This window comes from Bactrocera tryoni, chromosome 2 (genome assembly GCF_016617805.1).
Source record: "Bactrocera tryoni isolate S06 chromosome 2, CSIRO_BtryS06_freeze2, whole genome shotgun sequence".
Classification (NCBI taxonomy): domain Eukaryota; kingdom Metazoa; phylum Arthropoda; class Insecta; order Diptera; family Tephritidae; genus Bactrocera; species Bactrocera tryoni.
Window position 1 is genome coordinate 65,804,244 of NC_052500.1, and position 288,358 is coordinate 66,092,601.

Genomic DNA, 288,358 nt, shown 5'->3' on the forward strand with positions numbered 1-288,358 from the left:
CTGCGGCTAAATAAATTCTATTATAAACTCCGCTGTACAAAATGCACACCTCTTTTTTAGACTATTTTAAATATGAAAAACCTAAATCGCGGACAAACAACAAATTTGCGGGTCATGAAGCCACTACTGTGGCGCTCGACAGACTTATGTCGTGCGCTCGCTGACAGGGAATGACGCAGCGCATAACTGAGTTGTGGTTCATTTTATTGTTTGTGTTGTTGCCACTTTTTAACAAGCATAAAAATGTGAAACCAAAAATATTTGGCAGCTTTTGTCAAGCGCGCATACCTGCCGGTCAAATTACAAAGTACCACACACACTCGCGCGCAAAATAAAACATCACACCACACACACACTGAAGTGACTGAAGCGCAAGAGCATGACAGCATTTCCGATATTTGACTTCAGACCGAGCGGTGAACTGGAGAGCTTTTCAAAGCGTTGCACTTTTTTCCGTTACTTTTGCAAGTTGGCTTTTTGTGCCGCACAAGCAACTCTTTTCATGGCATGCATTTAGGCGCTGACATGCGGCAATTTATTGTGTGCCCTCGACAAAAAGAAACCTAAAAAAAACGAAAAAAATACAGATTAATAAATAAAACACAATGCATGAAGGAAAGCGAATAAATGGAAAGTAGTTGGAAAAATAAACAATTTACAGTGCACTTAAAAAATAACGAAAAAACGCAATTGTTGAAACCAAGCGCCGTTAGCGTTCACTGCCAAGCGAATTTGAGCGTTGCGCTTGTCGAAGCGGAAATGCAAATATGCCCAGCGGCAGTCGCATCAGCGTACCACTACAAAACAGTTGCTGTAACAATATATGCATGCATTCGTCAGTATATATATTCACCTCAACCAAGGCGCAAGGCAACTAAAATGAATGAAACGACACGAAAAACTGTTCAACTCGCTTCGTTGCGCTCAAATGTATGCTATTATTTTGTAATTAAAATGCAAAAATGGCCCGCCGGTGAATTTAAAGCGAAAATTAATTAAAATCTTTTTAGTTTGTCCTTTCACAACAAACTGAGCACTCTCGTCAGCAAATGCCAAGTTAAGTGGCGTCGCTATAACGCTTAGACGTTCGTAGCGCAAAGCGGCGTATTGCCGCCCTTAAGGCGCTCACTTACTTATATATAGTTGCACTTTTTTCATTGTTCTTCTTGTTACGACGCTTCGCTCATGAATATTTGCCGCTTTATTCTAAATATCACTACTATTCATTTTCTAGGCCTACCAAGCAACAGCTTGCCATTCCCTCAGGTATGAGCGGCTATGTATTGTGTGTAGAAGTATACATGTAGGCGCAAATATTTTTGTTATGCATTTTAGATGACGATTATTTAGGCAACTGTGCCGACATTTCCGCATCTTAATTTTCTACGAAAATGTTATGCAAACGCCCGCAGCTATGCAGTGAGTTGTGAATAAAGAAAAACTTACAACTTGCACGGCGAAAAGAGCCAAGTGAATTGTGGTTCGAAATTGCAAAAATGTGTATAAAATTTAAGATATGTTAGTTACAGTCAGTAATGAATGCAAAAAGGGATATATATATGGGTATCACTTTAACGAAAATAATAACAAGCCGCCTAATTGTATGCTAATTTTTTAACATGGTTTTACGAATACTCAGTAGTACATACCCTCATATCCTGTTTTACGCTGAAAGTATATCCAAATTTTCGTAAGAAGCATAACACTTAATTCAAAAATATTTTGTGCACCTAAAAATATGCTTCATTTCATTACTACTTGCCGTATTTGAGGTCTTCTGCTGCAATAAACAAGAAGAAAAAATTGCAGCGATTAGCAATTGTTACCTTGTCATTAAAATTGCTGTTGATGGTGGTGTTAAGATAAATTAAGTCCTTGACTGCTTTGAAAATGATTGTCCACAGCTACTAGCTCATTCTCCTGCACATTCCTACCGATAGTCAGCTTTCATCTTGTCCTCATGAAACACAAGACTCATTTTGGAAGCAGCTGGATACACTGGTGTCATATCCTGATCGCCTGATGAACACCTGCTCTGAAGAGAGCACAAGTTAAGGAATCGCTTTGTCTGAAACGTCGGCTGGTATCAAAAAGTTCGGAGAGGTCTGTTCCTACCATGATGCTGATGCAGCACCCTCAACGTCATTCAGACACATTAATTCACGTCATCAAAGGCGTATTAATTTTGTAGGTATATACCATATATTCAGACAATCCGGCAATCTCACGATCTGTTATCGTGCTATCGAAAGCTGCTCGTAATGGACGTAAAGATGGCAGGTGCCGATTTCATACTATATTATAAACACATTTAAATATCTTATGTATGGTAGTGAAGTTTTATTATACTGAAATACATGCAAACTATACTACTAGATAGATAGGCTTCGCGGAAGCTGAGGCAGCGCTGTCGCAAAAACCTTTTCGTCCAAGGTCGATCGCAATAGATCTTGTAATCTCTTTGCCCTCATTAAGGCTAGCCTCTCCCTACTTTTGAGGCTTTTAACGGGTCATTGCCCTATTGGCGTCCACGCAGTAAGGCTGGAAATCCTACCAGACACCATCTGCAGAAGCTATATGGAAGAAGATAAGGTGGAAACAACTCAACACTTCCTTCTTGACTGTCCCGCGTATGGGAGGTCAGGGAGCTTGGAAGCGTACACATTCAGACATCCCATTTAATGCATTTTAAACAGATTTGGAAGGATTGACTTGGATTACGGAATAAACTCTAATCTTTAAATACACCCTGTCAAGAAAATATCGGAAATTTATAAATAACACGAAAATTTTTCAATCATCATCCAAATTTATTTTATCACCTTTAAAGTAACATCCATTTGAAGTGATGCATATGTGCTAACGCTTCTTCCAATCGTCAAAACATTTTTTACAGACACTTTCCGGGATGGCGTTCAGCTCTCGCGTCGAAGTTCTTTTGATGTCTTCAACTGAGTCGAAACGTATTCCCCGAAGTGGATATTTCAGTGTGTGTGTGTTTTTCAGAAGAAAAAGTCACAGATGAATACAGTGCTTGCTCAATGATATTTGTTGAGTGTTTGGTCAAAAATTCATTCACAATGATGGCTTTGTGCGATGGTGTGTTATCATGATGAATGATTCACGAGTTGTTGGCCCACAAACTCGGACGTTTACCACGGATAGCGTTTCGTAAGCGCTCCATAGCACGAAGATAATACTCTTTGTTCACAGTTTGACCAGTTGGAAAGTATTCATAGAGGACGGCACCACGAATGTCGAAGAAAACAATGAGCATTACCTTCACTTTCGATCAGCTTTGGCGTGTTTTTTCGGCTTTGGCGCGCAAAAAAAATTCAATCTCTATCGGAATGCCCTGAGTCGATCTAACCATGTCTTTCAGTCTGTCCATATATACAGTTTTTCAGTTTTTCAGTCGACCTATCAATCTAAAACTATCAAAACGAAGGAATGAAAAGGTGAAATACCACCGACCATTTCGGAGGGCGATAGTCACAAAAAACAGTTATGTTTAGTAGGGATCGTTTAATTCGAGCACTCTAAAGATATAAACTCAGCGTGTATATTACATCATTCGGGAATATTTGTGTATGAGAAAGCTCTGTGCAAAGTGGATGCCGTGCAAGCTCACTTTTGACCAAAACCAAAGACGAGTTGCTGATCCTGATCAGAGTTTGGAGATGTTCAAGCGTGGTAGAGCCAAGTTTTACGCCGATGTGTGGCAATGAATGAAACAAGGCTGTATCATTTCACTCCGAAGTCCAATCGACAGGCACACGAGTGTACGGCGTACGATGAACCCGCTTCAAAATGTGAGAAAACGCAATAGTCGGCTGGCAAGGTGTTTGTATTTTTATTGACTAGCTTGGAAAAATCATCATCAACCGCGAATATTCTTCTTCTTATTCTTTACTGTTCAAGGTAGTGAAAACGATGGCAAAAATACATGAGTTGTCTTTCGAATTGCATCTGTATCAATCGTATTCTCTAGTTCTGGCCCTCAGCGACATGATCCTGTTCTCAGATGTCAAAAGAATGCTCGCTGATAATTTTTTTTCCTCGAATGAGGAGGTGATCGCCAAAATTTAGGCCTATTTTGAAGCGAAGGACAAATGATACTACAAAAATGGTATCGAAAAGTCTTAATGACGAGCTTTTAATCAGTCTCGTCTGTTTAATCAGTGTTTAACCCTTGATTAAAAAATTTAATATTGCCAAAATATGTAGGTATTATACTATGATAGGCCGGGGACTTTGTCCTGTTACTTTCACTGTTCTTAAGAAAAAAAGCTTAAAACCAAGTGAAATTCTAAAGTTGAGTTGCTGCTTCTAAACTAAAAAAACAAAATTGAAAATTTTTTTTAATAAAAGTATATATGTAGTTTATATTTTTCTCCGATTCACCACAAACAAATGAGTGGAGCTTGCGATGCAACCAGGCGATGAAATGTCTTCTGGCCTGGAAATAATAACAGCGCGCAACGTTCTGCTTCTTACCTTAATTGGCGTGGACTGCCGCTTACGCGATTATAGCCGATTTAACAACAGCGCGCCAGTTTTCTTCTTTTCGCTACGTGTTTGGAAAAGCGAAGCCAGGTCCTTCTGCACTTGGTCCTTCCAAGAGTGCGGAAGAAATCGGATAATAACCACGCCCACCTCCCATACAAAGGTTATGTTGAAAATCACTAAAAGTGCGTTAACCGACTAACAAAAAACGTCAGAAACACTAAATTTTACGGAAGAAATTGGAGAAGCAAGCTGCACCCAGGCTTTTTTTAAAAATTGAAAATGGGCGTGGCCTCGCCCACTTATGGACCAAAAACCATATCTCAGGAAATACTAAACCGATTTCAATGAAATTCGGTATGTAATATTTTCTTAACACCCTGATTACATGTACGAAATATGGGTGAAATCGGTTCACAACCACGCCTTCTTCCAATATAACGCTATTTTGAATTCCATCTGATGCCTTTTTTGTATAATACGAGTATATACATTAGGAACCAATGATGATAGCCGAATAAAACCTTACAAAAATACGGTATTTGAAAAATATATAAATGACGTATAATGAAATCTCGATTATCACTTTATCATGCGAGAGTATAAAATGTTCGGTGACACCCGAATTTAGCCCTTCCTTACTTGTTTCAAATAAATTTTCTTCACCCACTAAATTGCTACCTCTTTTGATGAAAAATTTGTTTTGTTTTTAATTCGCAGGTTGATATAATGGGTTATAGTGATCAATGAGGAATTTATCCATTTCTAAATTTTTTGTTAAAATCTTGCTTCTAATAAATTTAAAAACAATTTTTATAGAAATTGTAATTTTCTACTTATAATCATATATATTTTAATTATATAAATTAGTTCGAAAAGTCTATGTAACAACAATTCGCTTGTTTTGTATCCGTTACAATAATTTCAAACTCTCTTATTCAATTAAATTGCGAACTCTTTCGAAGGTCGGTATTTTATTTCAGTCATTCATTCGAATATCAGTTTTTCGTGAACATGTTATTGATTTTGTTATCCTTCTCTCTCTGTTACTCTCCTTTCCTCGCCTAAGATAATGAATATTCAGGTTTAAACGTAATAAACCAAAGCAGACAGTTAAGTGCACCGTAAATTAAAATTAATTTACGCAAGACATTTATTTTTATTTTTAATTTATGAAAACGCCGGGTGATTTACTTATTAAGCGCAAAGGTGTGTCAAAAATTAACATTTTTAGTACAAACAGTATAACAGCGTGCATAATAACTGCATCCACGCATCTCGTGTGAAGCGCAGTGTTTAAGGAAAACCAGCACAAGACCGCTTAACCGAAACGAGTTGCTGAATCTTAAAATATATATATTTATACATATATCGTCACCTAAAAAACCTACATAATCATAAAAAAAGCGAAATTGAGCTTTTTATTGCTCTCGATTCACTACATCATGTTACATACTATATGTACTTTGGTGTGATTCAAAAAAAATTTTTTTTTTTTTTTCAATTGGTACTCGCAAAAATAGGTTCCTAGACACCTCTAAGAAAGCCTCTCCAAATATGAGTTTTTAATTGTAACGGGAAGGTCCTCCGCCTAACGGTTTTCTATTTTTTTCTTATTATCAGATAGAAAAATTTATATCTCGCTTCCAACTACTTGAAAAATATTTTGTTAATTAGGTTTTGTAGGAAATTGAATGCTCTAAAATATGGTCTCTTATGATTTTTTTCGTAAACCCAACCGTTTAAAAGATATTAACGGTTGAAATTTGACTATTTTTGGAAAAATTCTTTTTTTCTTATTAATTTTATAACTCAATGAAAAAAAATTATTATGAATAGATTTTTGGAGAGGCTTACTTAGAGGTGTCTAGGAACCTATTTTTCAGAGTACCAAAGGAATAAAAAATTTTTTTTTTGATCCACCCTTATACATATGTATGTATGCATTGATGTTTGACGATGAATATCTCGTAAACGCTTAACTTAATCGAAATATCGTAGTAGACCATTTTTATAGAGCAGTAAATTTCCTACAAAACTATGTGTATCATCATTCATAATAATTTTTTTCATTGAGTTATAAAATTGATAAGAAAAAAAGAATTTTTCCAAAAATAGTCAAATTTCAACCGTTAATATCTTTTAAACGGTTGGGTTTACAAAAAAAATCATAAGAGACCATATTTTAGAGCATTCAATTTCCTACAAAACCTAATTAACAAAATATTTTTTCAAGTAGTTGGAAGCGAGATATAAATTTTTCTATCTGATAATAAGAAAAAAATAGAAAACCGTTAGGCAGGAGGACCTTCCCGTTACAATTAAAAACTCATATTTGGAGAGGCTTTCTTATAGGTGTCTAGGAACCTATTTTTCCGAGGACCAAACGAAAAAAAAAAAAAAATTTTTTGAATCACCCTAATGTACATATGTATATAGCATACAATTTTCAGTTTCCGATCTCAGATATAACCAATATATTACCCATATATAACCATTATATAACCATTTTAATGAGTTCTACATTTGAACGAATAATAACGATAAACGGAAATGCAGTTATACATATATATTTATTAGAGTGATTCAAAAAAAAAAATTTTTTTTTTGTTTCGTACTCGGAACATTAGGTTCCTAGCCACCTCTAAGAAAGCCTCTCCAAACATGAGTTTTTAATTGTAACGGGAAGGTCCTCCTACACACAGTTTTCTATTTTTTCTTATTATCAGATAGAAAAATTTATATCTCGCTTCTAACTACTTGAAAAAATATTTTGTTCCTTGGATTTTGTAGGAAATTGAATGCTCTAAAATATGGTTTCTTATGATTTTTTCGTAAACCCAACCGTTTAAAAGATATTAACGGTTGAAATTTGACTATTTTTGGAAAAATTCTTTTTTTCTTATTAATTTTATAACTCAATGAAAAAAAATTATTATGAATAAGGTTTGTGGAGAGGCTTTCTTAGAGGTGTCTAGGAACCTATTTTTCAGAGTACCAAACGAAAAAAAAATTTTTTTTTCTTTGATCCACCCTATTAAATATATATAACTGCATTTCTGTTTATCACATAATTTATTACATTTCTTCGTTCGTTCCAATGCAGAACTCATTCACATTTACGCACTCACGCGTGTGGGCTTTAAGTCATTTATTTTCAATTCCGTTATCCTTTTATTTTTTCAAGTAATATACACTACATAATACAAGTACACCAAAGGTCGAGTGTCTGCTTTTCTTTGAAATTCAATAATAATTTTGTACGCGTAAACATACAACTGCCTTTGCAAGAAATGACGCATACTACTTATAATATCTGCTCGTAATTACAAACACCTCGGGCAAGCAACTCTGAGTAAGTGGATATGAAATTCCCGCTATAAAAATACTCATTGTGACGAAAATGGTGCGATGCGACCGCAAAGCGCCAAGTTTGGTATTGACAGAAATTAGCAGAAAGAGGGAAAATTTTGTCTTAAATCATCAGAATTTTTCGTGAACGAAATTAATAATAATTAAATTATTTGTCAACCGAATCACATTAGAAATAACATGGTTTATTGAAATTTTTTTTAAATTTTTTTTATCAACACGATTTGGAATAAATTTAGTCAGTCAATGCTCAATTAGTAACTCAAGCCAGCTGGTTGCTGAGGTTTATGTCGGGTAAAGTATTTAAGAAGAACATTCGTTGTATCAAAGGCTTAGCAGTTTTTTAAGGTTTAAGTAAAAAAACATTTATATTCAGTTTATTTATGTAACTCTATGCTTTGGTCTATTTAACGAAATATTTATATTAATTTTATTTATTTATATAAGAAATAGCAGCACGAAGACCCATAAAACTATTAGATTCAACATTGAGTTGTCTATATCACAGTGATTAAGATAACGTTACGTAACGTAACGAATCGAGCTTCGAATATAAGACAGTCCATCCGTCAGTGAAAGCGATGAATTAAGTAAAAACTTAGACATGTTGATGAAACGTGATAGTCATGTTGCGGAGACGCCTAAATTCAAACTAAATTAACTAAATTCAAATTTGGTACGAGAAGGGTGCATAATTTGAAAATTTTTGAAAGGTGGGCATGAACTCTTCTCTTTATTGTTCTTCTATTTTAGCACTACTACCTTTGATCAGACTAGGTCGAGAACATAAATCTTCGCCTTTGGCCTCTATCCTTTGCGAGATCATGTCAGTAGTACCGGATTCTCCAAAGGTATGATATGATGTCTAAATATCGTTTCGGCCATTTTTTATATGTCATGAACTGTCATTTTTATTTATTCTATTAAGTAATGCTTACAATCTCATCATGGAAAGATAGCATATACGCAAGAACAGCGTTTACAATTTATTCAAGTTTATTAACAATCGCCAATTGCAACTTTTTGCTCGCTTTAACAATTTTACGGTCGTAATAATTGTCCACCTGGGTTCGCTATTCGTCGAATTGTTGAACATTTCGAGCGTAACATTTTACGGAATGTTCAAATGCCAATAAGACAAAGAATGGCTCAAAGTAATGAAAATATTACTCCCGTTCAGGCTAGCGTTGGTGAAGACCCGTAATTTGTCGATTCCAAGACGTCCTCAAGAAACGGGACTGCCTACAGTCCACAATCTGGCGGATTTTGAGAAGAATTTGGGCTTGCATTCGTATAAAATTGTTCTCACTCCAGAACTGAGACCTTTGGATCACCGCAAACGTCGTGAATTTGCTGATTTTGCTTTGGAACAACTTGAAAACTGCAACGATTTTTCTAAGAAAATTATCTTCTCCGTTAAGACTCACTTTCATCTGAGTGATGCGGCAAATAAACAAAACCTTCTATACTGGTGTAAAGAAAATCCACAAATTATTCCTGAATAACCATTCCCCGAAATTAACAGTTTGGTGTGGTTTTTGGTCTGGTGGATTCCTTACTTTTTTCGAAACGAAGCTGGTGAAACCGATAAGTTATTGGGCTTTAGCCATAAATTAGACTGGTCTAAAGTTTTAGAAGTAAATACTGAACGTGTTTTTCATGACATATGACTCGATTCAGTGGAAAAAGTACTTGAAAATTGGGTTCATCGAATTCATTCCTGGAAAAGAAGTCATGGAGACCATTTCAATAATGATATATTCAGAACTTATTATATCGATTTTGCTTTACATTAAATACAAAATATTTGAATTTCTTTAAAAATTAGAGTGTGTTTTTTTGAAAATAAATCATATTACGCTTATTAGAAAAACGTCTCTTTGTATGCCCTCCAAGAACTTTGTCTTGCTCTCATTCACTACAAGACCAACCTCTTTCGTTTCTATACCTAAGCTGGAAAACGCCGCGCTGACGGCTCCATTGTTTAGGGCATTGATGTCAATGCCATATGCGTATTCCTGCAGCATTGTCTCTTTAAAGCCGCTGGAGTTCTGAGTAGTGTTGCGTGTTTTCCAGCATATTGAATAAGGCTCTCTAAAGAGAATCACCTTGATAGCGAACAGCTCAGGAACGTATGTACCGATTTTTTCGTAGCTGATGTTGCGCTCAAACTTATTCCGCATAACCGTATGAGTTTCGCAGTGATTCCAAAAGTAAACCTGTCATCGAATAAGTACTCCTGACAATACTGTTGAAAGGAGTTTTGGAATTGACAAAGGTCGTAGGTTTGTCGCAGTTTTTTTGGTCTATACTGGTTTAGTCAGGTTTTAAGCAACACTCTATCCTGGGTCGTATCATTTTGTTTACAGTGGCCTTAAGTCTTCTCCGCAATAATGTCAACAACGTTTTAAGGTTCTTTCCAAATATGCAATGTTGCATAGGCTGATTCCTTGATCCTTCTTGTTGATAAAGCAGAGTAAACTCATAGTTCTATCATTGCGCATGTATTTTAGGCGTCCAATTAATTCAAATGGTTTCCACAGAGCGGCAATTTAAATTTGGAGAATAAGAAAAAATCATATGGAGCCAAATGTGGTCAATACGGCAGTTGATTGATGGTATTCATTGAATTTTTGGCAACATTCTGTCAAAATCGTTTCTCAATGCGATAATGCATTATCATCTTGTAAAACCAAGGAATTGTTCTTCCACGATTCCGACCATTTTCGACAGTTGTTCTGAAGCAAACGCCTCAAGACTCCCTATTGACCGTCTGTTCCTCCGGAGCAAATTCATGATGCACTAAGCCGCAAATATCGAAAAAAAAATAATTACATCATCTTGATTTTTGAGCGGCTTTGGCGTGATTTTGGCTCGTCTTTTCTTTCCATTCCGATGATTTTTGACTTGGTTGTATGTCAAACTCATAAACCCATGTCTCATCGTTAGTTATAATGATTTCCATCAATATTGGATCGGTATTCGCATGATCAAGCATGTCTAAAGAGACCGGTTACTGTGGTACTCCTTTGAAAATAATTCCGTTTTATCGGGATTAATCGAGCAAGAACGCATTTCATACAACAAAATATCTACCATAACCATTCGAACGGATTCGCGCGATGTCGAGCTCCCTTGCTATTTTTCTAACAAGTGCCTGACGATTTTCACATATCATATTCTAAATTTTTTTTTTAATATTTTCAACAGCTGAAGAGATCGAAGGTCGTCCAGAACGAATATGTCTTCAACGATCTCTCGTCTTTGAAGGCTTTGTACCAATCCAAGGCTTGTCTTTTTGATAAGACTAAATCACCGTAAGCGTTTTATAACATTCGCAACGATTGCTCACACGAAATTTAACTTTAATTTCCGTGTGCTTTTTTGTCAACATTTGTGTACCGAGTATGTGGATGGCAGTACTTACATATAATGACTTTTGACCGAAAATATCTGTCAGTTTGAGATAATTGAACTCTGAAGAGAATCTTTCAAAAATGGGTTGTATTGAGTCACCACTTCTCTTAGGCCCTATATACTTAGTAGACAAATTTTCGAACTTCTGGTTCACTTTACTGGCATACCTCATATTTCGTACAATAGGTGAGTTATTTTAATAAAAATAATAATGTTTGGCCTAGGCCTCCATGGATGACTTACCAACCTTGAGTACCTGAAGGAAGTTCTTGATATTTGATTCCTGCGACTTGCAAGGGTATAAAAGGATGGGTTACATCCGAGCTTAGCCCTGCCTAACTTGTTTTCGACACTAATCGAATATTAAAAATTCGAAAAATATGTTTTGAAATAATTCTGTTTTCAAAGTACTGAAGTCTGCAACCAAAAAAAATCTACTAATCTTTTCCTTCTTGAAATACAACCATATACATATGTATATACAATATATTTGCATCAAAATGGCAATTAATTATTTTTGACCAACTTCCAATCAACCAACTTAGCGCAACCATTTACAAGCAAACAACCACCAGTCAAAGCAAACAATGCTTATTCAATTTCATAAAATTTAATATAATTTATTGTCTTTTGCCAATTTTGCTACCATTTCGAACACACCTTTCTCAGCCGCAGCACATCGATCTAAAGTTGGCAGCCGTACCTCATTTGTTCTTATTATTTCTCGTAAATTATTCTCTTCTTCGTCTACCACTGCCTTCTTCTTCTTGTTCGCCTGCGCCTAGAGCCATAGAGGTAAATTGCTTTTCGGCATTTAAGCAATTTTATTTGATTTTTATGCCACTTTGGCGTCCACATATAAACCAATACATGAGCCTTATACATCTACAGCTATGTGTATATGGCTTAATGTAATACGTTTGTATGCCAATTAAATGCTGTATGTAACATAATTTATTACCAATTAAACGAGTGACTGAACTCCGCTAGGCAAATTATTGGCAACAAACCAACAAAAAAAACAACAAATAATGTATTTAGTTGCAAAAATGAAAATCAAACAAAAATAATAACATCAAATCTTATAAGGCTTGCATATAGATATATACGTATTTATATATACATAGGTGTATATGTTGCTACTTTAAATAAAAAATCATCGGCAATAATGAAATTGTTATCTCTTGTTGTTCTTGCCATTGTTGCTGTTTTTGTTTCGTTCATTTTCTTCTATGCTTGAAATTGCTCGCAATTTATATGCCAATTGCCTGGTTCTGAGCCGAAATTGGTACATTTGAATTGATTCTATGTATGTATGTCGGCACATACATATATATGCCGCTGTTGTCAAGCTGAGCCACTAATGACACCGTTGGCAGCCGCGTCTTGTGGTGAAGATTTAATTTGATATTTGCTTCTTAGCCATCTTAATAAGATATCATTTTATTAGTCATTTCAATTCGTGTGTGGAGTGCTGGATGACGTGGCCAGCCACTGCTATGTTAGTACTCGCATTTGATTTTTGAGAGTATATTCATATATACATATATGCATTTATAGTTGGAAAATATAGAATATGTGATATATTCACAAAATGTAAAATATTTGTTAGGTAGTATTCTTAAGCGATAATTTTGAAGGTCATAGCTTATTCTTCAATATATGGTTATTTTTAACGACTATCCTAAAAGGAAAAAATTAACAAGCTTCTAAGTCCGGCTAATGGATTATGAATATAAAGTAAGCTGGATATAAAGAAAGTTTGACATAGGTTCGTATGCGTTCTTACGTCGAAATTGAACACAATCAGTTTGCCATCCGAATGAAGAGCCAGTTTTTATTTAGAAACATATTTCTTGTGCTTTTTTGTATTATATTGGGTAGTCGAAAAAGTAGATATTTTCGTATTTTGTCAATAGATGTTGTTGCAGTCGTATATCTCTAGTGCTACCAATCAAATTGTGTCCTACCATATAGTATTGGTAACGTGAGATTTTAAGCTTCATTTAGGCAAAAAAATTAAATTCGGGGAAGTTGAAAAAAAGTTACAGCTGTTCTAAAATGAGTGAAAATAATAAAGAAATTCGCTATATTTTGAAATTTTTATATAAAAAAGGGAAGAGTGCCATGCAAGCCACCAATGAAATTTGTGAAGTTTGCGGAGACGATACTGGATCAGTTCGTGTTGCACAACAATGGTTCGCTCGCTTCCGTTCTGAAAATTTCGAAATTTCGATTTACATTGATGGAATAATGTCTCTAGCGGAGAAATGGCAAAAAGTGCCATCCACCAAAATGATATATATTTGTTTATTTATTTATAATTATAAATATAAACAAGTAAGGAAGCGCTAAGTTCGGGTGTCACCGAACATTTTATACTCTCGCATGATAAAGTGATAATCGAGATATCATTATACGTTATTTACATATTTTTCAAATATCGTATTTGTGTAAAGTTTTATTCCGCTATCATCATTGGTTCCTAATGTATATATTATACAGAGAAGGCATCAGATGGAATTCAAAATAACGTTATATGGGAATAAGGCGTGGTTGTTAATAGATTTCACCCATATTTCGTACATGACATCAGGGTGTTAAGAAAATATGACATACCAAATTTCATTGAAATCGGTCTAGCAGTTTCTGAGATATGGTTTTTGGTCCATAAGTGGGCGACGCCACGCCCATTTAAAATTTTTAAAAAAGCCTGGGTGCAGCTTCCTTCTGCCATTTCTTCCGTAAAATTTAGTGTTTCTGACGTCTTTTGTTAGTCGGTTAACGCACTTGTAGTGATTTTCAACCTTACCTTTGTATGGGAGGTGGGCGTGGTTATTATCCGATTTCTTCCATTTTTGAACTGTATATGGAAATGCCTGAAGAAAACGACTCTCTAGAGTTTGGTTGACATAGCTATAGTAGTTTCCGAGATATGTGGAAAAAACTTAGTAGGGGCGGGGCCACACCCACTTTTCCAAAAAAATTACGTCCAAATATGCCCCTCCCTAATGCGATCCTTTGTACCAAATTTCACTTTAATATCTTTATTTATGGCTTAGTTATGATACTTTATAAGTTTTCGGTTTTCGGCATTTTGTGGGCGTGGCAGTAGGCCGATTTTGCCCATCTTAACCCAACTTAACCTTGTTGTGGAGCCAGGAAATACGTGTACCAAGTTTCATCATGATATCTCAATTTTTACTCAAGTTACAGCTTGCACGGACGAACGGACAGACGGACGGTCGGACAGACAGACAACCGGATTTCAACTCTACTCGTCACCCTGATCACTTTGGTATATATAACCCTATATCTGACTCTTTTCGTTTTAGGACTTACAAATAACCGTTATGTGAACAGAACTATAATACTCTCCTTAGCAACTTTGTTGCGAGAGTATAATTAGTCAAGTCATACGGTGGGTGACTTATCAAATCAAAGTTTTGAGTGCTCAAAAATACAGTTGTTTCAAATGTGTGAGAGTTCACATTGCCGTGGACAACTGACACAATAATTGTTGTGTACCTCTGTTTTAGCGGTATGGTTGGAGCAAGTTCAACTTTCCATAAAAACAGCCAACCTTTTGCTGGAAAGTGTTCCGCGCTCGAACACCTTTGTTGGACTTGGCTCATTTTGAAACACCCATATAGTCGTCGACTGTTGTTTGCTTTCGGGCTTACGATTAGTCACCTGTCACGTTGTCATAGACGTAATTCGGAGCATCGGTTTGATATTATTTCAAACTAACAATTGACATTAGGCTTTTTGAGCGACCAGCAAATTATGTGGGATCTCATGTCAAAAAAATTTTGCAATATCAGCTTGCGCACAGTATAATGAAGGGTCCGCGACTTCGATTGGATTCACCATCCCATTTAATTGAGCTTCATCGCCAAGAATTGGATTAAGTTCATCAAAGCAGTGTTGCTGAGATAATCACGCGGAAATGTTCGCGATTTGATACCATTTTTGACCGAAATGAATATTTTAGGTAACTGTAAAGTAAACAAATATTGCTCGTATGTCAAAACGTTCTGAGCACATGTAACATCAAAAATGTCAAACTTTACGATAAAGTTGTGAGTCGCCAGATTGCAACGCTGGTGTTGCCAAATCCCGTAATATAAAAGCAACCTACATAGGAGGCAAATATCCGATCACTATCTATTTTTCTGTACATATGTCTATACAATAACCTAATATGTAGTTTTTTGACCTAATCAAAAATGGAATTAAAACAGTTCAAAAATATCAAAATTTGTGTAAAATTCAATATTTTTTTCCTAAATTTTGCAAGTTTGTCAATTTTAAATTTTTGCCTCGACCGTGGGTTATTGTAAGGATAATATTTTTTAGAGATTTTTTTTATTTCATCTACCGTTGGAGATTACGTGCATTTTAAAAATATGTATGAATAAAATAAAAAAATATTTAGTATTTTTTTTATATCCAATAATTGCCTTATAGGCCCTCACACTAGATGTGTCCCTTAATTATTAATAATTAACATTAAATAAACTGCCTGAGAATTGTGGATACCTGCATTTGCATGACCAACGAAAATCATAATAATTGGCACGATTTCTGCTCACAAAAATAAATAAAAAATAAATTAACTCAGAAAAAACTAGTTTTGATTTCATTAGTTGAAAATTTCCTTTGGATGGTAAATATTAATATATACTAGAAATATATACATACATATGTATGTGCATGTAGAAATAACGCACTTGAATTGTTATATACATAGTGCTTCATTTGCGGCTACAAACACTTAAGCAGTTACTCAACACGGGCATCGGGCCCTAAATTATAAAGAGTGCAACAGTAAATAGGGCGCGCGTGAGCATGTGTAAATGGCGCATGCAACATTGAATGCCACCAAATTTGAAATAATACATTTATAATTACAAATAACAAAGCTACTCAGGGCACAGAGGTTGCTTCAATTGCTTCGGCTTGAATTGTTTTGGCTTGAACTTTTATACACTTTGGCGCGGTTTACTTAGTTCAGTTTTGATTTTTATTTTGTTTTTTTGTTTTTTTTTTATTTAATCTAAGTTTTATTTTCGTAGTTGCAACAGCTCGTGCTCTTTATTTGTATCAAAAGGTAATTAGGCAAGTCAACACAATAGACGCTTTTATGTCTATTAATTTTTTTTCTGAACGCCTGCTTCTCTCTAAACAACAGTGCTGAGGTTGCATTGCAAACAAATGAAATGTGAATAAAGACTAGGTTACCTTTATTGTTGTTGTGCAATAGTTGAATTTGGTTGGTGATGTGGCAAACACCTACTTGACAGTTAGGTAGCTGACAGTGTGACTGACTAGCTGACTGACTGAGTGAGTGCCTGATAAATGACGGAGTGTGTTGGTGTTTCTCATTGCAGTCGCCTCAAAGCAACCAACAAAACATATATGTCTATACGTATGTATGTATGTATGTATGACTACTTGTATGGTGTTATTGTTCCAACACCTTAGAGTGCACTTGCACGTAGTCAATTAGTGTCACTTCTATTTCGTATTGCGTTTGTCATTTTTCCGATTTTGTTTTTGTTTTTATTGCATGGCAAGGGCCAAAATAAGGTCTTGGATGCATATTAAATCGACCTATCGCACAATGCGAGTGTGAATTGAGTAATTACTGTCGAAATTAAGATCTTTAACAAAAAATTATTTTGAGTACTTAATTATATATTGACGGTTGTAAGTTTATCACGAAATGTGTGATATAAACAATAATAATAATACTCAATACCTACAAACAAAAGTAGCACTTAAGTGACCTAATTTGGCTGACTATGGTTTATTAGATACAAAACAAGCCTATTAAATTTTTTTTTATAAGATTTTTATGAATAATCTTTTCATACGGAATTTGATAAATTTTTGTTTATGTAAGTAATTAGAAATAAACCCATATATCTCCTCCGTATTCCCAAAATATGATAGATTCCGAGAAGTAGAATCTTCATTTGAGAGCTTAGTTCGCTGACTCCGATTAGCAGTTGATGCTGAACTCGATTATTTGGGAACACGAGGAAAAAGTCAGCTTGACAATCAAAAATCTATATATTTATATATAAATATCACATATTTTGATCAACCTAAAGACAGGCGGAATGTGGGAAATTACTATATAGAGTACATTGAGAGCAGCTGGAGGAGCTAGAGGTTGCATTGATCTTATTTAACACAAATTTCGGCAACAACAATATGGAATACCGACTCAGCACTACAAGAGGTTGACTACTACAACTGGGTGAAATACTATCGCTCTGTTATGGAGTCTTGTCGTGGACGTACTACTTGTTTCGCTAACTAACAATGCGATCGGCTGTCAAGGATAAGCAGGCGACGTTACATTGTGGAGGAAAATTTAAGGACACTCTCTGCGATATCGTACAAATGGGATTAGATCTAATTAAGCGAGTGCAGTGGGGTTGGATTGAACATCAACCCCTCGAAGACGACCATCGTTCTGTTTACTAGACAAAGGGCTCTGCCCGGCCTTAAGAACCTAACCCTAGAGATGACTAATGTGGTTAAATATCTTCGTCTGACGCTGGATTCCAATCTGCGGAGGTCGACTAGGTGGTAAATCGTAAGGCTACAATCCAAGGATTGTACGGTGGTTGTACCCCATATTCGTGCGACCGATTATCACGTATGGAGCGGTCTCTTATACTTCGGTAGAACATCAACTATCGAAGTTGCAATGACTCGCCTGTCTCTGTGTGTTGGGTCTCATACGCGCTTGCCCGACAGCGGCACTTGAAGTCATGCTGGAACTCACACCGCTTCACCTAGTAATCGCCAGGTAGCCCAACACACACTGTTCAAATGACAGCAAAAGGGCTTGGCAGAGGTAAGGTAATCTCTTCCCAGCGTATGAAGGACTTAAATGGTGAAATATCACTTTCTCTTCTGCTAGGGGACAGCATTATAAAAAGGTTAAGCTACATTAAGAAGTTCAGGGTTATATTTAGCAGCAAGGCTGAAACTAATGATTCCGTTCTCGAGCTACTGCTTGGGGATATTACAATAAAGTGGTGCACCGAGCATTTTCCTTCAAAAACCGGACAAAAATGAGAATTACAAACTACTGAAAATTGATTTTTTTTAGTACCTAAGTAACCGTACTACAATAACCCGATCAAATGATTGATCTTCAGCCCTCTATATTGCCACACAACTAGTCGGAATCAAGACTTTGTTCAGTACGCACGTCCTTATTCTAATAGAGAGTATATTATTCTCGAAATTACAACAGGTGTTTTGTGTTGCGTGAAGTGAATTCTGGAAAATATTTGTTATGGATTCTAGACACCATGGCATGAATTAAATTTTAATTAGTAGTATGTGGGATGAGCAAAAATAGATGAAATCTGGTCGATACTACCCCCTATTCAAATATATTCAATACAAAATATTCGGTCGAGCCCGAATTGAGCCCTTTCTTACTTGTTTTATTTTAATATATTGCATTATTATATTCAAACATGCATTTTTATTAATTTTCATTTATAAAATCACTTCAAATATTTTTGTCCGGTTTTTGAGACCAAACGCTTCTATGTGCGACGGCTCGAAAACAGTGTATGAAATTGGTGTAGGAGTAGCAGGAAATTTTCCGAGCATACTCAAGCAGATGACAATGCTATAAGGCGGTATGTGTAGATAAGCCTCCAACGCAACTAACGCATCGAACGTATAGTTATACTCAGCGACAGTCAAGCGGCACTTAAAGCGATCTCTGCGTACGAGATCAAATCACTATGGGTTAAGGAGTGTATACATAGAACAGCTGATTAGACTAACAGATCGTAACCAAGTGCACCTTATCTGAGTGTCCGGTCAAAAAGGTATAGCCGGGAATAAACTGGCTGATGAGTTCGCCCGCTTCACATCACCCACCAATATCGTAGAACCTTAACCTTTCATTGCGGTGGGTTAACATACCATAAAGGATCTGCTCCGAAAGGTCAAAAGGAGTATTGGCAACAACTCCAAGGGACGTGCCATGTCAAGTTGCTAATAGGTGATTTCAACCTTAGTAGGTTTAAATATGTAAGCAACCTCCCAAGGTATAAACTCAGGCTACTTGTCGCTTTCTACACTAGCCATTGCAAGCTCAAGCACTTATTTAACATGGGTCTTGTGCCAATTGTCGGTTATGCCAGAATACATGCTAATGAATTGCACAGCAGCCCGTAGGCGCAGGGTAAACGCGCTTGGATAAATGTTTCCAAATAAAAATCACATCGTCTCAATAGCACCTAACAATAATAGATTGTCAAAAAAGTCTTGCGGTATTTTCGCTAGTCGGCGCTGAAAGCGCGTAGTTCTAGTTTTATTCGTCGCATCGGGTCATGCTATACCTTTTTGGAAAGCTCATTTCACGCGCTAACACGTGTTTGATTGATTGTCGTTTCTTTTGGGTCGTTCGTGAGTTATAGCGTCGCATACGTCATATTTTACAGTACTACTACGATAAAGGCAAAAATGCATCTCAAGCCGCCAATAAAATTTGTGCAGTTCATGGACCCGATACAGTTTCCATTTCCACCGCACAACGATGATTTCAACGTTTTCGTTCTGATGTAGAGGTGGTCGAAGATGCGCCACGCTCCGGAAGGCCTGTCGTCGAAAAATTCCATTAAATTCGCTGAATTGGTCGAAAGAGACCGGCAAAGTAGCAGCCGTAGCATCAGTCCAGAGCTGGGCATGAATCATCAAAAATTCATTTCAATTTCAATAAAAAAAAAAAAAAAATTCAATAAAACTACCGCAAGACTTTTTTGACAAACCATTATATTGGAATTTATCAATATGCTGGGGCAATGCGAGTCGTTCTGGCTTAGGAGAGAGCACAACACACCTTAGGACTAGGTGCAATTCTCATTTATTTACCTATATATCTATCTAAGGGAGTATTGACCTGATTTTATCAATTTTGGAACTTCATTATTATGAAAATCTTTCTGAATTTAAAAAATAAGTATTGCTTCAAGGATAAGAAGAAGACATTTCCATCTCCTTTGTTGTACAGACTGACTGTTATGCACCAAATATGTTCAAGTTGTTTCCGAGATTAAGATTTTAAGTAGAGGTGAGAAGTGCCAGATGCTTTCTAATCTTAACACCGATTCCAATAAAAAATTCGGAATCATCTCACCTCAGAAATGTAATGTTATTGACTGAGATCCTATATTTTTTTTTAAATAGTCCTCTTTCAAACAGTCCACCAACGCGTTTATATCTTTTCCAATCACCTATAAGTCCCATGCTATTTTAAGGGCCACCCTAATACCCATATTCAAACACGCATCACAATAAAAACTGTATGACTTTTGCGTGGCAAAGTATTGCATGCCTGCCAAGGTGTTGCTAAAAGTAATGCTATTTGCCGTTGATGGCAACACTTCAGCAGCTCTTATTGCTTCATTAGACAAAACTTTTTTTCGACTGCACTGCATTGTTTTTTTGTTTTTCAAATTACAAAATAAAATGTAAGCAGTATTGCGCCAACTTGTGCGGAGACATAGCTTTGCACTCGCATTGTCATTACTTAGCTTCCGACGGCTGGCAGACATGACTTTTTGCGACAAAAAAACAAAGCACAAGCGGCTGGTGAGAATTAATCAAGAAGAAGAAAAAATGCCGCTATTGTTTGGTGGCAATCGAGTGGTAGCGCAATTCAAATGCAGTTACAATGAGCTGCTCCTCTTTTAACTTTACGCTTTTATGTTGTTGTTGTTTTTTCTTCTACAATTTACGCTTTGAAAATCTTTATAAATTTGGCAGCTCACGCACACTTCAGCTGCAACAACAACAGCATACAAAGGAAAAAATTAAAAATTCATTCATTCGCAGTGTCGATCTCAGGCCTTTATTTATTTAAGCCTTCGTGGGTCTGATCTACTCTGGCACTTACGCGCACACTTTTAACGTTTTTACTGCTGTCCTCCGGCGAGTAATGGCTGCATTTGTGTGCTAATTGAATGCTGAGTGGTTGTTGTTTGTTGTTTTTGTTTGGGTGTTTCTTGTAGATGTGTTCGTTGTTTAGTTTCTGTCGTTTTAGGGGCTTGCTGTTTCTGATGATGGCAATTTCGCAGTCCCTCATTTTTTATTGTTGGTTTTATGTTATCATTTCGTCAACTAATAGTTCCCCAACATGTCTACATGAGTATTTAAAGTAGTAATATGTTGTAGTTATGGCGCTATTGGCTCCGCAGTTGACATTTATTACATGTTCGTCTGGCTCATTTTATTTTATGTAACCGTTGGAGTAAGATTTATGAAAGTAGTTAATACCCTTTTTACAAAAAAGAGTTGTAGATGCGAAGGTCACGCTCTTTTGGTTATGGGTTCAAATGTGGTTATAAATCTATTGACAAGTTTTGTTAAATACCATTGCAGAGAATGGGTGAGGTTATGTTTTTGACTGGCATCCCGCCATACCTTTATAATTTCCATTATAAATGTGTACTAATATGAGCTGAAGTTTACCTCGTGCAGGAAGTGATCCCTTTTCCTTAGTTAATAGAGACTTGATATCTAATTCTGATCTTTATCTATTCTCAGCGATTATGCAAGCCCCTAAGGCATTCCAACTCATCTCGATCCGTCTTTTAGCCCTTTCAGAAATTTCGTTGGGTACAGCTTATAACGATTTCCGTAGGATGGATCTTTTTGCAACCTCATCAGCCTTTTCGTTTCTCGAAACGCCTTTGTGACCTTGAACCCAGTACATATACAGCCGTTTTCCAACAGCCGCTTTATATACTGCCTCCCTGCTTCTAAGGAAATTCGAACTAATTCAGCTAACGCAGCTGCTCTTCTGACCACATAAACTTCTGCCTGAAAGATACTGCAGTATTCAGGCAGCTTATAGAGTTGCCTGAGCTGTAACTCCGCGCAATAGATGCCAGCGTGCACTCCATCGGTAATTTTTAATCCGTCGTAGAATATGTTAAGAGTTCTGCTGGTGGTTCGCGTGCCCTGCACCATCCATCCTCTTTTTTGCATGACCTAAAACCTTCACACCCAGATAAAACGTGAGTGTAAGTTGTCTATTTTATCCACCGATCTCATGCTTATCGAGCTATGTCTGAAGGTTCTTGTCGAAAATTCACCAAAAGACGCCTATCTTGCAGCCGAATTCGCTGCCGAGATTTCCACTGCAATGTCAATTGCGTGACACGTTGAGTAACATTTCAAGTGCAAGCGTTGGAGTGGTTCTTAGTGCTCCTGTTAAGCAGAGGGAAGCGAGCTGTTGTATTCGCTTCAACGGTTTCCTATATGATATTTTATTGGCAATGGTCCAACACATTAATTACCACATTAGCTTGACAACTGCTGATAAGACCTATGTTGACCTTGGCATACTTACCAATGGCCGTTTTCACTCTTTTCTCCAAATTGAGTTTTCACGTCAGTTTGCTTTTCAAAATTACTCCCAGGTACATGGTATGATCTTTAGTGGTTAAGTCTACCCATTTATTCCAGTGGGTTTCCATGACTAACTCGGAGTTTCAATGGCGAGATCTTGTACCTCCTTGCAAGGAGTACCATATTCGTCTTAACAGCATTTATCTCCAGGTTAGTCGAAAATACCCATTAGTGTATGATTTTAAGAGCGCTATCCATCACGCTGCTAATTGTTTGTACAGTGGATCTATCCTTCATATAATAGTGTTGACCTTTCGAAAGGTTAGCTGATGGAATCTTGTCGCTAATATAACAGTCTACAATTTTCGAGTAGAAGAAAGGGATGAGCGTAGACTAATTGGTCTATATTATTTCGTGTAAAGGGGCCCGGTTTTGGCATGAATATGACTCACGCCTCTTTTCAAAGGGTACGTATATAATTCATATATTGTCTTCAGGTATGATACAACCACTGTTTATACACTCTGCATCATGGCTTCGGAAACAACGTCCATAACATGCTATTTAAATAGTTCGATGATGTTTAGTGTCCAAAGTATTTTGTTCTTCGTTAAAATATCCGAGGGAATGCACTCTATGCTATTTTCTGCAAGTTGGACGTTAGTACCGGCCGTATACCCTGGAAAATGTGTGTTGACTAGGTTCTCTAGTCACTCTTTATTGCAACTAATACACTTTCCTCAATTTCTGCGTATTAGACAAGGGCTAGTTGGGTGCTTGGATCGTAGTTTCCTAAACCTATCTACTTCGGTAGTTCTTAGTTCTTTCTAATTTACCACAGATGCGTTATTCCGACAAAATTTGGTTTATTTAGCTTCAGTGGCTTGGAAGATACATAAATTAAACCTGTTGGTGGATGGCGCCACACCCACTTTAAACAAATGTTTGTAACTACAGATGCCTCTGCCTTAAGTGATTTGCTGTATCTTGTTGTGGAGCTTAGTTTTGGTACTTTATAGGTAACCGCAAAATATAAAGGTAAAACATGTTTTTATTGCTCTTTTTTATTTTCAAATAATGAAATGTGCCAAAGAAATCCAGAAAAAAATACGTGAAACTTTCTTTCAATAAACAAATCTAAAATCTTTCACAAGCGCGCTTAAAATTTTAAGCCATGCAGTCTCTTGTCAATAACATCCCTTGTTCAAAACATAAAACAGTTTCAGCTTTCAGCGGAAATTTGAAATACCTTGCCTTAATTTCCTCTGATAGCTGAAACAGTTTTATCTTACCATCAACCCTGTCCTCTCGACCATCAACCCTTACCTGTCGACTAACACAAGCTCAGACACATTAACTTTCCCACATCTGTTGCTCATTGCTCCAGAGCATGAGCAGAAAACTCTTTGATATCAAACTTAAGCCAACAATTTTTGAAACTTCGAGTAACGAATTCCGTAACTATTCAAAGCAGCTGAAATTTATTTGTTTCAAGTTTTTAAGAGATTAATTGGTTTTAGAACAATGTTGTGATTCCATATACTCCACAAAAGCAGATCTCGGTTTGGGAGCACGATATAAATAAGTTACTTAGAAACAGTGAATGATTCGATATTTTTATAACCGATAATCTATCTTGACCTAAGGAAAATAATTGTGTACTATTTTTCCGATACTTCAATCATCATTAATTGAAGTTGAGATACTTCAGTGATTTGTCTTCATAATAATAGTTTCTGCTATCAGCATTTCAAAAAGGCTCTCGTAGACTTTTGATCTCATTATTTTAATAGTACCAATTATTAAATTTCAAAGTATATTCAGAGCTGGCGATCCTTACTCGAGTTTTAAGTTGTGTGTTTACAATATATTTGACTTCAAATCATAAGGTCTCCTAATTACTAGTATAGATAATTTTTTCAATTGCTACTATAGCATCAATTTTAATTATTATCACCAGCGTAGTAATAATGCTAGCCTCTGTTTTTTCAAAAAAAAGCGCTAACAGATCGAGTTCTAATAGAAATGTTTTCAAATTGTTCTTCAATATATGACTGTGGATTGTAAATGAATCAGTATATAGTTACATACATTTTCCCACAAAGCCTAAATGGAACTCTGAGCCTCAACAGCTTCAGTGCGGCTCAAATTTGTTGCAAATCAAGAGTGCTATTCCATAAACCCCAAAAGGAGTGGTGTTAAGCGTGAGTTCAAATATTTTTTGGCATAGAAAACATTGTGCTTGTGACAGTTGGGCGCCCGGGGCCAAGGATGTTCCGCCGCTCCCCTTTATCTACCTACAAGTTGAGGTGGTTCGAACAAAAGTGAATTTTTACAAAATATCTTCGATATTAAGTATATAAAAAGTTTAATTTTACATTTCTTCAATGGGACTGGAAGCCTACAAGACGTTAGCGACAGCTTTAAGAATACTACTCACTATACCTGTATCAGATGCATCTTGTGAAAGATCTTTTAGCAAACTTAAATTGATCAAATCTTACTTGAGATCGACCATGAGTCAGAGTAGACTGTCCAATCTTGGGATTCTCTCAATAGAATGTGAAACTGCGTCCACTTTAAATTACAATGATATGATATGTGATTTTGCAGCGATCAAAGCTAGAAAAGTGCATCTTTAAGTTCTACCACTATTTAAGCCAAAAGATATAAGACAAATTCAAAGACTGAAGAGTACTCGAGTAAAAATTAATATTTTTCGTTGTTATTCAGATTATTACATTGTGAGTGTACAACTCTTTGTCTTTTATAATAAATTTTGTAAAAAAAAATTGTTGAAGTACTTTTCTAAATATTAAAGGAAAGCGAAGATCGTTTTGTCGCCCTCAAGACGTTGCGCCCGGGGCGACGGCCCCCTTTGCCCCCCTTCCCTAGCTACGCCACTGGCTTGTGAGAATGGTTCAAGAGATTTGAAGTTAGAAAAGAGCAATTGAAAAATTCATAATTTTGAAATTTATATTTTTTGACAGAAAAAATTTTGAAGAAAAATAACCTTTTATTATAGAAACGACAAGCGTATACTAAACACTAATGATTATTTTGTTGTGAAATTTTTGCACAGATTTCACTGACAGTCAGACCAACCTAGCTAAAATATTTTGACGAATGTCTTTGCGGGCGATATTTAAAATCGTCTTACTATTTTTGCTCACGTTATAATATTTTTAACTTCAATGTTTTTAAAAGCATCATCTTATGAATTCTCAGTGCATACTTGCGCCCGCGCATTGCAATTTTATAGCCTAACCAGAAAACCAAAAATAAATGTGAAAAATCGCCTGCTTTATCGCACACCTTTCGCACTCAATAAACCATAAAGGCAGCTTGATGATAACGAAAGACTTAAGCGGCGAACGCGACAAAGCAAAGAGGCGTTTTTTGTATGTGACAACGGCAGCAAGAAAATCAATTTTGTCGCCTACCTTTCAAAAACTGTATTAAGCGTTTGATGGTGGCACGCTTAGTTTGAGATTTTTGTGGCACATAATGACGGGCGGTATGTGTCTGACACGGTGTCATAAACAATGTAAATGCGTGTACTTACGTGCGACATGTGGGATTTAGTTACGGCCATATACATACTTCTTTTTTTCGATTTTGCGTTTTGTCTGCATGTCAGCAGCGACAGCTTACTGCAAAAGTTAATGAAGAACATTTTAATAGTTGGCCCCCAGCTGCAGTGGTGTGTTGCATGTTGCATCGTTTGTTCGTTGCTGTGTTTTTGCTTTTGATGTTCGGTTTTAATAATGGCTTGGCGGCAGCATCAGCGGCCTAGAAAATAATGCTTTATGCAAATACCGTCGATTCGGTGACACATGACTGCACCCAAGCATTATTTATGTATGGTATATACATATGTGTAACTAACTGTATGAATGAGGCATCGCATTATTTCGGATCGTGCAAACTTGCATGCGCGTTGTTTAAAATTAAGCCATTTTCTCAGATTTTTAGCTGAATGTAGATGGATAATATATGGATAATATACAAGTACAACGTTGCTATGGAAAAAATTTTATTAGCATTTTGATAATTTTTTTTCATTATACTATTTTTGAAGATTGAGCCGCAATCTCCATCCCACTAGAGATATGACAAGACCTGTAGGATTCCCCATTTGTTAAAATAATTTAGGTATTTCTTGGATTTTCATATTTTTTTTACGTTTTTTGGAAAGTTTCCCTATTAAGAGATTGGAAAAAGTTTTGAACTCAGGAGCGATATATAGTATTACGTTTGAATGGCAGAGTTTTTTCCGCTATCACATGGACACAAGTTTTGTAAATATTAAAAAAAATATAGGTTAGGTAGGATCAATAATCCGCCTATATGGTATTGGAAAACACTAAGATTGCCAAGTCAATGCCAAATTCTGTAATTTGTGAAGCCAAACAAGAACTTTTGGATTATACAAGGTGCGTTCCCCCTGGTGGTACCATTGATATGTCGACTGGTGCGTTAGAATCTGCTATCTTTATCAATTGTTCAGTGAGAATTTCATGACATTTCATCAATTGAAAGTGAGGTTATTGCGTTTTAAATGTCAGTATGTTTGTGTTATCGGTACGAAAATGAGCTTGGAACGAAGAGCCAACATTAAATTTTGATTTGAAATTGGTAAACCTTTCACCGAAACGTTTCAATTGATGAAACAAGTTTATGGCGATGATTGCCGATCTCGTAGCAGAGTGCACGAGTGGTTTCAACGTTTTCAAAGTGGTCGTGAGGACATAAATGACGATCAACATGTGGGCCAATCAAAATCCGTGATCACCGGAAATTCCATCGAAACTGTGCGGGAATTCATCAAAAATCTGCCGAAATTATGATTGAAATTCATGGAAATGGAAGTGAATGTCTCCAAAACGTCGATTTATCGCATTTTGACCGAACATTTGGGCTTACGAAAGGTGTGTGCACGGTTTGTTCCGCACAAATTGACTGACGACCAGTATCCAACATTCAAAGGACGATTATTTGACCAAAAATCACATTTTAACCGTTAACTAGTTCCCGTATTCACCTGATATGGCACCGTGCGAATTCTCCCTTTTCGGAAAAATGGATTTTCTCATGAAAGGAAACCGTTATGCAGACGTAGAGACCATTCAAAAGGGTTGCACCGGAATACCGGCGGTCATACCGGCCAACGAGCTAAACTACTCGTTCGTTCGTTCGAAGGAGACTATTTTGAATAAAATAAACTGAAAGCTCATGAAAATTTCACAGAATTACTTGAGCTTCCATTTCACGTGCATGTCTAAAACAGGGCGATCCGTGGTATTCTGGTCTTGATCTGGCAGAGGTGGGATATTCGAAAAGAAAGTATAGAGATTATTCTACTTCGTTGTCATGGAAGCAGCTTATGTCCAGTTAGAATCCCTACAACTATTAAAAGGTGAAATTTGCTGAGGGCTAGGCTATTTAAACCGACTTGATCTGGCAAATTAATCAGCCTGTAATTCTGCTGTGACCTGGCACTTAAACGAGTCAAATCATGAAATAACTCGATGTCAAATATAAACAGCATTATTTCACTAGTCTCCAGCGAATGTCACCGAATTAAATATTAATATCCCCTCCCTACTATCAGAGTAGGTAGTCATTATTCGGAAAGAGGCTGCGGTCCGGAACAGTAGATCTACTGCTACCTTCAATACCCAGAAAATCTGAGGCTGAAGTTGTCAGATAGTTTTCAACAGTATACTATTACTCCATCAATCTTCCCGCCAAAAGTCTTGATAAATCAGTAAAAAAGCTCACCGTCCCCTCCTCCAGCGATTACTACCCTTCCATAACTACCTCGAACGTATGAAGCATTGAAACGACTATGAGGGCTAGACTCGGCGACTTCGTAATCTATGGTAAGTATTTTGGAAAGAAATCAAATTTTTATAAGCGTAGTCTTTTCCAACGCCTCGCTCTATTCAAAAATTCCGGTGAATATTATAGTCTTGGGACGATGTAGCCAAATAATTACTTTTATTTAGAGACCTCAACTGCTACCAATAGCTTTTCTGCAGTATTATAGGGAAACAGGAACTCAGGAATTCCTGTCTAAGACGAACAGAAGGTATTTGACTCTGTCTCCAGGAAAAAAGTTTGTTACTAGATTACATAACTGACTTATAATGAGTCATGCCATAAATTCTGGTGAAGAAATTATTTCTGTTGAAGAATCTCTTAATAAGCAAAACGGCAAAATCTAAGCAATAACTTCGATCGACGAAAAATATTTATTCAATCAACCAAACAATATGATGGAGAGAATCTTATAAAGGCGTTGCACATCTTCACGTTTGTGAAAAAGGGTTTAACAATGAAGCAAACAACTATCGAAGTGTGTTTTAGAAGGTGTGGTGAAGAAGTTGCGCAATACTCCCATCGTTGAAGAGCATTGGATCTTCTAGCATAATTTTGCACCAGCACATCAGCAAAAATGTATTCAACAGTGGATTAAAAGCAATATTCATTATTTTATAGTACCATATGACTTGCCGTCTGGAAGTCCAGATTTGATTTCATTTGGCCAATAGTTTGTGGTCAGAGTTAGAGAACATGGTCCATCAAATACTCCACAAAAACTTGTTGAGTTCATAGCTGGGCGTAATCGAACCCCTGCCACGCCTACAAAACGCGAATAACCGAAAACATATGTATAAGTACCATAACTAAGCACTAAATTAAGATATAAAGCTGTAATTGCCATAAGGGATCGGATTAGCCAAGGGCAGCCAGAGACATAAAATTTTTAATTAAAATTTTTTTTTTTTTTGGATGTGGCATCGCCCACATTTGGGTGAAAATACATACCTCTAGACCTGACAAACCGATTTGAACTAAATTGGGACCTGATATTCGTATGTTACAGTGAGAAAATGTGTGAAATCGGACTACGGCCACGCCTACTTCCCATATAACACAATTTTAAATTCCATCTGATTCTTTCCTTTCGAGTGTACAAATTAAAAAGAATTACTTTTATGAGATTAAAGTGCCGGTTTTTTCAATAGGGACACTACAAATGCAGATCGCTAGAGACAGCAAACGACGCCATATTTTTGCTCGTTCTTTTCACATTTCCCTTCAGTACGATTTTCCATTTTATCGTGGAAAGAAATACGATCCACCAAGGAATCGAAATTATTAAAATATACTAGCAAAATTTGGAGTCAGTAAGCTCAACTTTAAGAGAGCTACGTTCAATTTATGATTGTCATAATCGTCCCGTCAGATCAACAACTGATTGTCTCATGGAAATCTTTCTGTGTCAGCGAGACAAAGAGGTTCCCGTAGTGTCGAGAATAATCCCGCCGCAAATCAATTGAGGAGGACCCACATCAGTCTCTCACACGTCAATCTTAAGCTTTGAGCATATTTGTGTCGTCGTTGTGGCGAATTTTGCGAAAAGATCTTGACCTACATCCTTACAAGATCAAATTGCCGCAAGAACTGAAGCCGCTTGACCACCAGAATCGTCGTATGTTCGTAAATTTGGCTGAGCAAGAACTTGAAAGTAATACGGATTTTCATTGAAAAATAACCTTCCACAATCCACACGTACTCCATTAGTCGGCATTGCATGCCGAAAAATATATGGTTTGGGCGAAAATTCGCTCTAGACCCCTGGCTTTAATCATTGCAAGATGCAAGAGTATGAAATATTCGGTTATACTCAAACTTAGCACTTCCTTACTTGTTATAGTACGATTTTTCCTTTCCTTCAAAATAGGCCTCTGCTTCGGCGATCACCGCTTCTTTCGACGAAAATTTCTTCCTAGTGAGAGTTCTTTTGAGATCTGAGAACAATAAATATGTAGTCGCTGTTGACCAAATCTGGAGAATACGGCGAATGTGGAAGCAATTCAAATTTCAGTGAATGGATTTTTTCCATCGTTTTCACTGACTTGTGGCACGGTGCACTTCTATCTTGCTGAACTTTTTTTATTCAAATATTATAAGATTTTCTCGACGGTTTTGTCCTTCAAACGGTTGAATAACGCTATGCAATAGTCGCTGTTGATGGTCCTTCTTGTTTCAAAGTAGTCAATAAAATATATTACGCGCGCATCTCAAAATACAGATGCCATAACCTTGTCTGCCGACTGTTGAGTTTTTCTCCGCTTTGGAGCGGCTTCATCGTGTGGGTCCAATTGCATTACGCAGATTGAACTTTGGAGTGAAATGATGGAGCCATGCTTCATGCATTCACATATGGATGTAAAAATTCGGGTTCATTTGCTTGAACATCTACGAATAGACATTGCGACATTTTGCTAAATTCGTTTAAGTAATAATATTCGCCAGAGTGGTATCCATGTTATACGCCCACTCTAATTTTGCGTTAACATAAGTTTTATAGCAAAAAAATTTCTTTCTACTTAAATATATCTGCATGCCCTGCTCAAATAAGACACTCATAAACACTAATTTTCTTTTTATATGACCCATGAGCAATCTTGGCATAAATTATAATGCAACATAAGAGTGGTACTTATGCATAGTTTGGGCGCTCTCCAGCCTACTCACCTACTAAGTGTACATTTATGTTATAAAATTTATAATTGAAAAAGTCTAGCTAATGTAATTTTCTTTACATAATGAAAATAAACCGTCTGCAAGCGGCAAATTACAACAATAATTTGTATGCACTTACCCAGTTTAGAATGCATAACACAGGCGGCACGTACGCGAAACACATGCATGCAGCATTAATTGTTCATGCAACAATTCATAATTGTATTTACGCTGTTTGCCCTCAAACCAAGCCGGTAATTTCAGGCACAAACAATTCACAAGACAATGTGTGTGTGTGAGTTTGAGTATCGGTGTTACAGAAACTAAGTCAAACATGGGTGCACATGTACTTAAATGCCGGAGCACAACTACAATTTTAGCGCTTGCTTTAATTCAGATGGGCTTGAAAACCCTATAGGTAGTGTTGTATATGTATATGTGAGTGCTTATGGCAAAGTGTGTGTATAGTTAGCGTCGCACTGCAATTAAATTTACTCCCTTGCAAGTTGCTGGCTTAAGTCTTTGGTTTTGTTTTGCCAAAGTTGTTGTTATTTTATGCTGCTGGCTGTCTGCTTGGCCGGCTTTTGCACGCTCAACTTGCCGCTCGTCTTGACTGCCCATACTACAGTCTATATGTAAAGTATACTACTGTATGTATGTAAAGGTTATATTGCTGACTGCTCGCAACTCCACTCCGCTGCCCTTTGTTGCAAGCTTGTATAGTGCTCTTTTATTTATCACTGCATTTTGACTTATACAAGTCATAACATGTGCCTAGGGCATACCTTTGCAGTCAAGTTATAGTTTCTGTTATTTTTTGTTGCTTTATGCTTGAATTTATGTGACGCTTTAACTATTTCAATCAAGCTCGCATACTACATATACATCATTTTCGCTTATGAGAGTCCAAAAACAAAAAAATATATATATTTATAATATATTTATAATATACGTTTACATACCAACAGTCTCATATACATCGAAATAGGCATTCACATACACATAGTTAAGTGCAATCGTCAGCACTGCAACGTCCACGCGCATGACCCTACGAGTTCAAAAACGTGGGTGACACAATCACGGGCGTTTATATGTTTCCGAACAACATCACAAATCGCCGTATAGCAAAAACAAAATTGCAAATAAAACATAAAATATTAACTACTAAACTTTTAGCCTCGCTTGGTGGTAGTGAGTAGGGCTTTATGCGCTCGTTTGTGTGTAATGTTAAGGGAAAAGTTGAAGTTGAGGAAATTCTTTCAGGTGATGACGAAATTTGCGGTTATTTGTGGTAGCTCGATCGAAGGGACTGAATATAATATATTGAGTTGATGTTAGAAACGTCAACCAAATAATCGGAGGTGTAGACTAATGCCGTTCTAATTCGGCCCCAAACCACATAATTGTTAAGAAAAAATTTCCATTTAGTCTCATTAAAATCTCACACATTTTGACAAATCTGAGCGCTTTAAGGGGTTACATACTACACAGCTAGAAGGCCGAAAAGGCAGATTTTCCAGAAAGTTTACTGAAAAAATTTTTAATTTTATTAATCCAAAAATTTGTGCAGGTATTAAGGTAAGACTTAGTATTAGTAAAAATAATTATTTGGTAAGGAACAGCTGATCTCCGAAAACTCCTCTCAAAAAAGACGTTTTGCGGCGACCACTATATCTCTGAACTGGGTCCTCTGAAATTAAAATACCATTCACATTTCGTTAAAGAAATGTTAAATCTTGTGATTAATCGAAGGAATAAGCAAAATTAAGCTTTGTGAAAAGAAGGTGGTTTCTTAAAAACAAAATCGATTTTTGATCAAAATCTCGGTCTTAAATTGTTTATGGAAAGAAAATATTTATCGGTGAGCAAAAATCTTCGACTATTTACTGAGAAATATATTTAAGAAGCCAGTGTTTAAATTTGAGACTAATCAGCTTAGCCACTTTCTAGTAATGTTCGTCACCGACTTTGAAAGCATTATTTTGAGAAAAACGCGTTTAAAGTTTGGCCTTGTGCTTCTCAGCACTCTGAAGCGCCTTTACAAATTTGCATATAACTTCGAAAATATTCACCAGAACGATATGAAATTATCTGTGTGTATTCTTAAATATATGCACATTAAGAAGATAAAATAAAAAAATTCGATTTTTTTTTAATTCTGACTGTATATAACCCTTTAAATACAGGTGCAAAGACAGATATCAAGTGTGGTGTATATTGAGGGCAAAGTATTGAATCGATTTTATCTATTGCCACCAATAGTATAAGCAATTAACATGCCACAGACTAATAAAATATTCCCATCATTCCATTGAGTTACCTCACAGGCAATCACCAATCATATAAAGCAAAGTTAGCCGCATGTTCGAAAATCCTAATATTGGCTATAAGGGGTCGAGGGAAACTTGTTAAACGTTTTTTTCCGTTTACGTCACAAAGATGCACCGATCTTATAAGAGAAATACGCTCTTTTGATTTTATAAAAATATCTCACACATTTGCCGATATATACGGTATAAGACACTAACTAACTAGCACTTCGAAAATTTTTTCATTATACTACTGTGATCAAATTGAAAGGTGAATTTTTAATTTATACTTCGCGTATTTTTCGAATCGGTAAGTTTGTTTTCTGTAAGTTTGTAGTACTGTTAGTGATGCCTATGCTAAATTTCACGTCAAAATATTCATTAGTATTTGAGATACGCGTCGTTTTGTGAGACTCTAAAAGTGAATTTTTAGATTTTTACTACAAGTATGTCTGAATTTATTGAATAAAGAAGTGCGGTAATGCATCATCTCATACTGCATTGGTTATTCGGCACATTTTCATCTAATATCGTGCCGCTACCACCACATTCGCCTGATTTACCTTCGTGTAACTTCTGGCTATTCAGCAAATTCACATGATCACTCCGAGGACACCGTTTTGACTCAATTGAGGATATAAAAGCTGAATCGAAGAAGGCTCTGAGGATTTTTCCAAGATTTTCGTTGGCATAAGTGTATTGCAGCGGAAGGGGATTACTTTGAAGGAAATGAATTGGACAAAACTCACCTTTCAATTTGATCACAATCCAATCTAATTCTAATCATGTGGAACAAAGTCAGCCCGACGTTGGAATACCTGAGATTATCTATATGCGGAGTAGGTCAAGTTTTCGCCCAATTTTATCTATTTTAGGCAGAAGGACACACTGTTATGAGTAAAATACTCCCCCCAAATTTTCATTGAAATACCTCACATATTGGCCGATATATGCGGTATAAAGTCAACAAGTTCGAAAATCATTCTATTAGGTATGTATATGGGGGTTAAGGCATTCTTGATCTGTCTCTTTGAATTTCTACAATAGGCGCGTTTTTTTGACCAGCTTATTTTGTGTGGAAGACTTAGCCACCATAATTATGTTGGCTTGTTATAAGCTATCATAAGCTTGTATATTGAACTAGAGGCATAGCCAGTTCATCGCTTTTTTCATTCACAGTAGCAAGGTTTTTTCCAAACAAAGTAGTTGGCAATAGCGAGGAACCTTATATTGACAGATGAAAATGTAAAGAAACCAAAATAACAGATTTTTTGGATTAGTATTGAGTTAAAATTAAGACAAATATGAACACTTGTTTTCTGTTTTTTGTATTCTGGATCTCAAATGAATAATATTTATACATATATTGTATAGTGTATTAATGTTCCGTTCACAAATTTTCAATTTCAAACTAAGTTGAAAATCAGCTGATTGTTCTTGTTCGCATTGCCAACACAATTCATTTTTAAGAGAACATATGAAATAAGCAAGGCACGTTTTATTTGTCCATTATTTAGCTATTAGCTTATGATTGTCCAAATAAAACACGGCTAATATATCTCACAGATAGGCGGATCACTTTCGATAGAAAGTTCGCCATAGGAACTGGGGTAAAAATATACCGAATAAGGGGCTTGGATAGTTCTGGTTCGATTTGCAAATTTTTTGGTTATCTAGAATCTTTTTGCATAGCTTTTTGTCTCGTCGAAAGAATCAAGTGAAATTTAAAATTGTGCTACATAGGAAGAAGGCATGGTTGTAGCCTGATTTTGCCTATTTTCACACTGTATCAGAGGAAATAGTGTAAAAGTGTGAAATGGGTTGAAAGCTCCCGAGATATGTGATTTAAATTCTATGCGGATAATCCCACTTCGATTCAGGATTTTCATCAAAACAATACGTGTATCATTCGCCACTTACCAGTCAAAATGATCAAATAATCATCGAAAACTGGATTCAATGGATAGACTGTCTGCGACGTACCCGCGGCCAACATTTGAAAGAGATAATCTTCATAAAATAAGTACCAAAGAATGTTGAATGATAATAAACGTTCACCATTAAATTTGACGTTTCTATGTGTTTTTATTTAAAAAAGTAGGAAACCTCGAAAGGATTATATGGGACGTTTTAAGCTTTAAGAACTCACGTATTAATATTAAGACTTTAGATGTATTTCGACAAATGAGAAAACAGAGTGTTTTTGGTCCACCTACCTTATAGAACTTATTATAATTATACTCTCGCAACAAAGTTGCTAAGGAGAGTATTATAGTTTTGTTCACATAACAGTTGTTTGTAAGTCCTAAAACTAAAAGAGTCAGATATAGGGTTATATACACCAAAGTGATCAGGGTGACGAGTAGAGTTGAAATCCGGATGTCTGTCCGTTCGTCCGTGTAAGCTGTAACTTGAGTAAAAATTGAGATATCATGATGAAACTTGGTACACGTATTTCTTGGCTCCATAAGAAGGTTAAGTTCGATGATGGGTAAAATCGGCCCACTGCCACGCCCACAAAATGGCGAAAACCGAAAACCTATAAAGTGTCATAACTAAGCCATAAACAAAGATATTAAAGTGAAATTTAGCACAAAGGATCGCATTAGGGAGGGGCATATTTGGACTTAATTTTTTTGGAAAAGTGGGCGTGGCCTCCCCCCCTACTAAGTTTTTTGCACATATCTCGGAAACTACTATAGCTATGTCAATCAAACTCTATGGAGTCGTCTCCTTCAGGCATTTCCATATACAGTTCAAAAATGGAAGAAATCGGATAATAACCACGCCCTCCTCCCATACAAAGGTTATGTTGAAAATCACTAAAAGTGCGTTAACCATTTAACAAAAAACGTCAGAAACACTAAATTTTGCGGAAAAAATAGCAGAAGGAAGCTGCACACAGGTTTTTTTTTAAATTTGAAAATGGGCGTGGCGTTGCCCACTTATGGACCAAAAACCATATCTCGGGAACTACTAGACCGATTTCAATGAAATTCGGTATAAAATATTTTCTTAACACCCTGATGACATGTACGAAATATGGGTGAAATCGGTTTACAACCACGCCTCTTCCAATATAACGCTATTTTGAATTCCATCTGATGCCTTCTCTGTATAAAATATAGTACATTAGGTACCAATGATGATAGCGGAATAAAACTTTACAAAAAAATGGTATTTGAAAAATATGTAAATGACTGATAATGAAATCTCGATTATCACTTTATGATGCGAGAGTATAAAATGTTCGGTGACACCCGAACTTAGTTCTTTCTTTAAATTTGCTAAATTTTTAATGAAAAAGTAAAATTTTTACTTCACTGAATTTACATTTTCAAAATACTAAAATATATGCAAACTTATAATATTACTAACAAATTTATAAATGTATTTTAGTCACAAAAAACCATATTTTTCCTTTTTAAACACACCGAAGAACTCCAAATTGTGTACTTAAAAGTACAAAAAAAAAACAAAAAACAAAAACGCATAAAGTGTGCAATAGCATTTAACCACTTGGCAATAAATCATAATAAACCGACCATGCAACAACAACCGGAAATTTCGCCAAAATGCAAACACACCACAAGCGCCACCGCAAAAACATGTAAAGGCATGTTTATGTAGAAAACAAAAAAGTTAAATATATTCAAATATTTAAAAATGCGCATAAATCTATGCATGCTGGTAACACCCTAAGTTTTGCCGCATTTTAATGTGCTCATAAATACACAAGAAAGAATGCAAATAATTGTGGCACATAAATTTTTATTATTCTCACATATTTGTCTATGTATTTGTGTTATGTTTTTTTGTTTTTGCAATTGTACAACGTAACAGTTCGGTGACTCTTTGTTTCATTGAATGCTGCAACCGATTTATGCTCGTTTTATGCTTTTTGCTAATTATTTCGCAGTTTATGATTGATCGTGAACAATTAGTGAAGTATGCAAAATGCAAAAATACAAAAAAATATTCGACTGTGTGTCATAAGCCATACGTTGCCGAACGTGTGAGCATTTTAACGGTTATAGACATACTTGTATATATAAATGTGTGTACCTTTGTAAAGCTACAGTTTTTGTCAAGAGCTTATTTTTAAATGCACCTTGTCAAATGGACCAATACAACAGTTATGGTTGGTGTGTTCCATTGTTCGTTTCACCTTTTTTAATGTGAGCACGTGCCAAATATTCACCTATTGTTGTTTCAGTATTTGTGGTCTCAGAGGTAAAGCTAAACTTTAAATGAAAAGACAGAATTCATTAGCTTTCTCGATATGTGAATATTATCGAATATTGAATGTAATGTTAGGTTAGGATAGAGTTTTAAGACTGAGAGCAGAGATCACACAGGACCAGTCATATCTTTTGGAGTACCCATATCTTTTGAAGAAGAATCATAGCTCTCAAGCATCGGCTAAGATCCTTAACGGGGTATTCTGGTTTAGAAGCACGAATTTTAGGTATTTTTTTTGACGCGATAAAAAAAAAATCAAAAATTATTTTGACCATCAATTTTTTTACATGCTTTTTATTGATATTCTAAGCATACAAAACATAAATAATACAAAAAAAAAATTAAATTAAAAAAACTGTAGGTCGGCGAAGTGGAGACTGATGAAACAATGGCTTGTCCTGGTGTGCAGGATATAAATCCTTTCCGAAACCTAAAATAAAAATTTATGCGAAATCCGTGAAGTGTAAAAGTGTAGTTATCGCACCACGAAACGTTTTTGAAAAAAAAAAATTACAAAATGGTGGAGGTTTAAAAAAAAAGTTTCGTATTTTACTTGTTTTTAATGGTTTTGAATTAAAAAAAAAAATTCTTTCGAAAGCTCTTCGTAGTGCGATACTATAATGTGTAAGAAAGCTTTACATTTCATGTGAATGTGTTAAGTAGAACTCGAGATATCGTGCACACCGTTTCTAGAAAAGTAGATATGAGAAAAACGAGTTTAAAGTTTGAGAACTAGTCGTACGCAGTCGGAGTCGGAGTCACAAAATGAGCTGTAACTCGGAAAATAATTTTTTGAATTTCTAAACCAGAATACCCCCTTAAATCTATCGAAAACTATTTAGAAAATGATACCAATTAAATTTCATTTGATAAGTTTGCTCGTTGTTAAAAAAAATTAGAAAACTTACTACGTTACGAATCTGAATAACGGTAATCTGTAGTTTTAAATGCGATTTAAAACAAATACGGTATATAATGCTAATTTTTATTTAAATAAAAACAACACTGGTCCATTTCGATGTTCCCTATTAACAAAAAAAAAAAACTCATCAACTTCAAATATAATGAGGAATGCTTATAATCAGTCGAAAAAAAAAACATTCTTTGACAACTATTTTTGAATTCTTTATTAATACCCATTGAGCCAAAAATGGGCCTCAACAAAATTTGGCTCGAAAACGTCGGATCTTCTTGGAACTTTTCAAGACCTTATTTAGCCAAGGGATTTCGCTTGGAAAAATCGAGCGGCTTTTGTTCTTACACAAGCTGTTTTTTGTACGCTTTCAATTTAAGATCTCGACTTAAAATGCGTGAAGTCGCTCCATACGTTAATCCGAGTTGCTGCCAACGGCACAGCATCGACTCTCTACGGTCTTCGTGTTTGTACACTCTCAGCTACGGCGGCAATATTTTCTTCACTGTGTGCTGGACATGGTCTATTTGGTCGAATATTATCCAATACTGATTGCGGGGTCTCAAGTACGCTAAGTAGGCTGATTATGTTGACCATAAGTTGAATGAAGTGATTTCGCGCACATTCTTTACAGAACGTAAATTTTCGTATGTATAGCGGTATAGATCAATATCCAATGTCTTTTGTTTATTTAATTTGTTATTTTAACTAATTTTTGAAATTATTGCTACTCTTTTGTCAAACTATTTGCCTTTGTATACATAATTTTGATTTATTGGTGGCTCTTCATTTCAAGTTTTGACATACCGCTGCTCGCGTCTCTTGACTTCATAATTTCATATATACATACCTTCATATATCTCTAGAGTGTAAAGCATAATTATGCAAACAAAAAAGTAAATAAACACGGCTGTTATAGATGCCTATACGCAAATGTTGTGTGGAACTGGACTATTTGATGGTTATTTGTTTGCATATGTGATTGGTAATGTGTAAATATGTACATAGGTACGTAAGTAAATATATTTATGTATGTATATTTTGGGCCGAACTACTACTTTTGTTCTTAACACTTACATTTTTTTACATGACTTGTACGTGCCTTGTTTCTTTTATTGTGGGTTTAAGTTTTATTTCTGCTTTTTTTCTGTTTTTTATTTACAATTGCCTGTTGTTAGTTTTTCGGCTTCATTATTTTGATTAATTCGTATTTCGTCTAACAAGTGTTGGCGTCAGTTGGTGTAATTTAGGCACGAGGCACATATTTTGTGGGTGCTACTGTAAATTAGTTGCTGTTTTTTGCTACTTGTTATAACATTTGCCTAACAAAGGTGGCAATATATTGGCAACTTTTTGTTTATTTTGCTACTTCTATTGGGTTTAAAAAATTTCCAGTAGGAAAATTTCTAAATGTGATATTTGCAGCACTTTTAATACATAAGAAAAGGTGTTTAATGAGGATATCGGTTGAGGTGGTATTTTCAAGTCTATGTAGAAATAAAAAAAAACGTTCGATAATTTAGATATTCAAATATAGTGTTTTATTTATATATAGAATATTTCAAAGTTACAGCAGATTTTGCTAATAAACAAAATCATGAAAAAGCGACGTTTTTTCAAGTAGCAGTGATTTTATGAGATTTTTTTTAGAAGCGCATTCGGCGACTTTAACGATGAGTAAAATTCTACAATAAAGAAGTTATATTAAATTTTGTTTGCGTAAACAAATTTCTCTTGCCGAAATGTTCAAAAGAGATCTTCGGTGATAATTGCTTGTCGCGAGCAAGTGTTTTTGATTATTCAAAGAGGGTCGAGCACCCGGTGACGACAAACCACGTCCGTCCTGGACATCAACATCAACTGGTGATCACTAAAATATTTGTCTTATTGCGTGCTGGCCGTGATCTATTCGGTCGAATAAAATCCAATAACGAATGCTGGGTCGCAAGTAGTACGCTCGGTAGGGCGATTATGTTGTACATAAGTTGAGCGCGCGAAACGCATTTCTTATAGAACGTGCATTTTCGTAATAAAGTTGAAAGATTCGTAAGGCGTAGTTCTTTCCATGCTGAAATCCTAACCAATAATGAACAAAAATAAAATGGCAGCTTGACACGATTCACGCGCGATCTGTGAAAAAAAGAGTTATTGCAAAAAGTACCTCCATTTGGATCTCCCGTTATATCGAAGTGAAATTTACGAACGCTTAAGATACCTATGTGATTATTGACTTTACTTTGAAAGCAATGAAAAGTAATTTTAGCAATACCGGCAAAGTAAAATAACTATTTTTAATGTTTTTTAAACAGTACTGATAATTTAATTCATTCAAAAATGCAATAAAATATGTCATATTTTCCGCCAGACGACACCCACGACATATACGAGTATACGTTAATGCAAAACGAAGCGCATGAATGAATGAACGAAAGTCAGCATTCCGAATACTTTTATAGTGAAAGATGGTCATAATAGCTATTACAAACAAGTAAGGAAGGGCTAAGTTCGGGTGTCACCGAACATTTTATACTCTCGCATGATAAAGTGATAATCGAGATTTCATTTTCAGTCATTTACATATTTTTCAAATACCGTATTTGTGTAAAGTTTTATTCCGCTATCATCATTGGTTTCTAATGTACATATATATTATACAGAGAAGGCATCAGATGGAATTCAAAATAGCGTTATATTGAAAGAAAGCGTGGTTGTGAACCGATTTCACCCATATTTTGTACATGTCATCAGGGTGTTAAGAAAATATTTCATACGGAATTTCATTGGAATCGGTAGAGTAGTTCCCGAGATATGGTTTTTGGTCCATAAGTGGGCGACGCCACGCCCATTTTCAATTTTTATAAAAAGTTTGGATGCAACTTCCTTCTGCCATTTCTCCCGTAAAATTAAGTGTTTCTGACGTTTTTTGTTTGTCGGTTAACGCACTTTTAGTGATTTTCAACATAACCTTTGTATGGAAGTTGGGCGTGGTTATTATCCGATTTCTTCCATTTTTGAACTGTATATGGAAATGCCTGAAGGAAACGGCTTCATAGAGTTTGGTTGACATAGCTATAGTAGTTTCCGAGATATGTACAAAAACCTTAGTAGGGGCGGGGCAATGCTCACTTTTCCAAAAACATTACGTTCAAATATGCCCCTCCTTAATGCAATCCTTTGTGCCAAATTTCACTTTAATATCTTTATTTATGGCTTAGTTATGACACTTTATAGGTTTTCGGTTTCGGGCGTGGCAGTGGGCCGATTTTGCCCATCTTCGAACTTAACCTTCTTATGGAACCAAGGAATACGTGTACCAAGTTTCATCATGATATCTCAATTTTTACTCAAGTTACAGCTTGCACGGACGGACGGACAGACGGACGGACGGACAGACAGACATCCGGATTTCAACTCTACTCGTCACCCTGATCACTTTGGTATATATAACCCTATATCTGACTCTTTTAGTTTTAGGACTTACAAACAACCGTTTTGTGAACAAAACTATAATACTCTCCTTAGCAACTTTGTTGCGAGAGTATAAATATAATCAAAATGAAGGAAAGCTTCATTCTTAGTTAAAATGTCAGTTCTTTAAAATTTAAGGCATAAATATTTTGGAAATTTAAGAAAATCAAAACAATTCGAAAAGTGTAAAATGATTTAACTTATTTAAAATCATTTAATATTAAAGTAGAAGAGGCAATGACCAGTATAAAAAAGTCCAGACGCTAAATCCAATTTTCGACAATTTTTAATCATAAATCGGGCGATACTGCTGTAATTTCACCTTCGATATTCGTATGCAGTTCATCCATCATCGCACGCTTGTTGGCATAGACCATAGACTTGACATAGTCCCACAGGAAATAGTCTAACGGCGTCAAGATGCACGACCGAGGCAGCCAATTGACAGCCATTTCATGAGATAATATATTTGCCAAACTTGGTTTTCAATAAATCGATTGTGACATTCACTGTGTGGCTTGTGGCGCCGTCCTGTTGAAACCAAATATTGTTGAAGTCCATATCATCCAATTCGGACCAAAAATATTCGGTTATCATTGAGCGGTAGCGATTCTCATTCACAGTAACGTGTCGGTCTTGATCATCACGGCAGTAGTATGGCCCAATGAAGGCGTCAGCCCATAAGCCCCATCAAACCGCAATTTTTTCGGGATGCAACGGTGATTCTTGGAGTACGTACGAATGTACTTTTACAGGAATAAAGAATTTCACTGATATCCGAAACAGTTTATGTTTAATTTAAAAAAATTTTGGTACTTCGAACTGAGTAAGCAACTGAGTAGAAAAGTCCTTTCTCGTCGAAAAGACAAAATTCTACAAGTCACTCATCATCTCCGTCCTCTTATATAATGCAGAGACATGGATGATCAGATGCGTTGGCGTTACGAGTTTTCGAGAGAAAGGTTCTGGGGAAGATTTATGGTCCCTTGCGCGTTGGCCACGGCGAATATCGCATTTGTTGGAATAACGGGCTGTATGATATATACGACGACATTGACATAGTTCAGATAACTAAAAGACAGCGGCTACGCCGGCTAGATCATATCGTCCGAATGATGAAAACATTCCAGCTCTGAGAGTATTCGACGTATTATCCACCGGAGGAAGCAGAGGAAGACCTCCACTCCGTTGGAAAGATCAGGTGGAAAAGAACACTTGGAATCATCAATTAGCGCCAAACCGCGAGAGGAAAAACGACTGGCGCACTGTTGTAAACTCTGCTATTACCGCATAAGCAGTGTCTACACTACAGTGCTCATAGAAGATGTGTCCACATCGTCTTTCTTTTCCGTCGGGGAGTGGGCGGAAATTGAATTGTATGTTGCAGAACTTCACTTTGATGCGGATTGTGGCTAGACGTTCATCCACCGGAGTGTATGCTGGTACTCGGCGAGGGAGTCTCTCTGCTGCCACGAATATCACACCAAATTTGCGCTCCACAAAGACCTACTCGTCTTAGACCTTTATGATGATGTCATCCTTTGTTCTTACGAGGACATCAACCAGCTGGGCGACGGCACCTTCTTAATTAAGGACCGGATATTTCAGGTGTTTTTTACGTGGCCTGAAATGGATGTTTTGCCTTCTCCCTTTAGCTCGCCTTCAAACGGATGTTGACGGTTGTCAACCATTAGGATACTTGATCTAAGACCGGAAGTCGTGTGTTGCTTTAGCCGTATGTAAAATAATCGTTTCTGGTCTTTCCTAAGTAAATGGCAATCACAAAACTTTCCTCACTTGTGTGAACTTCTGCACATGACTGCATCCTCCTGCTCACTAGATAATTAGGTCTCATTGAAACTCTGCAACATAGTATGGGACCCAGCTGTGTGTGGGCACTTTGTTTAGGTTTTGTGTTCATTACTTCTCCTGAAGTTTTAAAAATTGTACTTAATTAAGAGCTTATATGCCCACATTCCTTGTTCGAGTCGCCACTGAAGTCAAATGAGATCATGCCTAAATGTTGACTAACGATATTCAATCGTCAATGTCTTTCAGTTTTAAGTTGCTATTTAGGTTCTGTAACAAAATGTGTAGTTATGCTTTATGTAAACTCTAACCATTCTTAATACTACTGTTATACAAAGCCCTTGATATCTTAATTAGCAAGTTCCTATACCATGTATTACAACTTGGCTATGCAACCCACTTTTGAATAGGTCGTTCTACTAAGCTCAGCAAAATCTCTAAACTATTGTTAAACTTAAGAGCGTACAGCTATTCTCTTCTAATTTTGAATTTCTCTTACTACGAAAAAAGCCGGCTAATTTAGTACAAATAATGGGCAGAAAAAGCCGGCTGAGTACTAAAAAAAGCTGCTTAGCAGAGTCAAAAGAAAAAAATTGGCAAACACAAAAGCAAATTGAAATTGGTAACAGAGAGTACCAATTGCGGCTACTGCCACTTTTGCTGCTGCTGCTGCTGCTAAGAAAGAGCGGCTGAACGCCTCTACACCAACGATGAAGCGGCGACTCCATACAAGCCCCCCTCGTGAGCGCGGCGCGATGATGTCAGCGGCGAAAATTTATTTAATGCGCGACGCAGTCAAGCAACTCTTTTAGTACAGCGTTGGCGGGCAACAGCGACGGTTCGGTATCGCAGTTAAACGACGAAAAATCAAGTAAAAATCCAAATAGCAAATATCAAGTAGAAAAACTTGGCGAAGGTGCAACGAAAACGGTGAAACAAGTTTTTTATTTCGCTTCTATATAACAATACAACAGCAGCAACTTGACTTATTGGAATATAAGAATTATATATATAAAGCCAATAGGTACGACAAAGTACGTGCAAACAATTTTGCGACAAAGTAATTTTACTTTAAGGAAAAGTGCATAAATAAACGTGTTTCACGAAAAAATAACTAGAAATTATTGCAATTTCTGCAAATTGAAGTGGTAAAGTTGCTGGAGTTTGTGTGTGCATATGTTTAGAAATTGTAAAAAAGTCCAACAAAAGTGACAGCAGTGAACTCGAAAATAATAAAGCGTGAAACAAAATTCGCAAAGCGAAATGAACATTAGCTGCTGTGCTCAAGTGAAGGCGGCGAACGCGATTTGTGTTTGCAAAATTGTTTTTTTTTTCTGTTCTCAAGTTTTTCTGTTTGCTGTGAATTTAATTACTTGTGCGATTTGAAAATGATTTAGTTTCAGTTTTTTGTTTTGTTATTATTATTATTGTTTTTTTTTCAAGTGAAGGCAGATAATTGAATTTTAGAAGGCATATGATGTCAGCGGTGCTTAAAAAATAGTGAAATGGGGAATATAGTAGGACTAGCGTGGAAGCTGTAGATACTCTGGTGCAGGAAAGCATCAAATCAGCACATATGTTGATGTTGATATTTTTTTTTTCAAAGTATAACCAAACAAAATTCAGCTATTTTCTTTCAATGTAAGGCCAAAAACAAACCTTAACTTCGGCTACGATGAAGCTCAAATACCCTTCACATCAGTTTTATACTGTTTAACTAAATCTAAAGACGTATGTGCTATAGGAGTTCAATCTGAACATTATGTCCAAAGAATTTAGAATATGCTGTGTTAAGTTTTGTGCAGGTATCTAGTCAAATAAAAAAGTTGTCCATACAAGAAATAGATTTTGGTGGATCAGTTTGTATGCAGCTATATGTTATAGTGCTTCGACTTATAAAATTTCTTCAGGTTTTGCACCGTGACTTTGTATAATAATTCATGCTAAATTTCGTTAAGATATCTTGTCAAATAAAAACGTTTTCAATAAAATGTCTTGATTTTGATAGGCCGGTTCATATGACAGCTATATGCTATAGTGGTCCGATGTAAGAAATAAATTTTAAGTTTGTAGAATTGTCGTGAACAAAATTCTGTGCCAAATTTCATGAAGATATCTTGCCAATTGAAAAAGTTTTCCATATAAGAACTTAATTTTATTGCGCCAATTTGTATGGCAGCTATATGCTATAGTAGTCCGATCTATACACTACATTCGGATAATATAGCATTGCCTTAAAAAAGAGTCCACGCGAAATATCGGCAAGATATCTTGCTAAATAAACAATTTTTCATACAAGTACTTGATTTTGATAGGTAAGTTTATATGTCAGCTATATGCTAAAGAGGTCCCATTTAAACAATAAATTCGGATATTTAAGAATTGTCATCAACAAAATTCTGTGCCAAATTTCATGAAGATATCTTGCCAATTAAACAAGTTTACCATACAAGGGCTTGATTTTGATATATCAATTGACTGACAGCTGTATCCTATAAGGGACAAAACTATGTTACCTAAACGAGTAAGGTGATCATATTAGATGCTAATCGAATAGATAAGTTTCAGAACGAATAATATTACTAATAGTTTCGATACACAGCATAAATGGTATAAGGACTAGAGGTGTTCCTTGAGGGACCAAAAATATATTGTGTGTGATTAATTCATCCGTATGTGCGGAGATTGTATCATTGCCTTGGCTAAAGGTCTTATGAGGTATCCGTAGTTTCTTTCTAGACGTAAGAAACCGTGTAGTTTTCATATACTAATTCTACTTTTTTAGAGAGAAATCGTATTCAAATATTCCAAACTGAATCTCGATCTCATAATGAAAAACATAATAGACTTTAATTATGAGTTCTACATGAGATGAAACGGTTTTAACCAAAATATAAAAAAATTAGGAAATATAAATATGAAAATAAGTCCATCAGTTGCCAGTCATGTGTAACTCAATTTAGTATTGAAATATATATTTTGAGTTTTACTAAAGATTATACCGATTTAACAAAAATATATAATTTGCTGCAGTAAAAGTAACAACCAAACTTCATGTTCAGTCAGCGGTGTATTGGCATGAAAATTCCTTGTAACTCGTAGTTTTTTAGTGGAAAATGGATGTGCGATTTACCATGAAATTTTTTTGGAAAAATATTAATAGAAAAACCACACTGATTCACTACAGAGTATAGGACCAATACACTGATAATACGCAGTGATATATTCGTTTGCCTTTCCTATGGGCTTCCCAATAAAAATGAACTGGTTCTGGTACTGGTAGCTATTAGAACTATGCTGGGCCATTTTTATCTAGCTCTATAGAAACAGAGGAATCAGCAAATGCTTGCTACAAATCATGAATTCTGAACTTTTTTAATTTCACTCCTAATATTTGGCATAAAACCATACTACATAATTTATTTTATACCAGGCACCTTAAAAAAAACTTTCTAACTAAAAGCACTTCTTTCGTTGTGCTGGAAAAGTTGAGTTAAAACGTGCTTACTTTAATATTATTGATCACAAGCTTACTTAACTGTTTCTTCTTTACTTTGATCACAAGCTTCCTTTAGGGAAACAGTAATGAGATGCACACTTACTTTCATCACAAGCTTCCTTCAGGCAAACATTAATGAGTCCCAAGGTAAAATATGAGCATTCAGACTGTTAGAAAATGCACAAATTATTCCAAACTTCTTTAAAGGAAACACGGAGCAACTCTGCGCTTTGAAAAAAAATAAAGTATAAGAGAACTGAATTCAGAGATTATAATAATATCAAGTACCATAAACCGTTTAATTAACTTATATCTCATCGTTTCACTCAATTCATTTTGTATTTCTGAACCGACTTACACACTAAGGAACTTACCGCTCTGAAAAAACTTATATAAGAGAACTGAATTCAGCGATTAGATGTGAAATAAAAATATAAAGCATCAAAAAACCTTGTAATTAACTTACAATTCATCATTTCACTCAATTTACTTTGTAATTCTCACCCGATTTATACAAAAATATCATATAAATTGTGTTATTCATACACTACAGTTTACCATGATAAGATGACATGATGTGTGATGATGATATGACCTTGATAACTTGTCATTTATATTTAATTCATTCAGTTCACTTTCGAATTTTCACAAAACTTATAAAAAAACATATATTATTAGAGATATGTCTAAAGCTTCCAAGAACGCAATTGTATGAACTGACTTCTTTCAAGTAATGTTTCTATTTCAATTTTAATTACATATTCGAAATTTTATATCTGGTATTTTATTGGTTATTTTATTTGGGTATCCAAGGTACCAACTAACAATGTTAACTTACTGAGACTGGGACTGGAACAGATGTTATTGGGCATGACATGGAAAAGTATAAGGAAACTCAACTATTTTAAATGAAAATTATATAAAAAATATAGAAAACAAAAAAAGCAGGAAATTACGCACACAATTCTAATTTCATAATTTCAAAAATTTCAGTTTCTTCCCTAACTATTCTTTTAATTATTTTTAAAAATAATTAACTCTTTGCTTTGAGTGCATAAAAATAGAACTAAGGTTGAAAAAAATAAAATAGACTATTCACCGCACTGCAGTCGAGTTAACCGAAGTGTGTCGAGACAGGAAAATGGATACTACAACAAAAATTTACAACAATACACCTACATAATAAGCAAGAAAGTAAACGAAAAGGCACTACAAAAGTAAACGCAATGGTATTTTTGAGCTGTCGCTGATTTTTTGTTTTCTTATTTTTCGCTAGCACACAATTTCATTGTGAAGAAAGTGAAAGAAATTCGAAACAAAACGCATAAAAGCCGAACGTCAGACAATCTTGCCTTAATTGTAACACTTTGCACACATTTCACTGACACTTTTGAAGTAAATTGTCGGGCCTTTTAGCAGACAATGCAGCTGAGAGAGTGCATAAAAGCGAAAGGCTGTAATGTGAGACCGAAAAAACGGTGTCATAATACAAAGAAATGTTTGGCGAAAATTAGTGAAAATGTAAACAAACAAGAATTGAGTGAAATGTTAAAATGTATATTTCGGAAGACTTTCGAAAATCTTAAAAATATTTTTTTTTAAGAAAAATCTATAATATTTATGTGGTAAATTAGAGTCTCAAAAAAAGTTTTTGGGCACTCCAACCAATTCCAATGCCAGTGAAAGGGCAAAAATTTAGAAGCAACTCAGTTAGGAAGTACAAGAAGCTACAAAGTTGCCTTATAGGGAGGGAAACAGCAAAGCAAATGTGCTTTGCTGCCGATGAAATTGCTATGAAGTCAGCAATAGTGCCGACCACGACAATGACTTCAAGGCACACTTTTTTTCTGTGGCTACGTCAGCAGCGTATATTTCCGGTTAAAAAGCATTGCAAACACAGCAGCAGGCAAAACGAGTTTTTTGCATTTGGCCAAAAGAAACAGCTGTTAGTTGTGTCAAGTTAGATGGGCGGCGTATTTGTTTTTTAGCGAAATAAGCGGCTTAGGTAGAGAAGAAAAGTGTATGCACAGGAAAATGCTGACAAATAAGAGTAGAATGCGTAATTTCTCACCAGGCAGCAGATGAAAGATGTTAAGTTCATAGACGAAGACGCAGATGAGGTAATAAAAGTAGGCAACTTCAGTGATGCAGCTAATTTCATTTTGCTTATGGAAAAATGTTGGATTTGCAAATATAAAAAAAGGAATTATAATATATATATATATAATGTAAAATTAACGAAACTTTACAGCTTGAAAAGTTAATAATTATATTAAATCTAATTTTTTTTAAATTAGAACAAAATCTATAATAATAATAATAAATCAAACCCAAATTTAGAATAAATTATAATTTAGAAAGAAATATTTCTTTATAATAATTCATTTATTTTGTATGATGGATTGAAATAAATTAATTTTCCAATTTTTAAAATAATTATAAAAATAAGTTAATTCCAAATTCAGTTAAATTAACATTTTTATAATTAATGACCTTAATCGAGTCAATTAAAATTGAATTTGACTCAATTTAACTGTATACTTTGGAAACAATAATTACAAATTATTTATTAAAAAAACGAAATAATACATTCTAATAAATATTCAGTCTATAAAAAAAATTATAAAATTAAATTAATTTTTAAATTTAAATAAATTATTATTAAATTAATTATTTTTTTAAATTAAATCCAATTATTTTGATGTTTATTCATATTTTGTTCTTATTTTTAATTTAGTTTGATAAAAATAAATATGAATAATTTAAATAATTATAAATAAAAATAAATATTTTTTTAGAAAAATCAGGTTAAATAATTAATTAACAGAAATTAAGTTAATGGCATTACAAGCTAATGAAGTTTAATTCGTTTTGGTTTCATACACTATATACTTCACATTAAAGGGTTGCAGTCGACATTACTTGCATTTAATTTGATTAGAGAAAATGGTGATAATTAATAGAAAAAGGTTACATAAAATAATTTTAATTATAATTGACTACTTAACATTATAAAATTTATTAATAAATCAAAAACGTGTACTAGTTTTTAATTAAAATTAAAATTCAAATAATCAACTAAAAAAATTTAACTATTTTTTAATTAAAATTAAAATAATTAACAAAAAAAAGTTCTACTAATTTTCAATCTATACAACATTTTTTTAATTTAAAAAAATTCTACTATTTTTTATTTACACTTAGTTAGATGTTAGTTTAATTTGATAAATTAATTATTAAAATTGTTAATTAATTAGTCACTAAATATTAAAAACTGATTTATTTCTATAATTAAATAGGAATTCTAATTCTAATAATTTAAGTGAATAATGTAAAAATATTAATTAATTGGATAGAAAAAATTTAATTTAATTTAATAATAAAATTACTTAATTGACTAAAAAATTTTTAAATTAAGTTTTTTAATTGAACGTGATTTTATTTTATATTTAGGCATCAACAAGTTTAAATGATTGAGTTATGTGGAGAAATTAAGTAATTAATTATTTTCGAAACAATTATGAAATTAAAATAATTTTTAATTAATTGAACTTGTGTTTATTTTATACTTACAAAACAATTAGTTTAATTTACATATAGTATATCTATAAGAAGATATCTATAATTTTAAAATTTATGTAGTGGACAATAATCTATTTAAATAACTTATCATCCACTACTCTATCGAAAATATCATTCAGTATTTCATTCAATTTAATAAGAAAGTAATAAAATGACTATGTTATGTTAGAAAAAAAAATTAAATCACAAACTAAAAAAAAATTAATTAAAATTAAAATAATTATAAAATAAATTATAAAATTTTTATTTTTAGTTTAAAAAAAATATTTTAAATTATATATAAAAATTAATTAAAATTAAAATAATTATAAATTTAATTGTTTTTATTTTGTAAAATTTATTTTAAACTAAATATAAAAATTAAATTAATTATAATGCTAATGTTTATTTTTAATTTTTGTATTATAGAATTAATTACAAAATTTTTTTGTTTTCTAAATTCGTACAATTTTATCCTTATCCTAGAATTTCTTTAATTAAATTCAGTAAAGTTAAAAAATTATCAATTAGCTATCCTGTATTCAAAATATATTACAAAGCTAATAGAAACAAATTTCACAAATATTCAAAATTTAAAAAAAATAATTAAGCATGTGACAAAATTGCATTGTAATAAAACCATTAAATAATGATTAAAGTGATTTAACTAGCATATAATGCAAATAAACTATAATAAAATCTATTTAAATAGTGGTAATAAGTATTATCGAAATAATTTAATAGATATAAATCATAATTAAAGAAAAGTAATAATAATAAATCATAATCAAGGACTTCTCTTAAATGTTGTTAATTACAAAATATGTAATATATTATATGTATACTATATATATATATATTATATTATATTTTAATTAACTGCATTTAAACGATTGCATAACCCCTCCATTTCTGTCCTTTAGATCGCCGAAGTATTTTTGAGTTTAAATCAAAACTTAGAAACACTGAATCTGAAGAAAATAAAATATTTACTAAGTAAAAAAAGTTAGACTCTTTTACATATAAAAAATTATCCGCCAGTGAAGTGACTTTGTGTGCGAGTGACGCCATTATTTGTTGTTACATTTGTGTCTGCGCACTTGAATAAGGCACTGGGTGAAAACAAATACAGCAGAGAACCAGTTAAAACAACCACGCAGGTTGCAGGAAAGAATACTTGTCAAAAGGTAGGTGGAAACAAGAATTCGAATTAAAAATATTGAAAATACAAATAAGGTTATTTGAAGTTTTAGACTCGTCATATAAAAGTAAATACATGAGAGTAATAATATATTGGATGCAAATATTTCTGAAATATTTTGCTGGTGAATATTAGTATTTAATAAAAGTAGAAAAAAGAGTTTGGGTTCAATGAATAGTTGGCAGTTATGGTAAAGAATTTTTAAAGGTACTTCACTAAAAATTATTTGATATTCCTTTTCGGATTGATTTGAAATTTGATACAGATTCATTTTGCAAATGTTGCTAGTAATATCTTTAGAAAAACTTTCTCTTATAACATTTGCTAAGTAACCCGCAATGTTATTTGACTTTTTTTTAAAGAAAACAAAAATGGATTATGATTTTTTTAAAGGTTGGCAACACCTCAAAAAATATTTCTGAGTGTATTTTGTTTGACAACTTGTTATAGTATTTGATGTATAAGAAAACAAAATTTTAAACTTTTTGAAAAGGTGGCAACTCCGTTAAAAATATTTTTGGTTCTTAATATTTTGCAAATATGCAGTTAATCTTTAAAATATTTCCGTTAATATTTATATTTAATTTGTAATATTTTTCACGCGAATATTTATATTTCGATAAATATTAAATAAATAAATAATAAATAGTTTTACTTTTTAAAAGGGTTGCAACTCCACTAAAATACATATATTTTTATAAATTTTTTTCGGTAACTTGTTATGGTATTTGATGTGAAAGAGATAATTTATTTTAAATTTTCACAAAAGTGGTAACTCTGTTTAAAATATTTTTTTTATTTTATTAGTTTAAAATATTTTCTGATTTTTGTTGTTTCGAATTCTGTAATGATATATGCATGTGAAGTGAATTTAATTTTTTGACAGGGTGGCAATATTATATAATATTTTATATTAATTTAATTTATAATATATATTATTATTTTATTTTTTATCTTAATATTTGAATACAATTCTTTTAAAAACATATTATAACAAACATTTTTTAAGAAAAGTGGCAACTCCGTCAAAAATTAACTTAGCTTAAAGACTGTCTGAGTATTCAATAATGCTGTGATTAAAATTTTACTAAAATATAAGCGACGATTTCGGTTTTCCTATGTGAAATAAATTTTTCGAAAGTGTGGCCACACTATTTAAAATATGTTTTTTTCTTAATATTTGAATTAAAATTATTTAGAAATATTTAATAGTAAATATTTTTTATGAGGAGTGGCAACTCTGTTTAAAATATTTAAAAATCTTTATTTAAAATTATTATATTATTAATTACAGTTGTAATAAAATGTCTTTAGAAATATATTTTAGTAAAAAAAAATTAAGAAGAGTGGTAACTCTGTTAAAAACTAACTTTACTTGAGAACTGTCTGTGAATTCGATAATGCTATGATAATAGTTTCATCAAAATATAAGCGCCAATTGTGGAGTTATAGCCTCAATACGCACATACATAGAATGTACAGGCAATCATGCATCTATAATTTAATTATTATATATGTATGTATGTCATTAATTAATTTTAAATTGTTGTTTTAAGATTTCCATATTTTTTATATTTTAATATGAGCAGTTTGATTTCAATTTATATGTCAAACAATATTAAATTAATAACCCTACAAACATTAAACCTCAATTTGATTAATTTGCTCTACCTCCACGCATTCGTTGTGCTTATCGTCTGCTCTTTACTTCATTGCTGTTTCTGCATTTCAATATTATTGGCCTTCAAAATTTCGTGCCATTCGGCATTGGTGCATTTTAAATTGCGTTTAAATATTTTTTGCTCTGCTTCTGCACTAAAAACATAAAATAAAATCAACAATGACAATAATAAAATTAAAATCAAAGCGCACCTCATGTGGCGCTGTGTCTTGCTGAATTTTATGTCAACCATTTGGCATTGATCTTAACCACCTACTACTTCGATTTCGACGATACCATTAAAGTTTATGACTCTTTTAGTGTAAATCGAAAGACTTAAGCAACAAACTTGCTGGCAATTAAGCATGTGCATAGTAGATATGGCTGTGTTTATACTGCTTGTATGCAGTTTGCTGATGACATATGGAAATTTTTTCATTATTATTTTAATTCTAGCATAAATTTGTATAATTAACAACAACAACAAATATTTTGTTGCTTATAACAATGCAGTATTTAGTGATATTTAGAGTTATGAGTTATAAGGGTTTAAGTGTGGTAGTAAAAAATTTCATTTATTGTGCTTAATTGCTAGTAAATATGTGTATTTATTCACATTTTTCTTCGATTTGAAACATTTTAACTTTTTCTGTGCATTTATTTCTCTCTTCCTATTGCCTTTATATACCCAACAGTGCGTCCAAATTTCAATTTACATAAATGTTTTAAACATTTCGCATACATATACATATAATATGTGTGTCAGCGAATTCAGCGCGAGTACTCACTGAATTCTTATTACGCATCGACAGCTGTTGTTAACACATATCTTTTTCCTCGACGCTGTTTATATTTCTGCTTAAATATTCACGGTCAATTTGCATTTTTTGCCAATTTTTTTGGTTTTTTATTTGATTTTTTTGACTGCTTCAACATTTGCTATTATTTTGCAAATAAAGCCGCTGTCTGCGTTTACTATTCAAGAAGAAGAATCGCTTACTATTGCACTCTTCTGTATTATTCTGGCTTACTATGTTTGTTTGAATACAAGAAAAAAAAAATTTTTTTTTTTCGCTTATTTCGTTTGAACTTTGCGTTCACGTACAAATAGTATAAATTGTGTGTCGTCACAGTGTTCTTTGGAATTTCGCGTGATGTTATTTTGGGGCGTGAAATTATTGTGCACACAAACAAGAATCATACGGTAATTTGCATATTTGTCGGTTATGCAAATAAAAATTTTTGTGAGTTCAAATGCAAATTATTGCCATTTTTTTGCTATCATTGCCATTTGCTGGAACAAACTGTATGTTTATGCAATTTAATAAAAGGTCTGGGCTTAACTGGAATTTTGAGGTGTAATTTGCTACATTTGGCAGCAAATATATTTATTATATTTTTTTAGAATAAATTTCGGGTATAGAAGGTAATACCTAGAAATGAGCTCATGCATTTGCATTTACATTTAATTCTTATTCTTAACTTTTTCTTCGAAATTATGCACGGCCACTGCAGTGCTTATTTGGTAGCGAAGGGTTACGCATAACGAATATAGAAGGCTAAACTTCTAGTTGTTTCAGCAAGAAAAAGATATAAAGAATTAAACTGGTTAGTTTCAAAAGCAATTTTATTAAGGTCAACAAAGCTAGATACAACTATATTAAACCTCTACGAGGTGTGTTCAAAAAGTATCGCGAATTTTGAATTTTCGCGGGTTACGTATATTCAAATTTCGAATTTTTTGTGGCGTTATGTTGGTACTCATGTCTCTCTCTTATGACGACAAGCTCGGCATTTTGAATGTTCATTTAATTGTTGACAGCTGCTTTGCTTGCACGTGTTTTTGGATTGTCTTCGATTTTTACATATTCAAAAAAATGGATCAAAGAACCTGTATCAAATTTTGTGTGAAAAACGAAATAAAGTGCGCGGATGCCTTCCGAATGTTGACTGTGCCATACGGAGAAGCTACCTTGGACCGAAGCAACGTTTATCGGTGGTACAAAATGTTCTCAGAAGGCCGAGAAGATGTGAACGATGAAGAGCGTGCCGAACGCCCGAGCACTTCAACAACAGACGAAAAAATTAATGAAGTGGAGAAATGGATATTGGCCAATCGTCGAATCACCGTTAGAGAAGTTTCTGAGGACCTAAACATATCGATTGGCAAGTTATGCGCAATTTGCGCGAAGCAATCCGCCAGAAACGCCCGGATTTGTGGAAGAACAAAAATTGGCTTTTGCACCACCTGCTCACACATCGTTGCTTGTGCGCGACTTTTTGGCCAAAAACAAAAAACTAATGATGCCGCAGCCACCGTGTTCCCCAGATCTGGCCCCCTGTGACTTTGATAAAGACGGCATCGAAGGAGGAGCTGAAGATAAAAAAAAATGATTTTTGAAGTGCTTCGAAGATTGGAAAAACCGTTGGTACAAGTGTATAATATCTCATGGGGATTACTTTGAAGGGGACAAAATAGATATTCATGAATAAATAAATAATTTTTGAAAAAAACACAAAATTCGCGATACTTTTTGAACACACCTCGTATGTCAGAAAAAAAATTGAGTGAGTTCAAATCTACTCTCACAAATTATATTTTGGATATTTTTGACCTTGAGTTGTTATTGTTATAGTGGCATATGTTCCATATATCTATTAAGATAAAAAAATATTATAAATAATTTTGCCACCCTTTCAAAAAATTCATTTCCCATGGGAAAGCCGGAATCGTCGCTTATATTTGGGTGAAATTTTCATCTTAGCATTATCGAATTCCCAGACAGTCTTCAAGCAAAGATAGTTTTTAACGGAGTTGCCACTCTATTAATCTTTACTTTAATATATTTCTAAAGAAATTTCATTCAAATATTAAGATAAAAAATATTATAAATAATGTTGCCACCCTTTCAAAAAATTAATTTTACAACACAAATATCATAACAGCATTCGAAATAAAAAATCAAAAAAATATTTTGAACGGAGTGAATGTGCAAAGTATTAAGAACCAAAAATGTTTTAAACAGTGTTACCACCTTCCCAAAGAATTAAAAAAAAACAAAAACAAAAAAAAATGAAGGTAATTATTGTACAAAATATTAGAAAAAAATATGCCTTTTAACCAGAGTTGCCACCTTCACAAAAAGTTTAAATAAATTATTTCTTTCATATCCAATAAAATAATAAGTTACCGAGAAAAAAAATATTTTCACCGGAGTTGCCACCCTTTTAAAAAGCAAAAATATTTATTATTTATTTATCAAATATTTCCCAAATTATACATACTTTAGAAGACAGGAGTAAGCTTTGCTTGACAAATATTTAAAAAAGAATACAATTTTGCGGAGTTGCCTCCTTTTTAAAAAGTAAAAATATTTATTTTTTATTTATTAAATGTTTATTAAAAGATACAAGCGTTAAAAGAGAAAGCTTTGCTTGTAAAATATCAAAATTATTAAAATTGTTGTTATTGTTCTATGTATATAATTATGAAGAATTTTGCTAAGTTAAGAGCGCTTTGTCGGTAAGAATCCGGTAGCGTTGTGCACATGTAGATTCTAGTAGCTAGAAAATGGACTGTCCCAATGTAGTTAAGATTGGATTTTGTACCTAAACACTGAATTCTACGGGAACTTACTTTGACTCTTCTTTTTGCCGCATTTTCTTTATTGGTGTTTTGGGCTGGAGTATGTCCTATAAGATGCCGACATAGAAGAAAAACCTGTAGTTTTTTTTCTTCCAAATTTTTTCTACTCAAACGGAGCTTAAAGGATCTTTACTGACCTCATAAATTGCCTGAGAACTATAAAGGATAATGTTTATTGATATCTTTTTGAGTTCTTGAAGTAGCTTAAGTTTGATACTGATATGTACCTATTTAACTTCTTGAAACATTTCCGGATCAAGAGCTTCAGTTTGGGAGTATTTTAGAATGGTCCTGTTGTTGGCTTAAATTCTGCTGTTAGTGTTGTGGCGCCTGTTCGATCTCGTTCTTCAACCATCCAAGCAATTAACCCAGGTAGGAATTGACTCAGATAGCAAGCTGCTTAAAGTAATAATTTCTTCAATTTTTCATTAAGCTAAAAATCACCAAAGAAATTGAAAAAACAAGTTATCTCGTTTCGAACAAGACACGCACACTTACCTGAATTTTCCCACCACTAGCTGATCAAGGTCTTTTAATTTAGAATTTTGTTTGAGAAAATTTTTTAATTTATTAATTCAAAATTATTACATGTAATGGTATCTTCTAGCTGTACTTGAAGACTTACTACTAGTAAAAATATCGTATTTGCAAAGGAAATATAGTCGATTTCCGAGAGCTCTTCTCAAAAAAGACTATTTTCGGTGAATACTATACCTCTGAATCATCTAAAATTAAAGAAAGAAAAACAGATTCCTTTTTTAACTAATTTTTGAATTTTTTGTACTTTGTGCACAAAATTTTTCTAAATATTAGTAAGATTTTTGTTGCTTTAAAATAAATAACTAAAAAATTAAATAACAGTCTTCCGCATTGCACACTTTTATTGGCAAATATTTACCGTTACCCAACTGTTAAATTTTTTAATTTATTTACTTTATTAATCTATTTTTACAACCACTTGTATATCAACTTCTCGCCTTATGAAAGCAATAATTTCACCACAACACAGACAATATGACTTGAACCCCACCTCAACATAACTGTCACCAAATGTCACACAGCATTTAAAAACTCGTAGGCAAAGCAATATAACTCACATACTTACATAGCTATATGAATATGGGGAAAGAAAAATGTGTAAAATGGCACGAAAAATTGCTAATGTCAGTGTCAAAGTGTCAAAAGTTGATGAAAATCTAACTGAACGTACTAACGCCACAGGCAGCAGCAGCAGCAGCAAGTTGGTTGGCCGACCAGTTCATACTCTCGTTCGTTCGTACGATAGTTTGTCCGTTAGTGCGCTCATTACGTTACGTCAGCCAAGTTAGCACTCACTTTACGTGTACGCGTCAAAAACCAGTTGGACAAGCCCGCCAAATGCACTCAGCGTGATTGTAAATGAGTTGGTGATTTACCAGCTGCTTGGCTTGGCAGCAAGTTACAAATGTTGTACGTGTGTGCGGTGTGCGGTAGTGGCAGTCGTTTGTGGCACACTCATTGTCGTTGACTATTTGTGCTAACTGTAAGTTTCAATTACATACTAATTGCAAGCATTTAAGCGGCCATTTAAATGGGCAAAGTAATGTAAAGTGCACACGGAAAATGCAGTGAAAAATGGCAGAGACGAATGCGCTTAAGACAAAGCGGTTGCAGAAGTATGTATTATTAATTGTATATATATAAGGTATAGACAAGAGCCGACATGAGTCAACGGCACGTTATGGCTGGTAACAATTTGGCAGCTAAGTTATATTTTGCACGTGAGGTAGTTTGCTGTATGCGCGCCATAATAATACATAATATGGTCAGGCATTTGATTGTTCAGTCAGTCAGTCGTCATTGGTGAGTGTGTTATTGTCTAACTGCTGCCTGCGCCAACAACACGTAATTAATCGTGCACCCTTCTTTTACGCATTGTTATATATTTTTTATAATTTTTCATATATTTTTTTCACAAGCCTATTGATAGTAAGTCCCACTTTTGCTTTGCGCATGCGTTCCAGCGCCGCTTAGTTGGCAACAACCCACTGTCTGAAATACAAATAAGCGTGCAAGGCGCGAATTGAGGCACGTTGGATCGCTTATTTGCTTATTCTGTGTTATTCTGTGTTATTATTGTTGTTATTCAGTTTTTGTACATATATTGTTGTACATAATTTTAATTACCTTTCATTGCCAAATGTACACGAAATTTATGGCCGCTCAGCGAGTTGTTGACACTTTTTGCGTAGACATAAAGAGGCGAAAAAGAATGCGTTAACACAGTTATACAAAAATTGGCGAAAAAATTGAAATAAGAAAATAAAAAACAAACAAAAAATTTCAAAAAAAATTTAAATAAAAGAACACAAAAAATTAAAAAAAAAATTGAATAAAATACCAAATAAATAAATAATTCCAAAAAAATGCAAAAAACAAACAAATAAAAGTAAATACACAATACAAAAAAGTCAAATAAAAACCTTAAATTTTTTTTTAAATAATCCCAATAAATAAAGAATGCGCATGCAATATAGAAAATATGCCACAACGTATAAATTTTGCTATAAAAACTGCTGATTTGCTTATCGCCACAACGCGTGCCAAATTTGGTGGCACACAGAAATTATGAAGCCTTTTTCGGTAGTGGATAAATAAATATTAAATATCAGTAATAAATACAGTTGAGTAGATAAATTCTTGGAAAAAATATAAAAAAAATGTCATCGCTTATTTATTAAATAATTTTAAATGGCGGCAATACAATTAAATAACTAGAATCCATAGAAGTTTAATAACGAATTCATATAAATAATAAAAAATCTATGAAAAACTAAATAATAAAACAATCAAAGAGATATCAATCAATAATAAAAATTCATAGAAATTCAATAAAAAATTCGGTTTGTTTTTATTTTAAATTTTATGATCCCAAACAACATCATAAAGCCCACGATTCGCAACAATATAAAATATCGGCTTATTATTTTAGAGGTATTATTTATTGGCGCCTAAAGGTAGGCAACAAAATATGTACTAAATTCAAAGTAGCTTTGAAAAATAATTTTTTAAGTATTAATTACCTCGAATGTAAGTACCACAAAATTAGTTTAAATATTATCAACTACTAGGTTTTTGTTCGAGCTAACCATTTTGTATGCATTAATTAACTTTATATCCCTTGTAGAGCTACGATCTTATATGAAGATTTTTGAACTTAGTTCAGGGAAAGATTTTTATGTTGTTTCTCTTTCATTAGAATAATAATAAGTTAAAAAAATTACTTAATCTATATTCTAGAACACAATATTGTATTACTAACTCCGCTATAACCGCATAAGCGGTGCCGACGCCAATAAAGAAGAAAAATAATACAATACTAAATTTTCGAAATTAGTTCAAAATTCATGAATTCCCTTCAGGCTCTATACTGAACTGCAGAAACTTATTAGAATTAATAAGAAATAACTCTAAGTCTTATTTTTCTTCCTCTGCGTCTTTGGCACTACAACCGCGTACACTTAATCGCGAATCTTAGCCAGTTGCCGCTGTCCTTTGTGATGTCACGCCAGTTATACATCCTACATGTAGGCAGCTCGCTTTGTATTTGGTCGCTCCATTAAATGCGCGTGCGCTTTTGCTTATGTCGTCCACTCTTTGGTCTCGAATCAAAGACATTTTTCGCTGGAGCATCATTTTCCATGCGAACGAGGTGGCCTAACCGGCGCATTCGTTGGATTTTTATATGGTTATTTAACACAGTTATAACTGCGTAAGCGGTGTCTACACCAACAAAAAAGAAGAAGAATTATATCTATGTCACCATAGAGCTCATACAGTTTGTAGTTCTATCTTCTTCCATATTCAACGCTTACTCACTCCAAAAGCTTTGTGCGGAGAGAGAGAGGTCTGCTCTCAATTTCCTACGAATCAAAGTAGTACGTTGGCAAAAGATATTCTGCGCTTGATCTCCAGACTTGGATTGCTCGTTTCGAGTTAGACAAAGTAATTCTCTTTTTCAAACTTATAGTCACCAAGATGCGCCAGGCCTTGTCTTCATTCACCACAAGACCAACCTCTTTCGCTTCTTTTTTAAGGTTACGCTAGTAAGTAGATCTGACAGCCTACGGTATCTATATCATCTGCGTACTCCAGTAGCATTATACTTATAGAGTAGGCCAAGCCATTGCGGTTTAAATTATTGGCGCGACCATTTTTTCCACATTTTTATTGAAGACGACGCACGAGAAAGATGAACACTGTCTAAAATATCGTGTAGTAACGTACGGCTCATCGAGGTTCTTACCGATTTTGCCGGAGCTGGTGGTTAAGTTAAAGTTTTCAGTGATTATTTTGGAAAGTAGGTTGAATATTATATTTTAATAAAATTAGAGCTGCTGTACTATCAAAGTAAGTAAAGAAAACTGACACAGAAAATAGATGAAATGATTCATAATATATTCATATATTATACAGATCAGTCCATTGTTTTCTCGAAATATCTTGAAAGGTATGTGTACCCAAAGCGGTGTAAAAATCGTGCCTACATTTGGGCGTCAAGAAAAAATATGAGATATCAAAAACTAAATATCAGATAAGAATATGAATTTATTCTTTTTGATACTATTTTTATCCTGAATTAAATGTTTCCTCAATATTCAAAGATTAAGAAATTATATATTAATTTTATTATTTTCTTACTATTTTTTGCCCATATTAGATATTGAAAAAAAGAAAAATTAAACATTAAAATTTTTCTCAGTTAAATATTATTATTTTATTTATTTTACAAAATAGACTATGCATGAGTAAAGTTAATAAAAACAAAAAACACTGTTAAATATTTTATGTATATAAATATATAAAAATATATATTTTTATTCTAAGAATTCTCATCTCAATTGAATCACTTATAAGCCAAAAAGTGTGCGCTAAATCCATTTTCTAAGCGCCTGTGCCTCACCTAGCGCATAATCACTCAAACATTATATACAAAATTTGTATTATTAATTCCTTCTAGCATTCTATTTTTATTCCATGCCAACTGGCCACCTTACTAGGAATTCGAAACTTAAAAGCGCCGATGGCGCGTGCGCCGCCAAAGCGGCTTAAGGCGTAGTGTGGTGCATGAAAAAATATTAATTTCGAATTAATGACTCTCTGCAGCAATTTATTATAAATTTACAATATATGTATAAAGATGTAAATGTATGTGTGCGTGCAACTAGAAGTCATGCATAACTTCTAATTGTTTGACACCCGACACCCAACAGGATTTGACAGTTCGGCAAGCGTTCCACGCCTAAATTTTGCACACACACTTTACTCTAGCATAATTATTCCATTGCCCGTTGCTAATGAAGTGCGCTGGCAGTTGAATTTGCACTAACAGTTGTTGTTATTATTTGTAATTATGCCTTTTTATTTGATTTCGCAACTAATGCTGGCGGTTCTTGAGCTGTGTGTAGCACAAATAATGCATAAGTGCCAATCACCTCCGGTTGTGGAGCAATAGTTCCATGCCTGGCAGTTGAATTTATCTTAATAATTCATAAAGCCCAGTAGGAAATTGTTGTATGAAGAGTGTCGAAATACCGGAAAAAATACCAGAAAAATACCAAAAAGAATATCAGAAACAAGTGGTGGGAAACTCTTTTAATACATATTTTAAAATAATTGAAATTTTGGATCTTCCACAAAAGTTTAAAAGTATCTAAAACTGAAGAAATTTATTTTCTTGTGAATATATGTGCATGAAGTTTAAAAAAAAAATTATTTGTAGAAGTAGGTCCTTAAATATCTGCTCTAAAATAACTGATCTTGCCGATCTCCAAAAATAATTTAAAATAATTTAAAACTGAAGAAATGGATTTGAAAAATATGTCACTTCAGTTTTTTATTGCATGGTTTGAGAGATTATTTCTCTTATGAAAATAAAGTATTAAAAAAATATTCTTTGTATGATCAGTGGTTAATTTTTCAGTATCTAATCTAAATTTTCTGATCTAAGCGATCTTGAGTGAGTATTTAGAAATAAGTTGTAAATGTATAGAATGTACCTATTTAATGTTCAGCAAACTTGGTACCAAATTGTAAAATTTCGATATGGCATACTCTAAAGTGATCATACTAATCTTCTGTGGAATTTAAAGTCTTTCATTTACAGAAATTTTTTAAGCAAGTGTATCGATATAAATCATCTAAGGAACTCAGTTATTTTCAAGTTGATACAATAAAAACGTTGCTTATGTGAAAAATTTAGTGATCTTGTCGATCCTCGATGATGATTTCGTGTATTCCGATCGGTTTCCAAAATAATAATTCTTTTTTAAGCAAATATTTCAGTATCATGTATGTAAGAAACTCATTTCTTCTAAAGTTCATACAATAAATAGTTTGCTTATGAGAAAATATAGTGATCGTGTCGATACTCGATGATTATTTCGTGTATTCCGATCGGTTTTCAAAATAACAGTTCTTTTTTTAAGCAAATATTTCAATATCAAGCATGTAAGGACTCATATCTTTTAAGCCTGATACAATAAAAAAGTTGCTTATGAGAAAATATAGTGATCGTACCGATCCTCGATGATTTCCTAATACGATCGGTATCCAAAATATATAAATCCAATATATTTATATATATGTATATAATATATAGCCTATATAGTCTATATATAGTACGCTAATGCCTGCATTATAAGCCAAGTAAAATATCAATATCATATTAAGAATTTGAATATTTTGGATTTGCGATCAGTTACAAAGAGCTTGCTCTCAAATCAGTCATATCCAGCTCTAAATACTCATCGAGCAGAAATACTGTTAATTTTGGTATCTGGAGTTTAAGTTTTTACTATTTTTTATAAAAAGGATATTATTTTAGTCTGTGAAAGTAAAAAAATTATCGTACTTATCGATACATTTTCCATAAATGGTTCGAAATATTCATTCGAATTTACTACAAGTACATTTAAAGTTGTTTTTATGGAATCTTTGTTTAAATAATTCTTAAAAATTTTCACTTTCAATTTTTACTATTTAGAGGATCACCAAAATCATTGATCTCTTGCTGATCTTGTCGATCTTAGTTGATAAAAACGTGCCAGATCGTTTACATATTCCAAAAATCTCAGTCCATAAATTTTATAAATTTTTCTCCTTATGATCGTTGATCATAATGACCTCCGATCTCAGTTAATAATTTTATAAAATTTTCTCTTCTTTGATCTTCTTAAATGATCATGATGATTTTCGATCTCAGTTAATAAACTTTATAAAATTTTCTGTTCATGGTCACTGATCGTAATGAACTTCGTTTCTTTTTTCTATTTTTTTTTATAAAAACTTAAATACTTATGCAATATTTTTTAGAGTTCTCAAGGCTTTTGAGGCGAAACTGATCGTGTAAATTCTCGATGTATGGTATTTATTTTATTATTTATTACAATGAAAAATATGAAACTGAAAAATAACTTGTCGTCATTTATTTTTTATTTGTATTTATTCTATTCTACTTCAAAATATAATTGAGTATGCTATATTTCAGGTTATGCTTTTATGACATCTTAGTTCAAATAATGTTTAAAAATATTACACTTCAGGTTCTTGTCATCTTCTTGCCTAATCTTACCGATTTTCATTAATTGTAGTATAATGTAATATATATGGATGATAAATGAAATATTAAAAAAAAACTAATTGCAACGCATTAAATTTATGCACTTTATAAATCACTCTTTTCATGGTCAATGATCATAATGATGCTCAATTCTTTTTTTCTAAATATTTCTTACAAGAACTCAAGATATGAAGCAGTATTTCTCAGTGAGAGCAACTGATCATTGATCGTAACCACTGATAGCATTGAGTATCACTGAATCTGCGACACACACCTTAACATTTTTGCAGGGTCTCTTACACGGGTTAGTTACGAACAAATCTTAATTACATCGTTTTCAGTTTATTCACTTTATAAATCCCTCACTTCATGAATTTTGTTCGTAATGATCCTCGATTCTTATTTTCAAAATATTTCTGATAAAAACAGAAACTTTAAAGCAATATTTTGCAGTAAGCTCGAAGACGGAGTCTGTTTAGCCACTGTACGCTCCAATTCTTATTTAGTGACCACTAACATGCTCGATTTGAATTTCCTACCGGGCTTATTTATAACATTTTTCTCCACTGACAGTTTGCCTTCGTGTTAGACAATCTTAAGGCACAACACTTGCGTGCCTCCGTTTTCATTTGTCTTAATTAAGCGCGTTTGAGTTCTTGCTGTGCATTTTTTTTATCAGCAGTGTTGCTACCGTTTGCATTTGCGTGACGGCCTATACGAGAGAGCGAACTATTGTAACGAAGATAATATGAAATATTCGTTAGGCAATGGTGTGACCATTGCATAATGCTTGTGAAGAAAAATGTAAGAATTTTATGCTTCTGATTATATAAAACAGAAAAAATATAGAAATATTATACTTAAAAGACATAACAAGAAGTACTCGGATTTTTCTTAGAAAATCAGTAATTTAATCAGTTTTTAACTTTGTATATCATTACCTAAAATGCAAACCAACGTATGATGAAAAAAATATAAAATTAATTTTTTATTGCTTACGATTCACTACATCATACCACATATGTTTAGCATACAATTTTCAGCTTTCGTCGTTAGATATAACCCATATATAACCAATGTACAACCACTATATAACCAATATACAACCACTATATAACTATTTTATAACCAAAAGTCAAATTTTTTTCAATATGAGTGGTTTCTATTATACCGTTTTTCCTTCGCCTGTAAACTTATGAAAAGTGATGTTACGTTATTTTGCATATTAGGTGACGATATACATACATATACATATATCAAAATTATTTCCAGTAGTTTCAAAAATATTAAAAATTAACTCATAGAGTGCTGCCATTCGCTACCTAGCCGCATTTTATATTTATTATCACCAAACTGCATTGCAAACTCTTTTAACTACCGCCTCACCCTACAAATCACATACTTCTATGCGCTTGCCTGCACAATACTCCTCCCAATTTTTGCACGTTTTACGTTAGCGCGTTGTCACACCTGATTTTCCGTTGACAACACTTTAACTTTCCCATATACTATATAGTATATCTGTATTATTATATTTATTATATGAGCTACACGCAGTCAATGTTCAAGTTCGTTGCTTAAGTCTTTTGTTTGTGCTGCGTTATTGACGCGTTATGTCAAGAGCGTAAAATGTGCATTGCGTTAAACAAAGAATTAGCTGTCTGCTACAATGTAAAAAAATAAGTAACATAAAACTATGAAAGAAACACATAAACAGCATTGCAAAAACTTAGCAAGAAAATAAACGCTTTGAGTAGCAAGTAATTTGAATAAAATTAAATTTTTAACACAAAGTCACAAGTTTTGCTAATTTAGCGTGAAATTAAAAATAAAAGGAAAAGTCGCCATGCCATGGCCTGACTTTTGAAGCTTAACTTGTGATCTGCTCGTACAGACACGGCGCGCTGTCAAATGCTGAAGGGCAGTCCTTGATGAAATTCAAAATGTTAATTAGACTAATGGTGGCACACATAAAGTTGCTTGTGAGATATACAATATATAATATAGATTGTACCTGGTGGTTATAGATTTGTAGCGCATGATTTACTTGGCTAATTGGATTATGGTTTCATATATTTTTTTCTTTAATATTATTATATATCGTCAGCAAAATACCATAACATTGATTTTTATAAGTTTACCGGCGAAGTAAAAACGATATAACAGAAACCACTTGTATGGAGAAAAATTAGAGTTTTGGTTACATATCAGTTATGAAGTGGTCATATATTGGTTATATATTGATTATATATTGGTTATGTCTAACGACGAAAGCTGAAAATTTTATGCATATATGTATGTATATGTAACATAATGTAGTGACTCAATTTTGATTTTTTAATGATATGTTGTTTTGCAGTTTAGGCGACGATACGTAGATTTGTTTATAGTCTTCGGTATTACGTTTAATTGAGTCTTGCGAGTAAAATTACATTTGGAATCACAGCTTGTTACTGTTGTAATCCAGTACCATTTGACACTAGCAAGAAAAAGCATTTATGGCACTACTGAAGTGCTTTGAAAGGAAATTTAAGCAAGAATCCAGTAACAAATATATATTTATTTATAAAATATAATAAATTATGGAAATATGCTTTATCAAATTAGACCACGATTGACATAAGAACTACCTTTTCATACATTTTATTTAAATCCGTTTTAACGCCTTCAAACAAAACACAATTTCCCGGTATGTTTTTGTTACATATATATTAATATGAATCCCTATTAATGTCTTCAAATAAGGCGCCATTACTATCGGTCAATGCTTTTTTTTTCGATTTCAACTCATTTTTGGAGCGCCATTCCCTAGATTGTTTAACAATTTTGAGGTCATATTCAGTAACTCACGTCTCCCCACCAGTAAAGATGAAGTTATTAAATATGGAATCTTCAGCGAAGTTGCCAAGCATCCCTTTTACGACCTCTGCTCGGCATCTTTTTGCAAAAAGTTTCGGTCTTTTGGTACGATACTAGTATTGGCACACTTTATACCGAAAGCATTATCCAAAACATTAACCAAAACAATAACCAGAAAAATAACCTAAACAATAACCAAAACATTAACCAAAACAATAACCAAAAAAATAACCAAAACATTAACAAAAACGGTTGAGTCGATTAATGAGAGGATTTTGAGATCCGCACATGATTTATAAGCACTGTTTCTCTATATTCGATGTTATCGTCATTAAATGAGGTGGGTGCGTGTATGGCTGTTATATTTTGAGATCATCTGATGATTTTTAAGCACTGTTTCTTTTATTCATTTTAAGCACTGTTTCTTTATCATTTCCTATGTTATCGCCATTAACAGAGGTGCATGCAAGGATAGTGGATTGCATGAAGCAAGTTTTCGATGACTTCGCGACCTTAGCTCAGTGCTTTGTGCCACTTGAATACTTGTAGTCATGATGCTAAATTATTAAAACGACAAATGTTTCAGCTGCATTAATGCCCAGAAATTTTAAAAGCATTTTATTTAAATTTGGGCAAACAGCCACCTCAAACACAGCGCACAACCATGGGAAGGGATGATTCGCCTTCTTACCTTAGCTCTGTGGATGTTCTTTGGTTATCCAGAGAATTCTTAGTCTAAGAACGAAGGTCATGAGCTGCTTGAGCCATATGTAAAGTAATCCTTTCTGGCCACTCAGAGCACTCTCCTCACTTGCGTGAACTTCTACACATTACTCCATCTTACTTGACTTAACACACCTACTCAAAAAGTAGTCTAACGTATTTCAATAATATAATTCTTGATTAAGATAGAGTAACTAAAGGTTTGATAAAATATATACATAATTATGTATATAGTAATACTAGCTTGTCTTTTACTTTTAGTCTAAAAAAATATGAACAAATAATATCTTCGACATGCGAACCAAACCAGACAGTATCTTTTTCTTTTTGAGGGTGGTTCTGAAGGGTCACTTTAGAATAGTCCTCATTTCATGGTATTTTATCTAATTAGATACCACTAAACTACCTCGTCGCCGCAAATGCTCTGATAGTAAAAGCTGAAAAATAAATTTTTTAAAGGAACTTGAGTTTGGGAATTAAATTTTCACTGGCTTTAAACTTTTTTATTATGTAAGGTTTCACCTAGTAATTGACCAAATTATAACCGACATACATGTCAAACTCACGTATTTAATTTGACAATTAACTTGACATTTGTCTTTCTACGATATTTTCTAACTCTGCTTTGCTTGATCTGACAGCTTTTCCGCTAGGAAATAATATATGTATCTCTGTTTGGATTTGCAAACTATATTTATAGGAATTTCTGTATTTGTACAAAAAAATATATAATTACCGCACGAGAATGACTTTTCAAAAGGTAGAAGTTTACATAACGCAATGTCTGCAAACCAAAACACACAAAATCTTAGCAACACCTGAAAAAAACTATAAGCCGCTCGGTTTTAAAAAATTCATAGATAGTGAAATAGAAAAGCTCGTAAATGAAAAAAGGCGTGCAAGATGAGAATGACAGATAAATCGCTCCCCTTCCACTCACCTGCAATTGAATTGAAATCTCTTGTAAGTAAATTAAAAAAGTGCTTAAAAGAGAGAAAGAATTCAACACTGAAATATAAAGAAGCTGCGTCCAAATTCAATCAAGCAAATTTCTTTTTGAAAAGCCCAAAAATCCATGAAGCCATCAGTCGACTTTGACATGCCTATACGAGACTTAACTGGAAATTGGGCTCGAAATGACGAAGAAAAGGCTAATTGCTTTGCAAATCACCTAGAAAAGGTATTTCAACCAAATTGGCCAAAGAACAACTTTAAGTTGTTAATCTTAGCCAATACAGCTTACGAGTCGCTCGAGTCTTTTAAGACTTCACTTCTAAAATCACTAAAGAACTTATCCAAAAACATCGCCAGGACATGACAATATTACCCAATAAATGCTAATTGAGTTAGCAAATATTACTGTAGAAGCGCTCTCTTTGATCTTCAATGCAATTCTTAGTTTCGGATACTATCCAATCTCATGGAAAAATTCGCAGATTATCCTAATAGATAAACCTGAGAAAGCCTTAATACAGCTGTCTTCATATAGACCAATCAGTCTTCAACCCTATCTTTGCAAAATATTTGAAAAAATGTTACTATCAAAGATGTCTGCTTTCCTCCATGAATATAATGTAATATCAACGCACGAATTCGGGTTTCGTGCAAAAACAAAGCATGATTGAGCAAGTAAATAGAATAACTGATGAAATAAGAAAAGCGTTTGAGCACAGAGAGTACTGTTCAGCTATATTTCTAGACTGAGCTCAGGAGTTTGAAAATGATAAAGATTCTAATCGAAAATGCTTAGAACAATCACTTGCTCGCTATGGTACATGCGTAATGAAAATATCCATAAGGATCTTGGTATTCCTATGGTAGAGAAAGAAATATAGTACATCAGAATGGAATATATATCTAAGCTCCGAGTTCACCAAAACCTATTGGCTAATGCTTTAGTACATTCCTGCGGTCAAACAGGCGTAAAAAGTAAAGATATTCCTGCATACTAAAGAACAACGTACCACCAAAAAGCTCAATCACTTCACTGAGCTTGATTAGCTTTTAAATGGACTTAAGATTTTATAACTTATTGTTAGACTTTAAAAACAATTCGATTCGAAACGAAGTGTTACAAAATAAAAACGATCCAACTTGAATCTATAATAAATGAATTCGAATGCTTTTCTTTCATATCGAACCATTATTGATCTTATTATGCGCTAATTAAGTAATAGATTTGGCATTTCCGCAGTGAACCGTTAAAATGCCGCAGAATTTGCTAATCACCCACTAATGAAGCATAAAAACCTTATGAAACATCGAATAATATTTTCGGCCATTATTTATGAGTGCTCGTTTATCAACGAAACAAAGCAGCGGAGATAAAACAGTTAAAATTTAAGTGTTTTGTAATTTCCAATTGCGGCAATGCAACAGCAAAGGCAATAAATTGAAAGTGAAAAGCAAAAAAATAAAATAAAGTAAAAAAAAGCAAACAAGAAAAAAACTTTAAAATAAAATAAAAAAAAAAACGATAAAATAATAACAATTTCGAAAAATATACAAATATAATGACAAAAATAACAGGATTCACATTCATCTTTCTATACACGTATATGTATTTACACATATATTTAACTTATAAACTTACTATATAAACCTTATATACTTACTGGTATATATATTTCTCGCCAAACTTATGCAATGCCAGCGCCAATGAATCACGCTTTTTGAGGGTCTAGGTTTGGCGCAGCAAAGCACTGGCGTCTTTGCTTGCTTTCGAAACCATTAATACCGTTAAGCGAACAAAACGAGCGAAAATGCATTTTTCCAACTAATTCACCAACTAGTTTTTTATAGCATTTTAAATATTCAACGATTTGTGCTTAAATGTTTTTTCATGCTTTGCTTTTGTATTTTTTTTTTAATTATTTGTTGTTATTTCTTGTATTATTTGTTGTAATTTTAGCTGTTTTATTACCGTTTAAGTTGCCTCAGCTTTTTTCACCTTTGTCACGCTTGCCAATTGGCTACACTTAATTGCTAACTTTTGCTTACAAAGTGTTGCAGTCATTTTTGGTAGTTAAATATGTGCCAATGACAATAACAAAACATAAACTAACTAAATTATGGGCTGCAAAAATAATGGCACCCTGTTTTTCGCTAGTTGCTTATTATGAAAATGAAATATTTTTGGTGAAACTGCAAAATTGTTTCAAGTTTCGAGTTTGAGGGTAGATATAGTAGGTAAAATCTGTAGATGGCATAGCTTTAGCTTTGAAATAATTTAGTTTCTGCTTGGAAAGTAATGGAAGGTTATACTATTAGACAATTTTAATGTGGAATAGATAAAGTTTTGTGAAATTCCGATGAATACGTAGTCCAAAATTAAAAAAATTGTTCTGCTTTCTAGCTTTTTTGAAGTCACAAGGAGCGAAATCAGGCGATTGGTTGCAAATTTGGCGAAAAATTATCTTGGTGCTAAAACTAAGGGTTGTTGGCCCATAAATCCGGCCTATATTTACGAATAGCTTCGCGCAAACGACGCATATTACTCAAATAGTATTCTCTGTTGACAGTTTGGCTGGTCAGAAAGAATTCGGAGTACACCACATCTCGATAATCGAAGAAAACTGTCAACATAACCTTGGTTTTTGACCTGCCTTGAAGTGGTGTTTTAGCTTCGGCTCACCTTTACGATGATACTCGACCGACTGATCGTCTGTTTCCGGATCGTAAGCCTGGATCCAAGACTCATTGCCGGTAATAATACATTTCGTAATATCCTGGTGGTTAGAAAGCATTACCAGGTGTGTTACAAAGTAAACAGGACTTTTAATAAATAGAACAAAAGGTTTTTTCGGCAAAATCAATTTATTTTATTCAAAATAGTCTCCTCCTGCTTCAATACAGCTTTTTGCACGTCCCAAAAGCATGTCGAACGAGTGTTTTAAATCGTTGGCCGGTATGGCCGCCAGTATGCCGATGCAAGCCTTTTGAATGGCCTCCACGTCTGCATAACGCTTTCCTTTCATGGGCAAATGCATTTTTCCGAAAGGGAAAAAGTCGCACGGTGCTATATTAGGTGAAGGTGAGCACGGGGAGTGAATAATGGTTAAAATCTGATTTTTAGTCAAATAATCGGTCACAAGCGTCGATCGATTAGACGGATTCAGAGTCAATTTGTGCCGAACAAACCATGCACACACCTTTCGTAAGCCCAAATGTTCGGTCAAAATGCGATAAATCGATGTTTTGAAGATGTTCGATTCCATTTACATGAATTTCAAAGATGATTTCGACTGATTTTTAATGAATTCACGCACAGTTTCGATGGAATTGCCGGTGATCACGGATTTTGATTGGCCCACATGTTGGTCGTCATTTATGTCCTCACGACCACTTTGCAAACGTTGAAACCACTGGTGCATCTGTTACGGGATAGGCAATCATCGCCATAAACTTGTTTCATCAATTGAAACGTTTCGGTAAAAGTTTTACCAATTTTAAAACAAAATTTAATGTTGGCTCTTTGTTCGAAGCTCATTTTCGCACCGTTAACACAAACATACTGACGCTTAAAACGCAATAACTTCACTTCCAATCTATGAAACTTCATGAAATCATGGACAATCTATAAAAATGGCAGATTCTAATGCACCAGTCGACATATAGATGGCGTCACCAGGGGGCGCTAGTTTCAAAAAGGCCTGTTTACTTTGGAACGCACTTTGTATTCCACAAACGTTAAAGCGACGCTGTTTTCAAAAAAAACTTAGTGGGCTTGGAACCAATCATGCTTTCACTTTTCTTAGGTCCAAATGATGCATGATGTAATGCATGATATTCGTGTGTATAGTATTTTTCCATCCCTTCTTACTCTATTTTGAAGGCAAATGTAAGAATTTTTGAAGTAGCAAAAAGTTAGCTGCAAATTTTTCAGAATTTGCTTCAGTTTGTTTCAAAGTTGAATACTCAATTCAAGTCTTGCTAAATTAAACGAAGTTTCAACCGACGCATATTACTCCGTTTGTGTTTTTATAATATTGCATTTTTATTTTGCGAAGGATGGTAGCTCTCAAGCGTACTATGTATCGGCACCAAAAAGGTAAAATAACGTAACATCACTTTTCATAAGTTTACAGGAGAAGGAAAAACGATATAATAGAAACCACTCATATTGAAACAAAATTTGAGGTTCGGTTATAAAATGCTTATATATTGGTTATTTATTGGTTATACATTGTTTATATCCGACAGCGGAAACTGAAAATTTATGCTATATATATGTAATATGATGCAGTGAATCGTAAGCAATAAAAAACTCAATTTCGATTTTTTTGATAATACGTTGTTTTGCATTTTAGATGACGATATGTAGAAAATATTGTTTCATTGCCTAGGAGTTTAAGATTTTTTAATACTCTCTTTACATATTTTATCCACGCTTCTTGGCGCTTTTAAAAATTCTCATCTTATTTTCATATATTATACAATTTTATTACCCCTTTTTGTAAAGATTTGTTTAAACGTCACTAGTTAATTATTATTTGCTTTTATGTAAATATTTTCCAGTTCATATTTTATGGTTTTATTGCCTTAATATGCGGCATGACGTCAGTTGCAACTTGGCTCAGCACCAAAGTTGTCCACCTTGTAACTGACCGCTGGCCAATTTAACGCTTTGCGACAATTAATATTTGGCGATTTTGGTTTTCTTATATTTAAATAATATGCTGGTATTTATTTTTAGAACTCGTTGTCGAATATGTATAATATTGTGACTAATATAAATCGGTTATGAGAAGGCGTTAAAAAATGAGCGTACAATTAAGTACATTAGTTTAAGCTTAATCGGTTACAAGGGCTTCGCAGCTTTAAACAAATACTTTATATTATGGAAGTTTTTCAAGTTTAAACATGGATAAAAAGGAATATAATCAAGCCACTAAAGATCTGAAAGTAACTTTAACTGATTATAAGAATAAGACAGTATCAGAGCTTCTCAAAAACATTGATGTGTATTAAAACAACGTCTATATCTTATGGAAAACCACGAAATATTAAAAATGTCCTAGAAGAACAAATTTTGCTATAAGAAACCCTAATGGTTCATAGCGTAAATCTGAAAAAAGTAAAGCTCAAGCCTTTTGTGAATACCTGAAAGAAATTTTTAAACCGCTTCCACTCAACAGCCGTACAGATGAGAAAGACGTTATGGGATTCCTAAATTTTGCCTGCCAAATCAACCTTCCAATAAAACAAAACTCACAATTAGTGGTTGAGAAAGAAATTAAAACACCTAAAAACTGCAAAGCACCAGAATATGATGGTATCGTTGCAAAAACGATCAAAGCGCTTTCAGAAAAATGCCTGCAATATTTAACGACTTTCTCACTTTCATTGTAGAAATGTGCGGAGTTAGTAATGGTATTGAAGCCCAATACATCAGAAAATTATATTAAGTCAAATAGACCAATTAGTTTGCTGGTGATATTCTTCAAAATATTTGAAATAATGTATCTGAGAAGAATGCCATCAGTTATTGATTGGTCATACCTTGCCACCAAATTCGGTTTAGAAAAAACCATGAAACTATTGAGCAATATCACCGAGTTGTCAAAATTAAAATTGACACGCTAGTACTAAATAAAAAAGTACTGCTGAGATGTGTTTCTAGATATTCAGCAGACTTTTGGTCATGTGTGCACCCAGAATTGCTTTATAAAAAACAAAAATAAAGACAATTTCCTTCGCCTTTTTAACTCATCCTAAAATCATATTTGTTTGGACGCAACTTTTATGCAGCTTTATCAATTGCAGCTGGGGTGACTCAAGGTAGAGTACTTGGACTTGTTCTCTATACCGCCTTCACTTGTGATTTCCAACAACCGAAGGGGTTCTCATTGTGACATTTGCAGATGACATTGCTTTAATAACAGTGGACGCAGCCCACTTAAAGTGACTACTGACAAATCAGTTCATGTAACATTCACTACAGGAAAAAAGTTGTTCTCATGTATACTTGTATATTGGTAGTTGAAAAAGTCCTTTCGTATTTTGTCAATAGATGTCGTTGCAGTCGTATATCTCCAGTGCTACCAATCCCATTGTGTCATATCGTATAGTGTTGGAATGGTGAGATTTTAAGCATCATTTAACCAAAAAAAAACTTAAATTCGGCGAAGTTGAAGTTACAGCTGTTCAAAAATGAGGGAAAATAATGAAGAAATTCGGTATATTTTGAAAATTTTGTATAAAAAAGGGAAGGATGCCATGCAAGCCACCAATGAAGTTTGTAAAGTTTACGGAGACAATGCTGTATCAGTACGTGTAGCACAGCAATGAAAACCATCCGCTCGCTTCCGTTCTGGAAATTTCGAAATGTCAATTTAAACTGATGAAAGTTTTACACTCATGTAGAAATTTCTCTAGCGGAAAAATCGTAACAAGTGGTCGACCAAAATGGTACATATTTTTTAATTTATTTATTAATATAAATATAAAGAAAAATAAGTTAGAGTTTGATTAGAAATACGAAAAGACTTTTTCGACTACCAAATATAATCCGATAATATACCGATTCCTCAAACAAATTCAGTTAAATACCTTGAAATGTATCTTGACCTAGGACTTACGTGGAAAGTCCATATCAAAGCTAAGAGACACAATCAAATGCATGCTCCTTTGGCGGCAGTCTGAACTCAGTCTTGAGAATAAAATATACAAAGCGATCTTAAAGCCAATGTGAACATATTAAATCTAAATTTCTTATGCTATTTTATTTTATTTTTAATTTTTCGTTTATAATTATTTTTAATTTTTTTTTTCAATTTGACAATACCTACTTAATATACATATATCGTCAAAGCTTTTCATATTAAAAACCTCCGCAACTCCACTCCTTTGTTATATCTAAATATACAAGTGACATTAATTCTGTCCTTCGAAAATTTTTATTAATTTTTTTCGGCTTAACATGAGTACTTAGCTATCGCAATACAAAATTTTCAAATTTCAAAGAAGCAAATTTTGATTTAAGTTAATTGAAATTGTTGTAACAGATGTGCAAAGGCGATAGGCACACATTATACACTACTACCTGCATATACTTACATACTTATATAAAAATATATGTACATACATGCACTATATACTCACATCCATACATATGTATAGCCACATGTGGCACATGACAATACCAGCCGACAGTTTAAGGAGTGTAAGAGAATTGTGTTGAAATGCGGAGGCTGGAGGTTGACTGATTGACATTCTATAAAAACACAAATCTTTGCATCTACATTTTTATGTACTTACATATACACTGGCTATATAAAAGTGTGCTGTCTATACCCATAATTGCAATGGAAGCTTGAACAATTTGGTGAAGGTGTAAATGCAATCAGGTTAGGTGTAAGTGAAGTGATTTCTGTAATGAAGTGTGTAGGTGTTCAGAGTTGTAAGTATTGGCTCTAAACAATAATTGTTTTTAATATAAAAAAATATAAAAAAATATTAAAATAATTTTGTTATAAAAAAATTATAAAATTGTCGTTGATATGAAAAAATAATAAAAATTATTTTGTTATAAAAAATAATAAAATATAGTCAAAATATTAATAAAATGTGTCTAAGAATTTTTTACCTAAAAATAAAATAAAATTTTTTTAATTATAAAAAAAAATGAAATACATTTTTTAATTTTATTTATATAAAAATTATTTAAGGAGATTTTTTTTCAAATTATTATTTTCTTCCAATTAGTGACTTTCTATTTATTACTAAGTCAAATACAATATTTGCCACTCACCTGCCTTTTCCACACACAAATAAATTTGCGAAAGCAATAATTTCGACGACAAGATAATCTAATTATTTGCAGAAAATATAAACCGAACGCTTATTAGCGAATGCAAATGTCAATAGTGAAAATCGAATGCGCGTTAAGTGAAAAACTAACAACAATAACAACATTTGTATCATATTATTTGGAGAGAAAGTGAAAAATGTAATTACATTTGTGGTTCAATGCGTGACAAACCAAGTGCAAAAGCAGAGATGCAAAGAAAATTAATTTAAATCGCAAAACAAAACAAAAACAACAAAAAACAGGAAATAATAAAGTAAAGGAAATGTTGACAAAGTTAGGCGAACAAAGAGAAAAACTGTAAACAAAACAATGAAAAGTCGTGAGCTTTTGTGCGAGAAGATTATTATATATATATATATATATATATATAAGTAAATATGTATTGCTATACACATAAAAATCAAAAGCCATTGAACCGCTGTAATTATTTTTATTATTATCATTTCTTTTTTGCTCTTTTTGTTTCATTAATGCATTATTACAATTTTAATTACACTTACATCGCAAAGGCAACATAAAAGCTTAGAGAAGCTGCTTTAGCAAAAATAACTAAAAAGCGCAAATCCTCTTTTAAGCAGCATAACAAAGCAAAAAACGAAAAAAAAACACAACAACACGAATGTAATGCCAAATAATAAAGAAAAGAAAATGTCATCAAAGATTAAATTTCAAATGGCAAAATTCGCGATTACCGTTACACGAAAAGGGATTAAATTTAATACAATGGAAACAATACTAAATGAGTTTGAATTGGGAGTGAAGGGATATGATGCGATACTGAGGAAATAGTTGCTGCTACAGAGAAAGGAAGCGAATAAAAAATATTAAAATAAAATGTGTAATATATTTTTGGAAAAATTTTAAGGGGCACACCTAGGCTGACAGCGCAAAAATGAGGCGTTTTTAGGAATTAAAAAAAAAACAAGAAAAAACGTTAGCTTTGGTAAAAATAAAGCAATAACAGTATTGACAGAAGCATTTCTTTACCATAAAAGGTATAAAAATATTTTTATCTTGATTTTGAACGGTCGGTTTGTATGACAGCTATATGTTATAGTAGTCTGATCTAAACAATTTTGATGACAAATTATACTTTTGTATTGAAAAATAATCCATGCCAAATTTCGTAAAGATATTTCATCAAATAAGAAAGTTTTCCATACAAATACTGCATTTTGATCGTTCAGTTTGCATGACAGCTATATTTTATAGTAGTCTGATCTTAACAATTTCTTGGGATATTATAATTATGTCTTAGATAGCAATCCGTGCCAAATTTCGTAGAGCTAGCTTTTCAAATAAGACATTTTTCCATACGAGCACTTAATTTCGATCGTTCAGTTTGTATGGCAACTATATGGTATAGTGGTCTGATCTTAACAATTTCTTGAGAAATTATACTTATGTCCTTGATAATAATTCGTGCCAAGTTTCATAAAGATAGCTCATCAAATTAGAAAGTTTTTCATACAAGTACTGGTTTTTAATCGTTCAGTTTGCATGGGAGCTATACGTTATAATTGTCCGATCTTAACAAATCCTTGAAAAACTATATCTTTGTTTTAGATAATAATCTGTGCCAAATTTCGAGAAGATAGCTCTTCAAATAAGAAAGTTTTTATACAAGGACTTAATTCCGATCGTTCAGCTTGTATGGCAGCTATATGATATAATAGTCGGATTTAAACAATTTCTTGGGATATTATACTTATAACTAGAGCAAAAATCAGTGCCAGATTTCATAAAGATAGCTCAACAAATAAGAAAGTTATCCGTACAAGTACTGGATTTTGATCGACCAGTTTGTATGTATGTCAGCTACATGCTATAGTAGTCCAATATCAGCGGTTCCGACAAATGAGCAGCTCCTAAGGAAAAGAATGGCATGTGCAGAATTTCAGATCAATATCAGATTCAAAATGCTGATCATTTATACATATGTATTTATATAAATTTTATAGAATTTCCGACGTTCTCTTCAAGATATTGCAAATTGATGTGCAAACTTAGTATACCCTATGTAAAAATACTCTTAAGTCTCAGCTTCATTATTATAACGCACCAATTAATATTATAGTTATAACCCAAATCATCAAATGAGTTCAATCTCAAATCTGAATTCTCAATCAGCAGCGAGCAAAATTGGAGCACAAATTTGTCACTGATTAATAAGTGCTCTAACTATTTGAACGATTATCGCTTAGATTTGGGTTCAAAAAAATTGTTTCTATATATTTTTATTAATTAACCTAGCATAATATACGCTCTTTGTCCTTCTCCTGCGGCGGCAATTGCAAAATAACGATGAAAGTCTCTGCCGACAGTCTTCATCTCCATAGCTCTATTACGTCATTTGAATCAAAAATCATGCGCGAAAAGTCAATGGCTCCAATTTACTTGTTCTTAAGAAATAAAAAGACAAAAACAACAAATAATATGTACATATATTCTAGATAAGCATCTTGCGCTTCAACCAAACGGAGTGATTTTTATTGCCCATAGTCATGTTTAGCAGGAAATTGAAGTTGTTAAAAGTTCTTGAAATTGGAGAAGAAAGGCAAACATTTTTTTTTTCAAAGATCGACTAATTTGTAAAAAGATATGCAAGCGCACATCAACTCATCACAAATATTCTTCAATACAAGTCCACTGAACTGCACCATATAAAGCGCGTCCAGCAATTAATCAATCAGTGGGGGTAACATGAGCAACAACAATTTCGGTTAGAAACAAAGTTGCCGCAACAAATTCAGCACTACAGATTGATAATCTACAGAATTTGCATTTATCTCGATTTTTTTATTTTGCTGAAACTCCATATATGCCTGCGAGAAACATTAAAGAAACATAGTAAATATATTTGGCCAATCGATTATCGAAGTTAGATTCGAAAGCAAAACAAAGATAAGCAACTGAATAAAGTGCTAATTTCGCCAATAACCAGAAATTTGTCTTTTACCAATTTAAATATTTAATTAGTGAACAATTTAGCAAACATCTGCAAAACTACAAATTAAGTAAGTGTTGGCAAAAAGATAAAAGAAATGCTTTAACCGAAAATAACATAACTTCAAAACTAACAGATCTGAAAAAATTATGGTACAGATGCCAAATTTTAGTAGACTCTGTGGCCTCACTATCGATACCTCCTCCTTTTTTGGACAGTTGAAAGATAGAGATAGAGTTGGAGGTAGAGAAATAGTGAAAGAAAGTGAAAGATGTACCTAGAGATAATGATATAGATATAGATAATGATATAGAAATATTACTCGGTTATCAACATCTAGAAGTAGGAATCCATCTGCTGCTAAGTCTCCCTGTAAATGCACAGATTGGTATCTTTGCTGCATATGCAATTCATTAATGACCAGTCCCAGTAAGGGTTGATGGAACCCTTGGTCGATTAAACCAAATTAATTTCTCAATAAATCGACCTAATTTATTTTATGGTCAATGTTCACAAATATGTGGGAACCCATGAATCTATACAAGTCAACTTGAAAGATCTCTGAAGACCTCAGTGTTGAATCGACCAGATTCTAATTTTTTAAGTGCCAAATCAGAAATTAGTTTTATAGTTGTGGGTAGAGATAGATATAGAGGTAAAGATGGACATTGGCATAGTGGTGCAGAAAGATGCAGAGACAGAGGTAGAAATAAGGATATGAGATGGTAATATAAAATGAGATAAAGAAATAGAAGGAAAAAGAGATAGTGACAGATATAGAGATGAAGTAGAATGTATAGTTAGAGATGGACATAGAGACAGTGGTGAAGATAGATGCAGAGACAGAGGTAGAAATAGAGATATATAAGATAGTGATAGTTAATGAGATAAAGATAGAGAAAGAGAAAGAGATAAAAAATAGAAGGAGAAAGAGATAATGATAGACGTAGAAGTAGAGGTAGAGATGGAAATAGAGATAAAATAAGGAAATGGGATAGTAAATGGATGAAGATTGATATGAAGAAAGACATGATAAAGAAAAGGAGACAGAGAAGGAGAAAGTTAGGAGAAAGAAAAGGAGAAAGAGAAAGATAAGGAGAAAGGGAAAGAGAATGAAAAGGATATAGAGAAGAAAAAGGAGAAAAAGAAGGAGAAAGATATATGTATGCATAGACAGGGACATTGATCTAGATATATTTTATGGATTTATTAAGTGTTGAATTGGTAAAATTTGAAATAATAGTTTTATTATAATAATTTTTAACTTTTTTTAACAAAATTTTCTCTTTAAAAATTATAATTATTTATCATAATTTATCATCAATTTTTATTTCTTACTAAGCGATTGAATTTGTGAAGAAATTAAACTACTAACTTCATAAAAACAAAATATTTAATTCTACGCAGTCCACTTATGTATGTCAAGGTAACAATTTGGATATCCGTAAAAGTCAATATTTCTTAAATACTGTTATAGCGGAAGCGCTACCCACACGAAGACGCAATTATATTGAGCGAAAATTCATTTGCCAAAGAATTATAATATTTTCTGAATTAGTATTTTGACCGCTCAAGCAATTTCGCCTGCAGGGGTGTCGGAATTTCTAGGTCAAACTGAGCTAAAAATCATTAACGGAAATGATGCTGAGCAAATAATGAATTACATTTTTTAATTTGTAACAGAAACGCATACATATATTTTCCGCTACGTACTAAATTCTACAGTTATAAATAAATAGATTATGTTTATATAACATACTTGTACATACATAGTACGTATTTAGATCAGTTAAGAGAAACCCATTTCCCGACAATGGTGTGCTGATATTTGGTGCTTTTTTCGTTTTGAGTAATATACTATATTAGAACTATTTTTTCCTTTACATATTCCTATTTTCAACTAGTTATTCTTGTCGAAAATACATTTTGCATAATTGAGTATAAGTGTATTTTTTTCCTAAAATTCAATTTCAAATTCAAGTTCAACCTTTATCGCCTACAAGTAAGCCTTCTTATTTCGAACTACAAAATCTTTTCGGTTAAAAAATTGAAATAATCAGCTTCAAAGAAGCAAGTGCGTACAAAGCAAATAAGCAGCTCCTTCCAAAAAAATGATTTTTCGCAGTTGTTTTAACTCATTATGTAAGATATTTCGGTACATCACTCACATCATTTAATATATTTTTTTGTCACATTTAATTATCTTTTGTTCTTAATTTATGATTTTTCTTTTGGATTATTCACTTTAAACCTTAGCTGGGAGTCAAGTAGTCTCACTCACAGAACCTTCAAAGGAAGAAAGTTCACATTTATCATTCAGAACATCATCTGAATATCTCCAGAAATTTACACTTTAACCCTCAGAAGTTAACAAGGAGATATTTAAGGTCTTCCTGATAATTTAGGTTGGTTCCTTCGCTTCAGTTTTGCCAGATTTAATTAACTTTTGGGCATAATTTACAACTTTTCTTAAAATTTTTCAATTTACATTATTCACTTTAACCCTTAGCTGGGAAATAACTGGTATTGTAAACCTTTTTGACGACTCCTTCAAAAGAAAAAGTTAAGATTTCAATCGGAACTTTATGTGAATATCTCCAGAAATACATATACTCTTTAACCCTCACAAATCAACAAGGAGGTGATACAAGCCTTTCTGATAATTAACTTTAGATCCTTCAACTGAGAAAAGTTCACATTGCTTAATGGGGACATCATGTGAATAGTTTTAGAAGTTTAACCCTCAGAAGTCAACAAAAGAGGTCTCAAAGACCTTTCGGATAATTCACTTTAGTTCCTTTAAATGAAAAAAGTTTATATTTATCAATCAAGACATCATGTGAATATTTCCAGAAATTTATTCTTTAGCCCTCAGAAGTCAACAAAGAGGTCTCAAAGATCTTTCGAATAATTCACTAATTATTCGGATAATCAACCCTCAGAAGTCAACAAGGAGGTGTTACAGGCCTTTCTGATAATTCACATTAGCTCCTTGAACAGAAAAGAGTTCATACATTTCAATCAGAATTGCGATTGAATGTCTCCAAATATTTACTCTTTAACCATCCGAAGTCAACAGAAGGTCTAAAAGGCCTTTCTATTAATTTACTTTGATGCCTTCAAATAAAAAACTGTCAAAATGCTGCGTCGGAAAGTCAAGTGAATATATTAAAGGAGGTTTTGGAATTTCTATGTTCCAGCAAGAGTTATGAAAAAAGCCGTTACTTAAGGGTTAACATGCAGGAATGCTTCAATTTCAATCTTTATACCAAGGCTTAGATATTTATGCAGGGTTTTGTTTCAAAAATTTAATACCAAAACATTCACTCTAACTGTGTACAGTTCCTTTGTGAAACTAAAAAGTGCAATCTGACTGAATATCTGTTAGTTTATGCTCACACTCGATAATCTGGTTAAATATTGCGTACAACATTTTACAAAAGCCTATAATTTTGCATTGTCACTATTTCATCATTCACTTTACCCTACGCACTGTTGTTAATTGAATGTTTGCAATTTATTTTTATTTGGTGTCATTGCAATTTTCACTTCATTCGAACGCACACGCAACGTGCAACCCACCCAGTAGACGATTGCGATTTTGTTTTTGCTTTTGCTTTTGCTTTTCGCTTGAACTACTTATTTGTGCAATTAAATTTAAACTTGAACTTTGCGCAAATAAAATAGAAAAGCAAAAACTATTTACTCGCATGTAAAATGGCAGCAACAACAACAGCTGCCTACAAGCAATTTTTCAAAATCAAAAATTACAAAAAAATTTATAGAGAATTAGAGTAGGTGCTGAAGTGCTCGAAGCGGTAACAAATCTATTTTGAAATAACGCTGGTGAATACGCATAATACATAAACAAAGCGGCATGCATGTACATATACCGTTGGGGCTACAACAAATTGTGAAAATGCCTACATGAATTTGAATTTTCGAATTATTTTCATGTTTTTACGTGCGCGTAGCTGGAAAATCGCACAAAACGTAAATTATCTTGCATCGGATACGTATATTACTAATATGTGTAGTATGTATATATGTCTGCATATATTAGGGTGTGACAATTTTGACAAGTTTTTTTTAAACTCCAATGCCAGATATAATTTTTTAGTTATTTTTTACAAAAGCTAAAATTTTTAACTACAAAGATTAAAGAATATTAACTTCGGCTGCGCAAAAGCTTTAACACACTTCACCCTTGACATTGATTGGCCAGTTTGTCTGGAGGCCATATGCTTTAGTGGTCCGATCTGAACAATTTGTTGAGAGCATGTAGCCTTATTTCCAATAGTAGGTAGGTAGGTAGGAGTGCAGCCCTATCGGACTCAATTAGCACTTGATGTGCCATTTTGATACACTATTCGTAGAACCTCCTGTATCTGCTATTACGTTTCACCTTCTCTCTCAAACCATTTTGAGGTTTCGATGAAACTACTTATGTCCGATATGCTTTTGGTGGAAATCCATTCAAGGTTTGGTGCTTGGTGAATTCCGAGTGTTTTGTGTCGGATCTGTGCTAGACCTGGGCATTCGCAGAGAAAGTGGAAGATTGTTTCCTTGTTCCCTGCTACTCCGCAGCCACGGCAGATGTCGTTGTAGGGCAGTCCCATTTTGGACGCATGTTTCCCAAATGGCCAGTGCCCTGTTGTGGTAGCTGTTATTCTGTAAATACTTTTTCTTGACCTATTTAATAAGTCATTGGTTCTTTTCCTGTCATATGTTGGCCATAATTGTTTAGTTATGACGCATTTTATAATGTTTTTCCACCTGTTGTTTGCAACTTGCTGAAATTGTCTATAGATCTCTTCTTTTATCGATCCTAGCGGGCTTGGTATTAGCTCCGCCTTGGATTCATTGCGGAAAGCTCCTGTCTTTGCCAATTCGTCTGCTTTTTCGTTACCGAAAATGTTCCTGTGGCCGGGAACCCAGATCAAGTTCAGCTGGAGCTTGTCTTTTATTGAGCTTAGTACTCTCTTGCAGTTGTTCCAATAGTAAGCTATGCCAAATTATGAAATCATGAAGATATCTTCTTAACTCAACAAGTTTTCCATACAAGAGCTTTATTATGAACAGCCAGTTTATATGGCAGCTATATTCTTTAGTAGTGTGATGTCAGCGATTTCAACAAATTAGTAGTTTCTTATGAAGAAAAGGAGTGTTTGTGGTCTATATCTCAAAAATTGAGGAACTAGTTCAAGTATGTACAGATGGGCCTGACTAAATTGAAGCATCGAAAGCCGGAGTGCGGTACTTTAAGCCGCTAAATCTAACCTACTCCCATCTCATATCTCTCCAACTGGACAAAGTATTACTTCATGGGTGTGACAAGACATTTTACGTTTCCTCTATAGAACGGACGGACTGGCGCTTATTCTGCCATAACTGTCTTAATTTAGTCAATATGTAAGTTGCCGCTTCGCAAACAGCTTTCCACTTCTCAGTAAATGCAGTAAAATTTTCCACCATTAAACTATCACCTAATGTAGTGTCTAGCATTTCCCTTATGTTTCGAAACCGAGGACAATGGAAAAACACGTGTTGAGAGTCTTCAATGGACTCCGTACACATCGAATAATACGGACTGACGTCATTTTGAATTTGTATATGTAGTCTCTGAAGCACCCATGCCCTATTAATACTTGTATTTGGGTCAGGTGGAAATTGAGGTCCCCATGTTGTCTAGTTACCCACGTATAGATGTCAGGTATAAGTCTTTGAGTTCACCGACCTTTGTGTAGTTTGCCACCGTTTCTGTTTTATAATTATGCTCGTCATGCTGATCATTTAAGTATGTATGTATATATACTACATAGTTACTCAGATGTTTATTTTTGGGTATAACCAACTTCGTGGCAAACTTAATTGTAAGCTGTTCAGGGTATAGAAATTCTTCAATTCTTGTTCCACTAAGGAAAATATTAATATTAATAGTTCAAATCTTAAAATTATTCTTTTTTATTTGCTTGAAAGTTTTAATTCTGCTTTTTAGTATAAGACAAGTTAGTCTTGCAACTTGTACGGTTCAAAGCCAGGGAAATACTTTAAGGTGTAAAACGACAATCAGAGGATCGGAATATATATATGTATATGTTCATTCACTGTCTGACATATTTGATATAAGGTTTGGTAGAAAAGCGAAAGGCATTATCGAGCATTTTCAGCCCACAGATACCCCTTGATACTGGAATCCTCTGTGCCAAAGTACAGTTCTATATCTTCTATTAGGCGGCGAACAAAACTATCACTCTGTAGTAACATGTTGCAAGAGTATAAAAGTTGTTGTTTAAATAAGGCACACCCTAATATGCATATACATACGTCTATTTATAGTATTTGCTGCTTATACTCAGTAGCACTGCGTAGCATGAGTTATAATGCAATCGAAATGCATGTGTAACACAGTAGATATAGAGTGCTGCCACATATATTTTATTTACATGTTTTCTTTAATTTTGCTTATGGGCGTTTTCGTAACAAAAGCAACAGCACAAAAGAAAATTGAATGAAATTTTAAATAAAATAAAGGCAATTAATTGCAGTGTTACTTCGTAAAGAGTGAACAATGCTGAGATGTAAACGAAATTGTTGTTTTAATAAAATATGTAAACAGTAGTATAAAAGTTTTTGTAATAAAATATGTAAACAGTAGTATAAAAGTGAAAAAAAAACAACAACAGCATGATTACAGCAAGCGAAGCGTGTAGGCAAGTGCCATTGCCAAATTGCCAACACTATCTCGCTTTCGATATATGTATGTATGTATATAGTGAAATCGACAGCTTCAACGTCAGTGCGTGGTGCCTACCCAAATTGGATCCGCAAACAGTGTAATTATGACCTGAACAGAAAAAACGTTAAACGTTGTAACTTCTAGTAGACAGTTCTGACAAGGAAGAATGGGTAACCTAGTTAGATTGTAAGTCAAATTGCGTGAGAGACAAACATGCTGCACTCTCTAGTTAAGCTCTCTCGAATTTGAGAGATTTCACTTTTTAGCTAATGTACTAAGCTTGCAACTGAACATCTAAAAATAATATGATTTATTAACATTTTAAGAAATTTTTATGCAAACAAAATATTTGACAATAAGTATATTGAAGGAAAATATTAAGCTCAGCTTTTTGTTTATATTCCGGATGCCGCAAATTTCGACTAAAATGAAACCACCAAAAAACTTTAGTTTTGTGCTGTTTAGTCGAAGATACCGAAACCCATATCGACGCCTCCTTGCGATTCTGACTTCTTTTCGGTAGCAGCGCCAGCATCAACAGCTGGAGTAGAGGCAGCAGCAACCTCCAAAATCGTTTGATTTTAGTCGAAAACTGGGGTACGCTCGCTATCTCACTTCTAAATGAATCTCAGTGGTATCAAAAAAAAAAACAAAATATATATACTATAAATTAATTTTCGTCCTAGATAAAATGAAAAACCATAATTTTTTGTATTTTCTTTTTTAATTTTTCTGCAAAACAATAAATAAACTTATTATTTTACAGCCATCAAAATAATAATACACAAATATTTGTCGCCTTTTTCTACATTTTTGTCCACATCTTTTGCAAAAACGAATATTTTAAATAAAGATAATATTCGGTTTGGCTTTATATAGGGCGCCATGCTAGATAAAAAGAGACTCTCAATTTTTAGAATGGTTGAATAATTTTCCAACCAGTACGGCTTCAATAAAAAAAACAGTTTGAGAAAGCTTGCTTTGAAAATATATCTCGTTATGTCGGTCTGAAGGGGTTGAATGGAGTTAAAAGGCCGAAAAAAGCGATTTTCCAAAATTTTTTCTGAGAAAACTTTTTAATTTATTGATTTAAAAATTTGCGCACATATTACACTCCAATATTAAATCTTAGAATACATAAAAAATTTATTTGGAAACGAACTACAGCTGTCTCTCCGGGAGCTCCTCTCAAAAAAGACGTTTTATGTTGAGCACTATACCTCTGATTTGGATTCTCTGAAGTCAAAAAACCAAACAGATTTCGTTGAAGTACAATTAAAGAAATGAAATGGCGTTTCTCAAAAAATAAAATCGATTTTTGACCAAACTTTCGGCCTTAAATTATTAATAGAGAAAGAAGTATATTTATTGGTGAGAAAAAATGTTCGATTGTTTACTAAAACTACACATTCTAGTGTTCTTTTATCGGAATTTTCATTTAAAAATCTTGGAGCAGAGTTTTCCTAAGTTTTACGAACAAGTTATGACATAAAAAAATCGATTTTTGAATCATCTCATATTATTTCCGCTTTTGGTATCAGATAATGTTATTAAAGTTACTTCTTTCTAGCACAACTAGTACTGTTGACAGCTTTTAAAATTACTGCACAACATTGTAATTTACATTGGGTCTCTAAACACATAATTTTTTGGAAGAAAAAAAAGCTAAGAGAACAATTATTTTAACTCGATGCTGAGGCAAATCACCACGAAGTAGATACACTAGACACACAATTTGGTTCAGTATATGCAAGCCTTGCATATAATGCGCAAATGTTCTTATACTCTCAAACACTTACACTCCAGTTATGAATCAGTAACACTACAAGTTGGTTAACTCTTCAATTCACAACTGGGTACTCTACCGTTTAATACTACACATTGTACATACTATATACATACATATATGTATATATGTACAAATGTGTGAATGAATTATGAACTTGTGTTGCCGCATTGCTTAGCATCTCGCTTTTTTACATTGCGTTTCGCAGTGAAAACGATTTTATTTTTCAATTACTTTTAAGGTCATGACCAGTAGCTTGACAGCTGAGGTGGGTGCCACACACGTACTTATAAATATTTTTTTTTTTAATGTTTTGTTGTTGTACCTGCATTAAAGCAGTGCAATTACAACAAGCGGATACAAGCATGCAAATATGATTAAAAAAGGAATATGTATGTATGTATGCGTTAAGTATGTATACTACTGTGGGCAAAAAATAGTAAGACTTTTTGATTTAAAGTTCGCGCGAAAAACCATACGTCGAAATATTGTTTTTCTACGTTAATTTAAATATTTTGGTGCTCTATACGGGGACCAGGAACCAATTAAACTTATGATAAGTTGGGCAGATGTTTCTTTTGGAAATTTTAGCTGAGTTGAGCAGGTAGAACATGTTCAATGAGCGGCTCACATTGGCATCAGTGGTGCACTATGTACAACACCAACGATGTAATTTAATGACATTCTACATCTAGCAACCGTGGACATAGTTGACAGATGAAGACTTTGGCCAGCCGGACATATTAAGGATTCAAGTGACAGAGTATCCCGTAATCCTCTCTCACTTCAACTGCATCGCTGATAACTTGAACCACTGTGCCGCGAAACCTACTCTTAGCGGCTTCTTCTCCGCGCGCATACCTCCGGGCGATGTGTGGGTGAATCGTAGTCGCTAGAGAATAGGCGCAGTGAGCTTTTTCACGGATGGTTCGAAGCTCAAGTGGAAGGTTGGTGAAAGAGTCTTTTGTTGGGAGCTCTAGATCAACTCTTTTTTCCGACTACCAGACCACTGTAGGGTCTTCTAAGCAGAAGTGACAACAAACAAAGTAGCAGCAGATGTACTTCTATTAAGGAAATCTTCTTTTAGCGAGATATGCATCCAATCCGATAACAAACCTGCCACATGGACTGTGAGCTGGCTGACAGTGAGCTCAAAATACCATGACAGTTCGTCAGCTCTTAGCAGCGCTGCAATGACAGGCATTCCAACTGCACACTGCCCCATTTGAACTCATGCGCTGAGACTAAAGATTTTGGAGGACGCAACTTGTCCAATTTGTAATAAGGAAGTTGAGCTGGAAACATCTATACACGTTCTCCTCTACTTTTCGGCTTTCGGCAGATTAAAGTTAAGAGACGCGGTTGGCATACTTTTTTCAACTCCGGAAAATTGGCTAGAATTGATATTAGTTGCCTCAATGAATTTGTAGCAGGTTCTAGCCATTTCTTCTATAACAATGCTATGGATATTGATCCAACCTAGGAGTTCTCGGCATCAAAACGGACATGCGTCTCTAGCAGTCTATATAGGATTATTCGTGTCTTCACGAGAAATCAACCCACTTACTTAACCTAACCTTTTCGCCACAAGGACTTGAGTTTAATCAAACAGTTGGTTTGGTAGCTATATGCTATAGAACATCCGAACCGAACAATTTCTTCAGATTACATCTTTAGATGCGATTTTCCAAATCTTTTTCTACAAATAAACAGCCATTTTCTTGAATAAAAACAAAGTATCAGTAACATAGCATTTATTACAACCAATTAGGTTCATCTCGGAAAACCTCACATCTGACTTCCCCACTTTTCATATAACCAAGCATATTACATAAACACCTTTCGACACACAAAACACGTTTCCTCACTTCCCTTCCACGCCTAGACCGCAATTGCACTAACGCAGCCAACTTCACGCTTTAATTTCCTTATTTCAGCAACAGCCGCTGCAAGCGCTTTATATGCAATTTAACACCAACACTAATCACAGCCAATGACTTGGTCTTAGGGCAAGCGTGTGTAATTGGCAATTATCGCTGGCTGAAGTGGTGGCAAGCACTGCGGCGGCACTAGCTGCCAGCTACGCCGGTCATTAAGTGAACTTAAGCTATAATTGATGAGTGAAAAGTGAAAGCCTAAATCGCCAGAAGGAGCAGGGGGCAGTCTCACTTACGGCGGTTAGGGTTTTGTTTTTCAAAAGGCACTCAGTGTATAAGTATGGCAGTAGAAACAAGTGTGATATAAAACAAAAACAAAAATTAGTGCACTAATTAGTGAGCTTATACATTTGTTATGATTTACAGGCGTAGCTAATTTTCAGTGATTTTCAAAGCTACAGCATATTATTGTTTTACATAACTCTTAACCTTTACTTTTTCACAGATTTAGTTCCATATTTTTTTGTTGTTTTTTTAGTGTTTCTGGCTTATTTTTTATTTTTATTTTTATATTTTTGTAATATTTTTTTTTATTTTCATATTTTTGGAATAGTTTTTTCTATATTTAGATTATTTTTCCTTTTCAAATGACGCAACAGTTCCGCACTTGTGTGAGCACAACAGCAGACAGCAGCCATATGTTATTAACATAAGCCTGTTATTTGCTTACAGACACTTAAATAATTATGTGTTATAGCTTAAAACAACTGAATTTTCAAATCTCTAAGCAATTACCGTTACATGCGGCACATGTTTGCAACGTTTAATACACTAAAATGTTATTGCCAGCTTTTTCGCATAACTCGCGTGGCTGTTAATTGCCCAATCACACTCGGATGTTGCACATGTGACATAAGCGTGTATATAGCACTTGACTTCTGTGTATTTTTTTCGGCTCAGACATTGTATTACTGCTACAGTTTTTGCTGTTTTTATTGCCAATATGTATGTATATGTAATTTGCTCTGTGTTTTTGTGCTGCCATTTGAGTTGTTAAAAATGCTGTCAGTTCGCTGTGGTGTCAATTTCGACTGCAATTGCAGTAAATACTTGCCCACTTCTAACTATAATTACAATTTCTAGCTGGTTAATTAATCAAACTTATTTAGTGATTGAAACCAGTTTTTGGTGCGAGCAAATTATTCTAAAAATACTAGTTATTTTACTAATTTATTTTACAATTATAAAATAGCGGTTAATACAACGGAGCAGGTAGAGTACATAACTATAACGCAGGTTCGTAACCGGGCTAAGATGGAGGAAAAAACTATATAATAATATCAGAGAACGGATATCATATGATATACGTATGTGTAATAGATTTCATATGATACATCACATATGTATATCATATGATATCCGTTCTCTGTTATACTACAAGTATATTCACAGTAGGGTTGCAAAAAATGCATTAAAAAGACATTTAAATTCAAATTTAAATTACTATATTTTTCCGCAATTGGAAAAAAGAATTTAAAATAAAATACTTAAAACTAATTTAAACATTTTAATCCCAAATCCGGTTTGGAAAATTCGAATTTTACTCCTATGTTCAGAAGAAATGTTGACGCCAAGTATATGACTTAAAATTTAAAATATATTTGAAAAATATTTTTTATTTGTTATTAAATTTTTTAAATAAAATATTATTTAAAATTAAAATATATTTAAAAATATAATCTTTTTATTCGTTAATAAATTTTTAAATAAAAACATATTCTATCGATTTTTCATTCTAATTGAAAACTAAAATCGTACTAGTAAAATTGGAATTAAAAATTTGAAATTAAATTTTCCCAAATTAGTTTAATTACTTATATTTTCAGAAAGATATGTCAAACGGAGAGCAATACTCATATGAAGACGCTTTCTATAAAATTCGCAACTCTTCTTAAAGAAGCAAAGAAAGAAATTTAGAAAATTTTAAAAATTTAATTTGATTAATTATAATTACTTATTTTCTTGATGTAGTTTTTTTAACAAATTTTAACTTTGTTATACGTAAATTACATAATTAAAATTATAAGTAAATTATAATTTAATTTAGTCGGATCAATAAAATTAAAATTAATTAAATTAATTACTAATTAAATTTAATTAATTAATTACTTATTGTAATTAGTATTGTAATTGTAATTAATTTAATTAATCATAATTAGTAATTAATTAAATTAAATTAATTAGGAATTAATTAATTAAGAGGTCCGGTGGTCTAGAACGCTGAAATTAAGGGTGTTTTCTGATTTTTTTTAAGGTTTAAAAAAAGAGCAATCGATTTAAAATTTTTACAGTTTATTTATACACTTGCATATGGAAAGTACAAAAATATTTTTTTTGTTAAATTAAACAATTTTTAACAATATTAAAAATGGCGTCCAAAAAAAGCTATCTTAAAAAATTACTCCCGGTGCCGTTGTTGATTTTGACTCTTCAGAACTCTTCAGAACGTCTGAAACATAAAAACCTAATAAATTATTAATGACTAGGAGTGCAGCTATCGCTGGAACTATTACAACCAAAAAAAAATTTAAAATTAAAAAAATTTCGCGCTTTTGAAGTTCAGATTCTGAAAACAGCTTTTTCGGACCAGTTTTAGATCGAAAAAAATCGAAGTTCTTAAAATTAAAATTTGATCGTAGTCCCGGCGATAGGTATTTATAAACACCATATTAAAATTTCAAGTGATTCGGATGGATAGTTTGTTTTTTTTTATCAACGGCACGCCGAAAAAAGTAGTTTTGAGATAAATGACGCACAAAGCATCCATTCATTGGGCCCCTCGACCGGGCGCTACCTGCTAAAACAGCTGTAGAAGCTAAAATCAAGTGAATATCCTTCCAAAAATTGTACAGTATATTCTTAAAGGACTATGCTTTCGAACTATCAAACAAAAAAAAACGATTTTTTGAAAATTCTAGACCACCGGGACCCCTTATATTAAATTAGTAATTAGTAATTAATTAAATTAATTTCAGTTTTATTGATCCGAATAAATTAAATTATAATTAACTTACTTATAATTTCAATTATGTAATTTATGTATAACGAAGTTAAAATTTATTAAAAAACTACATCAAGGAAATAAGTATTCCCAACTTCCGTTTTCAATTCAACATAATTAAAATCTTACTCTAAGTACTGGTAGAAGTGATGTTCAGTTCATAGTTAAAAATTTTTATATAATAAAAAATATAAACCTGTGTATTCAATTATTCTTAAAGAACGAAGCTTTGAGCTATTACAGAGTTCTATATCTGTCAATATTTTTATAAAATTTTAGAGCTTTAAAATATTATATTGATTTATTTCAGAACTTTTTACTTTTCAAAACTAATTTAATTTTTTTTATTTTCATTTTCAGGTAATTATAATAATATCTAACTCACTTATATCAAAGGAAGAGTAAGTAATTTAATATATGAACCAGATTTAACCATGGTTGTACGCGAATTAGTCTCCCATCGTAGAATTCATTCCAAATTAAAGTTATTATTTCTAAATTATATAAACAAAATAAATGCAAAACAACAAAACGAATGGGTTGGTTTCTGAAGCGGTAATAAAAGTGAGAATTTTTACACATTGAAGGCATTCAATTGAAAACTTCGGAAATTTTTCGTTATAGAATGTTCCGTTATCGCCTTTTAAGTTATTTTAATATCTACTTTATTACGAAAATAATAAAAGCTGACAATACATCCTAAGTACTATACGTTTTTATTACACTCTTCATATTCAGATGTATAAAATACTAGTAGATCCGGTCACGCTTTGCTGTGGGATTCATATAATAAACTAGAATCTAAGTGATTGTACTAGAAGTTTAATTTTGAGTATGTTCATGCAAATAAATTTCTTTGGAAAAAATAACGAATTTAAGGCTTCTTTCTCAATGTCTGGTTATCAGCCATTCTGTGCAGTTAATAAAGTTGTCCGTTTAATAGATTTTACTTAAAAAAACATCAACAATGTGCATAGTTAAAGGAAATGTCCGCCTAATAGAGCGTCCATTTAATAAATCTTTCACTGTATTTTTTGTTTATTCATTTTTTTACTATCCTATCTTCTAAATTTTACTAAAATCGGTTCAGTAGGTTAGGAGCCCATCGCGGATAAACAACGTGATACGTACTTTTATTATATTTTATATAAAGATATGTAATCATTCATATGGTATACGCAGGTTATGAACTAAGGAGAATGTATACCTAAAACATTAAATAAATCGCTTTGAACTTCAATAATTCTATCACTAACTTTGTTTACACCTAGAGTTTCACATTTTTCAAATGTGATTAATATTTTATGGTAATTAAAATAAGTTAGCGATTCTAAGTTTTCAATGAGTATAGTAAAAGCTGCATATCTTCTCGTTGGAATATTATACAACATATGTATTTCTCTCATTTTCCATTTCAAGATTAAAGGCTTTAACAAATATTCAGAAGTGATGCAGATTTCTCTAACTTAACATTTATATTGAAATCTTAAAAAATTTTATAATAAATAATAACGCGTCTTCACGAGAATATTCCTCGAGAGCATACATATTTAAATATAGAAATCTGTAATGCGAAACGCGACATCATGCCAAGAAAATTTTAGAGAATAGATAAATAAATTCCCTTGAATAACATTTTTATACCAAAAATATTAATATATATATATTATTTATTTATATACAATACATTTCAAGCAACCAGTTATAGAAAAATTATTGTGTTCTTGTTTAGTGAATCCACATATACTCGTATTTATGACTTCTGAGTGCCTTATGGTTTCTGCAAATACTGAAAGGTACTCAGTACTACAAGATCTTGTAGATAAAGAAATTGCGTAGAATCTGCTGATCACAGACTTCCATCACTAAAAAATATTCCTAAAAATTTATTTTTTGGCATGCAGACGCTACTAAATCAATCAATCAATTTCACTCCTCTTCGATTTGTGCTGCAAAAAAACAGTTGAAGATCGAACCAAATTTTTTCGGCATTTTTATTACATACCATCTATGAAAATTCTATAAAGCCTTACATAAAAAGCCGAATATCTCGAGAAGTATTAATGATAGCAATTTTGACCTTGAACCGTTTTTATAGCAAATACAATTTTGTACTACAAGTTTGCCATGTAAATCTTTTCTAAAACTCTTTTAATTTACGAGATATATACAAAAAATTCGAATTTCGTGGAAAAATCAGGTTAAGAGCCCCATACTACCTCGCCAGTGTGAATTTCGACTTTGTCGCAATGGGCACTTTTGTAGAGTGTTCAGTTCTGAGGAATATGTGTCTAAAGCGTGTCTCAAAGCGTTGCCATAAAATGCCTCTGAGCTATAGAAATTTAAAGATAAAAAATCACGAATGTCCTGTATTTTCTATGGAAAGTTTTATATGCTTTGGTCCAGTCCTTAATGTTAATATTAAGGGCTCTTATTTGCAATGTCTTGTTTAATAACCTATTGGCATCTTAAAAGCACCTTCACAGTGGTAATAGTAATGGAAACCTAAAAACTGAGAAGTTGATTTACACAAGCTTCTCTTAAAGCCGATATTCCACTGGTAAAATCATTCGACACATGTACTCGTAATAGCATGCTGGTAGGTACGGACTATGAGTTGGACGCATAAGAACCTACTAATCACGCTTTCTTAGTTTCTGACGGGTAACTCACGATGTGGGTTGCCTCCTTTTGTTCTAATGGAACACAATTGCTCTCCTATTGACCAAAAACCTGGCCGCTTCTAAGTGATTCCTACCTTCAGACGGTCCAATTGTTGACAGTACAGTTCCAAATTAAAAGTTTAGTCTTAAGGGATTAACTCGTTGTAAATGATTCACATCTAACTCCACCAAACACATAAGAAAACTTTTCTATATCTATTTAAACTTGGTTGCCCACCGTTTGCACTATTTCATCGTAATTTAGCCATCACCGTTTTTTCTTGAAGTTGTCGTAAGTGATACGATTTTTCTGAATTTTTTGGGCCATGAGGCGCTTTTGCGTAAAGCCGGGTGGCACCCACATCTCAAACTTCTTTTCTTATCCGGTTCATACGGTTTTTTGTGCAATGCTTAACTCTTGAACAATGGAAACACTGCCTACTTGATATCTATTATTTTACATATATTTTTGACAATTTGTCTTCCAGAGCAAGATGCATCTTAGGCTGTTACAACTTCAGAGCCCTAAACACCATTCAGATTTTCGGCCGATTGATTTACGTTGTTACCTTTATGGAATAAAAGTATAAAGTATGGTGTATTCTCTCTTTGTTGGTGTCCACTTGTGACGTTTGGTCAAAAAATACATAAACAAGTAATTAAAAAAGAAGCGAGAGTTGTTGTGGTAAAAAACCTTATCATTCTAACGTCAAACGAGTGTTATCCAATCGCCCTTAAGAGATACAGATAACCAAATGCATTTCTTGGACAATTAATGAACTTCGTTTTACAAGATATCATTCTAAAAGGAATTCTTTACTAGTCAATATATATTCTATAGAAATTTTATGTAATCTACAACTGGTTTTATCCAGAACTATATCACATTCCGGCATTGAAATTTTACCAAATAAATACATATCAAATCTTTTCCTTAAATTTCGTTCAATAGTCCCTATTATGCCCATGTTCCGTACTCGTTCTAAAAAAATGTCTAAGCTTCTAACCTCATACAACGTCTTGCTCTGGTCACCTTGTACTGTGTATATTGGTTTTTTTATTACTATTAACTATTTCTACTTGAATGTTTTTTCTCTCTTCTTTTGCTTACATATCAGCGCATAATACTGTCATTTACCTCGTTCCTTGATCTGCCAGCTGATAGCTGTAGTGGCGGGTGTTGGCCAGTTTCGTCGTGCCTTGTTTGGTGGAATTGATGCAACAAACGACTGTGAACCGCCCAGCGGCCAAATAGGGCATATGTACGACGTGAAAAAAATACAAAAAAACAACGACAACAACAAAAGAACATTATAGCAAAAGCGTGGAAAACAAAAATACGCTGCACATTTACATACAAAAGCAAATAAAGTATCCGGAAAGGCAAAAAGTGGCCCTTCGTTAGGCCGCTTTCTGCTGTTTGTGGTCTTTCTGGTGTTTGTGGTGTTCGCTGGCTGCTGCTACCTCTTGTAGTAGCCTCGCTGGTGCCAAGACCAACGCCGTTGGCTAAGGAAATTGTGCTCACGCTAAAAAGGAGTGAAAAAAAAATATTTATAATAAACTTAGAAAAACTTTATTCTAACAATAAACATTTTGCAAAAGGAAATTCCCAAGCAGCTGCTGTAAGCAAAGCGCAAGCAATGTATCGCTCCAAAGCATATCAGCGTAGGGCCAACGCCACTGCGGTTGAAAACAACCGCACCACCGTCCTGGGCAGCTACTTTAGCTAACTCTAGGGATTACAAAAATAAAAACAACAAGTTGGCAGCACATTGTAGTTGCTTGTCAGGCGCGCAAAGACATTGGCAGCGCTTGTTAGCCGCATTGGTAGTCAATTTCCAGCTCTTAACTGCGCAGCCGCCACTTATGCTTTTCGTTTGCTTGTTGCCATTCGGTGTGCCTTTGTGCTGCTGATCAACTCCTGCCAAGGATTCGTATGTTGTGCTTAGTTTTTAGTTATTTTTTCATATTTTTTTTATACCAAGTTTTTTGTTTTTGGTTTTCCTAAGTACTTTTGCATGTTGGCCAATGTTGCTTAGTGTTGTTAGCTTTCTGTTCATGCAGCTTGCCCTAGTAGGTTTTTTCTAAAAGCATACAATATATAGTTTTGCTATTGTTACCATTGTTGTTTGATTTTTGTTGTTTTTTGTTGCCATCTTGCTTGCCGCTTTGGCCAGCTCGCACTGCTTAGAACCCATACCCTCTGGGGGTGCATGTTTTAGGCAGTTATTTATGGTCATAGTGTCAGTGTTAATCAAATAAGAAAATCTATTTTACTTGTCGTTTGCATTTGTATAACTTTTTCGCTTTTTTTGCATTGATTTGCCGCTGCCTTTGTTGCTTCAAGCCTTTCAAGGATTTTGTATTCCCTTAAGTTCAATTTAATGATGGGAAACGCTGGGGAAATAATGGTGTAAACTAAAAGGTGTTACTGCGCGCATAAAATCTGAAGCTGCTAAGCATAGTGAAAATTAGAAATAGTTGCTTTTTAAAGCGAAAGAGTTTGCATTGGAGAAATTGTAATAAAAAATTCGCCTTGGAATAGTAAATAATTATAAAAAATATTGCTGAAATATTTGGCAATTTCAGAGTTGCATTATGCATTTGAAGGCATTAGTTTGCTAGCAATTTATTATACTCTCGCAACAAAGTTGCTAAGGAGAGTATTACGAGGGCTGCTATATATATTCTGGCCTAGGGCAACACTAAGTGTTGCCAGGTGCAATCTGACATTTCCATTGGATAGTTTGACATTTTTTAGCATAACATCACTCAGAACGTTTTGTCATTTAATCGTGAATTGTTTTATTTACAGGGAATTAAAAAATTCATCTCGGCCAAAAAATGGAATTAACTCGTGAACATTTTCGTGCGATCATTTTTCACAACTTTCGACGTGGATTATCACGACAAGAGTGCATCGATGAACTAAAATCTTTGTATGGCTATGAAGCACCATCCTATAGCACTGTGAAAAACTGGTACAACGAATTCAATCGTGACCGACGCTCGCTCAAAGACGAATTCCGTGAAGGTCGTCCAAAACAGCCGTTGTGCCAGAAAACATCGATGCCGTACGTGAACTGATAATGCAAGACCGTCATGTAACATACCTTCAGATAGAGGCATGCCTATGCATTTCTCCCACCAGCATACATTCGATATTGCATGAACACCTGGCCGTAAAAGAGGTTTGTTCTCGTTGGATCCCGCACAATTTGACAATCGCTCAAAAAAAGGCTCGTGTGGATTGGTGTAAAGAAATGCTGAAAAAATACGATCGCGCTGCTTCAAAAGACGTTTATAAGATCGTCACAGGTGACGAATCATGGATCTATGCCCGAAACAAAATAGCAATTGACAAATAAAAAAAATAAAAAAAATAAAAAAAAAACAAAAAAAGAAACATTTTCGTTGATAAATATGCCTATTTACATTATTAGGCCAGAAATATATATAGCAACCTACGTATAGTTTTGTTCACATAACGGTTGTTTGTAAGTCCTAAAACCAAAAGAGTCAGATATAGGGTTATATATACCAAAGTGATCTGGGTGACGAGTAGAGTTGAAATCCGGATGTCTGTGTGTCCGTCCGTCCGTCCGTGCAAGCTGTAACTTGAGTAAAAATTGAGATATCATGATGAAACTTGATGCACGTATTTCTTGGCTCCATAAGAAGGTTAAGAGCGAAGATGGACAAAATCGGCCCACTGCCACGCCCACAAAATGGTGAAAACTGAAAACCTATAAAGTGTCATAACTAAGCCAAAAATAAAGATATTAAATTGAAATTTGGCACAAAGGATCGCATTGGGGAGGGGCATATTTGGACGCAATTTTTTTGGAAAAGTGGGCGTGGCTCGCCACCTACTAAGTTTTTTGTACATATCTCGGAAACAACTATAGCTATGTCAACCAAACTCTACAGAGTCGTTTTCTTCAGGCATTTCCATAAACAGTTTAAAAACGGAAGAAATCGGATAATAACCACGCCCACCTCCCATACAAAGGTTATGTTGAAAATCCCTAAAAGTGCGTTAACCGACTAACAAAAAACGTCAGAAACACTAAATTTTACGGAAGAAATGGCAGAAGGAAGCTGCACCCAGGCTTTGTTTTAAATTGAAAATGGGCGTGGCATCGCCCACTTATGGACCAAAAACCATATCTCAGGAGCTACTAGACCGATTTCAATGAAATTCGGTATATAACCTTTCTTAACACCCTAATAACATGTACAAAATTTGGGTGAAATCGGTTCACAACCACGCCTTCTTCCAATATAACGCTATTTTGAATTCCATATGATGCCTTCTCTGTATAATATATACATTAGGAACCAATGATGATAGCGGAATAAAACTTTACACAAATACGGTATTTGAAAAATATGTAAATGACTGATAATTAAATCTCGATTATCACTTTATCATGCGAGAGTATAAAATGTTCGGTGACACCCGAACTTAGCCCTTCCTTACTTTTTTAAATTTTATTGCTAAATAACATGTCATTAACTTAGTTCTAAATAAAAAATTGCTATACCGCAATAAAGTGTTGTCAAAGATGCACAACACTTGTAAATTTTGAGTGGTAAGCTTTGCGTGGCCACGAGTGTATATAATTCCAAAGACAGCAGTCGTTATGTTTTATGTATATGAGTACATGCCGTCGACGGCCTAACCCCACGGTATCTAAAAGTACATAGATTAAAAAAATGCGTTGATCAGCGCCCCAAATAATTTACGCTTTTTGCAGGTATTATTTGATTCTAAGTGGTCTGGTAAAAGGTACACCATTTTCACTTTGATCGGATTCGAAGCCGACCTAAAACCTCTGCCGGGCTGTGGGTTCTGTCCCAGCTACAGTGCGACTCCCCACTTAACTAAATATTCAATTCTATCTGCCTTCATGTTTAAACCACAGCCACTATGAATCTCCCCAAAGGGCCAAACCAAATGAGTAGATTGGCACATTGAGTGCTAATTGAGCCCGATAGGGCTGCACTCCTACCTACCTAGATTGGAACGAACTATAAGGACTTACTGTTTCCCGTGATACCACATTTAAGTCTCTTTGAAGCTTTTGCTACTACCAGATGAGCACCCATCAAACTCAAAAACTCGTGACATTTGTCGCTTGAACTTCAAATGTCTTTTCATTAGAAGGAATCTTATTCAAAGTCTATAATATCAGTTCAAGCTGAGTATTATAGCACTATTTCTGACAAGACTATGTTGAAATTTCGAGGCAAGCCAAATAACAGACATGGTGCATCGTGGCTTTTAGTCGCCACTTAGGACTGGCATATGTACCTTACCGCGGGTAAATTCTACCCACTGCCCCATGTGGGGTTATCCCAAAGGCAGTCGGATTTAAGTAACCGGAATGCTACCAGATTTATATTCAATCAAACATTGCCAAACTTTGCACTATTCTCCAAGAATATTTTCTACCGCTACAGCAACAATAATTACAATTGCCACATTACTCTAAGTCAGTCCATAACATTATCTCACAGTAGAAGACCTCAAATCAGGCCGAGTTAACGAAAGGTTTCAGACCAATATAGTGAAAAAGAGTAAATATATAGTCAATTGGAAAGTAAATCATTAACATGATATATAATGTAATATCATTAATATAAATCTGACCACTTACTCAACTGAATAACCCTTACATATTAAGTTTGTCTTTTTTTCATTGATTTAGCAGCACTTTTGTCGCATTTATAATCAACAAAACTGGTGTTTAAATAACTAATAAATGTTTAAGCGCGGATATAGGGAGATGTTTCCATTTATGATTTTTTGATAATTTTTTTGTCTTTAAGAACGAGCTTCCTTTAATATTTAAGTCCTTCATTAAGAACCCTTGAAATATAGTACATATTTCATAAGTAAGTTATAAAATAGTACGTTATCAAAAAAACTACTGAGAGGGGCAGAGTTGGTAAACGTGTTGCTATAAAACATTTTACCGGATGCCAGTTGCATAAGTTGTTTGGAAGGACATGAGATTGCATAATGCCAATATTTCCTTTTTGAATTCTTCGAGTTCGGCCGATCAAGGCTAAAGTACCTTGGATTTCGCTCTTTGAAATATGGGCATAAAATAGTGGAAATGGATATAAAGAATTTTAATAGCAAATTGGTAGTAGGCACTTTCGTCGCTTGACTATAGCCTAAGCCTTTACTTTAAAAAAAAGTAAGTAGGGGGAGGCATCAAAAGTCGGCGTGCGGAAATTCGATCCGGTAAACTTAATCTATTCCAAACTCCAGACTCTCCCACGAACCACCGGATTAAGTATTACTTCGTGGTCTAAGTGTACTATGCCCACCTTCCTGGACATCTAGCTTAACAATAAGTATGGTATAATATACTTATTGCCATTAAAAAGAGAGGAATTATCTTATGTGCTCTTGAAGTTGAAGTGTTTTTCTACTCTTCTTGCTTTTTTTTTTTAATTATAGTCAAAAGTGAATTTGAGTGATCAACAATAATTTATTGCTGTTATCAAGCAGTACCGAAAATAAAAGAATTTACTGTTATCAAGCAGTACCCAAAAAAAAAGAATTTGTATCAGTAGGGGACATATTTTGTAGTAAAAATGAAGCCAGTAAATTTCCTTACAAAATTTGTTTTATTAATTTTTTTTTCAATTAGACACTTTTTTGTTTTTCTTCATCAAACTCATGAGACTCCACAAATCTACTTGATTCACTCATGAGCACCTTACTTTTACGTTTACTCCCCTAATTTTGTTTTATTCAAATTCCTTCATTAATTTTTTTATTTTGAAAATTTCACTTCACTTGACTCACTTGCAATTGCGGATTAACCCAGTTTCACTGTTATTATTAACCAAAATTATTAATAACTAAACATAAACAAGCAACAACACAAGTGCAACACAAACAAGTGTTAATGAGTGGGTCGAATTGGCATAACAATGACTAGCAGCATGCAGCACAGCAACAGTAACAACAACAATGTGCTCATATGTAGATGAAATTAATTTTTGGTATTGAAACAGCATAAGTGTACAATGCTATGAGTAATGATGAGCAGGCGAGGGCAGTATTAGAAATTCATATTGGATATTTCACAATTGAAGTAAATTTGTGGTTAACGGTAACGAAGATTTTGTATCATAAGGTGGGTATGACATAATTTCGAATGTCTGTGACTATATGAAACCAATCAGTATGAAGTAACTAAAATTTGTTTACCATCAACCTCAAAAATATCAAGACAAAAAATTAAAAAAAATATATATTAATACAAATTTTTCTGAGATTATTGAATACAAAACCAGCTAGTCACCAGAATATTTATTACTAAATTTTCTTCTTTAGAAAAATTTACAAACTACTTTCTTGCCAAGCACTGAATGCTACAAGTAGTCCAAATTGTAATCATGATTACCAGGTAATTGATTACTTATAACCATTACTTTTTTATAAATGTGCTACATTCTTTTACGTAAACAATTTTCGCCTAAGTAGTCTAAATTTTAATCATGATTACCAAGTAATTGATTACTGATAACGATTACTTTTCTATAAGTGTTACGCATTCTTTTATGTAAATTAATTTTGATCAATTAGTCTAAATTGTAATCATGATTACCAAGTAATTGATTACTGATAACCATTACTTTTTTCTAAATTTCTAAATGTGTTATCTAAATTTTCTAAATGTGTTATTTTCTTTTTCGTTAACTATTTTTGATCAAGTTGTTCGAATTTTAGTCATAATTACCAATTACTTGATTACAAATAATTGATTGTTCAAGTAGTAAATTGTAAACATGATTACCAAGTAATTGAAAACTGAAAGCGATTACTTTTCTCTAGTGTATAGCATTTTTTACGTAAACTATTTTTGATAAAGTAGTACAAATTGTAATCATGATTACCAAGTAATTTATTACTATTAACGATTACTTACTTTCAAAGGTGTTACATTCATTTATATAAACTATTTTTGTTCAAGTAATTAAAATTGTAATCATGATTACCAAGTAATTGATTACTATTAATGATTACCTTTTTTTGAAATGAGTTATATTTATTTACTTAAACTTTTTTGTAATATTAACAATTAACTGGTTTCAAATGTGTTCTACTCTTCTACGCAAACTATTTTAACTGCTTTTCTACTCAAACCATAATTTTCTGTGAAATTCTTCTAAAACTTCTGTACACAAAATCAACAGTTAGTCACCGAAATCTTTATAATCCAATTTTTTTCTTTAGAAAAATTTACAAATTACATGCTTGGCCAGCACTGCATGCTTCGTTCGCTTGAAAGTGGAGCGTGGCCTGCTTTTCTGCTTCGAGAAAAAATGTCCGCCTACATAATTTTACAATGTTTTTCTTGTCTTGTATTCCGCTTGGACATTGAGTTATTTTTACATACGGCCATAAGATTTTTTTTCGTTTTTACTACATTTATTTATAGTGAGCACTTTGGCAGCTGGTCATGTAAATGGAATTTTCTTGTACTCTGCTGCCTATTGTGTTGAGGATGCCCATATTTGGGCGCATCGCTGTGAAAATAAATAAATATGATACCTACCGGTATGAATTTACTTATATACTTAATGCCCATATGGTGTTCAAAAAGTCTCAAGTGGCTGCTAAACATAAATATACTGAAGTAATGATGCTAGCGGCATACATTATGAAAGGAAAATTATATTTTTGGTCCATATGCCAAAGACAAAAAAACTGATTTATGTATTGTTAACCAATACTTCAGTTATTATTTTTGCTAAAGAGTTGCGGTAGTGATGATTACTCTTAATTATCATGCAATCAAGCATGATTATTAATATCTGTTTATGTAAAAATTGCATTAAAAATTCGAGTAATTATACTTACTAAACATTTTGATAAAATATAATTTTTCACTTAATAATTAAAAACTAAATTGGAGTAATGGTAATGATTTTAAAAAAGTTAATATTAGGTATACAATTATTATCACCGATAAACTAAGATTTGCTGTTATAATTTATTTACAGCAAACTTATTTGGATTGTTACTGATTACAACACATATGTTAGCCCAATAATGTTTATATGTATATTGAAGTAATTGTATTTTGAAAGAGTAAGCTGAAACAAATTTATTATTTTACATATAATTTATTGCAAGTAATCAAAATTGTAATCATGATTACTGAGTAATTAATTATTCTTAACGTTTTTGTTTTGTTTTAAATGTCTTGCGTTCTTTTACAAAAACAATTTTGGTTCACTCACCTAAAATATAATTAATTATGAAGTAATTGATTACTATGTAATGATTACTTTGATCTAAATACGTTGTATTTATTTCCATAAAATGTGTTTGTGGCATGTAATAAAGTTTGTGCAAGTAATCACAAATTGTAATCATGATTATTAAGTAGTTGACTTCTCTTAGTGATTGTGTTGTCACTGTGTTGTGTTGCATGTAAGTTAAATTATTTAGGTAAGAAAATGGTAATTACAAAGTAATTGATTGCTAGGTAATGATTATTCTGATGATTACTTAAGTCATTAATATTCAAATTTGTAATAATGATTACCAAGTTATTTATTACAAACAAAACAAGTACTGATTACTAAGTATTGATTTCCTGGTTTTAAATACATTATATTTACCTCCATAAATAATGTTTGTTGCATGAAATTAATCAACGTAGTAATCAAACGTAGTCATAACTAAAAGATAATAAGTCCTTAGTAGTCAAAAAAGCAATCACTCAGATTGCCATTGATGATTACCTTGGTTTAACATGTTATGTTCTTTTGAATTAACTACCTTTGTTGCACGTAATTAAAACGAAATCTCAATTACAAAGTAATATATTGCTAAATAATGATTATTCTGATTAATTAAGTTATTGGTATTAAAATTTGTAATCATGATTACCAAGTAATTTATTACAAACAAAACAAGATTTTCATGTCTACAGTGTATTCTTTTACATAAACTATTTTTGTTGCACGTAATTAAAACGTAATCACAATTACAAAGTAATTGATTGTTATGTAATGATTACTTTTTTTGTTTATTTTTCTTCAGAAGCTCTCTTTTATTATAAAGTAATATTTTGCCATTTTTAATGATTACTTAATTTATATGATTACTATAATTTATTACAAAAAAACCAAGGTTTTCATATCTTAAACGTGTTAAATTCTTTTACATAAACTATTTTTGTTGCGCGAATTTAAAGTGCAATCACAATTACAAAGTAATTGACTACTAAGTAATGATTACTAGGATGATTACTTTGTTTTTTATTCGCAAAAATCTTTTTATTGCATATCATTAAATTGTAATTAAAAAAAGAGCAATTGATAACTTAGTAATGATTGCGTTATATTATAATAATTATAATAAATTTTACACGAAATACTTGAAGTACATAATTTATTACAAACAGAACCAGGTTTTCATGTCTTAAATGCATTATATTATTTTACATGTACTATTCTTGTTACACGTACTTAAAATGTAATCGTAATTTCAAAGTAATTGATTACTAAGTAATGATTACTTGGATGATTACTTTACTTTTTATTCGCAAAATATTTTTTTTAACTGTACAGAGCATAACTATAGAACAATTGATTACTTAGTTATGATTATGTTACATTATAATAGTAATAAAATTTACATAAAATACTTGAAAACATAAATCTAAGTACACGTTAAACATCGTCCACTATTTTAAAGTGTAACAGTAATATTAGTGTATCGATTCATATGTTTATCACTCCAAACCCACTTAAGTCAGAAGCTGAATGTTACAAATATGTAAATATTTCTTGCATACAATTTTCCCCAGCAGCTAAAAGCCTACTCCAAATACTGTCGTTACTGTTTCTTGTTTTCATTTGAAGAGCGTGGGTGTAGTGAAAGTTTGCATTCTCCATTTCGTTTCATGATAAATGTAGCAACAAATTTCCAATTACACTTATTAGCTTATCAACAAAAAGAAGATGTATGCGTATTCAAATACCCAACTAGGTAATTTGTTTGCTCACTAAGCTGACAGCACACAAATTTCGTTGTCTTGGAAAATACAAAAGAATACACAAATGGATGAAGATGGATTATAGAGATTTACAAACACATTGTGGACAATGAGTAGAAGAAAGTTTTCATTGTAGATTTGTAAAAATTCTTGAACAATGGCGGTGCAATAATATGTAGTAATTTGTATGTTTTGTAAAACAAAATTAACCTAAAAAGTTGGCTAGGTGATTTAAGTGGGAGTAGAAGAAATTTCCATTATACATAACTACAACACCGCCCTTTGACTGATGTTTGACTGACGAGATGTGTATGTATAAACAAAAAAATTATATTTTGAAAAAATATGCTTTCTACTTTAAATTGTGTTCTTTGCACCTCATAAAAATGAGATTTCTACAAGCACGCCTTAATTGCCGCTGCGTATTTGCATTTATTAAACATTTGTTGCGAAAATTTCTTGGTGGCAAAGCCGGTCATTAAACTAAGTGAAATGAGTTGGAACGCATAATTACCAAAAGCAAATAAACAAAAACACAAAAAATACAACAAAAACAATAAAACCAAAAATATAAATGAGCAACACAAACAACAACTGCAACAATCAGAATAATCAGTTTTTGTTTGCTTAAATTTTATAAAGCCTTTGTTTAAACAGAAGACTCAAGCAACGAACTTGCTACACAACAAGCGCGTCTAGTCGGTCACATACATAGTAAACGCAAACGGCAGCCGAGCCAACGAACTTCAGTGATGAATGCTTTGTTTATTTGCTTTATTATTGCTGTTGTTGTTGGTTTTTTTGTTTCAAATCCCATCAGCAGTCAAACGAAACACATTAAATATTCATTTTAAGCAGATTTTCTCAGACGCTTCTGGTGCTTTAGCTTACGGTCGAAAGTAAGAGTGTGAAATTTCTCCTTTGTGCACCGTTAAAATCTAGGCTGACAGGTAGTTAAGGTCATTGTACAGTTCTCTCAATTCATATAGCTTAAAAGCGAGGTGAAAAAAATAAAAACATAAAAGTAAATCTTACTGAAGTAACGCCGTTTTTGTTGCGTTGTGCCAGCTAACATAATAATTAAAATTACAAAAACTTATTTCACGTACCGTTAGACGGCTATTTTTGTTTGTAAGCCCTTTTGTATATTATTGTGTAGAAAAATAATGAGGCAACCGAAGATTGGGTGCAAAAAGTGGCACAACGCTGGAGTTTAGGTTCTTGTGGTTGAATTGTGTTTAGTAATAATTGTTTAGAGGCGGTCATGTATAAATTATAGTAATTATTAAGGAATATTCTCAAAGTAATTACTATTATTTGAGATATTTTACTACTAAAATCACCACTTTCTCATGGTAATTCGACCGTTGAATCATTTAAAGTAATTTTTTGTATGCGTTTCGTGTGATGTATCCACGACCTTTGTATTCAAGAGAGTTCACTATAACAGCTAGCACGTAAAGCACAGATTATGAATAATGCCAATAACAGATTAAAAAATAGATGATGATAAATATGAATAATAAAATAAAAAAATAATAATAATTAAAAAAAAAAAATAACACTATGGTTGGTTAAAAAAATTTAAATATTTAATACAAATTTGAAAATAATTAACATCTTCAATTAAAAATTTGAAAAGAATAAACCCCGTTCAATTAAAAACTAAAAAAAATAGTATAAAGGATTTAAAACCCTAAAAACACTTTTGATTAAAAAGTTGAAAAAAATAAACAATTTCGTAACAAAAATTTTAATTAAAAAATTAGAAAAATCTTTGATGAAAAATTAAAAAAATCTCAACACTTTCTATTAAGCTTTTGAAAAAACCAATTACGAATTTTTAGGATTAAAAGTATGAAAAAAATATTATGAATTTTTTCGAATAAAAATTTGTAAAAAATTAAAATTTTTGCTTGAAAATTAAAAAAAATATTATGAACACTTAAAAAACAATTGATACTCTCTATTAAGATTTTGACTATGAGATGAATTTGTACGATTAAAAATATGAAATATAAAATTATGAATACTTTCGAATAAAAGTTTGTAAATAATGTAAACCCTTTCGATTAAATATTAAAAAATATATATAAACACTTTGATGTAATGACATTTGATGAACTTCTGTTGTTGTCTTTTGTGAAGTCATCATACGGGTATATACTGATATTAATTGGGGCTGGACTAGTAGACTTAGTTGTCCTGGAAAATCTCCAAAAAAGTAATCCGAACTTAAGAATTTTCACCGATTCATCAGAATTGCAGTTTTCTGCTTACGAAGATTTTTATTTAAACTTTTTCCAAAAAATTTCAAATGTGAAAACAGGGGTTATATTTTTGGGTTAACCGCAAGCACTTGCTGAGCCTGAAGTTGAGCTTATGTTTCGAAGTTTAGCCAAATTAGTAGACTATCAGAAACGATCTCTTACATACTAGTTGGATAGAGATCAATTTGATAGTTTTTGGCCATTTTTTATGAGACATTTTCGACTTATTTTGGCAGTTTCGCAGTATAGATAAGAAATAAATCTATGTTTACTCGGCATTCAGTACCGTCATGATTTTTTTGGCTCTAACGAAAAGCTAAAATAAGCCCAAGCTGAAAATTGCTGAGAAAAGTTTAAATTTGCTGTAAATATTTTATAAGTGAGCCCTACAGAAGTCATTCATAAAGTCATATGCTTTTTAGAGAAGAACAATACTTAGCAATAGGGAGAGTCAAATAAAACAAAAAGTGTAGTATATTTTCCTACAAACCGCGCAAATATAATCCGAATTATCGAAAAATAAGATTATTTGATTTTGAGGTATTAGTTTGTGAAGATTTTTTAAAAATTATATTTTATCTTCCGAAGTTGGACTTTGACTTCGAATAACTTTTGAAAAAGCCAACTGAGCAAAACTAAATTTTTTTATAGATCCTTAAATTATAATTGTCTCATAAATTGTCTCTATTATACAATAATTTGTTTAAATGGATTAAACAGGCAATCACAATAAGAAGATATTCCTTTTTGATATGGAAAATCAGAAATTACAAAGCGGCACCTGTTGAGAACTCAAACTTTACCAGTATATTTGTTTTTTTTCCATTCAGACGATATTTTCACGATATCTAAGCAAAAGCTTAATAGTTTTTTGTTTTAATCCACCCAAATGTGTACCAAATTTTATAATTGAGTTAAAATTTATTAAGTATATAAGTGTAAGTGTTCAGAAAAAAAATAGTTCACATAAAAGTTCCTCTTTTGTAGAGTCTTGAGAGCTAGTTATTATTGAAATTGTATATTTTATACCTTCTTTAATGACACCTGCTTAGACCCTCCTCAGCTACTTCCACAAATTTTGTATTATCTTTAGTGTTGTAGTAATAAAACCAAACCTTTAGCAGGGCCCTGGCTATAATTTAGCCGAATCAAACACACTTCACTGATTGCGTACCTTAATGTGCCCTGAAAGCGCAATTAAATTTTGTTAAAATTGTTTTCAAATAGAAAAAAATAAATGAATTTTACAGTTTCTTATTTTTTTAAATTTAATTTGTAACTGTAAATTTTATTTTAATTACACATACGATCTTTCACCACTTCAGTTTATTATAGACAATGTATTAAAACATATAAATTATATTGCGAACTCCATACTCTGCACTCTACTCAGCACATCAATTTCTTTGCGGCGTTAAAACGGTAAATAATCGCCCGTTAATAGCATCAATTTAACACTTTTCTCTTTTCGCTTCGCCTCATACAATTTGATTACAGTGACTTGGAAATCATAAATCATTCTGCATGAACTCATTTGCATAAAGCACGTGTATGTGTGTATGTGAATGTGTGTGCGTATGTACGCTCATTAAGCTGTTGCCGTCCACATAAATCTACAAATGCACTTTTTCTTTTCAATTTTGCGGCTTCGGCACTTCCTTTCGCTTTTCGTTGCGCTCTTAATTGCTCATTTTTCGCATTTTGCGCTTTAGTTACGCACTTGGCTTATTTTAGGTTTGTTGCTTAAGTCTTTCATTTAAGTCGACACACTCCTTTGTTGTGCTGTGCATGCTGAGGACTGTTGATGACGTTGTTATGGTTGAACTGCAATGGTGCTGTTATTGTTAAAAGTGAGGCTTTCTTGCATAAGTTGGGAAATTGAAGAGTGCAAATGTTGTTGTAATTGAATACACATTTTTTTTTTCTTTTTTTGTGAATTGTAATATGATTGTGTTTTATTTCTTGTAAGATTTTTAAACTTTGTGTACTCGGCTCCCAAAACTCTAAATGGAAAATTTCGGCGAAAGAGCTAAACCGAGCGACCTGAAATTGTTCTACAACTTTCTAAGATACATTTTTCAGGTAATGACCTAGTTTTTGCCTTGACATTGCTTTCTGTAAGGGATTACATGAGCTTCCTCGGGTAAAAACAGTATTTTTTTTCTCATATAAAAAAAATATTTTATTAAAATTTTTTATTGTTACAAACATACACCCTTAACAAAGAAGTTCTGAAAAGTTTGGAAAAAAAATATTTTAAACTCGGTCATTGCGATGACATTTCCGGTGATCCCTGGGAAAAAGATGCGCCCGCGTTGGCAGGATATTTCCTAACAGGTTCACGTAAAGCGAAAAAAATACGTGTTTTAGTTATAACCTTAACTTAAAAATTGGACAAAGAAAACAAAACTTGAAAATTGGATTTTTGGCAGATATTTAAAAAAAATTAAAATTTCATTGAAAATTTCGCATCATTTTTTCCTCAAATAGTTGTAATGGAAAAAGATTTCCTCGTCCACGTCTTTAAGAATTGTATCTCAAAGACCTGCATAAAATTTCATGAAGATCGGTTGAGTAGTTCTCGAGAAATCTTGCCAACCGATTACGAAAATACAGTTTTGAGAAAAACTTTAAAGATTTGAGTGACAACATAAGTGGGACACAAGTGCGCAAGTTCTCAAGACCCTATCAATATTCTGTAGGTGTTGTAGAATTTGATAAGGGAACAAAAAATCGATTTTTTGAAACCTCTAAGCCCATGTAACCCCTTAAACTTATTTTAATCGGCGCCCAAAACTCTAAATATGTTTTCCGAAAAAGTTCTTTTCATATTTAGAAAATTTTTCCGAAAGTGCTAAACAGATCGATTTGCAATTTTCCCAGAACCTTCTAAAATATATTTGGTTACGATCGAATTTTTGAATTAACATTGGTTTGTTTAAGGGATCAGTAGGGTAATCTGGTGTGTTTTTTTGACATTTTTTTGTTGTATAGAAATTTGTATTTTACAATAGAACTTTTTTCACATATCATGGGGTATATCGTGGAGTGTATAAACAAATTTTTTCGGAATTTTTTGATGACATCTGTCGGAGAAATGGCTGGGTGAATGAGATGCGTTTTTTTACTGGCGGAGACGATTTCTCATGTTTGGATCATCTGAAACACAAAAACCCAATTTATTCTTAAAAAGTAGGTGAATGGTTATCGTCCCTACTAGAATCATGAAAAAATTTTGATAAATAAAAAAGTAATTAACGTTTTTTTTTACCAATTCTTCTCCATGTTTTTTTACATAAATTTTGTCATAACATTGTAAATAAATTATAAAAAATTATGAACGAAATAGAGACGATAGCCAGGCGTTTTGTAAACATTTTAAAAAAATTAAGTAAATCTGTTAAGTAGTTCGACCGCAATCTTGTACGCCAGTTTAAAAAAGTATGTTTTGAGAAAAACGCGTTTTGAATTTGAGTTGTGCACTCCGAGCGTTCAGAAAGTCGAGCGGTATTATTATTTTTGAGCCTTTTTCGAAACCTTTCAATGGTAAAGTGGGTTTCTACATTAATTCTAAGGGTATAAGAGAACAGAAAATGCAAAAGAAAAAAATTGAAAAAAGATTACCATACTGTCCTTTTAAGCAACTCCTTGGCATACATTTGTTTACTAAAACATAAATTTTGACAAATCTTTCGATCATTGGTAGTATACTTCTTTTGCAATAGATGTTAGATAATTTTAAATAGAAAAATCTTCCTCGCCGCCAAACCACTTTTCTCGTTTTTTTTTTTTTAAAGTACTCCTGGAGATTGACTGCGAGATGATGGAACTCCCATTTATGCAAAATTCCCAAAATTTTTTAAAATGAATTCCTCATTTTCAAAGTGTATTATTTTGTAAATATACAATTTTTTTTAATAAAGTTCTTTAATATATTTTTTTTTTAATATTTCCAAAAAAAAACATTTTTTCTGACTAGCAAGTAAATAAACCCCCTTAGATGAATAAATAAAAGACATTAAAATTTTTATAACAAAAAATATCACATTACAGCAGTAAAGTTAGTCAATATTAACCTTTGAACTACTGTTCAAATAAAATGAAAAAAAAATCTCATGAAAATATCGAAAGCATAAAAAGTGTCTCAGCAATTATTTCCCAACATTTTTTCCCAGACCCTTAAATCTTTATTGAGAGCAATTAAAAATATATAATAAAATATTTATATCTTTTTAGAAGCTACTTGGTGAATTTTATGATAGCTAGGAGTAGCAACATACATGCTTTCCATGTTGAATAAAACAATTGTAGCGGAGTTTTATTATTAGTTTGGTTTGAACTACAATTATGCTGTCGATAGATAAATAAATGAAGCTAAAATGACGCTATAAAACTAGCAAAAAAAAACATTGCTTTATCCTATTTGTTTGTATTTGTATAAGTCCCTGCGCAGGCGCCACAAGAATTACTCATCACAACTATTATGTGGTTATTTATTTATTTTAGTAGTAGTTATGCTATTATTACTTTTGTTTTTGTTGTAAAAATAATGTTATTCTCAAACCTTAAGCTTAGTGTATTTCATCGCAAGAACTGTTTTTGGGGAGACTTACACTCTGATTTCTTCAGCTACATAAGGGCTCTTTGATGTCATTACCATCATATCTAATGACTTTGCATTACTCTTATAGGCGCTTCTCAAGATATCTGTGACTTTCAAGTACGAACTCAAACTGTTGTCATAAAGCTATGTTGAAGTTACAGTGTTCATATATAATACATAGATATTATAATGAGCAGTAATACTTTCTGCTTGAAATTTATTGGTATTTTTTTATAATACGAGTATCAACAGACACTTATACCTAGGATACTATTCCATTTCACATTCTATTTTATATTCTTTATTGGCGTAGACACCGCTTACGTGGTTATAGCCGAGTTATTCTCTACAATTGATAGTCTACATATTTAAGAAAAGGTTATACGTATACATATACTTACTTACTAAATAACAAAATTTTAAGGAAGACGGCAGTCAACTATATTTACTATTTGATCTTACTTGTGTGGTGGGCATTTTTCACTTAAAAATATTTTTCAAAACATCAGTCAAGTGCTCCTATTTGTTTGTAGTTTAGTTGCCGGTCAATCACTTTATGGTTGATAGTCTAGAAAAGTGGGTTATTATCTTTAAAAAAGGTGTATCTTTTCATTCTTCTTCTTCTTTATTGGCGTAGCTTCTCATTATAAACACTAATCTAAGCTGCATTGCTTGCTTATTCTTTGTTGGAATATAATCTACTTGTATATGTCATATTTCTTTAGAAGGCAAATTCACTAATGAAGATTTACACTCGAAGAAATCCAAAACCGCTTAGCTGCACCACAATGATCACAGACACATTCCTAATTCCTCAGTTCAATTCCATATTCTCTTTATTTGTTTCAGAGCAAAATATTTTCTTCCTTCTTTTAATATTAAAGATATCAGAAGCATAACAAATAAACATTTAATTTGATTACAAACATCGGATAAACTATAAGTTCTCCTCTATCAAGCTTTAACATAATGGAAAAACGACTCTTATTTCTACATTTATTCCTATATATAAGATGTGTCCTAAAAACAAACGATCTTTTTGAATGTAAAGGATTTATCAACAATCAAGCCATGATGTTAAATTGAAATAAAACAGTCAAATCTAATTAAACTGGTAACGGAATTTCCTGTCTTAATTCGAAAAAAATGGCGGGGGCCATATCACAAATTGTAACAAAAGGGAAATTTTTGAAGATTTACTACTATGAGAAAATATAGTAATGTTCATAATCTTAACTTATTCTTCAAAATTTATGTCGTTCCCCCTCAAAGTATTTGGGCAAAACCCAAGAGCTGTCGGCCCATAATTCTGGCTTCCTTTTACGAATAGTTTCGCGAGAACAACACATAATACTCAAATAATATTTCTTGTTGACAGTTTGGCCTATCGGAAGGAATTTGGAGTGCACCACACCTCGGTAATTGGCCAAAAGTGTCAACATAACCTTAATTTTTGTCTTGCTTTGATGTGGTTTGTCGAGCTTGGCCTCACCTTTGTAACGATATTTGGTCGATTGATCGTCTGTTTCCTGGTCGTAAGAATAGATCCAAAATTTATCGCCAATAATAATACGTTGCATGATTTCCTGGCAGTCGGAAAGCATTGTATCACAAACGTTAATACGACACTGTGATTGAGTGATTTTGAAACCAATCGCAGTTTCACTTTTCTTAGGCCCAAATAATTTTTCAAATAGGTTTTCACAGATCCATCCGATATTCCAACGATGGCTGTAAGATCTCGGGCTGTAAATCGTCGATTCTCAAGCATCAGTTCATATATTTTTTGACGGGTTGATCATCAATTGATTTTGTTGGCCGTTCTGGACGCGGTTCATAGAAAACGTGCCATCGGTCCTCTTTGAATAATATTTACCAATCAAAAACAGTTACTCAAGACAAACAACTTCTTTGTTGTATTATATTATCATAAAAGTCGCCGAATGCCCTTTTACCAACCTAAAAAAAAATATTTCTACGATTAGGCTTTTGCGCGAATTTTAAATTGAAGAATCTTGCTATTTTTACACACAGTAGAAAAAGTTTTTCTTATCTACATGAGGATTTGACTCATCTCAATAGGAGGAATTTTGTTTGCCTGGTCTAAGAGATGAATTTTCGTTGCGAAAAGCTCTTAAGGAGCCACCAGCACAAATCCGTGAAGAAATATGGAAGTGAAGAGCTGTCAACATCATGTCATGCCGATTGTTGGACGCTGTAGAATGAAATAAACTTTATAACAGATGGCGCTAAAATAACCTTCCGATGATGTTTGGAAAATGAATAACTTTTTTAAAATATGAAAAACTTTGATTCTGCTTGTGGATTATTTCGTTTTTTAAATTTTTTTACATCAAGCCGAGAATATGATATCATGTAAATGGCCGCCGCCACAGTTGATTGTCATTTGAGCCCTGTTTATGGCATTTTCCAGCACTTTGGCCAGAACTTCCGGGGATAGGTCCTCACATTCTTGAGGGTATTGTCTTTAAGAGCTCCAAACGTCAGAGGCTTGTTGACATAAACCCGCGACTTCAAAAAGCCCCACAAAACGATGTCTGGAGCGGTGAAATCAGGCGATCTTGCTGGCTTCTCGGGAAATGCATCCTTCAGCATATCGGTTGTAGCACGCAGTGTAGCGTACCATTGTTTATTTACGTGTATTTCGCATGTGTTTACTATCCGTATACAAATGTCAAAACAGAACTGACATTAGAGGTCAATTGCAAAATTCATAGCTTCTTTCTTCTGATCATCTTCTGACTTTTGCGCCACCCCGTATTAGGTAGTCGAAAAACTCTTTTCGTATTTTGTCAATAGATATTGTTGCAGTCGTATATCTCCAGTGGTACCAATTGTGTCATACCATATAGTGTTGGAAAGGTGAGATTTTAAGCTTCATTTAACCAAAAAAAAAATTAATTCGGGGAAGTTGAAAAAGTAACAGCTGTGCAAAAATTAAGGAAAATAATGAAGAAATTGCTTTATTTTGAAATTTTTTTATGAAAAAGAGATGAACAACATGCAAGTCACCAATGAAATTCATAAAGTTTACCGAAGTAATGCTCTATCAGTTCGCGGAAATTTCGAAATTTCGATTTATACTGTTGAAAGTTTTACACTGTTGGCATAATGTCTCTAGCGGAAAAATGGCAAAAAATAGTCGACCAAAATGGTACATATTTGTTTATTTATTTATTTTTATAAATATAAAAAAAATAGGTTGAAGTTTTATTAGAAATTCTAAATACTTTTTCGACTACCCAATATTTTTTTTGAAAGTTAATATTTCTTCAAACTCGGTTCCGATTACATTGATTCTAACTGTTGAATTATTATTTAAATATAAAGTTATATTATTTTTGGGACACACTATCATAACTCCAAAAATTTAGAACCAGAGATAAAAGTGTTTCATAATTTTAATTTTAATGAGTTTTTCCAAAATGGTAACTAGTTGAAATGAAGCTGTGTAGTAGACAAATAACTGTTAAAGTAAAGCACTTTCACACTAACCTACAAAGTCACCTTGACTTAAAAGATTTTTGAACTTGTATTCGTCTCAGTCCGCATAGCAAAAACAGTTTATTTTAATAAAAAAAGTTAGTCAAATTATTGAAGATAAATATCAGTAGGAAACGTACCATTTTATACGCCTACTGTCCAATACATATATTCCTGTTGAACTCTTCTTGTCCAAAATTCAACCAAAAAATGTTGCTCATTTGCTTTGCAATTCGCAGCAGCATACTCGTCAATAAAGATATTTATCTGCAGCAACGGTTTAGCTCGTAAAATGTTGCAATAAAACTGTAAGATAAGGCAGCTACGAAATTGCCAAGTAAAGAACATAATAAAAGCAGCAACTAGAACTTCTTTATTTGGACTGACTGTCCGCACATGCCAAACTGAATATCAAATTAAGAAAACGCATATAAGTTCAATGTGGTAATAAAAAAGTTGATCTTCGTAAGCTTTTTAATGATCTTACATTTCATTTTTAATAGCATTTGCTTGGCTAAGCAACTATGTGTATACTTGTTTAAGCATGCACATGTATTCTTAAGATCCTGCGATAAGGTTTTTGTGATACTGCGCTTTGTAAAATTTGTCAACGGTTGTCAGATAAATTAAAATTTCATTATCGCGGATTTTAAGGCTCAAATTTTATTGCTATTAATTTAGAGGTTGATAAGCAATGTATAAAGTTGCCTGCATTCTTCATTTTTCAACTTCTTATTCCGAAAATGTTTTAGCTAACATTTGAGCTTATAACGGGGTTTTCAATGTGAAAGTAAATTCGATGCCATTATATATGAAACTCGATTTCTTTTGCATGGCCACCGCGGACATGCTTGCAGAAGTCCAGACGCTGAACCCAATTTTCGACACGTTTGATATCCGCACGAAGTTCATCAATTGTCGCCGGCTTATTGGCATAGACCATAGACTGGACGTAGCCCCACAGGAAATAGTCTAACGGCGTCAAATCGCACGACCGAGGCGGCCAATTCACTGGGACATTTCGTGAGATAACCCGCTTACCAAACTTGGGCTTCAAAAAATCTATTGTGACATTCGCCTGTGTCTTGTGGCGCCGTCCTGTTGGAACCACATATTGCCCAAGTCCATATCATCCAATTCGGGACAACAATATGCGGTTATCATTGAGCGGTAGCGATTTCCATTCACAGTAAGGTGTTGGTCTTGATCATCACAGAAGAAGTACGGCCCATTGATGCCCATAAACCGTACCAAACCGAAATTTTTTGGTGTCTCATGGAGTAGATGTGAATAGCTGCCTGACAAATAATGCATATTTTGATTATTGCCGAAGCCATTCAGCCAGAAATGAGCCTTTCGGTGAAAATCTGGATCATTTTCAAGTTGTTCTTCAGCCCAGTTCACGAACATACGACGAAGCGTCAATTTGATCTGATCTTTTAGCAAAATTCGCCACAACGACGTCACAGAGATACCCATCGCTTGAGAACGATGCATGAGAGACTGATTTGGGTCTTCCTTAATTGATGCGGTAGCGGCAGCAATATTCTTGACACTACGGGCACTTCTTTGTCTCACTGGCACAGTAATATTTTGTACTGTGCCAGTGAATTAAAACTTTTCCACTTTTAATAATTTCGACACGTTGTTGGATCGTATATCTTTCCATGAAGAGAAATGTCAAAAGAGCGGGAAAAATATGGTATCTTTTGCTGTCTCTATAAGTTTACTTTTGTAGCGTTCCTATTGAAAAAGCCAGTATTAATTTCTCAGCTTAGAACATAATTTATTAACCATCCATCCATTATGCATCTTTCTAAAGGCTTTTAGCCTTTAGCTTTTAGGGTAAGAAATCCTTTTGATTTTTAAAAATTAGGTCAATGTTTTTTTGTCTTCTTTATAATAGGTGGATAATTTTTTATGCTCTCTCATAGTACTGCTTTCTAACTCAATGAAATTTAGTCATTTTTTTGATAGTGCTATTACATCAGTAAAGTTATTGATAGAAAAAGTTAGAGAAGTTACCTAGCCTTTTAACTATATTTTGTTAGTAAAGTTGGTCGATGCTGAGAATATGAAATAGTATGATAAGAATTTTTTTAATAATCCTTACTAAACTTGGCTTGCTACTTGATTATGAACCGAAACCACAACAGACTTTGTTTCGGTTAAATCCATTGATACCCACCCTAAGTTTTGTGTTCAGTTTAGTTTTACTTCTTTTTTCTCAAATACCTTTAACGTGGCTTTCATTGTTTTGAAGCTTGATGCCCAAATCAATCGTTTTGTGAGTACAAGGGAAGCTCTTCAGGCTCCATACATATATCTCAGTTGATAGAATTACTTCTTAAGGAAATGAAAAGAGAATGCAACTGGTGCTTAAACTAGGTTTTTTGTTTTAAATTTGCATAATATTAATAAGGAAAGGCATTCCTTCAAAATTGATGAGCCTAAAATAGCTTAAATTATAAAAATATGTTCGCCAGAACATACCTGTAGGAAAGGAAGCTAAATCTTTTGAATAGACCTAGAATCAGGTCAAAAAATAAACATCATTCTAACAATATGTTAATTCCCGAACAACTTTGCCATGTTATGAAACTCCTTTACTCATCAACATTGGGTTTTAATTTGCAGTATTTTCATATTCCTTATAAATAACAGCACTTCCACATATAAACTCACCTATTTGGGTTAAGCACCCATTAAGCGGTTAGAAACCACTTTTCTACAACTCCAAATCCAACCAGCGAATAATTTTACATTAAATACCAAATGAAACACTCGTAGTAAATAAAGAAAATAAAAATTAGAAATTTCTTAGTAAAAATTGCAATTTTACGCTTCGACTTAGCTGTGACGAAGCACATCTTGAAAAAAAAGCATTTAATTTCACTATAATGAAAATAGTTTTTTAAAGAGCCGTTATAAGTGGGCTATGGTGGACCCTTTGGTGGGTCGAATGCATTAAGTTTGTGTAAAAATTACATATGTATGTGTGTATAATTTAATAATTTAATATATTGCTGTTCTAGTGTAGGTATTTATATATATTTTTGTATGAGGCAAGTCATGCTGGTGCATAATTTAATGAGCAGCAAAAATCGCTATAAGCTAACTGTTAATATAATTTAATGTGCAATTTTCGCTAGAAAAGTAATAAAAAGCACAAGCATGAAGAAAAAAATTAAGAGAATTAGTGAAATAAAAAAAATATATTCATATACATTTATTTTTGTTTTTGATGCTCACTGCTGCCAGGTAAATGAGACGCTGTCATAGTAGGTATACCTTGAGGAGGTTATATTTTGCCACGTAGTTTGTTACACCTAGAAGGAAAGCCCAGAGATCCTCTAAAGTATATATATAAATATTCAGCGTGACAAGCTGAGTCGATTTAGCCCTTTCCGTCTGTCTAACACCAACTCTACTATGTACATCTGTAAAAATCAACTTTGTTTGGAAAGTTGTTTTATTTGACAGGATATCTTAACGAAATTTGGCACAAATTATTTTTAAAAACAGCGCTACAATTTTCGAGTATATTGTTCCAAACGGACCACTATAACATATACATAGCTGCCATACAAACTGATGGCTCAAAATCAAAATTTTCTATGGACAACTCTTTTCTTTCATAAGCTATCCTCATGAAACTTGGCATGGGTTATAACATTAAACAATAATGCAATCTCCGAAAAAATTATTCAGATCGGACCACTATTGCATATAGCTACCATACAAGGTAAACGATCTAACTCAAGTCCTTGAGTGGAAAACCATTTTATTTGACAAAATATCTTCACAAAATTTGGCATAGCTTATTTTCGAAAGCAATACTATAATCTGCAATAAAATTATTTAGATCGGTCTACTATAGCTTATAGCTGGCATACAAACTGATAAATCAAACCCAAGTTCTTGTATGGAAAACTTGTTTATTTGTTAAGATATCGTCACAAACTCCAGTATGAATTATTTTCCAAGAGAACGCTACAATGTCCGAAAAAATTGTTAAGGTCGGACCACTATAACACATGGCTGTCGTACAAACTGAATTATCGGAATCAAGCGCTTGTATGAACAACTCTTTTATTTGATGAGATATCTTCATGAAACTTGGCATTAGTTATAACCTAAAACAATAATGTAATCTCCGAAGAAATCGTACAGATCGGGTCACTATAGCTTATAGCTGCCCTACAAATGATCTTAATCTAGTTAAAGAATATGCTATAAGAAATGCACCTGTGTGGGTTATAAAAGCTTGCAACCGAAGTTAACATTTTATTGTTGAAATTTATATACATATACATATTTACTATATGCATACATACATACATATGTAAGCTGTTAATCTTATATATACTCAAGTAGTGTTTATATATTCTACCCATTAAATGAAAATAAATGGCAAACAAACCAAAAATAAGTGTCTTGGCGGCAATTTTCCTAAAATACGTTAATAACAACAAATTATGACAGACAAAACCAAACATCACACATATTCTCGGCATGTTATAATGATTCGTCAAGCTCAATTGTATATGCGCTTTGTTTTGACTGTCAGTCAGCTGTTGTGGCAGTTGGCCGCAGACGTTTGCCTGTGGTGCAGAATGTCAGTTGTGACGATTTGTTTGACAGTTAGACCAACATGCATGCATATATAATTATGTATATACTCATATGAAGTATATACATATATATACTTGTATGTATATGCGCTGAAGCATTGAAGCTGCAACATTATAAATTTACTTTAATCAACAATATTAACGCCGCAGTAATTACGCGGCCAAAGAGCAAGTTCGAAGCTACTACAGCTTGTAGCTGCTCATAAAATATGTATGTATGTATGCATGTATTTATGTTGTTTCTGCTTTTGAGTTGCGTTGTTTTGCCTGCGCTCGTTCGATCAGTCATCACCAGAACACTAAGAGTTGCTTAAAAACTCTTCGGGGCAATAATTTTTGTGGCAAATTTAACTTCAACGCGCCAACAACTCATCATAATTATCTACACATAATCAAGTTTATTGTGTGCAATAAAAAGAAGCACAACTTGCCGGTCAGTTGTGCAGACATAAATATGCACACGTACACACGTGAGTTAAAAATTGTAGAGAAAATATTAACTTCGGTTGCTATTATACCCTTAACAGGTTGGTTTGTACGGTAGCTATATGCTATAGTAGTGCGATCGGAACAATTTCTTCAGATATTGTGCCGTTGCTTTAGAAAGTAATAAATACCAAAATTTGTGCAAATATTTTGTCTAGCGAAAAGGTTTTCTATACAAGAACTTGATTTTGTTTGGTCAGTTGTATGAGTGCTATATGCTGTAGTGAACCGATCTGCATAATTTCTGCGGACATTACATTTTGGACAATAATTTATGCCAAATTTCTTGAAAATATCTCAACAAATAAAAGAGTTTTCCATACAAGCTCTTGATTCCGATCATTCAGCTTGTATGGCAACCATATGTTATAGTGATCAGTTTTGCACAATTTCTTCGGGGATTATATCACTGCCTTAGGAAATACTCCATGCCAATTTTTTGAAAGATATCTCATCAAATAAACAAGTTTTCCGTAGATGCACTTGATTTTGATCATTCAGTTTGTATGGCAGCCATATGTTATAGTAATCTGATCTGAGCAATTTCTATAGAGATTACATCGCTGCTTTAGAGAATAAACTATACTAAATTTCTGGAAGATATCTCTTTAAATAAAAAAGTTTTCCGTAGAAACACTTGATTTTGATCGGTCAGTTTATATGGCAGTCATATGTTATAGTAATCTGATCTGAGCAATTTCTATAGAGATTACATCACTGCCTTAGAAAATAATCTATACCAAATTTTAGCAAGATATTTCATCAAATAAAAGAGGTTTCGAATGTTTTTTCTGTGTCTTCCAAACTTCTTTTAAACTTAATACAGCCTGTCCAGGGTATAAATATTAAGCCGCGTTAAAACAACTCGAAAACACTGCTGCAAACAACAAACACATAAGCAAAAACCGTAACACAGTCGCATAAACATACATACAAACATACACACACCACCGTGTTGCATGCCGCGTTTGATTGTCTTCATAAAATAAGCCACTACAGCATGTAGCACTCTGTTTTTTCGAAGTTTGGCTGCGTTGTTGCTTTTCATTTTCCATTTTATTTTGTCATTTCGGCCAGCAAATTTGGGCGCTTCCAACGCTTTTCATCTGTTTTACATACATACATATGTACGTCTGCAGGCTTATATAACAACCTTACGTGGAGTGCAATAAACTCATGTTGTTTTGTGGTGTTGTAAATTTTCAACATAACGGTTACTTAATACGAGAGAATTGTCTTTAGCTACAAGTTACACAAATTTGCTTACACATGTTCATATGCTTGTGTAAATGGCATGTATGTATGTCGGCATATAAGAACAAAGAACTATGAGAGTGCAATTTCGGTGAAAATTTCTTTGAAGTTAACACCTTTCAGCATAACGTTACATAACATCTGCTCATAAATGGTGGGTACAATTTTTAATTGTCGACAAATGTCTTTTTATGGCTTTCATAAATTTGAATGACTTTTAGAATCTTGTTATGGTGTTTTTAGTAAACAATAAGTGGAATCTGTAACTGGGAAGAAAAGCGTTTTTTCCAATCAGCTATTCAGATATAATATTTGGCATAAAGTTTGCATTATTATTGAGCGGCTCATACTAAAGAATAATCTCTGATTGTACCATTACCATTACATACATTTCCTTATTGCAAATTCAGAAGGTATTCGAGTCTAAATATCAGTATTTGAAGCTTTGTTCGGTGAAATTTTAAGAGAACGCAGAATGAATTTCAAACAAAAAAGAAATTAAAACATTTTCATAAAGTCATGTGTTCTTGCAGTATAGTGAGAAAAAGGGCAGGTCGTCATCATTAAGATTTCTGCCTTTATGGTTATAAAAAATGTAAAAAATTAGGGATTCTTGTATAGAAAAAGTGTCACTATCGTATAAACCAACAAAAGTATATAAGGAATTTCAAAAAATATCGACTGCACCAAAATAAAATAAAAAATAAAATTAATTTGTGTTTATTTTCTCAAAATTTAAAGAAATCATACAGTTTCATGTATAATTCCGAATAAATTGGCATATTAGAACTTTAGGTATTATGACGGTAGCTTCAAAAAATAAAAAATTGTTAGAAAAATATAAAATTTTTCTTGCTCAGCTAGAACATATTTGGTTTGGCATGACACTAAAACGACTCTCACTTTGATTTTATTTTGAAATTGGAAATAATATTTTTGGAGGATAATAATCGATTTTTACGAATTTCTGGGCTTTAATACCAGCTTAATATCCATATACTCGTATACACATATCAATTTACTATGACTTCAAGGCAACTATTCTGCAGAAAATGTTCACCATAGAAAACTACTGAGCGTACTTAGACTCAGCATTCATTATTGTGTAATATTCGACCGAATAGACCACGTTCAGCAGAAGAAAATATTTGGCAGCCGTAGTTGAGAGTGTACACGAAGACCGTTAAGAGTTCGCAGCAACTCGGACTGTCGTATGGAACGACTTGCCGCATTTTACGTTCATATCTTAAATTGAAAGCGCATAAATAAGGCTTGTTCTATAGGCTCTTGGAAAGTTCTAGGGTGATCTGACGTTTTCCAGCCAATTTTCTGACGATTGGCCAGCATTCCTGTGAGGATATGTAAAGTCTTAAAGTCTATGAGGACAATGCCGCTTCGATTCAGACTTTGGAGCAAAACATCACGCGTGCGATTCGGGATGAACCGCGGAAGCCGCGTCTGTGTTTTTCTTTAAAAAAGTAGGAAACCTCGAAATGGAGCACCCCACTTCCCCAAGCAGCAGAGTAACAAGTATCATAGTACATGTTTTTCTTTCTGGCAGGTTTCTGAAAGGAACATATAGTATAACGGCGGGAATTTTGTTCTGCTGGTCATTATAGTATTTTTTTACTTTTTTTAAAACTCCAAAAAAACAAGATTGAATAATTTTATTTTTTATTTTATACACACTGCTTGTCAAAAAAAAATTATTAAATTTTATTTTCTTTTTTTTCAGAACAAATTTTGTTGAAACATTGAAAGAGCTTCTCTATAGAAAAGGTAAGTGAATTTTTTATGGTAAACTTCTGAAAGTTTTCGGCTTTTTATAAATTTAAGATTAATTTACTTAAACAATAAAGTTTTCATAAAAAACAATAACATAAACAAAACATAAACAATTTTTAAAAATTTATTAATACTTATATAAAAAAATATATATTTTAATTAAAAATATTATATTTTAGTCGAAGAGAAAATCCTGTTGCACATTAAAATTGGTTTTTTATTTTCAAAGCCTTTTGTAGCTAATGAATTTTGATTAGATTAGAGTTCCCTCAGGTAAATTGTTTGAAAAATTTTGTACTCAACAAGAATTAGCGATATAAAAACGTTTACCCTATTCGGTTCATAAGCTACAGCATTTTTAGTAAAACACAGCTTTTTTGCATTATTTAGACAGGAAACCTTGAATGCTCAGTGACACATTTTAAAATAAAAAAGTCTTGCTTGCAGTGATATTATTTTCTCTCTATACATTTTCATTTTTGGGCATTAATTACTTATTAGAGTTTTTGGTTCACCTTAGTATGTATTATATGAGAAAATGCTTACATCATGAAAATAGAAATTGAGCCTTTTTCCTGAACAAATATTTGGGGAGCTTTGTTTTTGCTGTATTAGAAAAGCCTAAGAACCATGCTTAGTAGATTATCCGATTATGTAGACAATGTCTTATTTATTCTATCTGAATTGCCGTGAAATCTAAATAAAATATCGGACGCCGTGTATAAATTTTGATAATAATTCGAACTTAGGCGCCGCCCACCATATTTTTTTCATAAAGAAAAAAAAATAACACAACATTGGGTGTATTTTACATAGGTATCTGCTGACGACAGCCTTACCCACTGCACTCAAAAACCTAACGGATTTAATTAATGTGTTGACCACCGCCTGAAAATGCCAAGCAATTTTCAGTACCGATTTGTAGACTGGAATGGATACACAAACCACCTAGGTATAGCTCGAGACACATCTCAAACCTCTGCCGTATTTTGGGTCCGGCAGCCGGTAGCAATCCAACTACACATTCAACTGACAAAGTGTTTTACCCGTTTTTGGAATTTAACCACGACCACGGCGATACTTCCCGAGTGGCCAGTCCATATGAACAGGTTGGAGCGAACTTCAAGGACCCCTGCTCTCCGTGCTACCAGAATTAAGTTTCCGGTCAGACTTCGTAGCGGAGACTACTGAGTTTCCATACTGCTCTGGAGGGATAAAAAAACTGCTTTTGTTTACATGTCCCATTAAATTCGATTTTAGATTTGCAGTTCAACCTTAGCGGGACTTGTCGGGTATTAAGTAGACCCCTAACTCTCACCTAAGAAAATACAATAAGTTTAAGTTTCATACCATCAGCACGCTAGTATAAATTTTATACAAGAATTTTTTTTACATATTTCATGATAGATAAGTAATTGTATCAGGAACCAAAAATGATAAATTCTAAAGTCAAGGGGCTTACAGACATTCGTGTAGTATATACTTGTATACCTATACTTAGTATATGCATAAAAGACTTGCCTACTCACATATAAAAACCGCTTTTAATATGCTAATAACTGTTTAAAGAAACCCCCCATAACAGCTGTCTTGATTTTTTATATAAACGTCAATACCAGTTTTGCAGTGATTTAACGGTAAATGTCATGACAGCACTGCTAAACTACAATATTATATGCGTGTGTGTGTGTATTTTAAAACGGCTGACTCACCTATTTGCATACTGGCTTAATAGACACATCATTTCATTGGGAGCAGCAACAGCATTTCTTTTCTGAAAAACAACAACAAAAGTTTAAAAATATATCAGACTTGTGACTGTGTTGATTTACATATTGTGACGAAATTAAATCACACATGTACAAATATTTATGTATTTATACTTGTATATATATTATATATTTCTATAAAAGTATGTTTGTATACATTTCCTCAAGCGTCAAGTTGCCAAAGCCGCAACTTTGAATGATTGAAAGAATTCTTGTTGAGCAAAGTTGATTGAAAATTCAAATAAGGCAAAACATGATTGAGGCATAAATGTCAAGCGGGCATACTGAAGTGCGTTAGACGTATGTACATGTGTAGATTAGCATATTCATTTGGAACTAATGAGCTGCTGAGTTTCTTTGAGAATGGGGAATGGTTTTAATAAGAGTGGTTGGGTTTGTGGCAAAAAAACTTTAATGATTTGTTTGGTTTTATAGTAGATTGTTGTGTTTTATGTTAATTTATTCTTATTTAAAATAAAGAAAGATAAAATTAGATAAAATAAATATGTAAAGTGAAAGGCAATAAATCAAATTAAAACACACAAATAAACAACATTGACATTAACAATGTAATATTATAAATAAATAATGCGTTTTATATATAATATTGATTTGAAAGAGACCATTGATCCCAAATTAAAAATAAAATTAAATTTAAATTGAAATCTTAACTTCATATATTTTGAAATAAAATTTACGGTATTTATTTATTTATGTACATAAATATTACTTACCTTCTTCCGGGTGAGTGGGTGGAAATTGCCTTCCGCATCATCAGTGCTGTCGTCACTGTCACAGCAGCGGTATGTGCCACTTTCAAGTCACTGAAAACTCCACCTCTAAGGAACCGTCGCCCATCCTGGGAACACTTCAGCGTGGCGTTCAATTTTTTTCATTGATAGATATGTATTCATCGTCGTCTTCTGTCGCGTCGCAGTAATGACGGCTCTTCGATTATTCCCATTATGTGGATGTACTTTTTGAAGTATACGTGACCGGATAACAGCTGGGTTGTATAAAAGACGACTTCTTCGAATTTACAGCTTGTCCATGGGAATAGGTATTTTATTGGTTGGCCATCCATCTGCCTTGACTCTCATGCTTCCATCTTTGTTGCCATGTTGTTATCGAATCTTTCTTTACTTATTCTATTGAGCTCTTGTTATGATAGTTTCTTTAGCTCCCACTTCCTTCGTATGCCAAAAGGTTAATGGGGCATTACCGCTTACAACTAGTATTGCATCTGACAACTAATATTGAGCTTTGTTGCGGTGCCACTACCTTAACGGTTTTTCTTTTTAAGAGCGTCTGCCCAGATCTCAGTTCCGTATAATAGGACGCTGATTTTCGTCGACCCAAAGAGCTTCTCATTTTCTTGGCTGGGGCCTCCTATTTTAGTCATTAGTGTGCTGAAATTGGAGATGATTTTTGCTGCCTTTCCTGCGGCGTGCTGGATTTGTACCCAGAAGGTTGGTCTGGAGTCCAATCTTACGCCTTGGTGGTTTACTGCTTTTTGTGTTCTAAGAATATCCGTAGTCATTTGCTTACTTGTTTCTAGGGTATGTGCTCATTTGTTTGCAGTAGTAGCTCTGTTTTTTCTGTAGCGAGCTGGTGGTTGTGTGAGTCGAGTCATGCTTGCATCCGTATCATGACCTGATGAAGCTTTCTTCGCGCTTCTTATGTGTCTCGTGCTTTAATTACTGATGGAATATCGTCCGCATAACCAGTTAAGTGCCATTCGTCTAGCATTTCAAATCTTAGTGTAGCGTCGTAGTTGATGTTCAACAAATCAGGGCTTAGAATGAATCCTTGTACTGCTCTTAACGTGACGGCCATCTGTCGTGATCTCTTTCTAGTTTAGTACAGCAGTTTTCTGTTACCACGGTAGCTCCGCACCATAGCTCTGAGGTAGTCATATCCACCCCTCTATCCCTGTTGAAAGCGTTTCGAACATCTAAAATCGCCAGCAAAACTATTCTTTTGTTTTTATACCATCTATGTTGTGCGGCTTCTACACTTTCAGTGACATATTTTATAGCTCCTAGAGTTGATCCGCAGGGTCTAAAGCCGTGTTGTCTAGGAGAGAGTGGATAGTGCACGGTATGCTGATGACAAGTTGGCATCTTACTGACTAGCACTGACTGTTGACTGCTTTTTTTTTAGGGTTCAGGAAATATTCTAGCGTCGAGGCAGGCATTGTACATATTCAATAGTACTGCCGTTCGATCTGCAGCGTTTATTTTCATGATTTCTACTGGGATTCCGTCCGAGTTGGGTGATTTGTTGGCCTTGAGCTTGTCAGTGGCTAGTTGTAGCTCTTCGAGGGTAAACTGGGGGATTTGCGGAAATCTTAGTGTTTGTTCTGGATCACTAGCCCTTTTTCATGTGTGGGGAAGAGTACGTTTGTGATCCATATTAGCGACAGTTAAGTCAAGTGGCTTTGCTCGAGCAAAAAACAAAACAATAAATATATATATATGAAATAAATCAAAAAATTAAATGAAAATTAAATTAAAAATCAAATTCTAATGTAAATTAATGTCAGTTTAAAGTTAATTGTAATTAAAATTCTAAAAATAAAAATTATATTAAGACTCGATTATTTACGGTTTAGAAAAATAAATTTTTATTTATATTATACTTAAACCGAAAAAACAATATATATTTATAACAAATCAATCAAATTTATATTAAAAAAAATTTCGACCCGAAAATCACATCTTTCCTTTGATTAAGCGTAATTATAATTTTATCAAAATCAAATTAAATTTTTGGGACTAAAATTGAAGTATTTCAATTAAAATTTATAATAATATAATAAAATAGTATTAGTAATATTAATTTTATTAAAATATATAATTAAATAATTTTAATTGAAATTCTGCCATTCTAGTTCTAAAAATACAGTTTGAGGATAAAATAAGCTTACTCAAGGGCAAAGACGTGGCTAATAATAAAAAAATTTTATTTAACTCCTTATGCTTCTATGCACTAGAAAAACTGCAAATAGCGGACATTCGATTGTTATAGTTTCTTGTTATATAAATAGCGAAGGTGGAACTTAATTAACCGGATTTCTTAAGTATTGATATTTATTTCACTCTCACTTTATTTTATTGCATACTTGAAAGCTTTCAATGTTTGAAATGATCTTGATTAGACTACTACGGAGGCGTAAAACAGGTTAGAAAATACTGAAATGAATTGGAAAGCCACTTACTATATTATGTAAATATTATATAATACATGAAGCAGAAACAATATAACTGTTTTAAAACTCTTTTTAAAATCTTCGCTTACATCAGCAGTCTTTTGGCTTGTTTAAATAATAATTGGAAATTTCAAGAAACTTTTCTATTAACTTTAAATTAAAATTAAATTGAAATGTTAAAGTTGGGCTTTTAAGGCTTTTTAATCTTTTTAAATTTTTTAACATTTTTTTTTTTCAATTGTAAAACTGAACAGAAAATATTAAGTTTGCCTTGAAGTTTGTAACACCGAGTAGAAAATGCCATAGTCCCATGTTCATCTTTCTGCCTATGTATATAGTATATCGATCTGTAATTTTACACATATCGTCGTGCAGGCGAAGGAAAAACGAATAATAGAAACCACTCACATGGTATTTAAGTAAATTTTGAGTTTTGGTTACAAAATGGTTATATGTTGGTTATAAACTGGTTGGTTTTTTTATAACAAATATATAAATTTGTTGGTTATATATATCGGTTATATGTTGGCTATATTAGTTATATGTTGGTTATATAGTGGTTATATCTGACAGCGAAAGCTAAATATTTATGCTAATAGTGAATCGTAAGCTATAAAAAAGTCAATTTCTATTTTTTTGATAATACGTGGTTTTGCATTTTAGGGGACAATATACTCTTCTCCCCAAGAAACTGCTCATTTCTCAGAACCGCCGATATATGACCATTATAGGACAAAGATGTCATACAGATTGATTGATCAATACGAAGTGCTTGAAAACTTTTTAGTTGACAAAATATCTTCACGAAATTTGGCATAGCTTATTGTCTAAGAAGACTATGCAATCTCCGAAAAATGTATGTAGATCGGAGCTCTATAGTTTATAGATGTCATAACTAAACTGGTCGTACAAAATCAAAATCAAGATAATTTTATACCCTTTTATGCTACAAGAAATGCATCTGTTGAGGGTATTATGGCTCCGGTGCAGTTGAAGTTGACGTTTTTATTTGTTTTTTTTAGCTGACACAAAAGACTTAAGCAACGAACCTGACACTGTTGTGCAAACAAAATTCAACGCCGAAATTTTAATGTCAATATTAGTAATGATAATGTAATGTGAGCTATTAAACTTCGAATTTGGCTTTTTTTAATCCTAGTAAGGATTTTTTTTTGCCTACAAGACGCTCTAAAATACTAAAAGCATTGCTGTGACTTCTGTGATGAACTACACGAAGTAGTTCATCATTATTGGAAATAAAAAAAACTTAATTAAATTTTCGAATATATATGTATATAAAAAGAAAGGAAATTTAACATTTCATAAAAATTTTATAAATTCATGCATTCAATTCAACTTATATGTTATAAAGCACCCAATTCTCTGTAGACCTAAAAATTTAACCTACAGTCACATATAATCAATATATCGAGGCATAAATTAGAACGTGTCACCGCCTGCCGTGGCAGCTACTGTACGCCACATTTTAATGAGAGCAAGCGCTACATGCAAACTACCAAGCCAGCATGAGATTGTAAAGCAAACCAAAAGAAATAAATAAATAAACAAAAACAATATTATTCGGAGCAAGCGCGCCACTGTGCAAAAATTGTTTTTCTTTTCTTGTTGTTGTGCATTGACATGGCGTGGCGCGCGTGAAAAATGTCACAAAAATTTTAAATGAATATATCGGTCAGCAAACGCACGAGTATTTTACCTATATTTATTATGTTCTTATTTTGTTGGTCTGTTAAATGTAAATTCTACACACACAGGCATACAAAGAGGCACGCCAGAAAATGTTTATCAGCCTGACTGACGCAGCAGCGTTTAGTGCAATTTGTCTGTTGTAAGTGTGGCAGCCACAGACAGTTCGATAACTGACCTTATGCGCTTTGTTGTTATTGTTGGCAGTTTACATTTTTTCTGTACTGAGCATTATTTCATTTTAAATTATGTAAGTTTTTTTTGTGTGTCGGCACAGCCGCAATCATTCTGATTGTGTCAACGTCAATCGCGTCGGACGTTTGCGAAATGAATCGCGTGACATGTGTGATGCTGGCGTGACGCCAAAATGATGGAAAGGTAGATAGCTTGGCACATACAACTTATAAACTTGCTTACAACACATACACTGGCTCGCATGCGCTTGAGGGAGTTTGTGTTATTCTTAAAAATGCATTTCGGGGCGCTTTTAATTAATCGAAATACGTCTTTATGCTCAGAGTTTGTGAGTTTTTCCTTTGCAAAAAATTATTTTATTATCAAACAAATAATACACCGAAAAATTGTGTTTAGTATAGAATTTATGTTCGAATTCGAGCGTCGGCTTATATAGGAATGAGTACTCGAGCCTTTAAATACGCGTTAATGAAAAAAATATTAACAAGTCTCTTTCAAATTCAACTATGAGCATTTCGAACTTCGAAAATTTCACTATAAAAATTCGAAAATTTGAGTACCAAAGAAACTATATATCCAAAATTCGAATATACAAAAATTCAAATGACAAAAATATGCAGTTCAAAATTTATGAACATTTCGAACTTCGAAAATTTTACCATGCAAATTCGAAATTCGAAATTTTGAGTATCAAAGAAATCCAAAATGCAAATATACAAATATTCAAATTTTAATCGAAATTCGAAATTTAAATACAAAATATTCGAAAATCGAAATTTCAAGTCATAAAGAAATCAAATATTAAAATTTCGAAAATCGAACATATTCAATAATAATTGGAAATTCGGTTGTTGAAAATTGGAACATAGAAAATTTTTAATATAAAAAATGAGCAATTCAAAGATCGAAAAATGCAAAAAAAAATTTAATTCGAAAATATAAAATTTTAATTTAAACAACATAAACATTGTAAAGTCAACTAACTACAAAGATTTAGTTTTCAGTGCAAAATTCAATCGATTGTTGAAAATTTGGATATAAAGAAATGTATGTACATACATATGTATATAGTATCTATCAGTATAAATCTTCAATTATCATATTCTAAGTATCACTTTTGCTTACTTATTTGCACATCAATGATACGCTGCTGAATTTAGCTTTAATTAATAGTAAAAAACTTTGAATAGAAAAACTTATTTCGCAAATTATTCAAAAATTCAAATCACAAAAATTTTAAATTCCAAACTCAAAGATTGGATATTCGATTATTAAATTGTTCAAAAATCGAAAAATTAAAACAATACTAACTTTTAAATGGAATATTTTAAAGTCACAAATTTTAACAAAAAAGTTTTAAACACGAAATTCGAATATTGAAAATTTGGATGTAAAAAATGTATGTATCTATCAGATCAGATCTTTAGTTATCACATTTGTCAAGATACATATTTATTTGCTTATCTGTAGCAAAACCCTTCGACTAGAGAGATTTCAAAGAAATTACTGCCCAAATTCACAATTCGAAATTTCGATTACTGGCAATATCAAATTTAAAAATCAAAAAAAAAATTAAGTACTAAAAGTTTTAAATTCAAATACTTCAAATTCGAACACTGAAAATTTTAATAAAAATTTCGAAAATCGGAAAAATCACGCAATACACATTTTGAAATCGAATATTCTAAATTAGACTACAAAAAAATTTTAATATAAAAAATTTTAAATTCATAAATCCAAAAACTTAAACAAGAAAAGTTTTTAATTTGAAATTCGAATATTATATTTCGAAAAATTAACTGCGCAAATTCAAATTCGAAAATTAGAAAAACCAAACTTAAAAATCAGAAATTTCTCATACCAAAATTTTAAAATTCGAATTTCGAACATGGAAAATTTTATTAAATTTTCTATTTCGGAAATCGGAAATTCGAATAATAAAAATTTTTAAATCGAACATTTTAAATTCGATCATAAAAAATTTTAATACAGCAAATTTGAAATTCATAAATCGATAATAGTAAACGAAAAAAGTTTTAAATTTTTAAATATTGAAAATTTGTTTCGAACAACTGCAAAACTTTTGGTTTTAGCTGAGCAAACAATTCCATCAAGATGCTACTGCGAAAACATCAATCAGATTGATGCCCAAATAACGCCTTTGCCATCATACTTATTTTTGCATCATTCAGACCTCGATATTTGCCATATACTATGTATTAGATCAAAATCCACTTAAGGGCCTTGTCATGTTTTTGCTGTTGTTCGTATTATATTGTTGTTTTAATTATACAATTATTACTTAATATTTATCGAAACTATTCTATACTTCCACTTATAGCAGCTTTTTTTCTGCTACCGAAATCATAAATAGTAGTCTCAGTATTTTACGCAAACTATTAACTCTTAAGCGCGCCATATTTGTTGAGACATGTGATATTTAGTAGGAAATTGTGCTACTCAAAGCAATTTATAAGGCGCTACGTGATCTTTTGTTTAATAACAATATAACAAAATTAACACGCAGCATCAGCACCCACATCTGTGACTGCTGAGGTATTATTATAAATGAGAGTAAAAAAAAATTAAAAAAAGTAATAATATTTGTTATAAACAATTGTTTCACGCAACCGCCTAGCAGTGTCACTCAGGTGTGCGGTTGTTTCGAAAGCCTAATAAATATTATTGAATTTCAATTGCGGAAGATTTCACATGTTTAATTGTCTCACCAAACAAGAGAAAACTAAAGTTGCTGATTTATTGTGGCTACACACTACATAAATACATGTTTGCGTGCGTGTATGTACGTATATATTCAAACATGTGTTAGCAAATATTTATGTGTTACCACAATTGATTTGAATTAGATTTGTGTGCCTCGCTTTTGTTGTTTATTGCTACAAACAAATATATGTCTAGTATTTCATACAATGTCTCTGCTGCTACATATATGTATGTGTATACATACGTGTTTATTTATATGTATTTGTATTTATATATTTTTTGTTGGCAATAGAAAATAATATGTTCGGTGGCTGTAAGTGTCATTGCGACTGCGTGCCTATTTTACCTTTGCGAAGGCGAGTGGGTGTTACAGGAAATAAATCTGAGCGCGTGCGTGCGTGTGTTGGAGTCTTAAATCAAGTGCCATAGAAATTATGTGTACAAATATTGTGCAATAAATATACTTATATGGTACAACACTTTTCATGCATGTATAACAATTGTTTGGCTTGATTGATTTTTGATTATGGCACACTAATCTATTTTTTGTTTTTAAGTTTCACAATGCGTGTGGAATTTTTGTATACAAAAATGCGAGATCTCTGATTGCTGATGTTGAGTGTTAATCTCTTTGGTATGTAAAACGTCGATTGAAAACAATTAAATAGTAAAAATTATTACTTCACTTTCGAAAAGTCCAAAATATGCTTGATTTCTAAAAGTAAAAAGCAAAGTAATGGTAGTCAGTCCGTTAGAAATCAACAATAATAAAGCTTATGTATAAAAGTTTATTATTAATGATATTTTTACTGATTATTAATGACAAAAGTTGTTTTTTTGATCTAATCTTTATCAATAGAACGGCATACTTCTCTATAATGAGGGTAGAACAATGTTCGAAAAATTTGCAGTCTCCAATAAGATTTCGATTAGCATACACTAAAAATATTCAAAATTGTTCAGCAATAGCTAATGACTGATTTATAAACCGCTAAATTTTTCGAAAACATTTCTAAATCCATCAACGATTTTTAAAATATTTACTCGATATCTCCATATCAATATTTCAATACTGATTGATACATTTGTTTATTTAACTAAAAATTAAAAATAAATTTTTTGTTGTTAACACTTTTCCACTTTTTTCTTATTTAACTTATAAGGTCTACATTAATAAAATTTAAATTTAAATTGTAAGCTTCGTAATGAGCTTTTGCGTTTTTAATAGCTCACCTAAGAAAACTCACTATCCAATCTCTGTCTTTGAGATTCTGACCCTCCTAAAAGTTTACTGTTGTAACCATGATTCCATTGAAAAGCTTTGTGAAGTGCTTTGGAGCTTTTAATAGATCACCTAAAAAGTCTCGTCCGTATTTCTTCAACACATTAACGTTTATTCAAGAAAAACATGTCAAAATATAACTATAAAATTATAAGTTTTGCTCATCTAAAGCTATAACATTTTCTCATCATTAAGGATTCCATCTCGAAAGAACTGCGCTAGTTAATTTTTGATACCCTCCTCTCATGTGAACCGTATTCGAGTAAAAGCGTTCTAAATCGACCAAATAAAAGCGCAAAGTCTGGACTACAACTCAGATGAGTCAAAACCTGTCAGCCTGTGTTTTCTGAAAAGCTTTGTAAAGAGCTTTTAATAGAGTACCTAAGAAGTATCACTATTAAATTTTTCTCTTTGTGATTTTCTAACCTTCTGAAAAACTTACTGTTGTGACCATAATCCCATTGAAAAGCTTTATATAAAGCTTTTGAGCTTTCAATAGGTCATCTAAGAAGTCTCACTATTCACTATCTGTCTTTGTGATTTCCTGACCTACCGAAAAGCCTACTGTTGTTACTATGATTCCAATAAAAAGCTTTGTAAAGAGCTTTTTTTGAGCTTTTAATAGGTCACCTAAGAAGTCTCACTATTCAATCTTTGTCTTTGTGAAAAGCCTACTGTTGTGACCATGGATTTATTGAAAAACTTTGTAAAGAGCTTTTTTTAAAGCTTTTAATAGGTCATCTACGAAATCTCACTATCTAATCCCAATCTATGTGGTCTTCGTTTGTGATTTTCTGACTCTCCTGTCATTGTGGTATCTAAACATTTCCTTTTAGGAGCGCTATAAATGAAATAACATTATTATTTAATATTGTCACGTGAACCAAAAACTTGTAACTACGATTTCTGAAAATTTCTTAACAAGAGCGCTACCTATCGGGACCACTTTTGATCAACATTTATCTATTGCTAGAGTGAATAAGCGCTACAACCAATCAAATATTTTAATAAGAGCGCCATCTATCGATGGAGCTTTTGGTCGATATGCTATGTTTTTGTCTTAAATATGAGCCTGGCCTTTCTATTTTTTGCTTAAAAAAGGCTTTCCACCTGGACGTTGACAAAACAACCCGGCCTCAATAGCTCGTCTTCCAATGGCCCGTGTATAAACTGGTAATCAAACGTGTTTCTATGTTTCAAATAATATTAATATTGAAGCCTCCTTTCACAATCAAACTTTAGTAAGTTTAATAGTAAAATTGATGTATTACTTTGGTTGATTCTACTTGTATATATTTTATCTCAATTAGCCTCCTCACACAGTGTCTGTGCTGAGTACCAGACATTTTGTAACGCTTTATAGACTTACGGGTTCAACTTTCTCAATGTGAACTACAATGTATTTACTAACTTAAATGTAGGTAGTGTCAAGCTTGTGCATAATTATTGTATATTATGGTGCCATTGTCAATAGGAAGTGTTAGATTTTCTCACTTCTCACCATTTTTGTGTGTTTTTTTTTTCATTTCACGTAATTGATACACTCGAATGCACAATTGCACCAACGGCATATCGATGTCTTACCCAACAGTGTTGTCTGTCTGCTGCCTGTCCACCTACACCTATGGTTAGCCATAGTGCATACCGGGCTTACAGCCGTGTAGTCAACAATTTGCACAGCTTAATTTTGTAATTGATATCATTAATGAAAGGAAAGGCGCAAATCACAATTGTCGTTACAACAGCGAGAACGACCGCATTACGTAGGCGCTGTAGACATGAGACGCTGTAACTATGTACGTTTGTAACGGCAGAAACCTTCCCAACAGCTAAACAGCAGCGGAAAATCGCCACCACCGCCGTCGTCAGCGGTTAGAGTGACAGACAAATCTCAAACGCCACCGCAACTGTCACTCTGAGCCCCAGCAATTTTTGCAATAAACATTTTTTCTTTATTTTTACTTTTGTATAATTTGTTTTTTTGTATATTTTTTTATTTTTGTAATTTTTATTTTATTTTTGTATTAATTTCAATTTGTTTGTTTCACATCTAGAGTTACAATTTGCCTTAATTTTTCCACAATTGCGTTCGCTTTTGCTGGCGATTTAAGTGCGCTACAAAAGACTTAAGCCACAAACTTGATTTGGATTTTTTATAATTTTTTTTTTTAATTTGTTGACATTTTTACATATTTTTATACACCGAACAGCGCATATTAAGTTTGCCACGAAAATTGTAACGCACTGATGAAAACAAAATTGGAAGATTTTTAATATAATTATTTAAATGTTCAGTGCAACGAGCTGAGTTGACTTAGCTATGTCCGTCTGCCTTGTCCCTTAGTTTATGAGATATCAATTTGAAATTTTGCACACGTTCTTTTCTCCCCAAAAAGCTGATTTTTTGTCGGAATCGTCGATATCGAACCACTATAGCATATAGCTGCCATATAAACTGATTGATCGGAATCAAGAGCTTGTATGGAAAACTCTTTTATTTGATGAGATATCCTTACGAAATTCAGCGTGCGTTATGGTGTAAGATAATAGTGCAATTATTGAATAAATTGTCAAGATCGAACGACTATAGCATATAGCTGTCATACAAACTGTGTGATGAAAATCAAATTATTGTATGGAAAACTTTTTTATTTGATGAGATATCTTCACGAAATTCAGTGTGGATTATTATTTAAAGCAACGGTATAATACCTGAAGAAAGTTTCTAAATCGGATTATTATATCATATAGCTGTCATACAAAGTGTTTGATAAAAATCAAGTTCTTCTATATAAAACTTTTTTAGTTTTTGAGATATCTTCAAAAAATTTAGGATCAATCATTATTGTCTAAGTCAACGCTATAATATATGTAGAAATTTTCCCGATCGGACTACTATATCATATAGCTGCCGTACAAACTGACCAATCAAAACAAAGAGCTTATAAGAAAAACTTTTTTATTTGACAACATATCTTCACGAGATTTTGTACAGATTAATGCATAAGGCAATGGTACTATCTCCGAAGAAATCGTTCAGATCTGATCACTATATCAAATTAAGTTTGAAATGGAAACTTATGTATTTGTGAAGGGCATAAATGCTGCGATGTAACCGAAGTTTATACCTTTTTCTTTTTTGTTAGATTTTTTTATAATTATTTTTTTTCGTTTTTATTTCATTTTTATATATTTTTTTCCTCCATGTATTTTTATTCTTTTTTTATTTTATTATTTTTTTAATGTTTCTAATTTTTTGTGTTCTTTTATTACTATTATTCTTTTCCAAACCATTTTGTTTTTTTTTTTTTTGTTTATTACAGTTTTTCTACCCTATTTTTGTGTTTTTTATAAATGTTTTTTTTGTTCCGCACTATTTGCATGTGACGAATGACAATCGAAAGTAATCGCTTAGCGACTGTCCACCTAACCGCCTGCAACAACTATGCAGCTCCACTGAGTGTAGGCAACTGTGCAGTGAAGGTCATTGCAATTACTGTTAGTTAGCGGTGACGTCGGCAGCAGCAATTACCAGCTAAACGCTTTATTGCCGTCTACAGGCGATGCCTTTGAACTGTCTATTGACGTTTGCTTTCGATTTCGCGCACACTTTTTTGTATTTTTGGTTTTTACTTTTAGTTTTATTTTTCCTTAATATCTCAAGTCAACTATTCCGTTCTTTATTTCATGTACAATTTACCAGCGTTCGACAGTCACCCATTCCTGCATTTATTGCTAACGGTTTGCAGTGAAGTTCGTTAGTATCCAATAGTGTTAACTCAATTGCCTTTTGCGGTGACAAATAATTGTTCGACTCAAAGTCACTAATTCACTGTCAACCAACTTCAGTCGGTTATTATTTGAGTTTCGCCTTTTATTATTATATTTTCAGTTGTGTTCATATTGTATTCGCATGAGTTTGAAGCTTGATGTTAATTGCGAATTGTATTGAAAATCAGCATAGCGTGTCATCAACGAGCTATTGTATGTCGCTTTTAAGGTTTTTTGTAAAAGTGAAGTTCACTAGAAATGAAAAGTTGGTTTCAATTTATATATATTTTTATACCCTGAACAGGGTATATTAAGTTTGTCACGAAGTTTGTAACACTCAGAAGGAAGCGTCAGAGACCCTATAAAGTATATATATAAATGATCAGTATGTCGAGCTGAGTCGATTTAGCTATGTCCGTCTGTCTGTCTGTTCGTCTGTCCGTCTGTCTGTATATATACGAACTAGTCTCTCAGTTTTTAAGATACCGTTTTGAAATTTTGCAAACGTCATTTTCTCTTCAAGAAGCTGCTCATTTGTCTGAACGGCCGATAGCGGACCACTATAACATAAAGCTGCCATACAAACTGAACGATCGGAATCAAATGCTTGTATAGAAAACTTTCACATTTGACAAGATATATTCACGAAATTTGGTATATGTTAATTTCTAAGGCAACAATGTAATTATGTAATTTTCGAAGAAATTGTTCAGATCGGTTAACTATAGCATATAGCTGTCATATATGTTATTTTCTAAGGCAACAATGTAATCTCCGAAGAAATTGTTCAAATCGGTTAACTATAGCATATAGCTGCCATACAAGCTGAACACATAGTTACTAACAGAAATGCACCTGTGAAGGGTAGTTAGCTTCGATGCAACCGAAATTAACGCTTTTTCTTGTTTTAAATTTATTTAATTTTATTTATTTTCCAATTTTTTCATATTAATTTGTATTCATATTTTTATATTAATTTTTTCATATGTTTCTTATTATTTTTTTTAATTTATCATTTGCTTGTTTCCGGTTTACTCATAATTACATAGTTTCATTTGCTATCTTTTATTGAAAAATATCAACGAATTCAAAAGTTTCGAAAAATTACCAATTATATATGTTCTTGGCTTCTAATGTAGAATAATAATAATTACAGGTATTCAAATAAAAAACTTGAATTTTTCTTTTAAAATAAAAAAAAATATTTTAAATAGTAAGCAAAAGTATTTTGCTAGTATTTCTGAGCACCAATTTAACATAAATCTATCAAAACTACTTCGAAGTTGTTGTCTACAGTTGAATACTAAAAGGTTTCTGATGGCGTGGAAATGATCAAAATCTACAAATATCTGTATTTTGAAAAGGATTTTCTAGTTTAATAAGATTATATATTTCTAAAGAGCGTCATAAGTTAGCCAAATTTTTCAATTTTTTTTTTACATTTCCTTTGAAATATTCTCTGAAATATGTTCCATTAGAGAAGTGACTATTCACTCAGATAGCAGTGTGGCGATACTAGCCTTAAACTTATTAACAGTGCGTTCAGAGCTGCCCATAAAGTGCCTAATCTTCCTATCAATAGCATCGACTGTCTTTGTGATAACACAGGTATGGATGCCAGACCACAGCGGAATCGCAAGAAACTGTAAAGCAGATGAACTAGCAAAAAAAAAGACACCCTTCAACCGCTATCGGTAGAATAAGAGCGGGTCGGCGCTCCTGTATCCTCTGTTCTGTTGTATTTTATTACTAGATAGCTTGGCTTCTCTGAAGCTTCGCCAACGCGATCGATCGAAAGAGACCCAGTGACCTATTTGGCCTCAGCAAAGCTAGCCTCTCACTAGTTTTGGTATTTTTAACAGGCTATTGCCTTATTGGCGCCCACGCAGTAAGGCTGGCAATCCTACCAGTCGCCATCTCCAGAAGCTGAGTGGAAGAAAATGTGGTGAAAACAACTCAACACTTCTTTCTTTACTGTCCCGCATTTGGGAGGTCAAGTCTTAAATACTTGGCGAACCTGGCGAAATAGCCGGAATTGATATCAGCCGGCTCAACAAATTTGTGACAGGCTCAAAGCGCTTTGCCGATTTTTGAGAGCCTTTTCGATCAATATTTAGTATAGCAAAAGATCGACGTGCTCAGCTGTTGAACTAACTTCACCTAATATAATATGTACGATGCTATTATGTATGGAACTCGATTTCTTTTGCCCGCTTTCAGAAGTTCAGACGCTGAACCCAATTTTCAACGGTTTTCAAGCATAAATCCGCCGATACTGTTGCAATTTCATGTTCGATATTCGTACGAAGTTCATCAATCGTCGCTGGCTTGTTGGCATAGACCACGTACTTGACGTAGCCCCACGCAAAACAATCTAACGGTGTCAAATCGCACGATCGAGGCGGCCTACTGACTGGGCACAATACGTTCACAAAAATTGATTTTTAATAAATCGTTTGTGACATTCGCTTTGTGGCTTGTGGCGCCACCTTTTTGGAACCACATATTGTCCAGGTCCATAAATTCCAATTCGGGCCAAAAATATTCGGTTATCATTGAGCGGTAGCATTTTCCCATGCACAGTAACGTGCCGGTATTGATCATCACGGCCGGTCAGGCGGTTTCAGTTCTTGTATCAATTTGTTCTTGTAAGGAAGAAGGCCACAACGACGTCATAGAGATGCCCAAAGCTTGAAAACGACGTATGAGAGACTGATTTCGATTGTCCTCAATTGATGCGCTCTTGGTAGCAATATTGTCGACACTACGCGCACTTCATTCTCTCACTGGCACGGGAATATTTTGTACTGTGCCTGTGGATTCAAATTTTTCCACTAGATGCTCAGTTGTTGATCTGACAGGACGATTATGACGACCATAAATTGAACGTAGCGCTCTTAAAGTTGAATCCAGTGAATTTCGGTAGTAAATTTTAATAATTTCGACTCGTTGTTGGATCGTATGTCTTTCCATGATGAAATGGCAAACTTTACTGTAGAGAAATGTCAAAATAGCGGGAAAAGTATGACGTCGTTTGCTGTCCCTATAAGTCTACTTTTGTAGCGTTCCTGCTGAAAAAACTATTACCATTACCATTCTTATACTGTAACAAAATATTTAAAAAAATTACACATTTCTGTGTCTAAGGTGCAATTTGTGCTTAAAATAATTTTTTCCCCCATAAATTTTTTTCAACCCCATAAAAATTAAAATTATGCTGCTTAACTACAAAAATATGCTCACAACTTTATATTTTCTATCGAAAAAGTTTGTTCAATAGTTGCTTTTTTTTATCGCCTAACAAATATTTATATTTAAATTAGAGTTTTTTTTAACATTGTTTCTGACGAATTCAGATACCAGCGCGCCGTTTCTACTTCGAATCATTCGATTAACCTACTATGCTCATGGCTAAGTGGCAGCAATATATCAGTGCGCCAAACAGCCACTCAGCCAGCGGGGTAGTCAGCTTGTCAGTAAGCTGCGCTTATAAGCTTACACTAACACAGACAATAAGTATATATATGTGTATATACATATACATATATTTATATTTATATATAAATTGTATACAACTTCAGCAAACCAATATATGTTGCTTGCTCAGCATTCGTGCGCTTTGGCTTCAGCACATTTTCGCCACTACTGAACTACATCAAATTGGTGTAATTAGAGCTTAATAAATTATCGCACACTTTTTCATAACATTTTTTTCCTTCACTATACATATGTACATATATATAAAGGCGAATTTGCCTTTCTTGCTTATCGCGCAGCACGAAAAAAGTCACAATAATTACTTGCAAGTGCCTTTGTAATCTTTATAAAAATATATATATAAATAAAAAACTGGTTCCTTTGTGTTTCATAAATTCAAAGTCAAGTTCAAATCAACTTGAAAATATCGAAACTTTTTGAGTATCTTTCCTTCATATCGCTTTTTTCAGTTTTTTTTTTTTTTAATTTTTCAGTTTTTTTTAACGTTTTCAACTTTTTTTGTACTCTTTATAAGCTGTTGGTTACTGTGTCTTCCAATAACTTCAACTTTTATTCATGCTGTGTTAAATTTTTATAGTAAGCATGTTCATATATTTATACATAATTATATAGATGAAAATGATTAATGTGCGATTTTGAGCGCAAGCGTGCAAGTGGTTGCTTTTTTCGCTTTGAGGTCTGCCTGCAGACACCGACGGCGTGTGTTTGCCGCTGCTCTTTTAATTAGTGAGCGCATACCTTTATGTTTGGTAGTGTGGAAAGTGATTGTAGTTTCGCAGTTCCAGTAGAGTGAGGTGTATATAATATCTTTATTAGATTGCTGGAGCAAAAACTTATTCGATGAAATGCCCTTGTGATATATAGTAGATGAGATATAGAGTAAGCCACGCGGTTTGATGATTTTTAAATTCGAGTTCTCTAACTTCAGATTTGTGGATATAGCTTAGATTGCTTTCACATCACATGTGCCAATAATTTATGACTATAGCTTAGATTACATTGACTTCATATATGCCAATGGAAAGCAATTATTATTATATCTGATTCAGCAAAACGCAAAAACAAAAAAAAACACCTTTTCAGTTGGTCAGGTAACATGACTGGTTCTTTAATGCTTTCGAACAAAATATATTTTCTGGAACAAAAAATATACTGAAACAGTATGGAAATATCGTCTGCTTTAATATATTTAAAGAATTTATTTTCACCTAACCAAAGGTTCTAAGGACTCTATATAACTGGGCAACAAGTAGTGCACTACTTGCTTACCTCCCGACTGAAATCCAGTTCTTATAAGAAAAACTTTATCTTATTTGACAAGCTATCTCAACGATATTTTCGACGTTTTATTGTATTATGCAATGGTACAATCTCGGAAAAAATTGTTAAGATCGGACCACTATAGCACTAGCTACCATGCGAACTGACCGATCAAAATATTTTCCTTGTATGAAAAACTTTTTTGTTTGAGAAGATAACTTCGCGAAATGTGACATAAATTATTGTCTAAAAGAACTCTATAATATCCGAAGAAATTTTCTAGATCGCTATAATATGTGTTATAGCTGCCATACAAATTAAAGGAACAAAATCAAGTTCTTGTATGTAAACAACTTCATTTGTGAAGGATATACCAGCTTTGGTGGAAGTTACCGCTTTATTCAGGTTTTAATTAATTTTGAATCATTTTATTTTATTTTATTTTTCTTTATATGTATTTTTTTATATTTTTTACCTATTTTTATTTATTTTTTTGTTTTCTAATTTTTCGTATACACTTTATTTTTCTTTAATAATTTCTAATAATTTTATTTTTTTTCAATTCTTTGTCTACATTTTCCTCCATGTCATTCCAATTCAATTACATCTCATACATTGTAAGTCAATCGCTGAATTACCTGCCAACCAACGAAAGACTTAAGCGACGAACTTGTTTCCTTTTAACAGCCATATCGAATGAAATTTCTTTTGCCAACATTTCAACAAATGTGCTGCATTATGCTATTACCTTTTCCACATAATTTGAATAGGCATGCATTTGCGGCACTTCACTTCACCAGAAACCGCTACAATCAAAGCCAGGGAAACAGCAATCACACGAAAGTCATAAACCCGCAACGTTCTTAGCACCTCATAATAAGCAGACAAAAAATAACTGTACTGTTGTGTGAAAGCTGCAAAGCATACTGCATATAACAAAAACACCAAAAAGTCTAAATGGCAAATATGCTTGAAGAAATATGAAAATAAATACAACAACAACAAAAAACAATAATAACGCCGCAGTAAAATGGCTTGCGCTAGACTTTGATGTAAAAACACTTTTCTTTGTGTTTTGTTCTTAATGCGCTTTGCAGCATTTTTTCAGCACCTCAAGCACTCAGTCGCGTGCGCTACTTTTCCTTCTAGCCGATGTTGACGTTGACGCTGACGCCGCTATTGGTAATTTCATGGTATAATATGCGCTTTAGTCAGACCGCTTGCCGTAGAAAATTGAAAAGAAATGTGTTGTAGCGGCGTTAAGGTAGAAGTGAGTTTATGCAAAACTAGAAGGGGAAAAAATGCTATACAAAAAACAAAAACTTTCGTAACAAAAAAAGCCAACGGAAACCGAAACTTGTTCTCACTAATGTAGCGGTCAGTCGATAGTGGTCAGAACAAAGCATGAATGACCATTAAGCATTGCCACAGCTTCACGAAAGACTCGGCTGAAAGTGGCGTCTTTGTGTTGGTGAATGCTTTATGTCTGGTTGTTGTTATTTTCTAAACGTGTGTGTGGGTTAACGGCGGCAAGCTTAGCTGAACTTGCGCCCATTTTGTGTAAACATTGTATTTTGGCATGCACATGTATATAATATATAGCAATAAATCTGGTTATATATCGTTAGTTAATAATTCTACTTAAACCTTTTTTGTTTGCTCCATGCATAATGTGTGTAAAAAAACAGTGTTATAGTTGCATATATATATTATATAGCCATGTATGTCTAAAGTGGTTGAAAAAATATAAACGCGACGCATGCAGGTCTACTAGGGCTGCGCTGCAACCAGTTTCTACATGTTTGCCCATTACTAGCTGTTGCTGCTTGACAGTTGCCTATTAGCTACCAGTCTAGTTTGCTCTGTTTGCGCGCGTTTTGTTTTTTTTTTTTTATTTTCTTTGCCTACGACGACTAATGCCAATTGATAGTGAATTATTGATTTTTTCGCCTTTTTTTAATTTCGAAGTATTGTCGCGCAATTATTTCAGATTTTTCAATTTTAAGCAGTGAGTATTATAACAATTTGCGCAGTGAATCACTTAGCGGCTATCAAATTGTAAATAACAACTTGTTTACTTAAAAAAAATATTTAAAACTGAAACTAGAAGTGCAATCTTTATTAATATATATAAGCAGGATATATAATTTCCTCAGAGATACCGACCTACTCCGACGCATTTGATACCGCCCTAGTCAACATGCCAGCCGAAAGCCTCCGATGCTAGCGCTGCGTTATCTTTAGTTAATGTAATAATTTTATTGTTATGTAAACTTTTATAAAATAAAAAATAAAATAAAATAAATAAAAAAATATATAACATATAAAAAAATAATAATGGGTGATCCATTTCGAACTTCCCTACTTTTTTGAAGAAAAAACACAAAAACTTCGAAGTTAATGGTGAATGTTAATTATCATTCGAAAGAATATTCTTTGACATTTATTTTTTTGCAGAATACCGCTTTCAAATCTTGGCCATCTCAGATGGTCCATTCATTGAGTCCAAATTTCAATGACTCGTGTGATGTTTTGCTTCAAGGCCTGTATTGAAGCGGGATTGTCCGCATAGACATTTTACTTTACAAAACCCCAAAGGAAAAAGGCTTACGGTGTGAAATTATATGCTCACCGAAGTATTCTCTCAATATATCCATTGATAGATGCGTTGTGTGGGAAGTGACGTCGTCTTGTTGATACCAAATGTTGACAAGATCGCGAGATTTAATTTCAGGTATCAAAGAGACGGTTATCATGGCGCATTAACGGTCGCCATTGACGGTTACGTTCTCATTGGCGTCATGTTTGAAGAAATATTGACCGATGATTCCACCGGCCGACAAACCCAAACCAAACCATTGTTTTTCTGGATGAAATGGCAGCTCTTGAATCCCCTTAGATTGTTCTTCGTCGCAATTTAGCAATTATGCTGGTTTAAATATCCATTAAGCCAGAAACTGGCCTAATCGCTGAACAAAATTTGGCTCTAAGATTTACTGGCTTAAACTCTTTGCTGGTAAACATTTTTAAACAGCTGCTCATCTTAAACTATTAACTTGCAGGAACTCTCGCCCTTGTTAAGAAAATATGAGACAATCGAAATTCACATGCTTATTTTAAGCATATTTTCACCAACAAAGTCATCACATACAGCGCACATCATAACACGTAGTAGTCACCAAGACACATAAAAATCTTATACCAAGCTGCCGTAGCTTCTGGCTTAGTCATATTATTATATGAACTGGCCTTACCCTGACAACAATTTCTCTCTTATTGGCCACAGTTTTCCGTTTCTGGGCACATGATCCCTTCAGTTATTGATACAGTTGTTGACAGTTGTTTTCATTGCCAGTAATAGTCGATATTTTCATTAATTTTAACGATACTTTCGACAATTGTTTTTCCAGACTATGGTGCATCTTTGATATAAAAATTACGGGAATCGAATAGAGCAAAACCAAAATTTCGTTCGGTCCAGTATGTTCTCTTATAAATTTGGCAAATTTTATTTGTCTAAAAAAAAAATGAAGTTCAATACGAAGAAATATTACAAATATTATCAGTCATAAAGATAATAAACCCAATACCGTGCGTGAAACCATCATACTCAGATCAATAGTTTGACGGTCTAGATATTAAGTTTATAGCTGTTGGCTTATTCATTCTAGATACGAGGTTTAATTTCTGAGTACAATTTCCTGTCAGTTTCATTTGCATAACCTAGTCCTTATTAAAATGGTGACAAGATAAATATATATGGATGTATTTATCCTCTAACTTTTTAATATTGTAATTTTTTTTAAATATTGTTAAGTAGAAGTTTAAAAATTGCTCTTCATTACCGCGGCATCTTTTGTTCCGGAAAACCGCGCTAAAAGTTTTAAGTTAAGACTGAACCGACCTGGTTGTCACGATACTGAAACTGCTTTAAATTCGAGAAAAAGTTTATTTTGAAAATTTATTATGACGAGATAAGTTGGAATATCTAAACTACCAAAAAATGATTACAAAAAATTTGTATTTTCTCAAGTTTCTAGAAATTATTGATATTGATACTTTAAAATACTTAAATAAATTTGATTTCAAGCAGTTACTATAACCTATAACAATTTCATAGAATAGATTTTGTACTTGTATGCCTTAATAACCTCATAATCACCATACACCACTGTCTGCCTAATTTGTTAAGGAGTCAGTTGGGTAATCTGGCCTGTTTCTTAGACATTTTTTTTTTATAGAAATTTGTAGTCTACAATAGAACATTTTTCACATATGATGAGGTATAGCGAGGAGTGTAGAAGAAATTTTTTTGGAATTTTTTTATGACATCTGTCGGAGAAATGGTTGGGTGAATGAGATGCGTTTTTCACTGGCGGACACGATTTCTTATGTTTCGATCATCTCAAATACAAAAACCTAATTTATTCTTAAAAAGTACGTGAATAGTTATCGTCCCTACTAGAATCATGAAAAAATGTTGATAAATAAAAAGTAATTAACGTTTTTTTTGTAATATTTCCCCATGTTTTTTTACATAAATTTTATCATAACATTGTCAAAAATTATAAATCTAGTAGAGACGATAGCTAGGCGTTTTGTGAACATTAAAAAAAAAAATTAAGCAAATCGGTTGCGTAGTTCATGTCCGCCAATTTAAAAAAGTGTGTTTTGAGAAAAACGCGTTTAAAGTTTGAGGTATGCACTCCGTTCGCTACGAACGTCGAGCGGTATTATTATTTTTTGGCATTTTTCGAAACCTTACAATGGTAAAGTGGGTTTCTAAATTAATTCTAAGGGTATAAAGGGAGAGAAAATCCAAAAAACAAAAAAAAATTAAAAAATATTACCTTACAGACCCCTTAAATATCTACAGCCCTGTATCTTTCCAGTCAGGTTTCATTAATTACTGATTATCATACTTCTGTACTAAGTAAGCTTACTGAATTCTTGGATTTATAGGTTTAAATTGCCTATCGACCTTGAATTAAAACTATATTTTGCTAATAGTGTTATTCGGAATATTGGAATCAAAGCTGATAATAATCAAGAAATATAAATATATTTCTGATGTTAGAGAATAAATATGTACGCTGCTTAAGAGGCGTTTTCCAAAAAATACTAAAATTTTATTCTCTTTCTTAAAATTGGATATAATTTCAGCAATAGCAAATTTGATCGCAGAAGACAAAAGAGGGGAAAAGGACTAAAATTTAGTTTAAAATAGTGTCACCAATCATCGGTATTTATCCAACAGCTTTCCTTGGAAACAAAAATAAAAATTAAACTAAGTAACAGAAATATTACATTACAGCTATTACTTTAATAGAATCTTTATCGCCACAAATTTATTGAGACCTAGAAGGAAACGTTGGAGACCCTATAAAATATATGTGACCTGATCTACGAAAAGGGGGCTAACGTGCGAAAACTAGTTTTCTGGGAAAAGCTGTTAAAAATAATCGTCAGTTTTTCGTTATCTCATTAATTGTTCTCCTTTTTTTTGACACCTAAGCCCCCTTTTCGTAGACCAGGTCACATATATATATAATATACAAATGATCAGCGTTACGAACTGAACTGATTTAGTCATATCCGTCAGTCGTCCGTCTATCTGTGTTTGAGATATTGATCTGAAATTTTATAGGAATAGCCGATATCGAACCACTAAAGCGTATAGTTGACATTCAAAGTGATCTGTCAGTAACCTTTGCGTTATAATAAAAGCACCTGTTAAGAGCCGAAGTTAACGTTTTTTTTGCTTTTAAAATTATTTTTCTGGCATAAAACATATTTTCTGAATGTGTTATTACTTATGTATGTCATGACAGATATTTTTTCGGAAATTTGAATTCTTGCTACCAAAATCTAAGCTTTCTTTACTTTCTAAATGTTAACAACTATAAGTTTTCTGAATTGAAAATCTAATAAAAGCAACTGTTTATCTTTTTTCATTACAGCAAAACGCTAGTAAAAATTAGAGCGTGAACTGGACAGTCACCACTATCTCTTTCAACGCTTACGCACACACATAAATCTACATATAAGCATTACGCGCCGAGCTGGCAGTTCATGCGCCAGCAGTTACGGTAGCCGCGAACGTAGCAAACGTAAATAAATGCAATGCGCGTGTAGCGTAAATTATTATTATGATAATAAATTAAACTTGCCATTAATTTAGAAGCGAACGAAGAAGCTGCCAAAGAGATAGAATCGCAAAAGCGGCGGCGCAAGCAAGCCAGCAAGCAGGAAACGTAAACGTAGTGGAAAGAAGTAGCCAAACAGCATAAAGTGTAACAAGCGAATAAAGTCGTACAACAACAACAATATAATAATAATAATAATAAAATTACAACAACAAACAAACGCACAGCGCATAACAAAGCAACGCATTGCACGTAGCATGCGTTGCACGCACACACACACAGAGACACGCGCTGAATTGTAATTGCAAACTGAGTTAAAATAAAATGGAAGTAGCAACAACAAATACGCATCATCACAACCATCATCATCATCATCAGCAGCATCAACATCTCGGCCATCAACTACATCATCCAGCGCATCGCTTGCCAATGGCCAAAGCACAACCACAACAACAACAGAGCAGCCTCATAGTGAGCGCCGCCAGCGACAGCGCGACGCGCAATGGCAATAGCGGTGGCTCGCCGCGCTCGCCGTTCCAGCGCGAGGTGCGCGAATGGCAGCGCATCGATCCAGATACGGGCGCTTTGCTGAGCGGCCGTTTAGAGGCCGATCGTTGGATTAATGGGCCGTTGAATAGTTACGGAAAGGTGAGTGCGCATCGACAAAAATAATCATACCGCAATATATATATACATATATGAGTATGTATGCCGCGCGCTTTTGTAATTATAGTATTTGTGGCATGAAAGCGGACAACGCTGAAATCTCTAGCTAGAATTACGGTAGTAAATGTTGTTTAAGCGAAATGCGTTGCACGCCGCACTTGATTGATTGCTGTGCGTAAACGCATGCGTGCTAGTTGGTGTAGACATATATATATCCATATATATATATATTTATAATATGTAATTTTAAGTCTCTGCCGCACACTTAATTGCGTTGCTTGCGCGCGCGCAGTGTTGCCTGCCATGTGGCAACATTGTTTGCAGCCAATTTATGACCGAATGACTGACTGTTGCACGCATACTTCATGCAACATTTATCTATAAATATATATACATACATACATATATATAGCATATTAACCATATGTATAGATTACTTGCAACGCTACCCTTTTTGTTGGACAACATGCAATGCTTGGCTCACAGCGCTGTGCCGCAGCTCAGCAGTCTGTCGAGAATTGACTGACAAGTCGGCAAACACTGACAGCTCATCAAATGTTGTGGGCATTTTTGCGCAATTTGTTTGTTGTTTTTGTTATATTTTTAATTTATTTATTTTTGTCTTCACTATTTATGCTCATGTACATAGATGTATACGCGCCTTTGCGTTGGTCCAGTTGCAGGGCGTTGCGAGTTTTAATTAAAAAATAGTCCGCTAAGTGGTTTTGTTGCTATTTTCATTAGACTATGTGGTAAGGACCAACACCTCTACAATTGGCAGCGGCATATTTTACATATCTGTCAGAAGTATGTATCATTAAAAGATTTGCTGTATGACCCCTTACAATGTATTGTAAAGAACTTTGTGACGGAAATACTTTAAGCCAGGTGGGTTCTGTGCCCTATCTAGTATAAATTTATCAAATTTCACCTGAACTGACAGAAAAACCCTACATTTCCCATTTTATAATACAAATTTCTTTTAAAGCCAACGCTTAATTTCAATTTTCTTCAGCGAATGTTCTTTAATGGCTTCAATTAGCTCATGCGCTGTTATTTTCGAATTCAATAGATTCATATCGCCTTCCCGAAGCAAATTTCAGTTTTAAAAACAGAAAAAATTTCATAAGAAAGAAAATCTGACGAATATGATGACTGAACGATGACTTTTGCTTCATGTTTGGCCGATCGTTCACTCAAAATAATACTACAAAGCTATCTGCATCTTCGTGCTGACAAATCCATGGTCCACAAATCCGGTCGTTTACGGCGAATTAATTTACATAAATAGCTGCCTCATAACGGCCAAGTGGCCTTTTGATGCCGTGGAACGTATTCATGGAGAAATTCTCACGACATTCAAAGCAAATTGTGAGCATCAGCTTGAGTTTTGACCGACTTTAACGTGATTTTTTCCTTTTGGAACGTGATTCGCTAGATAGTTGGACAGTTTCGATGGCATATTCTTAAGCTCACGTCTTGTCACAGGTAAAAATTCACATGATTAACCTGCTGTTCTCAGCTACATTGCCAAGCTTCATACCTAAAACATTCATCAAGATGTGTTGAGTCGATCCGCAAGACGTCTTGAGATCTCCTGCTGTCCCTCTGATGGCATCCCACGATTTGCAGGTATTGCTTCTTTAATTTTACGAGTATGACGTTATCGTCATTAATAGACGCATGGCACAAGTTTTCGATGACTTTGTCCATCATTGAATGACTTGTGCCACTCGAAAAAAACAATAGTCTTCGCGATATATTAGACATTCCAAAACACTTTTTCAATTTTTCATTTTGTATGATTCCGTATCCGAGATTCCGTTGGAAACACAAACTTTCAAGTAAACTTTTTTACATGTTAAAAATCGCCAAACAAACCTTTGGCGTTGTAAAGAAACAGCTGCCAAGCACATACTGACTAATATATGGTTATCAAGCTTCCCACGAATATAAAAAGAGTTATATTTATCTCGATAAATGTTTTTATCAATTCGGTTTGTAAGCGCAGTTCCAGTCGGAATCAAATTCGATCAGATGAAAGCTCAGTTTCAGATTCATGGATGAATTATATCGGCTGTGAATGCAATGAATTCATTCTGTCAAAAGTCCTTTTCTTTATCTTCGTGAGACTATTTAACAAATTTTTGGGTTATATTTCCCTGATCACTCTGAAAATTATCAACATGCGATGATTTCTTGAAGGATTATTAATTAAATACATATTGACCAGAGTAGATGTTCACAAATTTAAGAGAGCTTCGAACGTCTCATAAGAAAGGGTGTATCGTCTATATAAGGACTATAATCTGTTTTAGTTTGGCAAAGGAAGTATTAGAAAATCATTATCTTTTATACAAACTAAAAATTCTATGCCTGCCTAATAACAAATATTTAGCAACTTAGTAACAGATTCAATGCCTATCAGTTATAGGCAATACTTTTCAAAGAAACTTTCAACTTTCGAACGTTTCATAATGTACTGAACACCAAAATGGACCCAACTTTATCAGTACAGAAAGTTAGGAGGCCCTCATAGATAACCGTTACATTATATTAATAACTATGCAACTACCTACGAACTAATCATATAAAAAGAAATGTCCTCGGCATGACTTGAGAGGTATCTCAGTATAATATAGCAAGTTATTTGGATTAATCATGGAAAGAAGTCTTATTATCTCTCAAAACCTGAGTTTATGGTCAGTAGCCAATCAATGTAATTAGTTACGAATTCTCAGTTCAACGAAGTGAATTCCAGTAAGGATGAGAATGGCTATTTACCAGATATTTCGTGTATTTTAGACCTTGTGTGGGACTAAATGGGCTTTTCGCGGTTCTCAAAAAAGGGATGATACTTACAAGGTATACTGCATTGACTAATAGCCTGTAATGTGTAAGCTAAGTTTTATAAATAAAAACTCGATATTCTCAAGATAGTTAAGAATACTCAACAGATAATAGCAGTAGTCTTATAGAGAGAGAGAGAGAGACCAACATCTTGTTCCACGTAAAAATTATCTACTATACCTATAAATTGGAAAATGGCTACACCATTGATATTCTGTGAAGACTTAAAATCCAATACTGAGCTCTAGGAAGATCTCTTCTTAATATTTTTTAAAAAGAAGAGGAACCACTGAGTGGAATGTAATGCAAATTCTATGTTTTAAGAAATCAAATTTACTATATTCTCAAGTTAATAAGGATTACTCAAGAAACACTCTTAGTTATCTTAAACTCCAAACCCATACTCCACTAAAAGATTATTTCAACACCCAATTGGAAAAGGAAGACACAATAATTATTCTGTCTAGACTTAAAATCGAACCTTGAAGTCTAGGAAGATAGCTAATTGATATCTTCAAGTTAGAAGAAGTACCAACTTTAGTAGGTTTATCATTGTAGATACATACAACCAGTAATGAGATGCTGACCTTTGGGCTGCGACCAAACCTGTCCACACTGTCCGCATTGAAATCCATCGTCGTAAATGTAAATGGCATAAGTTGCGTAAGCCTCAAGTTAACATCAAACGAACGGCATTAGATTGGAAACCTCATGGGATCTGCAGACGAGACAGTGCAGGTAGCATATGGAGTGGTTATATTGTTACAAAAGCGGAAAAAACAAGCCATTTTTGCAAACAATTCAAACTTATAGATTTATATAATTTGAGACAATATGTTCCACCTAGAAACTTTGGGATTTTCGGTCCATTACACGTTTTCAGTAAAGTAAAACATATGTTGGAACGAATTTAAATCTCAATTCCCTGAATAGTAGTCCATTAGGAGTTATTTGACTTGTTATTTCCTGCCGTTAGGTGCCGCTGAACTCTAAATATATTTTCATTAATCATAACTAAGATTATTTAGTTTATATTCCCATAATTCTATTCCCATTTTTTTCAAATTGCAATATTTGGTCTCGAAACTCTACCCAATAGAAGACGTTTCGTTTGAAGTATTTATCAATACATGAAGTAATATATTGAACTAAAAAATCAAACTGGCGATAACTGGCGCTGCTGACGAAATAAATCGAAACAATACCGACAGCCTTTATAAACCGGAAGTTGCTTGCCACCAAAATCATTATAAGGTCTTCTAAATAACTTAGGAAAAAACGTATTCTTCTCTTCGCAAGCTTAAAATCTTGTGTTAAAAAGAAAGACTCTAATGAAAACCCAAAATCCATATCATCACGTCTACGAAGACGCCACAAAATACACTTTTTTGTATTAAAAGTTTCTACGAACGAACATTTTATTTTAAATTCTGTTTGTTTTGACATAAAATATAAGTGATCTTTACTTTTAAAACCCGTCAAAATGCCGCAGGCTATACCATGTAGTTATAACTAAAGCACTTGACCGTCACGCTTTTCAAAACTCGATCCTCTCAAATAACGTTGATTACTTCAATTTCATGCAGAGAATCATTGAACTTGAAAATAACTGGGTTTTACCCAAAAAATAACTCCAATGTCATTTTAAGAGCTATTTAGCATAAATATTGAGCTCCTGCTGCTGTCAACGGTAACATTTGAACACATCACCCATAAACACTATACATTCTAAGCCAGCAACAATAAGCGGACATTTCGTCAGCTAGTTAAGGCAGAGAAGAGATACCGAAACATACAAGAAGCTTCAATCGATAAGTGAAATTTATTGTGGCGGCGAAGATCAGAGCACAGCTTGTGGTATGTTCTTCAAGCACACACACATACATACATACACATACACATTGGCAACACACCCATTACATGTACGCGTATATGCTCATGAAGCTACAAGAAAGCTTCAAATCACAATCCCAAGTGCCTATTTAAAAGAAAAAATTGAAGTGTTCCACGCTATGTCTTAAAAAATAAAAAGCAGCGAGGGAGATAGATTTGTTGGCTGCAGCGGCGATAATTCGCTGCTTAAATTGTGGCGAATCCAGTGAAAAGAAGTTAAAAGTTGTAAACTCAATTGGCGCTGATTTGTCGGTATTGGCTTGATGATCCCTGTGCTGTGTCTACGATGGCGGTAGATAGAAATCATCATAAACAATCGGCGATTCGTTGTGGCAGTGACAGGAGCGGCGAACTATAAAGGTAACGCCAAGTGTCAGAAGTTGACATGGTTGAATAGAGTGGAAGAAGAAGAAGACCAACCAGTGAATAGCCGAATTGATGAAATTGACAGTTTTCTGCTTCAATTGATTAAGGTCTTTTGTAATATGGTGATGCGGATAGACTTTGGAAGGCCAATATATATGGTTTCATAGGTATCATGTTTCTCCTTAATTTTTGTTGTTTCTGAAGCTGTATGTATATGTCTATATATTGTGAGTGAAAGAAATTCCCTGTGATCACTTTGATGCTTTTGAGGAGTTCACGAGATTTCAGCAGTAATATAGTTTTAATATTACAATCAGAGAACTCAAACTATCGTTTTTCCTTCGCTTGTAAACTTATGAAAAGCGATGTTACGTTATTTTTGAATTTAAATGTCAATATATGTATATGTATATACTTGTAAATCTAAAACTTTATATCTTTACACATACATATATCGCCTGCTTTTACATGAAAATCTCTATCTAATTTAATTCTATATTTTTTCCATAAACATTTCACCGAAGGAAGTAGTTAATTGTCTGTGAAAAGTGCAATCGACGTGGTCGTAAATTGCAATGAGCCAGATTGAGTTTAGGTGTCACTTTTAAATATATACCAGTGATTGTCACTTTAAAGGTGGGGGAAAATGTAAGCGTCAGAATATATATGTGTATACATATACATATATGAGAGTATTGTCAGTAATAATACACATCTGCTACCATATGAAGGTGTGCTTCAAGTGTTTGACTGTGTATAGTTGTGGTGATGTGATGTGTCTGATGACATCCTCAATTAAATAGAATTTATTACACTTTATTGGACTAATGACTTACATTAATGCACGTTACTATATATAGTGTATACACTTATATATCTACCACACTTACTTATATACATACAAATATACATATGTTGGTTATGGAAAACAAATCATTAAATTATTGGTCTCACGGTACTTGAATATTTAGATAATATTTTTTCTTGGGAAAGGTGAAGTGGGTGAAATAATTCATTTGATTTCCAAAGTGTTTGGAGATGTTAGTGTCATTAGGAAAATTTAATTACAAGCTATTAGCTTTAAGGCAATTAATAATGTGACTGACTTAATTTTGATCTCTAAGTTGAGACTTCTGAAAAATTAGCTTGCTATTGATTTTTTAACTCTTCTTAAGACTCCTCTTCCAAAATTATTGACTAATTGTACGTCCACCACTATTTTTGAGTATGTTACATTGGTTTATAATAATGAATTGATCGTTTTTGAAGAGCATTATTATAAAGCTGTATTAATATTATATTAAGCGACAAAAAATCAAGCTTCCTCTTAGAAATATTGATAACTACGCCTAAATTTGACATTATCTTAAGAAAAACTTAAGTTTTAGCTCTTTTGGGAATCAAAGCAAAGTCAATGAAGTACTGCTTATATAATTACGATATCTTTCATTACACTCCCCAACTGAGCACACGATGTATGTCTTCGGCAATGTTTACGATTCCATTAACTCCTTATGCAAATTTCTTAAATAATAGAAAAATCATATTAATTTCGACCAGAGAACTTTGTAGAGCTAACGTTACTAACTGTTAACTGAGCTAAAGTTACTCTACAAAGTTCTCTCGTCGAATACTAAATTCAGAATTAGTAATTTCTTAGCAGTTAATAGTTCGTTTAAAAACCACACCACAGATTTCAATTTATGCCTTAAAGTCTATCATCTTCCAAGATTGACACTAAGTTCAAAAGGAACAGAAGTTCAAATGAGTGGCTAGCAATTTCTTATTAATGGTCAGCATAGCCCGAACAAAAGATCCATCGATGTTGCGCTCATCTGCACTGAAGCTATTTATAATACCCTCTACACATGTGTATTTCTTATGGCATATACTATAATGTCTTCAAGTATTGTACCGTTTACATGGGCAATAATTCGGTCCAAATTTTGTGAAGATATTCTGTACAGAGACTTGATTTTGATCGTTTTGTTCGTATGAGAGCTGAACGGCACGGGCAGCAGGCAAGGTTTAGAGTATGATTCGCGATATGTATATAGACCTCTACGACATCCACCGATTGAGCATACGATGTAATTCGCAAAGATCTAGATATATTCTCTTAAGATAAATATTTTTACTGTTTAACTAATTTCAAGTACGGATTTTTGGTTTTTTGTTCAAATTGAAAGTAATGCGTTTCAGGAGAAAAACTTAATGAGGGTAAAAGAGAAAACCTACAATAAGTCAAAATAAAACAGAATTTTATATTTGTGTGTCGAACTGAATTACCTATGCCCAGAGATTTCCAGAGCATCATAATGGGTATGCACTGTTGCTTTTTAAGCTCAGGATATCCAAATATCCAACCAGTAGCAGCAGATGAACCTGCAAATTTAAATTAATTTAAAATTCTCATTCTAGTAAGACCATTCGCTGAAGACAAAACCATTAATATTGCTTGCAACCAGAAAAGAGTCAGAGAAGAAGTATAGCCATACGTTTCTTTCAGTATTTGTAATTTCGGTTTCAAGGGAAGGAAGTGTCGAACAAATGCGCCTAATTGTAGGCAAAAAATTATTTCAGAAAGATTTTAACATCAAAAAGTTGCCTACATTTAGGATGATACTAAGGAATATTGTTAAAGAGATAGGAATTTAATTTCAAGTTCTTAAACTCGTAATCACTAAATAGCCCCTAACGCCGCGCTGCTTTAAGGGTGATACCACTAGTACCGTCATAAAGGTAATTTTTTTCCACTTTTAATATGGGATAATAAAAACCGATCTCATCCGAAGTTTTGCCTATATAGTAAGAGGTATTATTAAACTACAAAATAAAATTATTATATTATTATTCATATTTGAAATGAAAAAAGTATTTTTTTTTTATCCAGAGCATAGTACAAAGTTTTGAGAATTTTGAAAAACTGAGGTGTAGGCTTGGGTTTTCTAAAAACTGCCATTTTTACTCTTGTTTTACGACATCAAAATAGTTAAAAAAATGCCAAAATGCTACTTTTCTCGGAAAAGCGCTCTCTCTTGATCATATTACCAAGCTCCAGGAGCACTTTTGGAAAAAGCAGTTTGTCAGTGAGGAAGATTTTTCTACTTAAAACTACATCAAATCTAAAAACAAAATAAAAACTATGATTGCCAATGAGGAGTGTGGGTGATGAACGCAGAACTAGCTAGAACAAATTGCTTTCAAAAAAGTCGTGGCTTAAAAAATTTCAATTATGTACTATCAAAATTCTCCTTCCTTCAAATGTTACCAGACAAATATTGCAAGTCGAAAAAGTATTTTTGTATTTCTAACTAAATTTTAACTTATTTTTTTATATTTATACTAATAAATAAAAAAAAACAAATATGTACCATACCATTTTAGACGACCACTTTTTGCTAATTTTTCCGCTAGAGGCATTATACCACAAGTGTAAATCAAAATTTCGAAATTTACAGAACAAAAGCGAGCGAACCATTGCTGTGCTACACGAACTCATACAGCATCCTCTCCGTAAACTTCACAAATTTTATTGGTGGCTTACATTGCATTCGTCTCTTTTTTATATAAAAAAATCAAAATATAGCGAATTTCTTCATTATTTTCACTTATCTTTGAGCAGCTGTAACTTTTTTCAATCTCCCTGAATTTAATTTTTTTTTTTTGTCAAATAAAGCTGAAAATTTCACTTTTCCAACACTATATGGTGTGACACATGGAGTATACTGCAGATATACGACTGCTGACATCTATTGACAAAATACGAATTTACTTTTTCGACTACCAATATAACAAGGAAAGAGAGAAAGGTTTTTAGAAATGCAGATTACAATATACTATTTGCTGGAACCACTTCAAATTTCCGGAGAAGATGCCAAAATATAATAAAATTTTTTTAAATCCGCAAGTATATAAAATCAACCAAAATCAGCCACCTCAAACTAAACCCAAAATTCATCTTACTGCCATTTGGCAGTCATCGCGCCAATCAAGGAGTCAGTCGGTCAGTTACAAATGTCAGAGTTGGAATCGGCGCGCAGCGCAGTCGCATTCACAGCTGGATACAAGTAGCACAAAAGCACAATCAATGCATGCGCAGCGATTGCAAAAGGCCAGCAGACACCAACAACAGCAACAACACATTGTGCGCCGCACGCAACCTACTAACCCAAAAATAGTCTGAATCTTCAGCTTGCAGCAGCCAGTTAGCTATTTAGCTGGGCTGGGAGCCAAACTAGCCAGCCAGGCAGCTTCGAGATATTTATTATTTGTGTAGCGTTGCTTGCTGTTGTTGTTGTGGTTGTTGCTAAAACAGTTATAAAGCGCGCATTGCTCAAAGCCACATTTTTCAGTATGAAGTTACAGACTAAAAGCAGCAACAACATTACAGCCAAGTTTTGTCGCTTGTGGCAAACTAAAGCGTAACAAAATAATGTGGCAAGCAAGAGCAACAACAAAAATGCAGCGCATTAAAAGAAAGAAAACAACATTAGAGCAACAATAGAAATTTCAACGTTTACAATGAAATGGCATTGGAAAAACTGCAACAATGTTGGTGCACCGTTGGTTGCTTGTGGTATGCCGTTGCGCCGTTGGTGAGTGCACTAATGTCGTCCATTGCTGTTGTGGCTATGTTGGTGGCGATGGCGGCGGCGGCGGTGGTTGATTAGACTGCAACAATTTCTCTTTCAACCTTAGCGATTCCGGTGCAACATCTATTGGCCTACCAGCCATTATAGCAATGTGTGTGTGTGTATGTTTGTGTGGCTTGGCAGAAATGCTTCACTTATTTGAGCGTTTATGCAGAAAGCATTAGTCGAAGCCAAAGTATTGTGTGTGAAAATGGAAAATCGTGTAAATCGTTCACTTTCTATAACAAAGAAAATGGCAAAACAAATTCGCGTTGGCGAAATTTATTTGTCGCTTTGCAAAAGAGAATTCAAGTTGCTTTGTTTTTATTTCCTTTAAGCGAAATTCACTTAGGGAAGTCTGCTTTTAATTTTCTCAGTTATTTTACGTAGTATTTCAATTATTTTTTTTTTACTTATTTATTTGTTTCTTGCATTTAACTCGCAATTTAAATAGTTTTCTATTTTCTTGGCATGTCAGGAAATTATATAGAAAATTAAATAAATGCTCCTAAATTGTAAATATTTTTCACATCAACCTTTTCAGCGCGTAAATGAATTAAAAGCAGTTAAATTGCTTTGAAATTAAACAAAGGGTGTAGAAATAATAATAAAAAATATAATTAGTATAGGGGTCCTAATTAATCGTGACTAGTCACGTACAAACTTAAGGAGAAGTAATCTAAGAAATTTTTACGAATACTTATTCCGCATATTTACGTTTTGCATAAGTTCCCACAATCGTTACCGTGAGTGCTTTGAATAATATTGGAACCAAATTGGAAATAATTTCTTACCTAAAACCCATAGTATATCAGTTTCTTCTTCTTAATTGGCGTAGACACCGCTTACGCGATTACAGCCGAGTTAATAACAGCGCGCCAGTCGTTTCTTCTTTTCGCTACGTGGCGCCAATTGGATATTCCAAGCGAAGCCAGGTCCTTCACCACCTGGTCCTTCCAACGGAGTGGAGGTCTTCCTTTTCCTCTGCTTCCCCCGGCGGGTAATGCGTAGAATACTTTCAAAGCTGGAGTGTTTTCGTCCATCCGGACAACATGACCTAGCCAGCGTAGCCGCTGTCTTTTAATTCGCTGAACTATGTCGATGTCATCGTATATCTCGTACAGCTCATCGTTCCATCGAATGCGGTATTCGCCGTGGCTAACGCGCAAAGGGCCATAAATCTTTCGCAGAACTTTTCTCTCGAAAACGCGCAATGTCAACTCATCCGTTGTTGACATCGTCCAAGACTCTGCACCATATTGCAGGACGGGAATTATGAGTGACTCATAGAGTTTGGTTTTTGTTTGTCGAGAGAGGACTTTGCTTCTCAATTGCCTACTCAGCCCGAAGTAACACCTGTTGGCAAAAGTTATTCTGCGTTGGATTTCTCGGCTGACATTGTTGGTGGTGTTTACGCTGGTTCCAAGATAGACGAAATTATCTACAACTTCAAAGTTATGACTGTCAGACCCATTTCTTTTGCTCAGTTTAGTATAGATAATTTTAGCAATTACCTTTCAGAACATAGTAGTAATTTCAAATTTAATTAGGAATGTTTATTATCAAGGAATCTTGGCATTTATTTTTTGAAGATTATCTCTTTCAAATCTTGGCCGCGGCTACGACTCAAATGGTCCATCTGTTGAGTCCAATTTTTTATGACTTGTTCGAGCATTTCGACTGGTAACTGGCGAATGACAAGCGTAAAGTTTTGCTCTAAGGCCTGAATTGAAGCGGTATTGTTCGCATATACTTTAGATTTTACTTATCCCCACAGGAAAAAGTCTAACGGTGTGATATCACACGATCTTGGTGGCCGAAAAGTGAAATTATTTGCTCTGCAGTGTCCATTTTTCCGCCCAAGTTGCTGCGAACGGCGCCGAATCGACTTTTCGTATATACTCTCAGCTGCTTTGGGTCAAAAGAATCTTGCGAACTCACTCTTACTTAGTAAGCTGTCGCCAGGGCTAGCTGTCTAATAGTAACTAGCAGTAGGACAGATTATTTCTCACCGGTTTTCACTCCAACGACAACGAGGCCTAAGTGGCCTTCCTTCCCAATTAGTTAGCTTTGTAGATGCCTCCATTATGCTTGCAGAAGTTTACTTTCAAAATTATTTCAAACTCACGTGATATGAAGTTTATAAACTAATGACACTAGATATACTGTGGGCAAAAAATAGTAAAATTATGTTCATAATTTTTAAATTCTTACTTTATTCTTCAAAATCTCTCTCGCCCTCATGAAAGTAATCCCTCTTGGCCAACGCTTTTTCCAATCCAGGAAACAGTTATTAAAATCAATTTTTGGAATAACCTGCAATGCGATACACGTTTAATATCTTCAATTGACTCAAAACGAATTCCTCGCAGGGTTCGTTTGGGTTTTCTGAATAGTCGGGAGTAACAGGGAGTTAACCCAGGCAAATGCGGTGATTGAGGTGCGATACTGGTTGCAAATTTGACGAAAAGCTCACGAAAAATCAATGCAGTATACGACGATGAAGATATGATTAATGCACGTAGTTCAAAAACCAAGAGTTGTCGCCCAATAATTTCGAATAATTTCGACATCTTTTTATGAAAATCTTCACGTAAATTACTCATAAAACTCAAGTAGTATTCGTTCTTGACAGTTTGGCCAGTCAAAAAGAATTCGGAGTGCACCTCACCTTGATAATTGAAGAAAACTGTCAACATAATTTTCATTTTCTACCTGCTTTGACGTGGTTTCTTCGACTTCGGCTCATCTTAGTCACGGTATTCGGCCGATTGATCGTCTGTTTCCGGGTCGAAAACACAAATCCAAGACTCATCGCCAGTTTCATGACATCCAGCTAGTTGAAAAGCATTGCTACAGAGACATTAACGCGACTCTGCTTTTCAAAAAATTTTGGGATTTTGGAGTGAACCGTGCTCTCAGTTTTCTTAGACCCAAATAATCTTTAAAAATGGTTTTCACTGATATTTCCGATATCCAAACGATGCCAATAAGATCTTTGACTATTAATTGTCGATCCTTAAGTGCTAGTTCCGTAATTTTATTGACGTGTTGATCATCAGTTGATGTTGATGGTTGTTCCAGACATGGTTCATTGTCAACGCGTTCTCGACGCTCGTTGAATAATTTGTATCAATCAAAAATGCTTGCACGCGATAAACAATTATCACTGAAGGCCTTTGGCACCAACAATTTGATTCCGAACACAAAATTTGCTGGAACTTCTTTATTTAATAATTTCACTCATCGTAAAAGCCGCTGGATGCACTTTAGGTACTTCAGAGAGACAAGCGTATACTTAACAATAATGATTGTTTTGATGGGACATTTGACGCTGGCAATCATACAAACCTAGAAAAAATATTATAATTAAAAAAGTCTTTCTATTTTTTGCCCACAGTATTCGATATGCTACGAGTAAAAAAATACAAGTATATGTAGCAATATAAAAAATGATATTCTACTTTCAGAAACGTTAAAATGGCTCTAAATGAATTAATGTTAAATTTAATTTATTTTGATCGATATTTACTTTTATTTGCGCGCCGTGACTCAAAATACTGCAACGCATTAGGTGCAATTAGTTTTTTTTTTTTAATATGACAAAAAATTATTTTTGTTATATAAGTCTAAGTGTCACTTCTAAATTTTAGCAAAATTCTGTCATAAAACAAATCGATGCTATAAATCTGTCTGAATTTAATTTGTACTAATTTTTATGATATTTGCGAAGTGAACATATTTATGTACATATATGTATGTGTTTTTATATGAATATTTACAAATGTCTATATATGTGTACGAAGATGTGCTTTTAATATATTGAAAAATCTACCAAATGCAACTTAAAATGAATTATCTGCCAATACACATTCATATCAATATTATAGCAAACTTAAAAACAAGTTTGACGCTTAAGTCTTTCGATTCTGAACAAATAAGAGCAAATATGATAAAACATGTGAAATGAAAGTGAATGGAATTGAAAATTAATTACTTAAAATAGAGACTGGAGTTGTGAGATATAAAATAAAATAAAAATACATAATATTCCTTTTGTATATAATTTTGATTTTATACCATTCTGCTTGAATATATTTTTAATTTTATTTAAAAAAAAATAAATAAAAAAATGTAAATACACAAAAAATCAATCTCCAATACATTCACAAATATAATCATTCAATACAAAAGAAAAAAACAAGAAAAAATCAAACAAAAATACTTATGTGTGCATTCCTCACAGTCCGTCTGCCACAAAGTCAAGTTAAAGGTTACATCGCGAACTTGCCAACTGCCAAATCGATGTTGTCTCGCAATTCAATAGAGTTGCTTAGCTTCGCATGCTGCATATATTATGTGCTCAGTGTCAACAATGACCAGCTATTCGCATCAACGCCATCAACTCGCGCCACTTGCGGTCTGCAGGTACAATATATTGCAGCTTCAACGTGTGTGATGTTCGCCAAAATGAAGAAGAAGCATTGTGAAGTACTGTTAAAGTGCAAAGGCGACGGGCAAACCAACGTGATAAAGCCGTCTTGAGATTTGAGTATTTTGTGAAATAAATATATGTGAAACTGACTGTGGTAACATGAGCTGCATATGTGAAAAGGCAAAAGGCAATGAAGTAGTTAAGCTGAGAAAAGACTTGTAAATTTTTGTGAAGAAGTAAATAAATTTTGCTTGCATTGATTTTATTATTTGCTGGTAGATGGTTTTTCATGAAAATCTGATTTACAGAAGCAGCAAAAAAATTTTTGTTGAGAAATCATTCTGAAGTTATAGAGAAGACACATAACTCTCGGCCCATCTACAGAATATTCCCTTCTATGGCGGCATCTATGGACGATGAATTAAGACTTATTCACACTTTTCCATCAGCTTACCCGTATTACTTATCACTAAAATGTAGCTTAAGTCAAAACTTTTTTAAAGAAATTGTTTATAGATCCAGAGCTTAGGACACATAGGGCATTGAGAAGGTCATTATAAACGTAAAATACATAAATATAGATGTGTAATGTTAGTTGTCGCCCAAAAAAAAAAATCGGATTATGCTCCATTGTACTTTTGCAGAAGGCGTCTATCTTTAAGCTTCAAAGTTCGGTACGATTTTTGACGATGGATTACAAAAAACATTCCCACGATATGACGGCCTTTGTAAATTGTTAATATTGCCTTATACATTTGTTTATAAAAACAAGTATGGCAAAACTAAGTTGTTGGTTATATGGAGACTTGGGCAAGTTTTCACCCGATTTTATTCATTCCAAGCCCAAAAATGTACCGTTATTATAAAACACAAACTCTCTCAATTTAAATAAGATACCTCTCGGCCGTTATATGCGCTATAAAGTCCGCCAGAAGTTCAAAAATCTTTATATTAGTTGTAAACCCATTATCAACCGATTTTTTATACACAGAGATGCTAGGATACTATAAGTATCAGGTAAGATTTCTCTCTAAAATGCAATTATATATCTCACACATTGACCAATATTTTCGATAAAAAACTATAGACTCTGTGATCTACATTTGGTACCCAGGGACTCGAATAGTTTTGGTTCCAATTCTACAATTTTGTTTTGGCCAAAAGGCGGTATACTTCAAAGGCATTTTTCGTGCAAACCTTTAACCCATTATATTAATTGCTTTCTGATTTGTGCACAAAAGAAAGTGAAAGAATCAAATGAAATTTAAAATTACGCTATATCGGAAGGAGGCGTGCTTGTAGTCCGCTTTCACGCAGTTTCACATCGTAACATAGAAGTATTAGTAGAATGTCACTTACCGAATTCGGATTCGATCTGAGATACATGTGTGATTCCCCGCTCTGGAGATCATTATCTTCGACCGACCAATAATAAAGCAAAAGAAGCTTGAAGCTGCGCATCCTGCTGTATCAAAGCTTCGAGACATTGAACTAAGGCTCAGCGGCACTATGGATGCGGTATCATACTTAGTTAGGGAACAGTACTCAGAGATATGCAATTTTTTAATAAATAACAAGTAAGGAAGGGCTAAGTTCGGGTGTCACCGAACATTTTATACTCTCGCATGATAAAGTGATAATCGAGATTTCATTATACGTCATTTACATATCTTTCAAATACCGTATTTTTTTTAAATTTTATTCCGCTATCATCATTGGTTCCTAATGTATATACTCGTATTATACAGAGAAGGCATCAGATGGAATTCAAAATAGCGTTATATTGGAAGAAGGCGTGGTTATGAACCGATTTCACCCATATTTCGTACATGTTATCAAGGTGTTAAGAAAATATTATATACCGAATTTCATTGAAATCGGTCGAGTAGTTCCTGAGATATGGTTTTTGGTCCATAAGTGGGCGAGGCCACGCTCACTTTCAATTTTTCAAAAAAGCCTGGGTGCAACTTCCTTCTGCAATTTCTTTCGTAAAATTTAGTGTTTCTGAGGTTTTTTGTTAGTCCGTTAACGCACTTTTAGTGATTTTCAACATAACCTTTGTATGGGAGGTGGGCGTCGTTAATATCCGATTTCTTCCATTTTTGAACTGTATATGGAAATGCCTGAAGAAAACGACTCTGTAGAGTTTGGTTGACATAGCTATAGTAGTTTCCGAGATATGTACAAACAACTTAGTAGGGGCAGGGCCACGCCCACTTTTCCAAAAAAATTACGTCCAAATATGCCCCTCCCTTATGCGATCCTTTGTGCCAAATTTCACTTTAATATCTTTATTTATGGCTTAGTTATGACACTTTATAGGTTTTCGGTTTCCGCCATTTTGTGGGCGTGGCAGTGAGCCGATTTTGCCCATTTTCGAACTTAACCTTCTTATAGAGCCAAGGAATACGTGTACCAAGTTTCATCATGATATCTCAATTTTTACTCAAGTTACAGCTTGCACGGACGGACAGATAGACATCCGGATTTCGACTCTACTCGTCACCCTGATCACTTTGGTATATATAACCCTATATCTGACTCTTTTAGTTTTAGGACTTACAAATAACCATTATGTGAACAAAACTATAATACTCTCCTTAGCAACATTGTTGCGAGAGTATAAAAATATTTTAGGTATATAAAAACAGTCTATTCGTTCCCCTAACATCTACCAATAAGTCCACAATCGATAATATGGATAAGGAAAACTACATGTCCATTGATGAGTCAAACGTGGAATCAACTAAAGATAAGTATTTTTCTGTCACAATCATTTTACGTAAAAGGTAGCTTCAAAATAAATGAATGCAAGTCTAATTCAAATTGAGGTTGAATGTTTAACAAAAGAAGGCTAGTGAGCTTAATTATAGAAACACCGAAGAACTTAGAATACTGCCAATAATAGACATATCGCAAAATTACTTTAGGGTAGTGTATTTGGTTAGACCATAGGAAGGTTCTATAGTAGAAGTCATTATTAACTCAAAAATCGTAAAGATTTACTACAATGATATTGGCTGTATCAGGAAAATTCGCAGAATATCCTGAAACCTTAGCACATTACCTTTGCAAATATTATTACTTTAAGCGGTTGAGACTAGAAAGTTTCTATGTCATCGAGAGCTTCAAAAACAGACTTTGAAAATTTATAAAATTCAGCGAGTTATTGAACGGTGCTTAGTTGGGATCCAATTAGGAGTTTCTGATCAGGCGATCTTTCGACTTTTACTTTCACCAATTCAACCAACCAATTTTTAGCTTTTTTGTTACCATTTTGCAATTTTTTAAATTGCAACGCATCTTGTCTATTGCTCCACTCTGGCCTTTTACTTAAAACTAAAATAATATGTATAATAATGTTATAAAGTATACCAAAGAAAGATAATAACTATTTACTGTCATTCCCAAAATAGATATATTTACATAAAAAAAAAAAACAAAAATATTACAAAAACAATTTTTTTTGGAAAACTCATCTCTTTCTTTGTTTTCCCATCACCACATAACTGTAGGTAATGCCTTCATATTTTTAATTATTAACGGTAAATATTCTAGCCCAGTTTGCATACATACATACACAAGTAATGTGAATGATCTAGACATTGAATATTCTGTGCCGGTAGAGCATACCTAACTACAATGCCATTGGAGCGTTGAAAAGTAAGTGTTTATGCAGCTGCACACCTAAACCTATAAATACACAAGTTACTAGATATGCCTTTGCACATTTCCATACACACATAAATATAGTAAACAGATATGCATTGAAAAGAGGTCGCTAGCATCGTCTCTAAGTTTTTTTTGTTAATTCATTTTTTTTTTTTGTTGTACTCATGTCTGTATGTAGTTTAGTTTAGTTTTGCATGACTGACTGCCGCTCAGCTGAATGAAGTTCAGTTCAAAGTCAAGTCGTTATGTGTTAAGCTATAAACATATGTAAATTTGTATTTGCTAAATGAAGAGCAGCAGAGAAATTTAGAAGGTTGTGTTTTTGTTGTAATAAGTGCACGAAAAGGTTTTTTGTAAAAGAAATTTGCATGCTTGTACTATATATGTAATATGGAAATGGTGATTATGTGGAGTGAATGGACTGTTATGCTCTAAAAAATAAAATAATTGTGAATATATGTTATTTATTCTTAATATATGCATATCTGTTTACGTTATTATCTTATTAGCATTTCTTCTTCAGGGGAATTAGGTAATATATTCTCAGTTCGAAGCCATTTATTTCGAAACTACATATGTATATGCAGGATTTAGCTTCAATAGTATGTTTATGTTTAGTTTTTTTTAATTTACACAAATTAAGGGGTTATCTATTTCAATTATTATTCGAAAGAACATTCTTTCGCCCACCCGTTAAAATTTTCGATAACCCGTTCGAGCATTTTGACTGGTTATTGGCGCGTGATGTCTTGCTCCAAGGCCGGAATCGAAGCGGCATTGTCCGCATTGACTTTAGACTTTACATTTTCTCAAAGGAAAAAGTCTAACGTCGTGATATCAAACGATCTCGGTGATCTATATACCGGCCCAAAATGTGAAATTATCTGCTCTTCGAAGTGTTCATGCAATAAAATCATTGACGTGTGGGAAGTGGTGTCGTCCTGTTGAAACCAATTGACGATGAGATTATGAGCTTCGATTTCAGACGTCAAATAGTCGGTTATCATGGCGCAATAACAGTCACCATTGACGGTTATCTTCTCAGCGCCATCATTTTGAAGAAGTATGAACCACACCATACCGTTCTTTTTTCTGGACGAAATGGCAGCTCTTGGATTTCTTCAGGTTGCTCTTCGTCCCAAATGCGGTAATTTTGCTTGTTTACATATTTACATACCCATTGAGCCAGAAATGGGCTGAACAAAATTTGGCTCGAAACGTCGGATCTTCTTGGAACTTTTCAAGAGTGTATAAAGGAAAGCAATGTCGCTTGGGAAGGTCGATCGGCTTTAGTTCTTGCACAAGCTGTATTTTGTACGCATTCGATTTAAGTACTCGACGTAGAATGTGCCAAGTCGGAGCTTTCAGAGTCAATACAAGCAAGACTATTTTCCATACACTTGTTATATATAAGCATCTTTAGCAAATTATGTATTTTTCACTCTCGGCTTATTTGTGTTGCCCCATTCGATTCATTGGTAAACAGTTTCGACGTCATACTCATAGACCCACGCTTTATCACCGGTAATGATGAGTTGGCTTGATGTGGGGTCTGCTCTACGTTGGTCTCTTTTGCGATCAATACGATACTTTACAGCGTATTTGCAAATGATTCAAGTCTTTTGATGCGGTTCTAGTATTGATACCCACCCAAACAAGTCAAGCTTCCTCCTCAAAACTTTAACCGAAAGTCGTGAGTTGAGTCGATCCTTAAGTGATACTGAGATCCTCTGACGCCAATACGATTATTGTAAAGCACAGTTTCTTTAACCGTTTCATTATCATCATCAGACTTGGATGTGCGACTCGCATGAGGCAAGTTTTCTATGACTTCACGATGCCTATGCCTACTTTTTGTGCAGCAATATGATGTTAACTTTTTTGTTCAAAACACTGCCTAAAGCGTATGTACATATATAGTATTTAGTTGAAAAAAAAATAATTATTAAATCTATATCCATTAAGTTACTGAGAAAATTTTTGTAGTGATGTCATTCGTTAGACACTGCATATTATATTTATTGATTTTAGACGTTGTGATTTCCATCACATAATCTATTTTAACTGAACGTCTTCATTCTTTGTTGTCTTCTTTTAATTTTTCCCCAGAAATTCGGAAGAACTTTTGGTTCGGACAGTTTCCATAATTAACCTTGTATATTCCGAAGTCAACTCAAATGTAGGCATTATTTTATAAACGAGGAAACACGCCTCGTTTTAGACAAAACACAGATGTATTTTTTTAAATTTTTTTCCAAATTTTGTTTTTTTAATTTTTTCAAAATTTTTATTTTCAAATTTGTTTTTCGATTTATTTTTCAAAATTTCCAATTTTATTTTAAATTATTGTTTTAAACATCTGTTTTCAATTTTTTTTTTATATTTTTTTTACAAAACTTAATTTTTTTTTACTTTTTTCTTTCAATCTCTTTTAAAATTTTTTATTAAAAATTATTTTTCTTTATATCTTTTAAGTATTTACATCGTTAATGCAATTTGTTAAGCTCAGTCAAAATAAGAAACATTTACATTAGAGTGATACAAAAAAAAAATTTTTTCTTATTATCAGATTGAAAAATTTATATCTCGCTTCCAACTACTTGAAAAAATATCTTGTTTCATAGATTTTGTGGGAAATTGAATGCTCTACAAAAAAGGTCTACCATGATAAAATTCATAAGAAATAAAAAATTTTCCCAAAAATAATCAAACTTCAACCGTTAATATCTTTTAAACGGTTGGGTTTACGAAAAAATCATAATCAACCTTTTTTGTAGAGCATTCAATTTCCTACAATATCCAAGGAACAAGATATTTTTTCAAATAGTTGGAAGCGAGATATAAATTTTTTAATCTGATAATAAGAAAAAATAGAAAACTCTATGTAGGAGGACCTTCCCGTTACAATTAAAAACTCATGTTTGGAGAGGCTTTCTTAGAGGTGTCTCAGAACCTATTTTTACAAGTACGAAACGAAAAAAAAAAAAATTTTTTTTTTGAATCACTCTAATTTAAGTACATATTTCGACATCAGCCCACATATAGGCATTTGTTTATAAACAAAGAAATATGCATAGTTCTTGGACGAAAAACTCATGTAAAATTTGATGTAAACATTTTTTTTCAAAATTATTTTTTCAACACTTATTTACAAAATTTTTTCTTCCAAAAAAATTTTTTTTTTTTCATTTTTTTCAAATTTATTTTTTGTTTTTTATATTCTTATTTAATAACTTTTTCTTAATATTGTTTGAGTGTCTACTTCATTAATACCACCTGCTTAGCTCGAGCAAAATAACGAAACAAATTTCTACATCAGCCAAAATTTATTTTAGTTTTTGGACGACAACCTGATGTTACATATGTTGTTAAATTTTTTTTTTTAAAATTTATTTTGAGTTTTTTTTACCTGTTTTTTTAAATTTTTCAAATTTAATTTACTTTTAATTTTGTTTTTTTTTTTAATTTTCGTTTTATAATTTTTTCTCAATATTAATTTTAGTGTCTGCTTGGTTAACACTACTTGCTAATCTCGGTGAAAATAACGTACAAATTTTGACATCAGCATAAATGTAGGCATTAGTTTATAAACAAAAAATAATTAAAGCTTTTGAACGGCAATTTAACAAATTTAACATCACTAAATTTGTTAAATTTTTTCAAAAATTATTAAATTTTTTTCTTCAAAACTTTTTTCCTAATATTTAATCATTTTATTATTGTTTACCTGTATTAGTTTTTCTTTTAATTTTAATTACTTTAATGTGCTGAGTTTTTAAAAAAAACTTTTAAAAGTAATATAATTATGGTAATTTAATTTTTTTCAAAACATATTTTCGACATTAGCAAAATTATTTCACTAATAAAAACAAAAATATACCTATTTTTTCAAAATTTTAAAATTTTTTTTTAAATAAGTTTATAATTTTTTTCTAAATATTTTTCATAAACGTTTTTTCACTTTTTTTTAATCTTTAATTGAACAATAATTTGTATTAAATTCAATTATTATTTACTTCACTATTCTGAGTCACTAAAAATCTCTTAAAAGTACATAATATAATTATTGCTGCTGAGTCGTTTCATTGACGCTCTCTGAACTTAGTAAAATCGGATGACAATCAATCTTATGCCATTATAATCGTATTGTTTATCCAATTCGCGAATTTATTAAAATTTTTTTTTTTTTATTTCTTACATATTTATTTATTTCGAAACTGAAATTGTACGTATGTATTTATATACAATTGCTTGCATTGGCTTATGACTTCGAAAACTTATTGCAATCGAAATCTAAGCTAATCTCGACGAAAAATCTTTGCACAGTAACTCCTTCAGGTCATACAAGCTTCTTTGTTCGTTGACCTCTACGCGAGCAATCGATGCACGCCTTTGTGTGGCACGTGGCACTGGATTAGACATAATCCACAACGACGTTTTGTACGAACTGGCGCCTAGCTGGCACCTTCACAACTTTAATGTGCCAAACAATTTATCATTTTCGAAAGACTGCAATAATTTACAGTAATAAAAACGCACAGCGATGGTCGGTCAAGCGATTGGCAACGCAACTTCGCAACAAATTCGGACAAGGCGAGAATTAAATTACAAATAATAAAACATAAAATAAAATAAAAAAAAATTGAATAAAAATCATACACCTAACTTATTTACATACAAACGGTGTGTTTGTGTGCGCTTAGCAATATTTAAGTGCGCACAAAAAGTCGTGCCACATTGGCACTTGCAACCTGATAAACGAAAATTGATTGGCCACAAAAGATTTACGAGCGCACAGCACAAGCCAAAAACGCAGTCAAAGCCGAAGTCAAAGCGACCAGCGGCCAAAATAGACAGGTTAAGAGTCAAGTCACCAAGCCAAAGCGTCATGGCTGCGCTAACAGTGCTTTGTGCTGTTGTTGTAGATAGTAGTTGTGCTATGGCGCATACTTATGCTTGTTATTGTTGTTGTTGTAGATTTATGCCATGCAAAGCTGCACTTCACTACCCATTTGATTGGCGTTTGGAATATAAAATAAATACGCGTGCATAGCGTTTACTTTATTACCGTTGCGCCACACAGCTGATCGCTTGTCATGCAGCAGCTGACGCTACGAGACCGACCAAGTGGCATGGCGTGTTGCAGGCGTTGGCGGTAAATTGTGGCACTGACGGCGGTCAAAGTGCAAAATTGCGCTACAAACATTCGCGAACAAAATGGAAATATATTAAAACAACAATAACAAATATTATTATATTTTACAGAAACAAGAATATGGAAATCTGGGGAAACAAAAATAATAAGTGTTATTGTTTTTGTAGGAACTAGAAAAACAACAACGTTAACTTTGGCTACATCGAAGCCATAATACCCTTTACAAATAAAATAAAGTTTTTCATACAAGGCTTTGAGTTGGATCGTTCAGTTTGTATGGCAGCTATGGGCTATAGTGATCCGATCTGAACAATTTCTTCGAAGAATATACCGTTACTTTAAATAATAATGCATGCCAAATTTCGTGAAGATATCTTGGTAAATAAAAATGTTTTCCTTAAGAAGACCTTAGTTGGATGGTTCAGTTTGTATGGCAACTATATGCTATAAAGATTCGATCCAAATGATATCTTCGGAAAATGTACCGTTGGTTTGGATAATGATCCCTGCCAAATTTCGTAAAGATATATCGTCAAATAACAATGCTTTCCATACAAACACTTGATTCTGATCGGTCCGTTTGTATGGCAGCTATATGCTACAGTTGTCCGATTTAAACGATTTCTTCAGAGATTATTTCGTTGTCTTAAATAATAATCCGTGCCAAATTTCATGAGGATACCTCGTCAAATAAAAATGCTTTTCATACAAAGACTGGATTTTGATCGATCAGTTTGTATGACAGCTATATTTTATAAAGATCCAATCTGAACAATTTCTTCATGGAATGGTCCATTGTATTAGACAATAACCCATTCCGAATTTCGTGAAGATATCTCGTCAAATAAAAATGCTTTCCATACAAGGCCTGGTTTCTAATCAGCCCGTTTGCATGGCAGCTATATACTAAAATGACCCGATATCGGCGGTTCCGACAAATCAGCATCTTCTTTGAGAGAAAAGAACATGTGCAAAATTTCAGGGCGATATTTGAGGCTGGCGCCTCAATATATAGACAGACGAACATCAACTCAGTTCGTTACGCTGATCACAGACCATACTTTAGAGGGCCTACGACGTTTCCCTAAATTGGACAAAATTAATATAGTGTACCCTGTTCAGGGTATAAAAATATTGTCTTTTTGATTTTACGATTTTAATTTTTTTTTTAATTTTTTTTTTAATTTTTTTATTAATTCTTTTTCCGCCAAAAACAAAAGCGCAAATAAAACCGCAATTTTTATTGTTATTGCCATGAGTTGTATGTTAAAAATATTGAACACAATAACTGTAAATGTGGCAGTAGAAGTGTGACTCGCGCTTTTTTGTTGTTGTAGTTCATAGGGTGAGTGGTCGGCGACAATTGAGGTTGGGTGATGTTTTGTTCCACACAAAGAGAATTGTATGCAAACAAACATTTTTTCTAGAAAAAGAGACTGGTATTCAAACAAAAGTTTTTATAGAAAATGTTGCAAGAATAAAGCATTTTTTTAATATTAAAAAATTTGCTGACTATCGCTTTACAATTTTTTATATTTTTTAACATTTTTTTTTGTTTTTATTTCACTTATTTCTTTTATTAGAAAATTTGCTCACTATCGTTTTAAATTGTTTATATTTTTTTAAATTTTTTTTTATTTTTCCAAACAAAATTTTTTTTCTTCAATTTTTTTGTTTCAAAGCTTTCTCAGCATTTTTATTTTTTTTTAATTTTTTTCCTATTTGCCATTTTCAATTTATTGAAAAATTTGCCATGCAACATTTTATTTTTATTATTCCGATTTCTTATTTACAAACATATTTTTTTTAATAATTTTTTTCTAACCCCACAATGACTCAACGCCAGCGTTTTGTACACCTTTGTCAATTTAACGCTGAGTAGTGCGCATGTGTACATGGAAATGTGGCACTGTTATAGAAAAGCAAATGCGAAAAAGCATTTTTGTTGTACGAATTCAATTGATCGAGTGGGTAAACAAAAGTAGGCTATGGTCAATATAATGACTTTCAAATATGAATATGCGCTAAAAAATGTTCTCGCTGATATTTTGCGCTGATAATTTGATTAGTGTTGCCGAAAAGTGAGTGAAGTGATTGTGCCTTTGCAAAAGTGAAAAAAATACTCTATGTAAAAACATAAAGCGGTAAGAGAAGGTAGAATTTGTGTATAAATATACAAATAATTGGTCGCCTTCATTTCGAAATTAAACAAAAATATGCAAGCATAAAAGTATAAAAAAATTTTGAACAGTTAAAAGTTTGATAAATCTGAAAGTTGTAGCGCTCCGGCCTATAAATATGATATGCATAAATATTTGCCATAAAAGCATTTAAGTGAATTGAAAGCTGTCAATAACTATCCAACAAAAACTTCTCACATAAAATAATGTAATCAAGCGACAAATCTTCATAGATGTAGCAATAAATTGAGACATCAAAAATTTCAATAGAATACGATTTTGACGAATCTTGTAAAGCTTTTAGCCTTTCCAATAAAAAAAAGGAAAACCTTTACTTACGCTGCATGGCAGCTATAATATCAAACACAAATAAAAACCTTTTTCATACAAGAATTTCATTTTGATGGACAGTTTGTATGGCAGCTATATGATATAGTAATCCGATCTGGAAAATTTCTTTTTATATATTAGTGTTCCCCTAAAAAATTATATCTGCCTCATTTCGTGAAGATATGTTGTCAAATCAAAAAGTTTTCCATACAAGTACTTGACTCCGATCGTTCAGTTTGTATGGAAGCTATCAGCGGTTCCGACAAATAAGCAGGTCCTTAAAAAGGAAAGGACGTTTGCATAATTTCAGATTGATATCTCAAAAATACAGACTGACAGATGAACATGGCTAAATCGACTCAACTCGACATGATGATCATTTATACATATACATATATACTGGGTAGTCGAAAATCAAATTTTAACTTTTTTTTATAACAATGAAAATAAATAAATAAAAAAATATAGTATGTACCATTTTGGTGAACCACCTTGTGCCCTTTTTTCGCTAGAATGGAAAACTTTCATCAGTGTAAATCGAAATTACTACTCGAACTGGTACAGCAACGTCTCCGCAAACTTCACAAATTTCATTGGTGGCTTGCCTGGCATTCTTCCCTTTTTTATACAAAAATTTCTAAATATAGCGAATTTCTTCATTCTTTTCACTCATTTTTGAACAGCTGTAACTTTTTTTCAACTTGCCCGAATTTAATTTTTTTGTTTAAATGAAGCTTGAACCTTTCCAACACTATATGGTGTGACACAATGTGATTGTTAGCACTGGAGATATACTACTGCAGTGACATCTATTGACAAAATACAAAAACACTTTTTCGACTACCCAATATATATTTTATAGGGTCTCCGACGTTTTTTTCTAGATTTTACAAACTTCGTGACAAAATTAATATAATCTGTTCAGGGTATAAAAATTATTATAAATAAGGTTCTGTTTTGAAGGGTTTTGTAAAATTTAAAACCTTTCGAATAATAAAAAACAATATTATTAAGGAGTTATAAATTGCTTAGCCCTTTTGCTACTGTAACTGCAATTAATAATTGGTCTTTGACTTAGCTAATTATATTATTAGTTTTTGGCCTAAATGTAGGCAACAATTGTCTGTTATTATTCTTTGCTGTTTTATTTATTTCATTTTTTCATTGTGTGAAGAAAAGGTTTAGAAAGCTAAGAAAAGGTCCCAGTTAACAAAACTGGTTGATTGGCGATTTCAAGATCAAAAAGTAGGTGCATGTCTTGACTAAATATTGAAGCCCCTAATACTATCAGCCTAACTGTAATCTATATTTTTTTATTCTCCTGTGCGCCAATTTTTAAAATAATGAATAATATTGGCGGCTTTGGCAGATATAAAAAAGGTAAAAGGAGATTATGTCTGCTTCTAGTACTCCTGAATCTCAACAAAGGACAGACCTGCGTCGCTTAAAATAGTCTAATTCATTTATAAAAGAAATCTATCTAAAGATTTATTTATGTTAGGTTGTTGAAGACAATTCAAAGGAAAGTAGTGCTTATAAAAATCTATCTGGTTTCAAGAAATGTCATGATGCTTGTATAGCTTTAAAAATCTTTCAGCAATTTTGACAAATATCAGGATCTATATCATAAGGGCCGATTGATTGACGATCGATAAGTTAAAAGGAGATAGAGATATACAGTGCTAAACCACACAAATATAGTGCATTTGTAAAAGCAAAAGAAAAAACCAAAAAATCATTCTAAACTTCCATTTTTGTAATGTCGTTAGAGTCTCTACAATTCAGAGAAAATATTTAGGCAAGTAGTGCACATAAAAATCTATTTGGGTTCGAGAAGTGTCGTAACACTTATATGACCTCACATTTTTATCAGTAATCATAAATGAAACTCATAAATTCTTCGAGGGTAATTTAGAAAAGTTCTATCGAAGAAACACAAGGTATGGAAAATACCACGCAGAAGATTGTCGATTGGTTTTATACTGTACCCTATGTTATCCAGTGACTGAGGAACGTATAATCATATTCAATGTCGTAGCTGTCATAAATGTTTTATGTAAATTTAATAATTTGCAAATTAACTCCGGTGACGAATGTATTTATTGAAATGCAAGAACCCTAAAGGTATGCTTCTCGAAATATATCAAGATGCTTGCTATACATTGTAGGAGAGTAATTTTGAGAGAGATTCCATAGTAGATCTTACAAGTAAGTGTAAGAAATCCAATCCAATCCAATAATGTGCAAATTAACTCAAGAGACGGATGCATTTAGTGAAGTCTGAGGACCCTAAATGTATGCTTTTCGAAATACATACATCAAAATACCTTCTATAAATTCTAGGAGATTGATTTGGAGAGAGGTTCCATTGTAGACTTACGAGTTAGTGCAAAAACGACGGCCAATTCTACACAGTCTTCGATATTTCTTATCACATACCTCCTCTGTCATGTAAATAATCTATTTTATTTGCTTTTTCAAGTTTGATTTATAGCTAGCATTTTTTTTTTTAATTTTCTGATATTTAATTTTAGTAGACATATGCACCGTAATACAAGTAAAGTGTAAACTGATTGCATATAGGAAATTTTTTAGTACTATACTAAGCACCAACTCTCAAAAGCTGGCATTCAAACATACATTCATGACGTTTTCAAATTTCTTACCATCAACTCGAAAACTATAATATCACGTTATAGCATAAAGTTTAAATTTACATACATTCATATATTTACAACAACTAGCCCGCTCCTTACAATCCAATACATACTTTCCTACATACAAAACTCATATGCTCATTGACATTTGTCCTTTATCTCTGCTCATTCCAGATATCCGATTCCCAAAACATCTCACAGCCGAATGGCACCCAACACACACAGCGCAAACAGCTCGAAGTGCTGCAGAAGCGCACCGCTAACGGTGCCGTACAAGTTATACGCGCACAAACCGTACAAACATCCTCATCCCGCTCATGGTCCTCGTCCAATTCCAATTCCGCCTCGACATCTGCCTCCGCCTCCGCCTCAGCATCGCCCATTTGCATGCAAACTAATGCTATTGGCGGTCGTAGCATATTGCACAATCACAGCAACAGCACAAATAATCACACCAACAACAACAATAGCAGCAAACATTTTCATAGCACATTGCAACAGCATTTAGCTGAGGCAAACACTCATTGGCTGCAACTATCGCCGCCAACGATTGCCGCCACTGTGGACATCAGCGAAGTCAGCACGGATGATGATCTCGATAAGGCAGCTGCAACAATTGCCGAAACACAGTACATTGTTGACGATGGCGAGATCGATGATGACGCTGCCGGTGATGGCAATGGCGATAGCGTTGGTGGTGGTGGTGGTGGTGGCGTTGACGTCGACGCTGTGCCATGCAATTATTCAATTAGTCGCAGTGGCAGCGCGGGCAGTGGTAGCGGCGGCAGCAAAGGTCACGCTCTGTCATCATCGGCCGCATCGTCGTCATCCACATTGCATTCGCAGTCGTCAGGGTTGTTGGTGCCCGATACGGCGCCAAGCTTGAAATTAAGTAATCTCATGGTAAGCTAATGAATGATCTTTAAGTTGTTTTTGTTTTTTTTTTATTTTTTATTTTTGATTTACTTAAATACGTGCTTGTTTTTGTTATGCCATCGTCGATAATGGGCTGGCTGTTTGGACTTGCCATACAGCTTACAGTGATTAATATCTAACGTTGGGTAAATCTCTTTAATTGAAAAATTGAAATCGGTGTAGCCAAAGCAAAATGTTAATTGATTGTACGCTACACAAAAAAAAGTGGAAACAAACTTGTTTCCGCTTGCTGATTTAATTTATGTAGTGTAAACAAAATTATATAATATATTTTTTTAACTAATGAACTTGTGACGCTAAAACCTTATTTATTGCTATAAACAAGTTTTCGTTTGGAGCGTGTTTTGAAACACACTTGTTGTTTATATTTATGTCACTTTTGGTTGAATTGAGATTTTCGAACACCGATTGAGTATCTCAAAACACTTTTCATAAGCACTTTCTAACTTCTGCTCCTTCAACTATTTTTTTTCTTCGATCGACTGAAAATGAGTTCCACGGAGTGGCAATTTCAGTTTGGGGAAGAAGAAAAAATGAAGAATGGTGTATACGGCGGTTGATCGATAGTATTCCTTGCGTTTTTGACTTTAAATTCGGTTACAATCGTGGTTTGATATGATGGTGCATTATCATCTTGTAAAATTCGTGAATTGTTCCTCCACAATTCCCATTTTCGATGAATGTCCCCACGTAAACTCCTCAATATGGCCAAATAGAACACATTATTAACCATCTGTCCCTCCGCAACCAATTCATGAAACACCAAACCACGAATATCGAAAACAACATTAAGCATAACTTTGATTTTTGTGCGGCTTTGACGTGGTTTTTTGGTTTCGGCTTGTTTTTCGCCTCCATTCCGTTGTTTGTTGACTTGGTTGTATAATAAACAAATCAATACATGTCTAATCGGCAGTTATAGAGCTCTCCATAAATGTGGTCCAAGGAGACCTGTTTACGGTACCTATTTTGAAGAAAATTCATATTTATTGTGACAGATCGAGCAAGAACGCATTTCATACCCAAAATATCTACCAAAATCATTCGAACGAACTCGCGAGAGATGTGGAGCTCTCGCCATCTCCTAACACTAGACTGACGACATTCAAGTACCATATCCTTTACTATTCGAATACTTTCTTCAGTTGAACAGGTCGAAGACCGTCCTGAACGACCGTCTTTGAAGGCTTTGTATCACTCGTAGTTTTGTGTTTTTGATAAAGCTGTCTCATCGTGAGTCTTTTCCAACATTCGCAACGATTCCGCACACAAAATGCGGTTAGAAATACAAAATTTGAGACAAATTCTTTGTTCCATATTTTTATCCACTGTAAAAACCGCAACGGACTACTGAGGAGTACGGACTTAAGCGTCTACTGTAAACAAACTGGTTGACAGATCGGGCTATTAGTTTGGCAAAATATGTTTTTGTTTGAAATATCATTTATCCGTGGAATTTAATTACAATTTTCCTGTGATTTCTTGTCACAATGTATATTCGGATATTATAGCATTTTTATAAAATTCGTGAAAATATCTGTCAAATACAGTTTTTTTTATTAATTTCTTAGGTAAGTTTACATATCATCTTTATCCTATAGTGATACGATATCGGCGGTTTCGACAAATGAACAGATTCTTGATGACAAAAGGGCGTGTTGTATGTACAGACAGACATGACTAAATCGATTCTGCTCGTCATGCTGATCATTTATATTTATACTTTATAGGGTATTCAACCTAAACATATTAAGGAACCTTGAAAACGCAGCTAAACTAAAGAAAGTAAGCTACTTCCGATTACTTGGCTTCTTCTTCTTGCAGTTACCGACTTCTTCTTCTTCTTCACTGGCGTAGACACCGCTTACGCGATTATAGCCGAGTTAACAACAGCGCGCCAGTAGTTTCTTCATTTCGCTACGTGGCGGCTATTAGATATTCCAAACGAAGCCATGTTCTTCTCCACTTGGTTCTTCCAACGGAGCGGAGGTCTTCCTTTTCCTCTGCTTTCTCGGACGGGTACTGCGTCAAACACTTTCAGAGCTGGAGTGTTTTCGTCCATTCGGACAACATGACCTAGCCAGCGTAGCCGCTGTCTTTTAATTCGCTGAACCATGTCAATGTCGTCGTATATCTCGTACAACTCAACGTTCCATCGAATACGATATTCGCCGTGGCCAATGCGCAAAGGACCATAAATCTTTCGCACAACCTTTCCCTCGAAAACTCGCAACGCCGCCTCATCAGTTGTTGTCATCGTCCAAGCCTCTGCACCATATAGCAGGACGAGAATTATGAGCGATTTTTCTATACACTGGATTCGAAGAAACCTATACTTTCTGAAGCTACAGTTATGTTTACAAAAGAACGAAAAAACTATGAAAAATAATCTCAGCAGCTTCCGTAGGACAGTAATGACTTCTCGAAGAATTTTTTACTATAGTTAGAATAATTCGATTTTGTCAATAATTTACTCTCATTGTAAAACAATCTCATAATACCGCTTTCATATAAAGTTTCGTTTCCATTGACAAAAAACTGGAAGAGTTGATTCGAACAAGTTTTTCTTCAGGCGAATTTTTCACGAGCAAAAGCATTCGCCATTGACAGGAATAGAGTGCGAAAATTTGGTGACAGGTCTGAACTATAATATGGATGCATAAAAATCTCCCAGTCAAATTCTGCTGACTTCTGGCAAGTAGTTATCCATGTCTGTGGCCTGCATTTCACCAGAGGGCTCATGGTTCCTCTCCTGTTGGTCAAAGCTGACCGCTTCTGGGTGATTGCATTCTACAGACGGTGCAATTGTTGACAGTACAGGTCCGAATTAAGAGACTGGTCGCAAGGGAACAACTCATTGTGGATGAGTGCCAGCCAATTCCATAAAACATATGACAAAACCTTTCATACCGCCAATATTTGTTTGACGAGCATTTACATCAGCTCAACGCCATTCGACCATGACCGTTTTCGCTTGCTGTTGTCTTAAGCGATCACTTTTTAATTTCCATTTACAATCCTCTCACTATTAATCAATTTTGTTGCATTTTGGCAGCGATTCACAGCTCTAAACGATGCCTGAGTTTTTTCGTTAATTCATAGAATGAATCTCGACGACATTTGGTTTCAACGGAGCGACTTCTCACACATCGGATCAATCAATGGATTTATTGAGAGAACACTTTGGTGAGCAGATAATTTCACGTTTTGTGCCGATCGATTTGCCACTAAGATAGTGTGATATCACAACGTTAGACTTTTTAAAGTGGGGGGTATGTAAAGTCTATGCGGACAATATCACTTCGATTCAGGCCCTGAAGCAAAACATTATGCGTGTCATTCGCCAGTTACCTGTCGAAATGCTCGAACAAGTAATTGAAAATTACGAGAGCTGAAATTTTTATACTCTCACAACAAATTTGCTAAGGAGGGTATTATAGTTTTGTTCACATAACGGTTGTTTGTAAGTCCTACAACTAAAAGAGTCAGGTATAGGGTTATATATACCAAAGTGATCAGGGTGACAAATAGAGTTGAAATCCGGATGTCCGTCTGTCCGTCCGTCCGTCCGTGCAAGCTGTAACTTGAGTAAAAATTGAGATATCATGATGAAACTTGCTACACGTATTTCTTGGCTCCATAAGAAGGTTAAGTTCGAAGATGGGCAAAATCAGCCCACTGCCACGCCCACAAAATGGCGAAAACTAAAAACCTATAAAGTGTCATAACTAAGCCATAAATAAAGATATTGAAGTGAAATTTTGCACAAAGGATCGCATTAGGGAGGGGCATATTTGGACGTAATTTTTTTGGAAAAGTGGGCGTGGCCCCGCTCCCTACTAAGTTTTTTGTACATATCTCGGAAACTACTATAGCTATGTCAACCAAACTCTATAGAGTCGTTTCCTTCAGGCATTTCCATATACAGTTCAAAAATGGAAGAAATCGGATAATAACCACGCTCACCTCCCATACAAAGGTTATGTTGAAAATCACTAAAAGTGCGTTAACTGACTAACAAAAAACGTCAGAAACACTAAATTTTACAGAAGAAATGGCAGAAGGAAGCTGCACCCAGGCTTTTTTTACAAATTGAAAATGGGCGTGGCGTCGCCCACTTATGGACCAAAAACCATACCTCAGGAACTACTAATCTAATTAATTTTACAGCAAAATAAAAAAATATGTAAATGACGGATGATGAAATCTCGATTATTATTACTGAGAACCTCACAGTGAGGTATACATATGTATAAGTATAACTTTCCGAAATTATATAGTTCAACGACTCTTTCTGCTGTAATTTTCATGCTATTATATTCCCCCTCCCACAAAAAAACCCAATTAAATTGAATTTCACAAGCGCCTGTAAACCGGAAAATTTCCAATACTCAAGAATTTTTACAGTTCTACCAATTATAATATGATTTATAATAGCAACAAAAACACGCTTATACACAGATTCGCAACCACTGTATCAACTTAATTAACCACGCACGAATTTTTGGTATTGTAAATCTTCCAACGCTTTGTTGTCGCTTTAATCTCGTGGACGCCCACACAAATCATCGACATGTTCCGTGCGCAGAAAATTGCCTTTCTTTCAACCGGGTTCAAATGCCCTTTTCGTTGCGCTACAAACACACACACTCGCAAAAAAAGTATGTATGTAATCTTTCACCAAACACGCCGTACCAAAGGCGGTCATAATTCGCATAACAAAAGCGTGAGCCCGGCAAAAAGCAAAAGGCCAACCAGCAAGCAAACGTGAGGGAGACGAAGTGTGCACGTCTGTGTGTTGGAAGAACGCGCCGTTTCTTGTAACCGTCGCTGATGTGCGGCTGCTGCGACTGTGGCTAAACACACAGCATTCGCAATTTTCGGTCATTGCCATGGCGGTTTTGCTGTGACCGACTGTGATGGCGGTGACGACGGTGACGGTGAGATTGAGATTGAAATTAACATAATCACGCGCAAACGCAAATCGCAAATCTCCCAAATCTGCACAAAGCGGCCAGCGCAAAGCCGACCAACTAACCAGCTTAACGACAGTCACTTGAAAATCAAAACAAAGCAAAATAAACAAATCGCAATCAGTTTTAGTAGTACAACAACAATATGAGTCGAATGTATAGATGCCAAAAAAAGCGACAACAAAAGTTGCAGGTCACATCGCATGAAGTACCCCGCAGTAATTATAAGTATTGACTGTGTAATTTGAATTATGATCTGTAATCATTATTTCGCTGCAGAGTTCCATTATTGAATAATGATTGCGATTTGAGTATTAAAACTAATGAAGCCTTACGCGATCGTATAAAAAATATCATTATCAAAAGGCTACTCGTTCTTCTTCTTTACTTTATAGCCGATAAGCTCACAACAGCCTCGGATGAGCGTTCTCAATTTTGTTGTTCGTTCGTGATCTCATCCGAGGCTCTTTTCTTCCTATGAGTAGTAGTGTTTCTTTACGTTTCGGGTCTCAAACCCAGCGCCCAACCCTGGGGAGGGAATGTTTCGCCTTCTCACTTTAGCTCGCCTTCAAACAGATATTTTTTGGCTGCCCAGAGAGTACTTGGTCTCAGACCTTCTGAAGCTGCTTGAGCTATATGTAAATGAATCGTTTCTGGCCACTCCCAAGTGAATGGTGTTCAGAGAACTTTCCTCAATTGTGTGAATTTCTACCATCCTCAATCTTCTCGTTCACGCTTTCCAAATTTCATATCATCTAATTAAAAAATATACATTTTCAGGCATTTAAATACGAATATCTATTATCGTTATATTGTATTTTATAGCCTTCAAAATAGGCTATTTTCCATACACTTATTATAAGCCGGCTGTAATGACCTTCAGTATATTCAGCGAATTTCGGCGCTTTCGGTTATGGTTCATTTTTGGAGTGTTACTCACTAGATTATTGGACAATTTTGACGTCATATTCATGAACTCACGCCTCGTCATCACTAACGAAGCGTTTGATGAGTGTCGCGTCATCACTAACGAAGCATTTGCTGAATGTAGGGCTCAGTCGAGCAAACATTTGCGAACTCTACTTGATCTCTTTTTTTTTTTTAAGATTCAGTACGCTTGGCAGAAGCATAACATTCAACACGCTACACACCCAAATCATTAAACAAGATGTGTTGAGTCAGTCGATATGAAATAAAGAGGTCCTCTGCTATCCCTTATTGTCCACAAAACGAGTTTGAAGCACTGTATCTATAACTCGATGCTATCGAGTTCACAACTTTCGCTGAATGCTTTGTGTGATTCAAATACTTGTGTACTCTTTAAATACTTCTGGAACAGTTTAACCTTAAAATAATGGCAAATGTTTCCCGCCAAAGCGATTAAGTTTACTGAACTTATAATGAAGGATACAAAATCGAAAGGAGTCCCTTATAACGGGGTTTTCAATAAGAAAGTGAAAGTTCATTCGATGTCGTTATGTATGGAACTCGATTTCTTTTGCATAGCCACCACCGGCATACTTGCAGAAGTCCAGACGCTGAACCCAATTTTCGACGGGTTTTTAAGCATAAATCGGCTGATACTACTGGCTTGTTGGCATAGACCATAGACTTGACGTAGCCCCACTGGAATTAGTCTAACGGCGTCAAACCGTACCACCGAAGCGGCCAATTGAATGGGCTATTTCGTGAGATAACACGTTCACCAAACTTGGTTTTCAATAAATCGATTGCGATATGCGTTGTGCGGCTTGAGGCGTCGTCCTGTTGGAACCACATATTGTCCAAGCCCATATCATTCAATTCGGACCAAAAATATTCGGTTATCATTGAGTGGTAGCGATTCCCATTCACAGTATCGTGTCGGTCTTGATCATCACGGAAGAAGTACGGCCCATTGCCGCCGCGACCCATAAACCGCAGCAAACCGTAATTTTTCGGGATGCAATTCTGACTCATGAATGAATTTTTGATATTTATTGACAAAGCCATTCTGCCAGAAATGAGCCTTATAACTGAAGCTGACTTTTCGATGAAAATCCGTTGCTTAGCCAAATTCATGAATATACGACGATTCTGGTGGTCAAAAGGCCAAGTTCTTATCGCGAAATTCGCAATAACGACGTCACAAAGATGCTCAACGCTTGAGAACGACTTCTTTGTCTCACTGGCACGGAAACATTTTTTACTGTGCATGTGGATTCAAATTTTTTCACTAGATGCTCAGTTGTTGATCTGACAGGACGATTATGACGTTTATGAAAATAACTTTTCGATGAAAATCCGTTGCTTAGCCAAATTAAAGTTTAATTCACTGAATTTCGGTAGTAAATTTTAATAATTTCGACTCGTTGTTGGATCGTATGTGTTTCCATGCTGAAATGGCAAACCTTACTGAAGAGAAATATCAACAGAGAAAAAAATGTGGTGCTTTGATGTCTCTATTGGTCTGCTTTTGTAGCGTCTTTATTGAAAAACCCTTTATTATAAGTTGTGTACCTTCAATATTTTTTCGTATATAATGATAGCTTGGATCTCGAAAGCATCACAGATTTTGGTTGAACTGCAAGGACTTGACAGCGTCTGCTTAGTGGCAATACGTAAATGCTTCTCACCATAAGTGGCACAGACCACAAACAAGCAACGATATATGGTGGGAACAGGAACAAGTGAGAGACCCCAATCACTCCTCAAAATGTGTCATACTTGACCTATGGTTGCTCCTTCACATTCGCCAAGTGTGGAGTGAAACACATTATTGCACTAATGGTCATAATGCTGACCCCGATCACCCGGACAATCGGTGAACGACCCAGCGACAATCTACCCTTAAGCAGCATTGTCACCGTTTTTCATTCATATGTCCACCCCACAACTAAACCCCAATTATTTATAATTTCTAAAAATTGTCCTTCCGCCCGCTCTAACTCAGATCGGGAGCGACCTTCTATCAGAAGAAGAAGATCAACTGCATACGCACAACACTTACCGATTTGCTCGAGCTACCCAAGGAGAAAGTCCATCATGAGATTCTATATATTATATACAAACCCTACAGGCAGCCACAAACCACTCCGATCTCCTCACTCCCAATCTTGCCAACCAGAGAGGCCTTTCAGTCCGAAAATTAGCTCCACCAAAGAGTAATTTCCGGGCAGCCAAGCTCTACCAGTCGTTGCACTGGTAGTTAAGGTTTTATGTTCAAAATGTTGTTAGAGAGAAAGCAATTTTAAACATAAGACCATACATCCGCGATAATGCGTCCTTTCCTGAGCTCATACTGCCTATCCGACCACATATCCCGCGTTAGCTTCTGAAGCCATTCCAGCATAACTCTTTTCAGAACTTTTTGAAGTACTGGAAGGAGACTGGTGTCCCGATTAGAACGAGAATTGCTTCTAATCTTATTAGGGGACTTCAGGGGAGGAACAACCCTTGTTTTTTTCTACTGTGAGAGGGTGGGGAGGGAAGAGTATTGGCAACAACTCGCAGGCATGTGCGGGTTCAAGAAGCATCTATTTAATTTGGCACAATAGGTCGCGGTACAAGCCTCATTTTATTTCTATGTTCTAGGAGATATTGACCTTCAATAATTAGTTTCGGTTTCGACTTATCCTGATCTTCTACAGTAGTCCTCCTATCAGCACTGCCTTTCGAGATTTTTTTAGATTTAGATTAAGTAAGAGAGTAGTTAACACCGATCTTTCTCAAACCCGGCGCAACAAAATTCACAAATTTCTTAGCCAGCAGAACTTGGAGTAAAAACAGAGAAACATTGTAGGCTACAACGAAGGCAATCGGCTTATTTTACTGGGATTATAATTCTAGTGGGAGAGCAGTCTGGACTCACTTTCTTCTATGATCCGACCGCAATGAAACGACCCGTTTCAAAAGCACTCTTCAGATGCTGAATTTTATTTTTTTTTTTTTTTGCTAGACAACCTCACCCTTCATTTCTCAAATAACGCAAATTCTTCATTTCTCATATGACTTAGGACAGCGCTATTAGTGAAAGCTAAAGACGTAGTCGGCTGTCACTATATTCGTGATATGTCAAAGTGAAAATTAGTAATTGGTTATTGATATCCACCCACTCACGATGGAGTAATTTCACTTAAATACAAGATTTCTTGAATTAAGGACGTGTGGGTAACAACCAAAGTATGCCAAGCGTCATCTCATTTTATAGATATTTACAGCAGAAAAAGTGCCAATAGACTTGCGCTTATGTGGCTCATAAGATTAGAATCAATCTTCTGCCAATCACTGTGGACAGCTGAAGATTTTTTCTTGAAATTTTTTGGACCCCGCTTTAAATTAAGTTCAAACGGTTCTACACAGCGCACAGTTTTCTGCAGCAACTCGACAAAATATGTTAATTGCCATTTATCTACTTGTCTTTCATTAAAAACGAATAAAATAAATAACAACAAAAAGTCATATGCCAACTTAAGACTCAAGCAAACAACTTGCCTTTCTTTGTAACTTACAGAAAAGCAGCAGCGGCGGCAGCAGCAGCAGCAACAACTCCACAAAACTGAACACCCACAAGAGTGCGGTCGGTAAGGTGAGCCTACATGCAATTGTTGGCAGCGGTGGTGGCGGTGCTGCTGTCGGCGATAGCAACAATAACAACAAAACCAACAACAGCGGTCGCGTCAACAATGACTTAACAGAGTCACCAAAAAGCATAGCAACAACAACGAAAAGTTCAAGCGGAGCATTGAGTGGTACAAAAACGTGGCAGTCACAGCCGCAGCCGCAGCAGCAGCGTAGTAACGCTCGTCATTTGGAACAAGCTACTCTATATGGCCAAAACAGCAATTCATCCAAAACGCGTGTAGGCGTCGCTGATTGCGATGATTGTTATGCGGTTGTGGCTGACGCAGATGAGCCGCAGCCGCGCTACCACCAACACCACCTTCAAACGCAGCAGCAGTTACGTAGACAACAACAGCAAAGCGGTGGTTTGCTAAGTGAAACGGCAACACCAACGCGTCGACGTGACTTGGAAAGTTTCCGGCTTTACGGTGACTCGACCGCAGCGTCGACAATAAGCGCGTCAGCGACGGCAGGCGCGGCAACGGCGGATGACAACGCCAAAGCCGATGATTTACGGTGAGTATTTTGAGTGAAAATTACAGTTTTGTTTAAGCGATGTGTTATTGAAAATATTCAATTTCAATTGAGTTGTCTGTGCAAAGCCGTTTTCAATTCAATTTAATTGTCATTTGCCGCTGAGTAGCTGTTGGCTGCTGTCTAGCGGCAGCGCGATCTAATACATTTAAAGTGGAAAGCAGCTTATTGCGTTTTAAGTGACTTGTTTGTGTAGCTTAAATTTATAATTTTAAAAATATTATATTAAACTTATCTAACTGTCATCCAATATAGCTTATCCACGCGTCAGTTGCGTCGTCAGCAGCAACCATTTGGTCAGCTGTCCAGCAACGCCTTGCTACAACGTTCCCATTCCATTTCTACGGACGACCTCAGCAACGAGTGGGAGACCAACGAAGCGGTCGCCGAGTCGAATGAGTGGCGACGTGTCAGCAAGTTGCGACGCTCCTTTCAATCATCCTCTACACCGAACAACGGCGCCAATAGTAACAAAGATTCAGCTGCACAAGAGCCGACGAGCTCTATACGCCGTCCCTACGATCTACCCGCCAGTACGGTGAGCGTTTCACGTATACGCGCCGAACTCGAAAGCGGACGACGTTTAACAACAGCTATGCGTAATAATCATGTGGATCTGGCGGCACTAGAGAGTATATTGCATGGACCGGAAAAATCGACAGACGCCAGTAAACGCAATACGCTGCTTACCGCCGAGTCATTGAAAGAGATACGTGGACGTCTAAAGAAATTATCGGATGAGTCATTGTATAAGGACGACTTTATAGCATATCAACAACCGCCGTCAGCCGATGAACACATTGAAGTACAACAGAGCGTGCGTCGCAAGTTGTCCACACCACGTTTGCGTCAATTGACGCCGGAAGAGTCGCTCGAGATTTCAACGCCAACACAGCAACCGTCGTCGGCCTTCAAAGTTGTGGGCGCAACGCACAAAGCAAACGACAACAACGAAACTTTAAAAAACTTGAACCAAAAACACACCTCAAACAGTTTGGAGTCTCGTCAAAAGGCTACCAGAGATACCAGTTCCACAGAGTGGCATTCGCGTCGCAAATCGTATGGTTTCGAGAAGATGTCGCCACCGGACAGCAAGACCATGTATCGCATGGACGCATCCACTGATAGCGGACTTGGGCGTTCCGGCGAACTGGGCAATTGGTCACCCACGGAAGCAGCAGCGTCCACAGCAGCACGCGCCACAGTCATACACTTCGGTGAACCCGCCAAAACAGTCACGTCAGCACATTATCGCGCTGGTAAGTCGCCGGTGCGTCGCACACCAGACGAGGATTTGCTCAAACGTCACTCGATCGCTGTCGATGAGAGTCAATATGTGCGCGATAACTTGCGTAAAACCTCACAGGTGCATTTGAATGGTTTCTACGAGCCCGCTGAGCCGGCTGCCAAAACCACACTGCAGCTAAGTCGTTTTGAAGACAATGTTGCGGAGTGCAATCAAGGTTTGAGCACCGGCTCCACACTCTTCCAGCGCACACAGAATGCACAGAAACGTGTCGAGTTTTGCAAAACCGAGGTACATTTCGCCGCCGAATCGGGACGTGTCAATATCGTCGAAACCGATGGTAAACCGCCACCAACCAATAATTTCCGCCGGCGTCGTCGCACCACAAGTGGCCCACTACAAACGCTTACCAAAACCGCCAGCACAGCGGCGACAACTACAACAGCAGTGAGCACAGCGGCAGCCACAGCCACAACCGCTAGTAATGTTACACATTTCGGTGATGATCATCAGCAGCGGCATCGTACAATTGCCACATCGGTGGTGGCGTATAAAGCATCACTAATGGAACCACCAACTGTGCTCAATGACGCACAAGCGATGCCGGCCACAACTAGTGTAACAGTATCGGTGCAAAAGCTAAGCGATTCGCAGCACGCGGAGGGTTCGCGTGGCAGCTACGCCTCAACCACCAGTGGTGTGGATACGACCGACAATGAAAATGACGAAATCGCCGCTATACGTGGCATACTCAAGAATAAACCGGTAAAACCGAAACCTTATCATTTGGGTGAGAACATCGACAGCGCAGATGCCTTGTGGGGTATACAGCTGAAGCCTGTGTCGGGTGGCGGTAGCAGCGCCGTCGGCGTACGCGAAAAAGGTTTGTAGTCCAGTTATGCTAGCTTTTCAAAAATGAAGCTCATTACTAATTCAATTTTCTATTTTCTTCATAATAGAAGACTCACCCACTGCTGCGCTGAATAAATCCGTTGCGGAGCGCGTACGCATTGTGGAGAAACGTCACGAGCATAGCGCTCCCAATGGCTACTCTACAAAGATCAATTTGAGTCTGGACGAGCCAGCAGCGTTACGCGATTGGCCCAGCGCAGGTAAGAAGAATGTCAGCAAGTTTTCGCATAACTCTTGCTATCACTAAGTCTAACCTACTCGTACTTATGTATAGTCCGTTAACTACTCTGTAGCGTTTTAGTCTAGTAATTGAGCAATATTTTACTTCATTGTATTATATTTAAAAATTATATATTTTGTTTACTTTTACTTTAGTTAAAATTTATATAAGTAGTCTTATATGCGTAATGTTTTTAAGTACTTTACTTTTAGTTACTCCTTTTTGTGGGTTGATCTACTATTTATGTGATTTTTGTCCTTTTAGTTTTTGTCATTTTTGAACTACTCCTCCTTTCTACTTTTGTTTTAATGTTTTTTTGTATTTTTCTCACATTTGTTGGTTTATATTGTTTTAACTTGTGGAATCTACTAAATAACTCTTACTAAAAACCGTTTAACCCTCTCTGCATGCCATGTAAACACTTTAAGTACCATTATAATTTATGTTTGGTTGAATTGGCTTAAAACTGTTTGTGCTTTAGACATATTATACTATTGAATTATAACTGCAAAATGGTTAATTACTAAAATCCTAATACCCTAAACGTTCTCTGATATCGCAAATTCCCTCAAAAATATTAGAAAAAACTTTAACTTTTCCAGTATGTAGATTTATTTACAATTCAAAGTCGGTTGAAATCCAGTAATGTTCGCTTATTTCCTAACTTCCTCGAAAAATAATCGAAAAATCCATAAATTGTCCAAATCTCAAAATTATTTATCGCTCAAAATCTACAGAGAAACCTAAATCCTACAAGTTTGAGGAAAAAAATTCAAATAACTATTGGCACTGGTTGGGTAAGCTCTACGCCGAACGCCTTTCGGATATGAAAACGATTTTTACGTAACCCTATTACTCATCTAGAATTGAGCATGAGCAGCACCGTCCTTTCTTCGTCTCCTCGCCTACAAAAGCTCGGTTTGGGCGACAAAACAGTTCTCGTGTGAATACTGTCTAAGCAATCCATAAACCATACTCTTTTTCAGGAACAATCGGTAAAAGTTAGAAAGAGAGAGACAGATTAAGAGAGAGAGAGCAAATAACCCGAATGCGAGAGAAAGAGAACAAAAAAAATTTGTTGATTCGAAAATTTTCAACCAAATTCATAGTGGCTCCACATGAGCTCGCGAGTGCTCAAAGCTCTCTAAAAAGCGTGCTGCTAACATTGTCGTCACTAGCTGACACTAGTGGGAATACCCGAGTTGCATATATCTTTACTTCCGAACAAAGGCAATGACCGTTTGTAGCCTTGGTTCTGGTCCATACTACTTTTCAGAGGCAATTGGTAAAAGAGATAGAGAAGAGAGAGAAAGCAAAAAGCACGAATGCCCGAAAGAGAACAGAAAACTAGAGTTCATACCTTGATTCCAAAAATTTTCAACCAAATTCAAACTGGCTCCACATTAGCTCACTAGTGCTAAAGCTCTTGAAAAAGCATGCTGCTCCACATGAGCTCGCGAGTGTCCAAAGCTCTGCAAAAAGCGTGCTGCTAACGATATCTTCACCAGCTGTGCTTTGTACAACAATAATACCCAGTTACATGTAATTTTTATACCGTATCTGAACAAAGGCAGTGACCGTTTGGAGCCTTGGTTCATAAATCTAGAAAAAGCTTTTAGTAAAAGTTATTTTTCAGTCAAGATTGTTGAACCATATGCAATTATATTAGGTTAGGTTAGTTTGGGTTAAATGACTGATTCCTCAGCATTGAGAAGGATCACATTTAGACTGTTATGTAAAATTTGTTGTGATGCCAAACGAAAAACTTCTGTAGTTCTGTAGTAATCTGTCACAAATATGCTTAGGTGTTTTATTTCTAGTTCTATTGTTTCATGCATCTAAAATATGAGATCCGGTAAGATATCCAATCTTACTGTATGAATCCGGATCAGACAGTATCCAGTTAGAACTCCTACAGCCTTTGAAAGATAGACCTTGATGAGTGCACAGAGTTTTCTGAACCTCTCACGATTTATCCTGCGTCAGAAGGGCCTTGAGAATGACCTGCTGCTAGTAATCGACCAGCGCTTGCAGATTTGGTCTAAGGCCCAATATTTAGCACATGATGCCAATAAAGTTCCTACCCGTTCCCATTCCGCAGTTAATGAGACTGAAGTTGCAAGCTTATCAACCTTACAGTTTTCTACAATACCGCTGTGGTCAGATGCTCAAACCTGTCTAATCATAAAATAACTCGATGCTAGAGATAAGTATCCTAGTCATCCTTTCACTAGTCTTGAGTGCACAGTCAAGGAACACAAGGCTAATATCGCTGCCATACTTCGCAGTGTTTTGTCCCCACTCGCAAGGAGACTGCGCTCCGAAGCAGTAGATCTACTGTTACTCTTATGGCAGCCACGTTCGCTTGGAAGACGCTGCAGTGGTCAAAAAGACTAAAACTGGAGCTGAAGAAAAGTTCCGACAAAGTACTCTTCCACCAACACTCCCTACAAGCTTTGATCCATCCTTAAAAAAGCTTATCGCCTCTCTCTACCAGCAATTATTTCATTCTTATGCAATTATATTTCTACATACAATTATAAATATTTTTACCTCCACGAAAAAGTCTTGCATAGTTAAAGTTTATTGGCAAATAGTCTGAGGTTCAACTCTGCTTTACTCTGGTCCACTAAGATTTCGTCGATATTTCGTAAAGGGTCACGCTAAATTTATTAGCTTAAATGCAGTTTACTTTTAAATGATTTCTGCAATTTCTGAGTCCTTAACCAAGTGCACAAGATATACATATAACTATAATATACCTGCTTCTCTAAGTGAACATCTCTCTAAACTGTATTATAAATGACAGAGCTAGTTTTTCTGTTAATAAGTAACTGAATACCTTGTTATACCTGCTATATGGTTCCACTCTACAAACACCGTAACCTAACTTCTACTTGTAATATTAAGTAAACTTTGTTAACCCAAAGCTTAACCAGCAGTCTAACTTCCTAACCCCGATTTACCAAACACAAAGCCAAGCAAAAAAACAAAAACCAACTCACACCACTTTTACTCAGGTGCTCCCAAGCTAATGACAAACACTGACAGCCAATCCATACCCAACAACACAAATCGACGTCCCAGCGCACAAGAGCTCATACTACAAGATCTGCGCGAACATCAACGCATGCTCGACGAGGGACTCAAGTCTACATCGCTCATCATCAAAACAATGCGTTCGGCAAATGAGTTTGACGAAGCTATGCGACGCTTAAGCATCGCTTCAATGGAGTCGACTACAATGCCACCAATTGTTGTGCCCACACCAATGTTGCGTTCGAATAGCTATCAAGAGACTGTACGTCGTTATTCCAACACCTCCTTGGAGAGCACAGAACGCGAGTTAACTACACAAACCGTAGTTAATACGAGTAGTAGTGCTGCGTCATTAGCAGCGGCCACAATTAGTCGTAGATTGTCGTTCGAAAGTCAAAGTGCCTTCGTGACACCGTTAAGTCTGCCACCTGCACCGCTAGTGGCACCACGTCTGAAACTGCTCGGCAGCACTGAGGTAACTGTAAGTCAGCAACTGTCACAGTTACGACGCATGTATGATATTGCAACACAAAATGCAAACGATGAAGATACCGCGGACAGCGCAGACGAAGAGGTAAAGAGCTACTTTTGTCCGCGTGAGCAGACGGAACAAAGCGATAGTGGTGGCGGTACATTGGAGAGTTCGTCGCAGGAAGATGAGCGGGCTGTTGAATACTCTAGCGGTAGTTGGAGTCGCATGAAGGCGAAGCGCACGATTTGGAAAATTGAGGCGGAAGAACGCAAAGCGGTGCCAGCCGTGTTGGATAAAGCAGGTAATTAAGGAAGTTTTAGAGAATACAGAAGTAAAAACAGTAATAAATCAAGCGCAAAGCAAGGCATGTAGAAATTTAAACAATAATGATAGTAGATCAACCGCAGGAAGAGCTTAGCTTGTTAAGAATTTTCGGCGCGCACACTCTAAATAATTTAAGTACTTAAGCTCTTTTTTCTGCTAACTTAATTTCTTTTAGATCTACCTAAATCCAATATCATGAGCATAGAACTACATTCACCCCAAACCTCGTTGGATAAACGGGATTCTTTCAAACGCAACCAAACGCCGCCGGTGGCCAAACCAAGAACTGTGAGCAATGGTGAGTATAAGCGCTGAAGCTTCAATTATATACAGAATTCCTAACCTTTCCACAAACTCCAACCCCATAGCAGTCAGTGCCAACGAGCATCCACAGATACACGTGGCCACAACCGTTAAGCAAACAGCTGATCGTTTCACTACAGCCGAACAGCAACGCGAGTCGCTGAAAATTGTTAAAGAAGCACGTGGTGCACGTAAATTACGCGAACATGAACTCTCATACTTTGGCGTGCCGCACGCCCATAAACACGACGACAACGAAACCAAACCGAAACTGCTGCCGAATGGCAACTCAAATACGATGAGTATGTCAAAGCGTACGCTACCGTCACGTCAACGTTTAACTGTTATTGGTAACGATGATACGAAATCGATGCGCCGACATGAAGCTAATCATACAGATAGAACAACGACAAATACAGTTAGTGAAACAACAGAAGCTCAAACGAAAGCACAAACGGCCACAAAATGGCAACTGTTGAATGACAAACCCGATCTATTACGACACAGTCCGATTGCTGTGGAACCACAATTGACACGACGTACAGCAGATGTGCAGCAACGTGAACGTAATAGCACATCCGTGGAACGTAACAAACGTATGAGCACGAAAGAGTTGCATTTAGAGGATGAGCTCAATGATGTTAATGAAGCTGATGATCCCGATGAACATTTTTATGAGAATATAACGAATGAAATAACACCCGTCTTCAAGGTGAAATCACCACAACCGTACGATCGGAAAATGGATGTGGAACGAGACGCATATATATTGAACGAGATGAATGAGAATGCCGATCTGACTATGAAGGTAAGTTTCACACTTACAAAAAGGAAAGGTTCGCTTTCCATAATCCACCCTACAAACGAGTTGGAACGATCATCTCAATACACTCAGTTTCTTCTATAAATGTTCTTTAAATCGTTAGAACTGTTTGTGATACCGTTAAGTTTACTTCACAATCTCAGGTTCAGTACCCTTTAGAATCTCAGGCACAGTTTGAGATTCTCTCTCTTGTTTGGCATAGCTCAACATCTCTTTGATCTCAGAGTCTGTTGTAGATACTCAATATTTGTTTAAGACTCTATCTATATATCGTATAGCTCAATATCTTCATAAACTCAAGGATATCTCTTATCCTCGAGGACTGTTCTATCTTTCAGTTGGTATAATATAATCTCATAGTCCGTATTCCTTAAAACCGTTTGTGACTCAGTCTTCGTATAACTCAATATCTTCATAAATTCAAGCATATCTCTTATCCTCGAGGACTGTTTGAGATGCTCTCTTTTATTTCGCATATCGAACATCTTAATATTTTTTCTGTGTTCTTAAATTCTCACACAACTCTTAGAGGTCTTCTCTTTTACTTGCCACAACTCAATCTCTCTATAATCTCAGCGTATGTGCCCTTTAGATCCTCAAGAACTGTTTGAGATTATTTTATTCACTTGATAAAGCTCAACATTACAATAATCTCCTGGTTTTTGTTCTTTCAAACCGTTCTTTATGCTGCTTTCGTATGCCGCACGATCTTCATAATATTAAGCTTGGTGTTCCTACGTCCGTATTCTCAAAAACTATTTGAAGTTATCTCCTTTTTTCGCTTATAAGCTCAACACCTCTATGAACTCAGGTTCTGTGTCCTTAAGAAAAGTTTAAGATTCTGTCAACTCCTTATAATCTCAAGCTTAGTGTTCCTACGCCGTATTCTCAAGAAGTATTTGAAGTTATCTCCTTTACTTGGTATATAAGCAACAGTTCTATGAACTCAGGTACTGTGTCCTTCAGAAGCTCAAGAAAAATTTAAGATTCTGTCTATCACCTGGTAAAGCTGAACTTTTCAAAAACCTTAGAATCTGTCTAATTAAATCCTCAAAAACAGTTTGGGACTCTGTTGATTGACGTAGATAAATCCGAAAGGGACTAATATACTATACTTCTCGCAACCTCAATCACTTATAGTGACATCAACACCGATGTCAAATGTTCACTCTTCAGTTATGACAGTGATTCTGTGACAGAGAGTTTATTCTCTGGCTGCTTAACTCAAACTTCAAACTTGATTTGTTTATGCTCCAACATTCGGTATTAATTTTTTGTCCTTCCTCTTGCTTCCACAGGCGCTCTCCGATGAGGCCGCCCATAAAGATCGACGACGACGACGATCTTCGCTCCATAGACGCGACTCCAAACCACTCGAAACCATCGAAGAGAAAATGCACACACAAAAAACCAGCGACTCATTTATTGCTGTGAAAATGTCACGTGGCACCTTAGCCTCCGAAGCAAAGCGTCACGCACGTAACGATAAAAACACACGAGTACGTACTTCATCACAATCGTCGGTAGAAAGTTGTCCACGTGCACGTTCACGTTCACTCTCCAGCGAACGTGAGTACGAAAACATACGTACACCGAAAACGACACGTACACCCTCCAGCGCCGCAACGAAAACACAATCGAAGACTACTAGCAAACAGCAACATCGCTCCAGTTCACGCGAGTCGCAACGCTCTGCGCGCTTGCCATATTCATCGGGCGATGAGGTAAATCCACGCGAGGAACAACGCGTGCGCATGAAGAGTAAACGTAGCAGCAATACAACGAGCGGCACAACGGGTCGTGGTAGTGCTGAACGACGCAGCAGCAATAGTACTAAAAAGGATACGGAAAAGCACGGTCATCACTCAACAACAACAAGCAGCAGAGATGTTGAGCAGCGACGGCGCGCGGCCAGCAGCACTACGCATGCCTCTCAGCGAGAGGAACGCGCTGAGTGCGTGACTGTGCCGCCACAACAGCGCACCGCTAGCAGTGGACGCAGCAGCAGCAGCAAGCGCCGTGACGATCATGCGACAAGCAACACCGCCACCAGCGGTAGCAGCAGCGGACGTCACTCCAGCTCACGTACAGCCACGGAGAAATCACGCAGCAGCGCTAACGCCGGTGTGCGTCTGTTGCGTTCGTTACGCGTCGGACGCAGCACAGATGATGCGAAAGTGTCGAGCACGGAGCATCGCGCGTCAGGACATCGTTCGACCAGCGAGCGTGAGCGTGAGAAGGCACATGAGAAAGAGCGCGAAAAGGAGTCGCAGTCCAAATCGCGAGGTAAGTGTTAATAATGGTGGGGTATGCGGCGCGCTATTGCTAGGATATTGTGTTAGCGTGATAATGCTCGCTTGTAGAAAACGTTGCTGGTGGTATTATTTGTAGCGCATATCGATCGCTTTTTTAACGAATATATTTATACCTTGAAGAGGGTGTATTAAGATTGCTACGACGACTGTTACACCCTGAAGGAAGTTTTGGAGACCCTACAAAGTATATACTTATACATATGAAGAGCTGAGTATGTTCGTCTGTCTGTATATACACGACCTGGTCTTTTAGTTTTCGAAATATACGTAGATCTAAAATATTGCACACGTCCTTCTTATCCTCGGAATCCACGATTTCGGACCAATACAGCCGATAGCTGCCAAACAAACTGAACGATCAAACTCAAGTTCTTGTTTGAAAAACTTTTTAATTTGATAAGATATCTTCACAGTATTTGGCACGGCATAATTTCTAAAGCAATGCTACAATATCTGGAAAATTTTTTCAAATCGGACTAATATATCTTATAGCTGCCAAACAAACTGAACGATCAAACTCAAGTTCTTGTATGAAAAACTTTTTCATTTGACAAGATATCTTCACAGTATTTGGCACGGCATAATTTCTAAAGCAATGCTAAAATATCTGGAAATTTTTTTCAAATCGGACTAATATATCTTATAGCTGCCAAACAAACTAAACGATCAAACTCAAGTTCTTGTTTGAAAAACTTTTTCATTTGACAAGATATCTTCACAGTATTTGGCACGGCATAATTTCTAAAGCAATGCTACAATATCTGGAAAATTTTTGCAAATCGGACTAATATATCTTATAGCTGCCAAACAAACTAAACGATCAAACTCAAGTTCTTGTTTGAAAAACTTTTTCATTTGACAAGATATCTTCACAGTATTTGGCACGGCATAATTTCTAAAGCAATGCTAAAATATCTGGAAATTTTTTTCAAATCGGACTAATATATCTTATAGCTGCCAAACAAACTGAACGATCAAACTCAAGTTCTTGTTTGAAAAACTTTTTCATTTGACAAGATATCTTCACAGTATTTGACACAGCATAATTTCTAAGGCAATGCTATAATATCTGAAAATTTTTTTCGGATCGGACTAATATATCATATAGCTGCCAAACAAACTGAATGATCAAAAAACAATTTATTTTACTAAACTTTTTTATTTGCAATGGATATACCTTCGGTTCGGCCGAAGTTAACGTATTTTCTTGTATCTTGATTAAATTATAAATATGTATAATATATTTTTTGCAGAGCTGCTTGTTTTGGGCATCTTAATAATGGGTGCTACACAGCCGCAAACACTACACAACACTCTTAGGTTAGCAGTAAACATAATATATAAATACAAATAACGGTTGTACTCTTACACCTGCACCAAGCACCAACACAAATTGGTACTTTCAAGCAATATACCTTATGCACCGACGCACAAAATTGGAAAGTTTTTACCCAAGTTTTAGCTGAACAAATTATAAAAAATTAATCAGCAATTTTTTATGCACCTGTGACTCGCCCAAGTAGCCTCTAACCATAACCAAAACAAACCAAAACAAAAATTTAAATAAATAAATAAATGAACACTAATAAATTTAACCCACTATGTGCCAACTAAGTAAAAGAAAAACAAAAAATTTATACCCTGTAATGTGTTCTTAAACTGTCACCCACCATTCACAGGTCACTCAACGAGCAAAACCCAGCACCACAGCAGCAGTAGTGAGCACCACCATCGTGTTGCGGACACTAACACACACCATTTAGCCGCACATAGCGGTAGTATGTCCAGTAAAACACGCGAACACAAGAAATCAGCTTTAACTGCCGTTGAGAAGCAGCACGAACGAGCCACAACACCAACGTACGTATACGAAAACGAAACGAATTTACCACATACACAAACCGATAGCAACTGTAGTGAGAGTATAGTACAGACGCAAACCACAAATGAAGCTATGACGCACACCACACAACAAGCATGTAACAAACATGCAGCGCTGATGTCAGAGCTTAAAGCCAATGCCAATAGCTTAAGCAACCGCACATTAAACGAGCTACATGAGCAACATGTTGAGCGTTTATGCTCAACGCAATTCGACGATTGTGCGACGGACACTACTGCGGCACCATTACCACCGCCGCGCACACGACGCAAGCATCTCAGATCACTCATACCTATACCCATAAATCCTAGCCATACTCCAACAATGCCAACGCCAACATCATCATCACCATCTCCACCACCACCTGCGCCCATTACATATGAGCATCAGATTTATGCACAAATCATACCGCCTGTCACGTATGCACCCGAACCCACATATTCCAATCAGTCAACGTTACGTAAAGGCTCGCTGCAGCGCTTTAGGCGCAAACGTAGCGCCTTACCCTTGCCCATAACATTCCCATGTGCGCGCAAACCATCACAAACCCAGTCGACCACCTCCTCATTCGCTTTCCTACCCTATTTACCAGCCGCACCGGGAAAACGTCCATCGGACGCAAGTCATATTTATCATAATTATCTGTTGTATGCAACGCCGGCGAAAGTTGCGACAAAACCGGTGAGTATGCCGCATGCCGCAGACGAGATGGCGGCATTTTGGAACACTGATATGATGTATCGGCCGGAAAGGCCGCAGCGTTTGCGCACAATGCGAAGTCACGTGTCGACACATCACCCATTCGGGTTGTGCACATGCTCGTAGTGAGAGCGCGTGCGAGAAAGAGAGTAGCCAGCGCAGCAAATGAAAGTCATTAAAGCTCACCGCGAAAGCTTAAAACACGAAGAGTATGTATGTAAAATGAGCAAAAAACTGCACGTGAGCGCACACGAGCAAAAGACGCACAACAAAGGAAGAAATGATCATAAAAGCAAACTAAAATTCATACAAAATGGATCTCAATATGAAAGACAGCAGCTCACTTGGAGCACAACACAACGAGTGTTTTAGAAATAAAAGCCTCTCACTGCCCAAAAGTCAACACGCGTTTGCACCACATTAAAGCGAAATTCACCACAGCTATATTGCTTATATTAACAACAATTTGGGTGACTTACGAAGACGCAAATTTTGAATATAAAAAACTCAAAATTCCAAAATACTATTTGCCAAAGCGCATACACGTACTCTCATCTACTTACTCACTGCTCATAAACGCACCTCAGTTTTGAAAATTATTTATTACATGTGTGTGTGTGTGTATATTTGTGTGCCATATCCACGTAGAAAAAGAAAAAATACCAGCACTCTCGACATTGTTAAATGCAAAATTTTTGTGGATATGTTTTTACATTCTCACAGTGTAAGAGCGCATTTTTGTTTAAATTTTCGTTTACCGTTATCTACTCTCTCCACGTAGCAGTAGTATGCCTCTTAGTTCATTTCGTTTTGGCTTTAAAAGCACACGCTCTCGTAGTTTGTTTGCGCTATCTCTTTTTCTCGTAGTTAGCTTCACAAGCGCTCGTATCGGTACTCTCTCTCACTCTCTCTTTCGTTTACTTACCTTTATTGTACTTGTAGTATACCGTACAGTAGCAGTGACTTTTTAGCATCTGTATTGTATTGTAGTTTGAAGTATTTAGTATTTTTCACGCTAACCTCACATAACCTGGAAATGAAAGTCTTTACCTATACATATTTTTCATGGTCCATCCTTCTTCTTCGTACGTAGTTTAAATATTAGATCACACACTTTTTGAAATTAGTTGCTGCATACTGTATTAACTTGAATTGACTTAATTTGTGACTTTTTATCTACATTGGGTGTTTTGTCGGCATGATTTCTTTACAGCCTTTTCACAATGTTTTTTGAAAAGCAGTGGATTAGTAATCATAATACATACTACCCAGAACATCAACTTAAAAGAAATGTATACCATTAATGTGTTTGGCATAAGAGAAGGATAACTGGTTATAAGGTTTTTGAACTTCTGCAAACTTCATTAAAGTCTACTTACTTTCTAACTACTTGAACTATAGCTTTGTCGTTGTATATCTCGTACAGCTCATCATTCCATCAACTGCGGTATTCGCCGTTGACATTGCGCGAAGGACCATAAATCTACCGCAGAACTTTTCTTTCGAAAACTCGTAACGCCGACTCATCAGATCTTGTCATCATCCATGCCTCTACACCATATAGCAGGACGGAAATGTTGAGTGACTTGTAGAATTTGGTCTTGGTTCGTCCAGAGAGTACTTTACTTCTCAAATACCTAATCAATCCGAAGTAGCACCTATTGGCAAGAGTTATTCCGCGTTCGATGACGCGACATCATATTTTTAGATCCAAATCTCTTTACCAGCAATGATCCATTTGATCCGTATAGGGTTCTCAGCTATGATGTCAAATACCTCGTTTGTGACATTGCTTCTGCAAAAAAAAATTAAGGTATTTTGGTAGGAATTTAGTATTGACACGATTCTTATCCAAAATTTTAACTAAACTGTGTCAAGTCGATCCATAAGGGATTCTCAATATCGTCATTCAAAATCGTTAACTCGTTGTTGAGATCTTATCTTGTTTCTTTAACTAAAATGTGTCAAGTCGATCCATAAGAGATTCTCATTATCGTCATCAAAAGTCGTTAACTCGTTGTTGAACCTCTTCTTACGCTAGATCTTATCTTGTTTCTAGGATCATTATATTAATTAGACAAATTTATAATATTTTAGGCATATTTTTTGCTAGATAAAAACACACCATCTCTTGTCTTCAAAATTTACTATTACCCTACGATACAAAAAGTCAAATTTGCAAATATTTTGTAACATTTTCTTGATTTTATCGATGAGCTACTATATCTTTCGTCTGTCGTATAGAACATACATTATATCCACCAAAATTTTCCAGTACTTGACCACCACTAAAACATGTCGGAAGTCATGAATAGCACGTTCAATATTGACTTCTAGCGGTGGAGGAGAATATGGTTTATGGTTAAAGACCAAATAGTTCAAATAAAACCACAAGAAGTAGTCTAATGGTAATAAATCACAATCTCTTGGAGGCCATTCATTGTCACAATTTCTGGAAATAAGCGAATCTCCAAAATTTTTCTTGTAACAATTCGGTGTTGGACGCGTTGTGTGGTAGGTAATCTCGTCTTGTTGGAACTGGAGGTTGTCAAGATCAGCTTCTTTCAATTGAGACCATAAAAGGTTAGGTTAGGTTAAACTGGTAGGCCAATGAGCCACGCATAGACCAGTTTTTGGTCCTTTGCGATACCAGATGGAGTTCAGTTACTAAGTCCATGACGAGTAGTCATCCTTTAGGGTGCCTGAGCTTGACGCGAATTTCAACAGATTCTGTAGCCTCACTATCGTTACCTCCTCCCAATGCGGGATAAGGGTACAAATTTCCCTGATGCCTGGCTTTTCACATTTCCTGCACTCTTCTCGATCTATTACCTACATTCTACGGGCGTGTGTGTCGCCACAGACAGTTACCAGTTAGCATTCCGATCATGTTCCTACAGTGTCTTCTATCGAGTGCCAATAGGAATTTTGTGTACTTCCGATCTACCGTTTTGCAGTTTTGCACCCAGTTAGCTCATTCGATCAGGTTTTGATTTTCTTTATCATGCTTCTGTTCAGATCGGCCAATAGACAATTCATGGGTTTCCCAATGTTGATCACGTTTTCGGGTGTTCACCGTACACCATTCTTGGCAATCTCGACCACTATTTCGTTGCCCTCGATGACTTTGTGGTCTGGCACCCAGTAGCAGTGAAGTTGCTTGCTGTCCTGTTTTCTAAGACACATCTGGCTGAAATGCGATACGAGGTACCTGTCTTGATTGCGGCTTGGCTGTCTGCGTTGATGTTGACGCTGGAAACGCCTGCAGGTGCATTAGAGGCCAACTCCGCTGCTATCGCAATAGCAAAGACTTCGCTTGAAATATACTGCAGTGGTTCGGCAACTTGAAAGGCATGCCTAACTTTGGACAGTATATGCCCGCTCAATCATAAAAAGTTGGTCATCATCGATCTATACCGTTATCCATTGACAGTAACGGTGTCACCAAACGGGCCAATATTCCCACCAGACGAAAGACCACATCAAACTGTCAATTTCGGTGAATGTATTGGTTGTTCATGAATAATTTGATATTTTTTTCGCGACAGAATCGACAGTTTTGTTTATTTACCCCACCGCTCCAATGAAAGTGAGCCTTATCGGAGTGTTCTTGAGTGAGAACAATTTTATACAGTCGCAAGTCCTAATTCCTTCTCAAAATCCACCAAGTTGCGGTTTAAGACAGTCCGAATTCCTCGAAGATCTGGGCACACATTATGGTCTTCAGAATGTGTGCTAGCTTGCTACTACCTACTACTATACTTTCCCGTCGATAACGCTGGATTTAAACGAAACTATGAACACAAAATAGTTTTCAACAAATTTTCACTAATTTCATAAAAAAATCATTTTCAAACCTGCTGCTTTACAAAACATTTTGCGCTCGTCTGAAATTCTTCATAACATAAACTACTAATGTATTTAGAAAATATATTGACATTTGTAGGCAACTCCAACTCATTTTCATATTTCCGATTTTCACTTCGTAGCCTGTACTCGTTTTAAGTAGTGTCGTTTCATAAACAATTTTTATATTTTCGCCTTTCATATTATAAAAAGTTGTAAAATGCTCTCTTTATCTCTCTTGCTCTCTTTTAGACATAGTAAAAGCTCGCAAGTTATAAATGGACGACATACTGGACAGCATGATGGCCACCGCAAACACAACGATCAGCGACGAGTATTACACACACGACCACAACAAAATGAGACGACGTCAACGACGACGACGCATAGAAAGCGTAGCGAGCACAGCGCAAGGGAACGCAAATGAAGCGAAAAAAATAAGACGCGAGATGTGTGTACGAAAAGCATAGCATGCTTACAGGCTTGCCTCTCTTTGTAATAAATATTTATAAAATTTATTTAAGCTTATGATAAATTTAGCAGAATATTAGTAGCGTGAGCGCACAGCATAAATGTGCTCTTAACAAAGTGGCAACGCCAAATTGCAATTGTGAAAACATTTTGTAAGTACTGCTGTGTAGAGTGTGAGTTTTAAGCTCCTAAAATTATGTTTTCGATGTTTGATGTAATTTTTGAAAAATAATTTTTCTTTGTTTGAAATATGATATTTTTTATAACTCTGAAGTGACAGTTCGTCAGTGGCATGACATCTAACTAATTTCAGCGTTAACTAAGCACACTAAGACTTAATTCATTTGCTGCGACAGCAAATAGTTCCTCCTGTCAGCCACACTTCAAAAAATGTTTAAAACTAATATTAACATATTTAAAGACAAAAATGCATAAATCTAATCCATGGAGGTCCGCTGTGGATTACTAGCGTTATTCATACATCTAACATTCTAACCTAGCTACTAACCGTTGTTAGCGTGTAAGCGTGTAATCGAGCAAAAACGAGTATTAAAATTGTTGACTTTTTGAAAATTATTTACTAATTGCTACTAAAACATTATTTTTTTTTGTAATACATTTCCTACAACGAAACTAAGCACGCATTAATTTAGTTTATTGTAATTTTATAACCACAAATGATACTCATATATTTTGTCTTTCTCATTTCTTTTAATTTTAATCGTATTTAATAAGAATTTATGGCGTTAAATATCGTTTAATTCATTTCAAATTGGTTTTGTGTATTTTTCTTTTTTTGTGTTTAAATTAATTTGTTTATTTTAAGTTTGAAATTGTCTTTTCTGGTAATTAATATACATTTAAATATTGTGAGTTCATAATAATGTATACAAGTTATTTTAAATTATAAATAAACACTGCTGAAAATTACTGAAATTGTTTTATTTGCAGTTTTGAACATTAATAATTTCAGACTAGACTTCATATATTTACTAGAAGAAACGGTATAATTTGGTAATGTCCAGACATGGCACTTCTTAATACTATCCTATGAATTCTTAGCAGGAAACTTTTTATAACAAGTCCAACAATAATGCAGGCCTCTCTTCATAGCTCTGCACAGAGGACTCTGTATTTGTTGCTCGTCATCAAGAAGCACACCCCAATTTTGCTGAGTAGTTTGGCTAGGAGGTCTTAATATAACGTTTGCATTTTGTTTGAAAAATATGTTTAAATACGTATATAAAAGGTGATCCATTTCGAGGTTCCCCACTTTTTTAAAGAAAAAACACGCCAATTTTCAATGACTCGCTCGAGCATTTCGACTGGTAACTGACGAATGACAAGCGCGATGTTTTGCTCCAAGGCTTGAATCGAAGCGAGTTTGTCCACATAGACTTTAGACTTTAAATATCCCCACAGGAAAAAATCCAACGGTGTGATATCACACGATGCTGATGGCCAATCGACCGGCTCAAAACGAGAAATTATCTGCTCACCGAAGTTTTCTCTCAATAAATCCATTAATTGATGCGATGTGTGGAAAAGTGACGCCGACCTTTTGAAACAAAATGTTGCCAAAATCACGAGCTTAAATTAATAGTCGGTTATCATAGCGTAATAACGGTCGCCACTGACGTTTACGTTCTCACCGCCATCATTTTTCACGAAATATGGTCCGATGATTCCACCGGCCCATAAACCTAACGAAACTGTGGCTTTTTCTGGATGAAATGGCAGCTCTTGAATTTCTTCAGGTCGGTCTTTGTCTCAAATGTGGCAAGTTTGCTTGATTACATACCCATTAAGCCAGGAATGAGCCTCCCTGCTGAACAAAATTTGGTTAGAAAATGTCGAAGCTTCTTGGAACTTTTTAAGAGCACATAGAGCGAAACGATGTTGCATGGGTAGGTCGAGCGGCTACAGTTCCTGTGCGAAGTCGTTGACCATAAATTGAGCGAAGTGCGAGAAACACATTCTTTTTAGAACGTGAATTTTTGTAATAAAGTCTGATACTTTACATACATATAGTCAGCATATAGTCAACTCAGTATTTATCTCTCGATTAATTTAGGTGATATAAGCAACGGTTGCTGGAATAAAATTATTTCACACTTTAGCAACCTGTTGCAAGAGTATAAAAGACGTTCAGTCTACTATAATAATCTCATATGAATAAGAGGTTATCCAATCTACCATAGCACCTTTCAAAGTAGGTAGGTATGTAGGAGAGCTGCCACTTTGGGCTTAATTAGCGGCGCGTGCGTAAGCTGTAACTTGAGTAAAAATTGATATATCTTCAATAAACTTGGTTAATTCCTCTAAAGAATTCCACGTTAATCCAAAAATTTTCGAAATCTAACAAAAACTGTTCAAGCCGGTAGGTCTCAATGTGTGAACATAACTATTTATAGTTGACTTTTTACCGAAAATATGAGTCAATGTGTTCGATTTCTAGTTATAATTCAGAGAGAATCCTTTCCTGTTAGCATTATGTCTGTGTGCTACAAATGAGTTGAATGAGATCAGTACTTCCTTTAGCTCACATATACCTAATATAAAGATTTTCGAACTTCATAACCGCATATATCGACAATATGTGAGTTATCTTAATAATATTGAGAGAGCGTGTTTTTCTTATAACCATGCAAATTTGTGCATAAAATGAATAGACTCAGGTGAAAATTCGCCGTAGACCCCATATAACTAACAGGCCGCATGTATCTGAATGTACTTCCCTGGCTTTAACTGCTGCAAAATGCGAGAGTATGAAATGTTCAGTCCTACCCTAACATAGCTCTTCCTTACTTGTTTAATAAAGGGTCTTGTCAACATTAGATAAGATGTTAACGTGGTATAAAATGTGAGATAACACCACAACGCTTGGTCTTCTTTGCTCGTTTGTTGTTTTAGCTATAGATTATAGACTCTTTTACAATAAGGCCGCAGAAAAACTGTTAATCACACTATTAGGGGTCTCATATAGTATCATAAAGTTACAATTTATAATGAAATAATGTTGAGAATTTTGATTGCGTAAACTCATTTTTGTTTGTAATTCAACAATACATTTTTAAAGCAAGTGTACAAATTTATGATTTTATGATTTTACGATAAGTTATGACAAGTTAGGAGTCCCCTATAAATGAAATTCCATTTTCAGCTTACCATAAAGTACATACATACATACATTCCTATGAGGCCTTTTTTTCGTTTCATTTCCCAATAATTGTTTAACTTTTTTCATTTTTATCGCTTTCAAACTTTGTTGTGTTCTTTACTTATCAGTTACGTTTAGTGTTGGACTGCAAAAGCTTTCGTAGTAGCATAGGTCTATAAATACTTATCTGCCATATTAAACTTAGTATTTTTTAATTATTTCATATTTGCTATTAAACTGATGGCAAGTACAATTTATAAATATGTATATATATATATATATATATATATATGTGTATGTATACTTGCGCACATGTTTTTCATTGTATTTTTTTTTTTTTTATAAATGAGTTTATGTACAAAGAGCATGTGACGTAAGAGCCCACAAATGTCGACGGACCCAAATGTCAACACGCATATTAGCTTCTGAATTATTTTCGTTGAAAATAAAATGTATGTGTATTAGTAGAATTAGGTATACATATGTACAAGTAATTTTGGGGGACTTTCTTGCACAATTAAAGGTTTTAAGTGAAAAAATAGTTTCGATATCTTGAAATTTCTCCAAGTTCGTCATGTAATTTTTACTGGTGATTTTATTGGCTTGTTAGAATGACTCATCGCATTCTAACGGCGTTAGCAGATATCTAAAAAATTCTATGCTGATTTAGAGAACTTATAGTCTAAAAGCCAATGAACAACAGACTATATGTATTTTACCAAATTTTGCTTTAAGATTATCCTATACCAACAGGGTCCGACACTCGTCGGTGTAACCAACTTCAGACCAACTTCAGACCGTTCACGCAGCTGTCGCACTGGCATCAGCTGCTTATAAATTTGCTGAATGACAATTCGGAGTATTGTTCACAAGTATACAAAAGCGTTTTGCCAAAAGTGAACGCAAAAAAAAAGTGATCAGCGATGGAATTCAAACGTAATAGTGTGATTGCTTTATATTTAGCTGGAAAATCACAGCCAGCAATTGTTCGTGAGCTCAAACACCTTAATGTGAATAAAGTTTTTGTTTATCGCACCATCACTCGTTACAATGATACTGGTAGCATCGCAAAACGCCATGGAGGTGGTCATCAAAAGACTGCAACGTCACGTGAGATGGTTCGGCAAGTAAATAAACGACTCGAGCGAAATCCACGACGAAGTGGCAATCAAATGGCTAAAGAACTGAAAATATCCGACCGCAGCATCCGACGCATATTGAAAAATGAGCTCAAGGTCAAGCCTTACAAGTTCCTAAAGGCTCATGATCTCACACCGAAGCAGCAACAAGTAAGACTTGTGAGAGCGTAGCTGTTGCTTCGCTTTGCCGAAAGCGGTCAAATCCCGAACATTGTGTTTTCTGACGAAAAAAATTTTCGAATTGAGCAATTCGTAAACTCTCAAAATGATAGGGTTTACTTGACCGACCGTTCATATGAGAATCTAAGACATCGGTTGGACACCAGGAGGCAGCACCCGCCACAAATAATGGTTTAGGCCGCTGTCACCGCAGATGGGCGCTCTCCAAATGTTTTCATCGAGCCTGGCGTCAAAGTAAATACGACATATTATCGGGAAAGTGTGGCGGCTACTTTGAAGCCGTGAGCAAACAAACATTTCGGTCGCAAACCATGGACGTGTCAACAAGACTCAGCACCCTCTCACAAAGCGCGAGTGAACCAAGAATGGCTGAAAAACAGCGTTCCGAACTTCATTACGACCACACAATGGCTCTCGAATTCACCAGATGCGAATCCAATGGATTATTCTCTCTGGACCGTTTTGGAGAGCAAAGTCCGAAGTAAAAAATACACCAGTCTCGAGATGCTGAAGAAAGCCATTGTCCGTGAGTGGGCCAAAATACCGGCAAGTCACATTCGGGCAGCTTGCCATTCGTTTTTTTAACCTTCTCAAGGCCATAGTTAAGGCAAAAGGTGGTCATATCGAGCAAAAGTGAATTGGTTCTGAATTTATGATTATTTTCACACATTCTTTACTTCAAAATAAATAAAAATAATTTTCCAAACCGAATTTATGGCTCTTTTAATTGATTACACTTCGAGTCGGACCCTGTACCTTACATGCGAAGGTAGCTATGACGTCAGTAAAGTAGTACAGGCAGGCTAGCTGAGCACTAACTATCTCTTCTATTTATCTTTAAATTTCATATGATTATTTTTATGTTATTTATTAATGAAATCTGCCTCGAGAACTATTTACACAATATTTAAAAACAAAAAATACTACTTACGAGTATAAATAAAATAATTCCAAATTTCACTTCACTTGGTACGAAAAACTTATAGCGTACAAACACATATTTCATATTAAATCAAACATATTCGAAGTATTAATAACTTACATGGTTGACATTAGCCAAAATAACGGTATTTATGCGCCTCGGCTTGGATTCAATCAGAGAGCGAAGTGTGGAAATCGGTATTTTCTTCCATTCGGCTTCAATGCACTTCCTTAGATCTCTAACAGTATCAAAATGTCGACCACCGAAATAAACTTGCTGCGAAAGTATTCCCCAGAGATTTTCCATGGGGTTTAAGTCGAAACTTATGGCGGCCCAGTCCATTAATGCTATATTTCTGCCCATAAAGAAACGTTTTGTTGCAACTGCATTGGGTATCTCGGCGTTATCTTGCTGAAAAATCCATGGTTCCTTACAAAATCGTTCCGAAAGCTCTATTAAGACGTTGTCTATTAGTTCAATATAACTCATTAATGTTATGCGTTACAAAACAAATTGGAGTTGCACCATTGTATCCGAAAGTATGGGGTTACCATTAGAGATCCTCCCTGGAAATTTCTCGAATGCCTTGTTTCTAGTGGTCGTCGAATATCTCTCCAATATTTGTCATTGCCGTCGGGGCCATTTAAATTAAATTTTTTTCATCACTACAAACCACTTTTTTCCACTCGTCGTCCCACAGTAAGTGCCTATGGGCATATTGCATCCTTACAGTTTTGTATCGAGATAGCAACTTAGGTTGAGGCGCTCGTTTGACAAACTGAATGTTACTATTTTAAAATCTGCTGAACTCGACGGGTGTACACTTCAAGTTTTAGTTGAAGCCTAATTTTTGCTGGAGAAATGTTTTTACTGACTGCCAAATGCTTTTTTTGCCGTTTCGACCATTCATCAACCCTTGGAGGACGTCGACTTCTTTTTGTTGTACTATAAATTTCGGGATTTTTTAAAAAGGAACATATTGTTTTCTTATTGCGTACACTATACTTGTACTTATTTCTTGGACGTCGATTTTGACTGCCTTTCATTATTTCCACAACTGCAAAAACCCAATTTCGTCATATGTTTCTCGAAGAACTGGAGCTATGATTCTATATTTATGTTTCTTGCTTATTTGTCAAGCCCTTTGTTATTTTTCAACTGATACAAAAACCTTGATTTCGATCTCAACTTAGCAAGAAATTAGTCGAGCTTGATGTACATAGTCACTTTTAGTTTAATTTTGATTAACTTTTTACCTTGAAATACTTTATTGGAACGCAAACCAGATTTGAAGAGTTAATAGCCTTCTGAGTTCAAGTTGCACGGATACTAAAATGAAGTACATTGTTTCAATAGATGATCTTAGATCTGTATCTCCCATTGTATAAGTGCAAATGTATTACGCGAATGGACCAAGTTTTCATCTGCAAATGGCTGAGAATTCGCAACAAAATTGATCTATTTCTGAATCAGATGAAACGCGTAAGGTCCAGCGATTACAGTACCAAGCTAGGATTGATGTCAACAAATTTTGTTATACGTTTAGTGGGATTGGCAGGGAAACATCTACTATGAGATACTCACCTACAGTGAACTCTTAATTTTTAACTTGTATTGCCAATAATTGAATCGTCTGAAGCAGAAAATCGCCTAGAAAGGGCCAACTTTGATATACTGCAGAGAAATAGTTTTCCATAAGGCAGGCCAACTGGAAATATTTACAAGTCGCCAGTCACACGTCAAAAGCTTCCAGAGTTTGGTTTAGAGGTTCTTAATCATCCACTTTATAATCCGAACCTAATACCAGCATACGAAAATGGGCTGTTATAGTTTATTACCAAAAGAGACAAGGGTATCTATGAGAGTGACATTTTACCATGGCCAAAGACTTAATCACCCTAAGAGCTGAATTAACTTAATCAGGCTTACAGTCTTTACCTTTATAGGAAACAGATTTATGATATTTGACTTTGCATGAATGTTAAGGGTTTAGTTCAGATGTTTCCACAACGAATTCGTGGAACTATATATACATACATTTGCCTCAAAAAACATAATGATAAGCAGCAACCCGCAATAAAACTATATACTCAACTCAATATATTTTTTTTTGTATTGTTCGGAATTGGTTATTTTCAGCACGTCTGATACTTTCACATCAAGTTTACTGATGATTTCATGCTCAGTTTCTACTCAGCATTCCTTTATTAGCTGTATATGGAATTATATGTATATATAATCCATATTTCTATACAGTTTTCCAATAAAATATTGCTAACGGTAGATATTTGAGCGCTGTTGTGCATCTCTAACGTTACCTGATTCGATTTCATATGAATTTATATATTGCCTTTACTGATGACTAGAAAATTTTTCCAGAAATTATAGCCCTTTTCTATATATAAAGCAAATGCAACGTCATGGTAGCTCAGAATAGCTTAGAAGAAGACCAGAAACAGCATGCAAATATAAATTCTCATGCATATAATGTATGTATGTATGTATAAGGTAATTTTTGAAGATAACTATCGCATTAAAGACACACTTTTTCTCTGTTGATATACATTATCAGCCTGATGAGTTAAGGGAGTCGATGTGCGTCTGTCTGCTCTGTCCGATGGTTTGAACGAACTAGTCTCTCAGTTTTTGAGATATCAAACTGAAATTTTGCGCACGTGATTTTCTTCCCCAGAAACGGTTAATTTGTCAGAGCCATCCATATACGCCCACTATAAGATATAGCTGGCATACAAACTCGCCCATAAAAAGATAGTTATTGTATGAAAACATTTTTTATTTTGCAAGATATCTTCAAGAATTTTAGTATAGCTTATTCACGAAGACAACACTATAATCTACGAACAAATTGTTCAGATTAAATGACTCCAGCATATAACTGCCATACAAACTCAACGATCACAATCAGTTACTCTATGAAAAACTTCTTTATTTAATGAGATATCTTAACGAAATTTGGCGTGGACTATTTTCGGAGAAAACACTGTAATCTCCGAACTTATTGTTAAGTTCAAACTACTATAACATATGGCTGCCATACAAACGTACCGCTCAAAATCAAGTTCTTGTATGATAAAATCATTTATATGACGTGATATCTTTACGATAATTGGCACAGATTCATGTTCGATGTAATAATAGAACATATCCTAACATATTGTTCAGATTGGATCACTATAGCATATAGCTGTCATACAAAGCGATAGGAGATATATGTATGTATAAGACCGTGAGGGGTATTATTGATTTTTTTCTTGCTTATTATGCATGCAATTACATACAAAAGGCTTTTAAAAGCTTCAACTTAATAATTCAAAAATCTAATTCTCTGAAAAGTGAGAGCTTTATTACAGTTTCTACATATATTACCACTCATTGTTGCTATTTTACTATAATAAAAACACGATATTCGTGCTTACTTATTGAAAATACAAATTCAAGTGAACTAAAACAACCATAAAAGCAACGTCATGAAAAAAAAATATTTCTAACTTACAGCATGTTAAAAAAATTCACTTCATTGAAAGAGAGAGAGAGAGAGAGAGAGCAAAAGCAACAGTATGTCACATTATTTGCGGAAGACTGCGGACAACGCGACAATCTGCTATTTGCATATCACTCATACGCCTAGTACGCACCACGTAGGCCTTATAGAATGTTTCGAAGAACTAAACAAATAAAAGCGCTATTATCAAACTTGAAAGAGCAACTGATAAGCACGCTGATAACACAATGAAGAACAAAAACAATAACGCACATGACAATCGGCATATTGTTGTTGTGACGCCAAAAAGCTTTTTTGTGCTTTTACTAAAGCTTTTCAACAATAATATAAACCATAAAGTCTGGCATACTATATATACACTTATGATTGAATATGGCGCTTTTTTGTTTTAACTGAGCACCATCCTACATATGCGTGTCTGTTATCACCCCACTTGGCTATATATGCGCGTAAATATGCATAGGTGTGTGTTTGTGTGCATGTTACGAGCACTTTCGTGCCACCACCTGCAAATGGGCGCGTGTATATTGACACTTGTACACCTACAATTAGCTTAGCTGAAGTAAAAAATTTACTTTTCAGTTGCGTTTTAGTATTTACGGTTAAAAGGCGCGGAAAAAGTGCTCATTAAATTTATGAAAAAAACATATATTTTATAATATATAGAGCGTGGATAGTTGGCGAAACTTTTAGTATTTGTATTTTAAAGTGAAATAGCGTGAGTAAAGGGAGGAAACGTCTCACTGCTGCAGCGTGTGCTAAATGTGACAAGATATTGTTAATTTTTTTTTTTTTTTTTTTTAACGGAAATTGAAATAGAAAAGGTGCTATGGACAAATAGAAAAAATGTTTATTAAATAATATGCAGATATATGTCATGAATAATTTATAATAATTAATAGAAAAAATTAAATATATGTATATCGTCACCTAAAATGCAAAACAACGTATCACCAAAGCAATCGAAATTGAGTTTTTTATTGTTTACGGTTCTCTACATCATATTATACACGTGTCAAAAAATTTTCAACTTACGCTGTCAGATATAACCACTTTATAACCAATATATAACCATTTTATAACCACTTTATAACCAATATATAACTGCTTTATAACCAATATATAATCATTTTATAACCGTTTTATAACCAATATATAATCATTTTATAACCGTTTTATAACCAAAACTCAATTTTTTCAATATGAGTGGTTTTTGTTACATCGTGTTTCTTTCGCCTGTCAACTTATGAAAAGTGATGTTACGTTATTTTTCATTTAAGGTGTCGATATATTCTATAGACTTGCAGCGAGCGCACTTAAGCCATTTTTTGATACATTTTATACTCATAAAAAGACTCTAAATTAAAGAAATGTGAACTATTAAAAATTTGTTGTGATTTACTTGTGACTTTTATGTAAAAACTTAAAAAAAATTATAAATTTCATCAACCAACTGTGTATTGTACAAACATTTTTATAAAATACACCTGCAATATAACCTACAATTATTATATTTATGAGGCACGGCCGCGCGCGGAATTTCGAAATCAATTTCTTTTTTGCACATTTCATTAGTTTAATATATATGTACATATATTATTTCGTTCGTTTAATACACTAAAGTTTTAAACGAATATTTTTCATATTTTTAGAGTTACAACTTTCTAAAGTGAAGCCGCTCAATTCAATCAGCTCAATTAGCTTATCTTTGAAATAGTTTCAAAACTGCATTTTGCAAACCGGCTCGAAGACAAAATATCCGATCGCTTTCAGAGTTTTCTACTTTCTAGTTCTTCGGTTGTCATCTAATTTTGATGAATATTATATTAAGTTTGGCACGAAGCTTGAAACGCTCAGAACGAAACGTAGGGTACCCTATCAAATACCATATATAAACCATATAAAATACCACATACAATACTCTATAAGTTACCATACCAGCATGCAGCTCGTCGATCAGACTGTCTGTCCATCTGTTCGGTATATACGCGAACTATTCCCTCAGTTTTATACTACAACTTGCCGATTGCTTTAAAATAGGCCTCAGTTTTGGCGATCATCTCTTCATTCGACGAAAAATGCTTCCCAGCGAGTATTTCCTTTGAGATCTTAGAATAGGAAATAATCGCTCGTGAGCAAATCTGGAGAATACAGTGGATGCAAAAGCAATTCGTAGCCTAATTCATGGATTTTTGATATCGTTTTCACTGACTTGTTGCACGGTGCATTTTGATGAAACAGCAGTTCCTTTTTCTTCACATGCGGCCGTTTTTCGGCGATTTCGTCTTACAAATGAACCAATAACGCTATGCAATAGTCGCTTCTTCATCTTTCTAGATAGTCGGTTATTACATGCGCATCTCAAAATAAAGAAGCCATTACCTTACCAGCCGACTGTTGAGTTTTTCCACGTTTTAGAGCGAGTTCATCGAGCGCAGTCCACTAGAATGACTGTCGATTGGACTTTGGTGTGAAATAATGTAGCCATGTTTCATTCATTGTAACAAATAAATCCAAAAATTTGGATTTATTACTATGCTTGAACATCTCCAAACACTGCTCCGAATCATCAACACGTCATTGTCGTTGGCCAAAAGTGAGCTCGCGCGGCACCCATTTTCTACAGAGCTTTCTCATACCCTAATATTCGTGAATGATATGAAGTACACTTTGAGTTGATACCTTTATAGTACCTGCTATTTCGAATAATTTCTCTTTAAGGTCAACAAAAATGATTTTGTGGACTTTGTTGCTGTTTTCATCAGAGCCAACCTCTTTGGGGGTCTACAGTGTGCACCATTTACTGTGCTCATTTCACCACGTCTTAGCTTACCAATCTTTGATGGTTGATTTTCCATGGACAGTGACCGAAAACTGTATGGCGGCGTCACATACATATGTGCCAGTCCGGGGTCTTTTCAATTGATGATTATATGATATGGATCTGTAATTTTCTCACCCAAAAGCTGCACATTTGTCGGAACCGTAGATATCGGACCAGCTGCGGAGCTAGCGGAGTAGCTGTCATACAAACTGAACAATCAGAATCATACCCTTTTAGGGAAAACTTTTTCATTAGAGGAGATATCTTCACAAAATTGAGCATTGGTTGTTGCCTAAGGCAGTGCAAGCTACAATCTGAAAATACTAACGAAATTATTCATATCGGCTTACCATGGCATATTCTTAGCTGCCATACAAACTTATATCAATATCCACAAATGTTCAAAATAATTATTTTTTGGAATATTTTATATCTGTGAAGGCTAAATAGCTTCGGTTCAACCGAAGTTTTGTTTTTTTTTTTTTGTTTTTGAATCAACCTTACCGTGTCCCTCAATTTTATTGCTACTTAGTTAGCCGGTTACACACAAATTATCAGCTTAATGCCTTACAAAAGTATTCTCAATCAGCAAAATATTAAATTTCCAATACCGTTACGCCTCTACCCAATAGTGTGCCATGTAACACACAATCAGACCTTGTAGCGTAGCGTACAATATTATGAAATTCAGTATACGTGTGCCCAAATAAATAATGTTTTAAATGTGTTATCTCAGAAGTATTAGGTCTTTAATAATATTATGAAATTTGAAAGTTTTTAGATAACAAAATATTAAAACATACTCACGGTTGCCAATGAGAAGTTTTCGCGGCGTAAAGTTATATCAATGACTAAATATTTTAGATGTTTGAGGTAATCAAACAAAATTGTTTGTCAACTTTTTTGCTTAGAGCTAGAGATAAAAATAGCGACAGTAGTTATCACGCTACTTAAGTTATCACTTCTGTTTCAATTATAGTGACTTTGCATGGATTATTATAATCCCTACAAACACTCATTCATTATAATCATGAGCATGCAGAGGGTAATTGAGTTTCTTTAGTAAAAAAAGCGCATAAAGTGTATTTTTTATAAACTTTAAACAAAATTAAACTCAATTTTTGTAATGAAAACAATTAAATCGACACCATAAGCAACCAGAATATGCCTACTCTATGCCAGCTGTTCGTTCAATTGCCAACTCTCCAATGTTTGTCAAATCAAAGGCAGCTATCATGAGAAGGATTTAGTTGCAATTATAAGCTCACATAACAGCTACATTGAAAAGTCTCCGGCTTGACATATGTATATGTAGACGCTACTATCATTAAATCCATATGTTTCTTAGTGAGCCCTAGCCTTCAAAAGGCGCGGATATTAATTTGATGGCTTTCGTTTCATTAGTTTGTGAATTATATCATTTTGAGTGAAACAAATTTTGTTATTGTGAAAAAATAGATAAAAAGGAATCTCACGCCTTGATAAAATATTGCTGTTTGATGGGGAAAAGTACCTTTGAAGCAAAAACTTGCTTTAATGACGAGTTTCAAGAACTCTCCTTTACTGACGTAGATACCGCGTAAGCGTGTTATAGCCGAGTGAACAACAGCTCGCAAGTCGTTCTTCCTTTTCGCTGGAGAGCCAGGTCTTTCTCCACCTTGTCTTTCCAACGCAGTGGAGGTCTGCCTACTCAAGCGGAAGTAGCAACTGTTGGCAATAGTTACCCTACATTGGATTTCGAGGTTAACATTGTTATTGCGGTCTACGACTTCGAATTTATGACTGTCAGCAGTGACATGGGAGCCTAGTCGCGAGTGCGACGACTGTTTGTTTGATGGCAGGAAATATATCGTCTTGCCCTCGTTCACTACCAGACCTAAATGCTTCGGTTCCTTATCCAATCTGGAGAAAGTAGAACTAACAGCGGGGTTGCTGAGACCAATGATATCAATGTCTTCGGCTCTACACTCTTATAAAGGATGATACCTTCTCTATTTAGTTCTGCAGCTTGAATTATTTTATCCAAGAGTAAATTGAAGAAATCACACGAAAGCGAGTCTGAAATCTCGTTTGGTAACGAAGGTCCTCTCCTATCCTAATGAAGCTTTTGGTATTGCTCAACTTTAGTTCACACAGCGTATTAGTTTGGCGGGGATACTAAATTCAGACATCGCGGCATAAAGGCAGCTCCTTTTTGTGTTGTTAAAAGCAGCTTTGAAATCGACGAAAAGGTGGTGTGTGTCGAATCTCTTTTCACGGGTCTCTTCCAAGGTTTGGCGCATGGTAAATATCTGGTCGCTTGTTGATTCTCCAAGCCTGAAGCCACATTGATAAGGTCCAATGAGTTTGCTGATGGTGGGCTTAAGTCTTCCACACAGTACGCTCTATAGAACCGTATATAAGCTGTTGAGGAGGCTTATCCTACGGGACAGACTGTAGACACTAAAATATACCATTGAGCAGACTGCAGAAGTGTTTCCTCCATAATTTTAGTACGCTCTGAGCATCGGTTAACAGATCGCCTCTCTGGGTTTTAAAAGAATATGCTCCAGTCTTGAAACCTTCTGTTAGTCGCCGCGTCCTACCGTAGAATTTTTGAACATTACCCCTTTCAGCCAGCTTGTCAAGCTCTTCGTACTCACTCATTTCGGCATCTCTCTTTTTTTTTGTCTGCAACTGAGAGGTTGTTCAGGCGTAAGACTTTCCGTGATGAAATACCAAACAACACTGAACAAAAATAAAATGACAGTTTGACACGACTCACGCGTGATCTGTCAAAAAAAGCATATAGAAAAAAGTACCTCTAAGGGGATCACCCGTTATTGAAAAATGGTTCTCTTATTTGCTGTTAGAGTATGTAATGTAGTAAAACTGTCGACAGCACTATTTTTTAGTATTCTTTTGCCGTTAATTTTAAGAGAGTTTTGTTGAAAAAAAGAAACAAAACTCGTATATTATTTCACAACAAAAAATATTTTAGAGTCAACTTTAAGTACATAAATACCGGCTTTAAGAGCAATGTATTATATAATATTTATTAAGAATTAAATTTTTTAATATAGTAGTTTCATGTTGACAGCTGTTCACACAAGGGAGTGACAAGTAAATAAAGAAAACACAAGCAGATGAATTAATTTATTTCAAATCACTTATATTTGTATATAAAAATGTTTATAAATTTACATATGTATGTATATCAATGGAGCAAATACCGCGAACTATTTGCATTGAATATGAATAAAGTCTCTTTATTTCAGAGACTACAATGACAGCCAATGTGTTATTTACCGTAAATCGCAATGTAAAAAGTAAGCGGTTTGTGATTAGTTCAATAATTGTATTTATTAAAAATTTATTTAGTTGCTCGACTATCAGATTGAAAGTATTTTAACTTTAATTAATTGCTTAGATATTCATCAATAACTTTATATTGGAATTTAGTAATCGTGGAAGAGAATTTTGATAGAGTATATTCATCCGAATTCTCTTCCATGGAGATATTTTAACATACACCAGATTCAGCTGTCGTCTTGGGAAACCCTATCTATAAGCCAATTAAACCGTAAATTCCAGGAAACCACTGGGATCTCTAGAAAATAAAAATTTACACTTAAATTCACTAATGTTGACATTTTTGTTGTAGCACATATATACTTATGTGCACTAGGGAGCTTCAGAAAAAATTTTTGAATTTTTTTTCAACTCAAATGTTAGTGATTGACAAACAAAAGAATATGTGATGAGTATTTTTGAGAAACGAAAATTAGTTGGTGAAATTTTAGTTTGAATGAAAAAACTAAAATTCCTATGTTAAATGTACCTAGGAACCTAAAAAAAACAAGTAAGGAAGGGCTAAGTTCGTCACCGAACAATTTATACTCTCGCACGATAAAGTGATAATCGAGATTTCATTACCCGTCATTTACATATTTTTCAAATACCGCATTTGAGTAAAGTTTTATTCCGCTATCATCATTGGTTCCTAATGTATATATTATACAGAGAAGGCATCAGTTGGAATTCAAAATAGCGTTATATTGGACGAGGCGTGGTTGTAAACCGATTTCACCCATATTTCGTACATGTCATCAGGGTATTAAGAGAATATTATGTACCGAATTTCATTGAAATCGGTCTAGTAGTTCCTGAGATATGGTTTTTGGTCCATAAGTGGGCGAGGCCACGCCCATTTTCAATTTTGAAAAAAAGCCTGGGTGCAATTTCTTCCGTAAAATTTAGTGTTTCTGACGTTTTTTGTTAGTCGGTTAACGCACTTTTAGTGATTTTCAACATAACCTTTGTATGGGAGGTGGGCGTGGTTATTATCCGATTTCTTCCATTTTTGAACTGTATATGGAAATGCCTGAAGGAAATGACTCTATAGAGTTTTGTTGACATAGCCATAGTAGTTTCCGAGATATGTACAAAAAACTTAGTAGGGGGCGGGACCACGCACACTTTTCCAAAAAAAATACGTCCAAATATGCCCCTCTCTAATGCGATCCTTTGTGCCAAATTTGACTTCAATATCTTTATTTATGGCTTAGTTATGACACTTTATAGATTTTCGGTTTTCGCCATTTTGTGGGCGTGGCAGTGGGCCGATTTTGCCCATCTTCGAACTTAACCTTCTTATGGAGCCAAGAAATAACGTGTACCAAGTTTCATCATGATATCTCAATTTTTACTCAAGTTACAGCTTGCACGGACGGACGGACAGACGGACGGACGGGACGTGAGACAGACATCCGGATTTCAACTCTACTCGTCACCCTGATCACTTTGGTATATATAACCCTATATCTGACTCTTTTAGTTTTAGGACTTACAAACAACCGTTATGTGAACAAAACTATAATACTCTCCTTAGCAACTTTGTTGCGAGAGTATAAAAATAGCGACCCCTTAGAGTTAAGCTACAGCGCCTGGCTTGAGAGAGGAGTTTTTATTTGTCAATCACTAAGATTTGAAAGGATAAGAGTTAAAAAAAATTTAAAAATTTTTTTTGAAGCACCCTAATGTGCACTATATATATATTTATGAAAAACTTATTAATTAAACCATAGATAATTATATCATTTCACAAACACCTGTGATAAGGCATTAACAATATGTTATCGCAAAAGCTGTGTAAGAGAACATGCCCTACTGTAAAATGGAAAATTGTGTCTAGCACAGAGCAGTCACGAGTGAGAGAGGGACGTAGAGAGATACAGAGAGGGCGGGAGAAAAGGAAATAGAGATAATTGATTGGATGAAGAATAATAAAGTTAAGTTTGCTATAAATTGCAATCAGAAAATTTTTATTGAATTAATCTCATTCATATTTTATAACCTTTCTTTGTTTTTAGCCAATTACTATACATAAAACAATCGATTATTGTTAGCACAAAAGAGAAAAGAACTATGAGTTTGAATTGATTTCATACAAATAAAAATAGCTTACCAATATTTCGTATTCTAGCAAAAAATTACATTACTTATTCATTCTTAGTTATATATGTAGTTTAAGTGTTGGACCTAAAGAAGTTTTTTATAGATGCGGTAACTAGAGAATTAGCATCTGTAAGATTGTAGAAGGCTCTCTTAACTTTCCAATAATCATCTACTTATACAAATCTAAAATTATACAATTCTCTAAAACTCTTAATAAAGTTTTAGTTAGGATTACAGCTTTCAATAAAGAGCGCTAGTAAAAAGTTGCAGAAGTCCAAGCTCTGAATCCAATTTTTCACGGTTTTCAAGCATAAATCGGCCAATACTGCTGCAATTTCTCGTTCGATATTCGTACGAAGTTCATAAATCGTCGCTAGCTTGTTGGCATATACGAGTACTATAAACTTGACGTAGCACCACAGGAAATAGTCTAACACCGTTAAATCGCACGAACGAAGCGTCCAATTAACTGGACCATTTCGTGAGATAACACAACACAACATTTCGGTAATTATACAGGTTTCTATGCACATGGTCCTCCCTTGCTTCCGTTATTCATCCATAAATCTAGAATGGAAGGTGTTTTTTGCTGGAGCATCGTCTTCCATGTCTACATTATGACCTAATCAGCACTTTCGTTGGATTTTTATGCGCTTAACTATATTCGTGTTGCCATAGAGCTCAAACAGTACGTGGTTCCAAAACAGTTCTCTCGAATTTTTCAAGTGCAATCTCATCTCGATTCGCTTATAGTTCATGTTTCTGTACCTCATAATAGGAAGGGAATGTTATGAGACTCATAAAGTGAAGTTTTTGTTCATCTAGAAAGACATCTTTCTCACAATTTCCTACAGATCCCAAAGTAGAACCCATTGGCAGGCGTTATTTTGTCCTTGATCTCCAGGCTTAAATTGTTGGTAGGATTTATGCTGGTTCTAAAACAGACAAGGTCCTTCACTCTTTCAAATTTTTGTTGCCAACAATCACATAGCTCCGATAACGCGAGGATCCTCTTTGTGTGAGGACTGCACATACTTTGACTTGTTCTCGTGTATACATGACCAACTGTCTTAGTTTCCTTTTCTAGGCTGGAAAAGTCTGCGCTGACGCCTCTGTTGGTAAGGCTCATGATATAATTGTCATCTGCGTAACCCAGTAGCATTGCGCTTGTAAAGTTGATAGCCGTCGATCTGTTTGTGAAAGATCTTCTGCACTATCTCTAAATAAATTTGTTTTCTCTCTTTCTTTCTTTTCTATTTATCTACGAAACAACAGAAGTTTAACGGTCACTTTTTCGATTTCCTATTGATTTTGTGAAATACATTTTTTTACACTCTTGTTTATTTTTTATATTGGTTTACGATGATTACAAGTACACCACTGATAACTGAAAATATTCCCGATGTATACGATTGGCTAAATAATAACCATTTCATGGTTTGCCAACTTAACTGGTCGGGCTTTTTGTATGTTCATTAACCGTTATCTTATAATTGAACTATACACCTGTGTAATCATACATATGTACAGGCATTTCTGGGCATTTCATTTTATTAGCGATAAAATACTCTTTCATTATTTATAGCATGCAAACATGAGAGTCTTTTGAGCTTGAGGGACAAATGTTCCTTTTAACACGCAATTCGTTCAACTATTTCCGCTAATTGTGTCCAATATGCCATGCCATATTCTTGTACATATTAGACTTATGACGATTTTAACTTTGTGTTTAAAACCTCATTCCAAAACTATCGTTATATCACTTAGGCCACGTGAGTTCACTTTTTTCAGTTCCTTGAGCGAATTTTGTTTTACTTATATCTTCGACCGACTGAAATGGGTTCCACGGAACTTCAATTTTAGTTCGGGGTAGAAGAAAAAATCACACGGACCCAAATCTGGTGAATACGGTGGTTGATCGATTCTATTTATTGCGTTTTTGACTTAAAATTCGATAAGAAATAAGAAAAAATCAGCTTTATCGGGGCGAATAGACGTGTTTCATACCTAAAATATCCACCACAATCATTCGAACGGACTCGCGACAGATGTCGATTTTCTCTATAACACTTGCCTGGCGATTTTCAAGTAACATATTCTTCATTTTTTTTAATATTTTCATCAATTTAAAATCCAGAACGAGGCATGTCTTCAACGATTTCTCGATCATTTTTGAAGGCTTTGTACCACGAGAAAGCTTGTATTTTCGATAAAACTGAATCACCATTAGCCCTTTACAACATTCGCAATACAAAATTATATCAAATTCTCTTTTCGGTATTTTTATCCATTATAAAAATCGCAACGCCCTACAGGGGTGTACCGACTTAAGCAGCTGCTGTAAACAAACCGGTTGCCAGATCGCGCTCATATTTGGCATAGTTATTAAGGACAGTCCTACAAACTTAGTAAAGTACTTTTGTCTTTTTTGAACTAGCATTTACCTAAGGAATCTAATAAAAACTTCTAGGTTCTTTTTTATCCCCAAGTACGTATAAAAAGCAAAAGTATAATGGGAACAGAGCATAGATACTGGAGCAGTAAAGCATTCATCCCTTTCTCCACCTAAGAGATGAAGAAATATCAGAGTATTTTCAAATTTTTCTTCGATACAAATAAAATTAGGTTTATAGTGTGGAAGAAGTACAAAAAGTAGGGAATCGTTGAGTGAAATTTAGTTTAACCTTACAGAAAACGAGAAAAAACCTTAACTTCGGAGGTGCAATTCTAATAGCATAAAAGGGTATGTAAAGATCTTTATTTTGATAGGTCAGTTTGAATACCCGCTGTATGCTCTAGTGGTCTGATCTGAAATAAGTATTTGAAGCAATCTTCTAGTATTGTTTTTAAAAATAATGTGCGTCAATTATTGTGAAGATATCTCATCTCATTATCAAATAAAACACCTTTCCTTATTAGGATTTGATTTTCAACGGTCAGTTTTTACGGCAGCTATTTCCTAAAGTGGTCTGGTATTGGCGTTTACGACAAATGAATAGCTTCTTGGGGGAACGTGTGTAGAATTTCAGAATGATATATGGAAAACTGAGTGACTAGTTTGCGTATATACAGAAAGGTTGACGAATAGACCGAAGTAACGGAGCTAAATCGACTCAGCTAGTCAGGTTGATCTCTTATATATATACTTAAAGAGCCTCCGACTTTTCCTGCTGTGAGTTAAAAACTTCGGAGCAAATAGTTTAGAGTACAAAATTATTAAAATTGCTTAAGTCGGTTGAGTTTTGATCTTCACTTTCATTAAGCTAAGCATCTACGATAGCATGCGAGAACTTAGCTATTAGCAACTTAATTTTTCATGGGTTATTAATACAATGCACTTAACTGAAAGTTGGGCAACCAAGTATGGTAAAGATTTGTCTATAATAGTTGTTGAAGAGATCCAAACTAAATACCTTCAAATTATTAAAGTGTCTCTAAAAAAACCCAAAATGTTTAATAAACTATATTTTGCTGTCACGACCGCAGTTGCTGATTGTTCAGAATGACGCATATAAATTTTGGTCTCTACATTATTGAAGACTTCAAAAGGGTCTCTCATGAGATGAAATTTTAAGCTATATGGGGAAAACAAAAATTAAACTATTTGTGCCTTCTATTATATGACTGCCAATATACATATTGGTCTCATTTCATGACGTTTAGGTTTATCTAAGATTTAGGCAATCTGATTACAGTTTACATACTTAATAGTACCACACGAATCTATGTAAATACCCTTCACTCCAAGTGATTTACATAGTGTCATAAAAACAGGTGTTCATTCTGACTCACTGCCAATTAGTGATTAAGTATATCTAAAGCACTACAAACAAACAACGAAATATTTGATAGTTTATACAACGTAACAGGTGTGTTACTACCGCAAGGCCAGCGTTCAAATGTGTAACTTCATAAAAAAATTATTTTGGAAAAGAGTTGCCAACTGTTTTAGAAAAAAAAATTAAACACGATCGTATTTTTGAGAAGAGTTGCCAACTTTTTAAAAATTTAATATTTTCAATATTGTTATGAGAAACAAATGAATGCAAAAGGGTATAAAATTGAAATGTTTTCAGAGTATTTGAAATTTATTACATTAGGGGTGTCAAAGGTACAAGCTTTAAAAAACAAATTTAAAATAAAATTGTTTTTGAGAAGAGTTGCCAACTAATAAAAAAGTTTAATATTTTTTATATTGTTATGAAAAACAAATTAATGCAAGGGGTTATCAAACCGAAATGATTTCAGAAAACTTGAAGTTTAAATTATTTTTCGTAAGCGTTGCCAGCTGCTTACAAAATTTAATATTTTTAAATCATTATGAGAAACAATTTACTGCAATATCAGTACAGAACTGAGGGGAAGTTAAGAAGAAGTAATGTTAAAATTGTTTATGAGAAGAGTTGCCAACTGTTTAAGAAAATTTAATGCAATCAAAGTGGTATGATATACAAATTATTACATTAAGACTATCAGAGGTATCGAGATTTAGGAAAAGATGAAAATGAAATTGTTTTTTAGGTGGAGTTGCCAACTTCTAAAAATAATTTTCATTTTTTTTTTTGGCATGAGAGATAAATTAATGCAAAAGGTTATTAAACTGAAATGGTTGCAGAAAACTAGAAGTTTAAATGATTTTTCGTAAGGGTTGCCAACTACTAAAAATTTCGATATTTCTAAAGCGGCATAAAAAACAAGTGAATGCAATCTGAGTATAGAACTGAAGTCGTTATAAAAAAATAATATTATTGTAAGTTTGGAGAAGAGTTGCCAACAGTTGAAGGAAATTGAATGCCATCAAGGTACATACAAATTACATTATACAAATTATTCCATTAGGGCTGTCATGGGTATCGAGATTTAAAAAGAAATTAACACGAAAGTATTTTTGAGAAGAGTTGCCAACTTTTTAAGAATTTAACATTTTCAATATTGTTATGAGAAACAAATGAATGCAAAGGGGTATAAAATTGAAATGTTTTCAGAGAATTTGAAATTTAAATTATCTTTAGCAAGTGTTGCCAACTATTCAAAAATTTAAATATCCTTAAATCCGGCATGAAAAACAATTTACTGCAATATAAGTACAGAACTGAGACGGGTTTAATAAAAATTAATATTAAAATTATTTTTTGAGCAGAGTTGCCAACTTTTTCAACAAATTTAATACAAACAAAGTAGTATGATAGAGAATTTATTACATTATAGCTGTCAAAGGTATAGAGGTTTAAAAAAAAATTTAAAAATTAAATGAGAGGAGTTGCCAACTTTTTAAAAATTGAATGTTTTTTATATTGGTATGAGAAACAAATTTATGCAAATTGAAATTATTTCTGAAAACTTGATGTTTAAATTATTTTCTGGAAGGATTGCCAACTCTTTATATTTTTTATTGGTATGAAAAGCAATTACAATATGAGTACAGAACTGAGGCGGTTTAAGAAAAATTAATATTACATTTTTTTTAAAAAGAGTTGCCAAATGTTTAGGAAAATTTAATGAATTACGCATGTAATGGTAAACAATTTAAAGTTAAAACTAAAAGAAAAAGAAAATTTTAATTTATGTGGGCAGGGTTGCCAATCGTTGCAAATTAGAGTATAATAAAAATTATATGAAAATCTACTTTTTAGAATATGAGTTCCAAATGAAGAGTTTTAAGAGAACACAAAAATATTTTTTTGAAGGGCTTAAGGGCCACTTGTGCACATTTTTTATCTAAAAAAATTGCTGAAAAAATTAAATATTGACAACAAACTAGGTAGGAGCAAGATGGCAACACCAAAATTTAATGAAATAAATTCAGTATGTGATATATTTAAATTTTATTGTGAAATCGAATATACATATGTACTTTGATTTATTTTTATTTAGTTCAACAGTTATAATCAACGTAATAATAATTTTAATGCATTGGAAATTTGGTTGTGAAATATTCTCATTTAGAATTCTCCAATTATGCCAATCATAGTTGAATACATACAATAAATTTTTCGAGAGAGAGAATACATGTCTGTCATGTCTGTCATGCATCTACATGTCTCTCTATATAATAATAAATATAAATATGTACCAGTATGTGTGCGATTTAATGATTTTTATCGATTTCCGTGCTTTAAATGTATTAGCAGTTGTTACACAGTGGACTGTGCCCACCTGCCATGCTTCTGAATAATTAAATACCCAATTGTGGTTAATTTTGCTTTCATTTCAAATGCATTTGGCTTCAACCGTTCTGATAGTAAGGCCTTCAAGGCTGGTTAAAGAATGTGTAACATTACCATTATCGGTATCGAGATCTTGAGAGGTGCTCCCTCTCTCTTCATACGTTCTAGTACCGAATAGCTGGATTTCATGGGACCTTAACCAATGCGCGACTATCACCAGTTTTTGCACTATAGCAAACCTAAATGTTTATCGCAAGAGTTTTAGTAAGGTCTTCGCCCTCAATAAGACCAGCCTTTCCCTAACTGTACTCTCGGCAGCAAGGAGGAGTGGAGTGATTCCACGCTTGACCTACTACTGACAACACTATCCAGTGGTACACTGGCGGCTCGAAAACACCGGAAAGCATTGAAGCAGGCATTGCGTGATCGCATATCAATCTGTCCATGCCGGTAGGATATTTTCTGAGCATCTATAAAGCAGAAGTCTTTGCTATAAGTCAGCGTGCAAAAATCAATCTCCACCGCATCTATCGCAATCAGCGAATCGGTATGCTTAGTAATAGTCAAGCAGCACTAAAACCGATCTCAGCTTATAAAGTCAAATCGCTTTTATTGGAGGAGTGTATGGGAAGGTTGAACCGCCTATCAGTTTGAAACAATGTACTCCTGTGTCGGGGCATAAAGAGGTAGCCGAAAATGATCTGGCCGATGAACTAGCCGGCTGGGGCCAGAACCGTGCTTTGTAGTGGAGTCTTACACTATAAAAGAGTTGCTCCACACGGAAGAGAGAGTGGGAAGAGAACGGCACTGGCAACAGGCAGCAGGAATATACACGTCAAGCTTCTACTGGGGGGATTAAAGATATGATCAATCTCCACCAAGACAACGTCCGCCTCCTTGTCGCGCTCTATACAAAGCACTGCAAGGTCAGAAAACATTTATCTAACATGGGCGTAGTCTCTTACTCAAACTGCCGGTTTTGCGACAAGGAGAAGGAAACTCCAGAACACCTAATTCTAGATTGCCCAGCAAATTATAGAAGTAGGCTCAAGACCCTATAGATGATAAAGGAGAGGGTACAATAGACCATAGGTCGCAATGCAAAGCTTCAATTATTTTCTACATATATGTATATGGGTACCACTTCACAACTAAATCGCAGATAACTGCGCTGCGCGCTGTCAATGGAATTGGAACGGCTCAGAGTCTCATTCTCTTCATACGATCCAGCATTAGTTTAGGCTTGACCTGCTTTGGCCTAGCATTAGCTTTTTTTTCTTACAATGAAAGTGGGCTTCTGCCATAGTTGAAAGGTGACAATTTTCTGACTGCAGTGTAGACTTTTGGTAGGCTAATAATACAATATATTTTTAACAGAGAAACCAATTTACAGATTATTTTATCAAAATATTACATATTATTAGAAATATCTGCTTCCATTAGCCACAATTTGGCTTCAGTTGAGCTTAATGATAATATGAGTGTCAGCTGAGATTTCGAAAATCACTGCAAGAGAGTCAAGTAAATTTCTTTGAGAGAGAATTAGAGGGAAGAAAAGACGCAGAGAAATGTATAGATGTATGACAGATGATTTTCAGAAATCTTAGTTTTAAGCTACTTAATAACGTTAAGAGGTTATATACAATTGAAAGTCTGGTAAAACAAACTTTTTTGTGGATTTTTTAAGAGGCATTTTTATTTAATAAATTCTAAAAAAAAATAATAGAAATCGATGGAATTTAATGCAGTCGATCTGCAGGAGGATCTTCGAAAAAAGACGTTTGGCGGTGATAAAGATGTTGCTGCTTAAAAATGTTTCAAATTCAAAAAGCAAAAAAGGTAATAAACGCAGGGCTAATCGAAATTTTCACCTCTAACAAAATGCCTGTCAAAACCCCCCTTAATCAAAGATTTTAATTCAAAGTCAGTAGAATTCACGAAGTAATATCGATATAAAAAATATTTTGGAAGGAAACCCCTAAACCCCTTGCCAGTTGATATCCTTAGTGTGCATGCTATCTCGAACACCTTCCAAAATTATTTTGGACTTTTATGCTGTTTTCGTCGGCAATAACCTCTTTTGGGTGTCCACTACTCATTCCACCTCGTCTATACTTAGCATAGCAATACATGATGGTTGATTTTCCTGGATCAGTGGATTTTTTCCCGTCAAAAACAGTATTTTTTCAACACGCGAAATTCCTTTTTATAAATTTTTTACACAATAACAAAAGTTGCTTCACGCATAGACCTGTTTTTGACCTTTGCGATACCATATGGTGTTCAGTTTCTAGATCCAACAGAAGCAGTCATGCTTAAGGATGCCTGCGCTTGACGGGAATTTTAAGAGACTCAGCGGCCTGACTATCGATACCTCCTCCAATATATGATACCAAGGGGATCCCAGATGCCTACAGCATTAGGACTAACTATGGATTAAGTTCTGGTGACGCCATCTATGTGTCAGGCCGGTGGCATTTCAATTGAAGACATGTTTCTTCTAATTAAGAGGTAATAATAACCAATTCGGAATTTTTACTTAAGCCTTTTGGTATTTCACAACAATTTTAGTAATGATCAATACTATCTAATGGTTTACAATGGCTATAGTTTTTTAGCTAGGACCGTGTGGCGTTTTACCACAATTTTAAGTTCTGCGAAGTCTTCATAAATATATATTTTTTATTATTTACATGCAATATTTGCAGAATGCAGTTTTATGACACCATACTATCTAATCGACAAGCTGATAATCAGTCTACAAATCCTTGACCATATGAACAGCACTGAAAAAATGCCAAAACAATGCAACCATGGCAATAAACCGTTAAATGATACCACAGATAGTAATAATACCTGTGGATGGTTTCAAAACTCACTTTATTTTGTCCATAAACCAAAATCACACGTGTGAAGGTAGGAGTGAGAGCGCTGCAGTGAAAGAGTGAGCGCGCAGTGAGTGAGTGTAAGAGTAAGCGCACGAGCACAGTGGTGCAGGATAGTAGCTATCATTATTGATTGCAGATATTGAGCGTTTATAAAATGTATTCTTACCATCGAACAACGATAAGTATTTATGGCAAATAAATTACTTTTGCTTTGTTTGAAGATTATAAAAAATTGTTTTTATATAGATTGATAAGCGAAATTCGACTTAAATGAACTTCAGCGAAATATTGTATTGTTAGTATTTGATAATAAGTCGGTGCAAGTTGAATAAACGAAATTTAGCACACGCGTCAGCACGAAAGTGACGAAATAAATAACAAATAATAATAATTGCAAATTTATAAAAAAAAACTTTATTTTAATATATTTTAGTTAAAGAAAAGTTGCGATATAACACGGCAAAATGTCATTACTGACGGGTAGCGCGAATACTATCAAGTATGTGCTCTTTGGATTCAATTTGATATTCTTGGTAAGTTTGAAAAAAAATTATAATAAAAAAAATTTTAAATTTTTGTTTTTTTTCCAACTGATGAAATTTAACTGCGCATTAATTGGTTTGCTTAATACTGTTCGTGCGCAATAATTAACTATTTATTATTTGTATTACAAACATCTGGCTCATAAAATGTCGTTTAAAGTAAAAAAAAACAAACAAAAAAAAAAATATTGTTAAAGAGATCCAAATTTCTACTCTTGTTTATAGGAATATATGAAGAGCTTTGAAATTTTTTGTGTTTAAATTCTATTGAAAATCATTTTTCAGAGAAAAAACTAGAAAAAAAAAATAATTATAATATTGTTAATCGTCAACACTCTTGTAAACTTAATTTGGTTAATTTTTTTCTTAATTGACTTATTATTATTAAAAGAAATTTTTAAATTTTGATTTATTAAATTTGACTTTTGTTGAACTTGTTCGATTTATTTAAATTTTCTTTTTTTTTATTTAATTTAATTTAATTTAATCTAATGAAATTTAATTTTATTTCAACTTTTTTATTAATTTATTTCATTTTATTTTATTTTATTCAATTTTATTTTATTTTAGCAACATTTATATATTCTAAATTTTTCAATAAATGAGTGAATAAAATTTATTATTTTTAAAATAATAATATCTTATTGTCAAAAATAAGAACTCCTCTTTTCACAAATTTTTTTTTCTTAATTGACTTATTATTATTAAAAGAAAATTTGAAATTTTGATTTATTAACTTTGACTTTGTTCGATTCTATTAAATTTTATTTTTTATTTTTTTTTTTAATTTATTTTATTTTAATTTAATTCAATATGTTTTTAATTTAATTTATTTTAATTTAATTTGATTTAATTTAATTTAATTTAATTTAATTTAATTTAATTTAATTTAATTTAATTTAATTTAATTTAATTTAATTTAATTTAATTTAATTAATTTAGTTTAATTTAATTTAATTCAATTTAATTTTATTTTATTTAATTTTATTATTTTTATTTTAATTTTACTTTATTTTATTTTATTTCTTTTCATTTTATTCTATTTAATTTAATTATAATGTGGTTTTTTATTTCATTTTTTGGTTTAATCTAATTTTATTGTTTAATTTTATTTTATTATTGATTTTATTCTCCAAAAATATGAGTCGCCTGTAATAACCATTCATATTACTCATACGCCATGCCCTACTGCCCAAACTCGCAGGGGTATATCCCCTACGTGTTTTATTGGTTGAAGGCTCTTTCCGTTAATCTTTATAACGGTTTAGTAATTTTTCAAACAAGATTCTTATAGAGTAACTATTAAAGCTTAATGACTCATACGACTTGGCCCTCAAAGCATATTTCGTCATTGAAAAAAAGCACAAATCAAATTATGTTGTTGCATATGTGCCCAACATGTTTTTCGGGCAAAGTCCACAAAATGGTGTTTATGCTTGCAAGCAGGTGTGAAGTAACATATACGACCTAATGGTTCCAAGAATTAATCAGTTTATCGTTATATATATGAATATATGTTCACTTGATAGCTTATCACATTGACTCCTATCAGGAATAAAAAAGGTAAAGTCAGCATTATTGAATACGAGATAAAATGTTGCCAGCTAAACTACAAGCAGTAAATATTATTGGTAGAGGATTATTTGTTTGTTTTTTTAGCAAGCTAACTGTGATATTTTTAATAATGAACGCCGACTTTTATTTTCAAATATGAAAAATTTTGTTATATAAAATGTTAGTAGATTTTTGCGCAGTTTCACGATGAATAGGAATTTGAAAATACTCTAGAGTTGCTACCACAAAAAAAAACTAAATTTAATAAAATTAATTTTAAAATTAAATGTTATGATTTTTTTAAATATCGGAATTTCTAAATTCTCACAACAATTGTGTGAAACACTTAGAGTTGCCAGCTCAAAAAGAAAAGTTTTATTTAAATTTTACAAATTCTTTCAATTAATAAATACCAGAATTACTAAACTTTATGTGAATTGTAAAAAAAGTTATTTATATGATTTTATGACGTAGGATTGTCACCACAATTTTTTTACACAAAATAATATTACGTAACAATTATTTATATTTAAATTTTATGTGTCCTTACGCTTAATAAATATTATAATTTTTAAGTGCTTTATAACATAAATGTACATACATATGTACATGTGGAAACCATTTCAACGCATAAGTTTACCACCACATTTTTATTTTAAATTTGAATTTCATGACTGGTTTTGATTGATAAATATCTGAGTTTCTAAGTAAATTACAAAAAGAGTGTATAAAAATAATTATCAAGTAGAGTTGCCATACCACAAAAAAATTATTTGACTTAAAATATTAAGAATTAGTTCGATTGGTATAAATCGTATTTTCTAACATAACTATAAAAGAACATTTAAAAAATATATGTCATCAAGTAGAGTTGCCAAGAAAAAATAAATAAATTAAAAAAAATAAATTGACAAATATTAGGACTTCTACGAGTACGTTCTCGTAAGTACATTAAAATTAATACATGTAAATATATATATTTAATGTGTAGGGTTGCCATCACAAACAAATTATTGAATTAAAATATTATAAATTAGTTCGGTTGTTATAAATCTACATTTCTAACTTAACTATAAAAGAATGTGTAAAAAATATATTTTATCAAGTAGGGTTGCCAACCAAAATAAATTATATGTAAATTTTATGTGTCCTCTCGACTGATAAATAGCAAAATTTCTAATTGCATTGAAATAAATATGTGCTAAAACTTTAAATGCGTAGGGTTGCCACCAAAAAAATGATTATTTTAATTTAAAAATTATTTCGATTGATAAATATCAGAATTCTTAAGCAATATAGTATACGTATGAAACTATTTTAACATGTAGGGTTGCCACAGCAAAAATGTATGAAATTTATTGTATCGGGTTGCCAAATAAAAATAGATTAATATACATTTTATGAATTCTATTGACTAATAAATACAAAAAATAACTTTGTGTCAAAACGCTTTTAACTTATAAGTCAGTTAAGTTTAAATTGAATTTCCATGAATTCGATTAACTAATAAATATAAGAATTTAAAATTAAAAATAAATGTGTGTCAAAACTATTTCAAAGCATAGAGCTGCCACCACAAAAATAATTTTATTTTAATTTTACGATTTTTTTCGATTGTAGTATCAAAATTTCTTATTTCAAAGTAAAAGGAGCCTTAGTAAGTATGTGTAAAAAATATGGCATCATGTAGTGTTGCCAACTAAATATATTATATAAAATATTCTAAAATAAAATTATAAATAACAGTATTTTGAAACAAATTTTCTGATTTTAAATACTTTTTTACCTATTCGTAATATGAAAATATTTTATTCCAAGGTTGCCAACTTGTTTTTAAGCAAATCTAATAATAATGGATAGAACGTAGTACGACATTGTCACATATTTGAGTTAAATTTGGCATATTCTAATAGAATCTAAAGTGACTTTATTATGTTTATGCTTCAAATATATTCCAAAAATATTTTTAAAAAAAAAAAAATTTTAATTAAAAAAATTTTATAAAAGGGATTAATTTTAAAAAAATATTTACAAGTATTCAAAAATGTTTTTTCCATTTAAAAGTAAAGAAATAAAATACATTTTCTTTTTTACTTTTTTAAAATGGAAAATTTTATGACTCAAATATATTTCAAAAATATTTGTTAGAAAATTAAAAAAAAAAAAAATTTAGTTTTAAATATATTTAAAAGTATTCAAAATTTTTTTTTTCCACTTTTAAAATTTTTACTTTCCTATTCCTATTTTTTATAAGGAAAATAAAATTTTTTTTTGTCCCACCTTAACACATGTGTCTATTATAAGTATTTTCCCTCTGCTACTTTTTCCTGTATTATTTACATGTTATTTGTATGGAAAATAAAAAAAAAAAATTTCCCACCCTAACATACGCATATTATAAACGCTTTTACTCAACTTCTTTTCAGATCACTGGCATCATATTGATTGCTGTCGGTATTGGTGTAGCAGCCGTTTTCCATGGTTATGCAACAGTGCTTGCCGATAATTTCTTCTCAATACCGACTTTCCTGATCGTCATTGGCGTCTTCGTCATATTCATTTCATTCTTCGGCTGTTGGGGCGCACTCAAAGAGAACTATCTCCTAACGCTGATATTCGCCATTTTGCTCGGCTTCATCTTCATACTGGAATTGGCAGCCGGCATTAGTGGTTATGTCTTGCGTTCCGATGCGTCAGACCTAATCAAAAATAGTCTAGATGGTGCACTTAAAGAATATAATACAAAAAATGAGAATGATCCTTACACAATTATTTGGGATTATGTGCAAAATAATGTAAATATTTTCTCTACTTTACTGCACAAATTAAGCAATTAAAAATGCAATTTATGTATGATAATTTCAGTTCGATTGCTGTGGTGTGGAGAGCTACAAGGACTGGACGCAATTCGATGGCAAATTGCCGCTTTCATGCTGTGACATTCCCGTTGGCGTTGTTGGCGAATACAGTTGTTCTAACAGCACGGAAAGCACCAAGCGTCATGAGGATGGTTGCTTGACGACATTTTCGAATTTCATAGAAGCACATGCCGTCAGTTTGGGCGCCTGTGGCATTGTGTTGGCCATCATTCAGGTTAGTTGTTGCTTGGCACATGATAATAATAGAATAATTAAAACTTATAACCCAAAAAATATGTTTATTTCATTGTTTCCATTTTATATTGCAGTTCTTCGGCGTCTTGTTCGCCTGCTATATCGCACGTGAGATAAAAATCCGTAATGGCATAACCGGTATCATGGGATGAATTCGTCAAATCGACAGCTGGGTAGTGTTAATCCACTACACTACGTGTTAAAATAGTGATGTCTTACCTAAAATAATTTCGTTTATAAATTAACCATTTCATATACGCATATACTATATAGCGCTTATGTATTTAAGTAAACTTGCATTTTGCTTTGCTTTAAGTTCTTGGCTAAAGAAATGTATTTGGTATTCTTTTAAAAAAGGTCTCAAAATTACACCAAAAAAAGCTTGGATGGTTTTATTTACTAGATGATTGAAAATCCCGGAGGCATGGAGATAAGTGCTGGACATCACCCTGAGTAACGAACTCATGGCAGGACTGATCTCACAGTGGAGGGTGTTATCAGAACCTTGAATGTCGGATCGCAGGATCATGAGATTCGAGCAACTCTCGACTAAACGTATTCCTAAAATTTCCAATTGGGACTCAAATCGGGATACGTTAGAGTTAAATATTAATGGGGAAGGGAAGCTAGACAGAGGCGCAACGGCGCATATCACTGCAGCTGAACCCTAAAGACGATCACCAAAGGATGCAACTGCCCTCGGTGGTCAAGAAGACTCTTAGTATTCTGGTCAAAGATACGTAGGCTCTTTAACAAGGTCAAACGTACTGGGAACTGGGAGGAGTACAGATGCAACCTAATTTCTTATAATAAGAAGATTAGGTCTGCGAAACAGAAATATTTTGGGAATTACTGTGAGTTCGTCTTCTCGACACCAGAGGCAGCAAGGCTGCACAGGGCTCTGGCTAAAGGTAAGACTGTCACAGTAATAGCCGTTGGGACCTATGCGACCAGAGCGGAGGAGAAAGCTACGGCACTTCTGTGCTCGCATTTCCCAGAGACAATGAAGGAAACCCAGTGTCTACTTGTAGTCGAACACAAGCCACCTGGCTTAGATTGGTTAGTCGCAAGACTCAGTCAGGTGGGATACGACTTCGTTCCCAAAATGAAATTTTTCGAGGGCAGATGGTAACTTTCCAGCAATTTTTCAACATGGAGAGCAGGCACTACCTTATTCGGCTGATAAGTGATAGCATTGCCTTGTATATCCCTGAAGTTTGGAGGACCGGGAAGGTGATATTTATACCAAAGATAGGAAAGAAGGGCTACTCACTGGTTAAATCCTTCAGGCCTATTAGTCTAACTTCCTTCTTACTAACGAGTACGTAAAATATCGTGTAATAGGAAATAAGGTCGAAGGCGCTGAAAACGGCACCCCTGCATGCGAATCAGTATGTTCACAGAGCAGGGAGATCGACCAATACTGCTCTGGATCAGCTATTCCACTCTGCGGCGGAAACAGCATATATGCGTCTCGGATATCATCCGCACATGTCAGACGGTGGCACTTGAAGTCTTGCTGGATCTCACACCGCCTCACCTAGTAATCGGTCAGGTTTCTAAACACACACTACTCCAAACAACAGCAGAAGGGTTTGGCAGATATAAGGTTATCTCTTCCCAACGCATAAATGGCCCAAGTGGCAAAATACACTGGCTCTTCTCCCAAAGGACATCATTAAAAAAGTAGGTATAAACTTCACTAAGAAGTTTAAGGTTACCTTTGGCAGCAAGGCTGAATGTAACGATTTCGCTCTCGAGCTAGGGGGTAGTAGTGAAGTGATACACCAACGGCTCGAAAACGTCGGAGGAAATTAGCGCAGGGGTCGCATTACCACGCACCAAACTCTGCATACTTATGGGTAGTTTTCCGAGCATATTCCAAGCAGAGGTCTTTGCTATGAGTCGGTGCATAGAGATAAACCTCCAACGCAACTATTGCAATGGACGCATAGTTATACTAAGCGATAGTCAAGCGGCACTCAAAGCGATCTCTGCGTACAAGATCAAGTAACTATTGGTGCAAAAGTGTATAAAACGACTGAACAGTCTATCCCCTGCATCCAACAACATGGCAAGACCTGAACTTTTCATTGCGGTTAGTCCCCATGCCATAAAAAAGCTACTCTGCATGAATGAAGTAGTGGGTAGGGAGAGCTATTGGAAGAGCCATAGGGAGAGCAGTATGTTAGAATTTCTCAATTTACTTGGGCTAAGTGAGTCGTTGTGACTTAGGAGAGGGCACAATAGGCCTTAGGTAGCGGTGTAATCCTCATTTATTTACCTAATTAAATCTAATCTAACCATTTTCTGAACAATCGGGAAACTTCACTGGCTTTGCTTCATATCGCATAATGGAGTTACCGAACCGAACTATGACATCATTTGTACGCACACATACCTAAGATGTAGGTTATTTACCTTTGCAACTGAAGGAAAAAGGCAGTGAGCTTCTTTATTGATGGGTCTAAGCTTGAAGGGAGGGTTTATAGACAGCTATATTACGAGAAACTATCTGTCAATCCCAGTTCGGCGCTAAATTTGAAAGGTGCCGATTCCCAGATGGTTTATGACCTCGTAAAAGTAAAGGCTGACATCACCGCCGTTCAATAAATGCATGATTGATGCAGATGAGTAGGTCCTTGTGACATTTACTGTAGCGGCTAAATAAAGACGCGCATATTCGGTGTGAGATCACCAGAGCAAAATTTTTCAACATATCACTGATTTTCGTCCACACTCCGACGAAAGAGAAAGACGATACGACGAAAGATGCATTTTATGAGAGGCTAGAGCGCCGCTCTAAATTCATAAAGCTACTTGGCTGTCTCCGGATCGAAAAGTTCGTAACCAGATTGATCATGTTGTGATAAATGGACGACATGTATCCAGTGTTCTTGACGTACGTACGCTTCGAGGACCTAATATCGATTCGGCCCACTATATTACTGTAACGAAGATACGACCCATCACTGTGGTGCAAAGCACGCCCGTCAGCAAACTCAGGGAACGACGTCGAGAAGCTACTATCACAACCGACAGCGAAACGGTTTTCTACTTGACTTGCACTCCTGCTCTCTGAGAACACTCATCAGAAACTCGGTATAAAGGAACTGTGAGAGGGAAACCATTGGTTTCCGTAAAGGTCGAAAAAACATTTGGTACGATGAGGACTTTCGCACCGTAGTGGAAAGAAAACGGACAGCCTATCGTAAGTTCAAGAGGGATGCGAGACGCATATACAGACAAAAAAGAGAAAGAGGCCAAATTGCGTGAGTATGAGGTGCTTGAAAATCAGTCCGACAGGGATGATGCTCAAAAATTCTGCGAAAAGATGCGGCGATTAATGGAAGGTTTCAAGACCGGAGCATACCCTTGTCCCAAAGATATCATCTAGTGTCGTATGTTCAGAGCATCCTGAAGTTATGGAGGTAACACTACTCCGGCCTACTGAACGGCATTGGAAGTGAAACATCTGGATATGGCGAAACCGATATCTCAATCGATGACAATGGAATAGATGTTCCATTGTCCGACTATGATAAGGTTCAAAGACCAATTACCCGCCTGAAGAACAATAGAACGGCCGAGCTATTCAAATACGTAGTATGTGAATCACTGAAGCCCGCCGCCAGCAAACTGATTTTACACGTGAAAAGAAAAACGACACACATCACCTCTTCGTCAATTTTAAAGCCACCTTCGACAGCACGAAAAGGAACTGCTTCCGTGCCGCTATTTCTGAACTATGTAGGTATTTCCGCTGTGTAAGCTAACGTTGAGCAACATCAAAAGCGCCAACAGGATCGGAATGGACCTGTCCGACCCATTCCATACCAAGCGAGGTTTCAGACAAGACGACAAGGCGTACTCCGATGATATTGAAATCATTGGCTTCAACCATCGCGCCGTTATTTCTGCTTCCACTAGACGGGATAAGGAAGCAAAGCGTATGGGCCAGGTTGTGAACGAAGACAAGACGAAATATTTTCTGTTATCAAGCAATTTAAAGTTCGAGATAGTTTCATCTATCTTGGAATAAACATCTTAATCAGGTGCTGCTTTGGACTGGGTAGACAATTGAAAAATAAAGTCTTCTGTCGACGAACAAAGACCAAAAATTAGAAGTGTTCGAAGGAATGGTTTTAAGAAAGAATTATGTCTGGATGGAAGAGAAGACTCCAGCTTTGAAGGTTTTCGATTCGGTAACCGCTGGTGGAAGCGGAGGAAGAGGAACACGTCCCCTCCGTTAGGGAGATCAAGAGGGGAATGACGCCAAATAGCGAAAAAAAGAAACGACTGGCTCGCTGTTGTTAACGCGGCTATAACCACGTTTGCGGTGGCTTTGTCAGTAAAGAAGAAGAAGTACTCCTTTGGATAGCGTTTAGACAGCTGGAAAGTGGTTCCATGATTGCGTTTTTTGTCCGAAGCAAAGAGAAAAAGCGAAAATTATCGGATGTTCGATATTTCATGCAGTAAATGACTCACTCTGTATTTAACTACATTCTCAGTAATCTTCAATTGACAGCTCACCAATACGAGTTCGTGGACTTCCCCTACGTTATCGTCGGTGGGACTGTGGGTCATCAAAAAACCGACGTATGACGATATGGTACCTCACTAAACATATTTTGGGCGATTTCCACAGAAGGAGGAGGGTCTACATATACATGCAAGAACTTCTTGACTTGACTGAGCAATTTTTTTAAAAAACAGTAATCGAGTTAGTCACAATACAACTTAATACGCTCAACTTTAACTCATGGAAAGTGGCAACTTTGAACCCAGAATCGAACAATGTCGAAACCTAAAAAACAAGAAAGAGAAATATTATTTTTTATTTCTAATAGCTTAATATAAAATATATATATCGGTTAAACTGGTTAAAACTTCGAGAGCATCTCCCCCGTAGAGCACTTCGTTTTAATACCTATAATCTAGGAAACCGGTTTATGCCTTTCCCGTACCGGTATGTATTTATTTAAGTATTTAAAATGAAAAGAAATTAACTGTCTTGCTAATTGCTAATTAAAATTACTGCTAACAGTTGCACACGTGATGTAACATATACATATATGTATACTACAGTAGTTTGCGGGTAAATCTATAAATATTGATATGCAGCAGCTGAATGAATATTCAAGTAGGCGCATCAGTTATCTGAATACAAACGGAGGCAAGTTAAGTGTTCGAAACTAGCGCAAATTAAACACGAAAACGGCAAAAGCTACAGTTGAGCATTTCAAAGCGTATATAAAGCGTTTTAAATGAATACATATGTATGTACTTACATATGTATTCAGATGATGATGTGTTCACAATTTGACTTGCGCTTAAGCACTTGGCTATATGATTTATATCGATACAACTTCATACAGTGTGTAAAAAAAGCTTAAATACAAGTAATTATATATTTAACTGAGTTGCCTAGCACAACTTGAGTTCATTCAAATCTATAAACGACAACTACAGGTCTACCTGAGTCTGAATCTTGAAGCTAGTAATGCTCAACGGTTCTTCAGTTTGCTTGATTTCAAAAGAGGCTTGTAGCTATTTAAATAGATTTGCTTTAGAGACCGAAGTCAACTCTTTTGAAAAAATACAAAAAACAACACACGAAAAACTTTCTAAACATTTTTCATTTGTCCTTTTTTAGCAAATATTTGAACCTTATTTGAGCTAGCTCTGTATTGGAATTCCGATAAACCCTGTAATTCTCACACACAAGCAATATTAATATCAAGTTATCTATCGTTGGAAATACTTTTTAAATGTAACAGCCTCGAGTCTTATCGACTATGGCTGGTCACAAGATAGAAAACTCTACCATAAAGACTAATCTTCTTTATAGCTTATATCACTCCTTGCAAATTAGGATAGGTTATGCTGGGCGGGTAAGAAATGGGAATCAGATGGACTGATGAACGTTTAAATGTAAGCCGTGTGATTTCCACTAGTCGGAATGCCGAACAATTGGGGTCGTTTCCTGGCCACCAGTTCAGAGCTATTTGGAAGCTCAAATGATAGTAGTTTATGCTACGAGGTCTGATCGGATACTTAATTCTGGTACCATAGGGAACAGGAGCCCCTGGAGTTCGCTCCAACTTGCTCATACGGACTGGCCCCTCAGGGAGTATCATGGTGGTTGTGGTTAAAACCAGAAAGCGGGAAAAACTGATTCTTTGTCATTTTAATGTGGAGTTCTACTGGAACCGGGTGCCGGACACAAAGTACTGCAGATGTTTTAGATAGGCCTCGAACCCTACCAAGGTGATTAGTGTGTCCATTCCACACTGCCAATTTGTACTGAAAATGCCGGGCACTTTCAGGGCGTTGAACAACGCACTGATTTGATCCGGTGTGCTTTTGAGCGTCGTGGGGTAGGGCTATTGTCAGCAGGTACTCACGTTATACACACTAGACGATGGCGGGTAACAAGTCATACGTAGACCCACTGGTATTAGTGGCAGATGAAGGAGTTTAATTTGTACCTAAATATTCGTCACACAGGAATTCAAAGCTTTCTACGAATTTTAAGAGCGACTTGAGGCGACTTGCTGTATATTGTAAAAGATTGACTACTAATAAAGGACCAAGTGCTTATTTTGCTTTTGTAGCGGTTAAGTAATCCCTGTTTAGGTGGCAAAGCTCAAGTTAGTTGTCATTGAAATCATCTAACGGCGAGTCACCGACGGGGTCGGACCATAAAGATATGGGTGTTAGATGTGTTGATTTATTCGGCTTGCAAAAAGGTGGTTAGACTCATGTGGGGGCTCATAGAAAGTAGTACATATATTGGTACATCGGGATCAATTATGGATAGGTAAGAGTTTAACCCGGCTCAGTCTAAATTCACGAGGCAATTCAAGCCCTTCGTCTGCATTGGGTAGTAGTTTGACCGCCAAATCTCGTAAGTTATTCATTGGGGGAAGTCGATGAAGCTGTTATTGGCTTCACTATTAATGGTGTTGAGAGCGAGTCTGAAATTAGTTGTGTCTGCAGTCCGAGGCATAAGCACTTGATGATCCACTGAGGTGGCTCCGATTCAAGGTGACTGCAGGGATCGCATTTTTCTTCGAAAGAATTCCTGTAGAAACTATCTGAAAAAAAGTGCATTGCATTCGTCAACCTGATGTAGGCAGGGGTTAATAAGCAACTTTTCAGGAGGTTTCCTGTTGTCGTACAGAGTGCAGTGTTCTGGAACGTCTGATGCTCCTTCGTCTGCGTTTCATTACATCCAGGTGGGGATGCATAATTATTGACCATCAGACCGATTTTTTTTATAGATTACCAACGTAATTTAGGCATAATCCTTCCTTATCTTTTCCTGAATGAAGAAACACAGGCTGTCGAGTGTAAATATTAGAAATTTAACAGCTACGGTACCGTATTTAATGCGGCCAATGACTGTTATTTCGGCGATCTAACCCAGTTTGGACCGGTGTGTTGTACACATTTTACTAAATGATTCTTATCACTGCATATATACCGAAATCGTAACATCCATAATTTTCTTTTTTCTTTGACAAATCTTTAGTTATACAACGAGCCGTATCCAACTTAAGAAGAATCTAGTAATCCAACTCAGTTTGTACCAAATGAGATTTTTCTACTCTGGAACTGTAGCAAAGGAACTAACTTTGTCTAGCAAACTCATTCAAGATTTGGTAATGGTATCACTTGAGTCACCAACGGATAAAACATTTAGTAACAAGGATGAGAAGGGTACGTCAACCGAGAATTTCATAACCTCCAGCTTTGAGAGTACGTGTTTTTCATCACTGCTACTTTATACCTGGAAAGCCTAAAGAAAAACTGAATTCTCAACATTTTAAGAAGACATACTCCTAAGGAACATCCAATCCTCGGCTGACACCTTTTTCCACTAAACGCAGTTTGAGAATTGAAATTAAGATTCTGAGCGCATCTCCTTTACTCCGTTTCATAAAAAGGTACATATCGTCCGTGGCTTGCAGTCTCGCAAATAAATATTTTACAAGCCCGATGTCAGACGTAGGAAAAACACATTTATTAATGGTGATCCAAGTAGATGTACTTTTTTCAATAGCCGTTTTTTGACAGATCACGCGTTAGTCGTGTTAAGCCCTCATGCTATTTTTGTTCAGTATTGATTGGCATTTCATCATGAAAAGACTTACGTCGGAACAACGTTTATAAATCGTTCAACTTCTGTGAAGAATGTGTTTCGCGAGCTTCATTATTGGATAATATTTGACCGATTAGAACACGCCCAGTATGCAGTGAAGAAAATATAGCAGCCGTAGCTGAGAGTGCACACGAGGACCATGTAGAGTCGATTCGATGCCGTTCGCAGCAATCCGAGCTGACGTATGGAAAGACTTGGCGCATTATACGTCGAGATCTTAAATTAAAATCGTATAAAATTCAGCTTGTGCAAGAACTGCTCGACCTTCGAAGCGACATCGTCTCGCTCTATGGGTTTTTGAAAAGTTTCAAATTTTGGTGCCAAATTTTGTTCAGTGATGAGGCCCTTTTCTGGCTCGTTGGGTATGTCAACAAGCAAAATTGTTGCATTTGAAACAAAGAAAAACCTGAAGAGGTTCAAAAGCTGTCATTTCATACAAAAAAACTGTTTGGTGTGCTTTGTAAGCCGGTGGAATCATCGGTCTATATTTCTTCAAAAATGATGCCGGTGAGAACGTAACCGTCAATGGTAACCTTTATCGCGATTATTAATGCCTGAAATTGAAGCTTGTGATCTCGGCGATATTTGGTTTCAACAAAACGGCGCCACACATCGCATCAATCAATGGATTTAATGAGAGAACACTTCGGTTAGCAAATAATTTCACATTTTGGGCGGGTCAACCCCGCTTCAATTTAGGAGCAAATCATCACGCCTATCATTTGCCAGTTACCAGTCGAATCGCTCGAAAGAGTCACCGAAAATTTGACTAAACGCATGGACTGTGTGAGGAAAATAGTTTCCTTCATTTTTAATAGAGCTATGAAGACCGTAAAATTTAAAATTTTATTTGAACCCATTATTTTCATGACACGCTGTAGTTAATTATAAACAATATGAGCCAGAATGCTCAGCAACTCATTAATAGCGCAAGTATTGCAAAATCTTATCATATCAGCAGTGCTTATCGCGATAACAAAATATTCTAGGCACACACACCCCGCCGCCACGTTTTCATATCCGGCCCGTCGTTCTCATAGCTCTCTTAACCGTATATTTTGTAACTTTTGCAGGCAAATTGTTAGGTGAAAGAATTCGTATCAACTAAGCAAATAAAGGCAACTGATAAGGCGCTAAATGACAAGAACAGCAACGACTCGCTATAACAATTGCGAGTGCAACTACAATAAAAACATATTGCGCCATAAAGCAAATATAACAACAGCAACAACACAACTTGTTATATTATCTATAACTACTTACATATTTACATATATTTAAGCAAGTGTGTTAAGTTACTATTGTAACAACGAAATCGAAGGTGTTCGCCCAGCGATCGGAGCGCAGGCAGGACAGTGTGTGAAGAAAGTGCTGTGCTTTGAGTGTAAGTGCGTACTCGAAATGTAAAGGGTGGTTCTAATGCTTGGTTAGTTTTTTGATGTGAAGTTGAAAACGTAAGGAACTAGAGTAATATCATCGGATCAAATTTGAGCCGGGCTGACACAAATGCTAGAGTAACACCATCGGATCAAATTTGACCCGAACTGACACAATTATTTATGATTGCTTTCAAAATAGGAACGCTAACGCTTAATACAATTTTCAACACACTTCTTTAAGCCTCGGCTGGGGTGGCCTTCAAAGTTTTCAGCGAATTTTAGGCTAATTTTTGAACGCCATTCGCTAGATTGCTGAACAATTTTACAACGCATTCATAAACCCACATCTCGTCAGCATTATCGACGACTCGGGTGAGACTTCACGAGCTTCACTAAATGCTTTGTGCCTCTCAAATACTTGAGAGACTTTCCAAAAGACTCCTGGAAACTTTTACGATTCCGTAGTTGTGATTCCTTTGGAAGCACAAAATTTCGAGCGAACTCATTATTGATTTCTATTCAGTGTACCAATAGAGATATGGAGCCATATGTAGAAGTTCATGCAAATGAAGAAAGTTCTCTGAACACCATTCACTTGGGACTGGATGGAAACGATTCTCTTACATATGCCACAAGCAGCTCACGACCTCCGGTCTTAGACCAAGTATTCTCTGGGTAGCCCAGAATCATCAACACCTTCAAACGGCGAACTAAAGAGAGAAGGCAAAGCATTCCTCGACAAGGTTGTCCGCTGAGTTTGGGACCGGTCGAGTAAAAAACTCCCCGAATGTAAAAAACAAAAGAGCCTCGGATGTGAGACTTCCATTTTGATGAAGACCACTGCAAACGTATTAAGGATTTTGATTTAAGGACATGCACCAGAAATGTCCGGTCCCTTGTTTCGGAAGGTGCCGCTTGCCAGCTGGTTGATCAAGAAGTGCGATGGATGGGATAAGGACTAAGACGAGTAGGTCCTTGCGGCATTTACTACAGTGGCCATATAAAGAAGCGTAAACTCAGTGTGGGTTTGGTGGTGGGAGAGAGGCTCCGCGAGATCTAACATTCATCCCGGTGAATGAACGTCTAGCCATAATCCGCATTAAAGCGAAGTTCTTAAACATATCACTGATTTGCGTCCACGCAGTTTTATATGAGCGCTTGGAGCGCACCTATGGGAGCTGCCCCCTCCGAAATATGGTTACCTGTAGTACTGTGTAGATACCAGAATAGGAAAATTCATCAAGCTACTAGGCTGTCTCCGGATCTTAAAGCCACCAACCATATCGATCATGTTGTCAGATCGGAAGACACCGTTCCAGTGTTTAAGACGTGCGTATGCTCCGAACTCCTTAACGCTAGGACAGCGAAGGTATACACTTTCTGCAACAAAAAACGCACGTCAACAAAACAAGGAAGGTTAGACTCGGTATAAGGGAACTGCGTGACGGCATTTCAAGCTCCTTACAGCTGCAAGCGAAAGCATTGGTTTTCGGAAAAGGCACAAGAACAGCTGGTACTGCCGTGTCGCAGTGGAGGAGAAAACATACCGAGCACCTCGCAACATTACAATCAACCCAACACGTGCGGGATGGGATAGATACCGAGAGTTGAAGAGGAAAGCGAGACGCTTTTGTAGAGTCAAGCGTGAGTACGAGATTGATAAGAAAAGATGCGGCATCTAACAGAAGATTTCAAGACCGGAGCATATTCTTCTAGAAACCAAAGAGGTGATCTAGTGACTGAAGCATACACCAGGATACGATGAATCCGATTCTCCAATCGATACCATGAAGAAGTCTAAATAGCAATTACCCGTCCGAAGAACAAAAAAGCGGCGGGGCCGATGGATTGCCGGTCGAGCTATTCAAATACAGTGGCGAACGACTGCTAAGAAGCATGCATCAGCTTGCCCAACGATTGGAATTGGAAAATCTATAATCGACTAATAATCTGTGCAAAATTTCGTGACGATATCTTGTCAAATAAAACAGTTTTCAAAACAAAAACTTGATTTCGGTCGTTCAGTTTGTAGGGCAACTATATTCTACAGTAGTAGAAACCGAATAATTTGAACAATTAATCCTCTAAAATTCTGAGAAGATACCTCGTTGAAGCAAAAAGCTTTCGATATAAGGACTTGATTTCGATCGTTCAGTTTGTAGAGCAGTTTTATGCTATAGTGGAAATCAGAGATTCCGACATTCCGACAAATGAGTAGTTTCTTAGGAAGGGAGGTCGTGCGCAAAGTTTCAGTTCAATATTTCCCAAAAACTGAGGGACTAATTCCGATATATAACGACGGATATGACTAAATCGATTGAGCTCACGTCGTGACAAACATATATACTGTTCAGCGTATAAAAGGTCGAAAAAAACCCAAAATTTAATAAAAAAGCAACGTTTTAAAAAATGTCTGACATTCGCTTCAAAGCAAACTGCAATTTAGATATGAAAAAGAAACATGTTTCGGTACCACCCGTTATTCATGAATGCCCTTATATACACATTAACAGGCGTAGCGGTATCGCCACTGCCTGCACTAGTTAACGAGCTTTTTTCTATTCAGTATCGAAGTGACTTTGAGACGGTGTGGACAAGTAAAAAGTAAATATATTATAACTTTATCGATTGTCACTACGGAACGGTAATGACCACAACAAAACCAGTGCACTTTGACAACGCACATAACAAAAACAATTGAGAAAAAAGTGAAATTTTACGAACAAAGAAAAAAATATGAAATATATATATATTTATATATCTAAAATCTTATATAGTAGAAGTGCAACGAAATAAAAAAAATTTAATTTCAATACAATTTTGTTTTTGCAGCGAAAAAGTGTGCGGACAACGAAAGGGTTCCAATTTTTAAAGTGAAAAAAAAAAACAACCTCTGTGATCGACGAGTAAAAAAAAAATCAAAATGGCGCGCGATCAATTGAATTCCGGCATGCGTTGTGCAAAATTTATGCTAGTAATCGTTAGCTTTATGTTTGCGGTAAGTTAATGTACAAGTTATATTTAACAATAAGTAGTCATAAAATTATAACCTCACAAATAATAGCCATTTCGTATAATATGTATTAACTCATTTTCCGAACTTTGTGAAATTATTGATTTTTTATAGCGCAATTTTATCGGCTCTAAATAATTTGTCATAAAATATACACTCATACACACACAACTCAAAGTTAGCAAAGTAAACACACATACATATATGCATGATTACACACCGATTTGTTGGCTTACTGATAGCAGCTGGCTAGCACACCTCGGAACTCACTCACCTAGGCGCATATTATATTAACTGGCATTGATATTTGTGTGTATGTTTGTGTGTCTACAGCGTTTACTTACTGTATGGGGGCAACGTAATTGCACACATTTGCCTATAATTACAAATATTTAATTTGTAATATAACGCTTATGAGTATTTCTCTAAATATTCTAAGACTTTTTGCATATAGAAGATTTTAGTAAAATTCAGAATTCTTACTAAAAAATGTTTAAAACGAGATTTTATTAAACTGAAATGCGTATATAGGTAGTTAGGTAGGCTGTCTGATGACGCATAACGATGATGTGTAACGTTCGGTACTAAACTTCCCTTACACTAACTATTCTATCCTCTTTGAACGATGCTGTACCGTTAATCAAGTTCATGAATTGAAAAAATGTATATGAACAACTTCCGAGACATCATTAAGAATTTACCAATTGCCCTAAAGTAATGTAATAAAATTATTATTTAAAAATTGAAAAGCCATAAACTACACTGAACCTATAATAACCTTCATAGATGCATTTTTATAGCATAAAAGGGTATAAAAAGAACGTTATCATGGTTTTTATCGATCAATTTGTATGGCAGCTATATGCTATAGTACTCTGATCTGAAAAAAAAAAATAGAAAATTTGTGCGCTGATTATGGTATTGCCTTCGAAAATAAACTATGCCAAATTTCGAAAAGATATCTTGTCAAATAGAATGGTTTTCCATACAAGCACTTGATTACGATTGTTGTTGTACCCGTTATCTAGGCACCCTTAGGATGGTAAGGTTCAGATGGCAGTTGTCATTAAGGGCATCCAACGGTCGACCCAGGAAACTTGCTGTTTAGACGGGGTCAGACTTTAGGGAGAGAGGTGTCAAATGTGCAGGGTTAGCTGGATATGCAAAGAGGTGGTTAGTGTCATACGGTGACTCGTCGGACATATACATATGTATGTGATATGTCAGGGTCGATTGTGAATAAATAGGAGTTTAACCTGCTGAGGTATCCAAAACGAAGCTGTGCAAGGGTTTTTCTCAAAACAGCCGGACTACGTTACCGAAATTGACCCGGATTTTATCCGGCCAAGGGCTGTATTTTCGGAGATCTAACCTCCTTTGGATCGTTTTAGATTAAGTTTGTTATCACTGGAGCAACGCCATGCAGTAAAAGTTGCTCCGTATCCTCTTGACCCGTACTTGCGTACTGAGTCTAACCTGGGGCCTGAGGAATTTTTCTGCTGCTTTCCATCCGAACTCCACCTTGGTTTAGTGTAATACATGCAATGAATGGATGCTCATGCTTTAAGACACATCTGAAGTGAACGACGAACTCCGTGGCCACATGCTGCCAACGCACGACTGCGACCTTATCCTCCATACGGTCCATAGAAGGTCCAACAAGCAGTATGACTCCCATTAAAAAGTCAGATCGTTCAGTTTGTATGACAGCATTATGCTATAACGGTGCTATATTGCGGATTCCGACAAATGAGCAAATCCTTGTGGCAAAAAATATTTCTTCGAAATTTTAGATCGATTATATTAGATTATTTCGAAAATTGAGAGTCTAATTCTCATACAAAAACGGACAGATTAAATCGACTCTGTTCAACACGTAGATCATTTATGTACTTATATACGTTTTAGGATCTCCAACGTTTTCTTATGGGTGTTACAAATTTCGTAGCAAACTTAATATACCCTGTACAATATATAAAAAATTATTTAATTTGACAAAGTTAAAAAAATGTTGCTAAACACGAGGTTATTTTGATAAGTTAGACATTTTTGAACTAGAAATACTTTTTCGACACAAAAACTGCTTGTTTTTTATAGTAGTTATCTTTTACTTTGAGTCTAAAACTTTTTCCAATACATACTACATATATGTATGTACATATAATTGACACTATCGCCAGTAGCTTGGTGGAAAACTTCTCCCAAATGGATTTTAAAAGCAGCTTTTGCATAGCAAAAATATGGAGATTGGCAATTTTCTACCTTTGAGTGACAGCTGCTGAGCAACATATTTTGTTTACAGAACAGGAACGAACCTTAGACCTATATAGTGGATGTACGAAGTAGTCCCTTCATAAAGATTATTGATATTTCAATTCATTCTGAGAGATATAACGTATGATTCACATTCAGTTGCTCATTCGCATATATTTGCCGTTTTGTATTACGACTGCAGTTATAGCAACCCCACTTACAATCGTCGAAACATTTTTCAAACACAATTTTTGGGATATACTTTCAGTGATTTTCAGCTATCTTGTAAAACGACTGCCCTTTGAGGTTCTCTTTATTTTAGGAAATATGCAAAAAATGGATGAATATGGAGGCTGAGTTATCGTCACAGTATTGTTTTTGAACATGAATTATCGAACAAATTCTTTGATCAATTTTTTAGCCAACAGAAATCGTCAAGCTCATAAAAACACGCCTGCTATAGACAAAGAAAGCACTGAATACAGCTGAAAACGTTATCGTACTTCAAAGTGTTGTTTCAAATTTTTTTTAATTATATGCTACCGTTTCAATCACTTCAATCGCCTTAGAACATTTTCCATATAATATTTCGTCCAATATCTACTAGAATATTTTATTCGTACAATGATCAACGGTTAAAAAAAATTAACAAAAATTGAGAAAATGTCAGTGTTAATAAATTTTATTGTGTGGAGAGTTATTGGGTCATACACTAAGTAATTTCGTTATTTAGTGTGTAAAACAATTTATGAAATTATATATTCTCCATTTTGATCCAATATCTATTGCTATATTTCGTGCAAGAGATTGATCTACGCTCATGAAATGTCTGATAATCGCGGGGAAAAAAAACTGGCGTCTTCATTTGTGGTGAAGGTTCTCCCAACCCAAAAATTTAGCAGAGACAGGAACAAGTAATAGTCCAAAGACACCAAGTCTTGGATAATATAGTGTGTGTATTAGCAAAAGCCATTTAAGCTGCAAAACATTTTGGCGAGTCATCAAACTTGTATGAGTACCTTTTCGATTGAACAATTCTGGCTTCTTCTGTTTGAGTGCACCACTCAATTTGTCCAGCTGAGCACAATACACCTTAGAATTCGTCCCCTCAATATAACAATAGCGTATGTGCTCATACGCTATTATTTTTTTATTTTATATTTAGAATCTCCATCATTGATTCTATGTCTGGTCAAAATTTTGTCAAATTCTACTTCCACAAAGTGGGTCAAAATGTCATTGGAAAAAATGGTGTATAATTTCATGTTCAAAAATTTCCTTCAATAAGTGTGTAAGCTCATATGCGCTATTTTGCTTGAAATTGCCACTGAAAAGTTGTTAAAAGAATAATAGTGTATGCGCATTATACTCCATTTTAGCCTGTAGAAATAAATACAATTTATCAAAACTTTAACTCATAAAATAGCTTATAATAATATACACTTTTGTTTGAGAAATAGTTTTATTCCGACCATTTCAATACTCGACATAAGCTGTTTTATTTTCGATACAAATTCGAAAGTTTTATCAGAAATTTACAGAAAGTTACGTTGTTTTGACTACATGAATGCCAAAGAAATATTGTAGTCATTTGAAATTTCAGCTTAATAAGACAAAGGCAAGAACTAACAAGCAAACTGACAAGGAATCAGCTAAAAGTAACAGTAATTTAAAAGTGGTTACTTTTGACCTCCAGTCAGTGTTAACGACTCCTTGTAGCAACGTAAGCACGATGTATTACATTCGAAAGTTCGCCACGTATAATAACACATTTTACGACATTGCCAGTGGAGAAGGTTACTGTTTTCTCAGGGTCAACGAGGATCGGACGAAATTGGGACCACAATATGGAAAATGATGAACTCGTTAGACGAATCGGTAACCGATGTTATTCTATACTCAGACTGCTGCGTGGGACAAAACAGAAACAGGTTCATTGCTACACTATTGATTTATATCAACAATACCTTGAAGCTTAATTCGATAACAATTAAGTACCTCCAAAGCGGACACACACAAATGGAGGCAGATTCGATGCACTCTGCAATAGAACGTGCGAAGAGAAGTATATGCGTTTATTCGCCGGAAGAATGGCCAACTATAATGAGACTGGCAAGACGGAAAAACCCATATGCTGTAGAGAGGCTTCAATACAGTGATATGATTGATCTCAAAGCCATGTTTTCGAGTTTAGGCCATAGCCTTAAGAAAAATATAAAAAATGACTCGGTAAATTGGCTTAATGTTAAATTACTCCAAGTGAACAAAATTCAACGAAAACAATTATTATACAAGGAGGAATGGGATGGAGACTTGAAAGTAATTGATATTGGAGGAACGCGAAAAACAAAAGAGGTGTTCAACTTTTCGTTTACTGGCAAATACAATAAAGAGCTGCCAATTTGTAATCGAAAGCTGCATGATCTTCAAAATTTGTGCAAAAAGAGTGTAATTCCTCGTGGCTCGCAGTCATTTTTTTTTTAACTTACGAGGTGGAAACAAGCGAAATTGTTTAGATGAGCCAGATGTAGCAGAGGAAGAGAATGAAGACGAATGAATTTCTAGTTATTTTTGATTTACGCAAAGGAAACCTTCATTTGTCATAATTTTTTGTTTATAATAACAATACTATGAATTAATTACTGTTTTATAATGTTACAAATTGATATTTTTGAGATCAAATATTTTAATAAAAATACCGTAAAATTATTGAATAAAACAGCGTATACCATACAAAATAAAATAGTGTGTCAGATACATCATACGAATTCCTTAAAAAATAAAATGGCCTATATGGAGGACTTGCGCTTTGAATAACATATTAATGGTCTTAAGGGATGCGTAGAATAAAAAGACTTGGTAAATTTAAAGACAAGAAACGGTATAATGTACTCATCGAAAAATCCACTATGAAGAATTTTTATTTACCACGATATTGAGGTTTTAATAGACATCTGATTTGACAAAAACTTTAAACTCGATTTTCTCAAAACCCAAAAAAAATTATACGCTATTGTTATATTGAGGGGACGAATTAATCCCACCAAACAAAGAACATAACCTTTTTATTATTTTGTTACTATCTGACTTCGAAATGGTTTGAGCTTGTTCATATTTTTAAGACCAAGCGCCAGAAGCTTTATGTTCTTGTAAACAAACCACTTTTCGTTGGCAGTAACAATGCGCTTCAAAAAAGTATCACTTTTATGGCGTTTGATAAACAGTCGTTAATGCGATAAATCATATTTCAACCCATACGTCAAGCTTCGAAATTAACTCCAGACGTTTCATGTGCTTGTAAACGGTCGCGTTAGACAAATTTAATCTTTCAACGAACTCTTGAATTTTTATTCGAGGATTTGCATCGACTAATGACTTTATTTTATGCACACCGGCTTCGAGATGCCTTCTAGGGTGCATCCCCAAGATCGAAATTGTCGAAACGTAATTTGTACATATCACAAAATGTTCGTTTTGCTTGAACTATAGAGGATAGCTAGGCTAAGTGCGCCATCTTTAAATGCGTTTTTCTCGAAACTGTGTTTTTGAAATCAGTTGGCAAAATTTCTCGAGAACTTTCTCGAGAATTAGAACCGATCTTCATGAGGTTTTACACAGGTCTTTGAGATACATTTTTAAAGACTTGGGCGAACGATTTTTTTTTTCGATTACAACTTTTTGAAAAATAAAATGTCGCGAATTTTTCTTTTTTTGTAAAAATGTCTGTCAAAAATCCAATTTTCAGTTTTTTTTTTTCCTTCCTGCAAGTTCTAAGTTAAGATTTTATCCTGTAAGGAGTTATCCTGCCAACGCGAACGCATTTTTTCCGAGGGATCAACGGAAATGGCGTCGCAATGGTCGAGATTATAATATTTTTTTCCAAAACTTTTAGAATTTTCCTTAATAGTGTACGAGTATGTTCGTAACAATAAAAAATTCTAATAAAATATTTCATTTTTTTATGAGAAAAAAATTGTTGAAAAAAGGCTGTTTTTTACCCGAGGAAACCCATGTAACCCCTTGATAAAAACTTTCAAGAGCAAGCCTTACTACAGAGCTGATTGAATTTGTGTGTGTGGTTGGATTATTTGTCTCTGAATTACTCAAGTTAATTTGAAAAATGTGGTTTTGGAAAAAAATAGATTTTAGAAGACAATTTGTAGATTTAGTAAAACGTATATTTATTGCTGTTTGAAAATAAAAACAAGTTTAAGAAAAGTAGTTGTTTAGTGAGTAAAATTTAGAGGTTATGTCACTACATTTAAATGTTTAAAATACTGTGCTTCAAACGGTAAGAGAGAGGCTACTCTTATTCGAAGACTTTCGCGCGAAGTTAGCTGCGAAATATTTCGAGAAAATTTCGAGTGCTCAATCTCAATTTAACTGTTCTTTGTTTGCTTTGCAACTCTGCATTAATACTTAGTTTTAAATCAAAATAAAAGAATTTTTGTTGTTGCCTTGCGGACAATCTGTTATTTTAGTACTAGCCTCGGCTTGACGAGAGGATAAGGCAAGTATGCCAGTACACAGTCCTACCAACATTTGCTTCAGAAATATTATGTAAATCGGTGAATATTTATATAAATGATATGGCCTTTCTATTTCTTAACGTCACTACATTGTTTGCCTGTTTTTTGTATTTGTATAATTAATATGTAGAAACAAAAGTGTATAACTTGTTGTTATCAGAATCATAATTAGTGGTATACAGAGTTATAAATATACTGAGATAAGAATATGGCAACTCTGATTATGTGGGAACTGAGATAACTCTAGCACACATACCAAATTTAACGAAAAACAAATTTTGCTAAAATAGTTATATATATGTATATGCGTACATATGTACATAATTCCCAATTTTTTTGGTTTGAGGCCTGACGCAGTTTTTGTGAGGGTGAGGGGGTGGAAAGTGCCATCCGCATCATCTGTGCTGACGTCACAGCAACTGTATGCCACTTGCAGGTCACTAAAAATCTCTCCCCCCTCTAAAGCCCGACGGAGTTACGAAAATACAAATAGATTTAATTTGGCATTAAGAAAGTGACTCTCCAAAAACGATGATATCTAGTATGCTTTCTTGTATTCCATACTTATGAGCAAAAAATTGTAAGACTTTGTTCATAATTTTAAAATTCTTAATTTATTCTTCAAATGCTATGTCGAACCCTTCACAGTGATTCCCCTTGGCCCCAAATTACACTTGTGACAATGTTTTTCCCAATACTCGAAACAGTTGCTAAAGTCAATTCCCGGAATAGCCTTCATTATCGATTCACATTTAATGTCTTCAATTGAGTCAAAACGGTTTTCCCGGAGCGAACGTTTGAGTTTGCTATATAGCCAGGATAAACACGGAGCTCAGCCGTTGGCGCCTCGCAATCTTGTGGCATATAGCAGTATACAAGAAGTAAAGACTCATCCTGGGCACCATTCACTACCACAACCGTCAGTTCATCTGTGGAAATACTGAACTCAGTATGGGAATATAAACTCTTCTTTACCAATATCGCTGATCTTGTCTTGTAATTACGCTCGGGCTGTGTGTTATGTTTGTAGTTTTGTGACTTTAGCCTTGCGACCACGTTATCCAATGCAATCCATGGTTAATGAACTAAAGCCACGTCATAGTCGTCCTTCTCTAAGTCGAGAAGAAGCTCAGTAGATGCGATCTTACTTTTGTGGGGTACCCTCACCTCTTGGTTTTGTGGTTTTGGACCGTAAGAATGCTGATTAGGTTCTTTTACATCTGCACATTTTGTAGGACAAGCGAAGTCGCCATGATCTCTTCTATGCCGAAATACTTTTCCATTTCACCTTTCTTCAAAGTGTTTTTGTTGCCGTCCGTGGGGTAGCGCCTCTTGAGGTGACGGAACATGCTTTCCATGTCCTACGCCATCTTCCTGAACCTCGCGTACAGAATATCCTCTGTCGCCTTATTGATCTAAAGGATGTACTTTTCGCCTCCATCTTCGTTGGCCAATTCCGCCACGCTTAACACCTTCCAGTCACTATTCGCCACATCCGGATTCTGTCGTTGTAGCAACTGCAGAGCGTGTTCCGGGTCCACCACGCGAGGTATAGTTACCTTCGCTTTGGGCACCGATGGAATACTGCTGCCACCACCCCCAGTTTTCTTTTTTTCACGGGTTTGGAATCATTCTAGTCGCTTCCCTTACATATGTTAGGGTCGAATCGTCGTTACATTTCAAGATTTTGACTTCGCTGTGCCATCCTGCTCCATCAAATGACGGCAAGGGTGCCCTTAGTTCGGCGTCTATTCTCGTTAAGAGGGCTTTTTTTCCACTGCTCTTGTGACATTTCACGGGTTCATATTCCTACAGCCGCCTTGTACTCCGCTTTTGCCTTCAACTCCTCTTGTGCCCTCCGGTAGGAACAGCCTTATCTCCTCTGACGTTTGTACTAATATCCCAGTCCACTTCGTTCCTTTGTTGACTTCCATGTTAAGTTTAAGGATTCGGGGGTCTCTACCCCTGGCGTTTTATACCTACCATCAGGTATCTCATTACCAATGGCCATTGTAATACCCATACACCTACTTCTGAGGATGCATATAAAGCAATCAACCATAAGGGGATGTTTGGGAAAATACGTCAATATTCCCTAGGAGCCGATTGTCTGCAGTGTAATGACTCTCACAGGAGCCAGCTTGAAATCATGACATTGTAAGCAACGAAATCCATTGCCAAGTCACCGTCCTGGACGTGGTTCATCGTCAACACGTTCTCGCCCCTTTTTGAATAACCTTACTGCTCTTAATACATATGAAAATTTTCATGATTTTTTTAAAGCGAAATATTTCAATAAGGATTTTTGACCATAGGTTCAAAATATTTTTTTGTAATTATTACATTCCATACTTGTAGTATCATATATAGTACATAACCAGTTAGTACCTTCAAACAATAATTAATTCAGTTGCTCTCCTACGAATAAGCAAACTTTTGCACTCTTTTTTTATCATCGGAAATATTTAGACCACACACATTTGCAAGTGAATGAATGAGTAAACACTCGTATCATACGATATTATCAGTGAGGTGTCGTTATTTGATTAGCAGATACTATATAATTGACGTAAATATGCAGATATATATACATATATATATATATATATATATATGGATACCTACCTATATAAATGCCACTCTACTTATTTACATGACCATATGTTCCCGGAAATATTCTAACTCATAACTAAGTAGATATTTATACGGAAAAAATTACATAGATATTTAGTATAATATACTATATTCTAGTTAATGAATAATATGTATTTTCCCAGTTTGTATGTTTCAGGGTATTAAAAGTGATTTATTGGTAGAAAAGTTATAGGTATGATGTATACGCAATGCCTAATAACAGCTTTTGGAAAGTATGTATATCAAATACCAGGTTAAATAAAGTAATAAAAACTATCAAAATAACTATAAATCACTAACCAATTTTAGTAGAATTATAAAAGTTCATAGTTATGATGTTCTACCTATACAATGAAGCGTCATTTGAGAAATTGCACCAATGCCTCTCACTTTGAGTAAAGTTTCATGTCTAGCATCATATTTCTCATGCAACAGAGACCGAACTAATAGAAAATCTTTAAAATCGGAATACAATAACGCTTACTTTTCTTAAAATATCATTTTGAATCTCAAAAATTTAGTTGACTTTAAAAAAGTCAACGATATTTTGAAAGATATCGAATTAACCTTTTGTATCGGATTAGAAAAAAGCATTAGACCACAGCCCTCAAGCCTGTGGGGAATGCTGAATGTTAATTATTATTCGAAAGAACGTCCTTTGGCGTTTATTTTTTAAAGATTATCTATTTCAAATGGCCGCGGTCACGTCTCAAATGGTCCATCCGTTGGGTCCACCTTTCGATGACTCGTTCGAGCATTTCGACTGGTAACTGGCGAAAGACAAGCGTGATGTTTTGCTCCAAGGCCTGAATCGAGGAGGGATTGTCCGCATAGACCTTAGACTTTACATATCCTCACCGGAAAAAGTCTAACGGCCCAAAACGTGAAATTATCTGCTCACAGAAGTGTTCTCTCAATTAAGCCATTAATTGATGCGATGTGAGGGAAGTGGCACCGTCTTGTTGAAACCAAATATCGGAAAGATCACGAGCTTCAATTCCAGGCATCAAATAGTCGGTTATCCTGTCGCGATAACGGTCGCCATTAACGGTTACGTTCTCGCCGCCATAATTTTTGAAGAAATATGGACCGATGTTTCCACCGGCTCACAAACCACACCAAACCGTTGTTTTTCTAGATGAAATGACAGCTCTTGAATCTCTTCAGATTGTTCTTCGTCCCAAATGCAACGATCTCCATACATCCGAGTTGCTGCGAACGGCGCCAAATCTGCTCTCCACGGTCTTCTCAGCTACGACTGCTATATTTTCTTTACTGTGTACTGTTTTCCAGTGATGAATGCTGGGTCTCAAGTTTGGTGAATAATACACTTAGTATGCCAAATATGTTGACCATAAGTTGAGCGAAGCGCGCGAGACACATTCTTTACTGGACGTGAATTTTCGAAATTAGTCTTTCTATGACGAAATGCCAAATAATACTGAAAAAAGTACCTCTACTTGGATCACCGTTATCTTACATTCAATTAACTACATGAGAAATATTTTGCTGGCATTATTTGCTGTACTTTATCTTGCCCAACTTTAACTAAAATTTCAAGGAGGAATGTTTGCTTTGTTCTCTTTCAAATCAATCGAACAACGAAGATATGTATTGAAAGTTGTCAGAGTGCTGAAAAACATATTTGTACTTATCTTGCCTTAGTTTTCGCATGTCATATCCTGCCTATCTTTTTCAGCCTTGGTTAAGCACACTGAGAAACTTCGAAAACTTCATATGCTTAAAGAGAGATTTGAATATTTTCGAATCCAACGTAATATAGGGCAGTCGAAAAAGTCTTTTCGTATTCCAAATCAAACTTTAACTTATTTTTTTATATTTATAATGAGCTTTAATGAACAAATATGTACTATTTAGGTTGACAACTTTTTGACATTTTTCCCCGGTAGACATTAATCTATTAGTGTAAAACTTTTCTGGTTTCTCTGCGATAAACTGTGACAAGTAATTTTCACTGGCTTCTCTTGAAGCCAACTTTACTCCATTAAGGGAGTTCTGCCTTGATGGAAGTGGATGCATCAAAACTTCCCAGCTAAGATCTCCCAGTGTTTGCCGAGTCATCAAAGATGTGTGTGGTCCAGCGATGCCATTTCTGTTGATCAGTTCTGGCCGTTTTTTTTCAATTGCTTGCTTCAATCCCATTAGTTGTTGACAGTAAAATGAAGAATCAATCGTTCGACCAGGCTGGAGCAGCTCATAGTGGATGATTCCTTTCCAATCCCGCCAAACCTTTCGAGGCGTCAATCGTGACTTTGCGACCATTTGTTGAGCTTCACTACGCTTTTCGCATATTATTGTCGTATTTGATCCACTTTTCGTCTCCTGTTATCATTCGCTTCAGAAATGGTTCGATTTCATTTCGTTTCAGCAAAGTATCGCAGTTGTAAATCGATCCATTGAATTTTTCACAGACAATTCATGCGGTACCTAAACATCGAGCTAATTTTTGTAGCCAGCCTTTTTTAATTGGTTCAAAATCTTTTGATGATGAATTTTAAGTTCCTTTAGCGATGTCATGGCTGCTTATATGATGGTCAATCCTTTTCATAATTTCATCGACTTTTTAACGATAAGTCGACCAGAGCGAGATGCATCTTTCACATCGAAATTTCCAAAACGGAAACGAGGGAACCATTGTTGAGCTACACGAACTGATACAGCATCGTCTCCGTAAACTTCACAAATTTCATTGGTGGCTTGCGTGTCATTCTTCCCTTTTTTATACAAAAATTTTAAAATATAGGGAATTTCTTCCCGAATTTTAGTACGCTAAACAAGTGAAGTAAAGCTGATATATTCCTAAGCTAGTCTCCGCAGAAAAATATTAATGTTTGAATTAACTCAAAAGTTCATCGCATTTCTCACAGAAAATCTGTGCTCAAAACCTATAACTATCTATTTTTCATTCGCTTAATAAAATACATTTTAATTTTTTTCTTCCTTCTCTCCTCCAGCTCACCGCGGTTTTGCTTATTATGGTCGGCTCAACAATCCAGGCGATATTCGGCGATTTTAGCCAATTCATCGACGGTCACTTCTTCTCGCCGCCTGCATTGCTCATCGCCATCGGTTTCATTTTACTGCTAGTCGCAACATTGGGCGCTTATGGTGCGGTCAAGGAGAGTGTAATGCTAATCAATTTGGTAAGCTGAATTTAATATATTTTATACAAATAACAACGTTATTATTTCGTTCTTACGACAGTACGGCGTTAGCTTGTTCCTGGTGTTCATACTGGAAGTGGCTGCCGCCATTTCTGCCTTTGTAATGCAAACCCAAGTGCGTGGCATGCTGATGCGCACCATGAACGATTCCCTCATCCACTATAATGAGAACGAGTATGTGCAAATGGGTGTGGATTTCATGCAGGAAACCGTAAGTAGTTAAAACTCGAAAATTTTTTGAGATTCTTAGTAATCATTTTCCTTCTTTGTTTCACTCTTAGCTCGGCTGCTGTGGCGTTAATAGTCCGTTGGACTGGAAACCACTGAATAGCACTAATGCCGAAATTGAGGTGCCAGCATCTTGCTGTGATGAGACCTCTATCGATGACGTCAATTACTGTATTAGCTCTTACGACAGCGGTTGTTTGGCACGTATGGACTTTATTATCTCGCAGAGCACAATGCTCATTGCTACCGGCGCTACCACTGTGGCCTTTGTGCAGGTAAGAGAGAAAAGTTGAGGAAGTGAGTTTTTAGTTCAAAATTACTAATAGATAAGAGCTAAGACCAAAAGCGTAAGATTTTATTACACATGGTTGATGAAATACCACATTGGATCGGCGTTCCAAGCTGTCCAAATAAGATGCCTGTTAGGACCGACCTCTTAACTTTACCTAACCTAAAAGCGTTGATATAGGAAGAGCTCTGAATCGGTTACTACTCAATCTCTTTTAATAGTTTGTGATGAATTCTCACCGCAGTAACTTACGATGTTTCTGTCAACTACTGAGAATCAGCGTTCACAATAGGTTAGGCTAGGTTAGTCTGGTAGTCCAATGAGCCACGTGTAGATCAGTTTTGGTCCTTTGCGATAGCAGATGGAGCTCAGTTACTAGGTCCATGACGAGTAGTCATCCGTTACTATGCCTGTAGTTGACGTGAACAACGGATTTTGTGGCCTCGATAGCTCTTCCAGTGTATCATACCGTGGGGCCCCAGATGCTTACAGCGTAGTCTTGCCAATGCGGGACAAGTGAACAAGAGATGTTCCATTGTTTCGCTGGTTCCTTACTCTACACATTTCCTGCAGTTTTCTCGATCCGTCAACCCAATTCAGTGGGTGTGTGTCACCACCAAACAGTGAACAATTAGTATTCTGCCGATACCAATAATGAATAATAAAAATAATGAATGTAGTCGAAAAAGTAGATATTATCGCAAGCTATGCATTGCTAATGCGATAAAAAGAGCTTTTTGTCTTCACTTTTTGTTATTCTAACAAATCTTCAACCATCCAAAGTCCCATAAATCACTGTTTAACTGAGAAATTTGCCCACGACGCAATAAAATGTCTTCGCCAAAAGTTTCACTCAATAAATTGACTATTTCGATGGATGTCTAGCATCTAGTGCCAGTTTGTGTGAACACAGCTTGATGGTCGGCTTCAATTCTGGCATGAGTTGGAGCTTGTGAACTCGTAAACCAAAATATTTCCGCAAAATCTTCCATAAAGCGGATGGGCGCAGCTGAAATTGTTACGCGCGACGGCGGATGGACTCAATCAAGTCTTCTACGATCTTAGGTTTGCATTGCCCTACAGAGTCTCTGAGCTTTGCTCTGACCTGACGCTCATTATTTACTAGGGCAAGCGTGGTGTAAAACCGATCCATGGTTGCTCGAATTATTGACTCTGCTAAGCGAAGACCAACTCCGAAATAGACTCTTCAAAAACTGCAACATTATCCATGATTCCGTAACCGTGTTTCTATTGGAAACACAAAATTTCAAAGAAACTCGCAGTTAATTCTTTTTCTACAGTAAATATCAGCAGACAAGGCTTTCGCACACATCGCTGACATATGGAGATCTTGACACGAATTCAAAAAAAAATGTTTTACGAATCTAAGGAATCGCTTTTGATCATTTCGGTTTGAGCGCGCTGTTTAAATGGACTACAGCCGGTCCAGGTCAAATTTGCTCAAATGGTATGGAAAGTCGCACAATAATCTCTTACTCAATTAGGCCGCTGACAAGTATGAAAAGTTTGAAAAGTTTGTACCGTTATTGCTCTAAATACCTAAGTAGCGAACTACATAGATACATCATACTAAGGAAACACATTGCTTTACTTTTCGTATGATAATAATTATAATTTTTTGAAGTTACATACATCATATAATGTATATATATCTGGCGATGCACTCAGACCTTTAAACCTTTCAAACCAAAGGTGAAATAACTAATGAAGCTCATTAATACAAAAGCTTTTAGTTGTACAACCTCCAAAACGTCGCCAAGAAACCCTCGAACGATAATAACGATTATTTTCCAATACAAACCCTAGCATTTGCATAGAAGATGTTGTATAGTCTCCTCTTCTTCTAAATCTTGACAGCTACTTCTTCTTTTTCTTCTCTATTGGTCTACGCGGTTATATATAAAGCGCGTCGTTCTTACTTTCCACTCTTTGATGCCAGTTGTAGATTACAAGTATAGCCAAGTTCTCCTCCACTTGATTTTGCCAACGGAGTTCCTTTTCCTCTCCCGGCGGCTACTACGTAAAATACTCTCAAAGCTGTAATGTTTTTCATCCATTCGGACGAAATGACCTAGCCAGCGTAGCCGTTGTCTCTTAATTCGCTGAACTATATCAATGGCGTCGTAGAGACGTGTCTTCCGTCTAACAGAATATGATCAATCTGGTTGGTGGTTTTTCGATCCGGAGACAAACAGGTAATGAATTTTCCTATGCCGGCGAAGTTGATCAGCTAAGCCGAACCCATTTGAGGATGTTTCATCATGGAAGCTGAATTTACCGACTGTTGTTCTTTCTTTGCATAAACTGACGTCTAAGTCCCCAAGCACGATTTTGACATCGTTCTGTGGCAGCTCTTATAGGTGCGCTCCAAACGCTCATTGAAGACGTCCTTTTCTTCCGTTGGAGCTTAGGTGCAAATCGGCGATATGTTGAAGAACTTGGCTTTGCTGCGGATTGTGGCGAGACGTTCATCCACCGGACTTGGCGACGGAGTGTCTTTCCCACCAGCAATACTACACCGAATTTGCGCTCTTTTATATGACCACTGTAGAAAATGCCACAAGGACCTACCCGTATCAGTCCTTGTCCCATTCATGACACTTCTTGAACGGCGGACCTGTCAGCCTTTACTCTTACGAGGACATCAACCAGCTGAGCAGCGGCAATTTTTCAATTAAAGGACCAAAAATTCCAAGTGCATGTTCTTAAATAATAACACGTTTGCAGAGGTCGTCATCAAAATGGGGGTCACTTATCCGAGGCTGTTGTCTTCCTTTTATTGGAGGTGTTTTTTGCGTGGCGAGTCCCGAACCCAACACTTTAGCACGCCTAGAAACGGATGTTTTTTGACTACTCATAGGATACTTGGTCTAAGACCGGAAATCGTAAGCTGCTTGAGATATATATGCAAAAGAATCATTTCTGGCCGTTGAATGTTGCTCAGCGAACTTTCCTAACTATCGTGAACATCTACACATGGCTCCATTCTCCTTCAAATAGATGGTGAAATTTCTCTGGAACGTTATGTTCTGCCACTATTTTTGGGTTTTAATGCATTATGCATCTTTAAAAAGCTTACGCTAGATGTCACTGTGATAAATTTCTTATTATTTATATTATGAGCTCTCATCGAAAAATATTTGTATTATATTTATTTTTTGTTTTTAATAATTTTCTTTTATTGAGGAAGCACACTTTTTACCGTAATTTATTCCTCGCTTTCCAGTTACTCGGCGTACTCTGCGCCTTCATGTTAGCCAAAACGCTACGTCGCAACAAATCGATACGCGAAGCACGCCGCTGGCAGCTACAACAAAGCTTGGGTGTACTTATTTCGGGTGGCAAGGTCGTGCCACCGACCAATTCACCGATTAACGGCTATACGCAATTGGAACGCGCTGAACGTTATATGGAACACGATCCTGTAACGTATACGCCAAGCAGTCCCAGTGTTAATTAAGCACGCGTGAGGGAGAGTGGATGTGAGTAGTAGCAGAGAAATGGCCACAAATAGAAATGTAACAGTAAAGTGCCTAAAAGAAAATGTTTTTTCTCATCATTGTTTATTGTATTATTGTAATAACAGTTATTTTTAAATACAACAAAAATAAAAATGTAGTTTATATCAAATCTTGTAATTTGCGCTTGAAAAGGACAGTTTGAAATATCTATTACATAAACCTACCAGTATAACTGTAAAGCGTTAATTTATAGCGTGCAATTTTAACTAACTGTATTAGCAAGTATATTGTGACAAAATAAAATAAAAGTTTTATTCAAGTGAGATGAGAATTTCTTCATTATTTATTTATTTTTATTTTTTAATTCTTTTTTGTGAATTTTTTTTATATTTTTTTTGTGAATTTTTTTATTATTTTTTTTTTCTATTTTTAATACAATTTTTTTATCAATTTAAACATTTATTTCAACTGCTTAAGCTGCTCTAAGAAATTTTGCAGCGTCTTCAATTGTTGCTTCACCGATTTGGTGGCGGTGCCACCGGTTACATCATATTTCTCCACATTAACGCCATAATCGGACACTTTCGCAATGTCGACATTAAATTCTTTGCATATTTTCTGTAGTTCACCCAAAGGTATTTCGTTGAGCTCCAAGCCATGCTTTTCCGCATAAGCCACCACCTCGCCGATGTAGTGATGAGCCTGACGGAATGGCACACCCTTACGTACCAGATAGTAAGCCTGCGTGTTTCAACAAACAAATTGAAATCAATTTTTATAATATTTATATTTAAATATATATATATATATATAACTCACCCAATCAGTGGCCAACATGTCTGGACTCAATGCCGACTCCATGCGCTCACGATTCAATTGCATGGTCTTAATGACACCCTCAACAACGGTGAGCGCATCTTGCAGCCGATCAAAGGCATCGAACGCATATTGCTTGTCGAATTGTAAATCTTTATTGTACGTGGTTGGCGTACCCTTGATGGTCATCATGATGCCTAAATTGTATATAATTGAAACATAAATCCATTTGCATTGAAATTAGCTGCCACTTACCGCTCAGCGATGCGCAAATGCTACCGGATATGCCGCGCACCAATTCCAAGCTATCAGGATTACGCTTTTGTGGCATTAAACTGCTGCCAGTGGAGAAACCGTCGGCTATTTTTATGAAATCGAATTCTTTAGTCGCATATAATATTAGATCCTCAGCTAGGCGCGAGAGATGCAAGCTGGCTAGTGAGCAGCAGTAGATGAAGTCAACTGTGGAAGGGAATATTAAATTAGTAACTTTCGATATCTACTTTAAAATCAAAATAAAATCTGCAATAAAGTAAAAATAGTTCAACCATTCCGTTTAATACTTTTAATAAGACTTCTTCTCACTCCCTATGTTTTTATACAACAATTTTTACTGTGAAAATAGCTTATCGAAAGAAGACAAAGGACATAAAGCCTTTCCTCTTTCTTACTGAAAAGGTGAGAGAGGCAGACTGACGGACTCATAACGGAGCACATGAATACTCTCTGCGACATAGTCTAAAGGAGCTTAAGTCTAGCAAAGAAATGGTTCAATATGGTAAGGTTAAATATCAACCCGTCAAAAACAACCGTCGTCCCTTATACAAAGCGAAGATCTCGACCGGACCTAAGATCTCTTACACTTGGGGACAGGGAGTTAGAGGTATGTAAAGAAGCCTCACATTAGACTCAGCCTTACGATGGAATAAGCACATGGAATTAACACGGTTCAGAGTCATCAAGGCACTCATGATATGCAGACGCCTAGCCTGTAGATCATCCCTTACCCTTATTCAGAGTGCTGGACTTTTGAGACCATATGTGATAAGGGAGAGGGCACAATCATAAGTCGCAGTGCAAAATCTCAATTATTTTCTACCTATCTATCTAAGGGAGTACATTGAGAGGGACCGTTTACCAGTAGCAACCGCATGTTTGCTGTAAGTATAGATCGTGGAGGCTACCCTGCTTGCTATCATATTATGGCTAGGAGAAACTATTAGGCTTAATGACAAAGCAGTTGGAGCCTTTCTATACCCGTTATTAAAGCATCTGAAGAATGGCTTGCTTGTTCCCCACGAAGTAGAGTTTTATCTTCTCTTCTTAGTGGTTCTGGTAATCAACGATCAGCCCAGAAAAAAGCTTCTGAATATCGAGACTACTAAATGATACTGCTTCATGCAGCATTAATGGCAGGACTCATGGTCAATGGAAAGTTCGTCGAGTAACGTGTGGTTGAAGCAGACTCACCTTTTAATGGTATCAGGAACGCAGCACGCTTATTGTAAGCAGGGGGCAGCTGCCGAACATATTATCATTTATGTCCTCATGCATGTTTATCGCCTTTAAAAGACCCATTGCGACACCAACGGGACTAAAGTCCTCACTATATTGTTTCCTCTTTGAGCAACTCCGTACTTCTGATGGATTTTATCAATAAGAAAAGTTTTAAATGAGCAACATCCGAGACGTCGTCGAGAAACCCTCGACCGACAGTTGTGATTCCTTTCTTATATAGAGCCTTATAGTCACATAGAAAATGTTTTGGTCTTCTGGAATGTCTGTCAATTAGTCAGTGAGCTATTGACACTCCTACTAAAGTTCTTTCATCCTTTTGAACTTTAATATTCGGCATGTGTGAATAATGTTCCATTGCCACGTTTGCCTGCTTCTTGAGCAAGACAGGGATTGTTTCCACCGTGACTCAGCTATATTTATAACAACTTAACAAATAGCTAGAGGCATATAAATTCCTTCTTTTCCGGAGTCTGTATATGACTAGAAGTCGCTGAAGGTGAGGGGCAGTGAGCTTCATTGCGGTTGAGGGAAAACTAGGGAGGATGGATTGGATATCGTCAGGAAATTTATATCAACTTAAGTTTCAGGCTTTGTGACTTCCGCAGTTATTGAAGTTTTAAACCGAAGTTGCTGCCATTAAGCCTGCGAGAGATATGTATATTGCTCCGAAGTGCAGTCTTCATGAGGGAACGGTCTATTGTTGAAGCTGTTTGGGAGAAGATGAGATGTAAAAATCTTAACACTTCCTTTTGATTGTCCCGCCTTTTTGAGATCAAGGCTTAAAAACTTAGAAGCTCGCACTTTTAGACATCCTACTGAGCTAGTGCGAATACAAACAAAACAATTAAACATATTTTTATTGGCCTCAAAGTACTTAGTCGGCTTATAAGATCTGATTGCAGGAGTTCTATTTTATGGCTTCACAAAAAACTCTACATAGTGGTCCAAGTAGTCCCAGCTGGAGAATGAGACATTGAACCTTACTTAAACTTAGAACTCAAAAATGATGTTCCAACCTACAGAATAGTTCTGGTTATGGCAATAGTTGGGTACCTAGACCATTTTATAATACCCAGGGCCTCTGTAGTAATGCTCTAGGGCATGCTACCTAATTCTTAACATTTGACTATAAGAAAGAAATCTAAAAATATATATCCTCGTTTTTCGATACGGATATGAACTAAAACTTACTGGTTCCAAAAACTTACAAATTCTTCCATGTAAGAATATAAAAATCGGTCCATTATTAAAACTGCCTAAGCTCAAGACTCAATGAACCACACTGGTCCTTCATAAACTTTTTTGGCTCGATCTCTTTAGGGCCCAAAGAAAGCTGAATGAAAAACACATCCAACGAGTAACTATTACAGTAACTGGCCTGACGTCGTCCTGGCGGAACACAACACCTCTGCTAATGATCAAAGCTACTCATAATTGCTGATTCCCAGCTAATTTCACAAAGCACAAAACAAAATCTTCCTGTCTGTCAGTCCTGGGTTGGCCACCGCCATGACATGATAATTATCTGAACGGATTTAATGCAACAAAACTTGCTTCCGCTCTATATCCCCTAGACACCGTTAAGAAACCGTACATCAAAACTTATATTACGCAATGCAATTGGCTTTATACTGAAATCAATCGCTATACGCAATACAAAATAGAGGTTTTCAGTAAGGCACTACAAAAGAAACGACGTTGTTGTTTTTTTCCGTGCTCTTGACACTTCTTTCAGTAAGGTTTTCCATAGTCCCCATGAGAAGATATACGATCTGAACAACGAGTCAGAAATTGTTAAAAATTTATTTTCTGAAATCTCCGAGTCAAGAGTGGGTTGTTGTAAAGTTAGCAGCCAGTTTGAAACCTCAAAAAGGCTTTATACGTCATCTAGAGCGCAGCAATTTCAGCTTGTTCAAGAATTGAAGCCGAACGACTATTAAGAGCACGTTCGGTGAATGGGTCCAAAACGAGATGATAACTGACCCTGATCTTCACGAATGGGTACGTTATAAACAAAATTGTTGCATTTTGAGTGATAATAATTAACAAGATATCTTCGCAATATTGCGACCGATCACAACAGGAGCGATATTGGATAGATAGAGTTGAAGAGGAAAGCGAGACGCATATGTAGACAAAAAAAGAAAGAGGCCGAAGTGCGTAAGTATGAAGAGCTTGAGAACATGGCGGACAGGGCTAATGCTCTACGGCTGAAGATCAACAAAGCGGCAGGGGCTAATGGATTAAAATCGCATACGAGGTCTTATCCAGCATAGTGTGTGAAAGACTGAAGCCCAACCAACTGATTGAACCTTATCAGTATGGCTTCAGACCTGAAAAATCTACTATCGACGAGATTATCACCATACGACAAATCTTGGAAAAGTCCCGGAAAAGGAAGATCGACACAAGCCACCTCTTAAAGCAGTTTACGACAGTACCTAAAGGAACTGCCTTTATGCCGCGATGTCTGAACTTGGTAAGCTGATGTTAAGCAAAACCAAAAGTTCCGTTGGCATTGGGAAGGACTTATCTGAACCGTTTGTTACCAAGCAAGGTTTTAGACAAGGGGACTCCCTATCTTGTGACTTCTCCAACCTATTGCTGGAGAAAATAATACGAGCTGCAGAGCGAAATAGAGAAGGTACACTTTTCTATAAGCGTGTACAGCTTCCAGTGGACAAGTTTTGCGGAAGATTTATGAATCTTTCGGCTTTGACAATGACGAGTGCCACAGTGAAACGATGAGCTGTAAAAGAAATCGGCGACATTAACATAGTTCAGCGAATCAAGAGACAGCGGCTGCGCTGGCTAGGTCATGTTGTCCTGATGGAAGATAACACTCCAGCTTTGAAGGTCTTCGATTCAGTACCCGCCGGTGGAAGCGGAGGAGGAAGAATACCTACACTCCGTTAGAGAGATCAAATGGATAAAGACCCTGCTGAACTTGATATCGTAGATTGGCGCCGAATAACGAAAAGCAGAAACGATTAGCGCGCTGTTGTTTACTTTTCCACAACCGCGTAAGCGGAGTCTACGCCAGTAATAAAGTAGCCAAAATGTTACAGTTAATGAGGAACGCTACTGATTCTTTCATGAGGATGTTGATGTAGGCGACTTTTGGTTCCAACAAGATGGCGCTACATGCTATACAGTCAACAAAACAACGGAAACTTTTGGTGAGACGCACTATCACGCGAGGTTGACTTGTGTAGTGGCCTCCAAGGCTATGCGATTTAACACCGCCGGAACTTGTGCTTGTGAACTTGTCCCCGCAAATAAGCCCGACACGATTGGCGTCTTGGAAGATAATATTCGGTGCGTTTTTGCTAATATAGGGCTCCAATTCCGACTAAAAGTGGTCAAAAATCGCATTTTTGCTGTTAAGACAGTCTTGTAGTAAGCAAACCATATAACAAAGTCAATACAATGCTCTGTATTGCGGTCTCTTTTAAAACCGATTATTATATTTTTTTCACTCTGCATCTTGATTAGTGCTAATTTTATAACAAATTGTGTTCAACTTTAAGCAAGTGTTTCCCTTCATGTAAATACTCGTCACAAGCAATAAATAAGAAATCATTATTCAAAACATTCGAACAAGTAACTAAAGCGTCGATTACTTTAGAACTATACTTGACGTATAAATATTGCGCTTATCGCGAGATAAGCCTTTGCAACTGTGTGACGTAATCAAATACACACAAACAATATACTACGAAGCTACAGGGCGCTGGGCGAATCATATGAGCACATGATCTTATGAGCTTAAAAAAGAGTCTTTTGGGTCAAGCAACATAAAACCACAACACTTCTACACCAAAAAAATAGTATTTGATCGCCACAACTTACCCACAAAATCACGATCACCCACCGCATGCATGCTGTTCGGCGTGACACCGGCAAAATTCAGACGCTTCGCCAGCCATTCACGATCAACGCCCAGCGGATTGCCTGCCAAGGCGCCACTACCCAAGGGCAGAAGATTGGCGCGCTCCTTCAACTCCAACAAACGCTGACAATCCGCTTGCAGCGCAAACGCATGCGAGAGCATCCAATGTGAGAACTGTACGGGCTGTGCGCGTTGCAAGTGCGTATAGCCCGGCATGAGCGTACCCAAATTCTGCTTCGCCTGCTCGACAGACGCCTCGATGACCGCACGCAAACCGGCCAGGGTCTCGCGTATGCCACGACGTAACCACAATTTCATATCGGTGATCACTTGATCGTTACGACTACGTCCGGTGTGCAGGCGCTTGCCGACATCACCGATCAGTTCGGTGAGACGACGTTCATTCACGGTGTGTACATCCTCATCGCTGCTGAGAAACTTAATACTACCATCATTCCATTCGCGACGCACCACTTCCAGCGCAGCGCCAATATCGGCAGCATCTTTATCGGTAATTAAACCGGCACGCGCCAAAGCTTCGGCGTAGGCAATACTGCCATCGATATCCTCGGCATAGAAACGCGAATCCAGTGGCAGACTGCAGTTCAATTTTGCTAAGCATTCACTCGTTTTGCCCTCGGCATCACCGAAACGGCCACCCCACAATTGTTGGGCCATTGTGCAGTCTATATGTGTATTAGGAGTTCGCGGCTTGGCGTTCGTGTATGGCAGTATGGGAGTAAGTACTAAAACGCGTTCGAATACGCCGACGCTCCGTACGGTTTAAAATTTAGAACACAACTGTCCGACTTGTTTGCTTTTTGCTTGTTATGGTAATAAAGTCAGCAAAATACTCGCCTTATCTACACTCTAAAATGATTACTGCCGCACTTGCGTTTCTTATTCAGCTGATAGCAGTGTATTTGCGTAGGTTGTTAGATGAAAAGCTTTGCTAATTGGAAGTCTAAATTTTAATGCTCAATTGATAGTATACTTCAGCACTCATTATTACATATATTTTATTCCGATTCGCGCTTGAAATCTCAGCGATTATAAATTTACAACATGCCAATTGAATATAAGCATCAACCGGTTTGCAGATGCTTAGATGCTGCGAGCATCGTTTAACTTCAAATATTTGTATATGAGTTGTCAGTTCGCACATTCATGACTTCGGCCTAATTTGGATTTTGGAGGTAATGATATTTCCGCTGAGTATATCAAAAGAGAAAATTGATATCCCTCTCAAAGTAATGTCTGTTTAACATGGAACTGACTTTTTGACTGATTCTGAGGTGATGTGACCTCTGTCCACGTAAATTGAACCTTGAACCTGCTTCTACAATATGCTAAGCAATCTAGAATTAGTTGTTCTGGAGTTGCCTGTTCCATGTCCCAGAATCGGCAGTTTGCTCAAGAGACTATGCCCATGTTGGACAAGTATTTCCTGAGCCTGCAGTGCCTTGTATAGAGCGTGACAAGGCGACGGAATTTGTCTCAGAGGAGGTAGATCATATCCCGGAACCTGGCAAAGTTGTACGCTCCCACTAGTAGCTTGGCGTGGCGCATTCCTGATGCATGCTGCCAGTACCTTTCTCTCCCCACTCCCTCCTTCGTGCGGAGAAACTCCTTTATAATATGGGGCTCTACCGTAATGTACGGTTCTGGCCCCAACATCTTGGAAGCTGGCGCTGAGCGTCTGCCAGCTCATGGTCCTTTATGCTCCGGCACCTAGATCAGGATGTACACAGTTGCAAACTGATAGGCGGTTCGGCCTTCCTATACACTAAAAGCGATTTGACCTAATAAACTGAGATCGCTTTTAGTGCCGCTTGACTATCGCTGAGTATATCGATAAGCTGGTTGCGATGGAGATGGGTTTCTGTACATCGTCTTATAGCAAAGACTTCTGCTTGAAAGACGTTCGGTATGAATTGTTTGGTACGCGGCCCCACACTGCCTGTTTCAATGCCTTCCGGTGTTTTCGAGCCGTCAGTGTACCATTGACGAGAGTAAACTTCTTTGTAAAGTTTACCCTCTTCAAAACGCTATCCCTTGGAAGAAGTGTATGTTTGTATCTTCTACCAAGGCCTTCATTTTTTGAGACGACATTATCTTCCCTTCGTATGTTTAGCTACCTGTTTGATTAATATATGCATCAGTGTTAGCTCCAGCATGACTTTAAGTGGTTCAAGTGGCGGTTGAGCAAATGCTCATTGCCCCTGAATCGCAGACGCTCCATAAGTGACAATAGGTCTTACGATCATGGTATACAGCTACCTGATGATACCTGGCCTATAGTAATTTCTTGTAAATAAATTGGTTGAACTTTATCAGTGTGGCTTAGACCACACAACCACTTTCACAATACGTCAAATCCTGGAGAAGACTATCGGGAAACAGACTGACACCCATCACTTTTGATCGATTTCAAAACCGCTTACGACAGCACTGACAGGAGCAGCCTATCCGACGCCAAGTCTTGGATACAAAAGACAAAAAGTTCCGCTTAATGGCGTTTAGCACAACAATCAGTTTCGTCAATATCGGTACGGACCCCTCCGAGTGGACGCGCTGCTTATCTGAACCGCAGTGGCGATCTAGATTACGTTCTAGAAGTCTCTCATCAATCCCATCCTATAACACGGCGCAGCAACGTGGATGATGACGTACCCAGATGAGAAGTACTTGAATACGATGAATTTTTAAGAAGATGGAACCACGAACTGTATGAGCTCTACGACGACATGGGTGTAGTTAAGCGCATAAAAGTCCAACGAATGCGCTGGTTCGAACATAACCTTTGCATCGAAGTTGATGCGCCAGCGAATAGCTCTTTCGATTCCAGACCTCTTTGTGGACAACGAAACCAAGAGCGCCCAACCATTCAATGGAAGGACTAAGTGCAAAGTCCTTGCACTTAAGATGTCCAACTGGCGTCACCTCGCAAAGGATAGAGGCAATTGACAAATTTCTTTTCTCGACGCACAGTAATAATGGCGACTTGAATTTACCTAAAATTCATCACATTCAAATTATGCTTTATGTGCCAAGAAACAACCTAAACTTCCGAAAACGTTTCGGGATCTCCAATCGATGTTCGGTGGCAAAGTTTTGGATACGTGATGAGTATTTAAATGTGGCTAAGGAGCTCAGCTTTCTCATGAAGGGTCTATGAAAATCAAAAAATTCGTTAGACTTGGAAGCTGTCAACGTTAGTGATTCGATCTGAACAATAGATTGTAGTATTGGCTTGGACAATAATCCATAACCAATTTCGTGAAGATATATTTTCAAATAAAAAAGTGGTCTCACCTAGTTGTTGTTTGAAGGGTCAGTTTGTACAGCAGCTATATGTTATAGTGGTGCGATATCAGCGATTCCGACAAAGAAGAAGCTTCTTGGGAAGAAATTTCAAATTGATATCTCCCGGAAGGGAGCATTTCATATATAACAGTCCGGGGACACACCATCATGGCTGGATTAAGCTAATCAAACATATATAGAGCTTATGGGGTCTTCCAACTTTTCCCTCTAGTTGTGTTAAACTTGGTGGTAAGCTTAATATTTCCCGTTCTGGGTATGAAAAAAGAACTATAAAAGTTTTGAAAGCTTTTGAAGTACAAGAAGCTCGGCAAAACTTCCAAAAAAAACAGACTTCCACACACAAATAAACAATATTTAAACATTTTCAATTCCATACCAGCTCGATATTGTTAAAATTGAGCTTTCCTTAATTGAAGCTTAAAAGCTTTATTCTAATTTGCCAAATTCAATAAAAATATTTGTTTAACAAAAACATGTAATAACCTTGAGTTTTATTTATTATATTTTATTTATAGTTTGTTAAGCAATAAATATATATTTAACCATGTAGTGGAAACACTCAAAAATCGGCTGCAGCGACGCTATCTCGCAACTAAGTTGTTGCCAAGATGTTGGAGGCGATAAAGACAAACGACAGAGTCCACATGGGCTTGTACATATATATTTATGTGAGTGAATGCGTAACTGTTTATTTATTTAACTCTTACCACACTACAAATAGATTTTTCATCCTAGATTTCGTTAAATAAACTTATCAAATCATAACATCACTAGAGTACACACCTCTTCTCTCGCTGATGAGAAATAGTTAAGTGAATGCACCCTATAAAACTCAACCATTATCTATTTTCATGTAAAGTACTGTGCAATATAATATTAATAATCGTATTTTCAGTTTGTTCAGGTTGTCTGTATCACTTTTTATTTTAATATACTGTTTGATCAAATTTGAGCCGGACTCAAAAATAAAATAAATTTTCAGGTATTTTAATACAAATCTTTATTGTTGCCCTCAAAATAGGCATCTTTTGATTCAACTCAGGAATGTCAATATTTCATCCTATTTTCCATACACTTGCTATAAGCTTCGGCTGGGAGTTCCTTCTGTACATTCGGAATATTCAGTGAATTTTGATTTCTTCGGTTTCGGCACATTCTTGAATCGCCATTTGTTAGATTGTTGGACAATTTCGACTTCATATTCTTAAATCCACGTCTCGCCACTAGTAATGATGTGGTTGTTGAATGTAGGGTCTTCAGCTAAGCAAACATCTTTTTTGCGCACTCTCCGTTGTTTTTGAAAAAGTTTCAAATTTTTTTGTATGTGTCTAGAGTTAACACGCTTTAAACATTAATAAAAATGAGTTGCGCCGATTCATAAGAGGTGTTGAGATCCTCTGACATCTCTCTAATGTGACCTTAACAGTTTTCGAGCACTGTGTCTTTAACTTTTTCGATGTTACCGCCATTAACAGAGGTGGATGGACGAAACGCATCAGGCAAGTTTTCGATTACTTCACGATCTTCAATGTATGCTTTGTGTAGACTCCACAAAACACTTCTGCAGCCTTTTCAACAACTCGTTGCCGCGATTCCATTGGAAACAGGAAATTTCGGGCAAACTTGTTGCAAAACTTTTCATTCCGTTAATCTTGTTTTCAAGCGTTGATTTTTTAAAGACACAAACAAAATATTTGATCCAATAGTTTCGTAGCTTTTCGATATTCCTTAAAAATCTTAATCGCAAACTCATTCATATAAGCTTTGACAATCTTTCACCTTGATTTATGGTACGGGCCAGGAGAAATGAAAGCGATTTCAACCTTTTTTCTTTTCAAAGATGTGAAACCAGTGGAATGTGATCACTTTTGATTAGGCCGAGCTGAGCCCAACTGCTGAATTTTACAGGGAGAGTATGAATTCCCTAGCTTTGCATTAACTTTAATTTTTCGACACTTGACTCTCTAAGAACAGCAGCATTGTCTGAAAAATCGGAAGAATTGAGTTAGATTAGGACGTAGATGGATCAAAATACATTTGCGAAGAACTTCTTAACTAATAAAATAAGAATATAAAAATAAATCACAAAAAATTCCAAATTTTCAAAAACAAAATACAAATACATATAAAAGTTTATGATAACTTTGTCGGTATTCGAACCAAAATGTGGACCTATTTTAAAATCAATGACGTGCCCTAATAGTATAGAGATTTTAGATTCTTACTTACATAGGTCTGAAATGAACTAGCTAGAAAGAAAGTTAAATAAATGAGGATTGCATCGCGACTTAAGGTCAATTGCGCCCTCTTCTAAGTCACGACTCACCTAGTCCTAGCTTATTGATAAATTCCAATATACTGCTAGGTGATCCCAATGGAAACCAAAGGCCTTTATCCTATGTCTACAGACTGCTTTGCAGTCAATTAGCAGGTGTTCAATACATTCTATACATTTCTGCACCAGTAGCGATTTGTTCTCGTACGCAGAGATCGCTTTAAGTGCCGCTTGACTAACGCCGAGTATGACTATACGTTCGTTGCGTTGGAAATTTATCTCTATGCACCGACTTATAGCACAGACCTCTGCTTGGAATATGCTCGGAAAACTTCCCATAGGTATGGAGAATTTGGTGCGTGATCCACATTCTTTACTTAATAGTACTATCCCTAAGCAGTAGCTCGAGAGCGGAATAATTCTTTTTATCCTTGTTGCTAAAGTTAACCTCGAATTTCTTAACGAAGTTTACCCTTTTGTTAATGCTGTCCTTTGGGAGAAGAGACAGTGGTATTTTGATTAAGAAGCTTTTACCTTACCTCTGCCAAACCCTTCTGCTCACATTTGTAGCAGTGTGTGTTTGGCTATCTGGCCCATTACTTGGTGAAGCGGTGTGAGCTTCAGCATGACTTCAAGTGCGGGCGTCGGGTATGTGCACATGGCAGCCGACACAGCGATGTAGGCGAGTCGTTGAAGCTGTGAAAGTTGAAATCCTACCGAAGACAGAAATGCGCATATCCCTGACAGATAGTACTCCACACTGTGGACAGCCTCTTGTGCAGACACGAATTCAAGTATCCCCTACTGTGGTTTCAGTTATTCTGATGTGTAGTAAGTGCTCAATCCATCTGCGCACCGGTACCACCACATTCCTTTTGAAACGTGTTGTCGAAGGCACGTCCGATATCTATAAAGGCGCATAACAATACCTTTTATCCTTTTTCCTGAAGGATTTCGCCAGTGACATGCTCTTGTGTATAGAGATCACTTTCGCGTTGTTCCATGATCCAGCGATGTACGCCAGCGTAAAGCTATCTCTCATCAGCCGAACATGGTAGGGCAGTAGAACCTGCTCTCCCTGTTGCAAAAGTGCTGGAAAGATACCGTCCGCCCCCGGATTCTTCAATTTCGCGAAGCCATAGCCTATTTGATTAAGTCCGCAGTAAACAGTTGTCTTGCGACTACCCAATCTAAGCGTGTTCGGCTGTAAGTATACACTGAGCTACCATAATTGTTTCAGGGAAATGCACCAACAGAAGTGCCGTAGCTATTTCTTTCGCGCTAATCGTATAGGTTCCGTCACATCTTTTAAAGGCTAGTACTGCGTCAGTCTTACCTTTAGCCAGAGCCCTGTGCAGAAAACGTTTTCATACAAATTTCTGAAATTCTGCTGTTTAGCACACCTAAACTCCTTGTTATAAGCGAACAGTCTGTTCTCCAGAGCTAGAGAAGTATCCCGATATGTGACCCAATTGCTGTTCTTTGTAATTCGTTTGGGGGGAGTTGCGTGACCTCTACCTTTAGCCCGAATCTCATGATTCTGTGATCCAGCATTGAAGGTTCTGATGACACTCAGATCCGTGAGATGAGTTCATTACTGAGGTTGATGTCTAGCACTTCCCTTCTGTTTCAAGGGACGAATGAAGGTTCACAGCCCACATTCTCAATACTTAGACTATTACTAATAATAAATTCAAAAATAGACTTACCCCGTGTGTTGCAGTACGTGTTGTCCCATTCTATGTGACGTGCGTTTTCATCGCAACCCAGAATCAGGGGCAGTATATTTCTCCTGTAGTAGTCTACCAGGCCCTGCACAGCCTCTGTAGGTGCAGATGGTGTTTCTCCTGAAAATTAGGCAGTTGCCAGGACGAAGTCTGCACCTTCGTTATCCTTGGCCTGCACATCGACCAGGTCCTGTGTTAGGAACTCTAAAATACAGAAGAAATCAATATTGTTCCTAACTACTATACAAGTTGATCCTGACCTCTCCTTTGCGGACCTATGGCTCCTGTCTCAGTAGGATGCCCAGGTTATCCGATGTAAACCTGCAGTGGATACTATCACCGCGTGATGCAGGTTCACCTGGGCAACTTTCGCATCGGTGACGACTACAGGATCTGTTTTATGAGGTACTGGTCCTCATCTACGCCGTCCTTCGTTTGCGTAGCATCCTCGTTTACCAGCATTTTCTCATCCTTTTCGCTCTCCTTAGTAGCCTTGGACCTGTAGGGTCTCATGACTACCGAGCTGAACCGGTAGTTTAGGCGGAAGCCCTCCTTCCGGATGAGTTTATAGGACTCATCGTCAACACAGATATTCAGCCTCCACCCAGAATCCTCAACTTTGCTATACACCACTCGCCAGGCCGAGGTATTAATTCCCTCGTTTTGGTTCCTGACGAGCCCTAGAGCAAATTCAAATGGCTTATCGGCACACCTGGGGAGAAACACCGTCATGCTGTGCATGGGCGGAATGTCTTCTCCCCTCTTTGCGCATAGGACGGGGCCCTTCCAGCCTACCAGCTTGGGGGCGATCTCCCGTAGCCAGTCAGCACTTCTCTCGTCCTTGCAATCCACCTGTAGTATACCGCCCTTAAAATGCACCGCATGGAAGGAGACTGGGTACCCACACCCCCTGTATACTTCTTCCATGAGGAGATCTTGTAGAGCGGTAAGCTCCTCTGCCCCCATAGTCTCCACCGGGTAATTCAAAGGCAGCACAGCCATCTGTATACCTTTTAAGGCATCCGTACATCGGCGCTGTCCCTCAGCCACCCGTGAAGGATTAGGTGCGGAGAGTACACCTCCAGCTACCTGGGCATAATTAACCTTCTGCCGTTTAGTGTTCGGTGGCTCCTGTGGCGTTATGTGTTCGCTTTTGCGTTTCATGGTATGTGTCTTTGGAGGCGCCGTCCTTTCGCTTCCGCAATTACTGGATGGATTGACGTTGACTGGATCGCGGATACGAGTTCCGCTACTCCGTTTGCTAACGGATGCGGTATTTCCGGCCTTACGCGCCTTTGAAGCGGCGCTGCCTCTGATCCTGTTACGCGCCATCTGCTCGGCCTCCTCAGGAGATCTTCCTTCCTGAAGATGCCTCAGGTACCATTTAAAGCTGGCACCGCTCATTCCCCTCCTACGAGGGTCATCATGACCACCTGGATGACCTGCTGGTGGTAGGGGGGGTACTTTGCCTCTCCGTTTCCTTTTTTTTCGAGTACCACCTTCTCCAGAATCCGAGCAGCTTAGCCTGTTTGAGGGGGCTATGGTGGTGTTCGTCACATTTCCAGCGACCGCAGTGGATGTCGTCTGCTGAGCGCTACTACTCGAGGGCATGTCGACATCATCCTCCCTGATATGCTCTTCAAATAGCGCACGATCCTCTGGCGATAGGGCATCCAGGAAGCTAAACTTAGGTTTAGCTCCTGAACACACCTTATCTGCACCGGTACTGTTGTCATTACCATTGTCCTTTGCCGTTTGCAGTGGTCGTTGCCTTGTGGTAGTTATTTGTGTTGTGTTTGTTGCTTTGTTGTTTATCATCTTGTTCTTACGACCCTTGGCTCAACGCGGTGAGCGGTCAGGTCTACATTTGTATAGGGGAACACGAAGGTCCGCCGCGCCAGAGCCCCATGACGCGGTAAGGCCACCGTTACTTCCCAATTCGGCCCGGTGTTGGGAAGGCTCCGTTAGAATACAGCCGAATTAACCTCCTGGCTGCAAATCATCCAATGGGCACGGGAGTCGCATAACACCCTGGATTAGGAGGTGGCAGATCTTGGTTGCCGCAGGCATACGGCATCTGACAACCCGCCTAAGCAGTGCAAGTCAGCACCGCTCATACCGGTTGGGAGGTGTCAAGTATGCCTTGCGACTTAAGCCCCTGCACCACGACAAGGTGCCTGCCATTCGCAGAGGAGAAAATGCACTAACTCCAACATTGCTGTTTGAGGATCTCTACAGAACTCCACAGTTAATAACAAATTTTATAATTGCACTAACAAATTGCAGATACAAAAGCAGCAGCTGCATCCGATATGGCGGGTTATTGAATAATTGCTTTCAAGTACATACATACATTAGTTCTTAAATAACAGAGATCAGTAAACCGGTGTAAGATCGTTCGATCTGCATAAAAAAGTAAATAAAAAAAAAACATTTTTCAACGAAATTCAAATAATTGACAGCTTGGAATTTATGTGAAAAAATAAATACAACTCACATTCACCCACAACAGTCAAGTCTAAGTAACCGGAACGGAGACCGATTTTTTTCGGCACTCGGCACTATCCGTCAAAATTACTTCAGGAACGTTTTCTGGCGTAACAACAACTCGCATACCATCATCGAGCTGAGGAAACGTGGCTATGTGAACGCATTTCTTTGATTAATTAGCCTGTGAAACTTTAAATAATGTCTGATATTTTTAATATCATATATACTAGGCTTCTTCTTCCTATCAGCCACATACATTGTTTAACAATTTTAAAATAAGCACTTTTCCAATATAATTTTTCTCATAGATTCTCATTTTAATAATTTTGTCATTTTAATTATAATTCACTGAGATCTTTTGTAAATTTAGCTTGTATGACTTTTGTATTAAAATTGAATATCTGCGGCAGAGAACAAATATTGCATTATCTGTCATTCACTACATCACTCTTTTCTTGATTTCTTTTCGGCAGAGCAACCATTTTCGGTTTCCTCAAGCAAAGCACATATTTCCTTGCACAGACGATGTAATGGCAAGCCCATAACACAATAATAATCACCTTCAATTTTAGCAATTAAGGAGCCACCAATTCCTTGTATGCCATAGGCGCCCGCTTTATCGCTGCAGAAATGATGACAATTGTTATTGAATACAAGATTTGTTATTTCAAATACGAATTGAAATACTTACAGCGGTTCGCCGCTATCAACATAGTCCTGAATTTGTTCTTTGCTTAATTCACCGAAGTAGACATCAGTAGTTTCTGTAAAATGTCGACTGCCTTTACTGTGACGCAGCGCAATACCCGTATGCGTGCGATTACATTTGCCTGCAAGACTGCAACAACATTGGTATCACTGTTAAGATTATTAATTATATAAATATTTTGATTTTGCCGCATAGTCACTTTTATTTAAAGCAAACTGTGACAAGTCTATGTTTATGCAGTGCTCTTGCTTTGCTACCACTTACTTAGTCAGCATGCGAACAGCATCGGCAGCATCCTTTGGCTTGCCATAAACTTCATCACCTAACGTGACCATTGTGTCGGCGCCTATAACTAGTAAATCTGATGTGGGATCAGCGGCATGCAAGCGTTGATACACCTCTTCAGCCTTGCCATCAGCAGTAGCTTCAACAAAGCCAGCGAATTCCTTGAATTCATGATAGTCCAAATTTTCTTCAAAGTTAGATGGACATAACTCAATATTGAGTCCCTGTAAGCAGATATTAGTAGGAAGTCTTATAATGACTTAAAATAAAAATGGTTAAACCCACAATGGACTTTACAAGCTCCTGCCGTCGAGGAGAACTGCTTGCTAATACAATACGCTTTTGCGCTAGCAAATGTTTAACCGTTGCCAACATTATTTAACACGTATTTTTATTAATAAAACAACTTTACGCACTATAACGCTATCACACGTTTCAGAATAAAATCAGTATGATAAAATGAATACCATACTTTTACACTGAGAATTATTATTGCACTAAAAACTGTTTTCATAAACACCGTTGCCATATTATGAAATTTTACACAACTAAAACAACGCTGGAAGGCGGCTATCCTCTGGGATTTATAGCGGGATTCTGTAACCAGTCTCTAGTCTCTATTTGAGACATTTTGAGGCAAAGTCTCAATTTGAGACTAGTTACTATTCACTAAACAGTCTCTAGCATTAGTTTCAAAATATTGAGACCTGGTAGTTAGCATGTCACAAAACTAAAAACAACTCTTGTCTGCCATTTTGAATATACTGAATAGAGATCATCATAGATATTAATCGATTGTCGTTTCTTTATATTTTGTAAGCAACTCAAACACGAAAAGGTTAAAAATAAATAAATTTTACATAAATTTCGTAAATATTATGAAACAAAGTCAATATATATTTTTATTTTCATTGATAATTATGTTTTTTGGCTATGTTATAGAAAATTTAATATTTGTTATCGACATATTTATTTTTATTCAAGTGTAAAAACATCTCTGAATAATGAAATGTAATAGATTTTGTGACTGTCACTTACAGAATAGCAATATCATCTCAAGTCTCAAAAATTGTCTCTAACTTAAAATCTCAAATTTAGAGACTTGAGACTGTCTCAAGTTACAGAATCGCACGGATAGTATATACTTGTATTACTAATACCTTATTCATAAACTGTTCCCTTAACTGGCAATGCCCACAAATATTTCACTTAAGGTATGTTCAATGCTGGTTAACTATGCAACTGTCAAAAAACAGCTGCGTGGCTGTGTTTCCAAAGCAAAAGCAGCACCGGCTTTCTGTTAGAGCAAATGAAAGCAATAGATTTTTCAATCGCAAATATGCTTGTTGTTTCTTTTTAACATGCAAAACTAGATATAACTTTCTTGATATAAATTTAGAATTTGACTTTTTCTTCCGTGTTATAGCGATTGGAATTTAGTACTTTGGTAAAATTCAGAAGAGTTTGTTCAAACGCGTTTCTAGAGTTACCGAAAAGTTGAAAGTTTATTTTAAATTGTGTGCATTGAATTGTAGATTTTCTGCAATTTTAAGTATACTACGATAAATACATGTAAAACAAATTTATTTAAAACCGTCTATTGTTGAAAGTAATTCTGATATAGCTATTTCGTAGCAAATCTTCGGTATCAATTTGCTGTTGAAAATTGAGGTTATACGTCCGTACCCATTGGAGTGTAGCGGCGATTGAATATTTCTTCAGTGACTAATAAGCAAAATTACTGATGAAAAATTTGTTAATTAAACAGCAGTGTTTTCATTTAAACTCTTGATAAAAAGAGTAAGGTATCAACCATTTATTGCCAATGCATTTTGCTAATTAGAAGTATTGACAAGTGTTTGTGTATTAACAAGTGTCTAGTGTACGTTTGTATTAAAGCATAATTGCATTGACTTAAATCGAAAACATTTCTGGTGCGCCTTCAATACAAAAATTTCTGTAAATTAAACGTCCATTCTGTTTAGGCGGACGCAAATGTGTATGGCTATTGTGGTAAGTGAAAAGAAAAATTAAATTATGTATAAGTACATATGAAAAAAGTATTAATAACTATATAAATAAATTTGTTTTCTGTTAAATATTAAGCTGCAATCGCAACGTTCTCAATTTCTAATTATAACAATTTCTGGTTTGAACTGGATAAAATATTCCAATTAACTTTTCTTTTGGTAAAATTTATTGGGTGCTGTTCGCCATGCGTTATAATGCGCACTCGCTCTTTCTTGTGTCTAATCGGTGCATCGCACTAATATATCGCGCGATAGCTCATCTCTCACAATTGTGTGTGTGTATATCGTACGGAATTTGTATTTGTTGCTATATTTGCATTCAATGCAAGTGTCAGCGCCAGTGTCGCATGCGATTTAAGAAATAGTTTAGAATTATTAGAAATTACTAGCACATTCGTGAAAAATGTTTATGGTTTTGCTTCCAAAGCACATGTACAATATTAGAAAATAACGAACTTTAAATAATTAAGCATTAAAATATTATTTTCCTGTTGAAAACTC

The 288,358-nt window shown here is 35.0% G+C and overlaps 6 protein-coding genes and 1 long non-coding RNA gene across 17 annotated transcripts in view; 4 read left to right on the top strand and 3 right to left on the bottom strand.

Annotated features, from left to right (window-relative positions):
* The first annotated feature begins 44,805 nt into the window (after positions 1–44,805).
* Positions 44,806–209,043, top strand: LOC120767633 (pneumococcal serine-rich repeat protein). 7 transcript variants are annotated; one of them, XM_040093795.1, is made up of 14 exons: positions 44,806–44,904; positions 51,958–52,221; positions 126,134–126,177; positions 151,561–152,394; positions 180,759–181,487; positions 190,986–191,611; positions 191,885–193,758; positions 193,835–193,987; positions 197,028–197,819; positions 198,018–198,140; positions 198,211–198,953; positions 200,267–201,254; positions 202,537–202,603; positions 207,963–209,043. In XM_040093795.1, exons 4-14 carry the CDS (start codon positions 152,071–152,073, stop codon positions 208,135–208,137), a joined length of 6,594 nt encoding a protein of 2,197 aa, XP_039949729.1. In that variant the 5' UTR covers positions 44,806–44,904; positions 51,958–52,221; positions 126,134–126,177; positions 151,561–152,070; the 3' UTR covers positions 208,138–209,043. The 7 variants fall into 7 exon arrangements, with proteins under 7 accessions (XP_039949729.1, XP_039949727.1, XP_039949728.1 ...); XM_040093793.1 differs by lacking the exon at positions 202,537–202,603 and adding an exon at positions 202,963–203,143; XM_040093794.1 differs by lacking the exon at positions 202,537–202,603 and adding an exon at positions 202,963–203,143 and having other exon boundaries at positions 198,214–198,953.
* Positions 209,044–217,687: 8,644 nt separating this feature from the next.
* On the top strand, positions 217,688–239,922 carry LOC120768124 (CD63 antigen). Of its 2 annotated transcripts, none has more exons than XM_040094676.1 (5): positions 217,688–217,823; positions 234,854–234,953; positions 238,943–239,311; positions 239,382–239,609; positions 239,704–239,922. In XM_040094676.1, the coding sequence occupies exons 2-5, from the start codon at positions 234,885–234,887 to the stop codon at positions 239,779–239,781; spliced, it is 744 nt and encodes a 247-aa protein (XP_039950610.1). In that variant the 5' UTR covers positions 217,688–217,823; positions 234,854–234,884; the 3' UTR covers positions 239,782–239,922. The 2 variants fall into 2 exon arrangements, with proteins under 2 accessions (XP_039950610.1, XP_039950611.1); XM_040094677.1 differs by lacking the exon at positions 217,688–217,823 and adding an exon at positions 234,479–234,497.
* An 11,808-nt stretch (positions 239,923–251,730) lies between these two features.
* On the top strand, positions 251,731–269,113 carry LOC120768122 (CD63 antigen). 2 transcript variants are annotated; one of them, XM_040094674.1, is made up of 6 exons: positions 251,731–251,819; positions 252,008–252,173; positions 264,580–264,768; positions 264,830–265,000; positions 265,071–265,292; positions 268,554–268,787. In XM_040094674.1, the coding sequence occupies exons 2-6, from the start codon at positions 252,099–252,101 to the stop codon at positions 268,785–268,787; spliced, it is 891 nt and encodes a 296-aa protein (XP_039950608.1). In that variant the 5' UTR covers positions 251,731–251,819; positions 252,008–252,098. The 2 variants fall into 2 exon arrangements, with proteins under 2 accessions (XP_039950608.1, XP_039950609.1); XM_040094675.1 differs by lacking the exon at positions 251,731–251,819 and having other exon boundaries at positions 252,099–252,173; positions 268,554–269,113.
* Positions 269,114–269,209: 96 nt separating this feature from the next.
* LOC120769613 (argininosuccinate lyase) lies at positions 269,210–275,802 on the bottom strand. Its single transcript, XM_040096713.1, has 4 exons — positions 274,975–275,802; positions 269,860–270,066; positions 269,608–269,801; positions 269,210–269,529 (listed from the first exon to the last, which is right to left on the bottom strand). The coding sequence occupies exons 1-4, from the start codon at positions 275,690–275,692 to the stop codon at positions 269,248–269,250; spliced, it is 1,401 nt and encodes a 466-aa protein (XP_039952647.1). The 5' UTR covers positions 275,693–275,802; the 3' UTR covers positions 269,210–269,247.
* A 3,522-nt stretch (positions 275,803–279,324) lies between these two features.
* LOC120767826 lies at positions 279,325–284,521 on the bottom strand. Of its 3 annotated transcripts, XM_040094113.1 has the most exons (5): positions 282,604–284,521; positions 282,326–282,547; positions 282,020–282,240; positions 281,156–281,966; positions 279,325–280,324 (listed from the first exon to the last, which is right to left on the bottom strand). In XM_040094113.1, the coding sequence occupies exon 1, from the start codon at positions 284,159–284,161 to the stop codon at positions 282,728–282,730; it is 1,434 nt and encodes a 477-aa protein (XP_039950047.1). In that variant the 5' UTR covers positions 284,162–284,521; the 3' UTR covers positions 279,325–280,324; positions 281,156–281,966; positions 282,020–282,240; positions 282,326–282,547; positions 282,604–282,727. The 3 variants fall into 3 exon arrangements, with proteins under 3 accessions (XP_039950047.1, XP_039950046.1, XP_039950045.1); XM_040094112.1 differs by having other exon boundaries at positions 281,156–282,240; XM_040094111.1 differs by lacking the exons at positions 281,156–281,966; positions 282,020–282,240.
* Positions 284,522–285,126: 605 nt separating this feature from the next.
* LOC120767827 (dTTP/UTP pyrophosphatase) lies at positions 285,127–286,306 on the bottom strand. Its single transcript, XM_040094115.1, has 4 exons — positions 286,113–286,306; positions 285,807–286,051; positions 285,525–285,671; positions 285,127–285,455 (listed from the first exon to the last, which is right to left on the bottom strand). Exons 1-4 carry the CDS (start codon positions 286,200–286,202, stop codon positions 285,278–285,280), a joined length of 660 nt encoding a protein of 219 aa, XP_039950049.1. The 5' UTR covers positions 286,203–286,306; the 3' UTR covers positions 285,127–285,277.
* A 973-nt stretch (positions 286,307–287,279) lies between these two features.
* LOC120769038 overlaps positions 287,280–288,358 on the top strand; it is an 84,580-nt gene continuing 83,501 nt past the window's right edge. Inside the window, exon 1 of the long non-coding RNA XR_005704816.1 lies at positions 287,280–287,840. This is a non-coding gene — a long non-coding RNA (uncharacterized LOC120769038). The remainder of the gene's footprint in view (positions 287,841–288,358) is intronic.

Coding starts and splice junctions, on each gene's coding strand:
- LOC120767633 (XM_040093793.1), top strand. CDS start 152,071: ATGGAAGTAGCAACAACAAATACGCATCATCACAACCATCATCATCAT. Junction 193,759..193,834: donor CGTCGGCGTACGCGAAAAAG/GTTTGTAGTCCA, acceptor TCTTCATAATAG/AAGACTCACCCACTGCTGCG. Junction 201,255..202,962: donor GTCGCAGTCCAAATCGCGAG/GTAAGTGTTAAT, acceptor CACCATTCACAG/GTCACTCAACGAGCAAAACC.
- LOC120768122 (XM_040094674.1), top strand. CDS start 252,099: ATGGCGCGCGATCAATTGAATTCCGGCATGCGTTGTGCAAAATTTATG. Junction 252,174..264,579: donor TCGTTAGCTTTATGTTTGCG/GTAAGTTAATGT, acceptor TCTCTCCTCCAG/CTCACCGCGGTTTTGCTTAT. Junction 265,001..265,070: donor TGGATTTCATGCAGGAAACC/GTAAGTAGTTAA, acceptor TTTCACTCTTAG/CTCGGCTGCTGTGGCGTTAA.
- LOC120769613 (XM_040096713.1), bottom strand. CDS start 275,692: ATGGCCCAACAATTGTGGGGTGGCCGTTTCGGTGATGCCGAGGGCAAA. Junction 270,067..274,974: donor GGGTGATCGTGATTTTGTGG/GTAAGTTGTGGC, acceptor TCCCTTCCACAG/TTGACTTCATCTACTGCTGC. Junction 269,530..269,607: donor ACATGTTGGCCACTGATTGG/GTGAGTTATATA, acceptor TGAAACACGCAG/GCTTACTATCTGGTACGTAA.
- LOC120767826 (XM_040094111.1), bottom strand. CDS start 284,161: ATGATAAACAACAAAGCAACAAACACAACACAAATAACTACCACAAGG.
- LOC120767827 (XM_040094115.1), bottom strand. CDS start 286,202: ATGTTGGCAACGGTTAAACATTTGCTAGCGCAAAAGCGTATTGTATTA. Junction 285,672..285,806: donor GCTGTTCGCATGCTGACTAA/GTAAGTGGTAGC, acceptor ATGTTGTTGCAG/TCTTGCAGGCAAATGTAATC. Junction 285,456..285,524: donor GTTGATAGCGGCGAACCGCT/GTAAGTATTTCA, acceptor TCATTTCTGCAG/CGATAAAGCGGGCGCCTATG.
- LOC120768124 (XM_040094676.1), top strand. CDS start 234,885: ATGTCATTACTGACGGGTAGCGCGAATACTATCAAGTATGTGCTCTTT. Junction 239,312..239,381: donor GGGATTATGTGCAAAATAAT/GTAAATATTTTC, acceptor TGATAATTTCAG/TTCGATTGCTGTGGTGTGGA. Junction 239,610..239,703: donor TTGTGTTGGCCATCATTCAG/GTTAGTTGTTGC, acceptor TTTATATTGCAG/TTCTTCGGCGTCTTGTTCGC.